At 44.5% G+C, this 288,358-nt stretch overlaps 5 protein-coding genes, 1 long non-coding RNA gene, 1 other non-coding gene and 1 pseudogene across 11 annotated transcripts; 4 read left to right on the top strand and 4 right to left on the bottom strand.

The window, feature by feature from the left end:
• Positions 1-13,431: 13,431 nt before the first annotated feature.
• Positions 13,432-39,005, bottom strand: LOC129014395 (actin, muscle-like; annotated as a pseudogene).
• Positions 39,006-39,015: 10 nt separating this feature from the next.
• Positions 39,016-71,094, top strand: LOC129014394 (uncharacterized). 3 transcript variants are annotated; one of them, XR_008494210.2, is made up of 5 exons: positions 39,096-39,379; positions 43,128-43,283; positions 45,225-45,280; positions 45,398-45,433; positions 70,705-71,094. It is a non-coding gene; the product is annotated as an uncharacterized LOC129014394 (long non-coding RNA). The 3 variants fall into 3 exon arrangements; XR_008494208.2 differs by lacking the exon at positions 70,705-71,094 and having other exon boundaries at positions 39,095-39,379; positions 45,398-45,701; XR_008494209.2 differs by lacking the exons at positions 45,225-45,280; positions 70,705-71,094 and having other exon boundaries at positions 39,016-39,379; positions 45,398-45,701.
• Positions 44,446-44,572, top strand: LOC129014904 (small Cajal body-specific RNA 15). Its single transcript, XR_008494425.1, has one exon. It is a non-coding gene; the product is annotated as a small Cajal body-specific RNA 15 (non-coding RNA).
• FSD2 (fibronectin type III and SPRY domain containing 2) lies at positions 45,682-77,297 on the bottom strand. The gene is made up of 12 exons (XM_054451755.1): positions 76,578-77,297; positions 76,337-76,432; positions 72,617-72,847; positions 70,069-70,091; positions 68,585-68,706; positions 61,888-62,043; positions 59,565-59,699; positions 58,680-58,830; positions 55,723-55,856; positions 54,991-55,123; positions 50,572-50,748; positions 45,682-48,091 (listed from the first exon to the last, which is right to left on the bottom strand). The coding sequence occupies exons 1-12, from the start codon at positions 77,217-77,219 to the stop codon at positions 47,839-47,841; spliced, it is 2,253 nt and encodes a 750-aa protein (XP_054307730.1). The 5' UTR covers positions 77,220-77,297; the 3' UTR covers positions 45,682-47,838.
• Positions 77,298-85,048: 7,751 nt separating this feature from the next.
• Positions 85,049-86,285, bottom strand: LOC129014393 (cyclin-G1-like). The gene is made up of 2 exons (XM_054451758.2): positions 85,320-86,285; positions 85,049-85,270 (listed from the first exon to the last, which is right to left on the bottom strand). Exons 1-2 carry the CDS (start codon positions 86,138-86,140, stop codon positions 85,183-85,185), a joined length of 909 nt encoding a protein of 302 aa, XP_054307733.1. The 5' UTR covers positions 86,141-86,285; the 3' UTR covers positions 85,049-85,182.
• Positions 86,286-103,340: 17,055 nt separating this feature from the next.
• WHAMM (WASP homolog associated with actin, golgi membranes and microtubules) lies at positions 103,341-132,914 on the top strand. Of its 2 annotated transcripts, XM_054451754.2 has the most exons (11): positions 103,341-104,083; positions 106,846-107,019; positions 110,392-110,542; positions 111,620-111,789; positions 113,022-113,187; positions 116,800-116,987; positions 120,123-120,209; positions 120,464-120,559; positions 124,309-124,789; positions 126,937-127,289; positions 128,870-132,914. In XM_054451754.2, exons 1-10 carry the CDS (start codon positions 103,469-103,471, stop codon positions 127,239-127,241), a joined length of 2,433 nt encoding a protein of 810 aa, XP_054307729.1. In that variant the 5' UTR covers positions 103,341-103,468; the 3' UTR covers positions 127,242-127,289; positions 128,870-132,914. The 2 variants fall into 2 exon arrangements, with proteins under 2 accessions (XP_054307729.1, XP_054307728.1); XM_054451753.2 differs by lacking the exon at positions 128,870-132,914 and having other exon boundaries at positions 126,937-128,444.
• A 294-nt stretch (positions 132,915-133,208) lies between these two features.
• HOMER2 (homer scaffold protein 2) lies at positions 133,209-272,300 on the bottom strand. Of its 2 annotated transcripts, XM_054451757.2 has the most exons (10): positions 237,806-237,972; positions 177,965-178,121; positions 166,616-166,747; positions 155,550-155,642; positions 150,488-150,594; positions 146,111-146,267; positions 143,598-143,708; positions 142,607-142,687; positions 141,144-141,358; positions 133,209-136,277 (listed from the first exon to the last, which is right to left on the bottom strand). In XM_054451757.2, exons 1-9 carry the CDS (start codon positions 237,808-237,810, stop codon positions 141,170-141,172), a joined length of 1,032 nt encoding a protein of 343 aa, XP_054307732.1. In that variant the 5' UTR covers positions 237,811-237,972; the 3' UTR covers positions 133,209-136,277; positions 141,144-141,169. The 2 variants fall into 2 exon arrangements, with proteins under 2 accessions (XP_054307732.1, XP_063508905.1); XM_063652835.1 differs by lacking the exons at positions 133,209-136,277; positions 237,806-237,972 and adding an exon at positions 271,993-272,300 and having other exon boundaries at positions 136,293-141,358.
• Positions 272,301-272,411: 111 nt separating this feature from the next.
• On the top strand, positions 272,412-276,834 carry RAMAC (RNA guanine-7 methyltransferase activating subunit). Its single transcript, XM_054451752.2, has 4 exons — positions 272,412-272,575; positions 273,527-273,575; positions 275,178-275,356; positions 276,040-276,834. Exons 3-4 carry the CDS (start codon positions 275,187-275,189, stop codon positions 276,224-276,226), a joined length of 357 nt encoding a protein of 118 aa, XP_054307727.1. The 5' UTR covers positions 272,412-272,575; positions 273,527-273,575; positions 275,178-275,186; the 3' UTR covers positions 276,227-276,834.
• Positions 276,835-288,358: the final 11,524 nt, after the last annotated feature.

The raw sequence follows: 288,358 nt of genomic DNA, 5'->3' as shown, positions 1-288,358 counted from the left end.
AGTTTGGAGAAAACTGGCCTGGGTGGGGAGTCGGGAGAGAAGGGCCTGGATTTTGCAGTTGCGCGTTTGTAAGGCGCTTTGGCTAGTCTGCTCAGGAGGTGGGATGGGTCCTGTGCAGGTAGCTGGGCCACGTTCACCGAGCTGCTGGAGCTCCCATCTGTTTGCCGGGGGTCCAGGCTGGGACCTGGGGCGAGCAGACGCAGTGCAAAGTGCACACAGTTGCTGCGCGTGGAGTGATAGGATGGTGGGTCCGCGTCCATCGCTTCGCTCACTCTGCGCAGCACGCGCCAGCGGGAGCGTAGCAGCGGGCGCTGCCCCTGTTTGGATACGATGCCTTTCCAGGAGCCCAGAAACTTCCCAGGAGCCCACAGCCTCCTGAGTTCTTGCCTGTGGGGATCGCAGAGGGGTGCGGATCACAGCCAGCTTAGGTCCTATGCCCTGTGATCCCGCACCCCCATTTCCCGAGACCTCAGGGACCCTGAGTGCCCAAACCCTATTTTCAGAGACACGTACCCCCAACCTGGGACTTCAGTCTTTATCCCCGAGTAGCCAGCTCACTGGTGGGGCGTGGCTTGGCTGGGCAGCCTCTCTGCAGACTTAGGCCTGTGTTTCTGCTGGAGGCACTCACCCTCAAAGTGGATGATCTCTCCATGGCCACAGTATACGCCCACGTGGGCCCCGCACCAGCGTCAGGTGGGGGACATCAGCCTGAACAGGAAGAGGTCTCCTGGCTCAGGCTCCCTGCCCTCCAACTACACAGCCTCGAAGTGTTGACCCAGGAAAGCCTCAGAGAGGAAGAACTTAATGGTGCTGACTGCCCCAGTCAGGGCCTGCATGGAGAAAGGGACCTGACTTCCTGGCGTTTACAAGGCCCGGGATAGGGAGGAGGTGGGTCCTTCCACTGACCATAGGTCGGATGGTCTGCCCAGGGCTCAGGGAGACCTATCTTGGGCTTGGGCCCAAGGCAGAATGTCTTCACTGCCACACACTTTCCTGCTTGTGCTTAAGGGACTCCTGAGGTCCAGATATCACAGATACATCCTGCCTCGAGCCCCTACTGAGAACCCTTCAGTTCCAGCAAATGGTACCTCCTCCCCATCCGTCTTCTCATCTCAAAATCCAGCCATTCCATTCTCTCCTCCTCCCCCCTGCTCTAGGATCCGCTTCCCCAAGCAGCTCCCATCTTGCCACTGCTCCTGAAGGCAACACCAGGGACTGGGTGGGTGTCAGCTGGTACCTGAGTTGAGCAGACCTGAAAAAATCGGGAAACCTGGATGAGATCTGGACCTAGGACAAGCATCTCCTCCCAAGTCTGTGTGGAGAAGGACCTCTCCAGCAACCTCTGTAGAGCGGCTGCTCATTTGATCCTTAATACAATCACGAGATAGGAACAATGTCCCCATTTTCAGGATAAGGAAACAGGTTTACAGAGGCTATACATCACTGGAGTGCACGCAGCTAATGTATTCCTGCATGACTCTGTGCCCGGTACCCTTTGTACTAAAATCAGTCACCTCTGTTAGCTCTTCTTCCTCCATAAGGAAGTGAGAAAACCTGCTTAGTTCAGGCTTCTCCCATCTCTACTGGAAACAGAAGGCTTTTGGGACTTGGGAGGATGGCCCCATTGCCTGCACTGAGCCTGAGGTTTGATCTCAGAGCCTGGGAAAGTGGGTGAAGGTAAGACCTGTGGGCATGGAGCTCTCCAGGGGTGTTAGAGGAGCTGGGAGCAGGAAGTAACACACTACCACCAGGTGTCTGGGCATCTTTGTTGGAAGGGAGCAGAATTGGCTCCAGCAGATTTGACTGGGGTGGGAAAGACCCATATGCAAATGAAGAGCCAGGCTGCCCAGGCCCACCATGCAGAATGCCAGCTACTGTGTGGCTCACTGTGTCTCTCCCATCCCTGATCCTTCCTTTTTCTCCTGGCCCACTCCATAGTATCTTCTGCATTTTTTTTTAAGATGGAGTCTTGCTCTGTCTTCAGGCTGGAGTGCAGTGGCACGATCTCGGCTCACTGCAACCTCCGCCTCCTGGGTTCAAGTGATTTTCCTGCCTCAGCCTCCCGAGTAGCTGGGACTACAGGCACCCACCACCACTCCCGGCTAATTTTTGTATCTTTAGTAGAGATGGGGTTTCACCATGTTGGCCAGGCTGGTCTCGAACTCCTGACCTTGTGATCTGCCTGCCTCGGCCTCCCAAAGTGCTGGGATTACAGGCATGAGCCACCTCGCCCAGCCAAATCTTCTGCTTATTACTGGGTGAGTCTCATTTTCTCAGGCTGGGAGCTGTGGAAGACTCAGGTGACTAACTCATCCCAGTCTGCCTACAACTTCCCATGTGTTAAAATTGGAAACCTTGCATCTCAGGAACCCAGGAAAACCTGAATATTGGGTTCCCCTAGGATCTGGTCTCCCCCTTTCCATCTCCCACAATCTCAGAAGGCCACAGGGAGAACCCAGTCATGTAAACAGCTCTTTGGCTTTTGGTCATGCTCTCCTACCGTCTACTAGGTAGTGAGGGCACCTTGAGCCCTACTCCCCTCTACCCTCACTCCTGCTGGGCCAAGCAGAGGTTTACAGCTATGGAAGAGGGCAGACTGTTCTGGCCCCTGTTGAGGCAGTGGGCACCCCACCTGTGGAGAGGACAAGACAAGCTGAAGACTTCTCCAGTTACCTGAGATGTGAAGCTCATCTAGGGAGGAAAAAAAAAAAAAAAAAAACCCAGCCATCACCACGTGGCCACTGAGGAGGTGAGGACAGAGGCTGTCTAGCCTCTGTCCTCTCCCCCTCTGGTTGTGCACTCCTCCTGTGGAGCTGTTTGTCTGTCAGTGCATGGTTGTGCATTTGATGTGCATGTGAGTCTGCACTAAAATGCTGGACATGACACGGGACTGGGATACCCAGCCCTGGCTGTGCCACCTCTCTATATGCGACATCAAACCAGCCCCTTCCTCTCTCTGGGCCTCAACTTCCTGTGAACTAGGGACAATAAGCTCGAAGGGCTGGACATCACAGGGCCGTTGTGAGGCAGTAAGAGCTCTCTGTGAGCTGGGTAAGGCTAGCCGGCAAGCTTTGTTTATCTAAAGTCTGCCGCTAAGCATGCAGATGTGGGTGTGGAGAGGAAGGGTGGGGAGAATACATCTTTCCCAGCTCAGAGGAGAAGAACAATGGGCCCTCAGAGGCTGGCGGCCTCCCTGTGACCCCTGCCCCAGAGCTCTCAGGGAATCACCTAGATGGAAAGGCCCTGGGGAGCAGGGCCCCACCCCGACTCTCCCTCTGAAAGTTCCCCAGTGCTGGTGGGGGTGGGGAGGCACCTCAGCCACCATCAGCTGGGCGCTAGACTTTGAGTCAAGGTCTGATGAGGACATGCTCCTTCAGATAGGGGATGTAGGTCCACACATGGTGCTCCATCCATAATGATTTATTGCCAAAAGCTGTGCTAAAGCATCATTTAGCCCTAACAATAATGACTTGAAGTAGATGATGTTATACTTCCCATTTTACAGATGGGGAAACTGAGGCTTGGAGAGGTTACAAGCTGGTAAGTGGCACAACCAGGATTCAGGCCAAGTGGTCTGTCTCCAGTGCCCGTGTCCTTCACCACTGTACAGTATCATCTTTCTCACGCTGCTGGCATGTGAGGTCCCCCTTCCCCAGACTCAACTGCCAGGAAGTGCTGACCCCCGTATCCTTCCTGACCTGGAGAAACAGCTACCCTTCTCCTTAGTTTTCGCTGAGTCAAGCCACCGTGTTCTTTGTAAGAAAGAAAAGGGGGCAAGACCCTGGAGCTCTAAGAGCCCAGGGAACAGAGACTCCCACTCCTGGGGCACCTGGCCTGATCATGCCACCCACCCCATGGGGATTTCTTGCTGGGGGCCTGAGCTCTTCCTCCCCTCACCCTGACTGAGGCTTTCAACAGAGCAAAGTAATGAGGGTGGTCCTGCAGCTGGGCGTGAGGGTGACAGGCAGTCTTTCTGAAGCCCAGGGCTCTGCCTTTCCCCAGAACTGGGCCCCTGCAGGACCCAAACCAGTGGGGTCAACCCAATTTAGTGACAACCCTAAATTGTCAGTTCCTCTCCTCACCTTTCCATTTAACCTTGGACAAAGCGTCCCTCTGTGGAAGGCAGGGCTTTGGGATCACTGCTCCTAGCCGCCCACCTTCAGCGGGAACAAGCATCAGGGAGTAGGCAGTTCCCTAGCACACCTTGCTTCAGCCCTTCTTCCTTCCCATACAGAGCCTTTGGTTATCCCTTCCCTCTTGGCACAGAGCAATCCCACTTGAATCTGAGCCCCCAGCCCAATTAGCTCACCTTGCAGTGGCCACGCTCACACCTTGCTAGATGTTCTTCTTCTGTGGCTAGAGAAGGAAGGACAAGCTGGCCATCCTTCAGGTAGATAAAGGGACCAAGAGGGAAGCCCTGGGGCCCTGTTCGTCATCACTGCCTAGGCCAGTCTGACAGCAGCACTCCTTCCTCCTAGCAGCTCTGAGGCTGGGATCCAGGTGGGTAATTGGTGCCCCCACCACCCCCTCTTCAATCTTCCTGGTGTTTAGTCCTACCCAGACCTGCTTGTGCCTCCTCTCTGACCTGGCTCTTCTCCTTTCACTGACCTCCAGTGTGCTCAGATGCCTGCCACATCCCCAGACTGTGGTCAGAGAACAGTGAATGGTTTAAATCCCTTTAAATTTATTGAGGCTTGCTTTATAGAGTAACATATGGTCTACTCTCGTGAACATACCATATGTAATTGAAAATGTTTATTTTGCAGATTAGGGTATAGTATTCTATAAATATCAATTAGGTCACAGTAGTTGATAATGTTCAGATCATCTATGACTTTACTGATTTTTTGTACAGTTTCTCTGTCAGTTGTTAAGAGAGGGATGTTGGCCGGGTGCCATGGCTCACGCCTGTAATCCCAGCACTTTGGGAGGCCAAGGCGGGTGGATCACGAGGTCAGGAGTTCAAGATCAGCCTGGCCAAGATGGTGAAACCCTATCTCTACTAAAAATACAAAAATTAGCTGGGCATGGTGGCAGGTGCCTGTAATCCCAGCTACTCAGCAAGCTGAGGCAGAGAATTGCTAGAACCCGGGAGGCGGAGGTTGCAGTGAGCTGAGATTGCGCCACTGCACTCCAGCCTGGGCAACAGAGCAAGACTCCTTTGTTGCAGGAAGTCAGGGACCCTGAACTGAGGGACCGGCTGAAGCCATGGCAGAAGAATGTGGATTGTGAAGATTTCATGGACATTTATTAGTTCCCCAAATTAATAATTTTCTAATTTCTTATGCCTGTCTTTACTGCAATCTCTGAACATAAATTGTGAAGATTTCATGGATACTTATCACTTCCCCAATCAATACCCTTGTGATTTCCTATGCCTGTCTTTAATCTCTTAATCCTATCATCTCTTAGCTGAGGAGGATGTATGTCACCTCAGGACCCTGTGATGATTGCGTTAACTGCACAAATTGTTTGTAGAGCATGTGTGTTTGAACAATATGAAATCTGGGCACCTTGAAAAAAGAACAGGATAACAGCAATGTTCAGGGAACAAGAGAGATAACCTTAAACTCTGACCGCCAGTGAGCCAGGCGCAACAGAGCCATATTTCTCTTCTTTCAAAAGCAAATGGGAGAAATATCGCTGAATTCTTTTTCTCAGCAAGGAACATCCCTGAGAAAGAGAATGCATCCCTGAGGGTAGGCCTCTGAAATGGCTGCTTCGGAGGGTGGCCGTCTTTTACGGTCGAAGCTGTAGGGATGAAATAAGCCTCAGTCTCCCATAGCGCTCCCAGGCTTATTAGGACAAGGAAATTCCCGCCTAATAAATTTTGGTCAGACCGGTTGTCTGCTCTCAAACTCTGTCTCCTGATAAGATGTTATCAATGACAATGTGTGCCCGAAACTTCGTTAGCAATTTTAATTTCACCCTGGTCCTGTGGTCCTGTGATCTTGCCCTGCCTCCATGTGCCTTGTGATATTCTATTACCTTGTGAAGCACGTGGTCTCTGTGACCCATACCCTATTCGTACACTCCTCCCCTTTGAAAATCACTAATACAAACTTGCTGGTTTATGGCTCAGGGGGCATCACGGAACCTGCCAACATGTGATGTCTCCCCCAGACATCCAGCTTTAAAATTTCTCTCTTTTGTACTCTGTCCCTTTATTTCTCAGACCGGCTGACACTTAGGGAACATAGAAAAGAACCTACGTGAAATATCAGGGGTGAATTTCACCTGATATCTGGCTGAATTTCCCCAGATACCCCTTCTCAAAAATAAAATAAAATAAAAAATACAAAAATACAAAAATTAGCCGGGTATGGTGGCAGGCAACTGTAATCACAGCTACTCAGGAGGCTGAAGCAGAGAATTGCTTGAACTCGGGAGACGGAGGTTGCAGTGAGCCGAGATCATGCCACTGCACTCCAGCCTAGGCAACAGAGCAAGACTCCATCTTAAAAAAAAAAAAAAGAGAGGGATGTTAAGACTTCCAAATATGATCGTGGCATCGTCTATTTCTCCCATTAATTCTGTCAAATTTTGCTCTGTGGATTTTGAGATTAAATTGTTACATTAATTTTTTTTTTTTTTTTTTTTTTGAGATGGAGTCTCACTCTGTCACCCAGGCTGGAGTGCAGTGGCCCAATCTCGGCTCACTGCAAGCTCCGCCTCCCGGATTCATGCCATTCTCCTGCCTCAGCCTCCTGAGTAGCTGGGACTACAGGAGCATGCCACCACGCCCAGCTAATTTTTCTGTATTTTCAGTAGAGGCGGAGTTTCACCGTGTTAGTCAGGATGGTCTCGATCTCCTGACTTTGTGATCCGCCTGCCTCGGCCTCCCAAAGTGCTAGGATTACAGGCGTGAGCCAACGCGCCCAGCCTTAAATATTTTATGATTGTTGTCTTTTATCATTATGAATGTTCCTCTGTATCTCTGCTAACACTTTTCGCTTTGAAGTCTATTTTGTCTGATATTATGCTCACTATTTGCATCTATATCTTTTACCATCCATTTACTGTCAATCTATTTGTGTCTTTATGTTTAAAATGTATCTCTTGCTTTTTTCATTTTGTTAATCTCTGTTTTTTGTTTGTTTGTTTGTTTTTGTTTTTTTAACAGAGAGTTTTTTGCTCTGTCACCCAGGCTAGTGTGTGCAGTGGCATGATCATAATGCACTGCAGCCTCAAATTCCTGGGCTCAACTGATCCTGCCACCTCAGCCTCCCAAGCAGCTGGGACTACAGGCAAATGCCACCATGCCCAGCTAATTTTTTCATTTTTTTATTTTTAGTAGAGATGGGGTCTTGCTATGCTACCCAGGCTAGACTTGAACTCCTGGGCTAAACCAATCCTCCTGCCTCAGCCTCCCAAAGTGCTGGGATTATATGCATGAGCCACTGCACCCTGCCAATCTCTGCCTTTTAATTGGGCTGTGTAGTCCATAGATATTTAATGTAATAATTGATATGGTTGAATTCAGGTCTATCATTATTTATTTGTTTTCAGCTTTTGCCTTCTGATATTTGTTTCTTGGTTCTTCCTTTCTTGTCTTCTTTTGGCATATTTGAATTTTTTAAAAAAGAATTCTGGCTGGGTATGGTGGTTCATGCTTATACTCCCAGGACTTTGGGAGGTGGAACAGGGAGGATCACTTGAGCTCAGGAGTTGGAGACCAGCCTGGGCAACATGGTGAGACCCCACCTTGACAAAAAATTTCAAAAATTAGCCAAGTGTGGTGGCACACACCTATCATCTCAGCTACTTGGGAGGCTGAGGTGAGAGGATCACTTGAGCCCAGGATGTTGAGGCTGCAGTTAGCCACGTCAGGTTCCTGCCACTACACTCCAGCCTGGGCAACTGACAGAGATCCTGTCTCAAAAAAAAAAAGAAAAAAAGAATTCCATTTTAATTATCTATTGACATTTAGCTCTACCTCTTTGTCTTATATTAGTGGTTTCTCTAGATATTGTGATATAACTACCTAACTTTTCACAGTCTACTTAGAGATATTATTGTATGACTTCACATAAAACATAAAAGCCTTGCAACTGTATAGGTCCACTTACCACCATCTCCTGCCCCATCTTTTATGCTGTATTTGTCATATGTACTATAACTATATACATTATAAACCCCAGAAATGTTAACACTTTTTGCTTTAAGCCGTCCTCTGCATTTTAAAGAGAGTGAGAATAAAAAAGTATTTTGCTTTTCCTCACGTATTTACCATTTCTGATCCTCTTCATTCATTCTCGAATCTAAGATTTCATTCATTCTTGAAGGTCTAAGATTTTCTCTGATAGCATTTCTCCTTAGCCTGAAAAATTTCCTTCAGCAGTTATTGTGGTGTAGATCTGCTGGCAATGAATTTTCTTAGTTTTACCTGAAAACACCTTTATTTTACATTTATCATCCTATTGGACATAGAACTCTGTATTAACTGTCCTTTTTCTTTCAGCACTTTTAAAGATTTTTCTCCAGTATATCTGTACTTCATAGTTTCAGGTGAGAAGTCAATGATCCTTCAAGTTGCTGTTCTCCAGATTGTCATGTGTTATCTTTGGCTGCTTTCAAAATTTTCTCTTTATCTTTGTTTTCAGTAGTTTCATTATGATGTGAATAGGAGTGGTTTCCTTCATATTTATCTGTGGTTCCCTGAGATTTTTGAATCCGTAAATTTATCTCTTACTAAATTTGAGTATTTGGGGCCATTATTTCATTAAAGTTTTTTTCTGCCCCATTTTCTTTCCCATCTCCTTCTAGAACTCCAATAAATATCACTACTTTAGTATTGTTCAATAGGTCAATTTTTTTCAGAGAAAGATGTGTCTCAATATTTCTTTGATTTCACTGACCCATTCTTCCGACACCTCCAATTTGCTTGTTAAGCTCACACATTGAATATATTATTTTATTTATTTTTAGGTCTAGAATTTCTATGTTTTCAAATTTTCTTTTCTCTGCTAAAACTCTCTATCCATGTATTCATTATCACTATCTTCTTTAAAGTCTTTTGTAAATATCCATATCTGCCTCAAAGTTTTTTTCCCCAACTTTGGGTGATCTTGGTATCTATTTCCATTGACATTTTTATTGTTGAATTACATTTTCTTTCTTTTTTCTTTTTCTTTTATTTTGAGACAGAGTCTCCCTCTGTCAACCAGGCTGGAGTGCAATGGCGTGACCTTGGCTCACTGCAACCTTGGCCTCCCGGGCTCAAGTGATTCTCATGCCTCAGCCTCCCAAGTAGCTAGAATTACAGGTATGAGCTATCATGCCCAGCTAATTTTTGTATTTTTAGTAGAGACGGGATTTTGCCATGTTGGCCTGGCTGGTCTCGAACTCATGGCCTCAAGTGATCCACCCACCTTGGCCTCCCAAAATATTGGGATTACAGTTGTGAGCCACTGCACCCAGCCTACATTTTCTTTCTTTCTGTTTTTATCTTTTTTTCCTCTTCCTCTTCCTCTTCCTCTTCTTCTTTCTTCTTGCTAGGATTTAAAAAAAATTGTGGCCAGGTGAGATGGCTCTCACCTGTAATCCCAGCAATTTGGGAGGCCGAGGCAGGTGGATCTCAAGGTCAGCAGTTTAGGACCAGCATGGCCAGCATGGTGAAACCTCATCCATACTAAAAATATAAAAGTTTGCTAGGCATGGTGGCACACGCATGTAATCCTAGCTACTCGGGAGGCAGAGGTAGGAGAATCGTTTGATCCCGGGAGGTGGAGGCTGCAGTGACCCAAGAGCACGCCACTGCACTCCAGCCCCCCATCTCCCACCAAAAAATGGTATAATGAACATTGAGTATGATACAGTGCAGAGATTCTGGATTCTTTTAGCTTCCCCTGAAGAATGTTTATTTTTGTAATAGCAGACCTCAAACTTGTGGAATCCTAATTTAACTCTTTTTTATGATGATTCTATTAAAAGTTTTACCTCCATTATTATGATGAATTCCTTCATCCTGGGATATAGTCTTTTAAGGTGTGACTCCTATGGGATTTCAGTGGACAGTCCAAGGCATTTGCCAAGCCCCTTTAAATTTCTGAAAATTGAACCACAAATTCTGCCTCCCTTGGAGTATGCAGCAACTGAAATATCTGCCCTTTTCCTTCTGCCTTTCAACTACTGCTTTCTACTGAGCTCCTTGAAGTTTCACTTCATGGATGTGTAGTAAGGGGTTATCCAAGAATTTGAAGACATTTCATGCATTGATCTTGGGAATCTTGTCTCTGAAGATTCCTCCTTTCAGGGATATCCTCCATCAATTTGCAGTTGCTCTAGAAACGCTGAACTTTCTCCACCAATATCTTTTTTTTTTTTTTTTTTTTTTTTTTGAGATGGAGTCTCACTCTGTCACCCAGGCTGGAGTGTAGTGGTGCGGTCTCGGTTCACTGCAAGCTCCACCTCCCAGGTTCACGCCATTCTCCTGCCTCAGCCTCCCGAGCAGCTGGGACTACAGAAGCCTGCCTCCACGCCTGGCTAATTTTTTGTATTTTTAGTGGAGACGGGGTTTCACCGTGTTATCCAGGATGGTCTCCATCTCTTGACCTCGTGATCCACCCGCCTGGGACTCCCAAAGTGCTGGGATTACAGGTGTGAGCCACTGCGCCCAGCCATATATATATACATATATATATGTATATATATATATATATACATATATATATGTATATATATATATATATATTTTTTTTTTGACAGAGTCTCGCTCTGTAGCCAGGCTGGAGTGCAGTGGCGTGATCTTGGCTCACTGCAACCTCCGCCTCCCGGGTTCAAGCAATTCCCTTGCCTCAGCCTCCCGTGTAGCTGGGACTACAGGCATGTGCCACCACGCCCAGCTAATTTTTGTATTTTTAGTAGAGACGAGATTTCACCACGTTGGCCAGGATAGTCTCAATCTCTTGACCTCGTGATCCACCCACCTCGGCCTTCCAAAGTGCTGAGATTACAAGCATGAGCCACCGTGCCTGGCCTCTCCACCAATATCTTAAGCTGAGAAGTCTATAGCTTTGTGCATGAGTTCTAGCATCTCACAGTGTGTAAACTGGGGTGTCCCTAAGAAGAAAACTTTGGCCGGGCGTGGTGGCTCATACCTGTAATCCCAGCACTTTGGGAGGCCAAGGTGGGTGGATCATGAGGTCAGGAGATCCAGACCATCCTGGCTAACACGGTGAAACCCCATCTATACTAAAAATACAAAAAATTAGCTGGGCGTGGTGGCACACGCCTATAGTCCCAGCTACTCGGGAGGCTGAGGCAGGAGAATCGCTTGAACCCAGGAGGCAGAGCTTGCAGTGAGCCGAGGTTGGGCCACTGCACTCCAGCCTGGGTGACAGAGCAAGACTCCATCTCAATAAATAAAAAAAAGAAAAAGAAGAAGAAGAAGAAAACTTTGGAAACATGGATCTCATTCAGTGCAATTCTTTTTTCTGGGGTCAAATCTCCAGGTTCTACGGGCTCTTGAATTCTTTCTAGTTCCTCCATGTCGTTTTTTAAATTTTATTTTTTTAATTGACATTCAGTAAATGTCAATTGTACATTTCTATGAATTTTAACATATGTATAGATGCATCACAAGATACAGAATAGTTCTACCATCCCCCAAAACTAACTCTTTTCAACATCTCATGCTAGTATGGTCCACATGTCTCAATTGGTGAACCAATGTTAATACATTATTATTAACTAAGGTCCATACATTATTCAGCTTCCCTTTTTGGCTATAGTCCTTTCCTTGTTCCAGGATTCCATCCCAGCACCATATTACATTTAGTCATCATGTCTCTTTGGGTTCCTCTTGTCACCATGGTTTTAATTTGCATTTCCCTAATTAATGTCAAACATATTTTATGTGCTTATCTGCCATCTATATAATCTCTTTGGTGAAGTATCTGTTCAAATCTTTTGCTATTTGTATTGAAATATAGTTTACATGCCATAAAATTCATCATTTTATTTATATATTTATTTAATTTTTTTTTTTTTTTTTTTTGAGATAGAATCTCTCTCTGTAGCCCAGGCTGGAGTGCAGTGGCGCAATCTTGGCTCACTGCAACATCCGCCTCCCAGATTCAAGTGATTCCCTTGCCTCAGCCTTCCGAGTAGCTGGGACTACAGGCATGCACCACCACCGGCTAATTTTTGTATTTTTAGTAGACAGGGTTTCACCATGTTGGCCAGGCTGGTCTCAAACTCCTGACTTCAAGTGATCTACCCACCTTGGCCTCCCAAAGTGCTGGGATTATAGGTGTCAGCCACCGCGCCTGGCCAAATTCACCATTTAAAAATGTACAATTCATTTGGGGTTTTAAAAAGTATGTTTACAAGGTTGCATAACCATCACTACTATCTTTTTTTTTTTTTTTTGAGACAGAGTCTCACTTTGTTGCCCAGGCTGAAGTGCAGTGGCACAATCTTGGCTCACTTCAACCTCTACCTCTTGGGTTCAAGTGATTCTCTTGCCTCAGTCTCCCAAGTAGCTGGGATTACAGGTGTGCACCACTGCGCCCAGCTAATTTTTGTATTTTTAATAGAGACTGAGTTTCACCATGTTGGCCAGGCTGGTCTTGAACTCCTGACCTCAGGTGGTCCACCTACCTTGGCCTCCTAAAGTGCTGGGATTACAGGCATAAGCCACCTCGCCTGGCCCCATCGCTACTATCTAATTCCAGAACATTTTCATCACCCTCCAAAAATATCTCATATTCATTAGGCAGTCACTCCCCTATTCTCTCCTCCCCTAATAACCACAAATCTGCTTTTTGTCTCTACGAATTTATCTATTATGGACACTTTGTATAAATGGAATTATAGAATGTGTGGCCTTTTGTGACTGGCTTCTTTCATTGAGCACGTTTTCAAGATTCATCCATGTTGTACCATGTACCAGTACTTCATTCCTTTTTTCTCTTTTTTGAGACAGGGTCTTGCTGTTGCCCAGGCTGGAGTGCAGTGGCATGATCACATCTCACTGCAGCCTTGACATCCCAGGCTCACACAATCCTCCCACCTCAGCCTCCCAAGTAGCTAGGATCACAGGCACATGCCACCATACCCAGCTATTTTTTTTTTTTTTTAATAGAGACAGGGTCTCACTGTGTTAGCCAGGCTGGTCTCAAACTCCTGGCTCAAACATTCCTCTCACCTCACCCTCCCAAAATACTGGGATTATAGGCATGAACCACTACGCCTTGCCTTCATTCCTTTTAATGAATATATAATATTCCATTTTATGTATATACATTTTGTTTATCCATTCATCAGTTGATAGGCATTTGGATTGTTTCCACTGTTTGAATATTATAAATAATGGTACTGTGACCATTCATGTACAAGTTTTTGTTTGAACATATGTTTTCACTTCTCTTGAGTATATGCCTAGGAGTGCAGTTGCTGGGTCATATGAAAATTCTGCTTAACTTTTTAAAGAAACACCCAACTGCTTGCCAAAGCAACTGCACCATTTTACATTTCCATGAGCAATGTTTCAGTTTCTCTACATCCTCACCAATTCTTGTTTTTATCTGTATTTTTTATTATGGCCATTCTAGCAACTGTGAAGTAATATTTCATTGTGGTTTGGGTTTGCATTTCCCTGATGAGTAATGATGTTGAGTATCTTTTCATGTGCCTATTGGCCATTTGTAGATCTTTCTTTTTTTTTTTTAGACGAAATCTCACTCTGTCGCCCAAGCTGGAGTGCAGTGGCGCAATCTTGGCTCACTGCAACCTCCACTTCCCGGTTCAAGCGATTCTTGTGCCTCAGCCTCCTGAGTAGCTGAGACTACGGCCACCACGCCCAACTAATTTTTGTATTTTTAATAGAGACAGGGTTTCACCATGTTGGCCAGGTTGGTCTCAAACTCCTGACTTCAAGTGATTCACCTGCTTTGGCCTCCCAAAATGCTGGGATTACAGGGGTGAGCCACCACGCCCCACCAATGCTTTGCTTTTGATGTTATATTTGAGAAACTTGCCTACTTTAAAGTCACAAAGATGTATACCTACGTTTTCTACTAAGAGCTTCTAGTTTTAGTTCTTACTTTTAGGCCTTTGATCTACTTTGAGTTAATTTTTTACGTGGTGTGAGGTAGGCATCCAACTTCATTCTTTTGCATGTAGATATCCAGTTGTCCTAGCATCATTTATAGAAATGGTCTTTTCCCCCACTGAATTATCTTGGGATTGTTGTTAAAAATAGATTAGCCACAGAAAAAAAAAGAAAACCAAAATTTGTTGTCATCTCTTAAAGAATTAAGAATTGTGCATAAAAACCTTACATCAATTAAAACAATGAATACATTTACAGTGTAAATGCAAACTTCTTCCAACTCAAGGCAAGTAACAGCCTACTGGTGTCCTGGCAGGAAAACATCAGGAAAGAAAGGAAACTGGGTCCTAAGGTTTGGACTTCTCCAACCCCGACAGACGGGCAAGACAGAAATGACAACTGGGGCTCCGGCCAGTCTCTAGACGAATTCTGGAACACTGAGCTCTGATACATTAGTACCCTGCACAGATGGAGAGACTGCAGGTCAGGCAGAATCACCAAGCCACGGACTTCTCTTCCACAAGCATGTTCTCACCTCTGCCATGAAGTGACTGAACCACATGTACTAAGGGTTGAAATCAAAGATAAGTACAAGGTATTAAATACCAAGGAAACATTTAACTTCAATACAAGGTCAAAATCAGCAACAAATCCTACAATCCAGTGCTGACATCAGATCCAAGCTTCAAGGACAAATTTCTTTTCTTTTCTTTTTTTTTTTTTTTTTTTTGAGATGGAGTTTCACTCTTGTTGCCCAGGCTGGAGTGCAATGACGCGATCTCAGCTCACCTCCGCCTCCCAGGTTTAAGCGATTCTCCTGCCTCAGCCTCCCGAGTAGCTGGGATCACAGGCATGTGCCACCATGCTCGGCTAATTTTGTATTTTTAGTAGAGACGGGGTTTCTCCATGTTGGTCAGGGTGGTCTCAAACTCCCGACCTCAGGTGATCCGCCCGCCTGGGCCTCCAAAAGTGCTGGGATTACAGGCATGAACCACCGCACCCAGCCTGACAAATTTCTTTTCAAAGGCTTATTCCAGTTTCCTAAGGCTAGCATGAGATGTATACATTTTCCAGGGACAAATTTGTACTTCTGAATTCACTCAGGCAGCACAGGCTACATATCTCATCACAGTCCATTTAGAAGCATTTGCGGTGAACAGTGGAGGGGCCTGACTGGTGGCACCCCCGCTTGCTGATCCACATTGGCTGGAAGGTGGACAGTGAGGCCAGGATGGAGCTGCTGATCCACATGGAATACTTGTGCTCAGAGACAGCCATGATCTTGATCTTCATGGTCCTGGTGCCGGGGCAGTGATCTCCTTCTACATCCTGTGTGTGACGCTTGGGTGCATGGCAATGCTGCCAGACAGCACCACATTGGTGTACAGGTCCTTGCAGATATCCACATCACACTTCATGATGGAGCTCAAGGTGGTCTCCTGGATGCAGCAAGATTCCATGCCCAGGAAGGAGGGCTGAGACAGCGCCTCTGGACACCAGAACCACTCATTGCTGATGGTGACCACCAGGCTGTGGGACAGCTCGTAGCTCTTCTCCAGGAAGGAAGAGGACACGGCAGTGGGATCTCCTGCTGCAAGTCCAAGGCAACACAGCACAGCTTTTCCTGGATGTCACGCACAATCCCCCAGTTCACTATGGTGATTAAGCTGTAGCAGGCCCCACGAGGATCTTCACCACGTAGCCGGCCAGGTCCCGGCCAGCCAGGGCCAAACACAGGATGACTGGGGGAGGGTGGCGGTATCCTTGGAGATGGGCAAGTGTGGGTGACCCCATCACCTGAGTCCCCCATGGTGCCAATGGCACTGACAGAGGCATGCAGGGACAGGGTGACCTGAATGGCCCTGTAGCTGACTGGGGTGTTGAAGGCCCCAAACATGATCTGAATCATCTTCTCTCTGTTGGCCTTGGGGCTCAGGGGCCTCAGTCAGCAGCACCAGTTTCTCCTTAGGGGCCATGTGCAGCCCGTTGCGGAAGGTATGGTGCTAGATCTTCCCCATGTGGTCCCAGTTGGTGACGAGCCCTGCTCCATGGGGTGCTTCAGGGTCAGCATGCTGCTTGCTCTGGGCCTCATCGCCCACATAGGAGTCGTAGCCCCTGCCCACCATCATGCCCTGGTGCCAGGGGTGCCTGACAATGGAGAGGAACATGACTTGAGGGCATTGTCCCCAGCAAAGGCAGACTTGCACATGGCAAAGCTATTGTCAACAATGAGCAAGGTGATTTCTGCTTCCATTGTGATCTGTCGGGGGAATGATGAGACAACGTCGAGTGTGGTCTGGCACCAGCCAGGGAGAAACTTAAATAATTTTTACCTAAAACTGTAATACATTATTCTATTTTGGTATAAATAAAATAGTTAAATAACATTGTGAGTTTTAATACACTTTTCAGTTTTTCTATTTTTTCAACCACTTTAGCATTCTGAAAAAAGCAACCATTTAAGAATATATTACAAAGTGTATGGGGCACACATTTTTTTATTTGCCTCAGGAGCCAATATGTCGAGACATGGCATTGTTGATTCAGCTGTGTGGGGCTTAACTATTGGAAAAGAGATTTTTATTTTTACTCTGTGAGTTTGAGTGTAGTGTGGAAAATCATCTGCTAAAAGTATCCCCATTTTACAGATGAAGACCCTATTAAGAAAGGCTAAGCAACTGCCCAAGGTCCCCAGCTCTGTTAGGTAGTTACCCTAGAGCTTGTGTTATTGGCCTCCATTCATGATATTTATAGACTTGATTAGCTAATAATCAGGTATTGTTTCTTGTATGTGGCTTTGTCTCTATTGATTGCATCCATTATATGTTAATACTTGATCCTTACAGAACATTTAATAAGGTTGAAATCTGAGTGGAAGGGACTTTATATACCACGGAGATAACTTAATCCATCCTGCAGTTCCCTAAGGAGCCAATAAAGGTGTCTAAGCCATAGAAATTGTTTAATTAGATATATATATTTTGTTTGTTTGTTTTGTTTTTGTTTTTGCTTTTGTTTTGAGATGGAGTCTCAACTCTGTCGCCCAGGCTGGAGTGCAATGGCACAATCTCGGCTCACTGCAACCTCCAGCTCCCAGGTTCAAGCGATCCTCCTGCCTCAGCCTCCTGAGTAACTGGGATTACAGGCACCCACCATCATGGCCAGCTAATTTTTTTGTATTTTTGTAGAGACCATGTTGGCCAGGCTGGTCTCAAACTCCTAACCTCAGGTGATCCGCCCACCTCGGCCTCCCAAAGTGCTAAGATTACAGGCATGAGCCACTGCGCCTGGCCTAGATATGTTTGAAAGAATAACGAGGGGCCAGTATAAAAGATAAACTGGAAATAGAGAAAGCAAGTTTTTTTAGGGTTGCTGGATGAGGGCAAATGCATAATTAAATGATGAATGTGTTCATTAAGGCAGTGGTGGGAAGAACAAAAAGAAGAGGACATAAAAGAGTGATTGAGGTGACTGACAAAAGAAGGGACATAAAAGAGTGATTGACCCTTGAGTATCCTTTGAGTTGGGTTGTTCCTAGCCATCTTTTCCGATCTCCCTTCCTAACTTAAGTAGGTTAAGGATTAAGGTTTCTTCCACTCTAGTTCTTGATTCACGTTCACTGGTAAATAACACCATTTTAGACTCTTTCAAAGTGCTATAATATTGATTTATTTGATCCTCTCAAAAGAAGAGCACAGACAACCATTTTAGAATGACTGTTAAGGGTCTTAACTTTAAGGTTCAAAGGGCACACAACTCAGCTGTTCTGCAGTTGAACCCTGTGGGTAACAACACAGAGGAACTTCAGTCTGTTTGGCTGATGGGGCTGTGGAGAGAGCAGGACACACGTCTTCATGAAGTTTCAGTCCTGACAGGTTCTCATAAAGCCTCATTTCTTACCTCTCTTTAGGACCATTCTGAGAGAATACATGTAGAGGTCTTCAAATCAGGAAGGTCATCACCACTATCTTTCTTGCCATTATCATATCAATCTTCCCCAGTAGTAACACAGGACTTCTCTTATAGCATCCAGACAAAACTGTGGTTTTTCACTTACTGATGCTTCCTAGAGCCTAGGAAAAGCATAGAGGACCTACCTGTCTATCCCTCTGTTCTTGACTGTTGATTCCATAGTTGATTCCTGCCTCCAGGGGAATGCTACAGATGACTCCCTTCCCAACCAAGCAACAGGGACTAAGCAATTAAGAACAAATTTTCCTCTAAAGTTGCGTCGTATCACAGATTATTACCATCATCTGGCCTCTTCAAAAGAGAATGCATTTTCCTTTGTATGTAACCATGAATGTATATATGTCCAAATGGATTTGTTCATCTGTGTTGAACTTGGGAGAACCTTTAGTGATCTTCTATGGAATTCCCACGTGTGCTTTTATTTGTGGGTTTGAGGTCCCAACGGGAAAAATAGAGAACTGATCACTATCCTGGATCTTCTCACACAAGTATGGGAACATCTGAACACTCACATTTATAATGTTTGGGGATTTGAGTGGAAAAGGTATTGTTACTGGATAGAGTTGTTGAGGTTCTTGGTGTGTTGAACAAAGAATTGAACAAGGCTGGGCACAGTGACTCACACCTGTAATCCCAGCACTTTGGGAGGCCGAGGTGGGTGGATCATCTGAGGTCAGGAGTTTGAGACCAGCCTGGCCAACATGATGAAACCCCATCTCTACTAAAAATACAAAAATTAGCCAGGCATGGTGGCGTGCGCCTGTAATCCCAGCTACCCAGGAGGCTGAGGCAGAAGAATCGCTGGAACCTTAGGGGGCAGAAGCTGCAGTGAGCCAAGATCGTGCCACTGCACTCCAGCCCAGGTGACAGAGCAAGACTCCGTCTCAAAAAAAAAAAAAAAAAGAATTGAACAAAGTAACAAAAGAACGGAGCAAGGAAAGAGCAAAAGCACAGGTTTATTAAAGACAATTCGCAGAGTGGGAGTGGGCTCCAGCAAGTGGCTCAAGAGCCTCCTCAATTAGGGTTTTTATTAAGCTAAAGGAACCTAGCAACACCCCTTGGTGCCCTGTAGAGGCCTCCAATTGGCTACACCGTGAAGGATTGGCTGGAACCGAGACCCGACCAGCAGTCAATCGGGGGCTGAAGTGACTTGTTATCATGGGAGTGAGGATGTGGCCTATATGCTGCACCTGCTGTTCTCCTGCCAAATGATAACAACCCTATGTTTAAAAACAGCTGGCCGGGTGCGGTGGCTCACACCTGTAATCCCAACACTTTGGGAGGCCAAGGCAGGTGGATCATGAGGTCAGGAGTTCAAGACCAATCTGGCCAACATAGTGAAAGCCTGTCACTACTAAAAATACAAAAATTAGCCGGGTGTGGTGGCGGGCGCCTGTAAAGCTACTAGGGAGGCTGAGGCAGGAGAACTGCTTGAACCGGGGAGGCGTCAGCCACTGTGCCCGGCCAGGAACTTGATAGATTCTAACATGCAAATAAAAGAGCAAAGGGCCAAGAGTGGCCAAGACACTCTTGAAGAGTAAGGTGGGAGGATTTATTCTATCAACTATCCAGTCTTATTGAAACAGCCTTGTTGTCTGGAGTAACACCCAAGGTTCGTTGTCCCACGGCCACAGAGAACAAGAACAAGGACACACAAAGAATGAGGTTAAGAGTGGAAGTTTAATAGGCGAAAGAAAGAGAAGAGCTCTCTGCTGCAGAGAGGGGTCCTGGTAAAATAGGTTCCAGTTCTGCGGTGAAATGCAGGGGGTTTTATAGATGAGCTGGTGAATAGGCGGTGTCTGATTTACATAGGGTGCAAAAAACTGGTTATACCAGGTGTGCCATTTGCATAGGGCACGAATTTCTGGTAGCCCCCACCCTAATCTTCTATTATGCTGGCTGGTTCTCTGCCTAAGCTGTGCCATGTTGCCCATTTATCTATTACTGTACACATGGTAACAAAAAAAGGGAAGATGGAACCTCGATGGTGGACACGCCTGGCCCCCAGGTAGCCCTTTTCTATTGGCACAACTGTCGGCATTCCTCCATGCAAGCCTCTAGCTTCCTTATTTATGTTTGCAGCTTGATTTGTCAGGCTGCTCTTTGTTAGGAAAAAAATGATTCTTGGCTGGGCGCGGTGGCTCACGCCTGTAATCCCAGCACTTTGGGAGGCCAAGGCAGGTGGATCACGAGATCAGGAGATTGAGACCATCCTGACTAACAAGGAGAAACCCCGTCTCTACTAAAAATACAAAAATTAGCCAGGCGTGGTGGTGGGCGCCTGTAGTCCCAGCTACTCCGGAGGCTTAGGCAGGAGAATGGCGTGAACCCAGCAGGTGGAGCTTGCAGTGAGCCAAGATTGCGCCACTGCACTCCAGCCTGGGCGACAGAGCGAGACTCCGTCTCAAAAAAAAAAAAAAAAAAGATTCTTGGGCTTTTTGTTAGACTGGAAGCTCTGCTGAAGACTCTGTTGACCTCACTATCTGCCTAAGTAATTTCTTTCTACCTCCTGTATCATTATGACAAAGCTATAGTAATTATGATACTCTGGTATTGGTTCAAAATTAAACAAAATGATTGATAGAACAAATTAGAGGTCCTAGAAACAGATTCACACATATGCAAGCTTGATATGACAGAGGGGGCACTGGAGATCAGAGGGGAAAGGAATAGTCATTTAATGACTAGATCTGAGACTACTGATTATCAGATCAAAGTGAAAAATAAAACTGGGTCCCTATCTCACACCACATAAAGGTCCCTATCTCACATCACACAAAATTCTACAGATAATTAAAACTAAATTTAAAAAAATAATATCTCCTAGAGAAGTTTTTTTTTTGTTTTTTTGTTTTTTTTTTTGGATTAGAGGTGCCTGCCATCACACCCGGCTAATTTTTGTATTTTAGTAGAGACGGTGTTTCACCATCTTGGCCAGGCTGGTCTCGAACTCCTGACCTTAAGTGATCCACCTACCTTGGCCTCCCAAAGTGCTGGGATTACAGGGGTGAGCCACTGCGCCTGGCCTAATTTTTGTATGTGGACTATCATGTTCTTATAAAACTATGCTTTCCTTGGTGTTTTTATTAACCTCTTTATTTGAGAAAATGAAACATACTCTGTTACCTTTTTTGGTGATGATCATCTAGCTTCTTAATCTTAACTATTTGTTAACTGGAATCTACTTTTTGTTTCAATGCATTTGCTGACCCTCTGGAATCCTGCTCAAATGAGGATCCATTATTTCCTAGGCTTCCTGCAAAGATAACATCCTGGAATTTCTTTTCATTGCATTCCTAGGTTGGGTCGTTTCACATGTTTCATTCTCTCCAATGTATATCCTTAAATTTTTTTTCAGAAAAATGTAGATGTGAAATAAATGTGAGTTCTTGCATCTCTGAAATATCTATTTTACTCTTTCATGTATTTGTCTGGTATAGAATTATAGATTCAAACAACTTTCTGTTCTGACTTTGAAGGTACTGCTTCAATATCTTCTTGTGTACCTTTTTGCTGATGACAAAACAGATGCCAATCCAATTCTCATTCTTGTTTAGGTAACCTCTGTTTTCCTTCTCTGGAAAATTTTAGGCTCTTCCTTTAATCTTTATTATTCCAAAATCTTGAAGGATTTGTCATAGGCATTTGAACCAGAGCAACTCCATCTTGAATAGGTGCTGAGACCTACTGGGCTGCACTTCCAGGAGGTTAGGCATTCTAAGTCACAGGATGAGACAGGAGGTCAGCAAAGATACTGGTCATAAAGACCTTGCTGATAAAACAAGTTGCAGTAAAGAAGCTGACTAAACCCACCAAAACCAAGATGGTGACGAAAGTGACCTCTGGTCGTCCTCACAGTTCATATTAACATGCTTGGAGACACTCCCACCAGCACCATGACAGTTTACAAATATCATGCCAATGTCAGGGAGTTACCCTATATGGTCTAAAAGGGGGAGGAACGCTTACTTCTGGGAAACTAACTTTCTAAAGTTAGTTTTAGTGCTTTCTAAAGTACTGAATTCCTTTCCTGGAAAACTTGTGAATAATCTGCCCCTTGTTTAGCATATAATGAAGACGTAACTGTAAGTATCCTTAGTGGGGCAGCCTAAGCTGCTGCTCTGCCTCTGGAGTAGCCAACTTTTATTCCTTTGCTTCTTAATAAACTCACTTTCACTTTACTCTATGGACTGGTCCTGAATTCTTTCTTGGGCAAGATCCAAGAACCCACTCTTGGGGTCTGGATCGGGACTCCTTTCCGGTAACAGGTTTCTGTGTATGTACGTGTGTGTGTTTAAATTTGCTGTGTGTACAGATATGTGTGTATATATATGTGTTTAAAATTTACTATGCTTGGTACATTTTCAATATAAAGACATGTATCTCTAAGTTACCGGAACTATTTGTTCTCCTAGTATTTCTTTGCTTCCATTTTTTTCCTGATTTTTTTTTCTTAACTTCTATTAGGTAGTTAGCAGATATCCTAGACTAACATAATTTTTTCCAATTATCTTTTGGGGAAGGATATTTTTGTTTCTTATCCCAATACTATTAAATTTTTATTTTGACAATTGTTTTTAATTTCTAAGAGTTCTCTTATTTGCATTGTTCCTTTTCCATAGCAACCTATTCTTGACTTATGATGCAATATCCTCAAATCTCTTCATAGATACTAATTTTTTTAGTATACATAGTTACATAAATTTTTTTCCAAAGTTTTCTCTATTTCTTGTATAAGTTGTAATCCCTGGGAACAGCTCTCTTTGTTCAATAAGGCCCTTTTCTTACTTGCTGTTAGTTTTCTTCAAATGTCTAGTAAATCTGGGTTGAACATTTACGAAGATTTGCATAAAAACAAAGGACTAGGGCCAGGCGCAATGGCTCATGCCTGTAATCTTAACACTTCGACAGGCCCAGTTAGGAGGATTGCTTGAGGCCAAGAGTTTGAGACCAGCCTGGCCAACATAGTGAGACCTCGTCTCAACAAATAAATTAGCTGGGGCCAGGCGCAGTGGCTCATGCCTGTAATCCCAACACTCTGGGAGGCTGAGGTGGGTGGATGACCTGAGGTCAGGAGTTTGAGACCAGCCTGGCCAACATGGTGAAACCTTGCCTCTGCTAAAAATACAAAAATTGGCTGGGTGTGATGGCATGTGCCTGTAATCCCAGCTACTCAGGAGGCTGAGACAGGAGAATCGCCTGAACCTGGGAGGCAGAGGTTGCAGTGAGGCGGGATTGTGCCACTGCACTCCAGCCTGGGTGACAGAGGGAGTCTCTGTCTTTAAAAAAAAAAAAAAAAAAATTAGCTGGGCATGGTGGTACGCACCTATAGTCCCAGCTACTCAGCAGGCTGAGGCAGGAGGATTGCTCGAGCCCAGGAGTTTGAGGCTGCAGTGAGCTATGATCATGCTACTGTGTTCTAGCCTGCATGACAGAACGAAACCCCGTCTCTAAAAATAAATAAATAAATGACTAGGTAGCTGCTGGAGTTTCATCTGCTGCTGTGGGTTCAATTTTCATAGCTGATTTCTCTCTGGAATAGGAGGGATCATGTGAACTTTGTATATATATGGTGGATGTGTCACCTGGGAGGCTTCTTTTTAGGGTACATAGGCAGAAGGCAGAAAGGAGGGCCCTTCTAACTGCCAAAATGAGAAGAGCTTACCTACACTGGAAACTGGATTGTTCCCAAGGCAGATCATTTTCTTTAGGGAAGAGTGACTCCTTCAATTTTGGTTTTTAGTTTAGTTTTCCTTTAATGACTGCTGCAGCTAGCCACTTTATATATAAGATTGGAGTACGGAGAGTCACAGCATCAACTGGCACAAAGTGGTTTGATAGACTATCTTTCAATTACCCCTTTGATATCAGTCCTGTTTCCACTCTGCTTCTGCTCTTAGTCTGGAGCCTCTTAAAGGCATTCTTGGGAAAGAAGATCTCACATTTGCTAAATTCTCATTTGCACACGTTCCAGGTGATAATTTTCTTTAGTCTATCTGCTAATAAGTTCCCACCCCATTGCTACTGTGGGAAAAACAATCAGCCCAGGATCCAGTTAAGAATCCCAGTGCAGGCCAGATGCGGTGGCTTATGCCTGTAATCCCTGCACTTTGGGAGGCCAAGGCGGGCAGATCACTTGAGGCCAGGAGTTCAAGACCAGCCTGGCCAACATGGCGAAACCCTGTCTCTACTAAAAATACAAAAAATTAGCCAGGGATGGTGGTGCATGCCTGTAGTCTCAGACACTCAGGAGGCTGAGGCAGGAGAATCGTTTGAACCCAGGAGGCAGAGGTTGCAGTGAGGTGAGATCGCACCACTGCACTCCAGCCTAGGTGACAAAGAAAGACTCCTGTCTCAAAAAAAAAAAAAAAAAAAAGAATACCAAGGTAGGCCAGATGTGGTGGCTCATGCCTGTAATCCCAGTACTTTGAGAGGCTGAGGTAGGAGGATTGCTTGAGCCCAGGAGTTTGAGACCAGCCTCAACAACATAGTGAGACCCACCCCTCCATCTCCACAAAAAACATAAAAAATAAAATTAGCCTGGTGTGGTGGTACACATCTGTGGTCCTAGCTGCTCAGGAGGCTGAGGTGGGACAGTTACTTGAACCAGAGAGGTTGAGGCTGCAGTGTACTATGATCATGCCACTGCACTCCAGCCTGGGTGACAGAGACCCTGTCTCAGTACAAAAGAATCCCAGGGCACATCTCAGAGAGCAGAGGGATAGGGTACCTCCAGAAATAACTCTGATCAATAGTCTTCATAGCAGGTTAATTTGTATGTTAAAGTTACTGATGGTCTGTGTTAAAAATGATTTAACTCCTTCCCTGTGTTATAAGTGAACGGTCATCTAGTTACCCAAAGTTCCAAGTAGATTTTCTTTGCAGAGGAAAATGAATCCATTAAGATGTTCAAATACTAGGCCAGGCACAGTGGCTCATGCCTGTAATCCTAGCACTTTGGGAGGCTGAGGGGGGCGGATCACAAGGTCAGGAGATTGAGACCATCCTGGCTAACAGGGTTAAACCCCGTCTCTACTAAAAACACACAAAAAATTAGCCGGGCGTGGTGGTGGGCGCCTGTAGTCTCAGCTACTTGGGAGACTGAGGCAGGAGAATGGCATGAACCCGGGAGGCGGAGCTTGCAGTGAGCCGAGATCATGCCACTGCACTCCAGCCCAGGCGAAAGAGCGAGACCCCGTCTCAAAAAGAAAAAAAAGTTCAAATACTAATATTTGTCAACTAAAAATTAAATTTAAAAAAGATGTTCATATATTCCAAATCTCCTCTCCCTTCTAGTTATATTTATTAATAACTTATTTCATTTATATTCTAGAAGTTTCAAGCCTTTCTTGTCAAATTGGTTAATTTAAATCAATGTATCAAAATAAAATATCTAAATACTACAAATCTTGAGCTTCTTAACCTAAAAATGCTGAAGGCTGGACCTCATCTTTTGGTAGATAAACTACCTGCTCTGTTGGGCACTGGTTTGAGAGGTCTGCCTGGCATTCACTAGCCACACAAGTTATGTCAGAGATATGACATGTGCGCTTATTATGTGCCTGTCAGAGACAGTGGGGTTCTATGGAATATTACATGAGTATTACAAGTGAGTAGCAATATTAAAATAAGTTTTAAAAATAATGTTGAATGAATAAACAAGTGAATAAAATTGTTCACGTATAAAATGAACAGATGAACCTTAAAGTAGTTGGTGTTAACTTAATGGTGTTGTGGGTAGAAAATTTTATAATACTTTAATTCTGATTTAGTAACAAAGGAGTATTTTTACACAAAAGGAAAACTCTACAAACCAGCAAGTCTTCTTGGAAAGATAAGAAAAACTTATGCCAGGTGCGGTGGCTCACGCCTGTAATCCCAGCACTTTGGGAGGCTGAGATGGGTGGATCACTCGACATCGGGAGTTTGAGACCAGCCTGACCAACACGGAGAAACCCCATCTCTACTAAAAATACAAAATTAGCCGGGTGTGGTGGCGTGCGCCTGTAATCCCAAGACTCAGGAAGACTGAGGCAGGAGAATCGCTTGAACTCGGGAGGCCGAGGTTGCGGTGAGCTGAGATCGTGCCATGCACTCCAGCCTGGGCAACAAGAGTGAAACTCTGTCTCAAAAAAAAAATAAAAAGAAAAGAAAAACTTACATTATAATGATTATAATGAAGATAAAAAATTTCCTCAGAATTCCAATAGAAAAAATGAATCATTTAGAATTCAACTTTTACGAAATACATACAGATTCCAGCTTTCTCATCCATTAGGTGAATCCCTACACAGTAAATAGCATCTAGAAGGAAAGCCACAGAATACATAGTTCAGGACCGGCCGGAAGCGGTGGCTCACGCCTGTCATCCCAGCACATTGGGAGGCTGAGGTGGGCGGCTCACGTGGTCAGGAGATGGAGGCCATCCTGGCTAACATGGTGAAACCCTGTCTCTACTAAACATACAAAAACAAAATTAGCCGGGTGTGGTGGCGGGTGCCTGTAGTCCCAGCTACTCAGGAGGCTGAGGCGGGAGAATGGTGTGAACCCGGCAGGCGGATCTTGCAGTGATCTGAGATCATGCCACTGCACTCCAGCCTGGGAGACAGAGCAAGACTCTGTCTCAAAAAAAAAAAAAAAAAAAAGAATACATACTCCAGGACCTCCATTTTACAGTCAGGATGACTCAGCCTCATATAGAAACCTCACTCCATAATCTTCTGCAAAATTAGCACCAAATTCAGGCAGACCAGGTTTTTGTTGCTAGGGAGAACAGTTGCCAGAGAAACATGCTAGAGGGCAAACACCGATAGATATATAAAAAGCATCAATGTCAATCACTCTGTATTTATTACTTTCACCTGCGTTTCTAACCCATCTGTCATGGTCTATTATTATTACCCCCTTTTTATTTCTCATAAGACTCTCAGGCCCCATGAAGAATGCTAATAACAAAATTGTACGTCTTAGTTAGCTTAGACTGCTATAACAAAGTACCATGTACTGGGTGTCTTAAACGACAGACATTCATTTCTCACTGTTCTGGAGGCTGAGAAGTTCAAGATCAAGGTGCTGGCAGATGTGGTTCCTGGTGAGGGTCCTCTTCCCAGTTTGCTGATGGACTCCTTCTTGCTGTGTGCTTGCATGGCAGGGAGAGAGAGAGAGAAGCAAGTTTTCTGGTGTCTCTTAAGGGCACTAAAACTATTATGAGACCCCACCTTTATGATCTCATCTAACCATAATGACCTCCCAAAGGTTTCATCTTCATATACCATCATATTGGGGCTTAGGGCTTCGACACATGAATTTGGGGGGTCACAATTCATTGCATAGCATTGTACCTATTCAGCAGTATCCCTTTGAGAGTTATGTCCCAGCACTGTGTCATGTTTTTATATGCAGAGGTTGACTTAGTCCTCATTATATAGCTGAGGGAACTGGGTCTAGTTCATTAACTACACTAAGGTTATAATCAGTAAGTTGTCACAGAGCTAGGATTTGAGCCCAGGCAGTCTGACTGTAAATCCCCAAATCCTAATTCCCTCCCTATATTGTCTCAACCACAGGAAAAATCACTTTGAAACCTGATTAACTGAGTTCAGGAGTTGTCACACTTTTATGGACTGGGTATAGAAGTACTTCAAATATTAATTAAACTGATTCCTTTGATAACTGCTTATAAGAAGATAAACCAGACAGACAATAAATGTTCACAATAGAAAGAGCTAAAAACAAAACTTTGGAGAACATGGACAGCCAGTTTGAAAGGAGTAATTTCTTGAATGCTGATCACATGAGACATGACTCGTCAGAAGCAACCACAGGTGTTAACTGATCAAACTGGCTAAGGATTTAAAAAGTTCCAGTGGGGGCCTAGGGAAGTGGCATTGTCCAACACTGCTGGTAAATACGTATTTGCACTTCTTCTGAAGAGGAAATTTGAAAATAGGTATGTAAAGTTTCAAAAAAATTTATTCTTTTAACTAAATAAACTAAACCTGGGTACTAATTCTAAGGAAGTCAAGATGTATGCAAAATTGTATGTACAAGGCTAGTCATTACATTACTTCAACAATAGATTTATATATATTCTGATTATTAAAAACATGCTACTTATAAAAGAGTCAAGAAGACACAGACATGTCGATAGAAGTAAAAACAAAGAACTTAGGATTTCATCTCTTAGAACTTGCCATTGTTACAACTGGACCCCCCTAACCCTTAGTCATGTATATATATCTAATTTGTATTTTTATAACTCATTGGTTTTAAAAATGCACTTCTCTTACCTAGTTATTGATGCTCAAAATACAAATACATGCTTCCATCTTTTTTATTTTTGAGATGGAGTTTCACTCTTGCTTGTTGCCCAGGCTGGAGTGCAATGGCGTGATCTCAGCTCACCGCAACCTCTGCCTCCTGGGTTCAAGCAATTTTCCTGCCTTGGCCTCCCAAGTAGCTGGGATTACAGGTGTGCGCCACCATGCCTGGCTAATTTTTTGTATTTTTAGTAGGGATGGGGTTTCTCCACGTTGGCCAGGCTGGTCTCAAACTCCTGACCTCAAGTGATCTGCCCACCTCAGCCTCCCAAAGTGCTGGGATTACAGGTGTGAGCCACCGCGCCCGGCCTTTTTTTTTTTTTTTTTTTTGAGAGGGAGTCTTGCTCTGTCACCCAGGCTGGAGTGCAATGGCGTGACCTCGGCTCACTGCAACCTCTGCTTCCCGGGTTCAAGCAAGTCTCCCATCTCAGCCTCCTAAGTAGCTAGGATTACAGATGCACAACGCCACACCCGGCTAATTTTTTGTATTTTTAGTAGATACCGGGTTTCACCATGTTCCCTAGAGTGGTCTCGAACTTCTGAGCTCAGGCAATCCACCTGCCTTGGCCTCCCAAAGTGCTAGGATTACAGGTGTGAGCCACTGTGCCCGGCTGCTCGCATCATTTTATTTTATTTTATTTTTTTGAGACAGAGTTTCACTTTTGTTGCCCAGGCTGGAGTGCAATGGCACAATCTCGGCTCACTGCAACCTCTGCGTCCGGGGTTCAAGCAATTCTCCTGCCTCAGCCTCCCGAGTAGCTGGGATTACAGGCATGCGTCACCACCCCTGGCTAATTTTGTATTTTTAGTAGAGATAGCGTTTCTCCATGTTGGTCAGGCTGGTCTCGAACTCCTGACCTCTGGTGATCCACCTGCCTCAGCCTCCCAAAGTGCTGGGATTACAGGTGTGAGCCTCCGCGCCCGGCCTGCTTGCATCATTTTAAATGAATGCCTAGTATTCTACTGTATGAATAGACCATAATTTAATCAGTGAACTCTTTTTTTTTTTTTTTTTTTTGATAGTCTCACTCTGACACCCAGGCTGGAGTGCAGTGGTGCGATCTAGGCTCACTGCAACCTCCACCTCCTGGGTTCAAGTATTCTCCCTGCCTCAGCCTCCTGAGTAGCTGGGATTACAGGCGCCCAACACCACATGTGGCTAATTTTTGTATTTTTAGTAGAGATGGGGTTTCACCATCTTGGCCAGGCTGGTCTTGAACTCCTGAGCTCAGGCAATCTGCCCTACCTCGGCCTCCCAATGTGCTGGGATTACAGGCATGAGCCACCACGCCTAGCTAATTTTTGTATTTTTAGTAGAGATGGGGTTTCACCATGCGGGCCAGGCTGGTCTCGAACTACTGAGCTCAGGCAATCTGCCCTACCTCGGCCTCCCAAAGTGCTGAGATTACAGGTGTGAGCCACAGCGCCCAACTAGTGAATGCCTAATGAGCTTGCTTTTGCCTTGTTAGAATTGAAAACTTGATTTATCATCTCACCCTCCTACGATTTCATTAAAATCATACTTAAGAAATAAAAAGAGACATAAAGATATAAATAAGAGAATGGGAAAAGAAACATAAAGATCTAAACAAGAGAATCGGGAAAAGATCATTAGTAGATCAGAGATTTCAAAGAAATTTTGGAAGATAGCTGATGAAGGAATGATAACTGATGGAGGGGAAGCAGAAGAAACTGCGGAGGGTGGGAGATAAAGCCCAGGAAAAAACAATTCACACTACGGAATGCTAGGAGGGTCCAGAACCAGGAAATATCAGAGACAACTGAGTACAGGAATGAGATATAAGGCCAAGATTCCACATATGAAACAGTTTTCCTTCCCTTCCACTTCTGCATGCAGAATGCCTTACAGCCAAGAATCTACCCCCAGGGTGACGGTGTGATAGGAGGAACAGAGACCATCCAGAACTTCCCATACATTCACACATCACACTGAAACGTTATTCTGTAAATAAATCTAAGGGCTCCATAGAAAATCTCCTGCATTCTACCCATTACAGTAAAATGTCAGCATTCCTGTCCCATCATCTTGGCCAGCAGACAAGTTCCACACAATCCACTTATTCATAATCCACTTATTACTTCATTAAAAAATATAAACAGTCAAGACCCCCCCCCCACTTCAAACATTTGAGGAATACATCCAATGTGAAATAAAGATGGGTGAGATCACACCACTGCACTCCACCCTGGGCAACAGAGCAAGACTTTGTCTCAAAAAAAAAAAAAAAAGAAAGAAAGAAAGAAAAGCTTAACGAACTGACATAATTTTTCTTAAATCCAAAAGAAAAGTGAGGTCACAGGGCAAACCACTATCCCCAACATTGGAGAGGCAGACAGATATGTACAAAAGTCACAAGCTACCCAGAGCAGAAATCTCCAGAGGAACCAATGCCAGGGCAGAAAAATATGAACTGTAATTGAATTGCCAGAGGCTAGGTGTAGACAAGTCTGAGAGTCAAAAATTTCAGGAGAAACCAGAAACAGGGGAGGGAGAACCCAAGCTTCTGTGAGTTTTACCTCCAAGAGTTTGACCAGGTTCTCACAATAAATATTAGAGAAAAATCTTGTCATACTTCTAGCAGGAGAAGAAGAAAAAGAACTATTTTGAAACATGCCAAAGCATGCTGTTCTTAACAAAGTCTGCCCTCAGGAGAAATATTTAATCAGAGCCTAAATTGCTGGAGTTTTATCAGAGCCTAACTGGCCTGGGAGAAGGGAAAAATGCCCAACTCCAGCCCACTCTGGCCATCTTGTCCCACCTAAGGGGGAAGAAAAAAACTGAGAAGCACTTGTAAAGTTCACATTCCAGAAGCACATGCTCACTAAAAGACTGAGACCTAATCATAGGGTTCATAGAGGAATACTTTCCCTCTCCCCACACCTTACCCCCACATTACTAAAGGCCTATTTGCAGCAGTTCCTTTCACCCGGTACATCCTGTCCAGCTATGAAGAAAAAATTACAAGGCAAACTAAAAGGCAAAACATACATTTTGAAAAGACAGAGCAAGCATCAGAACCAGACATAGCAGGAATGTTGGAATTATTAGACAAGAAATTTTAAACAACTTTGATTAATATACTAACAGCTTTAATGGGTAAAGTAGACAGCATGCAAGAACAGATGGTCAGTGTAAACAGAGAGATGGAAATCCTAAGATAGAACCAAAAAGATGCTGGGAGCAGTGGCTTACACCTATAATCCTAACACTTTGGGAGGCTGAAGTGGGGCAGATTGCCTGAGCTCAGGAGTTCGAGACCAGTCCGGGCAACATGGCAAAACCCTGTCTCTACTAAAAATACAAAAAAATTAGCTGGGGGTAGTGGTGCGTGCCTATAGTCCCAGCTTCTTGTGAGGCTGAGGCATGAGAATCTCTTGAACCCAGACCCAGGAAACAGGTTGCAGTGAGCCAAGATCATGCCACTGCATTCCAGCCTGGGTAACAGAGTGAGGTTCTATCTCCAAAATAAATAAATAAACAAAATAAAATAAAAACAAAAAAATGCAAGAGATAAAAAACACTGTGAATAGAAAATGAAGAATGTCTTCGATGGGCTAATAGACTGGACATGGTGAGGAAAGATATGACATATGATGATATATCAACAGAAACCTTTTTTTTTTTTTTTTTTTTTTTGAGATGGAGTCTCACTTCATTGCCTGGGCTGGAGTGAAGTGGCGTGATCTCAGTTCACTGCAACCTCCACCTCCCAGGTTCAAGCAATTCTCCTGCCTCAGCTTCCCGAGTAGCCGGGACTACAGGCGCATGATGCCACGCCCGGCTAATTTTTTGTATTTTTAGTAGAGATGGGGTTTCACCATGTTGCCCAGGCTGGGACTACAGGCATACACCGCCACTCCCGGTTAATTTTTTGTATTTTAGTAGAGACGGGATTTCACCGTGTTGCCCAGGCTGGTCTTGAACTCCTGAGCTCAGGCAATCCACCTGCCTTGGCCTCTCAAAGTGTTGGGATTACAGGCATAAGCCACCATGTCCAGCCAATAGGAAGCTTTCAAACTGGCAATAAAAGAGAACAAAGACAAAAAAACAAAAAACAAAAAACAAAACAAAACAAAAAAACAGAAGAGACTATCCAAAAACTATGGAACAACTACAGAAGATATAACATATGTATATTATGAATACCAGAAGGAGAAAAAAGAAAGGAATAGATTAAATTATTCATATTGTTTGAAAGAATAATGACTTGAGAGTTTCTCCAAATTAATGTCAGATACCAAACTACAGATCCAGGAAGCTCAGAGAACACTAAGCAGATAAATATAAAAAACAAAAACAGAAAACTGCAACCAGGCATATAATTTTCAAACTACAAGAAATCAAAGATAAAGAAAAAAATCCTGAAAGAAACTAGAGGGGGCCAGGTGCAGTGGCTCACGCCTGTAATCTTAGCACTTTGGGAGGCCGAGGCCGGTGGATCATCTGAGGTCAGGAGTTCAAGACCAGCCTGGCCAACATGCTGAAACCCCGTCTCTATTAAAAATACAAAAAATGAGCCAGGCATGGTGGCAGGCGCCTGTAATCCAAACCACCTAGGAGGCTGAGGCAGGAGAATCGCTTGAACCCAGGAGGTGGAGGTTGCAGTGAGCCAAGACTGCGCCACTGCCCTCTAGACCCTGGGCGACAGAGTGAGACTCCATCTCAAAAAAAAAAAAAAAAAAGGCCGGGCGCGGTGGCTCATGCCTGTAATCCCAGCACTTTGGGAGGCCGAGACAGGCGGATCACGAGGTCAGGAGATCAAGACCATCCTATCCTAGCTAACACGGTGAAACCCCGCCTCTACTGAAAATACAAAAAAAAAGTAGCCAGGCGTGGTGGTGGGCACCTGTAGTCCCAGCTACTCCGGAGGCTGAGGCAGGAGAATAGCGTGAACCCGGGAGGCGGAGCTTGCAGTGAGCTGAGATCGCGCCACTGCACTCCAGCCTGCGCGACAGAGAGAGACTCCGTCTCAAAAAAAAAAAAAAAGAATTCTTTAGAGGTTGGGCATGGTGGCTCACGCCTGTAATCCCAACACTTTGGGAGGCCAACTGGGGCAGATCACCATAGGTCAAGAATTCAAGACCGGCCTGGCCAACATGGTGAAACCCCGTCTCTACTAAAAATACAAAAAAATTAGCCAGGCGTGGTGGCTCATGCCTGTAATCCCAGTTACTCGGCAGGCTGAGGCAGGAGAATTGCTTGAACCTGGGAGGCGGAGGTTCCAGTAAGCTGAAATCATGCCACTGCGCTCCAGCCTGGGTGACAGAGACTCCATCTCAAAAAAAAAAAAAAATTTATTTAGAGAGAAGGAAAATAACACAGGTCAGAAACTCGGATCCACATAAAGAAAGGGCACCAAAGAAGTAGTAAGTGAAAGTAAAATAAAAACTTTTTCTTATTTTTAATTGATCTAACAGATAATAGTTTGTACAAAATAATATTAACAAATATATTTGCTTATGTGTGCTTATATATGTATGGTTATGTATGCTTACATATTGTAAGTGATACAAATGACAGCAATGATACAAGGATGGGAAGAAAGAATTAGGATTATTTCATTATTATAAGGAACACTGTTCAAGAAGTGGTATAGTGTTATTTGAAATTGGGCTTGGATTAGCTATAAATGTACATTGCAAACTCTAGGGCGACTTCTTTAAAAAGTAAAAAAAGTACACATGTAATCCCAGCACTTTGGGAGGCCGAGGCGAGCGGCTCACGAGGTCAGGAGATCGAGACCATCCTGGCTAACACGGTGAAACCCCATCTCTACTAAAAGTACAAAAAATTAGCCAGGCGTGGTGGTGGGTGCCTGTAGTCCCAGCTACTCAGGAGGCTGAGGCAGGAGAATGGCATGAACCCGGTAGATGGAGCTTGCAGTGAGCTGAGATTGCACCACTGCACTCCAGCCTGGGTGACAGAGCAAGACTCCGTCTCAAAAAAAAAAAAAAAAAAAAAAGTAAAAAAAGAAGTATAAGTGATATGGTAACAAGTGAATAAAAATGGGATTCCATACAAGGCTCAGTTAAAGTCACAAAAGGGGCCAGGCATGGTGGTTCACGCCCATAATCCCAGCACTTTGGGAGGCCAAGGCAGGTGGATCATCTGAGGTCAGGAGTTTGAGACTAGTCTGGCCAACATGACGAAACCCTGTCTCCACTAAACATACAAAAATTAGCCGGGTGTCATGGTGTGTGCCTGTAGTCCTAGCTACTTGGGAGGCTGAGGCAGGAGAATCACTTGAACCTGGGAGGTGGAGATTGCGGTGAGCCAAGATTGGGCCACTGCACTCCAGCCTGGGCGACAGAGCAAGACTGTCTCAAAAAAAAAAAAAAAAAAAAAAAGCCACGAAAGGCAGAAAAAAAGTAGAAGACAAAAATAGTTATAAAGAACAAGGGCAGCCAGGCATGGTGGCTCACACCTATAATCCCAGCACTTTGGGAGGCTGAGGCGGGTGGATCACCTGAGGTTAGGAGTTCGAGACCAGCGTGGACAACATGGCGAAACCCCATCTCTACTAAAAATACAAAAATTAGCGAGGCGTGGTGGTGCGTGCCTGTAATCCCAGCTATTCGGGAGGCTGAGACAGGAGAATTGCTTGAACCCAGGAGGTGGAGGTTGCAGTGAGCCAAGATCATGTCACCGCACTGCAGTCTCGGCGACAGAGCTAGACTCCATCTCAAAAAAAAAAAAAAAAGAACAAGGGCAACAAATAGAAAACAGTAACAAATATGACAGATATTAATTCAACTATATCACTGTGAGGCCAGGCATGGTGGCTCATGCCTGTAATCTCAGCACTTTGGGAGGCTAAGGCAAGTGGATCACTTGAGCCCAGGAGTTTGAGACCAGCCTGGACCACATGGCAAAACCCTGTCTCTACTAAATAAATACAAAAAATTAGTGGGACTTAGTGTGCCTGTAGTCCCAGCTATTTGGGAGGCTGAGGTGGCAATCACCTGAGCCCAGGAAGTCAAAGGTACAGGGAGCCAAGATCATATCACTGCACTCCAGCCTGGGCAATGGGAGTGAGACACTGTCTCAAAAAAGAATAATAATAACCACACTGAATATCAGTGGTTTAAATGCACCTAAAAGACAAAGATTGTCAGAGTAAATTAAAAAAAAGAAAAGATCCACCTATACATTGTGTACAAAATAACACACTTTAAAGACAAATATAGATTAAGAGGAAATGTGTAAAAAAGAGAAAGATATACCATGTTAACACTCATCAAAAGAAAGCAGTGGGATGTTCAGGCAGTCCATGTCAAGTAAAAAAAATAAATAAATAAATAAAAAAAAGAGGCCAGGTGCAGTGGCTCACGCCTTGTAATCCCAGCACTTTGGGAGGCCGAGGCGGGCAGATCACGAGGTCAGGAGATCGAGACCATCCTGGCTAACACGGTGAAACCCCGTCTCTATAAAAAATTAGCCGGGCGTGGTGGCGGGTGCCTGTAGTCCCAGCTACTCGGGAGGCTGAGGCAGGAGAATGGCATGAACCTGGGAGGCGGAGCTTGCAGTGAGCCGAGATTGTGCCACTGCACTCCAGCCTGGGTGACAGAGCAAGACTCCGTCTCAAAAAAAAAAAAAAGAAAGAAAGAAAGAAAGAAAGAAAGCAGGAATAGCTATATTAATTTCAGATACAGCAGACAGAATTCAATGAAGGAAAAGTTATCAGGGATAGGTCGGCCACAGTGGGTCAGGCCTGTCATCTCAGCACTTTGGGAAGACAAGGCAGGTGAGTCACTTGAGCTCAGGAGTTCAAGACCAGCCTGGGCAACATGGCAAAACCCTGTCTCTACTAAAAATACAAAAATTAGCCGAGCATGGTGGCGCACGCCTGTGGTGCCAGCTACTTGGGAGGCTGAGGTAGGGGGATCACCAGACCCCAGAAGTCAAGGCTGTAGTGAGCCATGAGCTGTGATTGCACTACTGCATTGCAGCCTGAGCCTGAACAATAGAGTAAGACACTATCAAACAAAAAAAAAAAAAAAAAAGAGGAGTTATCAGGGATAAAGAGAAGCATTATGTAATGATTAATAAGTTATTTCTCCAAGAAGACATAACAGTCCTTAAAGTGTATGTGACTAGCAACATAATATCAAAATATGTGAGGTAAAAACTGATAGAACTGCAAAGAAAAACAGATGAATCCATTGTCATAGTTGGAGATTTCAACATATCGCTATCAGAAATAGATCCAGCCCGAAGAAAATCAGTAAAGACACAGTTGAACTCAACACCATCAATCAACTGAATAATATTGACATCTGTAAACGACTTCACTTAACAACAGCAAAATACACATTTTTCTTAAGCTCATAGGGAACATTCACCAGGAGAGACTACATTTTGGGCCATAAAATACACTTTAACCCACTTAGGAGAATAGAAATTATATAATGCCTGCTCTCAGACAACAATGGAATTTAACTAGAAATCAATAATGGAAAAATAACTTAGAAATCCCAAAATATTTGAAGATTAAACAATATACTTCTAATTTACATATGAGCCAAAGAAGAAATTTCAAGAGAAATTTAAAAATATTTTGAATTAAATGAAAGTGAAAATATAATCAAAATTTGTGGGAAGCAGTTAAAACAGTGATTAGAGGGAAATTAACACCATTGAATGCACATATTAGAAAAAACGAAAGATCTAAAATCAATTTTAGCTTTCACTTTAGGAAAACAGAAAAAGAAGAGTTAATTAAATACAAAGTAAGTAGAAGAAAACAAATAATAAAAATTAGAGCAGAAATCAATGAAATTTAAAACAGCAAATAGAGAAAAATCATTGAAAACAAAAAGCTTGTTCTTGAAAAAGAGCAATAAAAGCAAAACACTTCTAGTAATCTAACTACAAAAAAAATTGAGAAGGCATAAATTACTAATATTAGAAATCAAAGAGGGGAACATCACTACAGATCCCGTGAAGATTAAAAGGGTGATAAAAACTCTATGCCCAAAAACAAAAACAGGAAAAAAACTCTACGCTCATAAATTTGATAGCCTAAATGAAATGGACCAATTTCTTGAAAGACACAATCTGGCAAAACTCACACAAGAAGAAACAATCTGAATAGGCCTATATTTATTTTTAAAATGGAATCAATAATTGATAACTTTCAGAAACACAAAGTACCAGGTCCAGATGGTCTAACTGGTGAATTCTATGAAACATTAAGGAAGAAATTATGCAAAGTATCTATAGTCTCTTTCAAAAGATAGAAGTAGAGAGAATCTTTCGTAACTAATTTTTTTTTTTTTTGAGATGGATTTTCGCTCTTGTCACCCAGGTTGGAGTGCAATGGTGCCATCTCAGCTCACTGCAATCTCCACCTCCTGGGATCAAGCGATTCTCCTGCCTCAGCCTCCCAAGTAGCTGGGACTACAGGCACCTGTCACCACGCCCGGCTAATTTTTGTATTTTTAGTAGAGGCAGGGTCTCGCCATGTTGGCCAGGTTGGGCACAAACTCCTGACCTCAACTGATCCGCCCACCTCGGCCTCCCAAAGTGCTGGGACTACAGGCGTGAGCCACCACGCCCGGCCCCTACCCATCCTTTAAAGGGATACCCCGAATGTCTATGAACACTCAGATAAAACTGAACTAAATTTGAATCCACTTGTACTACATTTATTTGTCAACTCTTCGTTTGTCTACTTCTTGAGAACTTTAACAGCTGTACTGGGTTGGTTAGTGTCGCCCCCAAAATTCATTTCCTGGAACCTCAAAATGTGACCTTATTTGGAAAGAGTGTCATTGCAGATGTGATTAGTCATGATCAGGTCATACTGGAGTAAGGTGAGCCTTTTACCTAACAGGACTGGTGTCCTTATAAAAGACACAGAGACAGAGACACACAGGGAGTATACCATTTGATAACAAAGGAAGAGAATGGAGTAATGCAGCTACAAGCGAAAGAACACCAGTGATTGCTGGCTCCCACTAGAAGCTAGGAAGAGGCAGGAAGAAGGATTCTATCCAGAGTCTCAGAAGAAGCAAGGCCCCACTGACATCTTGATTTCTGACTTCCAGACTCCAGAAAGCGAGAAAATATATCTGTTGTTTTAAGCTATCCAGTGTGAGGTACTTGGTTATGGCAGCTTCAGAAAACTAATATAACGGCAATTTCAATTTCTACTTTATCTTCCTAGCCCCAAGAGTACCATGTGGATATGAGAGTACAGGATTACGTAGGCTCTCAAATCCCTTCCGTGGTAAAAGAATGATTGGGCTTCCAGCAGTGGCCAAGAATTGCCAGACGCTTATGAGCGCCTGCTGCGAGACGCTCAATAAAGTGGTGGCCATTATAACAGCAAGCAATGGGGCTACATAAATAGTAAGAAACCAAATACAACAAGGGGCAGCGGGAGCAAAGACAGAAACAAGGGCAGCTGAGGAAGGAAGCCTCAATTCCCTGGAGGACATCCGCGGGGGGAGGAGATGTGAATCTGCAAGTCGTTCTCCCAGACCCCGCTGAACGATTCCCGGCCCTCTCTCCACTCCCTACCGCCCTCGGACCCAGCAACAACCGGATCCTGTGCAGGCCTTCCCTGAGTCCAATGCGACTCTCTTCGATAACGTCAACCAGCTGAGCTGTTCTGAACCTGCGCGAAGCTCCTCGGCGCATCCAGTAATATCACGCTGGTGCGTGGGGCGGGACTTCCTCTCACGCGCAGGAAACGAGAAGGGCTTTTCCGCCGGAAGGAGAGTGGATTTACTAGGAAGGTGGGACGTTGGAGGGGCGGCCGCATGGAGTAAGTACTGTCTCTGGCCACCCGGCAGAGCCAGTGACAGTAGCGTCCTGGTAGGCAGGCAGGCGTATCAGGTTTCAGAGGATGCGGCTGGGAACGGGAGTAGAGGTGAGGGGACGTTGCATCTGTCGCGGTGTGTATCTTTTGGGGGTTCAGCGCCACCAGCGACCTGGGCCTCATTCATCGCGCTTACATTTCTCCACCTCATTTGAAGAACGAGCTTGGTAGCCCACGGAGCTGAGGTTAGTATAAATGCAGAAGGGAGAAGTATGCACTCACCAGACTAAAGTTTACAGTTTTAACATAGGTTGTGCTGTCCTGTGTCCCACAAGGGCCTGCGAGAACCCAGACATTCTGAATCGGTGACGCCTGCTGGAGGCAGCAGCACCTGTTGCATTAATTTTAGAACACACACACGAAGTTGGTAATTCTTAAGCTTCCTGAATCTGCTGGCAGTCATTTGGTGTCAGAAGCAGAGCAAAGCTTGGTCATCTCCCTCCTTTTAGCTTAAACCGAAGCATGATGAGGGGAGATAGGCCGAAAGTTACACAGCTTGTTAATAACAGAGCCGAGAGTGAAAGCGCGATTTCTTCATTTTCAGCCCGGAATTATTTGTTCTACACCATACTGTTTCTTTGCATTGCTAGACAATTCGTCTTTTTTTACGAGGTTGACGAGGAGTTGCAAGGAGGAGTGAAAAGGGTGGTAATGTACGTCTACATACAGTATAAATCCATGAAAGGCAAAATCCGTGTGTGTTAGGAGTTAGAACTGTGTCAGTCATCTACATCTTCCATAGTTTATAGATGGAGACGAGTCTGTCACGTCGCTTCTGTCATTTCCCTTTTAGGAACAGATGTGTAGTAACAATATGTGAAGAAGGAACTTTCATTGCCTGTTACATAAATTTACACAGAGCGGCCTGGGGTTCACTGAACAAGCTATGTGCTCACCCTAGAAAACTGATTCTGTAGAGTGCACTGCAGTCAAACCTCAGCTGTTTTAAGTAATCTTACATTTGGTGCTTGTGTGGCTTAAATGTCTTGTGCATTATTGCAGTCATCTCTCTCATGTTATGAAATGGAAATGTGTTGTAGGAAAGTGGCAAGCCTGTGAAGAAAGTAAGTGAGCCTGAGGCCCAGAAAACCATACATTAGCAAATATTGAAAAACTGTTCACATCACATAGGGGGTATCTGAAGTACTGAGGAGCTCATTCAACCAGATGTTCATTGTGGGGAAGCCATGAATAGCCTCCCTTTCCTGGGTTCAAGCGATTTTCCTGCCTCAGCCTTCCGAGTAGCTGGGATTACAGGTCCGTGCCACCATGCGCTGCTAAGTTTTGTATTTTTAGTAGAGACAGGGGTCTCACCATGTTGGCCAGGCTGATCTCGAACTCCTGACCTCAGGTGATCCTCCCACCTTGGCCTCCCAAAGTGCTGGTATTACAGGTGTGAGCCACCGTGCCTGGCTCCTATATAAACAATTTTCAAACTTGTTGGTCTCAAGAGCCACTTAACAGTTATTGAGGACTCCAAAGAGCTTTTGTTCATATGAAAATAGTTTTGACTTCACTAACCCCCAGAAGGGCTTTCAGAAGCCCCCACAGAAACCAGCTTTTAAGAACTACTTTATGCAGATGTTTCAAAGAAGTTTTAGATTATGTAGAGGAATGATTGCTGTTGTGATTGTGACATAAGCAGAAGTATCACCTTAAAAATGCAACAAGCACAGTAGCTTTTATTTCCAGTAGCTGTGTAATTCCAGGCACAGAGAACACAAACAGATGTCCATCTTTAATTCTTTTCTTGTTTTTTTGAGACAAGACCTCACTGTCACCCAGGCTGGAGTGCAGTAGTGCAATCACAGCTCACTGGCAGCCTTGACCTCCTGAGCTCAAGAGCTCCTCCACCTCAGCCTCCTGAGTAGCTGGGGCCACAAGTGTGTGCTACCACCCTGGCTAATTAAAAAAAAAAATTGTTTTGTAGAGACGGGGTCTCTCTGTGTTGCTCAGACTGATCTCAAACTCCTGAGCTCAAGCCATCCTCCCACCTTGGCCTCCCGAAGTGTTGGAATTACAGGCGTCAGCCACTGCGCCTGGCCTGTGATATTTTTCTATGCTTGGAAAGTTTATTAATCAGCTAGGATACTTCTCTACAAAAATACACATATATAACTTGAGATTTAAACTTAGCCAGCTGTGGTGGTTCACACCTGTAATCTCAGCACTTTGGGAGGACGAGGTGGGTGGATCGCTTGCGCTTAGGAGTTTGAGACCAGCCTGGGCAACAGGGCAAAACCCCATCTCTACAAAACTGCACCCAGCCATTTTATATTCTTTTTATCTCATTGCTTTTTTTTTTTTTTTTTTTTTTTAGTGGTTTCAGACAGTGGTTCAGACCAGCTGCTAGAGAATCAAGGGCTAAGAAGAGAAGACTACCAATTTAGTAGATTTGGACATGGACAAGCCACAGGCAGTTTCTCTTCTCACTCTCTTGGCCAGTCATCTCTTGCTCACCTTCCCCTGCCAGTAGCCAGTAGCATGTGACAGCCTCTATATTCCATCTCCCTCTTCTCCCTCTTCCAGAACTAAGATGAGTTTTCAATGGATAACTGTTTAGAAACATACCCACTGCTGAGTTTATAATAAATAGGTAAATGGTGTTTAAAATGCCTTATGTAGGAATCCTTGGTAGATAGTTATATGTGGTTATTTTTTGGGAAGTTGGCTTGAGGTTCTTTGAAGGGCTGGGAACATGTGTTTCTTTTGTGTGTTCCTGTGTGTGTCAAAGTTTTATATGTTCATTGGTGCTCTACACGTTCAGAGAAACGTTTCCAATAACGAACCATAGAATGATCCCTGGAGCATAGGATCCCACTGTTTGAAAATTCTAGCCATCGATCACTTTATAAGAAAAGGATGAAATTTCAAACAAGGAGTTTGTTTATCTGATTTCCACCCTACAGATAATATATAAATTTGGCCAAAGTTGTTTGGGGGAGAGGGGCTGTTGTTAGGTACTGAGCTATAATACTTTGTTGCTTTGTATCACTTTTAAAAGTGACTTTTAAAGATACTTGACATTTGAAAAGGAATCACCTTTGATCTTTCTAAGTCCCTAATTTGACATTACCTTTATAGCATATAATTTATTCCGTAAAGTCTTAGATCCTGAAACTAGCAGAAAGCCAAATACTCATGTTGTGCTATAAATATAGGATTGACAGTTAAGCTTACTCAGTAGTCAAGGGGGCAGCTTTCACTCACCAGCCTCCAGGGCATATGAACCAAATTTATGATTCAGAACATTTAAAATATACATTTTGAAGGTCTTTGGGCTCTCTTACGTATAGTCTAACTATAATAAATATTAAATGTGTCAAAAGTCTCTTGCAGTGATGGGAAGAGCATTCTAAACCACATACATCTTTCCCATCCCGATTGTCCTGTGCCCCTCCCACTCTTCCCAGATGAGAAGTCACCATGGAGCACTGTTACTAATGGGACTGTGTATCAGATCTTTAAAGTATATTGGGACAGAAGAAAGGTTGATATTTTGGGGTGGTTTTTTTTTTTTTGAGACGGAGTTTTCACTCTTGTTGCTAAGGCTGGAGTGCTATGGCGCAATCTTGGCTCACTACAATCTCCGCCTCCCTGGTTCAAGTGATTCTCCTGCGTCAGCCTCCTGAGTAGCTGGGATTACACGCGCCCGCCACCATGCCCGGCTAATTTTTGTATTTTTAGTAGAGACGGGGGTTTCATCATGTTGGCTAGGCTGGTCTCGAACTCCTGACCTCAGGTGATCTGCCCGTCTTGGCCTCCCAAAGTGTTGGGATTACAGGCGTGAGCCACCATGCCCGGCAGGTTCATATTTTTAATGTTTCCTTCTAATCCCGAAGCACACACAAATTTGAAAGCTGCTTTGCTTTCTAATAAAGAGGCTTTTCCTTTGATTTGGAAGATAATTTGATGTCTCTTTTCTCTTTGCAGGTATATGAGCTCCCTGAAAGCACAAAGCAGTTATTTCAATCTTCAGATCATTCAGAGATTATGAAGGCACAAACCCTGCCTTCAATTTGCTTATAGTCAAGTGGAGCAGACACAAGTCAATGATTGCAGTATAGCCACTTAAGTAATCTAAAAGAGGTGAGTCTGGCACTTAACCTTTCCTGGGAGGGGGAGGAATAAGGCAGTGTTTCCAAGAGGTGATTTTGGAGCTATACAGGCATTAGGTAGACAAGGAAGGGGAGGTCCATTCTGGGTGCCTAGGACTCTGTGGCTGATTTATAAATTCTAAATGGTACAAAAAACAGTGTTGAGTATCTTTTACCTTTCTCCAGAGTACTGTTCTTACTTTTGGATAGTGCTGCTTGTTTTTTCCTTCCCTCTCCCTGTCCCTGTCACCTTTAAATTAAATGAATGTTTGGAAGGAAGTAGGAGGGTAAGAATCTTTCTGGGTGGCAGAATAATAGATGGGTCTACCAAGAGCAATGTATATACCCAGTAAAGCCATCTCTAAAACTGTGTTTCTGGATTGTTACAGTGCATAGTTGGGAAATCTCAGTTTTGTTGGCTGTGTACTTTCCCAGTGAATGGATTATATTCCTTTCTGTGATCCAGTCTGTTTGAATTTAAGGGCATCTCTTAAATTCCTTTCAAGCAAGAGACCTAACATTTAGACTTAGGAATGAGAGTAGGAGAGACAGCAAGATTAGAATCCAAGTTCATACTACCAAAACATTTTTATTGGCTGTGTTTGAGTGACTACATGTTGTTTGAATCAGCTGCAGGCTAATTTGTAACATTTCAAATAAATGATAGTTTAATTCCTCCAGTATTTGAGTAAGGTGAAAATAGAGCTAAAAACCATGATTCTGTCACAGTCTGGGAAAATGAAAAAGCAATCAATTAGTGAGTTGGGCTTAATTTTTTTTTTTTTTCTGGAACTGGTAATAGCAGCAAACAAGCAGTAAAGTAGTCAGACATGATATACTTGACAAGAACCACCACCTGTTCAGTAGCAACTCTAAAATAAGTACTAACTTAGGGGCAGTTGTTGTGCCCAGGTCATAGTCATACTCCTTCCAGGGGACTTCCTGATGACAGAAAAGATGCTGACCAGCTGGGGTCTTCTTTCCAAATAACAAACTTCTCTCTTGCATTTAGATTAATTAACCATTGGTTACAGTGAAACAAGCATATATGTACAGAGTTAATCTCTTATAGCTTGAAGTTATAAATGATCTTTATTTGAGTATCTTGACATTTTAAAGGACAGTGTTTTAAAGCTGGATTTGGTTATGTTCTTCTGGAGACTAAGAAAATAGAGTCCTTGAAATCAAGCTGACTCTGCTTTTAGCCTCCTAAATGAAAAGGTAGATAGAACAGGTCTTGTTTGCAAAATAAATTCAAGACCTACTTATCTACCAACAGCAATTATACACTTTCCATTGTCTTTCTATAGAAAATAGGAGTAGTACACTTATAGATGAGAAAACTGGAGAAAGACATAATGAACATGTGAGAATCTTGCTCTACTAATTGATAGGAAGGTGACTAGAAATTGGAGAAGTTGTCTTGGTAAGTTGAGGAGAGGACTTTTCTTATAGTGCAGTCTGGTAGCTGAACCTCCTTGCATCAAGACCAATATAGTCTTATTTATAGAATGCCACATCACAGTGAATTGTGCTGTGGACAGCTTCCAGTGTGTGACTTGTGGAAGATGATGATTTTAACAGATTTTGGAGGATGAGAAGTATTAAGAAAAAGGCCCCACTGCCCATGCATTTGCTCTGCTTTTTACTTTTGACCACTTATACACTTCCGAAATATCTTATTGGAGGTATACAAGTGATTGTGTGTCATTTGAACCAGCAGGAAGTAATTTATTAAACACACTTTTCTAAATAAAAGTCATTTAATTTTATCAGAAATCAGTGTCATTTTAGATTGCAAGTCTCAAACCAACTTTCCACTTCTGACTTGTAAGGGTGCCTTAAATTCTGAATACTCTGAATTACTAAACCCATGTTAGTTTACACCAAGATTCTGTGGTGGTTTTACATATTCTTTTTCCCCTTTGTTAAGGTGGGGAGGCCACAGCTCATGTGAATGACTTTCTCAGGAGTTATAAAGTGATACAGGTAAAGCTAAGAAAAGAACAGATTTAGATATCTTTTGTTTTAACTGTCCAATGTTAGGGATTGTGGCTACAGTGGTCTAATTTTTAAAAACTCTTTTTTTGCTTTGTTTTTTAACAGACTTATCAGCAGGTTGCAGGTGAACATGGCCTTGAGGTAAATCTGTCCCTTGCTGAATACAGTTTCAGTAGATTGTTTATAGTAGTTTCAGGAATTGAGATTTTTTACAAAAATACAAAAGTTTTGCTTGGTTCTGTTCTAGATGTTTTTCTTCTAAATAAATGAGAAAGATGTTTCAACAAAGGCTCTTTATGCTGAATAATTGTGATGCTTGAAGTTGCTAATCTGCTTTAAGTGGATTTTAAATGTCAGACAATTCTAGACAGTTTTTTCTTGGTCAAATAAAAATTTAATTAAAACTTTATAGGTGTTGAGTTTTTAATCCATTTATCCGTGTTCATATTAACATGTGTAGTATTCCATAAAACCTATTAGAACCCTGAATTCAAACTTGCCTTCTCTGTGATATCCTGTTTTTTACTTGGTAGTTTCTGTTTCAGTAGCTGAGAACTTTTTTTTTTTTTTTTTTTTTTTGAGATGGAGTCTTGATCTGTGAGGCATCGCGGCTCACTGCAAGCTCCACCTCCCAGGTTCACGCCATTCTCCTGCCTCAGCCTCCCAAGTAGCTGGGACTACAGGCGCCCGCCACCAGGCCCAGCTAATTTTTTGTATTTTTAGTAGAGATGGGGTTTCACCGTATTAGCCAGGATGGTCTCGATCTCCTGACCTTGTGATCCACCCGCCTCGGCCTCCCAAAGTGCTGGGATTACAGGCGTGAGCCACCGCGCCCAGCCGAGAACATTTTTAAATATACATAATATGTATCTTTTAATTGTTTATAACTGAAACTATTTCTGTGGTTACATCTGCTGTCCCTTGCTTCAGAGTAGACAGTCAAGCTTGGCAGGATAGGTGTGTGTGTGTATAACGAGTTATTAAATTGTCAGTGTGAATTGTTAATTCAGGAACCTGAGCTGCCATTTATACCAGTAGGCAGAGTTTAGTAGGAGATGAGAGTCTTTCAGTTTGTCAGACTTTGCATGTGCTGGAAAACATCAGAGGTTTTTTGTTTGTTTGTTTTTGAGACAGAGTTTCGCTCTTGTTGCCAAGGCTGGAGTGCAGTGGCACAATCTCGGCTCACTGCAGCCTCTGCCCCCCGGGTTCAAACAATTCTCCTGCCTCAGCCTCCTGAGTAGCTGGGATTACAGGCGCCCACCACCATGCCCGGCTAATTTTTTGTATTTTTAGTAGAGATGGGGTTTCGCCAGAAAACATAAAAGTGGACTTTTTTTTTTAAACACAAAACCTTAAATGATGAGATTAGGGCATATCTGGGTTTAGAGGCATCTGTGGGACATGATACTGAATTGTAATTGCTTCACAAACGGAATTATTCTGCAGCTTCACTCACAAGCTTTGAAAATGCTATGTGTGCAGAGCTTAAGTGGCAACTGGAAACTTGAACGGGAGAACCAGGAATGTAGCTGGTGGAGTTGGGCATTGAGCCCACAGAATGGCCTGGGGGCAGTGAGGCAGGATGCCTGAAAGCTGCCTAGCTAGAGACCAGTCTTCCTTCCCATGCTCAGCTTTGCCCTTTGGTGGGCTGTTAATTTCTTTAAAAAAAATTGTCGCGCATTTGCTAATATGCCACAGATGCCCGTCTGTTCTTTCACGCTGCCTCCATTCTAGGTTTTTTCCCATTTCTTGGCTGTAGGTCCTTTGCTATAGTTTTGAAAGGGCCCTGCCATCCTTCACATGGAGAGCAGTAAGAGGCCAAAGAGCAGTGGCTGAAGAAGATACTAATTTATTCAACAAATACTTGGTGACAGCTGTTAGGTGTTAGCCCTTGGTGATCTAGCAATGAACAAAACAGGCACTGTCCCTCCGTTCATGGAATTAGGCATTATAGAGGTAATTTCAAAATTAGAGAGTGGTGCATACTGTGTAGGAGTGGAACAGGGTATTATATAGAGTACACAGTGGAAGGGACCTCACCACAGTGCTGCTTACTATTGGGAAAACGAGGGTAGAAGACATTGAGAAGGGCACACAGCTTCCCTGGTTCTCTACAGACAGCCTCTTGCCTTCTCAAGTGTATTCTTGGCTGACTCATGAAATGCATGGGTGTACTGGTGCTGCTGGAGCCATTAAGACTACCCTCCTCCTCTCCCAAGCTCTCTAGGTCTTGGAAACTCAAGATATTTTGCATATACACAAATACAGTTTGACAGCTTTAAAGACTTTTGAGTTCGTTTAGTCTGAGCCTTTATTTTACAGCTGGGCCTGGTAGTGACTATCCTAGCAGCACACAGGTAGCAGCACACAGGACTAGAATCCAGGTTGGGTGAAATGAGCGCCAGCACACCAGTCTGTCAGATAATAGCATGAGCCATAAATCGTGCTGGGCACATGGTGCTTAAATGCCAGGTTCAGCCAGCTAAGGCGTGAGTGGCTGCAAGAGGGGTAGGCATGGAAGACAGGAAACTGGACATCAGAATGTTCTAATAGAAAGTGACATGTTTTGGCATTGAAATGCCATTATGTACCTTTAGACACCCAGGCTTTTCCAAAGAAAAACAGGGATGCACAAATTCGTGAAGCTGACAACTAAATGTATATAGATGCTGAGAAAGGTCCACATTGAAAAATGACAACTTTGAATTTTCATAGTCTAATAGAATGCCAATCTTCTTTGGTGGAACTGTTATTCTTATATCTGGAGTTGTTCTGTTGTGCAGAAATTCATACTTATGCCTGAAAATTAAATTTGACATAATAAAGTTTCAGTAATTCTATAGATTGATTATTTATAGAACATTTCATACTAATTTTATTCGTAGTCCTATGATTTTGCTATTTTCTAGTATTAAATGACTACCAAAGTGACAAGCCATTTCTAAAATTATATTCTCTAAACTATCTCTTTTCTAAAATTTGCCCTAAGATTCTTTTTTTTTTTTTTAGACGGAGTCTCACTCTGTTACCCAAGCTGGTGTGCAGTGGCGCAATCTCGGCTCACTGCAACCTTGGCCTCCTGGGTTCAAGCGATTCTCCTGCCTTAGCCTCCTGAGTAGCTGGGATTACAGGCGTGCACCACCAAGCCTGGCTAATTTTTGTATTTTTAGTAGAGACAGGGTTTCACTGTGTTGCCCAGGCTGGTCTTGAACTCCTGAGCTCAGGCAGTCCGCCCGCCTTGGCCTCCCAAAGTGCTGGGATTACAGGTGTGAGCCACTGCTCCTGGCCAAAACATTTTTCAAACATCATTTTTTCTCTAGCAACCTCTTAACCTAAGAAATTTACCCATAGCATCCTGAACTCTCTTGCATCTAAACTAGCATAGGACTAGAACATGTTTTTAAAATTTGGATTAGACATTTGAAACAGGGAACCTTGTGATTTTCCATGTGATAAAATGGGCCTCTTGGTATAAGCTCTTCTATGCACAGTTACTCCAGTTCTTAAACTTTCAAATTGAGTGGGGAGCCAGTGGGCCTGTTACCAATCAATATTATATCACTATCCATGCTCTGCATCCTGTGTACTTTGAAAAATGGCAGAAATCAAAACCTGTCACAGGAATTTCCTAACCCTGCTACCTACAGATATTTGAAGAGCTCTTCGTGTCAACAGGCTAGTTTAGGCTACTGTGATAAATACTTGGAATATGATCTAAACGTGTCAGAGGAAGCCTGCCTGTCTCTAGCCCATTTCACCTTATTTTAACTAAGCAGCTGCCAGAAGCTATATGAGTCCTTTCCTCTACTTTCTCTGCTACCACCAATAGAGTCTAATACTATGAGCCAAAAGTGCAAGTCTGCTAGGAGACCTTATCCTAGGATACCTTACCTTCATTCTCCACTTGTAATGTGTGTGCACATGTGCATGCACACACACACACACACACACACACCTACATCTGTAAGGAATTGGCTTGGCTCTAGCACTTGGCCTGTAGCTTTTGCCCTTCCTTTGTCATTCTTCAGTTTCCACCTCTCTTCTATTCTGTATTCTTACCCCCCTTATTCCTCCCCCTACACACAGACTTCTAGGCTTTCTTTATGTTCCCTTAGTTTTACTCTGCCCCTTGTTCTTGCCTTTCTAAAGAAGAGACTTTGATCTTTAGTCTTACTTCAGGCAGAATCCCCAAATAAAGTATCTGCCTCAGTGTATAGTAATTCTTGGATTCCCCAAACTGGGTGTGAGGTTTAGTAGATTTCATTAGAGTCTTCATCTGTTATCGGGGGGAAGTTGGTCTTCTCACTTATGCTTGGGCATGACACATAATGTGTAAATAATCATGATAGAGGATCATGGGCAGAGAACATTGGATGAACATTAATAGGATTCATCAAACCAAGGAGGGTCAGAGGCCCCATTTTACAAGGTGTGATAGGAAAGCAGTGTGGGGTCTTGTTTTTCAGTTTTTGAGGTGAAGGAAGGTTGTAACCATGGCCTTCTAAGTCTGAAAGTTTATTCATTGGCCTGGGCTTCATGAGACTTTCTTTCCCACTATGTGGAACTACTCCATGTGTAAAGACAGAGTGCCCAGCAGCAGGAGCAAACCAGAATTAGCCATAAGTACTAAGCCTCTTGCCCGCATTTACTTAAAAAGATGGAACTGGGGCTTCAAAGCGAACTGTATTGGCTTAATACTAAAGGTGAACAGAAATGAAAAATCTATCACTTAAGTGATTAGGAATGAAATCTTTGGAGCCAGACTGCTTGAGTTTGAATCCAAGTTCCAGATCCATGTCGTTTGGATTATCTAATTGCTGTGAGGTGTGGTCTTCTTATTTTTATTCTTTTATTTTTGTTTTTTGTTTTTTTTTTAGAGATGGGGTCTTGCTATGTTGCCCAAGCTGGCCTTGAAGTCCAGGGCTCAAACAACACTCCCACCTCACTCTCCTGAGTAGCTGGGACTACAGGTGCACACCACTGTACCCCGCATTCTGATTTTTAAAATGAGATAACACAATTGTAAGAAGTAAATGAGATAATGCATGTAAGAGTACTTGGCACATAATTCTTCATAAATTTTAGCTATTTTTAGCTCAGAGAAAAGCTGTTCTTTTTCCTCTTGCTTGGACTTTAGGGAAAGTGGCTGGCAGCAACTCCTGAAATATCTTAGAATATTTGTAAAACATAACGTATGTCTTAATTATTGCTAGTGAAAAGATCTTGCTGTAATCTTTCAAAAGCAAATTTTAATTGTCAGTATCCAGATTTTACTTTACCTTGATGATGCAAATGTGTGCCTCATGCACCAGGAGAGGCAATTTGCTCCCAGATCCTCCTGTTTAGGGACATCTTCAAAGGCCACACCAACTGTGTAGTCCAAATGCTCATCCACCTCCACCTCCCAGTAATGGTGCCCTCGGACTGGAATTAGGTTTCCCATGACAGCAACACACCTGGTTTTAGAAAGTGGAAGCATGTGTGATCTGGGGTGCCCCAAGCCTGGCTGTGCAGGTCAGTGACGCCAGCTGCTGGGATCAGTCAGTCAGTGGTCTACGAATGTGGTGGTAGGTGCTTCTGGACACTTAACTTGTAAAGCACCCTTAGCTCTCAAAGCTCTGTGGGCCGATGCTGAAGATTAGAGATTATGATACTGCTTGGTAATGGGAGAGGAGGAGGCACTAAACAACAGAACAAGTTTTGTTTGCTTTTTAAAATGGTTGGGGCTTTTATAGAAAAAGGTTTGGTTCACTTGTTCATAAAAAAAGAAAAGGGTTGAAAATACACAACACAGCATGGTTAAGGGAACCGTAAGCTTGAAGTTCACCATCATTGCTTATGGTACTAAATGAACATGGAAGGCCTTTGAGGTAGCCATCATGTTAGGGATGACTCCTGGTGGAAGACAAGAATTCAGAGGCCAGTCCAAGAAGAACAAGATAGCAGACTCTTCACAGATCATTAAAATCTACCTCCAAGGTTGCACTGGGAACAATTATACTGACAAAGATTAGGGTTATGTTTTGTTCTACATCAGCAAAGTATCAACAGAGGAAGGTTTTCAGTGAAAATCAAATTATATTGGTATCTCCAAAGTGAATGTTCTACCTTCTTCAGAAGACTCCTACATTAACCAATATATATATATAGCCCTCAACATCCCTAGAAAGATTTGTTCAGTTTAAAATTTTCTCTCTACTTTCAAAACCCCAAGTTCTTACTGCTCAAGCAAAGCTTTGGGAAAGAGGTTGCATGTTGGTTAACTTCTACCTCGGTTACCTCACCTATAAAATGAGGCCATCTCTGCTTCAAGCTCCAGACTCACATTTCTACCTGTTGTTTCAAATTCAGAATGTCCCAAATGGAAATAGTCATATTCCCACCCCTCTTATCTACCAAAGTTTGAGGTGTAGTGGGGAGGGGTACATACTTCTCACATCTCCATTTTGGTTAATAGAGTCATTATCTACCTGGTAACCCCTTGGTGGAAAACTAAGATGGGAATAATGTAGTGGCTACAAGCTCACCTTCTAGTTTGATTCCTGCTTCAACCCTTAATAGCATTATACTCTTGGGCAAGTTACTTCTCTGTGTTTTAAGTTTTCTCATCCGTCAACTGGGATTGATAATAGTACAGGGCTGTTAGGATGACTGCATGAGATGAAATACATTTAGCACTTGGTAAGCACTCTATAAATATGGCAATATGATAGTCCCTGACTCATCTCCCTCTCTGTTGCCCTTTAAACAGGTGAGCACCTAGCCTTGTTGGTTTTATGTGCTCAACAGCAGTTGACTCCCCTGGCTCCTCTCACCCACCCTACTGCATAGTCAAGCCCTCCATAGTCTCCTCTCTGGTCTCTTTGTTTCCCATCTGCCTTTGCCTTTCCCTCTCCCTCCCCAGCTCACATTCTCCCATTCACTGGAATCTTTCTGAAATGTAATCTGATCTTGTTCCCCTGCTTTAAATCCTCCAATAATTCTCACCACACAGAGGATAAAATCCAAACTTTCTCCGACTTTCCTGCCTCATCTTCCACCTCTTCCCGTCATGGACCCTATACTGCAGACATACCAAATTCCTTATATTTCTCCAAACATGATCTTTCCGACTTCTTTCATACGTACATGTACAAAGCAATTATCTGCCTTGTTGGCCTAGAGAACTCCTGTTTATCCTTCATGCTTTTGTCCTTCCAAGTCTTTGTCCTTGGGACTCCTACAATGCTTTGTCCATAAATCTACCTTACCTTTAATATGTGTGCCTTTTGCATGCACGTCTCCCCAACTTGAGATCTGAGTCTTAGGTGGGTAGGGACTGTATCTTCATCTCTTTATCCCCCAGGACAGCACAGTATTTCACCGGGCAACAGATATATTGGCAACAGGATATTAAAATGAGACTCTCTGACTCAGCTTGGCTGGATCCCCAAAAGCCAAGAATCAAACGATGGGTGTAAAGAACTCCTGTATCTCATGGTGAGATGTTAGAAATAGACACCCTAGGCAGAGGTTTAGAAAGAGAGAGCCAAAAACTGGGTTCAGAGCTTTTCAGTGTAACAACAAAGGGTTGAAGTTGAAGATGCTTGAGGCTTTGTCTGCCCAGAGAGCTTTCTCATTCACAGAAAGGAAGAATGAAGTAGCAGTGGCCTCATCTAAGGTGTGTGTTTTTCCAGGACCAGGTGTGACTGGAAACCACCACAGGGATGCTGTTTTAGTGCTGTTTTTGAGGGGGTCCTGTCCAAGAGGGCTTCCTGTGAGGGTCAAGGAGACCTCAGCAGAAAGATGCTAGAGTTGTGTGGATGCAAAAGTTGAAGGGTAGCGAGGGGCCTCTGGAGGGAGGCGGACTGCCTGGGCCCACAGCTGCGGTCAGAGGGGCTTATGACAATGCCCATGAGAGTAGCTTTAAATGTTGCTTTGGTGCCAGTCAGGCAATACCTTTATTTCTCCTTACTCCTCTCTACACCTCCCAAACCTGGGTTGAAAGGGCAGAGGAGGAAAGGACAAAATTTTTTCCTCTGCACCTGCTGTTTCACACTGACACTTGCATACAGTAGGTGTTTAACCCATGCGCAGTAAAAAGGCTAGCAGGAAGCCAGGGTCAGAGGCAAAGCCAGGACCCAGCTAAGGAGGCTGGATAGTTTTCCATCAGTGGCCCTTCCAGCCCTAATAGGAGAGCCCCTTTGCTTCCCTAGAAGATCCTCTTGACTCTAAAAATCAACCTACTAAGAACTATTTTTGCCCTGGATATCAGGAAGCTGAGAGGCCATATTTATGTTTAATCTTAGAAACTGAATTAGCCCTTGAAGTTAACCTGTGTCCTTTCTTTTCTCCCATTGCTTTGATTTTTCTATTTCAGTGTTTTTATTTGCCCCTTATTTTCCCTGTTAAGTTTGGGAAGAAGTAAGGAATATGTAAGTAATTTCAACATGTGTTGTGTACCAAGCTCTAGAAATAGCTGGACCAGCCAGCCAGCCTCTTTGGTGGGCCACCCCGCCCACAGGGGTCATGCACCAGTACAATTATGGTTTTCCCCAACTTTGGAACAGACTCACTCCATGGCCAGTTTTCCATCAGGAGTTTTGCTGTAAGGTACCACAGTGCAGGAGAGACAGCACTGGGCTAACCGGTGGGAGACCTGGGTCCTTGTTTCTGTTCTCCCACTAGCCCACAGCATGACCCCTGTGAAGCAGGAGAACAGGGTCTGGGGGCAGGGAACCTAAGGACTTCCTAGAACTAAATTAAACGGAAAAACCCCAACCTTCTAAGTCCAAGTAAATAGCTTTGTATTTCAGCATGGTAGGAAACATCCTCTTCATTTGCATAGGGTGTACGTCCAGTAAATGACTTTGTAACTTCACTTTAGCCTCTTCATATACATAGGGTGTACACCTCTAGAGGATATTTAAACCCCAGAAAATTCTGTAACCCGGCCCTTGAGCCGCTTGCTTGGCCCACTCCCACCCTGTGGAGTGTGCTTTCGTTTTCAACAAATCTCTGCTCTTGTTGCTTCATTCTTTACTTGCTTTTTTTTTTTTTTTTTTGAGAAGGAGTCTCACTCTGTTGCCCAGGCTGGAGTGTAGTGGCGCCATCTCCGCCCTGCAGATTCAAGCAATTCTTCTGCCTCAGCCTCCCGAGTAGCTGGGATTACAGGCACCCGCAACCATGCCCGGCTGATTTTTATATTTTTAGTAGAGATGGGGTTTCGGCATGTTGGCCAAGCTGGTCTCAAACTCCTGACCTCAGGTGATATGCCTGCCTCGGCCTCCCAAAGTGCTGTGATTACAGGCATGAGCCACTCTGCCTGGCCTCTTTCCTTGCTTTGTTTGTGCATTTTGTCCAATTCTTAGTTCAGAATGCCAAGAACTTGGACACCTTCCACTGGTAATTCCTGTCCCACCCTCATGACCTCTGGCTGCTCCAGCTCTGGCAGCCTAGGACCCGGGGACCATGCCCTCCCAGGGGACCGCACCCTCCCCTGACCTCACCGTCCCAGGGGGCTCTTCTGCCCGCACCTGCCCGACCCCTCTTGCCCATACTCCTCTGGGTCCCCTCCCCATTAGGCTCCTCCCTCCTCACTCATTTCCAGGATTGCTTTTCCCTCGAGGCTGCCTCTGTGCCATATTCGGATTTGACCTGAATAACAGTGCACCTTCGGGAGGTTCACAGAACACCCTTGTGAGCGGTTGACAAAGTACCTGGTGAAGCGAGTGTCGCTGGGTGACAGCTCCCTGGCGGGGGTTCTCCTTTCACTTCGTACAACCGTAAGTCCATCTTCAGAAATGGTCAGCCGGGGATGGCAGGTGTCCTTGTTTAGGCGAAAGTAGCTTCCTGTGGGAGGAGGAACACACAGAAGACCCGCAGCCAGTCACTTGCTTTCTCCACGTGGGCGGTGGTCGCTGGCTTAGCTTCGTGTGGGATACACCTAAGCCTGGACCTGGCCTAGTAATAGGCGTCCAGTTAACAAGGATGGCAATTAACACTCATTGGGCAGTGTTGTGTGCCTAGTACCCCCTTCAGTCCTCACGATGACCCTTAGAAACAGGTGTCACTATTTCCATTTTGTAGATGAGGAAACGGAGGCACAAGGTGGTTAAGAAATCAGCTGGCAAATGATAGAACTTAAACTTGAACCCCAAGCCCCTCTGATTCCAGAGGCTGTGCTCTTTACCTCTAGCTGTAATGCCTGTATATGGATAAGAATTTCTAACCTATTTGCCAAGGGAAATAGGAATTGAGGGACTTCTTAATGATCCATTTGACTTGCAATTAGGGCAGTGTGGGACACCCCTGAACTCCTTCTGGCCTGACTTGCCACGTGTCCACATCTGTGCATATTCATCAATTTCCCAGTGAAGTCATAGCAGCACTGGGTCTACCACAGAGTGGCCACTTTGGGTCCCAGAGACTGTGTGGGCTGGGGCACAGACCTATGGTATGGACTGTAGCTGGCTCGCTCCTCACACTGGGGCCCCCCATGTTGAGGGCTCGCACATAGATAATGTAGCTCCGCCCCGGCTGCAGCTGCACCACGGACTCGCAGGTCGGGATGCCCACAACAGACCTGTACAAGGAAGCAGAGCTGCAGTCAGAATGGGGCTAGGACACCCGGGCCCAAGCACCAGGCATCCCTTTCAAAGCTGGAAGGTTTAACTCACTCTTGCACTCCTGTCCTCTGACCCACACTTAACAGCAGCACAGCCAGGAGTGTTGGCTCCCCCTCTGCATTCCCTCCCACAGTCTTTAGTCTGCTTTTCTCACTTCGTTGCTACTTCTTGTGTTTGTGGCTGTCTCCTCTCCAAGTCTCTCATTCTGGTTTCCCAGGCACCCGGCACCGCGCTTGGCATATGGCTAACGCTGCATCATGGAGTGTGCATGCAGTAGAATCCAGTGTGTCTCTGTCCGTCTGTTAGGATCATAATGTCTCTGAGGTCAGGGGCTGAGTACCGCTATTCTTATACAGTACTGGGCCCATAGAAGGCCCTCAATTCAGCCGGGTGCAATGGCTCATGCCTGTAATTCCAGCACTCTGGGAGGCTGAGGCAGGTGGGTCACTTGAGGTCAGGAGTTCGAGATCAGCCTAGCCAACATGGTGAAACCCCGTCTCTACTAAAAATACAAAAATTAGCTGAGTGTGGTGGCAGGTGCCTGTAATTCCAGCTACTCAGGAGGCTGAGGCAGGAGAATCGCTTGAACCTGGGAGTTGGAGGTTGCAGTGAACCGAGATCATCATGCCACTGCACTCCAGCCTGGGCGACAGAGTGAGACTCTGTCTCAAAAAAAAAAAGGTCCTTGATTCATGTTTATGAACAAACAATTCTGACTAGAGCTGAAAGGGTTAACTGCTGTTAACCCCCTGAGAACAGCTGCCTATTGGAAATAATCCAATGTATTTAAATTGTACTATACAGAAATACAAGCTCATAATTGCCACTGTCTATATTGCTGCGGTTGCCAACCCCATGTCAGTCCAGTGGGCAAGAGAAGTCTTTAGGATGATGCCCATTTACCAATACAACACCCTCACCCAGATGAGGCCAGGTTGTCCAGGTTATCTTCAGGCTGCAGCTCTGGGCCAGAGGGGCACTTTTACTTATGCATTCAATAAATATTAACTAAACTCCTTAGGTTCCAGGCACTGTATAGGGAGGCCCTCAGAAAAAACAAATGTAGTTCCTGCCTTCATAGAGCTTACAGTCTAGATGGGAAGAGCAGCATTCTTCAGGCAATCACTGGAAGGAATGTAAGATGGTAACCAAGACAAGTTGACAGTGTGCTATAGTGTATAATGGTGGGGGGAGGATGGCTTTTGAGCAGAGCTCTGAAGAATGCTGAGGAGGTAACTGGATGAAAAAGGGACAGAGGAGTCTCCTACATAGGAGAAGCATGTGCCAAGGCCGTGTGGCAGGAAGTAGCATGAAAAGTAGGAGGAACTGAAGCATGACCAATGTGGTGGGAGCTTGAGAGGGAGGGGAGCTGGTGTGGGAGGAGCTGGAGAGGCAGGAAGGGGCCAGAGCCCGTGAAGGAGTTTTGCCTTTTCTTCAGCAATGGGTCGCCATGATTGGATTTGTACTGGAAGAATACGCACCAGCTCTCAGGTCATCTCTCAGGTTACTGACCAGCCCTCTGATGACCTCATCATTGTGAGTTGGTCCCAGGTGTCAAGTGCTCCTAAAGTATCAGCATAAATTGCAAAGGAAATCTGAACGATTAGGATGGCCAGAACCACTGGACACACTGCCCCACTCCTGAGTATCTCCAGAGTGGATTACCAAAGTCAGCCTCCATGTGGCCATGGACATACAGATTCCACCTGGAACAGATGGATGGGTGGCATATGGCCACGTTTCAAGCCTGGCATTTAGCATAGAAGAATCTGCTTCCCTAACATTTGACACCAACAGCTCTTCATTTCTCCAGCTCCAGGTCAGTGCACCCCTGTGTTCCACAGCAGGGGAGCCCCTGGTCCTGGTGGCTGGTGCTGGCCTGCCTGGGTGGTTCATCCCCTTTCAAAAACTTCTGTAAACCAGAGGTAAACCTATGCTTCCTCCATTGTAGGCTGCTGTGAACTCATAAGTTCTGCAAGCCCTTGTGGTCACTGAGTCCAACCCTTATCAATTTGTGAACCCCTCCAGCTCTCTGAGAATGAGGGGTGAACATGAGCTTCCAGACAGTCTTCTGTGATAGATGAAACATTCTTTGTATATTGAGCTGCAATCTCTTTTGTTTTCGCCTATGGCTTTCACCCTCTCCTCTCTGAATTCTAGCTAGGTGGGTCTTTTAGTTCCTCCAGCAGCTCACTCCTGCCCCAGGGCCTGTGTCCATGCAGCCCCCTCCCCACGAAGCACCCCTGCATTCGCTGTTCTTGGGGCTCAGTCTTTCCCATCTGTTCAGGTCTCAGTTTAAACATCTTCTTTATCCAAAGTGGATCCTCACCTCCACCACCATTCTCTGTTTCATTACATTTCTTTTTCCTTCCTAGCACTGCATATTTTACACATTGGTTTGTTTTCTTGCCTTTTGTCTATTTCCCCACCAGACTGTCAGCCCCATTAGGGCAGGAAATTTGTCCATCTAGTTCCCAGTGCCTTGCACAGGACCCGGGTACTCAATGCTTGTTGAATGAATGAATGAATGGGAAACCTTACTTGAGCTAAAACAACAACAACAACAAAACCTGAGGTTCAACCAACTTATTCATTCACTCATCATTCACCTTCAGTAATAGCATTCCAGCTACTTCTCATGAACACTAAGCAACCAAAAATTGAGATTCCTGTGTATCAAAAATGCCAACCTTCTCTTCAGACTCCATATACTTCCTAAGCCATGTCACTGTATCAGGTGTCAGGGCTTTCATGCCCAGCAAATGCCCCTCATGACTCACTCAGTTACACCCGAGGCTTCTGGACTTTCAGCCTGGGTCAGCTCCACAGTGTACGAGTCCACAGGATTCAGGTTCCCAGACTCCCAGCAAATCAGCACAGCCTCTTCACAGCTCCTTATCTCTTTGGTTTTAATAATGGGGGGAGAAGGTGCTAAATGTGGGAGAAAGGGAGAGATGAACAACTGTTGTGTTCATTTCCAGCCATTTTGTTCAGAGCCATGGACAAACATCACAGCCACCTTCTTCCTCCCACAAAAGAGATTCAGTGCAATAAAAAGCAAACCAGGGAATCCCTTCCACATGTTCCTGGAGTAGAAGATGGATGCAAGGTTTAAATGTCAGTGTGACCGAGAGTAGCAGTTTTTTATATTTTGAGACCAACCATCAGAAAATGTCACTGTCACTGTCGGCCGAGTGCAGTGGCTCATGCCTGTGATCCCAGCACTTTGGGAGGCCGAGGCGGGTGGATCACTTGAGGTCAGGAGTTTGAGACCAACCTGGCCAACATGGCGAAACGCCATCTTCTAAAAATACAAAAAAAAAAAAAAAAAAAAAATCAGACGTGGTGGCAGACACCTGTAATCCCAGCTACATGGGAGGATGAGACAGGAGAATCGCTTGAACCTGGGCGGCAGAGGTTGCAGTGAGCAGAGAGCATGCCACTACACTCTAGCCTGGGTGGGACTCATCTCAAAAAAGAAAAGAAAAGAAAATGTCACTGTCAAACTAGGCATGTAGATTTTGTGTGTTAAATAAAAGAAAAAAATGTACACAGTTCTTCCTACCCTTCTGAATGAAATCAAGAGCGCTGCCATGTCTAGAAACCCATGACTCCTGTGTCGCCTTGAATGAAAGCCCTGCTATAGGAAACGAGCAGCCCATTACCTGTCATGTACACTGCACGCTCGCTAGAGGGGCTGGGGCCAGCCCTGTTGTGAGCTGTGACCCAAAATTCATACTGGGTATTTGGCACAAGGTTTGTCACTGAGCAATATGTTTCTTTGACGGTCACTGTAAACTCTGGGGAAAAAAAAAGATAAGAATTCAACCCTAAAAACTGGCCAAGTGGCTCCAAATTCATTATGCCGAATCCCACAGTAGTAGATTACAAAACTAGCTGTAAATTCCTCCCATCCCTGTATGCACTCCCTCTGCAGCATGACTTTGCTGCTCCTTCAATTCAGAGCTTCCTTCCTTCTCTCTATTCCTTGAAACTGGGCTTAGCTATGTGACTAGCTTTGGTCAATGGGGCAATAGCAAACGATGCAAGCAGAGGCATGGGAAGTGCTGGTGCACAGGGGCTAGCCCTCTTGCTGCTGGGGATGCTTCTACTACCACGTGAGCAAGCCCAAACCAGCCTCCTGGAGGATGTGAGACCGCAGGGAGAGAGACCCCAGCTGCCCAAGTCCTCCCGGCTATCTTATCTGAGACGACAGTAAATGAGGCCATCCTAGACCAACCAGCCCTACCCAAGGTGGTTCAGAATAGAACTATTTGGCCAGCCCACAGAATTACAAGAAATAATAGGGCCGGGCGCAGTAGCTCATGCCTATAGTCCCAGCACTTTGGGAGGCTGAGGCAGGTGGATCACGAGGTCAGGAGATCGAGACCATCCTGGCTAACACAGTGAAACCTCATCTCTACTAAAAATAGAAAAAATTAGCTGGGCGTGGTGGCATTTGCCTGTAGTCCCAGCTACTTGGGAGGCTGAGGCAGGAGAATCACTTGAACCTGGGAAGTGGAGGTTGCAGTGAGCTGAGATTGTGCCACTGCACTCCAGCCTGAGCGACAGAGCAAGACTCCATCTCAAAAAATAATAATAATAAATAAATAATAAATGTTTGTTATTTTAAGCCACTAAGTTGTAGGGGGTGGGGAGGGGGTTTGGTTATGCAGCAAAAACTGACACAACTCCAGACTTCCCCAGAATCTTGAAAGGCAGTGATAACTCCTTCATTTACGTTCGGATATCAGTTCCTTTATAGTAAAATGGTCAGTTTGAAAGATCTTTATAGATTGCCATGACACAGCCCCAATACAATGACTTCTGTGTATCTGCAGGGGGTGCTGACAGGGTTGATTTGTGGCAAAAGCTGGGGTTAATCAAGTCTGACTTCTTAGTCCCCAACCCCCCTTTTCAAAGCTCCTCACCCCTCTCCATGTCCTCTTTAGTCCTTATTCTGACCACTCTCACCCTCCCTCATCATCACTTAAATTTACTCTTACTTTTCTCAAGAATTCCCCTTCTTTCCTGGGCAGAAACACCATCCTCAGCTTCTGGAACTCAGCCCTCCACCTGCATGGTCTGGTACAATGAGCAGAACTTTGGGCAGGACGCCTACACACCTGATTCACATCCTCGTTCTGCCATAACTCACTGTGTCCTCACAGACAGCTTCTTTCTCTCTGAGTCTCAGTTTCCTCATCCATAAAATGGAGATCTCCAAGTCTCTTTCCAGCAATCCCACTCCAACCCCACATGCCCAGGACAGGCGCTGTCAGGCTGGCCCTAATCCCTTGAAATCTTCAGATGTTCAGCTGGGGCTCTTCTGTTGTCTGACCCTCCCTCCTTAAGAAAGAATGGCTTATTGATTATTGTAGTGTGGGGGGCCCTACCCCAGCTGTAACCCCACACCAGCCAGTCCCATTTCTGGGGAAAAGGATGTTGGCCAAGAGCTGCCCAGAGTGGAGGCCGGGAGCCATCTCAGGAGTTGTCTCCTCCTGGGAATGTGGAACTGATCACCAGCAGCCCTTCCAGGCTGCAGAGGCCCCATCACCCCCATGGGGTCTGCAGATGAATCCTCCAGCTTCTCCTGCAGCACAAGGCTGCTGTGAGAGGAGCACCAGCCTGACCCTCAGATGCCAGGACAAGCTAGAACGCAGCCAGCCCAGCAGGGCCTCCTTGACAAGGGGCACCCCTGGCCCCTCCTGCACACAGGGCAGCCAGAGACTGGTCCCAGGGACAACTCTGACCCAATGGCTGTAGATATGCTCCAGACCCCTTTGCCTGGCCTTGCTGTCCTCCCCAGTCAGGCCCCAGCGTGCCTTGCTAGCCCTCTCTGCCCTGTTCACCTGCCTGCATCCAATCCTCTGCATGTGTAGACCCGTCCTGTCTCTACCATCCCAACTGCCAGGAAGACAGGGCCCAGGCCCCTGAGGGGCCTGAACCATTCCCATGAGCACGGGCATGTTCCTGGCAGAGCCTCACCTGCTTGGTCCTTCCCAGGTGAGCTGTCCTGCACTGGCCGGTAGGACAGCTGATAGCTCTCCACAGTGTCGTCGGAGTATAAGCTCCAGCACACTCGGACTGAGGAACCTGTGGCTGAGTTAGGGACCTGTGGATTTATGACTGGAGCAGAAGGAGCTACGAAAAGAAAAGAAAAAAAAGCGGAACCTCTAATAGAGGTGTGGGGTGAGAGTGGCCCCTTTCCCATGACCGTTGATCCCCCCAATGAATCCACAGCCTTTGGGAATGGAAGACAAAGTCCAGAGTAGACAAGGATGGGGACACACAACCTCTCAACCATGAGTCTGCAAAATACAACCAGTATATCTATTCTTGCTTTGACAAGTGCAGATGAGCTCAGGGAGCAGGGGTCAGTGACAGGGACTCAGGCCAAGACATAGATTGTGAGTCCTACTCCACGTTGTGGGTCCTCTGGCCCTTCCGTGGCACCTAAAGAGGCAGGACAACCAGGATCACAGCACTGCTGCCTCAGCAGAGAGAAAGAAGCCTTCAACAAGGAGGCTCTGCTTTCAATGATGGTGTGGGGAAAGGGGGCATCCAGGGAACAGCTCCCACATTAGTGAGAGAAGATTGGGGTGGCCCAATTGTGCTTTTCAGAACCAACTTCTTTAGAGTCCATCTACCAAGTTAATTCTTTTCTTCTCTGTAGGTGAATACTTATATCTCCCCCACCCCTATACCATCTCACACACACAACCAAGAATAAGAACAAGTGGTGTTTTTCCTCCATAATTCTTTTTTTTCTCTCTCTTTGAGACAAAGTCTTGCTCTGTCGCCCAGGCTGGAGTGCAGTGGCGTAATCTCGGCTCACTGCAGCCTCCACATCCCGATTCAAGTGATTCTTGTGCCTCAGCCTCCTGAGTAGCTGGGACTACAGGCGCACACCACCATGCCCAGGTAGTTTTTGTATTTTTAGTAGAGACAGGGTTTCGCCATGTTGGCCACGCTGGTCTCGAACTCCTGACCTCAAGTGATCTGCCTGACTCTGCCTCCCAAAGTGCTGGGATTACAGGTGTGAGCCACTTGTGCCCGGTCCTTTCCTCCATAATCCTTCTCCCATGGCAGCATCCCCATCCCAGACTTTTAATATCCTTAGTTTCAAAGGTTGAAATTGATCAACCCATGTAAGAGCACAGCTGAACTTAAAGGAGTTGACTTAGTTTTGGTTCATCCTTTGCTTTCTGGTCAGGGGCTGAAAGATCATAATGTGACAGAGGTGAGGAGGAAGACAAATAACTTATATCCCCAATGACAGAATCCAGGGTGCACAACAGATGCCCTGCTAGACACTGTCAAATACAGCTTCACCTGGAGATGCAGTGTAAGAAAATGGATGGTTCTGGGAGCTTTAAACCCCTCAGGAAGCACTAGATGCAGGCAGGAAGGTGATGATTTATGTGAGATCTGGACACAGAAAAGTGAAGAAAAATGTCTCTGCTTCTCAAGCCGGATTTGGGCAATAGTGCTTTTCCTTCCCAATGACTAATGATTATTTGGGCAGCACCATTCCTAGATGGGGAAAAGAACCATCCAGTGGACGTCATAGCTCTGTGAAATCTCTCCTTGACCCAGTGAGTCTAAGAATGGTCCCCAAGATCTATGATTAAAGATTTGCATTACAGTATGGTTTACAATGGTAAAAAAAAAATTAGAAACACCCCAGTATCTAACAATTGAGGATTAAATAAACAAATGAAAATATGTAGGCACTAAAGTGATATTGTAAAAGAATTTATCAGGGTGAGAAAATATCTATCAAAATTGTTTTGCTAAAAAAACAGCAGATTTCAAAACAGAATGACTCAATTTTTATAACAAAAATACTGTGCAAGGAAAAAACCTAAAATGCTATACACAACATTGTCCACAATCATGTTGTTCAGTGTTGGTGAGAAAGGGAAAGCAAGCAGTTGAAAAATGAGGAATTACAGAGTATCCTTATGAATAATCACAATAATATTTTATTTCAATTTTTTGAGACAGGTTCTTACTCTTGTCACCCAGGCTGGAGTGCAGTGGGGCAATCATAGCTCACTGCAGCCTCACTCTTGGGCTCAAGCAATCCTCCCACTTCAGTCTCCCAAGTAGCTGGGGCTATAGGTGTACGCTGCCACACCAAGCTAATTTTTAAGATTTTTTTTGTAGAGATAGGGTTTTGCTATTTTGCCTAGTCTGGTCTCAAACTCCTGGGCTCTAGCAATCTGCCCACCTCAGCCTCCCAAAGTGCTGGGATCACAGGCATGAGCCAGCACGCCTGGCCAACAATAATACTTTAAAGAGCTACTTGGCACCATGTAATATGTTGTACATAAGTTATCTCATTTAATTCTCACCATATTCCTATGAGGTATTATGATGTCCATTTTTACAGATGAAGAAACCAAGACTCAGAGAGGTTAGGTGAATTGTCCAGAGTCACACTGCTAGGAAGTGGCAGAGTTGGGATTCTCACGAGCTCCATAGAATTCCAAAGCCCATCTCTTAACCACTATGCTAAAAACAGATACCCAGGAGGAACCTCAGAGATGTCAGCCTCTGTACTCACTTATGAGCTAAAGACAAAAATAGGAAGTTAGAGGGAAAAAATACTTGTTTCTAAATCCTTTTTTTTTTTTTTGAGACGGAGTCTCGCTCTGTCACCAGTTTGGAGTGCAGTGGTGCGATCTCGGCTCACTGCAGTCTCCTCCTCCTGGGTTCAAGCCATTCTCCTGCCTCAGCCTCCCGAGTAGCTGGGATTACAGGCGTCCACCACCACAGCCAGCTAATTTTTGTATTTTTAGTAGAAACGGGGTTTCACCATGTCGGCCAGGATGGTCTCAATCTCCTGACCTCATGATCCACCCGCCTCGGCCATCCAAAGTGCTGGGATTACAGGCGTGAACCACCGCGCCTGGCCTTGTTTCTAAATCTTTATGATTTTTTTCAGACATTGACGTTTCCTACTCAAAGCTCAGGGGGTCTGCAGGGTTTTCTACAATAAAATCATATAATCCAGCTGGCCATGGTGGCTCACGCCTATAATCCCAGCACTTTGGGAGGTCGAGGCAGGTGGGTCACGAGGTCAGGAGTTTGAGACCAGCCTGGCCAACATGGTGAAACCCCGTGTCTACTAAAAATGTAAAAAATTAGCCAGGCATGGTAGCGGGTGCCTGTAATCCCAGCTACTTGGGAGGCTGAGGCAGGAGAATCACTTGAACCCAGGAGGCCGAGGTTTCAGTGAGCTGAAATCACACCATTGCACTCCAACCTGGGTGACAATGTGAGACTGTCTCAAAAAAAAAAAAAACAAACATTCATATAATTCGCAAACAGAGGCAATTTCCCTTTTTCCTTTTCAGTTTGGATGCCTTTCTATCTTTCTCTTGCCTAATTGCTATGGCAAGGTCTTCTAGCACTACATTGAATTGGAGTGTTGAGAGTGGGCATCTTTGTCTTGTTCCTGATCTTAGAGGAAAAGCTTTCAACTTTTCACCACTGAGTATGATGTTAGCTGTGGGATGTCATATATGACATTTCTTATAATGTTTGCTCTAATCTTTATTATTTCCTTTCTTCTGCAAAATTTGGGCTTAGCTTGTTCTTTTTCTAGTTTCTAGAGGTGTAAAGTTAGGTTGTTTATATGAGCTCTTTCTTTTTAATGTAGGTGCTTATTGCTATAAATTTCCCTTGTAGTACTTCTTTTGCTGCATCCCATAAGTTTTGGTATGTTGTTTCATTTTCATTTATCTCAAGGTTTTTAAAATTCCCTTTTGATTTCTTCTTTGGCCCCTTGCTTGCTCAGGAGTGTGCTGTGTAATTTCCACATATCTGTGAATTTTCCAATTTTTTCTTGTTATTGATTTCTAGTTTCATACCACTGTGGTCATAAAAGATACTTGAGGCCAGGCAGAGTGACTCAGGCCTGTAATCTCAGCACCTTGGGAGGCTGAGGTAGGGGGATTACTTGACACCAGAAGTTCAAGAACAGCCTGGGCAACATAGTGAGACCTCATCTCTACAAAAACATTGAACAAATTGGCTGGGTATGGTGGCATGGGCCTGTAGTCCTAGCTACTTGGGAGGCTGAGGTGGGAGGATTTCTTGAGCCCAGGAGTTGGAGTTTGCAGTGAGCCATGATCACACCACTGTACTCCAGGCTGGGCAACAGAGCGAAACCCTATCTCAAAATAATAATGATAGTAACAATAAAAGATACTTGATATGATTTAATTCTTTTTAAATTTGTTAAGGCTTGTTTTGCAGCCTAACATGTGATCTAGCCTGGAGAATGTTACATGTGTGCTTGGGAAGAATGTGTATTCTGCTGTTGTTGGATGGAATGTTCTGTGTATGTCCGTTAGGTCCATTTGATCTATAGTGTTAAAATGGATCAAAAGGAATAAAATACTTAGAAATAAACTTAACTGAGGAGGTGAAAGACTTGTTTACTGAAAACTATAAAACACTGATGAAAGAAATTGAAGCAGACACAAAAAAATGGAAAGGTATCCTGCATTCATAGATTGGAAGAATTAATATTATTAAAATGTCCATATTATGCCACATGATCTACAGATTCAAGGCAATCCCTATCGAAATCCCAACAGCATTTTTTACAGAAATAAAAAAAAAAATCCCCAAATGTATATGGAACCACAAAAGAACGCAAGTAGCTAAAGCCATCTTGGGAAAGACAAAGCTAGAGGCATCACACATTCTGATTTCAAAATATATTACAAAGCTACAGTAATTGAGACAGTATGGTACAGGCATAAGGACAGACACATAGACCAATGAAACAGAATTGAGAGCCCAGTAATAAACCCATCCAAATGATCTTTGCTAAGGGTGACAAGAACACACAATGGGGAAAGGATAGTCTCTTCAACAAATGGCATTCGGAAAACTATATCCACATGCAAAATAATGAAATTTGATCCCTATCTTACACCAGAACAAAAGTAAACTCAAAATAGATTATTAAAGACTTAAATGTAAAACCCTGAAACTGTATAACTTCTTAAAAGAAAACATAGGTGAATAGCTTCTTGACATTGGTCTTGGCAATGATTTCTTAGAGTTGACACCAAAAGCACAAGCAACAAGACAAAAAATAGGCAAATGGCACTACATCATACTAAAATAGCCTTTGCATAGCAAAATAAACCATTAACAGAGTGAAGAAACAACCTACAGAATAGAAGAAAATATTTGCAAACTATCTGATAAGAGACTAGTATACAAAAAAAAAAGAATCTTCTACAACTCAATAGCAAAAATCCAAACCAAATAAAAAATGGGCAAAGGACTTAAATAGATATTTCCCCAAAGAAGACATAGAAATAGCCACCTTGTATATGAAAAGAGTGCTCAATCTCTCTAGTTATCATGAAAATGCACATCAAAACCACAATGAGATATCACTTCATACCTGCTAGGATGATATTGTCAAAAAGCGAAAGGAGGCTGACCGCGGTGGCTCAGGCCTGTAATCCCAGCACTTTGGGAAGCTAAGGCAGTCGGATCACTTGAGGTCAAGAGTTTGAGACCAGCCTGGCCAACATGGTGAAACCCTGTCTCTACTGAAAATACAAAAAATTAGCGGAGCGTGGTGGCGGGTGCCTGTAATCCCAACTACTCAGGAGACTGAGACTGGAGAATCACTTGAACCTGGGAGGTGGAGGTTTCAGTGAGCCAAGATCGTGCCACTGTACTACAGCTTGGGTGACAGAGCAAGACTCTGTCTCAATTAAAAAAAACAAAGTGAAAGGTAACAAACGGTGAGAATGTGGAGAACTGGAACCCTTACATACTGTTGGTGTGAATGTAAAATCATGCAGCCACCATGGAAAACAGTATGGTGGTTCCACAAAAAAATTAAAAATAAGCTGGTTGTGGTGGTGTGTGCCTGTAGTCCTAACTACTCAGGAGGCTGAGGTGGGAAAATCATGTGAGCCCAGGAATTTGAGGCCAGCCTGGGCAACATAGCAATACCCTGTCTCTGAAAAAAAAAAAAAAAAAAAAAAAAAAAATATATATATATATATATATATATATATATATATATCAGAACTATTATATGATCTAGTAATATCACTCTGGGTATGTATTCACCAGAACTGAAATCAAGATCTCAAAGATACCTGTGTTCCATGTTCATTGCAGCATTATTCACAATAACCCAGACATGGAAACAACCTCAATGTCCATCAATAGATGGGTGGATTTTAAAAAGTATGTGTATGTATACATATGGAATATTATTCAGCCTTAACAAAGAATGAAGTTTTACCATTTGTGACAACATGTATGAATCTTGAGGACATTATGCTAAGTGACATTAGCCAGTCACAGAAGGACAGATACTCCATGATTCCACTTACATGCGGTATATAAAACAGTCAAACTCTTAGAAGCAGAGAACGGAATGGTGGTTGCCAGGGGCTTGGGGGAAGGGGAAATGGGGAATTGTTGCTCAGTGGATACAAAGATTAGTTATACAAGATGGGTAAGTTCTAGAGGTATGCTGTACAACACAGTAGCTGTACTTAACAATATTGTATTGTACACTTTAAAATTTGTTAAGAGGATAGATCTCATGTTAAGTGTTCTCATCACAAGAAAGAAAAAAGCTCTGGGTAGTCTGAGCCTGCAGTAAAGTACACACACAGGTGAGCACCTGGAATGGTGTTAATGGAACCCATCAGCTGCTCCACATCAGAGAAGTCCAAGGTCTGGTCTTCAAACTCAGGCTGTGCAGAGATTTCCACGTCTGTTTTTGTTTTCAGGAATTTCCCAAGTCTGTTGGTATAAAAAGACACGCTGACTAGAATGGAGGGGCATTCTCCTTAGAGTATATCTATAGTGCTGAGTCACTGTCATAAATGAAGAAGGGCTCTTTGCTGAACTTTCATTTAGTTACAAACAGCTGCTGGCTGCCATCTTCCATCTTTTTTGGAGATTGACCTAGGGGTCATCAATGGGGATGGGTGGGATTGGTTTGTGCCTTTGAGGGAGAGGAGAAAGGGTAAGGCCATGTCAGAGGGTGGGTAGAGGGCGATCTGCCAACAAGATCCAGAACCACACCCTCTGGAAGATCTCTTAGGTGCTAACCTGGGAGTTCCCACTCTCAAGTCACTCCAGGCCCAAGAGGTACTGAGGGTCCAGACTCCCTGGGCTTCCTCTCCACATGGTCAAGTGCCCTCAAGTTGCTGATCATGGGACTCGGGGTCTCCTTGTATCTGCTTCCTGGCAGTCACAAAGTTTGTAAATGGCAGAGGCAGAATTTGAAACCAGGGCCAGTCATGATGGCTCACACCTGTGATCCCAGCACTTTGGGAGGCCAAGGCAGGCAGAGCACCTGAGGTCAGGAGTTCGAGACCAGCCTGGCCAACATGGTGAAACTCTGTCTCTACTAAAAATACAAAAAAATTAGCCAGGATGGTGGGGGACACCTGTAATCCCAGCTATTTGGGAGGCTGAGGCAGGAGAATCACTTGAACCTGGGAGGCAGAGGTTGCAGTGAGCTGAGACCTCGCCATTGCACTCCAGCCTGGGCAACAAGAACGAAACTCTGTCTCAAAAAAAAAAAAAAGAATTTGAAACCAGTTCCATCTTTGCCAGAATCCCTGCACTTAACCCTTACATTATGAAACTTCTATGTTCATGTTGCTTTATGGACATTTATTTGATTTGATTCTCACAAAGCTATCCTCATTTGTAGATAAGGTGGCTTCTAGACTGATTGGATTTGCCCAAGGTCATGAGGGTAGCAGGATTTGAGCTGCTATCTGTCTGACTCTAAAATGTGAACACTTTCTGCAACCGGACAGTCTGGGTCCAGGCATAGCAGGGGGAAGTTGGGGGTACTCCACAGATCTCAGTTCTTTCTGGTGAAATGAGGGGCTTGTGGAGGAGAGCTGCCCACAGGCTTGCTGACTGAGCCTCGCCATACACGCTCCCTGCTAGCCCTGAGATCCTGAGATTCAATACTAGATGCTCCTAGTGACCGCACACCATCATTCCAAAGCCAGTGCTAATTTAATCAGGCTTGACACAAAGGCTGAAACTGGAACCATATAACCAAATGGAACTGAGTCTATTTGGATAACTAAAGTTGAAAAAAGTAAAAAAGGGAAATACATATTAGAACAAATGTATTACCTGTCAGCCATAGCCACTGCATCCTAAAAAGGAAAAGGAGAAAATATTAAGTTGATTTTGGAAATAAATTTCTTTTTTCTTTTTCTTTCTTTCTTTCTTTTTGTTTTTTAAATGGAGTCTCGCTCTGTCGCCCAGGCTGGAGTGCAATGGCGCAATCTCGGCTCACTGCAACCTCTGCCTCCCAGGTTCAAGGGATTCTCCTGCCTCAGCCTCCCAAGTAGCTGAGATTACAGGCGCACGCCACCACACCCAGCTAATTTTTGTATTTTTAGTAGAGACAGGGTTTTGCCATATTGGCCAGGCTGGTCTCGAACCCCTGACCTTGTGATTTGCCCACCTTAGCCTCCCAAAGTGCTAGGATTACAGGCGTGAGCCACCGTGCCTGGCTGGAAATAAATTTCTTTTACCAACATATTGTTATAAATATATAGATAGATATAACTATGTAATAATACATATTGTTATATCTTATATATATGATAGTTTATATAATAATTGATATAACTATATATAATATATATAATAACATAAACGTAGAAGAAAACTTGGAAATTAGGAAAAAGTTAAAAAGCCCAGCTGTATCCCATACCGTAACAAAACCACCCTTATTTCTGTGCATTTTCTTCCATACCACAGTACTGCTTTTCTCCATCAACTTTGTCACGTGCCTGTGGTCCGAGCTCCTTGGGAGGCTAAGGCAGGAGGATCATCTGAGCCCAGGAGTTCAAGGCTGCATTGAGCTATGATCACACCACTGTCCTCCAGCCCAAGCAACAGAGCAAGACCCTGTCTCAAAAGAAAAACCAACAACAAAAAACCCACACTATGTAAGCACTTTCTATGTTGTAAATGGTCTTTTGGGCCATCAACTTGAACACTTGTATAACAGTTAATTGTGAACAGTTAATGAATGGAAACGCCATCATTTACCTGATGGTTCTTCTATTGTTGGACATTTTGTTGTTTCCAATTTTTCACCATCATACATAACAGTGAGAAGCCCACCTTCATGTTTATCACTTTCTCCATGTTCTGCATATGGTGGGCCCATTAGTGCAAGAGGTATGAGCATTGATGGTTCTTGCAGTGCCTGCCAAATTGCTCTCCAGCTTCATTCACTGGTCCCTCACCCCAGGCACAGCAGAAAGGAGGCATGGTTGGGCTTTGAGGGGCGACTGTATGCTTGGACAATGTGGGGGCCATATTTAGCACCCAGGAAGCTCTGGAGGCTGAAGGCCCCTCCCCCACACCCTGGACACCACATCTTCTCCCTACTCCTGTGGCACCTTGTGAAGAAAGGGAACCCTGGCTCTGACTGAGATTGAAATTCCCACAGCCTAGCCGTGTAGAGGGTTGGGTCAGATTTAATTTGTTTTCAAGAAAATTAGGAAATGGATTTTTTTTGCATGTCTGAGTTCGTGAAGTAAGATTTTTAATTGCTACACTTGTAACTGGGAAATTTAAGGTGCCTTTTCAGCCTTGACAACTTTCTCCCCAGAGCTCCAAGAGGCCATCTGAGGTGGCCGGAAAACTCTAAGCGCACTGTTGGCTGGGCACAGTGGCTCACGCCTGTAATCCCAGCACTTTGGGAGGCCGAGGCGGGTGGATCGTGAGGTCAGGGGTTCGAGACCAGCGTGACCAACATGGTGAAACCCCGTCTCTACTAAGAAAAAATACAAAAATTAGCTGGGCGTGGTGGCGGGCGCCTGTAATCCCAGCTACTCAGGAGGCTGAGGCAGGAGAATTGCTTGAACCCGGGAGGAAGAGGTTGCAGTGAGCCGAGATTGCGCCACTGCACTTCAGCCTGGGCGACAGAGCAAGGCTCCATCTCAAAATAATAATAATAATAATAATAATAATAATAAAACTCTTGGCCGGGCATGGTGGCTCACGCCTGTAATCCCAGCACTTTGGGAGGCCAAGGAGGGCAGATCATGAGGTCAGGAGATCAAGACCATCCTGGCTAACACAGTGAAACCCCGACTCTACTAAAAATACAAAAAAAAATTAGCTGGGCTTGGTGGTGGGCGCCTGTAGTCCCAGCTACTTGGGAGGCTGAGGCAGGAGAATGGCTTGAACCCGGGAGGCGGAGCTGGCGGTGAGCCGAGATTGTGCCACTGCACTCCAGCCTGGGCGACAGAGTGAGACTCGGTCTCAAAAAAAACAAAACAAAACAAAACAACAACAACAACAAAAACTCTTAGAGCACGGTTTTTGCTCAGCTTAGCTCCAGGATGAGGGGACAGGTATCTGGGTGACCAGAACAGAGGAACAAAGACTGGTGCTGCCTCTGTGCTGGGGGAGGGAGAGAGTCTGCGCTGTGAGTCTGCCTGGCCACTCACGTGGAAGTCATGCAGAGAGATTGGGCCACAGCCTCCCCATCATGATCATCCAGTGGAATCAAATGGATACTGGCCATAAAAGTCGACTCCAATGCCTCCAGGAGGAAAGAGGACAACCTAGCTTACCTCAGCCATAACTGTCGTTTCCGTTTATAATTCCGTCTCTTTCCATTATGTTCATAATTTCATTTTGTTTCATTACTGACCTTTATGAAATCCACCTTCTCTTCGTGACACATCTCCTCTATTGTTTCCATCAGTTCTTTGCAAGTATCTAGGTTTTCTCCACAGCTGACCAGTTGTCCATATAAGGCTTCCAGCTTCTCTTTCTTTTTCTTCCCTAGAGCTTGTATTTTTTCCTCATATTTTTGAGCAAGTGTTTCCAAGATCTCATTGTAATGTGACTCAAAGTTTTGTTCTTGTTTTCCAAAATTCTCCTGCAAGACAGTTGATCTCAGTCATCATTTCAGCGCATGTAGTGTGTTGATTAGAGTCTTTTGTTTTTTGTTTTTGTTTTGTTTTTGTTTCTGAGACACAGTCTCGCAGTGTTGCCCAGGCTGGAGTACAGTAGTGTGATCTCAGCTCATTGCAACCTCCGCCCCCAAGGTTAAAGTGATTCTCCTGCTTCAGACTCCTGAGTAGCTGGGATTACAGGTGTGCATCACCATGCCCAGCTAATTTTTGTATTTTTAGTAGAGATGGGGTTTCACCATATTGGCCAGGTTGGTCTTGAACTCCTGACCTCAAGTGATCCGCCTGCCTCAGCCTCCCAAAGTGTTGGGATTATAGGCATGAGCCACCACGCCCAGCCTGATTAGAGTCATTAGAGAAATGAAAATGAGTGCCTATCAGAACTATTTTAGTTCCTCTGCTTTGTCCTCTCATCTCTTGTCGGGAGTTGGAATGGAAGCTGGAGGTGCTGGAACATAGGCGTCTCCAGCCTAGACTCCAGGAATAATCTAAACAAAAGCACTGCTTTCTCTCCTGGCAGCATTTTGCAATCCATTTCCAGTTTCAACTACCTTTTATCACCATGACAAGTGACCAGGGAGATTATCAGTGATGATTCTGCCCGATATTGGACCTTAATGTGGAAATATTTTCCCCGAGAGATTCCCATCTATCATTCCCTCCTGAGCTCTTAACATCTCATGAGGCTCCTCTTCACTCCCTGGTGATTGGATCATACAAATATCAAGATTAAATCAACTAGGATCATATCAACTAGGGGAGAAATGAAGGCAAAGGAGGAACAAGGGTTGTGGTCTGGCGGCACTGCTTACAGATGAGAAGATGCAGGAGGGCAGAGGAAGGGTTCGGACAATATTAATCCAGGAGCACAGTAGATGAGAAATATTAATATTAATAGAGTATATATTGCTTATATTGTCCCCAGAGCTCTGCAAGCTCTGATGGATGTCATCCTCATCAGATGATGGGGACATTTCCAAGGAAGAGGATCTTATCAATCATTCAGGGAGTAATTACTGAACACCTGCTGTGTGCATAGGACTTGCTCAGAATGGTGGAAGAGAGAGAAAGGCAATAGATGAACTTCCCAGTGTTGAGTATGAAAGGATGGCTACTGAGGATGAAGGGACTTTGATCTAGAGTAAGCTGGCAGAGCAGCATGTAAGAAGTTTTTTTCTTTGTTTTTTTTTTTTTTTTGATGGAGCCTCATTTTGTCGCCCAGGTTGGAGTGCAGTAGAGTGATCCCAGCTCACTGCAACCTCTGCCTCCTGGGTTCAAGTGATTCTCCTGTCTCAGCCTCCCAAGTAGCTGGGATTATAGGCACCCACCACCACGCCCAACTAATTTTTTTTGTATTTTTAATAGAGATGGAGTTTCACTATCTTGGCTAGGCTGGTCTCGAACTCCTGACCTCAAGTGATCTGCCACCTTGGCCTCCCAAAGTGCTGAAATTACAGGCGTGAGCCACTGTGTCCGGCCAATGTAAGAAGTTTTGTCTTGGATATTGTACACTTACCCACTTCTACCACTACCCTATGCTTGGCAGTGGAAGGGTTTGCCCCGTCTCTGTATCTTCCATGGGGGATTAGTGCAATAGCTCTCCTCCCTTGTAAGATTGGGGCCGGAAAAGGTCTACCTTCATGGGAAATGGGCCTGGGGCTTCGTTGATTAATATGAGATCCTCCTGTTGGTACCATCTGAGGCTGCATTAATAGAAGTAGAGCATCCGCATGAAGAGAAGAGAGAGGGCAAGTCCTGAGCTCCTCAGTCCTGGTTGACCTCATCTGGAAGGTTGGGTTGAGCTCTGGCATCACAGTGGTTACTATGTATCTACTAGGGCACACACAGGGGACTGTGGTATGTTTGGTGACAGGCATGGAAACTTATTCATCTTATGAGAAATAGATAACAGCTGAGGAAAAGAACACATCAAAAACGGGATGTGTATCCTGCAATGCCTTGTCAAGGCTGAACCATGAAAGAGGAGCTAGTCTTATTCCGTGTAGCTCTAGGGGCCAGTCTGACTAGTGGACAGAAGTTACAGAGCCACACCACACCTTCTATCTCAGTCGTCTTGGCATCTGGATCAAGGCTCACATTCTTACCCATGTCAAGATTGGTAGGGAGAGGGGCTGTCAAAGGATGGAAACTCCTTTCCAATCCTAGAATTCTAAGCTTTTACTGATCTCTCAGAAAAGTCTGGAAATTGCTAACTAGACAAAGGCAATACATAAATTTATTTATTTATTTATTTATTTATTTGAGATGGAGTCTCGCTGTGTTGCCCAGGCTGGAGTGCAGTGGTGTGATCTCGGCTCACTGCAACCTCTGCCTCCCGGGTTCCAGCAATTCTCCTGCCTCAGCCTTCCAAGTAGCTGGGACTACAGGCACATGCCACCACACCCAGCTAATTTTTTATTAGTAGTAGAAATGGGATTTCACCATGTTGGCCAGGCTGGTCTCGAACTCCTAACCTCAGGTGATCCGCCCGCCTCGGCCTCCCACAGTGCTGGGATTACAGGCGTTAGCCACCGTGCCCAGCCATAAATTTATTTTTTAAATGCATGCAGAGCTAAAAATATTCCTTTGTTTGAGTAGCGATCATTGGCAGAAGTGGGTATTTTGCCTCTTAGAACAACAAAAAAGTGTTTGACAGTCTACACCTGACTTTATATAGTCAACATTATAGGTACCCCCAAAAGCCTAAAATTAACAACTCCCAAAACCAACGAAACAACATGGAACTCCACTGTTTCTTGTTTCTCAGCCAGAAACTGAGCTGAGATAGCCAGGTTGCTATCACCAGATAGCAACCCGGGGATTCTCAGTAAGAACTTCTACCCCCAAAAATAGGTCCAAAACAAATAAACAAACCCAAAAAGACAAGGGCAAAAGAAAGGATGTCCCCTCTTCACCACCTGGGCTCAAATGAGGGAATTCACTGGATGATGCCACCGTGAAGTCATCTTTGTTAGAATAAGGGTCTATCAAGCTGAATGATGAAAACAGTACACATTAAAAAAAGAATTCGAATAAGGGTCTAAAGCACATACAATTGGTGATTTGGGTAAAGGGGGATTAGGAGAAAATGAAGCCAGTGAAGGAGAGGGATTGTGATTGGGAAATTTCTATCTTATTTACTCATGCAACAAACATGTATAACATGCCTGCTCTGAAACATACCATGTAGTAGGACTAGGGATATTGAGACAGACGATCCAGCTTTCACACCAAGAGCTTATAGTTCAGCAGGGAATGCTGACAGGTAATCGGTTCCATGACAGCCACGCCCAGGTGCTATGGGAGGTCAGTGAAAGAAGGGAGGGGAGAGGGGGAGTGGTGACCCCTCACATTCTAAGAAAACAGATTCTCTGGCTCATACCAGAAACAGCTGCTTGACATAGCCATTGATGGAAGAAATGTGAGTCTGATGAGGTCTTCAAGTATGCTCTTACCTCCACAGTGATGAAAACCTCCTCCAAGTGATTTGCAAAGTTTTCCATCTCAATTATCTGCTTTTCCAATTTGTACATGTTTTTGTGAATTTCATCCTATCCAACAGAGGATCACAAAGAAGGTATTAATGTTACATCTTCTCTCACTCTTGTAGAAGGCATTTTAGATGTATTCCCTGCATATGTACTTGAGATACCAAAGCAATATCAAGACAGAGAAGAACCAAGGAGACCTATTTACCTTGGCACTTTCCAGTGCTTCATTGAGTGGGATCACTTCATGCTCCTTATGTTCATCAAAAACCTTCTGAAAAGCTCTTATTGGAGTCTTACAAGTGACACAGAAGACATCAGCAGCTTCTTCTTCATCCTCTTCCTCGGGGATGACATAGCATTCATACTCCTCGCTGGCACGGCCGTGTGTGTACCTATAGGCTTCCCGCAAGTCCTGGCATTGGCCTGCCGAGCCCCACCCTCCGAAGCCCAGGTCCTCGGCCTCCGCTGCCTCTCCACTAAGTCTCCAGTCTCTCTGCTCCCTGGCTGGGTCTCTCCTCTTCATCATATAAGGAGGATATTCTGAAACGCCTGTTCTGGGTATGTTTTCATCAACAAACTCATCCCCTAATTCATGATCATCTTCAAGTCCATATAAGTGGACAAGTTCATCCACTTCCTCTTGAAGGTCTCTTTGAGCCTTACCATCCCCTGCTCCTCTTGACTCATTGGCCATTTCAGCTTGGACTACTTCTTTCCTCATCCTAGTGTTCTCTTCTGAAAAGAGCTGCAGTCTGTCTTCAGAGTCATACAGGTCCATGTGGTAAAAGTGGAAATCCTTGGGAGTAGACCTGTCCAGCCCCAGTTCCTTCCCCGATTCCTCCTCCATTGTAACTCTGGAAGTCCTCAGAAGCACCGTTATATAAGAAAGATCCTTCCTGGACACTTAATAGTGAATATCTGGGCCCTGGAACACAAAAGGAGGAGGAAAATCAGTTCTGGAGTAGGGCATTGCAGTAGATGATCATTAGATTGGGCTCTACTCATATACAACTTCAAAAAAATTATCTGTGTAGTTCAGTCGTGGTTTCACTTTGAACCATCTGTAAAAAAAATTTGTTTTCTATGGGAGGATGGGCTTTCTAAGGTTCAAAGAGACAAAAGAAATTACAAAAGAAATGTCTAATAGATATGTCCAACAAAATACTTCCCTTATACATTAAAAAAAACTTAAAAGGCAAAATAATGGGAAGCATCTCAGACAATTATTATTATTATTATTAATTTATTTTTGAGATAGAGTCTCACTCTGTCACCCAGGCTGGAGTGCAGTGGCAAGATCTTGGCTGACTGTAGCCTCTGCCTCCAGGGTGCAAGCAATTTTGTGCCTCAACCTCCCAAGTAGCTGGGATTACAGGTATGTGCCACCATACCCAGCTAATTTTTGTATTTTTGGTAGAGATGGGTTTTCACCATGTTGGAACTCCCGACCTCGGGTGATTCACCCACCTCAGCCTCCCAAAGTGCTGGAATTACAGGCATGAACCACTGCACCCAGTCTATTATTTTTAAATTGTATAAATTAATTGAAAAAGTGGCATCTCAATAGATGAATGTGCACAGACAATTCACAAAACAATTACTTTTGTATATGATAGCACCTGCACAAAAACATTTGAAAAAAAACTGTACTTAAAAGTAACAGAACAGGCTTGGCATGGTGGCTCATGCCTGTAATCCCTGTACTTTGGGAGGCTGAGGCAGATGGATTGCTTGAGCTCAGGAGTTCGAGATCATCCTGGGCAACATGGCAAGACCCTGTCTCTACCAAAAATACAAAAAAAAAAAAAAAAAAAAAAAAGCCAGGCATAGTGGTGTGCACCTGTGGTCCCAGCTACTTGGGAGGCTGAGGTGGGAGGATCGCTTGAGCCTGGGGGGGATGGAGGTTGCAGTGAACCTAAATCACACCACTGCACTCCAGCCTGGGTGACAGAGCAAGACCCTGTCTCAAAAAAAAAAAAAAAAAAAAAAAAGTTACAGAACAAATAATTAGATGCTGTTTTGCCTTTTCAGTTAGAAAATATTTAAAAATATCAAAAGTGATAACCCCAGCTGGATAAGGGGAGAGTGAAGTGAGCACTCTCATCTGCTGCCGGCTGGAATATAAACTGGCCCCATTTTTCTGAAGAGCAAGCTTGGCAACCTGGGTCAGGAACCTTAAAAATGTTTACACTCTCAGTGGGGTGTGGTGACTCATGCCTGTAATCCCAGCACTTTGGGAGGGCAAGGCAGGAGGATTGCTTGAGGCCAGGAGTTTGAGACCAGCCTAGGCAACATAGTGAAACCCCATATCTACAAAACATTTTAAGAATTTGCCAGGTGTGGTGGTGCATGCCTGTAGTCCCAGCTACTTGGGAGGCTGAGGCAGTGAGCCATGATTGCACCAATGTACTCCAGCCTGGGCGACAGAGCAAGACTCTGTCTAAAAAAAAAAAAAAAATGTGTTCATACTCTAGCCTGTCCACACTCTCTCTAACCTAGTAATCCTCTTCTGGAACCTTGAGGAAAAATCCCAAATACAAGGAAAAAAATTATTTTATGTAAAAATACCCACTACAGAACTTTTTTAAGTAGCAAAAACTTTTTTTTTGAAAAGGTTTAATGATTAGGAGAAGGGCTAAGTAAGCTCGGGTACGTACACTACATCGAATACAAAGCAGCCTTCAAAATGTTTATGGAGAGCAAATGATAACTTGGAAAAAGACATGCAATATGATGTTAAGCAAAATAAACAGAATGCCCATTATATGTAGAATATCGTGTCCACTATTTTAATGTACATAAAGTCTAGAAGGATATAATAATAACAATAATAGTAGTAGTAAATACAATATTAATAATAGCTACTACTTCTTGAACACTTATTGTATGCCTTTTCTGTGTTAGGCAGTTTATATATATATTATCCTCACATCGACCCTATGTGGCAGGCACTGCTATCATCCCCATTTTGTAGATGAGTCAACTGTGTCTCAGGGAGGGTATCTTGTGCAAGGCCACACAGTTAGTATATTGTTGAACTGGGATTTGAGCCTTAATCAGTGTGGCAGCTATGAGACTGTGCTTCACAGATATCCAACTACAGGGAGTGTAATTGACTGGAGGTTTCAGTTGCCCTCTGAAGTTCATTGCTGCATAGCACGCTTGCCACAAACATCTGCCATCCAGTGACAAGCACAGCCAGGGATTCTAAGGCAGATCCATTTCTGGTTGATACAGAACTCCTCTGACCCCTCCTCTAGTTCCAGTTACTCAGGAGGCTAAGGTGGGAGGATCACTTGAGCCCAGGAGTTCAAGACCAGCCTGAGCAACATAGCAAGACCCTGTCTCTTAAAATATAAACAGAAGGCTGGGTGCCTGTAATCCCAGCACTTTCGGAGGCCAAGGTGGGTGGATCATGAGGTCAGGAGTTCGAGACCAGCCTGACCAACGTGGTGAAACCCCGTCTCTACTAAATACACAAAAAATTAGCCAGTCGTGGTGGCAGGTGCCTGTAATCCCAGCTAATCAGGAGGCTGAGGCAGGAGAATTGCTTGAACCAGCGAGGCAGAGGTTGCAGTGAGCCGTGACTATGCCACTGCACTCCAGCCTGGACAACAGAGCGAGACTCCATCTCAAACAACAACAACAACAACAACGACAACAACAACAACAAACAAACAAAAAAACAGTTCTCTGATGGCCAGAGGAGTTGGCTGGAGGAAAGCCTCACCAAGGCTTTCTTAGACTGCATGGTAGTCTAGGATACTTGCCTGAATCTTCCCTGAACCTTCCCTCTTGCTCTCCTTCAGCCAGGGTCAGACTTACATCATGGTCTGGCAGCTCTCCCAGCCTTTCCTAGCTGCCTCCCATTTTATCGCTCACACAGGTGTTTCCTCTAATAAAATTCTTTTCCATCTTATGCCTGCTTCTTGGAGAACCAGATTAACACAGTCGGTTGGACTTCAAAGTCCATGCTTTCTTCCTGGCACAGAGCTGCCATTTGTGTGTGTGTGTGCGCGTGTGTGTGTGTGTCTGAGACAGAGTCTCGCTCTGTTGCCCAGGCTGGCGTGCAGTGGCGCGATCTCAGCTCACTGCAACCTCTGCCTCCCGTGTTCACACCATTCTCCTGCCTCAGCCTCCCTAGTAGCTGGGACTATAGGCACCCGCCACCATGCCCAGCTAATTTCTTTTTTTGTATTTTTAGTAGAGACAGGGGTTTCACTGTGTTAGCCAGGATGGTCTCGATCTCCTGACCTCGTGATCCGCCCACCTCGGACTCCCAAAGTGCTGGGATTACAGAGGTGAGCCACCGCACCCTGCCCATTGTGTTTTATTAATTCTTTTTTGTAACAGTTTTATTGAGGTATAATTCATATACCATACCATTCACCTGTTAAAAGTGAATAATTTAGTGGTTTCGTTTTTTGTTTGTTTGTTTCGCTGTTTTTGTTTTTTTTTTTTTGAGACAGAGGCTCGCTTTGTCGCCCAGGCTGGAGTGCAGTGGCGCCATCTCAGCTCACTGCAAGCTCCGCCTCCCGGGTTCACGCCATTCTCCTGCCTCAGCCTCCCGAGTAGCTGGGACTACAGGCACCCGCCACCATGCCCAGCTAATTTTTTGTATTTTTAGTAGAGATGGGGTTTCTCTGTGTTAGCCAGGATGGTCTCGATCTCCTGACCTTGTGATCCGGCCATCTCAGCCTCCCAAAGTGCTGGGATTACAGGCGTGAGCCACCGCGCCCGGCAATTCAGTGGTTTTTAGTATACTCACACATATGTGCAGTGATCACCACAGTCAATTTCACAGCATGTATTTTTAAATTTTTAAAATTTTTTTGAGACATAGTCTCCCTCTGTCACCCAGGCTGGAGTACAGTGGCACCATCTTGGCTCACTGCAACCTCTGCCTCCGGGGCTCAGGTGATCCTCCCACCTCAGCCTCCCAAGTAGCTGGGACTACAGGCACGTGCCGCCATGCCTGGCTAACTTTTGAGGGTTTTTTTAGAGACAGGGTCACGCCATGTTGCCCAGGATGGTCTTGAACTCCTGAGTTCAAGGGATTGCCCACCTCAGCCTCCCAAAGTGCTGGGATTACAGGAGTGAGCCAGTGTGCCCGGCTGTAATTTTAGAGCATTTTTATCACCTCAGAAAGAAGCACTGTACCCTTTAGCTATCACCACCAGCATTCCCCCATCTCCCCTATCCTAAGCAACAACTAATTTACTTTCTGTCTCTATTGATTTTCCTGTTTGGACATTTCCTATAAACGGAATCATATAGTATATGATCTTTTGTAACTGGCTTCTTTCACTGAGCATACTGTTTTCAAGGTTCATCCATGTCGTAGCATGTATCAGTATTTCATTCCCTTTTTAGGACCAGAAAATTATTCCATTGTATGGATATGCCATATTTGGTTTGTCCATGCATCAGTTGATTCGGGTGGTTTCCCATTTCATTTGGGTTGTTTCTACCTTTTGGCTATTTAAAATAAGGCTGCTAAAGATATTTTTGTACAAGTTTTTGTGTGAATATGTTTTCATCTCTTGCAGGTATATACCTAGGAGTAAACACCTAAGAGTGGGATCACTGGGTCAAACGGTAACTTATGTTTAACTTTCTGAAAAACCATCAAACTATTTTCCAAGTTGTCTACACCATTTTACATTTCTGCCAGCAGTGTAGGAAAGCTCTAATTTTTCCACATTCTTGTCAGCACTTGTTATTATCTGACTGTTTGATTACAGTCATCCTAGTGGTTATGAAATGGTATCTCATTGTGGTTTTGATTTGCATGTCCCTGATGAATAATGATTAGTTATCTTTCATGTATTTATTGGCCATTTGTATACCTGCTTTGACGAAATGCCTCTCCAAATCTTTTGCCCATTTTTAAATTGGGTTATTTGCCTTTTTGTTATTGAGCTCTAAGAGTTCTTTGTGTATTCTGGATTCTAGTCCACTGTCAGGTATGTAAATTACAAATATTTTTCTTCTATTCTGTGAGGTGTCCTTTTATTTTCTTGATGATGTCCCCTGAAGCACAAAAGTTTTTAATTTTGATGAAGTCTAGTTTATCTATTTTCTTGTTGTTGTTGCTGCTTGTGCTTTTGATGTCATGTCTAATAATCCATTGCCAAATTTGGGATAAATCCCACTTGGTCATAATGCTTAATATTTTTCTTTTTTGTTGTTGTTTTTTTAAGAGGGATTACAGGCATGAGCCACTGTGTCTGGCATAAGTTTTTGTCATATGTGACTAGATTCAGTTTGCTAGCATTTTGCTGAGGAATTTTGAATTCATATTCCTAACAAATACTGGCCTGTAGTTTTGGGGTTTTTTTCTTGTGATATCTTTCTCTGGTTTTGGTATCAGGGTAATATGTCTCATAGAATGAGTTGGGAAGTGTTCCTATTCTTCTATTTTTTTGGAACAGTATGTGAAGAATTGTTATTAATGCTTCTTTCAACGTTTGGTAGAATTCACCAGTGAAGCCACCTGGTCCTAGACTTTTCTTTGTGGGTGGTGTATTAATATTCTTATTATTATTAATTTTTTTTTGAGACAGGGTCTCACTCTGTCACCCAGGCTGGAGTGCAGTGGCACAATCTCGGCTCACTGCAACCTTCACCTCCCAGGTCCACGTGATTTTCCTGCCTCAGCATCCCAGGTAGCTGAGATTACAGGTACTTGCCACCACACCTGGCTAGTTTTTGTATTTTTAGTAGAGACGGGGTTTCACCACGTTCGCCAGGCTGCTTTTTTTTTTTTTTTTCACATCAAGAAATAACTTTATCCAAAAGGAATTCAAATGGAAGATATATTTAGCATCAATTCATGTATTAGTAACTTATACATGTTTTGTCAAGTATGACATCCATAAAAGCACAAAACAGTTTCTCACACGTTCCACCAAACTTCTGGCTTACTTTATGTGTCACTTCCATGACTACCAACCACACATACAGAAACTAGGAGAGACTTAGTGAAGATGGCTTTCCAGGAAGTTTACAAAATAAGAAAGGAAAGGTATGTCAAAATATAGCATAAGTAGCAATGGGGCCCTGAATTCACTTTGGAAAAAGCTAGTTTTCTAATTATTAATTTAATCTCTTTACTTAGGCCTATTTAGATTGCCTATTTCTTCTTGGGTCTGTTTTGGGACTTTATGTCTTTCTAGGAAATGTATATTTCATTGAAATTATCTAATTTATTCAAATACAGTTGTTCATGGTATTTCTTTTTAATCTTTTTTTATTTCTGTATGCTTGGTAGTAATGCCCCCTTTTTCATTTCTGATTCTAGTAATTTGAGTTTTCTCTCATTTTCTCTTGGTCAAACCTCTGACTAGAGGTTTGTCAATTTTCTGATTACTTCAAATAATCTGCTTTTGGTTTCTTTAATTTTCCCTATTGTTTTTCTATTATCTATTTCATTAATTTCCACTCTAATACTTGTTATTTCCTTCCTCTGCTTGTTTTGTTTAGTTTGCTCTTCTTTTTCCAGTTTTTTAATGTATTGATTTGAGATCTTTCTTCTTGTGTTTTTTTTTTTTTTGAATTTCATTAACTTTATTGAAAGGTATATCCCTTAGTACTAAAACATAATGGTAGTTGGTTAGTTTACCTCTGCCAACTCAAAATTCACAATGATGTATTCAAAATATTGAAATTTATCAGCCTTTTGGGAAAACTAAAAAGTTACCCATAAAACATGGTTTACAAAAGTTAAGAATAAGATATACTGTGGTTCTTTGGTTTTTCATTGTGTATTGATCCGTAACGTGATGTCAAATTGGTTATAGCCATCATGGATAGACTCAGGCTATACATTGCACTGAGTAACTGTTTACAACACTTTAACACTGTACTTCTTACATTCACTAACTGACATGGAGGATCCTAAACACTACCTCAGCAGCTTCATTCAGTTATGAAGGTGTCTACTTGCTTTTCTTAAGATTTTTGTTTTGGCACAGTAAGGGCATCAGTGGAAAATTGCCATCACTTCTAACTTAAAAACAGTCTTTAGTAAAAAAACTTCTGGAGTGTTGAATCTAGCCTGAACTTACCTTAGTGTGGGAAAGCAAGTTTTCGAAGTGATAATTTGAGTTACTAATACAATAGAAACTAGTTTTCTTGATGGGATTCAGTTTGAGGCAGTAGGTTCTGTATAAAAATTTTTATCGTAGATACAAATGTCACCTGTTTTCTAGAAAAAAATATTAAAAGATAACTTAATGAATATGCCAAACTTTATAGGTCTGTATTTTTCTTTATATAAAATGCCCTCAAATTTAAATGTAATTCCCATATAGCAATAAAGTCCACATCTCTAGATTACCTATTACTTGCATTATGGGGTGTGTTTATACTGCCTAGAATGCTAACCCTTATTGTGCCTTAAAAGTACATTTGTGAAATGTTGCTTTTGACATAAACCTCATAACTTAAAATTTAATATTTAAGTAGGAGTAGGATTAGAATAATGAGTGATTGAAGCTGTGGGAAGACTGATAGTTGATAGTATTAGTGTGACTCCTCCAATAGCATTTTTAATACCACCTAAATATATTGATCCAATATCTAAAGTTAGATCAATGAAAGAAATGAAGATTCACAGTTTACCTTCTCAGGCTTGTCATTAGCATTTCACATTTAGGCTTTTAGCTTTGATTTGAATGCTTCACAGATGAATTCAAATCTAAACATAATTCCACTACAGCATAATATTAGGCAGTTTTCCCAAGTCTGAGACCATCATGCTTATCTCATGATGTTTTGAGGCTTCATAGTTTAAATCCATTGTAACATTATGGAATCCGTAGAACAAGGTTGTAGAGAAAGGCTTCAGAGAAGTTTTTTGGTGCTGTAATAATCCAGTTAAGGGACCATTTCAGGAATTGTTGGAAGGTGAGTTATTCTGTAGTAGCTATGCTTCAATTGCCGTGCAGTACGCCCAGAAACAATCCATTTCAACTTCTGAACATTTGGTTTGGAACACTTATTTGATGAATATTCAGTTAAACACTTGGATACAAGCTCTTGCCAGAAGGTCAAATCTCTGCCATTTATCTTGGAAAGTTTCTGAAGACATTCTATTCCTTCTGTTAACTCTACACACTTCTGTGCTTGGATCTCTAATGCAATGATAGACAATGCCAACACAGAAGGCTTTGCTTTAGAAAATATGATCCTGCAATGACATGCCTTAAGTTGAGCTTCTAGTCTTTCAAAATTAATGTTATTTCTCCTTTCAAGCGGCAAGTTCTCTTGAAGGAGTGAATAATACAGCTGCAGAAATTGAAAGGCAGTAGTAGCTTTGACTTTCCAACACACCTTCTCCAATACAATCTTTTCCATTCTCATCAAGTCTGAAACCGTAAACCTATATTGACTTATTCGGATCAAGTCAGTTGCCAATGGGACATTCCTTTCCTCTTCTATTGATTTTACAGCCAAATAGAAGCAGCTCAGTCCAACACACCCAAGGTGCTTGGGCTGTACCTTCATTTTAGACAGGAATCTGTCCAGTAAATTCACAGCTAGAGAAAACGTCTCTGTGTCGAAGCCAAAGAACTGAGTTAGACTAAGAAGATCTTTCACTTCAAAGTCCCTTAGTCTTGCAGTCATTCTGAGGCCATTATCGTGTGCAGACTCAATTAGTCTCAAACCACAGACCTTTGGCTGACATCTAGACTCCTGTTCCAACAGGGCATTCAGCTGGTGTAGCAGTTTCTGGGAGTCAGTTGTTGTCAGTACCTCTATCATCTTGACAGCGACTGCAGCTTCTCAGCGGTAACCACCCTCCCCGGGCCTGCTTACCTCACCCCACGATATCAGATCCGAGAGGCCTATGAGGAGAGGGGACTCGTAGGCAAGAGGAGAGAGGCCCGGGGAGGGGGATTGTCCTGGGTGGAGGTCTCGGCAGCGCCGCCGAGACGACTCGGCCCTGATCAGGGTCAGCTCGGAGCCCTCTTCTTGTTAAATATAGGCATTTATAGCTATAAATTTTCCTCTAATCACTGCTTTTTCTGTACCCAACAAGTTTTCTTGTTATCTTCATGTCTATTCATCTCAAAGTATTTTCTAACTTCCACTTTGATTTCTTCTTTGACCCATTGGTTATTGAGGAGTGTGTTGTTTAATTTCCTTATATTTGTGAGTTTTCCAACTTTCTTTGTGTTATTGATTTCTATTTGCATTCCATTGCGACCAGAAAACATATTTTGTATTATTTCTGTCCTTTTAAATTTATTGAGGTTTGTTTTATGGGCTAGCTTATGGTCTATCTTAGAGAATGTTCCATAGGCATTTGGGAAGAATGTGTATTCTGCTTCTGCTATTGTTGAGTAGAGTGTTAATATAGATGTCTGTTAGGTCCATTTGGTTTATAGTATTATTTAAGTCTTCTGTTTCCTTGTTGATCTTCTGCTTAGTCATTCTATCCATTACTGAAAGCAGAGTATTGAAGTCTTTAACTATTATTGTTAGAGTTTCCATTTCTACCTTCATTTATGTCAGTTTTTGTTTCACATATTTTGGTATTCTGTAGTTAGGTGCATATACATATATAATTGTCATATCTTTCTGATGGATTGGCTCTTTTCTTTTTTTTTTTTGAGAAGGAGTCTCACTCTGTCACCCAGGTTGGAGTGCAGTGGCGCGATCTCAGCTTACTGCAAGCTCCGCCTCCCAGGTTCATGCCATTCTCCTGCCTCAGCCTCCCGAGTAGCTGGGACTACAGGCGCCCACCACCACGCTTGGCTAATTTTTTATATTTTTAGTAAAGACGGGGTTTCACCGTGTTAGCCATGATGGTCTCGAGCTCCTGACCTCGTGATCCGCCCACCTGGGCCCCCAAAGTGCTGGGATTACAGGTGTAAGCCACCGCGCCAGGCAGATTGGCTCTTTTCTAATGATAGCATATCCCTCTTTATCTCTACTAACACTTTTTTGTTTTAAATCCATTTTTTTCTGATGTCAATACAGCCCCTCTAGCTTTCTGGTAGTTGCTGTTTACATGATTTATCTTTTTCTATCCTTTTAGTTTCAATCTATTTGTATTTCTGAATCTAACGTGTGTATCTTGTAGACAACATACAGTTGGCTATATTGTTATTAATTTTTAATTGATTCATTATGACAAGCTTCCTAAGAATTTCTAAATTACAACACTTTGTTGGAGGAGCTCAAGCTATGATGTTTTTTTTCCGTATAACAAAATGGCATTTCCTACGAAATAATATAACACGCCCCCAAAGAAAATCCTCCCCAGAACCTGAGAATGAACATTCCAATTCTCAACTTTCTAGTAGGATAATAAATCAGAGGTTAGAAGAAGATTATCATCTACAAGTCTATCAGAACTAAATATAGGCATTTATGGCTATATCAGAGGAAGACAGTTCACTCTAAAGGAGTATTATTCCAGGTATGGTGGCTCACGCCTGTAATCCCAACGCTTTAGGAGGCTGAGGTGGGCAGATCATTTGAGCTCAGGAGTTTGAGACCAGCCTGGGCAATATGGTGAAGACCCATCTCTACCAAAATACAAAAAAATTAGCCAGGGGTGGTGGCACACGCCTGTAATCCCAGCTACTCAGGAGGCTGAGGCAGGAGGGTCTCTTGAGCCCAGGTTGCAGTGAGCTGAGATTGCCCTCCTTCACCTCAGCCTGGGTGATGGAGTGAGACTCCATCTCAAAAAAAAAAAAAAGAGTATTAGATGATAGGAAAGTTATGATAGGAGAGTAATTATGAAGAGGACACTAAAGGATACTCTAAGACTGAGAGAAAAACTCTAACACAGGATAAACTTCACAGGGAGTTCAAATGTCATAGAAGAAGTTTTGATTTCCTTTTCTTTTTCTCTTTTTTTTTTTTTTTTTGAGACGGAGTTTTGCTCTTGTTGCCCAGGCTGGAGTGTAGTGGCGCGATCTCTGCTCACTGCAATCTCCGCCTTCTGGTTTCAAATGATTCTCCTGACTCAGCCTCCCAAGTAGCTGGGATTACAGACACCCGCAACCACGCCCAGCTAATTTTTGTATTTTTTAGTAGAGACGGGGTTTCACCATGTTGGCCAGGCTGGTCTCAAACTCCTGACTTCGTGATCCACCTGCCTCGGCCTCCCAAAGTGCTGGGATTGGAGGCGTGAGCCACTGCGCCCGGGAGAAGTTGTGATTTCAACCCACATCATGGCAAATGGAATTGTCCTGGCCAGAGCTGGTCCCCAGTGGCTGTAAAAGCAAGAAAAACATATGGAAACACAGGTGAACCAAGGTTGGCTGGCAGGTGAGCCGAAGAAGTTGGCAGCATTGCTGTGGGCATAAGACGTATTAGGAGGACCAACGGAAAGTGGTCACCAGGCCTCATGAGAGACCCTGAGCCACAATCACCCAGACGAACTGTTCTCAGGTTCTTGACCCTCAGAAACCATTCAAGAGAATAAATATTTGTTGTTTTAAGCTGTCAAGTTTTGAAATAATTTGTTATGCCACAATAGATAACTAGTTCATTGTCCCAGACTAAAAATAAACTTTCCACCCAGCTTTCTCTGCTAGCTGCTATTCTCTCTTTCTCCCCTTTCCCTCTCCAGACTCTGTCAAAAGGTGGCATTCCCACCGTCACTCTTCAGGCTATAGAATCTGTATGCGAAGACTTTCCAAGGGGTACATGGGTATAGATAGCTTCAAGGAGGATCAGCTCCCAGATGCTCAACTTCATATTTAATCTTTCCCACAGCTGCTCTGCCTGGGAAGGAACCAGCATTTGAGGCTTCATGTAGATTCTTTTTTCACAATAGTCCTTCTTCTCTTTATTACAAAAGTAAAACTATACCTCTCACTTATCCTGAATATTTCATTGCACTGTAAGATTTCATTGCTTAGGAATTGAAAAAAAAAAAATAACCCTCCAGGGGACTAAATGGAAGGACAGTTTGAAGTATTGCTATCAATGGTGGAGGGTGAATGACATTAATGAATGCATAAGAAAAAATTTGTTTTCAAGCTGAGTGGTTTCCCGTTCTTTGCTTTCAATAAAGTTGAAGGAGGATCTAATCAAATTGTCAGCTAATATATGATTAAAAATAATTTTTCATGATAGATCACTATGTACTTTTTGAAACACATTTCAGAAAGAGTTCAAAAATGTGAGTGACATTGCTATAATAAAACACTTTCATTTCCATCAATGTTTGATTACATAGCTGAACAAGGTTGCTCCGTGCTTACATCAACAAAATGAAAAGTGGAAAGACAATTGACCCTAATTCCTGTTGCAGTCTAAAATATGTAATTTTCATCAATGGATACGCAAATCAACTTTTTTTAAAAAAGCTCCATCTACTTCATTAAGAGATGCATTTCCATTTTATTTTTCATTTAACAATTATTGGCCAGGCACGGTGGCTTATGCCTGTAATCCCAACACTTTGGGAGGCTAAGGCGGGCAGATCACGAGGTCAGGGGATCGAAACCATCCTGGCTAACACAGTGAAACCCCATCTCTACTAAAAATACAACAAATCAGCCGGATGTGGTGGTGGGCACCTGTAGTCCCAGCTACTTGGGAGGCTGAGGCAGGAGAATGGCGTGAACCTGGGAGGCGGAGGTTGCAGTGAGCCAAGATCATGCCACTGCACTCCAGCCTGGGCGACAGAGCAAGACTCTGTCTCAAAAATAATAATAATTATTATTATTATTTACCAAAATTTGTAATATATTTATGTTATTTTGCTTACATGTGACTAAAAGTTGTACTGGTAACTTCATCCAAAAGAAAAAAAGAATTTAATATTCAGAAATGTATGGTCCCAGGAGAATAAGAGAAAATCTTAAATCTCAAGTTATAGATCTGTATTTTTATAGAGAAGTATCGTAGATGACCAACAAAAGACTTTCCAAGCACTGAAAAATATTACAGGTCAGGTACAGTGGCTGACACCTGTTATCCAAGCACTTTGGGAGGCAAAGGTGGGAGGACCACTTGAGCTTAGGAGTTCGCAACCAGCCTGGGCAACAGAAAGAAACCTCACCTCTATTTAAAAAACAAAAAACAAAACTAGCCCAGCGTGGTGGTGTGTGCCTGCAGTCCCAGCTACTCGGGATGCTAAGGTGGGAGGATCACTTTAGCTTGGAAGATTGAGGCTGCAGTGAGCTATTATCTTGCCACTGCACTCCAGCCTGGGTGACAGAGCAAGACCCTGTCGGAAGAAAGAAAGGAAGAAAGAACGAAAGGAAGAAAATTCATGTTTTAAGTGCACAATTCAATGATTTTTAGTAAATTCCCCAAATAGTGCAGCCATCGTCACAATCCAGTTCCTAATGCCTACCCCCATTAAAAAATTGTGGTAAATCTAATGTCTTTTTTAAAAAAAAACTAATATTATTAAACTATTTTAACATGACATATATGTAATGTTTTGAGAAAAATAAGCAAAATATTTTAAGATATGGTTTAGCACTGTTTTTTCCTTATCCATCACTTTTATGGTCCAGTTTTCCTTAACTTCCGTTTACGTGATCAAAGTTAGCAGCCAGCTGTTTGTCTTCCCTATTTGTTCCACCGTTGTACACAGAAAACAGAAGTCAACAAGTTCAGCGGCTTCCCCCATCAGCTCTGTTTAACTTTCTGCAGTGATGGACTGTCACTTCTGCTGATAGACTGTCCTTTTAATAGCCACTTCCCAAAAAGGCATTAAGTTTTCTTTCCACTATCTCCACTGTTTTTTTTTTGTTTTGTTTTTTGTTTTTGAGACAAGGTCTTGCTCCGTTGCCCAGGTTGGAGTGCAGTGGTGAAATCTCAGCTCACTGCAGCCTTGACCTTCTGGGCTCAAGCAATCCTCCCACCTCAGCCTCCCGAGCAGATGGGATCACAGGCACGCACCACCATGCCTGGCTAATTTTTGTAATTTTTGTAGAGACGCGGTCTCACTATGTTGCCCAGGCTGGTCTCAAACTCCTGCTTAAGCAATCCTCCCACCTTGGTCTCCCCAAATGTTGGGATTACAGGTGTGAGCCAATGCGCCTGGCCTATCTCCGCTTTTGATTGCCCTTTTAATATAACATTTTCTCATGGCCTAATTGTGAAATCCATGGACCCTGTCTGGTGCTCTCCTGACTGCTCCGTGCCATTCAATCCTATTGACCCTTCTGTCTGCCCCGGCTCAGCTGGGATTTCCCCTAGGCCACTGACTGCTGAAATCGCTGCCAAGTTCCTCCCCTTGGCTGCTCTTTATATGCAGGCATCCCCTCAACCTCCATTCTAGGCCGTCTTCCCACTCTCCACTTGCTCTAGGTGATCTCGTCCAGTCTCACAGCTTCTACATCCCCGTCTTTTCTGAGGGCTCCAAATCCATGTCTCTGGCCCTAACCTGTGCCCCATGCAGAGGCAGAGGCTCAGAGGCGCAGCTGCTGTCTTGAGCAGCCCTCTCCAGCAGCCCCCTCAAACTCAGCACCGCCAGATGGAGCTCATTGCCTCTCTCTTTCCCCAACTCACCATGTGGTGTGACGTCACCTCCACGGCAGCCCCTGCGTGCTGCCTGTTAGAGGGGTGTCCTCCCACCAGCCCTGCCAGAACTCCTCCTCTCAACAAGGTTTCTCAAACTTTCCTGCACACACGTCACCTTGGGGATCTGGTTAAACGTAGAGTCAGAAAGTCTAGAGTGAGGTCTGGAAAACTGCATTTCTAAGTCTCTAAATGGTGCCTATTCTGCTGGTCTACCTTGTAAGGTAGAAGATGCCTAGATGCCCAGCTGGCCCATGAGAGGTTGGGACAGTCTTCCAGAAAACCCACTTTCTTCAGCCTCTCTACACTCTGGCCATGAATGTCTGTGATGTCCTGAACTGACTGCCTGCCCTTCCCTCTGCCCTCCCTGGACATTCCTGCTGTAAGCCTCCAGTTTCGTCCCTCTTCCTCAGGCTTTATTTGTGGAGGCCAAGTTACCCATGGCCTCAGGAAGAAGAACTCTGCCCTGCATCCTCAGAGAAGAACTCTGCCCTGCATCCTCAGAGAAGAACTCTGCCTCTGGTCAGAGATGACACCTTGCCCTTGTGACCTGGACCTCCCCCTTCCTTCCTGGGGACAACCAGCTAGGCTCTGCTTACTGCCTGCCCCAGTGCCCTCCAAGTTTTGTCCTGCAAGCACAGGAAAAGGCTAGGAGTAGTGATGAGGAGAGAAGAGGTGCCAACACAGTTCTACATCTGGCCCATTTAGGAAGGATTTGAGACAGGCAGGCTAGTTAGGTTCCTATGTTAAGATGGTCTGGAGGAAAATGATAAAAGCCCCCTCAGTCGGCCCTGCACAGTGGCTCACACCTGTAATCTCAGCACTTTAGGAGGCTGAGGTGGGCGGATCACCTGAGGTCAGGAGTTCAAGACCAGCCTGGCCAACGTGGTGAAACCCCGTCTCTACTAAAAATACAAAAATTAGCTGGGCGTGGTGGTGGGTGCCTGTAATCCCAGTTACTCGGGAGGCTGAGGCATGAGAATCGCTTGAACCTGGGAGGCGAAGTTTGCAGTGAGCCAAGATCATGCCACTGCACTCCAGCCTGGGGGATAGAGCAAGACTCTGTCTCAAAAAATAAAATAAAATAAAATAAAATAAAAGCCCCTCAGTCAGTCTCTTGCTTATTTAACTCCCAGCCAATCAATAACAAAAGACCCAAGAAGCTATAACCGCTATAACCATAACCTCCTATTTCGGGGGTCTAGGGACTTCCTTGGAGCCCCAAATGTGCAGTTAGATTTAAACTCCAACCTATAGTTACCCCTTCTTCATTTTAATGCTAAAAATCACACCTGGGGTGGTGATTTAAAATGCTAATGCTACATAGAATGTATGAAGAAGCATGTTGAGCCACTGTGCAAGCACTAGAAAAACTCTCCTACACATGCCCCAATGTAACCCTTCCCCATAGAAAGCCTTTATAAAACTAACCCACACACTACTGCCCTCAAGGGGCAGCCCATTCTTTTCTTCTTCAGTGCCAGCTTCCTTGTGCACAAGCTAAAATAAACTTTCTCTATGCTGCTGTGTCTGGTGATCTCTCTTGATTTCTATCCTGGGAGATTACAAGAACCCAGGATGCTGGAAACATTTTGATCCAAGAATAGGAGGTTCTGGATCACAGTGATGGAACCATGTCCTGCTCTTAACCTGGAGGGGCCCTTAGTCATTTCATCTGGGGCTCCGTACCAACTATCACTCCCCCAGTTAATCGTGGCTACACCCTGCCTTGGAAATCCCTCACATTTCCCTCCATGGGCTCTCTCTGGCTCTTTCTGACAGCAAGACAAAAACACAAGAACCAACCAGGCTTCTCTGATGGTAGATGGGTTGGGGAGGTGGGATGTGGAAGTGTGACTACATGGACTCAGCTCTGGTGAGCCCCTGGGGACCTTCTCTCTTCTCCTCTTCACTCTGAAGTGTCCACGGGATGCTGTTTTTCTAGGTACTCTATCAGCACCACACAGAGAGGTCGACTTCCAGCAGTCATTAGGTGACAAAGATGCTGCTATCCTAACCCAATGCCATGTATGTTATTGGTTTCAGTTATCTAGATCCTCATAAGGAAACCTTACTCCGAGACTCTAAGACTTGGGAACATCACTCTTGGAGTTCTCTCACTCTCCAATGCTCCAAAACTCTTCACATGGAAGATAGTGGTAAATATCACTTCAGTAACACCTGCTGAGGCTGAGATACCATGACCATGCAGGATTAAGGCACACAAGGCACCAGCTCCACCATGTCTTGGTCCATGCCACCTGGGACCACAAACAGGATCAGGTCCACCCCTAGATGGAGAGAAGGATGAGTGGAGGTAGGTTTCCAGAGGCAGCATCGCAAAGCCAGTGGTTTCCAGGCACCAGGACCAGTGTTTTGCCTCCACAGCATCTATGATTTATGAAGACTCCATAATTGAGTTTTCTTTATGGGGAGGTTACTACTAAGAAACCTGTCCACCATTAGGCTCTGGCTGGGGCAGTCCTGGCTCATCCTCACTAATGCAGCCTGTACACAGCGCTGGGGAAGTATGGCTTCAAGTGAACTAGGGCACAACTTCTTCTCACACTGAAGCTGCATCCCAGCAAAACCAGTGCTGAGCTGGACCAGCAAGTCTCCCCCTCCATACATATCAGACCCAACGGATTGCTAGCTACTCCCGGGTATCATGCACATTGCCTGCACTTTAGCCCATGTTTCCCTCTGATGGTTCCCAAGGTCAAATTTCCCTTCCAGCTATGGAAACACCACTTTGCCTCCTCTCTCATCCTGAATCCCTTATTGTAGTGGATGATTCCCAACAAAGTAATCAGAGCCTTCTGTCCTAAGAGGCCCTGAATCCTGCCTTCACACTCCTGTATGTCGGATTGCCCAGCTAATCAGAATTACCCTCATTGCATAGAAATAATGTCTTATCATTAACAGCTGGGTTGAGCTCTTACTTGGCATCGTGGAGGAGGAAGAGGAGGAGAATGAAGCTGAGCACAAGTACCTCTGGAAATAGAACCCGAGAGGATGGGAGGGTCATGCTTCTCCATGGGCCTCTTATCAGCCAGCAACAGCAGCAGCAGGTCTCCCCAGCTTAGAAGCAGTTCCTCATTTCTACTCCACCGGGGCTCCTGGTTGCTGCCTCTGCTCCTGGGGCTTTATAGATTCCACCTGGTCATGGCAGAGTTAGTGTGTTATGGGGCAACATGGAATGACCTGGAAAGTCTGCACCCATGCAGAGGTCATCTGGTGAAGTCCTAGGTCCTTCTGTGACCCTGGCTAACCTTACCACATGCATGGTCTGTGGTGTTGGGCATCATTCATTTCCCCAGCTCTGAATGTTCATGGGGTTGGTGAGGTGTGAATTCAAGAGAATAGGACTGGGCTAGGTGCTGGGGGTACAATGGATGAGACACAGTTGCTGGTGTCAAGGAGGCTCCAGACAAGTGACTAAGGGATTATTACCCCATCTGGGGCTATGCACAACTTCTCAGAGATGCCACTTTCCCTCTTTCCTGGGACCCCAGAGTACTTCTCCTTCCTAAAGCACAGAGTCTGTGCCAAAATCCCACTATTTCCCTCTGTGGCTCGAAATCTTGCTTGAAACCCTCCTGTCTCTACAGTCTGCTGACTGCGCGCACCATGGTTCTTCCTCAGGGGTGTCCCTGCCCAAGATAGCAGCATAGCTTATACAGCATACATTGCTTTGTTCAGGCAGAAGTGGTACGTCTGCATGTCCTGCATTCTGAGGGCTCCATTACTGGCAAATCCCAACTCCCCTGGGCACCAGGGACCCCCCGCCCCATGCCATAGCTCTATGATCCCCAAGCAGCCCCACCTTCCCTAGCGGTCACCCTCTGTTCCTTCTGGCCGCTCTCAGGGTCTTCCATGTGAGACTCACCCTAGGCCCTGGCTCAGACTGTCCTGCCTGCTGAGAGCTCCCACTCTTCCCCATCTCACCACTGCTTCTTAAACCCCTACTCATCCAACATGGCCCTCCATGAAGGCCACTGCATTGCCACTATCCATGAATGAGAGCATGACACCCACCCCCTCCAGCACCAAACCAGAGACCAGAAGCTCAACCCTGACACCCCCAATCTAATTAATAACCAATTCATGCTGATTCTGACTCTACCTCTTGAATCTCTAAGTAATATCCCTTTTCCTGTCCCCCCTCCCTGCTCCCCAAGATCACTGCCCTCTGGATTCAGACAGTCCTGTGTTTGCATTGTTTCTGTCACATCCTGGAAGTATGACTTCAGGAAAATCATCTCTATAGGCCTAACTTTAATGGACTATAAACCAGCTCTATTAACAGTGTCTACCTCATAAGGTTGGCATTTAGACGAAATAACATAATGTACTTTATGCATAGTACATGGCTGAAAGTCCTCAGTAAGTGTTAGCTGCTGTTATTGTTGTTGTTCTTACTATCATTATCATTATTCCTACCTTAGTATCTCCCACCTGGGCTAGAAGCCTTCTACCTGGTCACTCACGGAGAGTGACCACAGCAGTGTGGAATCATCCATGGCTACTGTGGGAATATATGTCCCTTGAAAACAGCCGATGATGAAAGAAGGCACCAAGCAGAACAGCCTCATAACCACGCACAGACATCAGCTATGAGATCATTCCTCTCCCGGGGGGCCCAGGCAGAGATACGGTATTCTAGGGATGGAGGTCCCTTGGAGAGCATCTAATTCAATTTCCTGATTTTATTCAGCAGGTCATGGATGTTTAAAAAAAATTCCTGATTTTCGGATGGCAAAACTGAGTTCTTGTGAGGATAAAGGGCTTGCTTATAGCTAATTTTCTTTTACAAAAATTTATCTGGGCTACTCTGTATTTAGCCCTGTGCTTGAATCCAAGCTTTTCACCTGACACACAACCAGTCAGGTAAAGAGCTTGGATTCAAACCCAGGTTTCCATTAAATCACACCATCTACAGACAGAGGAGCAGTTCACTAAAAATAATGCTTACATTCCCATGTGCTACCCAAAGGGAAATAGCCAGGATTCTGTATGACCAATAAATATCATGAGAAATTATTTCAACCAGAAGCTGGAATGTGAAACACCAAGTTGAACTGTCAGAAAGACACAAGCAAGAAGACTGGAAAACACTTAGTGCAAATACAAATAAGAACACATGCTTTCAAGCTGGCACTAGCCCTTTGAACACACAACACAAAGTGGTCTCAACACAAACTGGCTCGGTGTCAAAGTAGAAATTTTGCAACACACCCTACAGTTAACAGTCACTTTTCCCCTCAACACCTAGACTCTTTCTTAACAGAATCAGGATCTGGGGAGAAAGGAAGGTTGACAATAAACTGTCATTTTATAAATGGTGAAACTAAAGCTTAGAGAAGTAAAGTAATTAGTCATAGTCCATTATGAATGTCTTTGCTGGATACCTTTCCTCTATGCCATAGGGAAGCAGTTAAAAAAATAAAAAAGATGTTTGCCTAAGGCTTATACAGGAGGTGTATCCCTGTGCATTACTTAGAAAAGTCCCCCAGGAATGTTTTTTTCTTTTTTAGAGACAGGGTCTTGCTATGTTGCTCAGACTGGTCTTGAACTCCTGGGCTCATGCAGTCTGCCACCTCACTTGGCTTGTTTATTAACCTTTTATGGGTCATAGGCACATCTACTGAATCTACTGAAACCTGTGAATTCTCTTCCCAGAAGTGATTCCACGAGGGCAGGAACATAACTTTGCATATAATTTGAGCTCATACATGCAGCCCTTGGCAATTCCTGAGCCACAGCAGGGAAAGAAGACTTGCCTTCAAGTGTTACAGTGATACGAAATGATTCAAATCAGCTGTGCAGACACTGCCCAAACCTGAAAACTTTCTAGATGAGGAGGCTGCATAACAAGTGAAAAATAATTACGATGTTGTTTTTTAGTATTTGAATCAATGCATGAAGTTATTATGTCAGCATGTACATGCAGATTAAATAAAATGTATTTACAATGCAATAGTATAGCCAGATGATATTCAACATCTATATTTCCAAACTGTTCTAGTAAGTCGTTCTAGCAAATGGGCCCCAGCACTACAGATATCCTAAAGACACATTACAAGAATCACCAGCCCTGTCTGTCTTCATCGGAGCCTCTCATATCCTGTCCCAACATCATGTTCAGTTAATGTGAATTCTTGCTTTAAGAAGGTACAGAAAACATTTACACTGTCTATTGTAATTTAAACATCTGCAATTTACCATGATATCTCTTCCCACCTACAGGAAAGATACTGCATTAATATTGCAGCATTAAGTTGAGTTTCTAATAATATAATTTGCTTTGGAAGAATATGACTACTCCGAAACTTGCCTGCTAAGCGTCCATAAATGCTTCCTTTAACTCAGAGGACCCGGAGTTCTGCTAGAAAATTGAATCCGTGTTCAGCAGGCTTTCCTTCCTGGTGACCTCTGCATGCCCCACAGGCTACCCCTGCCTATTTTACACTAGAGTTCTGCAAGTGGGGCACCAAAGCTGGATGGTAACACGAGCTGGCTACAGCCGCAAATAGCAACAGGCCTGCCATGAGTGAAGGTCCAAATATAGACCTGCTGTGGCTGAGTTGCCACTTCTTACTACTCAAGTGTCACCAGGAGAGGTCACATGCTGTGCTCTGAGGTACTTTCTGTGCTGTGAGGGGTTTTAGACTTGTGGCTCTACCATGGGTCTCAGATGACTGGTCATGTGGAGATGTGGAGAGGGCTGGGGACTGTCACGGCAAGGCCAGGAAGGAGATTCCTTTTTTTTTTTTTTTTTTTGAGATGGAGTCTCGCTCTGTTGCCCAGGCTGGAGTGCAATGGCATGATCTGGGCTCACTGCAACCTCTGCCTCCCAGGTTCAAGTGATTCTTCTGCCTCAGCCTCCTGAGTATCTGGGATTACAGGCGCCCGCCATGTCTGGCTAATTTTTGTATTTTTAGTAGAGACGGGCTTTCACTATACTGGCCAGGCTGGTCTTGAACTCCTGACCTAATTGTCCACCCGCTTCGGCCTCCAAAAGTGCTGGGATTATAGGGGTGAGCCACCGCGCCCGGCCTGGAAGGAGATTCTTGAGAGCCCTTGGGCTGTGCACCTTCCACCAGGTCTTTCCTGGGGGCTTCTTCCAAAGTGTTCTGGGTAAGCACAGTTCTGGAGGCAATCAAATGCAACTTTATTTTTTTCTCTCAATATTCCTTTAAACTGCACTCCAGGTGGGAATTATTCCCCTCTTTGGATGAAAATCCAGCAGACCCGATGACTTTCTTCTCCCTCTTAGATGACACATAGTCCTAAGGTCACTTGAAGTCAGCATCTCAAATTCAGGAATTGAATGTCCAGTTCAATACATTAATCAAAAAGCCAAACCTGGTTTAGCCAGTGTCAAATCTTCTCCCTTTCCCAGAATGGGCCTGTTTAGCAGGAAGTCTGCCCTGGAAAAGGATGCATGGAGTTGGCCTCTCCTCCCCACATTCCTCCCGGAGATGCTGGTTCAGAAGCCAGGGCAGGAGGGCTGAAGCCATAAGATGGCTCCTATTTGAGTAGACATCACAGTGGGTACTGGCCTCAGGCTCTCTGGGCCCGGAGTATGCGTAGCTCTGACTCTCTCTCATGGGGAATCTCTGGGGATTCCCACTGTGGGGCCAGGATTCCCATCACTTGATTCCCCTTGCTTGATTGAAGCTATTCCCATTGTTGGAGTGCAGGAGTTTGAGACCAGCCTTGGCAACATGGGGAGACCCCCATATCCACAGATAAAAAAAATAGCTGGAAGTGTTGGTGCACATGTATAGTCCCAGCTGCTCGGGAGGCTGAGCAGGGAGGATTGCTTGAGCCTGAGAGGTCAAGGCTGCAGTGAGCCCTGATGACACCACTGGACTTCAGCCTGGTGACAGAGCAAGACCTGTCTCAAAAATTAAAAATAATCATGTGGAGCTAGGTATGGCAGTTCATGCCTATAGTCCCAGCTACTTCAGAGGCTAAGGCAGGAGGATCTCTTGAGGGCCTAGTAGTTTGAGGCTGCAGTGAGCTGTGACTGCATCACTGTACTCCAATCTGGTGACAGAGACCCTGCCTCTTAAAAAACATAATAATACCAATGATAATGTGGATGCCTGTTTTTTAAATGTAGGAAATGCCATAAGATATTTTTAAGTGTGCTGTGCCTGTAAAGCTGACTTGAGCCCTTTCATATCATTGTACAGCTAACACTTTAAAGCAAGTTTTCTTTAGCTATGGCTCAGGAATTGCCAGGGGCTACATGAATGAGTTTCTAAAATTATATGCAAAATTATGTTTGTGTCCTTATGGAATCACTTCCTGGAAGAGAACTTACAGATTTCAATAGATTCTCAGAGGTGCTCATGAACCATAAAAGGTTAAAAAACATTTCGGGGGCACTTTTCTAATTAAAGCACAGGACACACTTCCCATATAAGCCTTAAGCAAACATTTTTTTTTTTTTTTTACTTGCGATGGTATGGCATAGAGATGGGACTATCCAGCCAATACATTCATTATGGACTGTGATTGACTACTTCTCTAAGCTTTAGTTTAATAATTTATAAAATGACAATTTATTGTTAATGTTCTTTTCTTCCAAAATTTTGACTCTATTAAGAAATTGAAAGAGTCTAGGTGTTGAGGAAAAAAGTGAGTGTTAACTGTGGGGTGTGTTGCAAAATTCCTACTTTGATGCTGAGCCCACAGACCAGTATAACAGTATAATCTCTCTCTCTCTCACACACACACACACACACACACAGACACACACACACACACACACATATATACACACAGTGTCAGAGTTGTCCAGAGAAACAGAACCAATAGGATGTACACATATATGGAAACAGATTTATCATAAGGAATTGACTCATGTAATTATGAAGACCAAAAAGTCCCAAGATCTGCAGTTAGCAAGCGGAAGATCCAGGAGAGTCAATGGTGTGGTTCTAGTCCAAAGGCCAGCAGGCTCAAGACCCTGGAGAGCCAATGTTTCCATTTGAGTTGGAAGGCAGGAAAAAAACCCGTATCCCCACTTCAAGGCAGTTAGGCAGGAAGAATTCCCTCTTATTCAAGCTTTTTGTTCTATTCAGACCTTCAATTGATTGGATGAGGCCCACTCACATGAGGGAGGGCAACCAGTTTTACTCAGTCTACTGACTCAAAGGTTAATCTCATCCAGAAACACCATCACACACACACCCAGAATAATGTCTGACTAAACACCTGGTGACCCAATCAAGTTGACACATTAAAATTAACCATCATACATATATATATATATATACATATGCTATAGACAGTTTATATTCCCCTAAAATTCCCATGTTGAAACCAAATCCCCAATGTGATGGTATTTGGAAATGTGGCCTTTGGGAGGTGATTAGGTCATGAAGGCAAGCCTTCATGAATAAAATTAGTGCCATTACACTGGAGGTCCCAGAGAGCTCTGCCATGTGAAGATGCAGTAAGAATACAGGTATCTATGAACCAAGAAGCAGGCCCTTCCTTACCAGACACTGAATCTGCTGGTGCTTTAATCTTGGACTTTCCAGCCTCTGGAACCATGAGAAATAAATGTTTGTTGTTTATAAGCTACCCACTCAATGGTATTCTGTTATAGCAGCCTGAATGGACTAAGACATATATTAATATGTATAGAGAGGATAATTTTATTTTTTCTTTTCTTTTTTTTTTTTTTGAAACAGAGTCTCACTGTTTTGCCCAGGCAGGAATGCTGTGGTGCAATCTCGGCTCACTGTAACCTCTGCCTCCTGGATTCAAGCAATTCTCATGCCTCAGCTTCCTGAGTAGTTGGGATTATAGGGCATGCACCACCACGCCCAGCTAACTTTTCTTTTTCTTTTTTTTTTGTATTTTTAATAGAGATGGGGTTTGGCCATTTTGGCCAGGCTGGTCTCGAACCCCTGACTTCAACTGATCCACCCACCTCGGCCTCTAAAAGTGCTGGGATTACAGGTGTGAGCCACTGCACCCAGCCACCGACGACAATTTTATAATTAGAAAGATTGACAGTTTCCTCTTGAAAAACCAAATAGATAAGAAAACTAATAGACATAACACAGTATAAAGCACATAGTAAAAAGATATAATGTGAGGAATATACAAGAAAGATATTTAAAACAGACTGTTAAAAATCATAAGTAAATCATATTAGTTAAAATAGTATATTAAAAATAGGGGAAAATCAATCACTTCAACTAAAAGGTTATCTCTCCAAGAAGACTGAGTGACTGAGTCCCAGGGCCCAATCCCCAACCCTCACACCGACAGCAGGCATAAAAGGGGAGGGACCTTCAGACAAAGGCACCTTTCCACCTTCAAGTTGCATTCCATAGAGGTTCCTAGATTTCTTGAGGTCATTTTCAAGGCAGAGAGATGCCCTAACTAGAGCTTTAGCTTCGCCCTGATTTTTTCGTTTGTTTATTGTTTACCCTTGGGGATAACAGCAAGTACAAAATCTGATTCCAGCTTTTCCCAGCTCAAAACCTTCACAAACACTTTCACTTGTTCCCGAATCAACACCTCACAGGCCTTGCTTTGGCAAAGGGCTCCTGATCCCAGCTTCCTGGCATCCCCCTCCTTTCCTCCTCCCATTCCCACAACCTGTCTCAGTGCACTCCCAGGATGGGAGCTGACATGGACTGTATTTCTCAGTCTACACTGCACACTTCCTAGGCAGAGACTAGGGCCGTCTTGGTGCTTGTTGCACGAACAGATCTAGCTCCACCCTGACACGTAAACTGGATTTCCTGGTATCTCCTCAAACAGGCCTTCAGTAGCCAGGTGGTCATGTCGAGCCCGAGTGTCGGTGTATCCTAAGTTTGCCTGGGCCTCCGTTTCCTTGACTCTAAAGTGAAGAGTTAGAACACAGATTGTATTTTAACACCCTGGTTGGGAGCTGCAGTGCCCTGAATTCCCCCTCTTACTCCACCCCCTCAATACTGACACACAGCCGACACTCGATAAAAGTTTGTTGAATTGACAGAAATAAATTTGTGGCTTCTTGCCCAGTACTTGGCACTTAGAGGCCCTCAATAAATGACTATCGAGTTTATGTTTCATCTCCCCAGCACATTTGTGACATTCTTGAGGGCGGGAACCATGTACTCAATAGGGCCCTGATGATAGAAAAGAAAATCAGCTTGGTCCCTGTTCTCAAGAAGTTCATAGTTTAGTGTGGGAGACTAATACAATAACTGGCCGATTCAACAAATATTTTTCCAACGTCCGTATGTATTGGGTGCAAAAGGTGAGTCAAGAGTTGTATTTCCCAGACTCCTGAACAAGTTGCGAGATGATTGACTCCTGAGGGAGACCTTCTCACCTTTTCATTGGTTGTCGCTGGCCCTCTCGTCTATCACCCAACCAACCCCGAATGCCTCTTGTAAGCCCCACCTCCGGCAGCCAGCCAATCAGAAGTGCCGGGGGCCAGGGCGCTGCTGGGGCACTGACGCGGTTTCGATTCCAGCGAAAAATGCTTTGGCTCGGACTGTCTCGTGACAGGCCGTGCGAGGAGGCCAGGCCCGCGCTCGCCGAGCCCTAGGGCCGCTGCTGCCGACAGCCATGGAGGACGAGCAGCCTGACAGCCTGGAGGGCTGGGTGCCGGTCCGGGAGGGCCTCTTCGCCGAGCCCGAGAGGCACCGGCTGCGCTTCCTGGTGGCTTGGAACGGCGCGGAGGGCAAGTTCGCTGTGACTTGTCACGACCGCACCGCGCAGCAGCGGCGGCGGCGCGAGGGGGCCAGGTTGGGGCCCGAGCCCGAGCCCGAGCCCGAGCCCGAGGCCGCCGTGTCCCCGCCCAGCTGGGCCGGCCTGCTCTCGGCCGCGGGGCTCCGCGGCGCGCACCGGCAGTTGGCGGCGCTGTGGCCGCCTCTGGAGCGCTGCTTCCCGCGGCTGCCGCCGGAGCTGGACGTGGGCGGCGGCGGGGCCTGGGGTCTGGGGCTCGGGCTGTGGGCGCTGCTGTGGCCGACTCGCGCGGGTCCCGGCGAGGCGGCGTTGCAGGAGCTGTGCAGGCAGCTGGAACGCTATCTGGGCGCGGCGGCGGACGGCTGCGGCGGCGCCACAGTGCGCGACGCACTCTTCCCGGCTGAGGGCGGCGCGGCCGATTGCGAAAGCCCGCGCGAGTTCCGGGAGCGGGCCCTGCGCGCGCGGTGGGTCGAGGCGGACGCGCGGCTGCGCCAGGTAAGCGAGGCCGGGTCGCCGGCGTTCGTCCGCGCTTCCGTGGCCTAGGACCCTCTGGGAGGCTCCCCACGCTCCGAGAGCCCTGGCTGACGGCTGACGGGGAGGAGCCGGCGGGCGGAGAAGGCCGCGGGCTCCCCAGTGCCCTCACCTGCGCGGGACCGCTGCGGGAAACCGGCGGGAGCTGCGGGAGGGTCTGCAGAGAGGATAAGCGAAGTTAGAGCCTAGTGTACTCGGAGCTGGAAGCTGGGCTAGGCCCCCAACCTTTGCCCTGAAGATGCTGGCAGAGCAGGATGTTGTAACAGGAAATGCCAGGAATATTGCAAGCAAAACTGAAAACAACCCATCCATGTAGGAAAGAATAACACGGACTAAATGTAAGCAATTCCTGTGTATGAGGGGACGTCGCAAATGGGATGAAATGGTTTAGAGGAAGAAATGGCTTTTAGGAGATAGAGTGTTTTGTTTTAAGTAATATATACTTGGTCAAATGGAAAGCCGGCAGAAGGTGAATTTTATTAATCAGTTTGGAATAACCGCATTAGTGCCCTTTGAAGCTTGAAAGAGGTAGTTTGAGAGAGAGTAATTATTTGAGTGGTAAACTTACTGAACCTAAGGGGAGGGGGAAGTACAAGTTCACAGAAGGGTTTAGGAGAAAATATGCCTTCTAAATCCACACCCACAGTTTACTAAGGAGAGCCAGGCTGGAGTCTCGGCTCACTGCTGTTATTAACCTGAATTATTTTTTTCTGTGCATTCTTCTGAGGAAGGGGAAGTGAAGAGAAGAATTCAGCCTAAGCTAAATATAGAATAAGCTTTCTAAATTAAAATGGTTTTATAAAAGGAGCTCGTTAGTGGGGTCATTTTTGTACTGTGGGTTTTATGTGTAAATATCTACACACCCACTTCTCGTGTTGATTTCACTTTAGAATATGAGGAAACCACAGGGAAGTTTCAGGCCAGTCAGCGTTTGATCTTCAGCTTTATCATTTTCACCTGGATATGAGGAACCCACAGGGGAGTTTCAAAAATGTTATCATTTTGTATCAGACTTGTTTTTTTACACACTCGGTTTCTCACAGAGATAGGTGGTTTCTCCTTAAAATCGAACATGTGTATGATGTATTTTACTGCAGTAAATACTATCAGAAAAGTTACAGTTTTCCTAAATTTAAGTTCACTCTGGGGTACTATAGCATGAATGTAGTTCATACTGTTGAGCTGGCCGTTCACGTTAGTGTAGTTCACATATTTATCTGGAACTTAAAAATGAGGGGTTGGGAGGGGAAGCTTAAATTCAAAACATGTTCAAATATATAATTTTAATATTTAGAAAAGCAATTGATTCTAGAATTAGACCAATTGCTAGTATTGCTAGGATATATAAAATGAAGCTGAATGTTTTAACTCTGGAATTTTTCTGAATAGTTTAAGAAATAAGGCTGAAATGTATCACTTGCCTTAAGTTTACCTTTGCGTGTGTGTTTTAATTTTGTTCAGTGAGGCTGTCACTTAAAAAAAAAACACCCCATAATATTATTACCTGGATAAAAAACTATAGCTGAAAGTAGATCACTTTATCCTTAAGCAGAAGGATGGAAATAGGAGAATTTAAGAATGTATTGGTTGAAAAAAATCTATATTATTTGATTTTATTTCTCTTCTTATGGGAGTAAAATAATTTCCTACCAAGTGAGTCCACCTAGATTATACACTGTTCAGTCTATTTTCTGCCCTGCATTAGAAGCAGTAACCAGCAGAGACTGGAACCACAGTTGAGGCTCTGTAAATGAGTTGACTGCTAAGGGCTTCATGGGAATATTAACCTGGGGCATTGAGAGAATCAACATGCTGAAGTACTTGGAGACAGCTCTGTAATGTTTTATGAGGTCTTTTTTTTTTTATTTTTTTCGAGATGGAGTCTTGCACTGTCGCCCAGGCTGGAGTGCAGTGGCGCCATCTTGGCTCACTGCAACCTCCGCCTCCCGGGTTCATCCTATTCTCCTGCCTCAGCCTCTGGAGTAGCTGGGACTGCAGGCGCCCGCCACCACGCCCGGCTAATCTTTTGTATTTTTAGTACAGACAGGGTTTCACCGTGTTAGCCAGGATGGTCTCGATATCCTGACCTCGTGATCCACCCGCCTCAGCCTCCCAAAGTGCTGGGATTACAGGCGTGAGCCACCACGCCTGGCCCTTATGAGCTTTTAAAAAGGAATACAGCCTCACAAAACCTTTATAGTCAGACAAGTGAAATGAAAAAATACCCACAACCTCAGACCTTCTTTTGGGTCCCTTTCGCTGCATACTTAGCGCATAGTTGAGATTAAATTTTGCACTCTGCCTCTCCATTTAATATTATAAAAGTCTCCTTTTTTTTTGAAATGGATTTTCGTTCTTATTGCCCAGGCTGGAACCACTGCCTCCCAGGTTCAAGCGATTCTCTGCCTCAGCCTCCCCAGTAGCTGGGATTACAGGTGTGAGCTACCATGCCTGGCCAAAAGTCTCCATATTATTAAACAATCTTCAGAAGCACAGTGCTGAATGACTACAGTAATAATATTCTGCCATGGATATATCATACTTTTCTTAACCATTCTTGTTTTATTGGGCATTTTTGATGGAGGATGATAACATTTTCATATTTAATCAATATTTAAAATTGATGTATTAAAAGTTGAGAACACGAAGGTTTCTTTTGTTTAGTTTGTTGGGTATGTATTAAATATACTGTCCTGACTTGAGCTTTATTCACATTTGCTTTCTAGGTTATTCAAGGACATGGAAAAGCCAACACCATGGTAGCATTAATGAACGTTTACCAAGAGGAAGATGAAGCGTATCAGGAATTGGTTACCGTGGCAACCATGTTCTTCCAGTACTTATTGCAGCCATTTAGGGCTATGCGAGAAGTTGCAACTTTATGTAAGCTTGATATTTTGGTATGTTTTTTTTTAATTTTTACTTTATCAGATTTACTATTTGTCATATATTATTTCTTTATTTACACTTAATGTTCAATCTCTGTTTGTACTTTGTTTGGGTTTACCCTTATGTTTATTTATTTACTTATTTATTGATAGAGATGAGGTTTTGCCATGTTGCTCAGGCTGGTTTCGAACTCCTGAGCTCAAGCAGTCTGCCCACCTTGGCCTCCCAAAGCGCAGCATTACATGTGCGTAGTTCACCCTTATGTGTAAATATTGAGTTTATATTTAAAATTGATAGAAAATGAAGACATTTACGTTGGTCATCTTAATAGCTTAAGATTCCTACAGATTTGAAAGAGTTAAATGTTTTTTCTGGCGATGAATTTTTTTTTTTTTCAAGACAGGGTCTCCCTTTGTCAGCCAGGCTGGAGTGCAGTGGCATGATCTTGGCTCACTGCAACCTCCTCCAGGTTCAAGCGACTCTTCTATCTCAGCATCCTGAGTAGTAGCTAGGATTACAGGTGTGCACCACCACACCCAGCTAACTTTTTTTGTATTTTTAGTAGAGACGGGGTTTCACCATGTTGGCCAGGCTGGTCTTGAACTCCTGACCTCAAGCAAGCCACCCGTCTCAGCCTCCCAAAGTGCTGGGATTACAAGCCTGAGCCACTGTGCCCAGCCTGATGAATTGTTTTTGATGTGATGTTTATTTGCTTCAGCTTGTTTTCCTCTAAGGACTTATGCAGATTTCTTAAAATAAGATGAAAATTTAAATAGCAGGACCCTAGATTGTAATTCAGTAACTTAAATTTTAGTAAATGCTGTTATCGCTCTTGCTTCATTGAGCCATCAGACAACCCTGTGACACCATTCAGAAAAGGCATTCTTATTCCAGTGTTACAAATGAATCTAGAGTCCAGAGGAGTTAAATAGCTTGCTTTGGGTCTCAACAACGGGAATCAGAAGACACCTAAGAGGTTTCTTGGTTTCTGCCCCCTGCACTGGGCCATCTTTCCACATAAAACCTCATGACCCCTGCCAGATGATTGTATTATAAAAATAGTATCACATTTAGATGAGACTCATGCCACTCTAACCTGTGGATAAAGTTGTTCTGTTCATTATTTTGAAAGTCTATTATTTGGAAAGTCTACTTCTTGCATACATTTTTCCTTTCTTCTTTTTTTTTTTTTTTTTTTTTTGAGTTAGAGTTTTGCTCTTGTTACCCAGGCTGGAGTGCAATGGCGCAGTCTCAGCTCATCGCAACCTCCGCCTCCTGGATTCAAGCAATTCTCTTGCCGCAGCCTCCCAAGTAGCTGGGATTACAGGCATGTGCCACCACGCCCAGCTAATTTTGTATTTTTTTAGTAGAGACGGAGTTTCTTCATGTTGGTCAGGCTGGTCTCAAATTCCCGACCTCAGGTGATCTGCCCGCGTTGGGCTCCCAAAGTGCTGGGATTACAGGCATGAGCCACCACACCCGGCCTATATTTTTCCTTTTTTTTGAGACGGAGTCTTGCTCTGTCGCCCAGGCTGGAGTGCAGTGGTGCGATCTCAGCGCACTGCAAGCTCTGCCTCCCAGGTTCATGCCATTCTCCTGCCTAAGCCTCCCAAGTAGCTGGGACTACAGGTGCCCGCCACCATGCCTGGCTAATATTTTTAGTAGAGACAGGGTTTCACCGTGTTAGCCAGGATGGTCTCAATCTCCTGACCTCGTGATCCACCCGTCTCGGCCTCCCAGAGTGCTGGGATTACAGGTGTGAGCCACCGCACCCGGCCTGTTTTTCATAAAAGGTGTTTTAAGATATCATTCACAGATTTTTTATATATATATATATAATGTACAATTCAGTGATTTTTAGTATATTCAAAGTTGTGCAGTGATCATTACTGTGTAATTTCAGGACATTTTCACCCCCAAAAGACACCCTGTACCCATTAGTCACTCCCAACACTGGGCAACCACCAGTCTACTTTCTGTCTCTGTGGATTTCCCTGCTCTGGACATAGCAACAGCATTATTCAATATGTGGTCCTTTCACTCAGCACAATGTTTGCAAGGCTAATCCATGTTGGAGCAAATATCAGGATTTCATTTCTTTTTATTGCTGAGTAATATTCATTGTATGGATATATCACATTTTATTCATCAGTTGTGGACATTTGGATTGTTTCCACTTTTTGGCTATTATCAATACTTCTGCTATGAATGTGGGTTTCTGTGTAGACATATGTTTTCATTGCTCTTGTGTACATACTGAGGAGTAGGATTGCTGGGTCCTATGATTACTCAATGTTTAACCTTTTGAAAGACTGCCAGACGGTTTTCCAAAGTGGGTGCATATTTTATATTCCCAAAAGCAGTAAATGAGGATTCCGGTTTGTCCACATTATCACCAGCACTTGTTACTGTGTGTCTCTTTGGTTACAGCCATCCTAGTGGGTGTGAAGAGGTATCTCGTTATGGTTTTGATTTGTAATTCCTTGTCGGCTAACTTGTACATATTTCTTATGCTTTGTAGAAGAAAAATTGCATATTGGATGACATAGCAGTACATGTCTTAGTTCAGGCTGTTATAACAAAGTACCATAGATTAGTGGCTTATAAACAACAAAACTTTTTTTTTCACAGTTCTGGAGGCTGGGTAGTCTGAGATCAGGGCGCTCACAGATCCAGTGTCTTGTGAGGGCCCATTTCTTAATTTGTAGATGACTGTCTTGCTGTGTCTTCACGTGGTGAGGAGCAGAGAAACAGAGATCCTGTGTCTCCTCTTCTTTTTATAAGGGCATTAATCCCATTCTTGAGGGTTCCACCCTCATGACCTAATTACCTCCCAAAGGCCGCATCTTCAAATACCATCACACTGGGGATTTAGGCTTCAACATATGCATTTTGGGGGGACCCAAACATTCAGTCCAGTACCAGTACATGTTATAAGCATGAGGATACAGATACTATCTTTTAGGTGATTATATTACATATCCCTAAAAGAAACGATAACAACAGCTAACACTTAAGTGCTGTGTTCCAGGCCCTATGCTGAGTGCTTGACAACACAGATCACTCATTTAAACAATTGTGTATTATTATTAATAGAAGCATAAGTTGAAAACATTCCTCTCTAGAAAAAGTTATTCTAGGCATGTGAAATGAAAGTGGGTTTTTTTTTCCCTTTATGCCCCAGAGTGTCCTTTTGTCTTACAGGTGGTGCTCAGCTTAGAGCCTTATTCATATGCAGTAAGGGACTGCTGAATGAATGAAAGTTTAATTGACTGAGTAGTAGTGTAGTTAAATTAATCCACGTGACAAATTTCCTTTCAATTTCCTAATGGCTCTACATAACTATTAGCTCTTACTAAGACAATTTTCCTTTCTGTCTGTAGAAGTCTTTGGAGGAGGATGACCTAGGTCCTCGAAGGGTAGTTGCCCTGGAGAAAGAAGCTGAAGAATGGACCAGACAGGCTGAAGAAGCTGTCGTCTCTATTCAAGATACCACAGTGAATTATTTTAAGGAGACAGTAAAAGCATTAGCAGGTGATAATTTTAAAAATGCTATACGAAGATACATGTAATTGATTGTCATTTTATTCAAATACCATTTGAGTCCCTCTTATGCACTAGGCACTATGTTTTCTAGGTGCTGAGAATTCAGTGTCAAGCGTTAAGAGACATTGTATAGTCTGGTGAAGGGAGAGAAATCTTAATTATCTATTCACTGAAGCACATGAAAATGGCAGTGACAATAAATGGCACAAAGAAGAGAGACATGGGCTCTGAGGGTCTGTGAGAGAGAAATTGGGCTTGATCAGGGTGGTGGTCACTGAAGGCCTCTGAGAAGTGGCGCTTGCCCCAATATCTGAAGGGTAAATGGAAGTTGAGAGAAAAGAAAAAGTGAGGAGTGTTCCGGGCAGAAGGAATAGCACTGCCAAAGGTCCCCTGCCTTGAGGGAAGTTGGCAAATAGGAGCTTAAAGAAAACCTGCAGGGCTGGATCGCAGAGAGTGCAGGACAATGTGGTATGAGGGAAAATGCTGGCCAGACAGGCATGGGTCAGACCATGCAGGGGCTTGTGGGCTGGGTGAAGGACTTTTTTTTAGTCTTAAATAATTGTTGATAAAAACATCAAATAGGAAACAACGCCTGTCAGTTTGTTAAGTTATGGTACATTCATAAAACAGAAAACTGCGTAGCTGTTAAGCATGATTCTTGATTTTTTTTTTTTTATGAGTGGCAAGAGTTTCTGATATATTGTGCAGAATCAACAAGATATAAAGCAGAATGATGATCCTGATTTTTTGGTCAAACTATCCATATAAGCCTGTCTGTCTAGCTAGGCATAGAAACAATATGGAAGCAAGTGTGCCAAAATACAAGAAGCAGTTGCCTCAGTTAGGTGTGAGATCATGACTTATTGTCTTTTTAAAAATGGAATACCTAAAATTTTATATCAAGGAACATGTATTATTTTTATAATAATAAAAAAGTTAATAAAATTTCTTTTAAAAAGGATGTTCTGCAGGTAGTATGGAGGCAGTAAAAAAAGGATTAGCTCATGTTTCCCTTTTTAATGTTTCCCTTTTTAATGAGGTGTAATTATTTTTATAATCCAACAGGAATGCAGAAAGAAATGGAACAGGATGCAAAGAGATTTGGTCAGGCTGCCTGGGCCACAGCAATTCCCAGGTTGGAAAAACTTAAGCTAATGCTAGCTCGAGAGACTCTGCAACTCATGAGAGCAAAAGAGTTGTGTTTAAATCACAAAAGAGCTGAAATTCAGGGAAAGGTAAGACAAAGATAAACGTAACTTTGTTTTAAAAATACACTTTTATTTTTAAAACATTTTGTATAAACAAAGGATACAAGTGCAGTTTTGTTCCATGGATATATTGTGTAGTGGTAAAGTTTGGGCTTTTAGTGTAATCATCACCTGTATAATGTAATTGTACCTATTAAATATTTCTCATCCCCCCTTCCACCCTCTTACTCTTCTGAGTCTCCAGTGTCTATTATTCCACACTGTGTATACACATTACTTAGCTCCCACTTATAAGTGAGACCATGTGGTAAAGCACACTTTTATTTTTAGATAGCACTTTTCTTTCCAGGCATTGTTAAAGAGCTTCTTTTCTTCACTTATTCCAACACCATCTTCTATGGAAGGTTAGACATGAAGTTTTCCTTTGGTTAAGATGTTTCAAAATACCATATTGTAGGATTCACTTTATAGTAACACCAAGCTCAGTATTGAAATGGGTACTGTACTTGAAAATCAATCCAGCAATGTTTTCAGTACAACTTTAAAATAATCAAAGAGATACTTCACTGCATAGTCACTTAAATTTTTTCCTATAATCTTATGACTTTAAAGCAGAAAACACTGTAAACACCTGTTTTAGTTGGCTCAGGCTTCTATAACAAGATTAAATATCACAGATTGGGAGGCTTAAACAACGGACATGTATTTCTCACAGTTCTGGAGGCTGGGAAGTCCATGATCAAGGTGCCTGCAGATTCACTGTCTGGTGAGGATCCTCTTCCTGTCTGGTAGACAGCTGCCTTCTTAACTGAGTGCTCATATAGCCTTCCTTCTGTGTGTATGTTTAGAAAGAAAGTGATCCCTCTCTTTCTCTTCTAATAAAGGCACTAATCCCATGATGGTGGTGCTATCCTTTTGACATAATCTGAACTTAATTACTTCCAAAGGACCCACCTCCAAATAACATCACATTGGGAGTTAGAGTGTCAACATACGAATTTTTGGGGGGACACCAATATGCAATACATAATAATACCTCATTGCCATTTATGTTTCTCAGAACCTAAATGTTTTTCTCTGTTTCAAGGATGAGATAAAGTATTTGCATCACTAGATGAAATTAAAAAGTGTTTCTTTCCTATTTGCTTTGTTATATTTAGTACTGAACAAGGAATAGAAAATAGCTAGAATGCTTCTAAAGTTGGTTTTTAATATACTAATTTATTTTAACTTATTTTTATTTTTTCTATGAAAATAAGATGGAAGATCTTCCAGAACAAGAAAAAAATACAAATGTTGTAGATGAATTAGAAATACAATTTTATGAAATTCAATTAGAACTATATGAAGTTAAATTTGAGATATTAAAAAACGAAGAAATACTGCTTACTACACAGTTGGACTCTCTTAAAAGACTTATAAAAGGTAAAATTTAAGTATATAGATTGCAATGTTTAAATTATAAATTTAAGGAAATACAGACCATATTATCAATTACTTTTTGTAAATTATAACATCTGAAAATTTCCAGAAGTTTTCCTTCAGTGGTTTATTATTCAAATAATATATTCATTGTTAACACATAGAAAAACAAAGAAAGAAAAATGATTATTACCCCAATCCCATCATCTAGAGATGCTTAGTGGTTGGCTGGGCACAGTGGCTCACGCCTATAATCCCAGCACTTTGGGAGGCCGAGGCGGGCAGATCACTTGAGATTAGGAGTTCCAGACCAGTCTGGCCAACATGGTGAAACCCCGTCTCTACTAAAAATACAAAAATACTAAACCCTGTCTATACTAAAAACACAAAGTCTGGTGTGGTGGCACGTGCCTGTAATCCCAGCTGCTTGGGAGGCTGAGGCAGGAGAATGGCTTGAACCTGGGAGGCGGAAGTTTCAGTGAGCCAAGATCGTGCCACTCCACTCTAGCCTGGACGACAGAGCGAGACTCCGTCTCAAAAAGGAAAAAAAAAAAAAAGAGAGAAAAAGAGATACTTAGTGGTAACAATTTGCTGTATAACTTTGTAGATTTTAAAATATGCTGATACATAAAAATATAAATTTTTAACCAAAACTACATAACCAGTTCAGTAACATCTTTTTAAAAAATTTTTAATTTTTATGGGTGCATAGTAGATATATATATTTATGGGTTACATGAGATATTTTGACATAGGCATATAATGCATAATAGTCTCTTTTTCATTTAATACATAATAACCATCTTTCTATTTCAGTGAATAATAAAAGTATCAAAATTTTAATGGCTGCATAGTATTCCATTATATGGATATACCGTGATTTCCAAATTTCAGGTATTTTGAACAGTAGTGTAGTGAACTTTCCTTTACACATGTCTTTGAGTATGGGACAGATTATTTCCTTGGAATAAATTTCTAAGGATGGAATTATTGGGTCAAGGGCAATGTATATTTTACATTTTGATACATAACAATACAATAATCATCTGAGATACATTGTTCCTCACCTCTGTATTATTTTCTGATTTCTAAATTTCATACTACATAATGACCCTCTAGATGGGTTGTACATTTAAAATGACGCTCCCAGGCTGGGAGTGGTGGCTCACACCTGTAATTTCAGCACTTTGGGAGGCTGAGTGTGGCAGATCATTTGAGGTCAGGAGTTCAAGACCAGCTTGGCTGATGTGTTGAAACCCTGTCTCTACTAAAAATACAAAAATTAGCTAGGCGTGGTGGTGGGCGCCTGTAATCCTAGCTACCTGGGAGGCTGAGGCAGGAGAATCGCTTGAACCTGGGAGGTGGAGATTGCAATGAGCCGAGATGGTGCCACTGCACTCCAGCCTGGGTGACAGAGTAAGACTCTGTCTCAAAAAAAAAAGAAAAAAGATGCTCCCATCAGCAGAATATGAGTGTGTATGTTTCCCAGACTCATGCCATTCTTTTGCATTTTTGCTTACTTGACAGAGAAAATGGCAGTCTTCCAATTTTCATTTATTTAATTATGAGTGAATATTGAACAAAATTTTGTATGTTTACGAGCCATTTGTACTTATTTTATGAAATGCCTATTCATAGTCTTTGTCCATTTTTCTTTGGAATATTTCCTTTCCACATTAAGAATAATATCCTCTATTGTCTGTCATATGTTGCAAATAATCTCTCCTTGTTATTTGCGTTTTCTTGCCTTTCAGAAATATTTAATTTTTATGAAGTCGCGTTTATCAATTTTTTTCCCCTATGGCTTCTGCTTTTAGTATTATGTCTGGCAATATTCTCCAGTCCCAAAATTATGTCAATATATGCTTATGTTTCCTTTTCATATGTTTATGATGTTGCTTTTTAAAACATTTAATTCTTTAGTCCAGGTGGAATTTATTTTGATTGTGGTAGGAATTGAACCTTTCCCTCAAATTGTTAAGCAGTCCCAATCACTGATTTTAAAAACATTTTCCCTAAATGTTTAACGTTTCTCAAGTTAAACATTAGATTGACTTTGGTCTGTTTCTGTGTTGTTCTCCTCCATTGGTTTGTGAGTAGCTTCTGCTGCTGGCTCCATACCGTTCCCATGACTGTACCTTGGAAGCACATTTTAGGGTCTGGTAAGGCAAGTACCTCCCCCATTACTTCTCCACAAGTTTTCTGACTATTTTCACTCCTTTATTCTTCCAGATGAAATTTAGAATCAAGTTCAAAACAAAAACTCGTTGGAATTTTGATTGTGATTTTACTTAAAATTAGAGATTACTTTGGGGAGAATAGTGGTCTTTGCAATTTTGAATCTTCCTACCCAAGAACATGGTATGTCTCTCTCCATTTATTTAAATCTTTTTGCCTAAAGTTCCTCCAAGTTTAATAAATTTCTTCACATAGATCCTGAACTTTTAGTTTAATCCTGAGTATTCAGAATTTTTTGCAGTAGTTTCAGGTTATAAGCATTTTACATATTTAGGAAAAAAATTACATTAAAAAAAGAAGTTAATCTGGAAGGATGCATGCCAAATTGTTCATAATGTTTTTCCTCTGAGAATGACTCAGAAGGTTTGGGGAAAGAGCAAGAAAATTTCACTGTTTTATGTACTTCTGGAGGGTTTGAATTTGTTACAGTAAGCATGGCTTTAAAAAAATCAATATGTAATCAAGATAATATATGACTAAGACATCTTAATAATATATTGCTGGTAGAATATAAGTTGCTTTTCTGGAGGGCAGTTTGTCAATGGATATCAAGATCCTTAAATACTTACCTGCTAAGGAAGTGATAAAAAGTGTACACAAAGATTTATACAGGGATGTTCATCACAGTGAAATGAATAATAATGGAACATTGGAACAGCCTAACAACATGGACTGCTTAAATTAGAGAATACTATGCTGCCATTAAAATTTATCTTTTTAAATTTTTTTTTATTTTCGGAGATGGAGTCTTGCTTTGTTGCCCAGGCTGGAGCGCAGTGGCACGATCTCGGCTCACTGCAACCTCTGCCTCCCAGGTTCATGCTGTTCTCCTGCCTCAGCCTGCCAGGTAGCTTGGATTATAGGCACACGCCACTGTGCCTAACTAATTTTTGTATTTTTAGTAGAGACGGGGTTTTGCTGTGTTGGCCAGGCTGGTCTTGAACTCCTGACCTCAGGTGTTCCGCCTGCCTTGGCCTCCCCAAGTGCTGGGATTACAGGCGTGAGCCACCGCGCCTGGCCTAAAAATGTATTTCCATCCCATGGAAAATGTTCTTTTAGAACTCCATTGATATGTGTAGCTATGTAAGTAGTATGTGTATGTGTGTGTGTGTATATATATACATATGTCTGTATATACACGTATATATACATGCATACACTACATGTATATACACACATGCTACTTACATGTATATAGTCATGTATATATACACATGTGTGCATGTATATTACATATACACATATTTTTCATATATGTTAATAGTGCTTCTCAGTGGTGGGATTACAAGTGATCTTTATTTTCCTTACATTAAAAAAGTTCAATGCATTTTTTAAAATAATAAAATACGTTTTAAACAATCATTAATACATTTTTAGAAAAACAGGATGAAGTTGTCTATTACGATCCATGTGAAAATCCAGAGGAACTTAAAGTCATTGACTGTGTTGTGGGGCTGCAGGATGATAAGAATTTGGAAGTGAAAGAACTCAGAAGGCAGTGCCAGCAGCTGGAGTCTAAACGGGGCAGGATCTGTGCCAAAAGAGCCTCTCTCCGGAGTAGAAAGGTAGGTACGCTCAGAGTGGCTTTCTTTTCTTTTCTCTTCCAGAGATTTATTCTTGTATGAAGGATAAAGAGGTATTGAAATAAGGTTTTTACCAACACAGTGATTACTTTTTTGTGTGCTTATGTACTTATCCATGGCTATAGTTAAAATGCTTTTAAATATTTTTCTTAAAAATATTTTTTTTTCTTTTGGGATTTAAGCATTTAGCAAATCTCAAGGTTTTAATTTATTCATTCAACAGCTATTTGTTGAATGCCCGTTGCATACACAGGCACACAGGCACTTTATTTTTATTTTTTTGAGACAGAGTCTTGCTCTGTCACCCAGGCTAGAGTGCAGAGGCATGATGTTGGCTCACTGCAACTTCTGCCTCCTAGGTTCAAGCGATCCTCGTGCCTTAGCCTGCCAAGCAGCTGGGTTTACAGGCATGCGCCAGCACACCCAGCTAATTTTTGTATATTTTGTAGAGATGGGGTTTTGCCATGTTGGCTAGGTTGGTCTTGAGCTCCTGACCTCAAGTGATCCGCCCACCTTGGCCTCCCAAAGTGCTGGGATTACAGGTGTGAGCCACCGCCCCTGGACCACAGATACTTTAAAAACCACAATAGGTAGAAACTCTGTTTCTAATAGCCAACTATAACAATTCTAAATATATTTTACTGTAAATTATTGAGTACACAAAACAATTACAGATAACAATATTCAGCTCACCTCAGACCTTATATTTGGTGATTTTTTTCTTAATTTTTAAAAATCCATGAATACATAAAAAGATAACACTAAGAAATTTCATTTTTTCTGACAGAAAAGGAAGCTCCTGTATATCATTTTTATACAGACTTTTATATGTATTTACTCATATTTACTATACTTTTCTCCTTTTTTTTTTGTTTTTTTTTTGAAACAGAGTCTCGCTCTGTCTCCCAGTCTGGAGTGCAGTGGCGCGATCTCAGCTCACTGCAACCTCCGCCTCCCAGGTTCAAGTGAGTCTCCTGCCTCAGCCTCCCATGTAGCTGGGATTACAGGCGCCTGCCACCACACCCGGCTAATATTTTTTTTTTTTGAGATGGAGTCTCACTCTGTCGCCAGGCTGGAGTGCAGTGGCACGATCTCAGCTCACTGCAACCTCTGTCTCCAGGATTCAAGCCTGCCTCAGCCCCCTGAGTCGCTGGGATTACAGGCATGTGCCACCACCCCTGGCTAATTTTTGTATTTTTAGTAGAGACGGGGTTTCACCATGTTGGCTAGGCTGGTCTTGAACTCCTGACCTCAGGTGATCCACCTGCCTCGGCCTCCCAAAGTGCTGGGATTACAGTCATGAGCCACAGCGCCTGGCCACGCCCGGCTAATTTTTGTATTTTTAGTAGAGACGGAGTTTCACCATGTTGGTCAGACTGGTCTTGAATTCCTGACCTCAAGCAATCCACCTGCCTCAGCCTCCCAAAGTTCTGGGATTATAGGCGTGAGCCACTGTACCCAGCCTACTATACTTTTCTTATTAGAATTAAGAAAACATGAAAACTGTGACTTTTGTAGCTTATAAAAATGTTCATTACTCTTCCATGTAAATACAAATACTTAAGAAAAACTTGGCTAGGTGCCATGGCTTATGCCTGTAATCCCAGCACTTTGGGAGGCTGAGGTGGGAGACTCACTTAAGGCCAGAAGTTCAAGACCAGGGACAACACAGTGAGACCTCATCTCTATGGTGCGCACCTATAGTGCCAGCTACTCAAGAGGCTGAGGCAGGAGGATCGCTTGAAGCCAGGAGGTCGAGGCTTCAGTGAGCTATGATTGTACCACTGCACTTTAGCTGAGGTGCTAGAACAAGACCCTGTCTCTAATAAAAAAATAAAAATAAAAAACTTTGTTAGAAGAGTATATTCTTTGCATGTTTGTGTTTAAGAATTGTACTTCTGGATTTAGGAACTGTTATTCAGAGGATTTGAAGATATACAGTTATTTGCCCTTTGCTCCACATTTCAGAAAACCCATGAGCCCTAGGAGGACTCTCCTTTGGCACTCCCATGGTGCTGTGGATGAACAGATGCCTCCACCTCCTTGGCAGTGTTATATGTATATATATATATATAAAAAATGCTCCTATGCCTTCTCTTATCCAGACTTGGAGCATTAACCTTCACTCTCAAGATATAATCACTCCCCCTACCCCATTTAGAGGAGCTCTTTCCACTGATTCTGGAAATGTTGGAATTTGGAAGGCACTTGGTTAATAGAATGGTAGTTGAGGTGAGCTATCAACTTGGGTTCATATCACAGCTTGGCCACTTAGGTAGCCATGTGACCTTAGGCAAGTTACTTAAATCTCTTTTGAGCTCACAGTTTTCTCATCTGTTAAAAGAGGATGATAGGCCGGTGCAGCACCCGTAATCCCAGCTACTCGGGAGGCTGAGGCAGGGGAATCGCTTGAACCCGGGAAGCGGAGGTTGCAGTGAGCCGAGATCACGCCACTGCACTCCAGCCTGGACAACAAGAGCGAAACTCAGTCTGAAAAAAAAAAAAAAAAGATGATAGTGGTAATAATACAAATTTCATGTGAGGATAAAGTATCATAAGGCATGAAAAGTACTTGGCATTGAGGCTAAAACCTACTCAGTAAATGTTAGTATTATCTGTATTACCGTATTATTTTTTACATAGATGAAGGATTTTATGTGCATATAGCATATTATATATTGGTATAGTGCGTGGTTAAGCACAGGTGAAACAGTTCTAATTTTTCAGGTATTTGTAGGTTGCTCTGCTTTTGTAGGTATGCTTGGAAATGTGATGAGTATTTATAATGTTATGGGGAAATGTGTTTAAAACAATCACATTAAAACATCGTTGGGACACATCCCATTTAAGAATGGGGGCTGCCTATATGTCCTCTCATGGTTGGCGGATTGTTTTTCATCTCTTAAAGCACTCTGCTGGGAACAAATTATTTCCATAAGCAGCCAGGCAACCCTCATCATAGACTGTGGAGGAGACAGTACCATTGGGCCACTCCAGAACTAATATTAATGAATGCCTTACACTACAGCCCAAATGCAGTGCTTTTTTCTTTTAACCTTTTATGCTATACCAGGGTAATATTAAAAACCATGTAGGTGATTTGTGTTATTCCACCAGGATCAGTGCAAAGAAAATCATCGGCTCAGATTGCAACAGGCTGAAGAAAGCATAAGATACTCTCGTCAGCATCACAGTATTCAGATGGTGAGTCTCCTCCGAAGGAAAATGTTCTATGTTTGTGTAGCGTAACATGCAGGCCTAGACTTGTGGAAACTGGAGTTGCGCTGCCCTGGACCTGCAGCTGTCAGCCATTAGCCTCCAGGCCTGCAGCTTGGGCGCAGCCTTGGGGTGGTAATGTTGGGGTACAGCCTCTTTCTTTGCTGAGACATTTTTATTGTATGCCAAGACATTTTTTGTAATGTTGAGCAATTTACAAATATATGTTTGTTTAAATATAGAAAAGAGACAAGATAAAAGAAGAGGAGCAAAAGAGAAAAGAATGGATCAACCAAGAACGTCAAAAAACACTCCAACGATTGAGATCATTTAAAGATGTAAGTTCTATAAACAATCACCTCATCTACACTTCTGGGGAAATAAATGAAGACCACTCTAAAAATGAAAGTATAAAGTATTAAGAACAGGTCATTCAGAACGTGAAACATTTAAAAAATACCATTATTTCTGGTATATCAATAAACAACAAAAAAACAACAACAAAAAATAGAATATCAGTGATTCAAAACCCATGATATAAAATAACTGCTGTTTTTGACATCACAACACGCTTGGGTTCCTGCTTTGCACTCCTCACTGAGTAGTCCTAACTGGCACTGGTGGTTTAGATTGGCAGGGAAAACTGAAAACTGTTCAGCTCCCTTGACTTTAGCTGGCATTTCCCCTCATTTGTAATAAACAGTTCTTTAAAATGTTATCCAGGCAGCATTGTGATATAAGTGTAGTGAAAGTGCCCTGTTAAAAGTAAAATTTAGTGTTGTTTTTTTTTTTTTGATATCTACAACTTTCTTTTTTCTTTTTTTTTTTTTGAAGTATACACTTATGAGGATAATGTTATTTTTTATGCCCTCTGTTCTAGGCCTACATTTGTATTTCCTCCACAAAATGATCCTGAGTCTAATTTTTTTTCTATTTGTTGACTTTATTATTAGAGATAAATTCCTTTAATTAAAAAAAGCTGCTATGAAGATTCAAAAAATAATTTTTTGCTTTTATTTTTAATTGACACATAATCATTGTACATATTTATGAGGTATAGTGTGATATTTTGATACAGGTATATAATGTGTAATGATCAAATCAGGGTAATTAGCATATCCATTACCTCAAACATTTATCTAAAGGTAAATAGGTTTTTTAAAACAATGTAAATAGGGAGTCAGGGACAGTGGCTCACGCCTGTAATCCCAGCACTTTGGGAGGCTGAGGCGGGCAGATTGCTTGAGGTCATGAGTTTGAGACCAGGCTGGGCAACATGATGAAACCCTGTCTCTACTAAAAATACAAAAATTAGCTGGGCATGGTGGTGCATGCCTGTAGTCCCAGCTACTTGGGAGGCTAAGGCACAAGAATCACTTGAGCCTGGGAGGCAGAGGTTGCAGTGAGCTGAACTTGCGCCACTGCACTCCAGCCTGAACAACAGAGTGAGACTCTTCTGTTTCAAAAAAAAAAAAAAAAAAAAAAAAAAAGTAAATAGGGGCTTATTTAAGAATATCATTGAATTTACTGACTGTAAAACATAGACCTGTTTTCATTCCCCAGCCCCTTCACAAAGACCCAAGTTTATTGTAGCCCCCAAAAAGCAAACAACCCACTTTATCCCAGAAAAGATTCTGGAATAGGTATCAGATGCCTTCCGTATACCAGGCACCATGCTAGGCACTTCACATTCGCTTTCACTTAGTTCTTGAAACAGCCTTGTGAGATAGTTTCATCACCACTTTACAAATGAGTAACCAAGGTTCAGAATGGTTGGTTACACAACTTAGTTCAAGGTTAAACAGCAGGAATTGAAGCCAGGTCTTACTCCAGAGCCACACAGGGCTTCTCAGTCTGGGCAACACATCCACATCCCCTGGAGAGCTTCTAAGTATTAAGGCCAGCCCCACCCACAGAAGTTCTGATGTGATTGCCCTGGATCGGGGTCTGGGTGTGAACTGCAGCAGGAAGCATAAATTGAAGGAGCTGCATGAATACCAGATGAACGCAGAGCCAGTGAGGTGGAGAGGAATTGGCTGATCGCCATCACCAAGAGAGTTTCGATGAACAGAATGGAGTCAGTGTGGAGGAAGGGATCCAAGCGCAACCAGCCCATCTCCTCAGCCCTCACTCAGATCAAGGAATTGTTTGGCAATACAGAAAATTACTTTTTCACGTGTGGGTGGTATGAAAATGGGAGGGGTAGGCAGATTTAAAATGACAGAATCAGGCCTCCTAAGCTCCCAACGAAACTGGAACAGTTAAACGCTAACAAGTTCACCCCAAATTGGGATAAATTGCTGGTTTTCTAGTCCAAAAAAGCCCATATGGAGGTATGCACTTGCATGGGGTGATAGGAAAGTCTTTGTGGCTTAAATTTTGGGTAAAATAGTTTAAGAATTCAGTTTCCTTCAGTTTAATGAGCCACCTGTGTGACGAAAGCTCATGGGCTTTTGGGATGTATGGACAGCAGCATCCTGTGTAGAATAAGGGAGTTCTGTGTTTACCAAGAAGTGCTACCCTTGAAGGGGACATAGCCAATTTGAGCACATTTGGAAGGGAGGAAATAGGAGAGGGAGAAAACTAGAAATAAAATCATGTGATACATGGTATCTGTTGCGATCAAGGAAGTTTTTTGAATATCTGAAGGGCTGTACGAGGTAAAGGATTTAATTTATTGTGGGTGGACAGACTGTCTGTGCAATGTAAGGCAGAACTCGGCCAGGCGCCGTGGCTCACGCCTATAATCCCAGCACTTTGGGAAGCTGAGGCCGGTGGATTGCTTGAACCCAGGAGTTTGAGACCAGCCTGGGCAACAAAGCGAGACCCTGTCTCTACAAAAAAACAAAGGCAGAACTTAACAGTCCAGAGTCACAGTGACATGCTGCAGCTGGGATGCCACAGAGGGCATCCTTGGGTGGTTCAGGGAACCCCAGCATGAGGGATGACCTGATCAGTTGGATGGAGATCAGTTGGATGACCACTGGAGTTTAGCTCTCTGGCCCAGTTTCTGGGATTCTAATTCTGCTGGCATGGTCTCTGACAGAAGGCTGCAGGATGGCAGCTGCATGGCTGTGTCTGCATCAGGGAGGTTTGGGGGCTTGTCGCCATGACATTGCTATTTGTCCTGAAAGGAGCAGAAAGTGAGGGAAATGGAAATACTCCTTGAGTTTATCATGGATTGAATGGGTTGTGTGTGTGTGTGTGTGTTTAGGTTTGCATTGATAGGATCATATTGAACGCATCCTTTGCAAGTTTCTTTAACTTAGGTTTTTGAGATATATTCATGTTAATATGTATAGAGCTAGTTCATTTTAATGAGTTCATAGTATTACATTTTATGTTTTATTGGCTAATCAGTGCCTTCTTTAGGGACCTCCTCTCAAGATTAGCTCTTTGTAGGGCTAGGTTTTTCTTTATCAAATGAATACCTGAAAGACCAGAACTTTTTCAGTTTACATTTTTTAAATTATGAAATTAACTCTTAAGCCTAAAAGTAAGAGAAAAGAAATATCCACAGGCTCTGTTATAGCTGCCACTTGGATGTCGACTGTGCTGGCATTTTTCATAGAACTTTTCTCATTTTTAATCATAATACATATTATTTTATATCTCGTTTTCATTGAACACTGTATCTGATTTTTTCAGATGTTTCAGGCATTGTACTATTTATCACTTTTTATGGCTTTTTTTTTTTGGAGACGGAGTCTCGCTCTGTTGCCGGCTAACTTAATATTTTGAATAGATTTGTCATAATTTTTTCAACAAATATCCTATTATTCGTATTTTAGCATTTCTAATTTTCCATACTAAAAATTGATGACTATTTTCCTCTATATGTATGCTTTCATATCTTCATTTTATTACAGAGAAGGTAATACTTGATCAAAGGATACAAGTGCTTATCTTTTTTTTAATCCATGAAAAATGGGTTCGGTAGCAAGGATGGCTGTACAAACAAGAAGTCACTTTGTGAATTAGACCATCCATGCATAGAAATGCATGTGTTTATAGATTTCTAGAAAGTTTCAGCATTTTGATGGTTTGCACTTGTGGCAGATTGCTCACCATGGTTTTTCATTTTCAGAAACACCTAACTCAATCTGTCCGAAACACCTCTGGCTCAGAACCTGTGGCTCCAAACCTGCCAGGTGACCTTTCCCAGCAGACGTGCTTGCCAGCTTCCCATGCGGTGTCAGTAATTCACCCGTCCTCTAGGAAAACTAGAGGTGTTCCCCTATTGGAAGCTGATGACGCGAAAAGCCCCAAGTGTCAAAACTGTCATGGAAATATCCCTGTCCAGGTTTTTGTTCCAGTTGGTGATCAAACACATTCCAAATCCAGTGAGGAACTGTCACTGCCACCACCTCCTCCTCCTCCACCACCACCGCCACTGCCACCGCCGCCCCCACCCCCTCCTCTCCCTGCTCTGTCCTCATCCTCTCAAGATGCAACTCATCAGAACTTAGGCTTCCGGGCTCCAGTGAAAGATGACCAGCCACGTCCTCTAGTGTGCGAATCACCTGCTGAGCGACCACGTGACTCCTTGGAAAGTTTTTCATGTCCAGGTAATCCACTGGAATTCTGTCCCTGCTCCCCATGAGTTGTTAAGCTGTTGAAGCATTCTAGCTTCAGAAGCCGTCATCTTCAAATGGAAATCATTTTTGTAATTCTCTATAGCCTTAAAATATTCCAGTATTTGCTTCCTTGAGTATCATTATTCTTTTATTGGAAAGTTAGTATAGTATAGCCTAAATCTGGTTTCATACATGTTAATTCAGTTTGAAGAAACCATCTCTGTACATTCAATAATCGCATGACTTGGGATTTCTGAGGTCGTTAAAGTATCAACCTATTTGAAGTTTCTTAAGACTTCAGTATGTATTTGATTTCTGCCATTGGAATACTTTTCAATACTGTTTTAAATTATGCTTACTCTTGCATCTCTGAGTCCTTTATAGAATCCAGTTGTTGTATTTTAAGCAGAATACTGGTTGGAAATTACCGTAGAGGCATACTAGCCAGAATGTAGAAGGCTGTTCTTGCAGACTGACTAGCACACTGAGGACCCTTACTATTGGAAATCTTTCTAAAGTGTAATGGGACAGAAAGAAAAAGTTGGCCACTTGTCTTGGCAAGTGCAGTACACTGAATACTCTTGACAGTTTCTTTAATAGGGCTATATAGTTCTCACTCAGAATTCGAATTATGGCTTTAGATATTAAGTGTTGAGGAGAATGGCCTAAATCTGCCTAGACTTGGAGCCTACTGCTTTGGGGGGGTATGTGTGTGCACTTTAGATAAATCCTAGCAAAATTTATGTAAATTTGTTTTTAAAATTATGCTTAAGCACCTCCACCTAAACTGTGCAAGGTTACTGTAATAAGTGTTATGAATGATATAACAGTTCCAAACTGTGATTCTGGTTAATTGAGCAATCTGGCTATTCTGAGTTCAGAGCTTCACTGTACCTAGAACCAGGTACAAATGAAAATATTCAAATATTAGGTGGAGACTCAATGGCCTGTTTCCATGGGGTTTGCAACAACTGCCCTGTGAATGAAAAGTAAAGAGTTCGCATGGCTATGTCTAGATCGGACTTTGGAAGTGGGCAGATCTTTGTGGGGTGCCACATTCCCAGCCCAGATTTAATGCACATGGTTTTGGGAAGTTCTGTTCAACTCACAAATGCTAATTCACAGGAAAGAATAAGAAAGTGTGAATTTGCACCAGAGAATGCCCTTGATTGTGAAACCTGTCTCATTACCCCCAGAAAGAAATTGTAATAAGAAGGTATAGGTTTGAATCTAAAGCAAAATAGCCTTTTGTTAGCCACAGCATGGGCTTTCAGTCCTGAACTAGAATTGATTATTAATCTTGAAGCCTTACCTGGAAGATCTCTAAATTAGTGGCCACAGTCAAGCCTGTCTCCAGCAGGTGATAAAAGATTTTTACCCTCTCAGGGGTCTCCAGGTGCCAGAGTGAAGAATAGCTTCTCCTCACCAATGCCTTGAAGCTCTGATCTAATTGTTTTGACAGCATTTCACATCCTCAAAAATAAAGTATGTAAGCCACCTCAGGGTAATGTAGGTGGAATTAAACACATTATATACAGAAAAATGTGCCAGCGCCACCCCTCCGGTGGCAGTTCATTGAGTTGCCGATTAAAGTTTTATTTTAAGCCTTTTCATGTGTAGAAACCTACTCACTTCATTGTCATAGAATGAGTCATCACTGACTAATATCCAAGACTGAAGTTAAATTGAGCAGGATAAATTTTTTTTTAAAAGATTTCTTTTAGCTGGACAGCGTAATGAAGGAGATACAGCTTCAGAGGTATCCAGGTCACGCACAGTGGGTGAGACTCTTCCACCCCAGGCCTCCATAACACTCTTCAGGATGGGAGGGACAGATCACATTTGTCTTGAAAAACAGTCATTCTAACAAAAGTGAATGCCTGTTTCTGTCAGTTGCTATGGATTTGAAGAAGTTAGCAGAAAGGAAGTGGTTAAGCTAAAACATGAGCTATTCACCTATCCTGGATTCAACCAGGGAGCTTATCGTTAGCAGGTAATCAAGGCATTTGCTTAATGAAGTGATTATTTGTTTAAATCATGGTGTTAACTGATGTGAGATTTTACAATTTCATAGCAATAATGTCCTGGGAAGGGAATGTGTTTTATTGATAGTACTAGCTCTGCTTATTCAATTTCAGGATCTATGGATGAAGTGTTGGCCTCCTTAAGGCATGGCAGAGCTTCTCTCCGGAAGGTAGAAGTGCCGGCGGTGCGCCCTCCCCACGCCTCAATCAATGAGCACATTCTGGCTGCCATAAGGCAAGGGGTCAAACTGAAGAAAGTTCACCCTGATCTTGGCCCAAACCCCAGCAGCAAACCAACCAGCAACAGACGCACCAGTGACCTTGAGAGGAGCATCAAGGCCGCGCTCCAGAGAATCAAGAGGGTGTCTGCTGACTCTGAGGACAGTGACGAGCAGGACCCTGGCCAGTGGGACGGTTAGGCTCAAGTTTGACAAAGGCACCCGCCACAGTAGGCTTGAATAAAGTGGGTGAGTCTAAGACCTATTGAAAAGCACACTAACAGGGTGCTGATGGATGGGCCACATAACACCCCGGAAGATCAGCAGGGCCTTGTGTGGGTTGCTGCAGCATTTTTTTTTTTTCTTTTTTGAGATGGAGTCTCACTCTGTCACCCAGGCTGGGGTGCTGTGGCGCGATTTCGGCTCACCGCAAGCTCCGCTTCCCAGGCTGGGGTGCAGTGTTGCGATCTCGGCTCACTGCAAGCTCCGCCTCCTGCCTCCGCCATTCTCCTGCCTCAGCCTCCCGAGTAGCTGGGACTACAGGCGCCCACCACCATGCCCAGCTAATTTTTTGTATTTTTTAGTAGAGACAAGGTTTCACCGTGTTAGCCAGGATGGTCTCGATCTTCTGACCTCGTGATCCGCCTGCTTCAGACTCCCAAAGTGCTGGGATTACAGGCGTGAGCCACCACGCCCGGCCTTTTTTTTTTTTTTTCTTTTGAGACAGAGTCTCACTCTGTCATCCAGGCTAGAGTGCAGTGGCACGATCTTGGCTTATTGCAACCTCCACCTCCCAGGTTCAAGCAATTCTCTGCCTCTGCCTCCCGAGTAGCTGGGATTACAGGCACACACCACCATGCCCGGCCAATTTTTGTATATGTAGTAGAGACAGGGTTTCACTATGTTGGCCAGGCTGGTCTTGAACTCCTGACCTTGTGATCCACCTGCCTTGGCCACCCAAAGTGTTGGGATTATAGGCCTGAGCCACCATGCCTGGCCGATGCTGGAGCTTTTATGTGACATGGTGACTCTTAAAACTGGGGAGGGAAGTAGAGATGAGAGTTTCATACACCAGCCCATAGGTGGGATGTCAAGACCCATCGGAAGTGTCGCTAGCCTAAGAGAAGAGCACTTATTTCTCACCATGGGTGATCTAGAATTGTTCCCTAATTCTGAAAGAAGTTTACACTACTCTGGTAAGCAGCACTATTAGACTACTGACTGTGGCCTTCTGTGCATATGGAATAATGATTTCTCAGATTTGTAGGTTTGAATGTGAATATTATTTTATCAGTAATCAGAATAAATTGCTTATATTCAGGAGTTATTTAAAATATTTAAATGAAATTTATTTTAGGCACCAAGCACTACATAAACTCATAATAAAGAACTATTTACAATGCATTAGCATCACTCATGGGGTAATGAAAACATACCTTAGCTGCTGTAAAAGCAAAGCCTTCCGTGTCTGGGTGGGCTTAAAGTTTTTAATAAGATTTTAGCTAAACATTTGTTTAAGTGAATACTAAGGATGGAGGAATAGTGTTATTTTCCTCAGGAACTGAAGTCTCATGTTGAAGTATTTTCTTAAAATTAAATTTTTAAAATCAGGAAAGGGGAAGGGACCGATGCAAAGCAGTCCATTCGTTTCTCAGACTGCAAGCATCCCTACTAACCTCATCACCCTCACTCTGGTGATGGTAATCCTGGGTTTCCACAGAACAAAAGGAATCCACCTCGTTTCCAAAGAAAGTCCTGATATAGAACAGAAATCTTCCTACTTCAGTGTCTTTTTTTTTTTTTTAATACTTTTTTTTTTTTTGAGACAGAGTCTTGCTCTGTCACCAGGCTGGACTGCGATGGCATGATCTCGGCTCACTGCAACCTCTGCCTCCTGGGTTCAAGTGATTCTCCTGCCTCAGCCTCTTGACTACTGGGACTACAGGCGTGCGCCACCACACCCAGCTAATTTTTATATTTTTAGTAGAGATGGGGTTTCACCATGTTGGCAGGATGGTCTCGATCTCTTGACCTTGTGATCCGCCCACCTTGGCCTCCCAAATGCTGGGGTTACAGGCGTGAGCCACCACACCCGGCCTTCCAGTGTCGTCTTAACTAACTCTGGCACACAGCAGCCTGAGGGGCCTCAGTTGGCACAGCTCGGAGGGGCATGAGTCCCTTTCAGCAGCTGCAGCCTGGGCCTCCCTCTGTGGCATGGCCACTGGCAGATTTCCCGGCCACTGCCAGGTTGCCCACGGGTCTGTCATGTGTGCTACCTTTTCAGAATGCAAATCCAACTCCTGTGTACGAATGAATGTGCCTCACTGTGCTGGCCTGGGCCTGATGGGCCAAGCCCTGACTCTGCACTGGCCCCTGTACCTGCCGCTCCCACCCAGATTCCCAGGGGTGTTCCAGTGGGGGACGCAACCTGCGGGCTACTCGCTGGGCATCAGGTCCAGATCCCAGAGACAGGTCCAGTGGCTGTGGCCCAGGCCTCCTTCCCCACCACAGACAGGCCAGGCTCAGCATCAAACTTCCTAGGGAAAGAATTTGGAATTGAAAAAGTAGCAAAATCAGAACTTTGTGGGACTTTTCTTATGCATATTTTGCAGTTTGGCATTGTTTGTAATTACGTATTTATAATTTCAGTATTTTGAGATACCAGTGAGCTTAATCAGGCTGAAATAATTCTCAGAATTTGCTTTCTAAGGGCTGCCAAACACAAGAGGCCTTTGAAAAAAGGATCCTTTTCAAAATAATGTTCTCACAATAAAAGTTCCTGGCCCACTTGTGTCTTCTGTGCATCAACACTTCCCTTCCTCCTCTGGAACCTTCTCTCCTTCCTTTCTCCCTTTTCCTGCTTTTTCCAGCCAAGCCTTGAAGTCAATCCAGACTTTGGCTTCAGGGAATTCAGAGCCAAGGAAGTGGGGACAAGTGACTCCTATTGCCCAGCTTCAGAGCTCTCCAATTGGCCTCCAAAGCACTGCCAGTCTTCACCTCTGCCTGACTTTCCAGCCCACACAGTAAGGGCAGCCCCTCAGCCTGGCAGATAAAACCCTCAGAGACTTGGCTGCCTCCCCTGGGCAGCCCCTGCCCCTGCCACAGGTTTTAGTCCAGCAATACCATGCTGCTTCCTGCCTGCCCCCAAAGGGCCTGCTCTCTTAAGCATAAGTGCCTGGAATTCTCCCTGCACCCTTCATGTCCTGGCAAACCCATGCCCATCCTTAGGTCTCAGCCCCACAGCTTTTTCCGCCAGGTCTTCTCTGACCTCTCCTATACAGCCATGTACCTTGTCTTGGGAGTCTGGCCTTCTGGCCAAAGGAGGACTGGCATCTGCTCCTAGCACAGCCAATCCTATGGATTGTCCTGGAGTGAAAAGCAATGAGCTAGGCCAGTCAGACCTGTGTATTCATCTGTTCGTCCATTCTCTCTCTTCAGAATTTGAACTAGGGAATCAAGCAGGTGGTAACAGCAGCCAGAATGAGGAGGTTATTGGTTAAAGGCCACATGGCATGTGAAACCCACATAGTTGAGTGGATTTATGGGGCAGAGGCTCTCAGACCATAGGGTGTGTAAAAGCACATGAGAGTGCATTGGTTTTCTATTGCCATAACAAATCACCACAAAAGTAGCTGCTTAAAAGACAAATTTCTTATCTTACAGTTCTGTAGGTCAGAAGTCCGACATAGGTCTCACTGGGCTAAAATCAAGGTGTTGACAGGGCTGTGTTCTCTTCTAAAGGCTCCGGGGAGAAGCCGTTTCCTTGCCCTTTCTGGTTTCTAGAGGTTGCTCAGGAGTAGCCTGCAAGGACATTAGCCTACGTAGGGAGATCAAGAACTTCCAAAATATCTTGTTAAGATACAAAGGACTTCTGAAAGATTTCTGTTGACTTAAAAACAGACACAAATATTTTACTGAACTATGTATTTCTACAGAAACGATTACAACAAAATCAGGTAAAATTCACAAAGGTATACAAGTCTTTAAAGGAAAATATTTTTTCCCTTAAATATAAAAAGAACATTTGCCAAATAACATCAAAAAGAAACAAAGCAAAAACTGTTAGAAACAAAAGAAACAGACAGAAATACAATAATAGAAGACTAACATATCTTTCTTAGTCTTAATGAATCAAGCAAATTAAAATTAAAGGTCCATAATATTATACTTTATAAGGTCAAATGAATATATCTGATTGAATTTTGTTCCCTTCAGAGAATATACTTTTTTCTTCAGTTTCCTGGGGATATGTATTAAAACTAAAAATGTATTACGTCTCAAGAAAACATCCATGATCTCCAAGATGCACAAATTGTACAGGCCATACTCTCTTTGACAAGGCAATAAAACTAGAAGTTTGTAAGAAATGCTAAAAACAACAACAAAATAAACTACCTGGAAATTTAAAAGTATAACTTCAAAAAACTCCAGTAAAAAAATAAAGTCAAATCTGAAATTATAAATTATTTATAACTTAGAACACTAAATATAAATTTAAGGGATATGGATAAAGATGTATTCAGAGGAAAAGTCGTACCTTACAATGTTAGTAACTGTGTCTTTTATTAAGGAAGAAAAAGTTAACATGGCATGTAACTTAAGAAGGTGGGAAAATAATAAAGGAAAAAAATTAAGAACAAAACCAAAAGAGTCATGAAATAGTCAAACAGTAAATTCAGATATAAATCTCAGAGTTGGTTATTTGAAAAGATCAATGAAACAGACTAATTCTGGAAAAACTAATGAGAACAAAAAGGGAAAGCACACACAACATGGGAATGAGGAAGCAGAATACTACAACTCCAGGCCAACAAATCTGAAAATTGGAACAGAATCACTATTTAGGAAAATTTACTTAATTAAAAAAATTTTTTTTGAGAAAGGGTCTTGCTCTGTGTCCCAGGCATGCTCACGGCTCACTGCAGCTTCGGTCTCCAGGGCTCAAGTGATCCTACTGCTTCAGCCTCCTGAGTAGCTGGGACTACAGGTGCACACCACCATGCCTGGCTAATTTTTAGTAGGGACTATGTTGCCCAGGCTGATTGTGAACTCCTGGGCTCAAGCGATCTTCCTGCCTCGGCCTCCTGAAGTTGCTGGGATTATAGGCATGAGCCACTGTGCTTAGCCGGGAAAATTTAAATTGCCAAAAACTTACAGAATAGAAATAAAGTTTGAAGAAAATAATGAGCGTAAAAAAAAATAGAAAAAAAAACCCATATTTCCTAAAAAGGCACTAGATTTGGACAGTTTCATACATGTTATAAAAACTTCAAAGAGCAAAAAATTCTAAATATTTAAATGTTTCCAGGGCATAGAAAAACAGAGCTTCCCAAGTTCTTTTTAATTTTTTTAAGAAGTTAACAAACACCAATAACTGACAAAGCAGAAAAAAAATTACACAACTATTCATCTTATTTAAGTATGAAAAATTCCATAATAAAATGAGAAAACCAAATCCAGAAGAATTTCACAATTTAAAGCTCTTATTTTTATTATACAAGTAATATACGATCTTTGTAGAAAAATCAGAAAGTACAGATAAGAAACACAAAATAAAAATCTACTATGGACCAACCAATCATAAATAACCACTGTTAACATTGAAAGATGTATATTAAAAGAATAATATACTATGACTATATCAGATTTTTGTAGAAATGCAGATGTCTTAACATTAGCAAATCTATTAAAATGATTCATCTAAAGTCATAATAGAGAAAAGCCAGTTGATCATCTTGACAGATGTGGAAAAAAGCCATTTAATAAAACCCCAACATCCATTACTAATAATATTTTCATCAAACTAGAAATAGAGGGCATAACCTTAATGTATAATTCAAATATTAAGATTATTTTACACTAAGAGTCAAATTTATAGTTTTGGAGAAACACTCTTCTAAGTAAAAAAAAATATATATATATATATAAAATAATGTACAATATCAGCACAATTATGTAAGTGTTTTTTAACATTGTTCTAAAAGTACCGGTCAATGTGATGAGTTGAGAAAGTGAAATAAAATTACAAATATGGGAATAAAATTATCAACCTACCCAGAACTATTACCCAACTGAAAAAGGCAAAAGAAATTAACAACAGCAAAACCTTTAGAATAATTCAGTAACTGGCTAGTTACAAAATAAATAACCAATCGCCAAGTTAAACTATTATACAACCACACACTACTCTCTTATGCAGAGGTAAGAATGAGGTAGATTGATGTGTACTGACATAGGAAGCTCTATTGCAAAGAGAAAAATGCTAACAGCAGAAGGGTTGTCTCACATGGTCAAAGTGCTAAAACATACTTTAGGAAAAAAACTGATGAATATGCATCAACTGTTGACTGTTTTTCTGGGGGAAAGGGATTTTAATTATGGGGGACTTTAATTTTCTACATTATGTTTTTAAATAATGTTTACACTTACATAAGTTTTATTTAATGTTTTAAAGTCATAAAAGCGACAGATTTAATTTTCATTTTTTAAAGTAGTGGGAAAAGATCTCATTTACAATAGTAACCACACTAAAAAAATCACCTATACTAGAAAAGATAGGCTGAGAAACATAAAACATTATAAATTTACTGAAGTGAAAGGTTAAATATTATAAAGATGTTAGTCCTCTTGTGTAAAATATGTAAATTTTACTCAATCCAATTTCTAATTTTTCTAAACATTATAAAATTATCTCAAATTTTATAATGTTGGAAGGTTTTTTTTTTTTTTTTTTTTTTTTTGGAGACAGAGTCTCGCTCAGTCGCCCAGGCTGGTGCTATCTCAGCTCACTGCAACCTCCGCTTCCTGGGTTCACTGCCTCAGCCTCCCAAGTAGCTGAGATTACAGGTTCCCATCACCACAGCCAGCTAATTTTTTTTTTTTTTTTTTTTTTCTATTTTTGGTAGAGACGGGGTTTTGCCATGTTGTCCAGGCTGGTCTCGAACTCCTGACCCTAGGTGATCCATCCACCTTGGCCTCCCAAAGTGCTGAGATTACAGGCGTGAGCCACCGTGCCCAGCATGCACAATATACTAGGCAAGTTTTGAAAAAGTTTAATGAGGATGTTTAGTCCAAAGCTATGGCGATACAAACAATGCGCTACCAGTGCTAGAATGTGCAGGAAGATAACAACCCATAATAAAGAGTTCACAGCACACTCGAGGCCAGGGTGCTTATCCTGGCATCCAACAGAAGGGCTAGGTGTATGGCAAAAATGTGATTTCATATAGAATACAGAAAGGATAGACTTCCCAATAAACAGTGTTGGGGTAATTTAGAAAATACATTCCAGATAGATCAGAGGTTTTTAAAATTTTTTTGAGAGACAGGGTCTTGCTCTGTTCCCCAGGCTGGAGTGCACCGGTGCCATCAAAGCTCACTGTAACCTCAAATGCCTGGACTCAAGTGATCCTCCCCCAACCTTGGCGACCCAAAGTGTTGGGATTACAGGCATGAGCCACCATGCCCAGCCAGATCACAGATTTAACTGTTTAGAAAGAAATGATAAAAGTACAAGAATGAGATAGTGGTGAATATTTATACAACCTTGCCATCAGAATTGGGAAGACCTCGCCGGGCTTGGTGGCTCACACCTGTAATTCCAGCACTTTGGGAGGCCGAGGCGTGTGGATTGCCTGAGGTCAGGAGTTCGAGACCAGCCTAGGCAACATGGCGAAACCCATCTCTACTAAAAATACAAAAAGTTACCTGGGCGTGGTGGCATGCACTTGTAGCACTTGTAGTCCCAGCTACTGGGAGGTTGAGACACGAGAATCGCTTGAACCTGGGAGGCGCAGGTTGCAGTAAGCTGAGATCATGCCACTGCACTCCAGCCTGGGGGCCAGGGTGGACCCCATCTCAAAAAAAAAAAAAAAAAAGACCCGCATAAGCATGACAGCATAGGTAGCAACCATTAAAAAAAAAAAAAAAAAAAACAGATAAACTTGACTAAAACGTGTTTTTTTAATGTCTAAACGTTTTTAAAAAGCCATACATGCAACTTAAAATTTTGTTTTACAATGTTTATGAAATAAACCTCTTAGAAATCAATGATACTGCTGAACACCTTAAAGGGTTACATTTTAACCAAAAAAAAATTTTTTTTTAGCTCTCTGTCCCCAGGGTAACTCCAGTGTTAAAGAGGAAGCAGTACACACTCACACACTGTGGGTGGGAGTATAATTGGGGCTGTCTTTCTGGAAGGCAATTTGAGGCAATACATATTAAAAGTCCTAAAAATGTGCACACTTTTTTATTGTTGCAACAGGATATGTTACGCTGCAGTTAACCAATTAACCCTGAAACCCCAGTGGTTAACACCTAAGGTTTATTTTTTTTATTCATGCTACACGTCCATGCAGGATGGCAGGTGAGGGTAACATGAAAGGAGAAGGGGGCTGCTCCACGTAGTCACTCAGGGATCCAGGCTTGACAGAGGCTCTGTCCCTGGGACATCAGCATTTGCTGAGGGAAGGGAAGACAGACACCGCAGAACTGCTCATGGGCATTTCAGTGTCTGTCTGGAGCTTCATGTGTCACCTCTGCTCACATTTCATTGGCCAGAATTAGTCATAGGACCCTGAATGAGTACAAGGGGAATGGAGGGTGAAGTCCTGTATGCCTCAGAAGGAAAGGAGCCGCAGATAGGGAGGCGCGTACTTTTGAGCCAGTGATAACTTCAGAAAATTACCCTAAGTCAATATTCTGAAAAGTTCGCAAGGATGTTAGAAAAACTTCATTATGTCCTTGACTACAACAGTAAAAAAATTGGAAACAACCTAAGTATCCAAGGTACAACCCACATAGAGGTTAAAAGTAATGTAATTACATATTTACTGATATAGAAATCTATTCACAATATAGCGTTAAAAGGGATAAAAGTTATAAAACAGTATGTATAATATGATTATATTTCATGGAAAAAGTAATAAAACACACAGATGCATAGAAAAAAGTCTGAAAAGATAAAAACTGAAATGTTAACAGTGGTTATAATCAGATAGTGTAATAACAGGTGATTGGTTTTTTCCCCACTCATCTGGAATTTCTTTAAAAAAAGTATATTATTTATGTACCAAGAAAGCATTTAAAAAGGGAAACAAAAAACAGTACTCTCGGGAGAGTTCACTTATCCACTCCACTCTTCTCATTAAACTCTTACGTTTGATGCAAGGAATGTCTTCTTGCCTGTCACATCATAAGACGCTGCTCTCACAACTGACGTAAAGTCGGGACTTCCTATTAAAAGCAGTACAAGAGGGTAAAAACAATAGCACAGCCCCACAGCTGTGAATCATCAGTCCTGCCCATCACTAGCCAAAACATGCACCACTTGGGACTCTGCCGTGGTTTGTGGGCTCCTGCCAGGTGCCCTGGGGGTCTCTGGGGGTCTTTGGGGCCCAGGAGACCACTTTGCCGCAAGGCTGTGCACCGTCAGAGAGAGTAGGGCACTGTACAATTCCACTTCAAACAAAAGATCCACAAACTCTTCTGGTAAATGGATTCCAGAACATAGAACATCACCACCAGAAATAGAAAATAAAGTCTCCTCTTAGGTATACATATTTTTAATTAAAAACTCTTCCTTACTGTTTCTCCCACTTCCCCTTTTGCTGTTTCTTCACAGACACAGACACACACACACACACACACACACACACACCCATGCGTGCGCACACACACAGTCCTAAGTTCACTAGAACATTTCATCCAGCTCAAAATTCTTACCAAAGCCACCTTCCTGCCTGGGTAGTGTTTAAAGCCAAACTAGAAAACCCATATTCTTGAGATCGGTACATGGAAGAGGCATGTAAGTAACACACACTTCTAGACTAGACAGGAGTCCCTCTCCATGCCGAAACCCCCATCATCTCCAGAATATATACTGTTTCTTTGGGGAAGCCATGTACTCAGAAATTAGGGTCCTTTTAAAGCATGCATATCATTTAAAAATATACATGGACATTGATCTTGCAAGCTTCTAGTTTGCAAGTGCTTCAAAATCTAGTGATGTCTCAACGCAATGAAAGAATTTAGCTTCTAGAAGGATGAATGGAACAAACAATCCACTTCTGGATATTAGCAAAGATCAGTGGCTGGCTCCCTCTTTTGAGTGCCTGTGCTAAGTCACATCACGTCTGCCTTCTTCCCAAAGGTGCACCTGGCCACATGTGAGGTCCCACCATTACGTCCCCTGCGCGTCCTGTGGTTGGCTCTCATCCAAAATTGTCCCTAGTTTCTATAGAGAAGGAGACTTTTCTAAAGAAAAAGAGCCCTGTTAAAATAGGCAGAGCATGATGTTTCTGGGAGGCATATTCACTGTATTACGCTCCACCCTTTACTTGATGTTTTGCATCAAATGGAGTCCACAGCAGGCAGGCGCCTGCCCACCACCACGAAGGCTGTGCTCATGGAGCCTGCAGGCTGGAGACCAACTGCCCTCTGTGCACAGTCTTCCTGGGTGTTGATCAGGTCCCGTTCAAGCTACTCCCACCACTGAGCAAGGCTGCTCCCTCCCCAGAGAGCCAGAAAGGAGTGCATCTCCAGGAAGGGGCGGGCAGTGGACAGGCCACCCCCAGCCAGAACTCTGTTTCCATTCCTGCCATCTCAGGGCCTCCCACTTGTTTTGAACATACTGCTCTGCCTCCACTGAAGCCATCAATAAAGAACTCAGGGTGTGTTTGTTTTCCATAGAACTGGCCTCACTGGCAGAGACATCATTTTAACCAACTTTCTTGGAAAGATTCCTGCAAAACCAGAATCATTCCAAAGTGGAACTTATCGTTTATAACGAACATTCCTAAATGTCATTCAGATTCACATCTTTGTAAACTGTCCTTTGCTGTGGACACATATTAAAATAATATAATTGTAATATGCTCTTATCAGGATATAAGAGAATTTTTCTCTCTTGGCACCCACGGGTCACCAAAGGGACTAGAGTGGCATGTCTCAAAAGATACTGCATCAAGGTCCAGGAGACCTGGATGCAGAGTCCACGCTGCTGGTCACTGCTGGGTGACCCTGGGCGTGTCACTTTCTCTGTCTCTACTTCCCATCTGCAAAATGCAGGTGACAGTCTCTGCTCTGTTCTCTCACCCAATTAAAGTCTAATGTGATGGCAGGCAGGAGAGATGAAACTGAGTGGCCACACAAGTTCGAGGTCTTGTGTGGATACTGGTTCTCTTTCCCTCCAAGGCCTGACCACACTGTCCCAACCTGTTGCTCTGGTGGTTTCACATTCCCCGGGCGGCACTAGGAAGGCTTCCTCGCCACTCCCAACTTTAAAATGCATCAAGCTGGGTCTTGACTGGAATGAAAGGTTATTTTTAAAGGTCCTCTTGGTTAAAGGGTTCCAAGTTTTAGTTGATCTTTTTTAGACACCGGGTTTCATGGAGGGAGAAGGAAAGCTTATCAAGGTATAGCAGCCAGTCTTGGAAACACCAAAATCAGGAGACCTCATTTGCAAACTGAAAATGCAGTCCTGGCCCTGCAGCTTCCAGGCAGCACAAGCGGCTGCGATGCTCACGAGTGAATGGCTTACATTCTGCCTGAGTCTGGCGTAAGGTTATGACAACAGTACTGAGACTGGGCTGGATGTCAGAATAAACGAGGGCACGTCACACCAGCTCAAGGGAACACTGTCCAGGTTGCTCCAGGGCCATTATTTTAAAAGAAAGTAAATGAAAAGACACTAAGATCTTTAGAGAAAAGCAGAAGGAATGGAAAGTTCAGTGCTTTTGTAAAAGCTGTTGTGCTTTCACGGCCAAGCCCAACTTACCTTTCCCTTTAAGGGAGTCCTTACTACTCTTAGCTCCAGGGCTGCAACAGCTGTAGAGCTGGACACACAGCAGGAGGAATCCAAGTTCCTCACCTGCTGCCCACAGGATGCTCACCACACTCTTCAGTGGTTGGTGAACTGGGATCATGGGTCTTGACTGCACAGCAGCCCACTGTGGAAATGGCTCTTCCAACATTTTCTACACCTCCACTTCTGGAGTTTTCTGAAGTCACTGCTATCAGAATGCACAAGTGGCTTTAGTAACTATTCTATGCATATGTCACCTGAGCATTCTCTTGTCAGTCAAGAGGGCTCTTTCCAGATTCATAAGTCACCTGATAGAGGCAGAGATCATCTGAAGACCCCAGTGGAAGGTGTTTGGAACCCAATGTCCACTGCTCCCAGGCAGCCACACACCCAGCCTGCTGCTGGGCAGACCAGGCTGGCTTGAGAATCCCCTTATCCCGCTGCTGGGCCACAGGGCTGACTCATAGCCAGCTCTGCTCTCTGGTCTCCTGGTGCAGCCAGTAGGGAGCTGCTACCAACTGTCCTGAGAGCCGTCTGGAGCTCTGGGGAAAGGGCAGGGCCAGCAGCAGACTATCCCGAATCACAAAGATGGCTGGCCACGCTTTCCACTTCCTGTCTGCCAAAAGCCCTGTGTACTCAACCAAAGCCCCCACTCACCCTGCGGGAGCTCCTCTAAAAGTGCCTTGGTGCTCCAGATCCCCAGCCTTCCCTTCTATCCGCATCCCAAACAAGACTCCCCAGCTCAGAGAGGTGTCTCCGTGAGGGGAAGGGAAGGAGAGGAGGAGGACTCATGTGTTCACCTTGGGGCCCAGGGCACATGCGTGCGGACCCCATCTCCCTCCTTCCTCGGGTTGTTTGCTCATTAATCCAAATTCAGCAGGGAGAAAGTCTAACCGTGTCCATGGGAGGAGGTTTCTAGAAGGAGTAGTCCTCTTAGGTGGTTCTCAAAGGGGTAAGGGGGCACCAAAGCCTCCCCCCTGCTCAAGGCATTTAGAGATGCGTGGGGCCAGGGATTCAAGACATATTGCCACACACGGGCAATCTCCCAGGGCAGGATGCCAACAGCACCCACAGGCCCGCTGGCCCCACTGAGCAGCTCAGTGAGAGAGGAGAGGTTTATGGCTGCAGTCCCCTCCCTAGGAGAAACTGAGAAAGGCAGGAGGCAGAGCTGGGTGGAACACCTCTGTCCTGAGGGCCAAGGCTTGTCGGCTGAGCTGCTCTCTCCCCCCGCGAAAGGCCTGCGATTTCTTCCCAGCTGTCCAGACCCATAAGACAATCCTACCCTACCTAGGTCCCAAGCCCTGGGCAGCCCCTATACCTGGAATCCCTGGGTCACCATTCCTAGGGGAGAAGGTGATTCGAGGGTCCGGAGACCCCCAGGGACAGAGCATCACGGATGGGCTCCAGGGGCCTGAGACCAGCTCCTGCTGCTTCCCCTTCTCCCTCCCTGCCCCAGGGCCACCCGAGCCCCAGCTTGGGTTTGACCAGACAGTGGCATTCATGTCTGATAACTACCCAGCACAGCAAAGACGGTGCATCATTAGACAGGGTCCCAGCTCTGCTGTGGGGTTTGATTAAAACACTAAATTCTGTGTACACATTTAATTGAACAAATATTTATTAAGCACCTACTTTGTGCCAGACATTGTGCTAGGCACCCTCACTGTGTGCTGTTCCCACAGCACAATCATCTGCTCAGAAATTAAAACCAAGAAAAGGAACACTGTCGCAACCATACAAACTGGGGGGCAGGGGGGCAGTATCGTGGATGCAGGCAACTCCGGGCCAGAAAATGCACCCACCAGAAGCTTGTTTTCCATCTCTCAGAAAGTTTCCACTAAACAGTTGCTTTAAAGCCTCTCGATGTTGACAGAGAGGAATGTTGTTCTCTCTGTGCCCCCCGGGGCTGGTGACTGGTGGACATTCAAATACTCTGAATGCTATTTGATAAAAGGAGCCTGATGGCTTGGTGTAAAGAATATCAATATTTGGATTAGAAAATGCGTTTTTTCAGTTCATATGGTTGCAACAGCCCTTATGAAAGATATAAACATCCCTGCCCTGACTGCATAAATGTTGAAGGTAGACCTAGTTCTGGATTCCTGAGTCAGAATCTTCCAGTTGTCCACAACCTCACAAGGCTAGAGAAGCGAGAGGAGATTTCTATTCTGGAAAGGAGTGAGTGGACGGCACAACTGGTTTGGAAACATGACAAACTGCGCCTGCATTTACAGAAGCAATGCACACAGAAGAACGTCCTAGAGCTACCTGGTCTCACACACACGCTTGGGACTCACGGGCGGGGCCTGGGCCTCGGCCAGCCCTAGTTATCGGTGCCCAGCTTGGAGAGGCCTCGGCGGAAGTCATGCAGGTCGTCAATCTTCCCGTCCAGCACCTCCAGGAAACTCTTCAACTCCACCTTCAGGTGGCGCTGTCGGTATTTGCTCTCCTCAATGTCTGTCTTTAAGGAACGCACTTTGTCTTCCAGGCTTTGATTGTCTCTCTCTGCCGCCTGGCAAAGCAAAAGGGAGAAGGGTCTGGAAAACTGAGTGACGAGAGTTGTCCTTCAAAACCTGCTACGGCTGAACCAACCATTCTCCATCCAACCTGAGGGCCTGGGCCAGGGCTGAAGCTGCCTGGAGACGTGCTTACCCCAGCACACAAGCCTGTGACCAAGACATCAAAAGGGAAGCAGCAGGCACTTCAGTGACCTCCTCCTTTCCTGCCTGCTCTCCCACAGAGGGACCCACACCCGGCCCGAAAACCCAAGACCCAACAAAGCAGGCAGAACGCAGAGTCCTGCCTGAGGGAGACCTCACACAGGGCCCAGCAGGGAAAGTCTGAAATCCCCGTCTGAGTGGCTAGCAGAGACCACATTTCAGTTCCATCCTGAGACAGAACAGATGGGAGAGTGGCTCGTTCCCCTGGTCCCACAGAGAGGCGTGGCCTCCTCAGCCCCAGGCCAGCCTCTGGCCCTGGGAGAGGAAGGACTGGCCATGCCAATGACTCAGGGACAGCCAGTCTGTGCACCCTCTGATGCTGTTACCATGGAGATGTTCTGTGGCGCTGGGCCCCACAAGCCTACAGAGGCACATCTAGGTAAATCACAAGCAGGTTCCCAAAGACAGGACAGCTGTGAGTCCTTAAATGAGCCATAAGCCTTGAACTCTTTGTATCAAATAAGAGCTTTATGTTGAGGGAATAAACAGAGAGTTTTCTGAACATGTGCACAGGAACTGGTTACCAATTCCAGGGTCATGTAACTACATGAAGCGCCACGTGTGTATCAGAGGACCTGCGGGGAAGAGGCTCTCCGAGGTGGAGGAAACCCTGAAAATCCTCATTTTAGTGATCAGAAATCTGAGGATAGGGAGGAAGGCCTGCCCAGGGTCAGTGCCCAAGGCCACAGGCAAGGGAGTGGCTGAGGTGGCCCCACACCCTGACCCTGGGCTCTCAAGCCACCTCCCCCCGCTCCTCACCCCCACCAAGGTTCTGCAAGGAAACAGTCGTCTACACTGTGGTGATGCACAGGAACCTTCATAGAACTGGAAAAACCAAAAGACAAACGTTGCTGAGTCTGCCCCAAGGGCAGGGGTGGATGCGGTGCCATCTGGCGTGCAGTTACCGCCAGCTTTTTGTGAATAGAGAATCTCTCCTTCAGCATTCTCAGTGTGAAAGTGATAGGAAGCAGGAAAATGAGTACCATGACATTTGTGCCTTCTCGTCTGAGCCAGGATGGCTGTGCCCCCAACCCACGTACCTCTAGCTTCTCAGAGACATATTCGCACTCTGACATGAGCTGAGGTATGATTTCACTTTGTTTTCGGAGATCTTTCAGCTCCTACATGAAAAAAAAATTTGAGATAGAACATGAAAGCAAGTCAGATAAAATATATTCTTGAAAATCACCAATGTGTGCACGCTCGTGGAAGCAGCTTTGGGAACCTGTCCTGTTTGCATAGACAGTGATAGTGACCATGCGAATACTTCATCTCAGAGAATTCCAAGGGCGAAGTGTGTCACACGCCTTGTCACGTGAAGTCTGTACACACCACAACAAGGCAGATGTTTTTCCGATTTGTTTTATAAGTGGAGAAAGTGAGGCCTAGAGAGTTTGGTAACATGCGCACGGCCTCCAACATGTGTGCACCTAACTGTCTGCTCCCTAGAAAATAAATGACTGTAGGCCAGGCATGGTGGCGGCGAGTGCAGGTGGCTGGCGCCGGGAGCTGGGCTGTGGTGTGGTGGGCACGTGTGTGTGGTGCTCTCATGGCGTGTGTCTATAGTCCCAGCTACACAGGAGGCTGAGGGGGGCAGAATGCTTCAGCCCAGTTCAAGACCGGCCTGGGCAACATAATGAGACTCCATCTTAAATAAAATAAATACATTTTAAATTTTTTTAAAAAAGAAAATAAGTGGTTACATCATGGATCTCTAGCGGCATTAATTTGGCAGCAAAACTCAACTTCTGAGGACAGATGACAAACGCATCTGAGTGTCTTGTGAAATGTTCAACTCCCTTGTGGATCTGCACGACCAGCTACAGAACAGGGGTAACGGGGAGGCGGCAGAGGTCATGGGGAGGCCTTTGCTCCAGCCTGTCTGCACCTTGCTGTGGCTCCCAGCTCTCTCTCCATGCTGCTATCCAGGCAGCTGCCAGGACCAGTCATAGGCCCCAAGACACCTGCTGTGTGCCACCCCGCAAGGCCAAGAGGATGCCAAGGGGCCCTGCTCGGAGCACCATTACTCACTGTCTCCTTTTCTCGGAGCTCTGCCTCCAGCTCCTCGATCCTCCTCTTCAGCTGCGTGTTCTTCTCCTTCTCTCTGTTGATCTCACTGCATTGTTCTTCCAGCTCATCAATCTTCAATACACACCACACACACACACACACACACACACACACAGGAAAGCAGGGATGCCAGCTTACGTTAGTCATTAAGCAAGAGATCACCACAGCTACGCTTCTATTTTCTTTTAAAATAAACCCTAAACTAATCCACTTATAAGTTTTTCTTTGTGGCTATGAACAAACCCCATGCAGCTCCATCACAGGGCTGCCTGCGCCGCTTGCATGGGACCTGCTTTGCACATGATGCCTTACAGAGGCATCTTACCAGCAGAGCCAAATAAGTAATAAAGCCTGCCTTCAAGATGCTCTGGGCTTCTGGTTTCCTCTCATGGCCGTGAAGAAGTAGATTCAGATTTGCTTTAAGGATCCATCACAAGCAAGGGCCAAGTGTCCCCTGAATTGATCTGCTTTTCCCCAGAATGACTGTTACACCACTGTAATCATGTCCTGCATTATTCTGTTTCATCTCAAGGGTTTAATCCAGCAGGGTAGAAAATCAAGCAACCTCATGGTACAGTGGCTGCTGAAAAGGGAAGCAATGACATTTCGAACATTATAAATCAAGGTGACCTTCCCCTGGGAATGCACGTGGAAGGGGCCTGGCCTGTGGACCTCTTCCCCAAGGCTGAATGGCAAATCCTTACATCGCATCTTTCCCTATTCCCAAGGCTGACCCGTCAAAACAGTTACCTGTGTGGAACAGGGGTGCAAGGGCCTGGCACTCTCATCACACTGCCATTGAATGCTGGGGGCCAAAATGTGTGTGCAGAGTGGACAGCAGGCGTGGACCCCACATGCAACACAAAAGCACTGTAGTGATGAAGTCCCCCCGAACAGGCAGCAGCAGTCCTTGATATGAAGGGCACCGAGGACACTTCCCAGAGGCAGCCTGCACCAAGCCTTGGGGTCCGAACTCCCAGCCCCTGCTGCTGCTGGAAACCACACCAACTTCCACCTCCAACCCTGGGAGGCAAGCTTGTGACACGTCGACCCAGGGAGGTCGACACGCCTCCAAGGGAGCGAGTTGTGCGTGATGCTCTTCCTCCACTCCCCCCACACTGCTGCTGGCTATCAGACTGAGACCAAAGTGAGAAACTCAGCTCTTTTCTTGAAAGTGCAAGAAAGGGCAATCGATCCCTCTGGCAGGCAGATCTGCCAGGCCTCGGGTGGGAATGTGCAAAGTCAGCAATTGGCCTGGTGCCCAACCGTCAGCAGCAAGATGAAAAAATGACACGAGACACTTTTATGTGACATTAGCATGAAAGTAAGATAGTGTGACAGAGGGCTGGGATGCAGGGACCCTCCAAGTCGGGCAGGGCAGGGCAGAAAAAGGGGTGAAGGGGGAGTGAACACCAATCTAAATGGGACCTGTCCCCCTAAAACCCTGCACTGACGGAGCATACTCCAAAGCCTGTGTGTTTCTAGTGGGGGGATTAACCACCATCAAAACAAGGTTAGCGGAGAAGCCTCAAGACCTCAATGGGGGGTCTCTGGCCACCCCAAAAGCACCTTATGAACTAGGGTGTGACTAACGACAGGGAAGGTTACAGGTGCATTTTCAAACAAATCAAAATGCCAGGATGTCAAGATCGGAGAGTAGAGGGCATACAACAGGTCAGCACCTGTCTACCCTCCTCACGCCTCAAGCACCCCAAATTTACATGTTTAGAAACAATAATGTGAATGGAAGCAGGACTTCCAAGCAGGTGCAACTCACCATCTCCCAAGTCTGTTTCTCACCTACCCTCTGGGTCCCCTTCCTCCACGGAGGGTCATTGAACCACAGAAATGCTGAGGGAGGGCACTCTGAGAGAAACAGGGCTGACACCTCCAGTTTGTCTTCTCCTCAGTAAGAGGAATTATAAAACTTGGTTCAGAAAAGGTAACGAGTCTTGCCAGGCGCAGTGGTTCACGCCTGTAATCCTGGTACTTCAGGAGGCTGAGGCGGGTGGATCATCTGAGGCCAGGAGTTTGAGACCAGCCTGGCCAACATGGTGAAACCCTGTCTGTACTAAAAATACAAAAATTAGCCAGGCATGGTGGCAGTCGCCTCTAATCCCAGCTACTTTGGAGGCTGAGGCAAGAGAATCACTTGAATCTGGGAGACAGGAGGCTGCAGTGCACTGAGATCGCGCCACTGCCCTTCAGCCTGGGTGACAGAGCGAGACTCCATCTCAAAAAAAAAGAAAGAAAATAAAACGAGAAAAGGTAATGAGTCAGTTATGTACATGGTTAAATTCCTACTAAGAAAGGCAGGGAGGGGGAGGGACGATCCCATGGGAGAGGCAGCAAGTCTTCCTCTGGCCATGGGGATAAGGGCAAAGTTGGGGAGGGAGAAAAAGGGTTGTGGGTGCCCCCATCTCCCACTGCCCACACCAGCTGGCCTCGGGGCTCACTGCACCCACCGCACCCACCTTGTTGCGGAGCCGGTCGTTCTCATCCCGGCAGATGGAGAACTGCCTCTTCCACTGCTCCACACTGGCTGCCGACTCCTGCAGTGCTGTGGTGAGCCGGGCATTGCTCTCCCGAAGGGTCTGCAGCTCGATCTCCCACTTCTTCACGTTGGCTGCGCTGCAGGACGGGGACGGGCAGTGACAACAGGGTGGGTGCTGTCTCGTCTGGCTGTGCCTCCGCCCACCTGGGGAAGGGGACTCTGCCACCCCTCAGCACACCCCTGCGGGGCCTACGCCCTCTCCCCACAGTGAGCTGGCAGGTGGGTCTGGCTGCCCTGATCCAGGGCCAGGAGGGACTGGCCCCTCTCTCTGGTGTGAACATGTCATCCTGTGGTCTATTTTCTTAAAGAATCACCTTAGAAGAGAACACAATTCTTGGGCCGGACACGGTGGCTCACGCCTGTAATCCTAACACCTTGGGAGGCCGAGGCAGGTGGATCACTAGGTCAAGAGATAGAGACCATCCTGGCCAACATGGTGAAAACCTGTCTCTACTAAAAATATAAAAAAATTAGCTGGGCATGGTGGCGGGCGCCTGTAGTCCCAGCTATTCAAAAGGCTGAGGCAGGAGAATCGCTTGAATCCGGGAGGTGGAGGTTGCAGTGAGCCGAGATCACGCCACTGCATTCCAGCCCGGTGACAGAGCGAGATGCCATCTCAAAAAAAAAGAAAAGAAAACACAATTCTTCACGAATGAAGAGACAAAGCTAGGCATGAGGGCTGCAGGGCGGGCAAGGCCAACTCCCTCCTCCTTACTGGCCACCCTGCTCCCTCCTGAAAGGGGTTTCATGGGTGGACCAGGTGACCTTCAAGAATCGTATGAAAGCCATAGACACCTCCAGGACGCTGGGTTTAAACAAGCAAGAAGCCAACAGCTTGGCTCAGGGCAATAATGGTCCCACTGTAACCTGTGCCTCCTCAGAGCCTTTGAAGGAATCCAGATCTGAGGGCCTAGGGCTTGCAGACAGGAGACAGTGACTGGGAATCAGTGCCCTGGGGGCACAACAGGGGTTCTGGAGGGAGCCCTGGCTGGCCCATATCCTCCCCCCTGGGGTGTGAGGAGACCAGGTATCTGAGGGACACCTCTGCTGTCACCACAAAGGCCTCATGTTTCATCTGATTCTACGTGCTTGGTGAGGAGGACGTTTAAAACAAAACCAAACTGGAATCAGGTTCCCCTCATTGTTCTCTTCTGACCCTCCTTCAATTTCCTTGCTAGGGAGCCCACACATCTGTGGCACTGAATGTGACTGGAGGTGACAGGGCAGAGCTGCACGTGACAAGCCCATGGGGAGGTTTCCGCCTGGCTGAGAGTCCTCTTTCTAAAGGCTCTTCCTAATTTTTTTAAGTAAATACAATGGTGTGTCTGAATAGATCTGTGTTATCTTTTATCCCACAACCTCAAGGACCTCAAGGACTTGGAAAATATGTACTTTCACTTTCAAACACCACTGACTGAGGAAATAACAAAATGTTATTATCTGGTGAATCCTAGAGTTGATGGCTGAGAATTTAAACTAATTTAGGGAAACAGCTTCCTGCCCATTCTTGTAGTACCTCACTTGCTCATTAAACTCAGATTTGAAAACATTTATTTTTAGGGGCGAAACATTTTCACCCAGGCAGCCCACTGTGACTTAAACAACCAAAAATCGCTCTCAGTTGGGTGTGGTGGCTCACACCTATAATCCCAGCACTTTGGGAGGCCAAGAAGGGAGGATAACTTGATAAGCCCAGGAGTTTGAGACCAGACTGGGCAACATAGCAAGACCTCGTCCCTACAAAAATAAAAATAAAAATCAGCCAGCTGTGGTAGCGTGCACCTGTGGTCCCAGCTACTTGGGAGGCTGAGGCAGGGGGATCACTCGAGCCCAGGAGTTCAAGGCTGTAGTAAGCTATGATCACACCACTGCACCACAGCTGGGTCACAGAGACTCTGCCTCAACAAATAAATAAATAAATAAATAAAGCTCTCACAATTGCCTGATGGGTAAGAAGAGAGACTGGTCACAGTTCTGTCCTTTGAAGTACCTGACAAAGAGTCACAGTCCAAAGGCAGGGGGTTGGATCTAAGGGTCACACGTGCTTTCTGGAATTCCTAAGTCAGATCACAGCCGGGCCAGCTGAGTTGGAGAGGTGGGGGCCAACTCTGTGGCGGCTGTAGCTGTGGAAGGGGACAGGCTGCCTCTGGTAGGCTCCTGAAGAGACTGTGAGTGCAGCCTTGAGTGGAACACGGGCCGAGTGAGGCGATGGAAAGTTTACTAGCCATGTGACCTTGGGCAAGGAGTCACTTTGTCACTTGGAATTCAGCTTCCTCATCTGTAAAATGACAGCTTCTCTTATGAACCGAACGCTTGAGAGCTCCCTCAAGTCATACGTTGAAACCCTACCCCCTAATGTGATGGTCTTAGGAGGCTGGGGGGGGGGCAGCGGGTGTTGAGAGGTAACTAGGATTAGGTGAGGGCGTGAGGATGGAACCCTTATGAATGGGATCCAGGTCTTTACAAGAGTCCTCAGAGAGCTCACCTCCTCTCCCCACCTGTGAAGACACAGGGAGAAGACTGTGGTCTATGAACCAGGAAGCAGGCCCTCACCAGACACCACATCTGCCAGTGCCTTAATCTTGGACTTTCTAGCCTCCAGAACGGTGAGAAATAAAGGTTTGTTGTTTAAGCCACCCGGTTCATGGTATTTTGTTATAGCAGCCTGAGCTAAGACAGCTTCTAAGATGATACAGCTTTTTTTTTTTTTTTTTGAGACTGAGTCTTGCTCTGTTGACCAGGCTGGAGTGCAGTGGTATGATCTTGGCTCACTGCAACCTTCACCTCCCAGGTTCAAGTAATTCTCCTGCCTCAGCCTCCTGAGTAGCTGGGATTACAGGCATGTACCACCATGCCCGGCTAATTTTTGTATTTTTAGTAGAGATGGGGTTTCACCATGTTGCCTAGGCTGGTCTCAAACTCCTGAGCTCAAGTGATCCACCCACCTCGGCCTCCCAAAGCATTGGGATTACAGGCATGTGCCACCACGCCCGGCCAATACAACTCTTAAACGGGCAACTCTGAGGAGGGAGGCTTCTCGGTCTGAGGGAGACTGGGGAAAGCCTGCTGAACCCCTACTCCTGGCCAGCAGAAAGTCCTGGGTGTGCTCATGGCACCGCCCTACACCATGAAGCCCAGCCCAGCCTGTGGGGAATGCTCCACATTCTCAAGATACAAAATCATAAGCACCGCTCATGCAGTAAATTAAAATCTTACTGATATCATTATGGGGACTGTGTTACATTTATAGATCAATTTAGGAGAAACTGATACTTTCAAAATATCGAGGCTTTTTGCCACATCCCAACAGAATGTCTATTTATTAAACAATTATTTTATAAACCTTGAAATCATTTTAAAGTTTGCTTCACATAGATCTTGTATATTTAAGTTTATTTCTATGTAGTTTATGGTTCTAGTTCATATTGTAAAGGATCTCTTCTTCAAATATATATTCCACATGACTTTTTTGTATATGTGACTGAGTTTTGTGTGATTTCATATTTTAATAGTTTATGTTTTCACATGCGTTTCTCAGATGTTCAAAATTCCTTTTTTTTTGAGACAAGAGTCTCACTCTGTCATCCAGGCTGGAGTGTGGTGGTGCAATCTCAGCTCACTGCAGCCTCTGCCACCTCCCAGGCTCAAGCAATCCTCCCAACTGAGCCTCCAGAGTAGCTGGGACTACAGGTAAACACCACCATAGCTGGCTAGTTTTTAAAATATTTTTTCTAGAGACAGGATTTCATCATGTTACCCAGGCTGGTCTCGAACTCCTAGGTTCAGGTGATCCACCTGCCTTGGCCTCCCGAAGTGTTGGGATTACAGGCAGGAGCCACCATGCCTGGCCAAGAGTCAATGTTATAGATAAATAAATGATAAATTTGGCTCTTCAAAAACAAAACAAAGCACAAGCACAAGGGTGCATACAAACACACACACACACACCCTCTGTCCACACATGTACACTCACACAGTCACACACACTCTAACACACACACTCTGACACTACCACACTCAAGTACATTCACCTTCTCTCCACACATTTACATACTCACAATCTCTCACACACACACACTCTCTATTTCCCACACACACACAAATGGATGCTGATGTGGTTGGCCAGAGCAAGGCCATGAAGCCAGCTCGCCTTCCTTTCATCAGGAGACAAGAGTGGATGCTCCAAGCAGGTCCCAGTTTTCTCTCCCAATTTCCTGAGACCCTGTCCAGCAAGAAAGGCTTCTAGGGAAGTGCTGAAGGTGGAGAAAATAGGATCTGGATTTTAAAACAGCCTTACCTCTGTGTCAATGCAATCTTCAGCTTGTCATTCTCAGACTTCAGGTGTGTGTTGGCTGGACCAGCGTGAGAGGCCTTTTCATCGTCCGTCCCATTGACACTGGATGCCTGAGTAGAAGATGGGGTTTTACGCCCAGATTCCCGGCCAAAGTGAATTATCTTCACGCGTTATTGCTTGTCCGCACGTCGGCCGCAAGTTAGGCATAGTAAGAAACTGTTTACGAGTGTGGACGAACCAACTCATCCAACCAGAATGCAGCAAAGATTAACAAGTTTTTGTTTTTGTTTTTTAAAAAACAAGCTAACAAGAAAGAAAACAAAACCTAACAAAGACTATCAAGACCAAAGAAAAAGGCACTGAAGAGACCATGTGGCGTTCATAAAGTCTGTGTGCTTTACTGACAAGGGAACACCCGGGCCAGTGCTCACAGTCTTTTTACTTATGCCTTATGGAGAAACCTACCAACTTGGCAGATCTGGTCTCCTGAAATACCACAGGGCAGAAGCCACAAGGGAGGAGGGACTGTTAGAAACAAGGAATGAAAAAGCACATATTAGAAAAGGAGACAACTTAAATATCTTGGGGCTATGGAGAGTTAGATCAACACATTCATTAAAGAAACAAGAACCAGGTCCTGATGTTTCCCGGCTCCCTTACTACTTAGTGTTGTTATGAATATATTCAAGTATTTTCCGTAAGTCATACCACATAGAGGAGAAATCTCATCTGGTGCTAGATAAGACCTTAGAAAGATCTTATTTAGCCTCAAATAAGTACATGGGCAAAGGAAGAAACTAGAAGAGAATGGTGCATAAATCCAAGTTTCAATTTCTGAATTTCAAAAAAAATGCCATAAACAAAATTAAAATGAGACAAAAATCCAGGGGGTGGGGGCGGGGTGGGAATATATGCAGCAGTACATATGAAAAACAAAATGTTGGCTGGGTGCGGTGGCTCACACCTGTAATTGCAGCACTTTGGGAAGCTGAGGCGGGCAGATCACCTGAGGCCAGGAGTTTGACACCAGCCTGGCCAACATAGTGAAACCCTGTCTCTACTAAAAATACAAAAGTTAGCCAGGCATGGTGGCATGCACCTGTAATCACAGCTACTCGGGAGGCTGAGGCAGGACCCAGGAGGTGGAGGTTGCAGTGAGCTGAGATTGTGCCACTGCACTCCAGCCTGGGCAAAAAGATGGAAACTCCATCTCAAAATAAAAAAAAGAAAAAAAAATGTTAATATCTTTCCTATATTGACAAGCTCTTAGAGTCCTCATCTTTTAGAGCTACGTGCTGAAATATTTATGGATGAAATTAAACATCTGGGATTTGCTTTAAAATATGGGGGGGGGGGAATGAGTAGGTGCATAGATTAAACAATTGGTCATAATTTCCTAATTGTTAAAGCTGACCTATGGGTACAGTAAGGTCCATTATACAATTATGCCTAGATTTGCATATGTTCAAATTTTTTTGTGTTTAAAAATAAAGCTCTTGAAAATCAATAACACAAAAGATGAACACCTTAACTTAAAAAGGGGGTAGGTAATTGATATTCACAAAAGAAGAAAAGCATACAATCGATAAACATAAAAATATTTAATCTCACTAGTAAAGAAATACAAAATGAAGGCCAGGTGTGGAGGCTCACACCTGTAATCCCAGCACTTTGGGAGGCCAAGGTAGGCAGATCTCTTGAGGTCAAGAGTTCAAGACCAGCCTGGCCAATATGGTGAAACCCTGTCTCTATTAAAATTACAAAAATTAGCCAGGCGTGGTGGCGGGTGCCTGTAATCCCAGCTAATGGGGAAGCTGAGGCAGGAGGATCCCTTGAACCTGGGTGGCAGAGGTTGCAGTGAGCCGAGATCATGCCACTGCACTCCAGCCTAGGTGACACAGCGAGACTCTGTCTCAAAGATAGAAGATGAGAGAGAGAGAGACAAAGAAAGAGAAAGGAAAGAAAGAAAATTAAAAAAAAGAAAAGAAAAGAAAGACTTTTCATCTGTCAAATTAACAAAGCTTTGCTGAGGGTGTGGGAAGAAAAAGCCTTATTCGCTGCAGGTGGGAGTCAGAATGGTATATTTCTGCAGGCTAAGTTTGTGGTGTGCATTAAAAGCTTTAAGAACGTCCATACCTTTAACCCAATATCTCCATTTCAAGAAGTTATGCAGAAACCACCAAATGCACGAAGATATGCAAGAACATTCATCACAGCGTTATTTATATTAGTGAAAAATTAGAAATGCAGATGTCCCAAATTATAGGTTAACTGAATAACCTGTGATACCGACACTAGAATGCTGTCCAGTCATTAAAACACTTTTGAAAAGGAATAATCATGACATAAAGTTAAAAGGTATAATATAAAATATATACTGGAAAACTATGTTAGAAAGATACACACCAAAACACTAACAAAATATCTTCAAGTGATAAGAAGGTAGATGATTTCTATTTCCTTCTTTACAGTATGGTATATTTTTCCTATATACAATAAACGTGTATTGCATTTACAGTCACAAAACAGCCCCACATTAAGTGTTTTTGTAATTAGGCTGCTTAAATAACTAACTATTTTGAAAACTTAATCGAAGTGTTCATACTCTAACAGATTCAGGAAACCAAGTAATTTTGTGATTACTAATTTTAAAAAACATACAAGGGCCGGGTGCAGTGGCTCACACCTGTAATCCCAGCACTATGGGAGGCCAAGGCAGGCAGATCACCCTGAGCCAACATGGTGAAACCCCATCTCTACTAAAAATACAAAAAAATTAGCCAGGTGTGGTGGCGCATGCTTGTAATCCCAGCTAGAGAGGCTGAGGCAGGAGAATCCTTTGAACTTGGGAGGCAGAGGTTGCAGTAAGCAGAGGTTGCAGCAAGCTGAGATCGCATCACTGCACTCCAGCCTGGGCAACAGATTGAATCTCTGTCTTAAAAACAAACACACAAAAAAATAGTCTTTCTTTTTTTTTTAATAGAGATGGGGTTTCGCCATATTCCCAGGCTGGTCTCGAACTCATGAGCTCAGGTGATCCACCGGCCTTGGCTTCCCAAAGTGCTGAGATTACAGGTGTGAGCCACTGTACCCAGCCTTAAAAAAATACATACAATAACCTCTATACCTGGGGAAATATCAGGAAGGATAAATACCACTAAAGATTAGAAAAAAAAAGTCATTCCTAAATAATACATATACATTAAATAACATCTTATTAGGTATACATGTATTTTTAAGGTTTAAAATATTTAGCTTATGCCTGTAGTCCCAGCTACCTGGGAGGCCAAGGCAGGAGGACTACTCAAGCCCAGGGGCAGCACAGCAAGACCCCATCTCAAATAAATAAAACATTTGAGAGGGAGTAAATATTAAAACAAAATCTTATCTAGAGAAGTTCAGATATTAAACTCAAATATATCACTGTACTATGCGGTATTCTGAAAAAGACAGTATATTAGAAACTTTCTAGACTGTGGACAATTTCAGATGTTAAATTTCACAGATCCTCAAAGATTAATCAAGTAATTAGCACACAAAATTAATGGTATCACTTAGATCATATTAAAGATTATTTAGAAAGATTCAGAAAAGTTCCTGTCTACTTGAAATCGAATTCACGTGCATTTCCATAGGTCCATGTGGGCATATTTTATATGATGAGGCCAGAACAAGGTACTGGGAACATAACTCAAGGCAGACATAGGTTCTGCCTTTGTGAAACATCCTGAGCCACACCAAATCTTCTGTCCCAAGGGTCAGCCACAGCGCTGACAAACCCAGGGTCCCTCTCGGCATTCTCTCCCCTCCTCTCTGAGCACCGACATATTGGGCATACTCCCTCCTGGGGTTCAGCGATGCTGGAATTTCTCCTTCCCTGTCTTCTTTGCTGGCTCCCATTTCATAACTGGGCCTATTTCCTAGGGCTCCAGCATCTGCCCTCCTCTCTCCACTGCTTCTTTGTGCACCCGAGGCTGCAGCTACTGCCCCTGTGAGGCTGATGGTCAAGTCTAGAGCATCGATCTTGACTGCTCAAGATGCCCAGGCCTCCTGGTTCTCTTCCTGCACCCTGTCCTCATTTGCAAACCCCTCCCCGGGCTTCCCTGGCCCAGCTATTCTCTCCTTCACAGCCCCTTCGACAATCTTTCTGCCCTCAGTCCCTCCCTGCCTGCCTTACCATCTGCAAGCAAGCCGACCCTCTCAGGTGAAATAGAAATCAACAGTCACAACACACTTCCAACGTCCACCAACTACTCAAGAATAATTAAACAAATAGCTAATAAATAATAAATTACCCAGTAATGAAGAATTCTAGGTCTTCACAGTATCTCCAAGCACATCCCCACGCCTCCCACAGCACGCCTCAGCCGCCACCATGCAGACTCCCGGCTATCTTGCTAGTACATCACACTTACTCCTGCCCCTAAATCTTCTCTCTTGAAGTCTCTCTTTCCCTGGCTTTCTACATTTAACCCTGTCACTAGGTCAAGACTTCCCCCACCACCACATATACTAATCTAGACATCAGGAAACTGGGTGTGTTGATTTCAGGTTAAAACAGGTCCTTTTCAGTCAATCATCACACTTTAGACAGACTATTCAATTCCTGGTCAAGCCAGATCTCCTCTGTTAAGACACAGCTGTTGGAATAACATCTTCCACCTGACCTCTGTTAAAACCGGAGATGAACACAAGGGCTGTCTGACATCAAGTCTCTCTCTTATGGGCACAAGGTACCCTATATAGAAACTCACCTCCCAGCACAGCCAGGAGACATGCTGCCTCGTCACTGGCATTTAAACACAGTGACCGCAGAATGTCTCTCCGGGGCCAGGATGTGCATTAACTCCAATCTCATCAACCATTTTCTGTCAGAAATACAGTACCACATCCTAAAAAATTCAAGAGTCTCACAAAAACATGTCACTGTGATCAGGCTAATAGTTGAAAAAGCCTTCAAAATGACCTACTGTCAAAATTCCCTATTTCTGGCCAGAAGTGACATGGAACAAAGAGTCCCTATCACCAACCCCACTGGGATTTACTTCATAGACAAATATCTTACTTGGGAATGATTACTTGAGGTCTCGATTTTCTCCTGCATCTTGTCTTTGGCTATCTTGGCAGCTTCTTTCACCTCCTGGAATTTCTCTGCAAACTGAACATCAAGAATAGTTATTAAGGCTTTTATTAACCTCACTCATGGCTGGTATTCAGAACCCACTTTTATTTATTTTGCATCTATTTTAGGTCCATACATTCTGTATAAATCCAGAAGAATTTTATTTGCTATTAAATGAATACAAGGATGTATATTCCAGTAAACAGCACTGGGCAAGGGCAGTTCTGAACCTATATCTAAGCTACCGAAGCTAGTCTGATGATGATGTACTAAAAACAAATACAAAAATGGCAAATGAAATTTGGCTATACCACAAAAGCAATCCATGGAAAACTTCATAATCCATACTGAAAAGATCCAAAACCTCTTAGTGTCATTTTTTTCTAGATGAATACTAAGTATTTAGGAGTGAAATGTCTTGATGCTTACAGTTTAAAGTACTTCAAAAACAAAAGAGATGAAGAAATGTGGGAAAATGTTAACAACTGTTAAATCTAGGTGATGTGTATATGGGTGTTCGTTATACTATGCCCTCCACTTTTTATTAATATCTTAATAGTTCCATAATAAAACAATTCTTCAAGTCCTGGGACAATCATATCACTCACTAGCTTATTGTCACTGACAAAGTGGCCAATTTTAATTAGCAAATTCCTTGTTTGAACAGAGAATAGCCTGTGATAATGCTGGTATGTATTACAAAGTAAGAGCTAAATATGGTTGCAGACAAAACAAACAAACAAAAACTAGCAAGCTGCAAGGCTACCAACAATTCTGCAGGTTTTACTGAGAACTCATTTATTTCTGAGCACAGGCTATCCTCTGAGTATCTTCACAATGCCGACAACAGTGGTCTCCTTTAGGAAACCTTGCCAGATAACAGATGTAGGCGAACCTAGCACACTAGGGTAAGCAGTAAAGGTCAGTCTTTCTGTTCTGGCCTGTGTTGCAGGCCCTGTCAATAAAGCCACAGCTGGGGAGGCTTCATATTTAACTATTGCAATGCTGGCAGAGGAAAATCACATTACCTGTTGCTTAAAACACGAGATCCAGCAGGGATGAACAAAGCCTCCCTCACCTTTTCTTTTTGGGGACCTCTTAAGGAAAAACATCATTATCATGAATTCCTTTGTGGCAGGGTCCACACCTTTCCTCTTTGCACCCTCCTCCCACACCTGGCAGAAAGCAGGGACAGTACAAATAAGTTTGTTCAGTGAATGAACGAGTTCTAGGCTTGCACAGCCCTGTCCACTTTAGGAAAAAAAATCATGTAAAAGACTTGGTTCCTGTCTTCAAAGGAGCTCCAAGTCTATCTAACAAAAAGATTTTGTTTACATTCAAACACATGAGAATCAAAAAGAAAATCTCAGACAGAAAGCTTAAAATATAATGAGATAGGATAAGCCCTATGATATGGTTTGGCTGTGTCCCTGAGCTTTGGCAGGATCCCCATGCTGTGTGCAGTCTACAGACTTGGTGACCTGCATCCCAGCTACTCCAGCTGTGACTAGGAGGGACCAAGGGACAGCTCGGGCCATGGCTTCAAAGGGTGCAAGCCAAAAGCCTTGGCAGCTTCCACATGGTGTTGGGCCTGCAGGTACACAGAAGTCAAGAATTGAGGTTTGGGAACCTCTGCCTAGATTTCAGAGGATGCATGGAAACGTCTGGATGTCCAGGCAGAAGTTTGCTGCAGGGGTGGGGCTCTCATGGAGAACTCTGCTAGGGCAGTGCAGAAGGGAAATGTGGGGTCGAAGACCCCCACAGAGTCCCCACTGGGGCACTGTCTAGTGGAGCTATGAGAAGAGAGCCACCGTCCTCCAGACCCCAGAATGGTAGATCAACCGACAGTTTGCACTGTGTGCCTGGATAAAGCCACAGACATTCAATGCCAGCCCGTGAAAGCAGCTGGGAGGGAGCCTGTACCCTGCAAAGCCACAGGGGCAGAGCTGCCCAAGACCATGGGAGCCCACCTCTTGCATCAGTGTGACCTGGATGTGAGACATGGATTAAAAGGAGATCATTTTGGAACTTTAAGATTTGACTGCCCTGCTGGATTTTGGACTTGCATGGGGCCTGTAGCCCCTTTGTTTTGGTCAATTTCTCCCATTTGGAATAGGTGTATTTACCCAATGCCTCTACCCCCATTGTACCTAGGAAGTAACTTGTTTTTTATTTTACTGGCTCATAGGCAGAAGGGACTTGCCTTGTCTCAGATGAGACCAGACTGTGGACTTTTGAGTTAATGCTGAAATGAGTTAAGACCTTGGGAGACTGTTGGGAAGGCATGACTGGTTTTGAAATGTGATGACATGAGATTTGGGAGGGGATGGAAAAATATGGTTTGGCTCTGTGTCCCCGACCAAATCTCATCTTGAATTGTAACTCCCACAATTCCCACATGTCATGGGAAGAACCTGGTGGGAGGTAACTGAATCATCGGGGTGGGTCTCTCCCGTGCTGTTCTTACGACAGTGAATAAGTCTCAGGCGATCTGATGGTTTTAAAAACGAGAGTTTCCCCACATAAGCTCTCTTCTCTCATCTCCTGCCATGTGAGACGTGCTTTTCACCTTCTGCTATGATTGTGAGGCCTTCCCAGCCACGTGGAACTGTAAGTCCAATAAGCCTGTTTCTTTTGTAAATTGCCCAGTCTTGAGTATATCTTCATCAGCAGTGTGAAAATGTACTAATATACCCTATCAGATACATTTTAAATAAATAATCATTTTTAAAGGTGTGGTATTAGTAGATGCATGATGGAACAGAACAAACAGGTGAGAAATGGGCCTCACCTTTTATATAAAAAATTAGCTTATGACTAAGCGGGAAACAGAAATTAATGAGGAAGATTATTCAACATATAATTGAGATAACTTTAGTAAATTGAGGGAAATGAATTTAAATCCCACAAACCTGTAGCATGATAAATTACTGATGAGTTAAAGGGGCAAGAAAAAGAAAATCAAACTTTAAAAAATCAGGATGCTTCTGAAGAAAAAAAAAAATCTGGATGCAAACAGAACTGAGCATGTATCAAGCTTCTGCTTGAGAGGTGGGTGGATAATTTTCTAAACTTGGAAGAAATTTCTTAAAACCCACAAAAGTGACAGACTTCACTACATAATAATTTAAAGCTTTTGAATATAAAAGGAAAAAAAACACTAAACCAGAAGAGAAACAACAGCCTTGGGAAAATATCTATAGCTAAGCTAGTACAACAGAAAAAGGGCTATTTTCTTTAGTATGGCAAGAGTTTGTACAAACTGAAAAGTATGAAAAGCCCAGTAGATAAATGGCAAAATTCAGGAAGAAAAAATGCAATAACAACTTACAGAAAACATCATTCAGCCTTGTTGGAAATGTAAATCAAAATGATGAGGTACCATTGTTTGCCTGTGAAATGAGCAAACCCTAAAGACAATTAGATTCCCTGTGCTGGCAAGATATTTCTGGTAGTGTTGTGTATTGGTGCAGCCTCACTGAGAAACTATTTGGAAATATGTCTTGTTAGTGAAAAAAACATTCATACCTACTGACCTAGTGATACTGCTTCTGGGAAACTATTCTGCAAAAATAATTGAGAATATGGGGGGAAAAGGCCCTCAATACGAAGATGTTAATTCCAGCACTGTCTACAAATATGGAACACTGGAAACAACCCAGTGGGCCCTAGAAGAATGACAGAGAGAAACTTCCTCTCAAAGCCTCCAACTAGCAGAAGAAAAGTGCCAGTCATGACAGCCGCCTAGTAATTGTCCTTTGGTGAAAAACTGCCTCCCTCCAAGTCTTGCATTTTCTAATATTTCCCCCTTATTCTTAAAAAATATATATATATATGCTTGTAAATTTGGAAAATACAATTTAGAAAAAAATATTTTTTATATGATTGTTGGCTGCATGTATGTCTTCTTTTGAAAAGTGTCTGTTCATGTCCTTTGCCCACTTTTTAATGGTTTTTTATTGTTGTTGTTGTAAATTTAAGTTCCTTATAGATGCTGGATATTAGACCTTTGCCAGATGCAGTTTGCAAAAATGTTCTCCCATTCTGTAGGTTGTCTGTTTATTCTTTTGATAGTCTCTTTTGCTGTACAGAAGCTCTTTAGGTTAATTAGATCCCATTTGTCACTTATAAGTAGGAGCTAAATGATGAGAACACATGGACATACAGAGAGGAACAAACACACACAGAGGCCTATTGGAGGGTGGAGGGTGGGAGGAGGGAGATGATCTGGAAAAATATATACTTTTTAACTTTTAATTTACATAAGTTATATATATATAACATTTATTTTATATATATATATATATATATATATATATATATATTTTTTTTTTTTTTTTCCTTTTGAGACTGAATCTTGCTCTATCGCCAGGCTGGAGTGCAGTGGTACAATCTCGGCTCACTGCAACGTCCACCTCCTAGGCTCAGGTGATTCTCCTGCCTCAGCCTCCTACTGAGTAGCTAGGATTACAGGCATGTGTCACCACGCCCAGCTAATTTTGTATTTTTAGTAGAGACGGAGCTTCACCATGTTGGCCAGGCTAGTCTCAAACTCCTGACCTTAGGTGATTCGCCTGTCTCAGCCTCCCAAAGTGCTAGGATTACAGGCATAAGCCACTGTGCCCAGCTATATATATAAATTTAGACCTACGGTCCCATTGAGGTAGGAGGCAGGACTCAACTCTGGACCAGACGGAAGACTGGTTAATGGGCTCACCAGAGCCATGACAGTTTACTCATTCCCTGGCAATGACCTAGAAGTTACCACACATTTTCTGGAAATGTTTGAATAACCTGCCCCTTAATTTGCACGTAATTAAAAGTAGGTATAAATGCGACCACAGAACTGCCCCATAGCTGCTCCTCTCCACACACTGCCTACACGGTAGCCCTCCTCTGCAGAAGCAGCCACAGAGCTGTAACACTGCCATCTCAATAAAGCTGTTTTCTTCTACCACCAACTTACCCCACAATTCCCTCCTGGGCAAAGCCAAGAACCCTCCCAGGTGGAGCCCCAATTTATGAGCTTCCCTGCCCTGCAACACCATCATCCAAGATAAGAACAAACCACATAATCTTCTGATATTTTTCTGTCTGTATATATGCATTCATTACCTACGTTTCTTTTAAAATAGATTATATATCTCATTTTATGGCCTCTTTTGAAATAAATGATATTAATACTTCCATGCCATTATATGATCTTCTACTAAACACCATTTTTTTTTTGAGACAGAGTCTCTGTCACCCAGGCTGGAGTGCAGTGGCGTGATCTTGCTCACTGCAACCTCTGCCTCCCAGGTTCAAGTGATTATCCTGTTGCAGCCTCCTGAGTAGCTGGGATTACAGGCGCCTGCCACCACACCTGGCTAATTTTTGTATTTTTAGTGGAGACAGGGTTTCACAATGTTGGCCAGGCTGGTCTCGAATTCTTGACCTCAGGTGATCCACCTGCCTGGGCCTCCCAAAATGCTCGGATTACAGGCGTGAGCCATCACGCCCAGCCTCTATTACACATCTTGATCGCTACATATTACCCTGAGGGATACACTGCAGTTTAACCAATTTCCTATTACTGGATGTTAGGGCTTTTAAATTTTTTTTGTGTTATAAATGACACTGCAATCTTTGTACTGATATCCTTATACTCAGTTACAATTGTTTCCTTAGAATAGATTCTTGTCAATGAAACCCATGGATCAAAGGATATTCAAATTGCAAAGGTTTCCGAAATGTATTGCAAAATTCTCACATCTTCATTAAGGTCATTTTTTGGTACTTATTAAAACTGTGGTAATAATTTTAAACAAAATCATTGTCATGATAGAAAATGAAACCATTATTGTTTGATTTCATTTGTGGCTTCTTTTGGCCTTAGCCATTGAAGACCTGAGGCAAACACTACTGTTTATTCAAAATCTGTTTCTTTTCCCGTAGCTTAACAGAATCTCAAGTTTTTCTGGAGCAGGAAATTTCCTAGGTGCTAGAGAATGAAAGCTTAGTCTAAGCCAATCATGGAAATCCGTTTCCCTGGTTTTTGGTGGGGTAGGGGAATGGGCTAGGGACCCGGCATTGATAATGGGGCCCAAGAAGTCTGCCGGCGGGTTGCTGTGGTACCAGCCTCTTCCTCCTCCCTCTCACCAAGAATGCAGGTGTGATGGGTAGAGCTTTAGAAGCCATCTTATCACCACAAAGGAAAGGCCAATAAGAGAAAAAAGAAACAAATGAAATCCATGCAGATCGTCAGACCCAACATCATGGAGCCACTGTACTAGCAACCACCTGCCTCAGGACTTCTCCTTCACATGAGAAGAAATTATCCCATGTATTTAAGCACTGTGATTAGGTTACCTGTTACTTGCAGGAAAAGCATTCTACCTAAAACATGTTAAAATAATTATTAATATCCTCCATTTTAAAAATTAGCTGTTAAATCAGGACCCAGAAAGGGAGGAGATAAAACAATGTTCTTAACAACGATACTGAGTGAATAAAGTGACTATATGGGGACAAATGTGAATTACAGATGAAATCATTGAAATGGGTCAAAAGCAAATGCCATGCATGTATCGGGGTTTGGCCAGATCAACCACGGTGCACTGGCAATGCCATCCTGGGTCGCTCCCTCTTAAGGGCAGAATGTGTTTCCTTCTGCCTGTAATGAATAAGATGGAACCAAACTTAAAACAGTGACAACTCGAGGTCAAATGCCAGAAAGAAACTAAACTTTAACCACTGGCTCATTCTTGTATTTGTTCCTCCTTCTGTCTCCTTTCATAAGCTCTTCCTTTTATCAGCACATGCAAGTCCCTTTTCAATTTCCTTCAGTAGGCTGGGGTTTTATGTCCTCTCCAGTGGGTGGACAGACGAGTCCCAGTTTACTTCTGAGAAAACACAGCTTCTACTATTTTTGGACAGCCTATCTAAAGAGCAGGAAATTGCCCTGTAATAATACTTTTTGGACTGTGGTTGGGAAATAGTCCTTATAATGGAGCAGTTAAGACCAAGGCATCTATTTTCTTGCTGGGGGGTAGAGAGGGAAGTATGCATAAAGTGTTCTTAGATGAAAATGTCCACACTGGTGTTCCTTTCTCTAGCCTAGTTATAGTGCTTGATTACCATTCCCCTACAGGGCTGTGGGTGGTTGCTCTGGGAAGTCAGGAATACTCAGCCTGGCTGTCCCCTCAGCACACACCTTGGGAGCCCTTGAGGTCAAGTTCCTCTGTGCTAGCTGTCACTTGCTGAGACGGCCAGACTCACTCCATGATAATTTATCAGTATGTGGTTAATCATTTCCTTCAGAGAGCAGGGGAAGAAGTTGATTTGAAACATTTGGACAAAGGGATTATCTGAGGGCTTCTCTGACAAGTCTTTGTGACGATGGAGGTTGTGGACACAGAGCAGAACTCCAGCACTGCACCAGAGGCTGAGTGGCTTGGGAGGATAGTGCACTCCTCCTTAATGATAGGACATTTTCTTCTGTCTGGGAAAAATTAGAGGTGGCCATCCCTGGAAGCCGGCACAGCTAAAGGTCTCTTCAGTTCTCAGAGAGGCACAGAGCATTTAACTTGGACAATGTGTTTTGGTTTTCGTGGGGAGTTCTCCCTGCTGTCGATTCTTTTCATAGAAACCTTCCCTCTTTCTACCTAGCTGCTTGGGTTCCTTTAAAGATTGAAGAAATTGTTCCAGGCAGCTGTGAGTGATTCTCTCAAACCATCCTTGGCTTCAGGGAAGAACTTCCAGCCCTGGGAGGGAACAGGAGCACATGACCAGGACAGGCCTGCCAGGGATCACGTCTTGGACAGAAGCTCCCAAGCCTATTTGCCTGGATATGAGGCAGGTGTGGGAAGGGGCCACTCGGCTGAGGGGAAGGGAGTTCCCAACACACCTGTCCTCATCAAGCACCACTTCAGGAGGGAAAGACATACACCCCCATTACCCCCTCAGACAGAGGTTCCAGCTAATTATTCTTTCAACAAGTCACCATCTCATTTGCTTCTGCTTTAAACAAATTCTCTCTGCTCCTCACAGCACCTGTTCCTGTTCCTCTTCCCCGTTTCAGAAAACGGCCTCACCACCCTCCATCCCTCATCACCCCAGAATCTCTTCTTCCTCTTCTATTCACCCCAGTTTTGCCAATATTTGCGCCTCAGTATTTTTTAAATTTCTCCAACTCTTAACCCTTTATCAGTTCTACCCTGGACTAAAACAATCTAATCTGACTTGCTGCCAGAAAAAATTCTACCTAAAATGCAAATCTGAGCATTTTCCTTCTGGTCTTAAAATCCTTCTCAGGCCATAGGACAAAGTCCAGAAGCTCTGGCATGACCAATAAAGCCTTCCAAGACTGGACCTTAGCAGCCTTACCCACCCCAAAAATCCTGGACACTCCATCAACAGTGAACTCTCCACAGCTTCCCTCACACACCTCACAGTGCCACGACTTCCCTCCAGCTATCCTGTTGTCGGGCAGACGATGGAAAAGGGAAATCCTCCCTGTGGACAAATCCTGAACATCTCATGGTGCCACATGCACAGCAGAGGTGGCCTGGATTTGACATCTCAGCGGGAATGGTTAAGGGCCTAGCTGCATGAGGAGGAACCGGGAAGAAACAAGGTGACAAAGAGGTTTGAGAAACAGCAACGTCAATGGGTCCAAATGGAACCAGAGCCTGAAAATACTCATGTTCCATATGCATGCTCTTCAGAGGCCTTTAGAGAATATTTCAAACTAGGTGGCAGGAAGGGCTGTTCTATGGATACCCAGTCATTCGCTTTCTCCAGGCAGCTTGGTACTTGCTCAAAAGACTTCAGGACACACTGGCCATGATGCCAGGGGAAAAGGCACCAAATGGCCTTGAAAACACATACTCCTGCTCTCCACGGCCACCCTGACTCCTGGCCCTGCTGAGCATCCTACTGCCAACACAGTGACCCACGCCAAGCATCACACCTCTAGGCACCAGCCAGCTCCCTGGTGAAGGCTGATTCCACTGGGCCCCTTCTTCCAGGGGAAGAGTGATTTATCACCACCAGAATAGACACTGTGGACTGCCATGCCTCTGCCAGCCCAGTCAGCCAAAGATTTACCCAGCACTTTCTATCCCACTTGACACTGCTTCAAACCAAGTGAGGCTGCAGAGAACTCACTTCTCTGCATATGAAGTGAAGCAAGAGTCTGATTGCCATAGGATTCTCAGCTCCTCCCAGGTACCATATCAGCCAGAAGTGGCAGGCCTTACAGAAATGTGCTGCACTTGTGCCTGCTGAACATCCAGGATCACAGCACACAAGCCCAGGAACTGAGGGATTGTGGACGGAGAGGACTTCTCCCATAACTATCTCCAATGACCTGCCTTCGAGATTTTTGCTTTTTGTCCATGTTTCCAGGCCCTGGTGATCTGGAGGTTTCAGCACCCAGGAAAGAATGCTTCTGTAAGAGGGCGGCATGAGGGTGGATGCTCAGAGTGCCATCAGGCCATTTTGGGCTTCTAAGGAAACAGAGTCCTCGTGGAAGTACCTTGGGATGCAGAGGAGGACAGTCTGTGGGGTATCCCCACTGGGGCGCTCATTTGTGACTAGGTATGGGATGGCCGGATCTGTGCACTGGGGACCTCCTTAGAAGTGTGTGTGTGCACACACATATGTGAGTATACACTCACATGCACACACACTGGACAAAGGAAGGGGACAAGTTAGCAGGCCTCTGCTGTGGGAGGCTTCCTGACTCACCCTAATTTCCCCCTCTTTAAATATTGTCTTCAATACACACAAGTAACCCAAGCAGTCAAGTCTGTTCTAGGCAACTCCATCAATTCCCCAAGAATCTGGAAATTTGTGAAGCCCTGGAACAAGGGCCACATCTCTGCATCCTCAGTGCTGAGGATGGTGTCAGCAGAGCAGAGGCTGGGTCAGCACTTGTCCAGCCAGTCAGTCAGATGTTCACAGCAAGGGTCTAGAGAAAAACAATTCTTAGAGCCAAGCTGCCGGAAGCAAGTCTGGCTCTGGCCCTTCCCTGGATTTGCAACTCTCCCCTGCACTGCTTGAGAGACTCCAACATTCTTCCAATAAATTTCTTTGACTTGTAAACTAGTCAGTCTTACCTTAAACCAAAATATTCCCAATACTTACAAAGGGCTCTTCTACCACCCTAAAGGGAAATGTAGTCTCTAAAACAGGCTCTCAGCCCCTTTAAACTGCTGAGTAAGGCCTCTCAGAGGCAATCAGTTTATTCCCTCAGTTCTTGAGGTTCTCCAAGTCTGTGGTCAGCCAAGATTTGCTCCTCAACACCTTTCTAACCATCCAAGGAGTTTGTCCCAGGCCCCTTGGAGAAGTGACTTGGAGCTATGAATCCTCTCCCTAGAAAAAAAGTAACATACACACACCACTGTGTGGCATTTTAAGGCACGTGGGGAGTCCGAGCTAAGAGCTTCCATTATGCATCACCTTACTCCCCAAGAGCTCCAAAAACAGAGTCACTGACGTTGACGGCTGTCAGAGACAAAGTGTGCCTTACTTCAAAAGGGGTAACATGCTTATTTCATCAAGATGCATTCTTGGCAGCAGGAACACAGTCTCTTCCTTGGAAGTCCTATAGTAACAACCCTCCAATAACTGCCTCACACAGGAAGGTCACCTAATCCTCAGAGTCCTGAAAACCCAGTGGATCTGGTTTTGGCACACAAGCCAGTGTTCAGTCTGTGTGCTGATACCGCTGGGGCACACGGAGCACTGGCTGACACCTGGAGGGGAGGATGGACTGGCCACACAGCAACTTCAGGCCCCAAAGCAGCATTTGTTAGATATGAATTTCCCTTCCCCAGATGACTTCAGTGAACCTGGTATTTTAAAAGGGCCTCTGCTTTGGCAGCCCCATGATGCCAGGAGGAGTGAAACCAAAGACCAGAAAGGAATCCTGCTCACCAAGAGCACATCCCTCGGTGGGCAATCACTGAATGAGGATGGCATCTGATGCGGGACTTACTGCACTGTGCATAGGACCACGTTACCTTTGTCAGCTGCTGCTCAGAGGAAAACCCCAAACCAAACACCGTGTTGGCTCTGCTGTCGGCCCACTGCCCAAACTTCTGTGACGTTTTGGTGAAGGTCATATTCGGTGTGATTGTGCTGTTTATGATCACCTGCAGAAAAACAGCCCAAAGAGTGAAAATTTAAACGTTGAATGAGACAAAGTCATTCCTTAGAAAGTCTTCTGTTGGCAAAGCCAGTGCTTCAAGCCTGCATCCCCTGCCCTGTTAAATTTGGTCCTGCGTTCTCCTGGAACAACCCATGCTGAGTCAGATACACAACCATGAAAAGGGGCAACTTCAGAGACTTAACAGTCGGTCTAAAATAAGATCCTACATGTTATCCGTGGGAGAAAGTCTCTCCTAAACAAAGAATAGTTTCCCAAACTGCTATTTATTTCCCCAAAGCTGCCACGCATCAGAGTGCCCTTAATGGCTAGCCATGTCCCACATTCTCGGAAGAACTGCACTATGTCGCTTTATGAGTCACCTGGAGCCCCAGTGTCCAACTCACACAATTGAAAATCTCTATAAGCAGTTGAGGCCTGCTGCTTCCCAACAGGAAAGAGCAGGTACAGTCCAGTTAGGATAATTTGTGGAGGGTTAATTGACAAAGAAACTAATTATACAGGTGTGAGTGGGGTACAGGGAATCTGTAAGGATGGTGCAGCAGCCTGGTGCTAGCTGTCACCACTCCTTGGCCTAAAAGAATGAGGGGATGGAGAGGCTACAGACCCTGGGAGGGGGAGGGGTCACGTAGAGCAAGCTACCTTGAAAAGAGAGGTTACTTTCTGTTGGGGGACACAGTCAGCACATGGTGACCTCACAGGAGTGGGGAACTGGGGGAGCAAACACCCTCGCCTCTCTCCCTTTGATCTCCACTTGCCATTGGATAAACCCAGCTAGAAACCAGAGGGCTTGGGAGCCCACTGATGTCTGCAAGTTAGCCCCTAGGGACCAGAGCAGTGTCAAGAAGGGTAGAGGATGAATCTGAGGTGGAAGAGTAAGAAGATAATATCTAGCACATGGTACATTTATTCATTCAAACATTTATTGAACATTTACTATACACCAGACATTCTGCTAATCAAAGATACAAAGATGAATGAGTCAAGGTTCCTGGTCTTTCAATGGCAAGTAGTCAGGAAGAGGGCAGAGACATCAAACAGTTGATAAGGGTTATAAAATATCAACAACGGCTTTTACTCAGTAGAAATCATTGGAAACCCTAAGACTCTAAGAAACACTCAGGAAAAATACTCTTGGACATAAAGGATTACTGGGCGTCTATGTAAGGGCAGGGTAGCAATAACCACTGGCTGCTTCCCCATCAGATGATCTGAACAGGGAATAAGAGCAATCTAAGTAAATATTCTAAAGAGTGAACCTACCAGCACTTTTACTTACTAAGGTTGTTTATTCTCAATGGTCAACTCAGAACACTTTCCTTGTAACTGATAAAACAGAGAAGAGAAAAAAGTTTGAATGGCATAGGGCTTGCTTTCCGTGGTAGGAACCTGAGTCTACTATTTTGCTAAAGGACAGACCTTCCAGATACAAACCCTTGCCTTAACTAAAGGGATCTAGACAGTAAGTGACAGCTGTCAGTAGTAACAGAAGTATCATTGCTATTGCTAGATCTACATTTATCTATCTATCAGACTATTGAGTTTGCTGATAAGCCACTGGCTCAAGAGAAAACCTTAGCTTAGCTGGTAAAATAATTTTTAGAATACTAACAACAGCAATTACTATTTGTTGAACACTTATTGAGTGCCTCATTTATATTAGTTCACTTAAACCTTACAACGAGCCTATGCATATGACTATTCCTTCATCTCACAGAAGTAACTGAGATTTGGGAACGTTTTTTTGTTTGTTTGATTTTTTTGAGACGGAGTCTTGCTCTGTCACCCAGGCTGGAGTGCAATGGCATGATCAAGGCTCACTGCAACCTCCGCCTCCTAGGTTCAAGAGATTCTCCTGCCTCAGTCTCCTGAGTAGCTGGGATTACAGGCGCCCGCCACCACACCCGACTAATTTTTGTATTTTTAGTAGAGAAGGGGCTTCATCATGTTGGCCAGGCTGGTCTCAAACTCCTGACCTCAGGTGATCCACCCACCTTGGCCTCCCAAAGTGCTGGGATTACAGGCGTGAGCCACCACACCTGGCCGAGATTTGGGAAAGGTTAAACTAACTTGCTTAAGGTAACACATTAAAGCTGGCCAGTAGGAGACTCTAGAGATAAAAACCCAGTTGTCTGACTCCAAGACTTGTCCTATAAACTTCTATATCATTTTGCTTCTCATTTTATACATGATGAAGGAAACAAACATTACTGCCCCTCTTCTTTTCCCCATCTATGAAGTACTGATGTTCATGTGCTACAGTCCAGCTGACTTTTCCTTTCTTTATAATAACCCTTCCATAATGCCAATGTCCATGTGAGTTAGGACATTTTACCAAATGTTTTCCATCTGGAAAACTGAATGCAGCATGAGAAGTCAAGACATCTGCCTACTGTCACTGGACACTATCAAGAGATGGGGGCAGGGAAGCAGGGCGTGGAAAATGCAGATCTAAACTACTGGCAAGTGTAGGGGAAAGCTATGGGACCTTAGAGGGTGGGGGGATTCTGGCTCAGCCCCAAGCAGGGCGGATATGGTGGAACTAAGGCAGACCTAAGGAAGGTGTGTGGCTGGGAGGTGGATCAGGATGGATCACGTGACCCCAGAAAGCCAACCCTGGTCATCTCTCAATTACCAGAATCCTGGGAGGACAAAGCAATGACTACATCCATTCAGAAACTGGATTCATTTTAAATCTTGCTGCTACCTCACTGCAGGCCTACGCCCCTAGGTCAGTCACCACACCCCAAGTCCCCTTGAAAGGCAGTGGAAAGAGGCTGGCCAGAGTATAGGACATGGCTCTTAAGCTCACCCCAAACAGGCTGTCCCAGAGGCAGTCAAGCTGGAATAACAATGGTGATACCCCCTGCTATTTCCTTAAAACTTAGTTTCTAGGGCACTTTTTCACAGTCTTTAATCCCCATTTTTTTCAGATGGCGAAACCGAGGCTTAAAGTCAAGGGACCTGTTCAAGGTCATAAAACTAATAAGTGGCTAAAAAGAATATAATGTATGTCTTACTTACAAAGCAACAACGAACTGATTTCAAGAGCTAAGTCTATTTACGATGGCTGGAGGTTCATTCAGCTTCTTAAATCTGTAGACTCATCAGTTTTTAGAAAATTCTCATTCTTTCCATGAATATTGCTTCTGCTGTATTCTCTCTCCTTGCTTCTACTTCTGGGACTCCAATTACAGACATGCTAGGCCTTTCATTTTTCTTTGAGATAGGGTCTTGCTCTGTTGCTCAGGCTAGAGTGAAGTGGCACAAACATGGCTGACTGCAGCCTCAACCTCCTGGGCTACAGTGATCCTCCCGTCTCAGCCTCCCAAGTAGCTGGGATTACAGGTGTGCACCACCATGCCCAGCTAATTTTCGTATTTTTTGTACAGATGGGTTTTCGCCATGTTGCCCTAGCTGCTGGTCTCAAACTCCTGGGCTCAACCAATCCATCTGCCTCAGCCTTCCGAAATGCTGGGATTATAGACAGGAGCCACCATGCTGGCCATGTCCGATATTTTTTACACTCATCAATTATTTTTCCCTGATTCTTGGTACTGTCTGATTCTATTTGGGTATATTCTATTAATCTGCTTTCCAGGTCACTAATCCTGGCCACTGATGTCTCCAATCTGCTGTTAAATCTATCCACTGTTATCTTAATTTCAGACACTGCTATTTTTTAGTTCTAGAACGTCCATTTGGCTCTTTCAAAAAAAAATTCTAAGACTCTGGGAGTATTCTCCTTCCTTTCATCTATTTTGTCCATTTTCCCTCTGTTTCCTTGAATATATTAATCATAGTTTGCAGGCTCATGCCTGTAATCCCAGCACTTTGGGAGGCAAAGGCAGATGGATTGCTCAAGCCCAGGAGTTCGAGACCCGCCTGGACAACATGGCAAAACCCCATCTCAACTAAAAATACAAAAGTTAGCTGGGCATGGTGGTGTGCACCTATAGACCCAGCTACTCAGGGGGCTGAGGCAGGAGGATCACCTGGGGGCTTGGGAGGTCAAGGCTGCAGTGAGCCATGATCGCGCCACTGTACTCCAGCCTGGGTGACACAAGTGAGACTCTACCTCTAAGAAGAAAGGAAAGAAAAAAAAGAAAAGAAAAGAAAGAAAGAAAGAAAGAAAATAAAGAAATCATAGTTTGCAATAGCATTGTCTTAAAAAAAAAAACCATGTGTATACCTTAATTTTAAAATATTTTATTGCTAAAAAATGCTAAGGACCATCTGAATCTTCAGCAAATCATAATCTTTTTGCTGATGGAGGGACTTGTGTCGATCCTGATGGTTGCTGACTGATCAGGGTGGTGGTTGCTGAAGGGTTGAGTGATTGTGTCAATTTCTTAAAATAAGACAACAATATTTGCTGCATTGGTTGATTTTTCCTTTCACAAAAGATTTCTCTGTAGCATGCAATGCTGCTTGACAGCATTTTACGCTACAGTAGAACTTGCAAAAACAATGTCCACTACCAACAGAATGGATAAACACACTGTAGTATTTCCATACAATGAAATACTAATCCAGCAGGAAAATTAACCAAGGCTAACCAAATTGATCAGCATGGATGAATCACAAAAATTTAACATTAAAAAAAAGGAAGTTATAAAAGAACACATACATTATGAGTCTCTAGTATGATTTTATTCATATAAAGGTCAAAAACAGGTAAAACTGAATAACAGATTATTTAGGGCAGGGGTCAGCAAACTATAACCCTCAGGCCAAATCTAGCCTATGGCCTATTTTTGTAATTAAAGTTTTATTGGAAGACAGCCATGCCCATTCATTTACATATTGGTCTACGGCTGTTTTCTGGCTACAAAAGAGTCAAATATCTGCAGCAGAGACTGTACAACCTGAATAAAAAACTTTTAAAAAAATTACTCTCTGACCCTTAGAGAAAAAGTTTGCCAACTTCTGGTTTAGTGATGTACACACGTGGCAAAACTATGCAGAAAAGCAAGGGAATGCTTACTACACTCTTAATAGAGAGTGGTGACCTCTTGAGGAGTGGATGGGAGAGCATCTAATTAGGGAAAGGCCCATTGAAGGACTTCTGAAGTATTAATGAAAGATGTACTTCCACTGGGTGGTGGGTACATATGGGTTTGCTTTATTATTAGACATTGAATGGTATCTATTAATACAAATGGTTAAAAATAAAGTCTACAAACCCATAACAAAGTTGTTAGGGAGGCTAATCTTCAGAGTGGGCAGAGGCTTATGAAAACAGCAGGTAGTACCCTTCCCGCCCATGGAGACACTGGAAGATTGTGTTAGGGACCGAGGAGGTGGCTGGACCTGTGGGTTCTGGCGTCAGAGGAGATGCGAGACTTGAGTAAACTGAGGGATGAGAAGTAAAGGGGTCACCGGGTAGAGAGTGTCATCTGGTGGAAGAAAAGAAGAGGCCCAGGGCAGAAGGCTGACTTAAGGAAGCAACCAAGGAAGAGCAGGTGAAGGAGTTGGCAGTACACCTGCCACAGGTGGCCGGGAACCAAGGAAGAATTCAGCCCTGGGAGCCAAGGGTGAGCGTGTGAAGGATGAGGGCACAGCTGAGTGCCCTCAATGCGGCAGAATGACTTAGCAGAATGAGAACTGTTTCCCCCTGGAGAGAGGGGAGAACAGATCTGGGGGAAGGAACCAAAGCCCAGAAGGGAGAGGGGCTGTGCTAAAGCACCCCAGGCATAAGCTTCATACGGGCTCCTATCTCTGTGTACACCTTCTTCTTGCATGAATCATCTCTAAAACTTTCACAGAGAAAGAAGCCACCCTAGTAAAAGACCCAGTCCTGCAGATCAGTGGGACTAAGTTGTCACAAAATGCACAAAACACACGTAATCAAGAGCTGCTTGGAAGCAGCAAAATGCTAAGCTCCTCCTGTCTCTAGCCTCACCTGCTCTGGATTTCAGAGGAAGCTTCTCATGAAACAGGCAGGGGGAGACAGGCCCATCGGATTCCCTTCATGAAAAGTCTTTCCCAAATCCAGGCAGATGAAGTTGGATGAACCTGGGAGTTTTCCACAAGAGGCTGGGACTGAGTTACAGCAATAAAAAGACATGTTGCCTGCTCCAAGAGTAGTTATTAACAGGTGCTTTTTAAAAATTTAAAACAACAACAAATCACAGACAGCGAAGAAAAGAAACATTCACTGAAAACCTACTGTGTGCTCAGAACCTTCCTTATGCTTGCTCCCTTAACTGAAGGTGCTCTATATTTATTCAAAGGAGTGAATTCTAATGATGAGTGGACGAGCAGAGCCTGAATGTGTTCCTGAAAGTAATTTTACATTCCCAAAAGAAAATACCAAATAAGTCAGAGTTTTGGATGCTGACATCCTCCGAACCATCACGATCAGGCAGCACTCGCAACACAACAGGTGTGGCTAAATATTTGTAGAATGGATGACCTCTAAGGTCTCTTCCAATACAGGTTTCTGTGATCCTATAAATAACTGAGAACCAAGGGCAGCAGAGTCATCCAGAGCTCCCAGGAGAGGCACCTGCTTCAGGCAAGTCTTGTTTCTCATAAGGATGGCAGTGATTGACTCTGGAAAGAGTGCCAACAGCACAATGAAATCAAGTGCTGTGACGGCTCAATTAACCAATGCTCTGAAAATGGAGTTTCTTTATCATGGAGTTGGCCGTTCTGCCTAAAAACTCACCATAAATCACATGCCCATTGGCATGTGCCACATGGTTTATAGCAGTGCTCTGAGAAGCTGGGAGTGGGGAGATGCCCTCATGTGGCTCCCATCTGTCCAGTGTCTATAAACAGGGACAACCCAAGGTTTGGGTCCTTGGGTCCCCCTTTGGCAGTGACCCTGCCCCTGCCTGCTGTCCTTCTGTGGACACAGTATACCTGCCACAGGCCTGGAGAGAAGGTGGCCAGGCCTGACCTCATCATCCACTCATTCCCCCACCCCCTTCTATGGCGTTGCCCATCCTGGCTTGGTGCTGGGACTCCAATGATGAGCCATGCATGGCTGCCATCCTCAAAGAGCTCACAGTCTCCTGGCAGCCCCAACACTGACATGGATCCACATAATCCCCTAGAGCTTGGGCAATGCTGAGGCAACACATTGAAGTTTTCCCACCCACTCATGTCTTTAGACAACAGCTGGAACTGACACATGAAATATTGTCCCAGGGAAGAAGGAAACGTCTTCATGTTTTAAGAATAAAGAACAGGTCTGAGTATGGATCTTCCTGCGATGAGTAGCACCAACTGCTTCCAGAGGGAGGAGAGGCTGTCCATGCATCCCTCCCCAGGTAGAGCATGACACATGCTTGGACAGTGCAGAGGAGCTGGCTGTGCCTGGCATGGAATGACAGCTGCTAAAGCTGCTGGCCACAGCTTTCCTTCTCAAGGAGCCTGTGCTCTTTGGCTGCCCACAGTTTACACAGAAGCTGAATCAGATGTGGCCTTTGCTCAAAATGACCTCTGAGTCCATTCTACAGCAGCCACTTCTTACTGAAACACATCCACTCCTTCCCTGGGGAGGAGTGGAGGCAGCTTCCCCTTCCAGCCCACAACAGCCTCCTGCTTTGAGAGGAATGGATGGCCTAGAAGTACCACTCAGAAGCTCAAAGTAATAAACTTGATGTGGCCCAGCCAACAGAGAGAGACAGGACTCAGGAACTAGACCTGCCCAAAGTCACAGAGGTGCAGCCCATGAGCTAAGACACAGCCCCAAAAGCTAAACGCATCTGACCACCTGTCATCATGGTTCAGATCAACAGTTGGGATCAAAGGCCTAAAACAAAGTGGGGCTGACCCAGTGTGGTAGAACACAATGAGGACATCAGGAAGTGTTCATACTCCCCCAGCCCAGGTGCATCCATGCCTAAGTGGTCTGCCTGAGGCTCCACGGCATGCATGAGGCCTGGGACGTGTGGCTGGGCAGGGAGCCGGGCTCCAGGCTTGGGTAGCCAGTGAACATGGAACCAGAATAGATGCTCAGGAATAACAGAAGTGGAACCAAGCCGACTGAACAGAGATGGGGGTGAGGGTGGGCAAGGGCAACAGACAAGAGCCCATAAGAAGGCGGCACTGGCATCAGCACAGATGTCCAGCAGTCAGCTCGACACACTGCACCTGATTCCAGTCTGCAGACAGCAGGCGATCCATCTGGAGTATTCAGGCAGGATCAAGACTGGGCTCAGGGAGATGAGGACCTTAGTAATGGGTGGGGAAGGGGCAAGCCGCGGGGGACCAGGCAGCAGCAACAGTTGCTATCACTCTAGGGTTCTCTCTCCATGCCCACCCGACTTGTGGAGCAGCTGAAGGCACAGGGTCTGATCTAGACCTGGGCTGCTGGGTTTACAGGTTGCTGCCTGCCAGGTTGAGAGGGCCCAGCAGGGCTGAGTTTGCATTGGGACCACTTTCCAGTGCAGTGTGGTCAGGTTCTCCAGACAGGATACATGCTCCCATCCCCAAGCCCTGAATGCCAACTATAGTAATTAAACAACTGAGGTCCATCCCTACTCCCCACTTCCTGGGGCCTGCTGTTCCCTCATGGGATGCTTCCTTTTGCAGAACGAGGCTCTGTCATGGATCTCTGGTGCCACAGCACTAAGGCAGGAACACGAGGTGGCGGCAGGGCATGGTAGCTCACCTGTAATCCCAGCATTCTGGGAGGCCAAGGGGCAGATCACTTCAGGCCAGGAGTTTGAGACCAGCCTGCTCAACATGGCAAAACCTGCCTCTATTAAAAATATATCAATTATCTAGGCATAGTGGTGGGTACCTGTAATCCCACCTACTTGGGTGGCTGAGGTGGGAGAATCGCTTGATCCTGGGAGGTGGGGGCTGCAGTGAGCTGAGACCGTGCCACTGCACTCCAGTCTAGGTGACAAAGTAAGACCCTGTCTCAAAACAAAAAACAAAAAACAAAAAAACCAGGTGGCTGGGCACCATAGAAAGGGTAGTCCAAGATCCTCGGGCTGGCTTTGAGTTCCAGCAGCACCCCAGGGCCTAGGTTTTGGATTCCCAGCCTGTAAGCGAGTCTATAGCTTGATGACTCTCCCACACTGAGCCTGGACTAGCGCCGGGCCACAGCCAGGGGCTTAGCCCACCCTCCCACACCCATCTGATTTCTCATAACTGTCATATTTGGCTCCAACCCCACCACATTGTCACAGCCTTCAGGAACTGCAGAGCCATACTGACACAGTGGCTGACACTTTGACAAATTACTAAAAGCTCAGCTAATAGGACTAAAGCACTTGCTCTAAGAAAGTCGTTTTATCTGTATTTAAGCCCAATATATCCTTGGATAACTCAACTGACAAAAGTACAAACCCATCGAAGGATGGCAGATGAACTGACAGAATCTATAGATAAAAGAAAGCAGGTCAGCTTGATTCACCACTGCTGTCAGAACATCCTGGAAAGAGTCCAGGCGATTCCAGCACAGAAGCACAGAGGAGAGAAGCGGTAATTACAACTGTGGCATCACTATGTCTCTCGGAAGGAAAAAAATAAAGGCACCTTTCAGATGTTCCCCCATCAAACACGAGGTGCCTACCTACTACCTGCCAGGCACTAGCACACTTCCTTACTGCTCACCAGATCCTGGGATGCGCTATCATCCTACTATCATCCTGCTTGCTTAGGCAGAAAGACCAGTTCCTTCATCTCTGAAGTGGAGGGAGATAACCCACTACCTGCCTGATATGTGTCAGGAAACTCTCCTCTACCAACCAGGAGAAGCCTGCTCCAACCCAACAAACCAGGAACTGGTGTGCAAATAACTGGGCACCGGCCCCAGCCTACAAAGCCTCCCCAGAGGCGTGAACCTGGGCCAGGTCATTGCCTCTCCTTAGACCTCAGCTGTAAAATGAGGACTTCTGGGATCCCTTCCTGAGGAAGAAGGGCTGTGGCAACTGGAAGGGAGAGCAAGAGGATCCCAGGGTCAAGCCACCTTTATCTGCAGTTGCCAAAGTGCAGAGAAAGGGCACAAAGCAGTCACTTAGAGAACATGGGCTGAAGTGCCCTCATCTCCTGAAGAGATCGGGAGGCACCAGCAGGCTCTCGTGGGAGAGCTTCCCTGGAGGCTTCCCCACACCTTCTGTTTGTGGAGTGTGGGGAGAAGCCTTTACCCAGGGCCCATTCTATTGCCCAACCCCCAACTCCCCTGCTTCCTGTTGCATAGGAAGGCTGATCTAGAGGTAGAAGTCAGACTAGACTGCAGGTGGGAGATGAGGCAGCTACTGCGGGAGTCCAGGCAAGACTGTGATAGGACAAGTTATGGTCTTAAAACAGCAGGCACGAGTGGATGACACTTCAAAGGCAGATTCACTTGACAAACTTGAAGAAGGACTCTGTTTCGCTTTATTAGCCCGAACGATTGGGGAATAAAAATGGAGAGGTGGTTTAGAGGACAAAAAGGGGAATTCAGCTTTAGATACACTGAATTCCAGGTGGCAGTAGATAATCCATGTAAAAAATGTACAGCAGGATGAAGACACAAAGACCATAAACCAGCAGGTCTATTTTTTTTTTTTTTTTCTAAAAAAGACTTGGTGATACCTCTGCTGGTATCCCTTCTTAATTCTGTTCCCATGATAATGTGGCAAAAATATCGTGGGAGACAGAATAACAAAAATATATATGTATTTCAAGAAACACTTCAAAACCACTCAATAAAATTCAACTCCTATGCCTAATAACACCAAAACCCGACTAGATAGAATACACAATGCTGGCAAGGGTGCAATAACAGACACTCTCATACAGGCTGGAAGAACGAACCCTTCTGGAAAACAACCTGGCAATATGCATCAAGAGCCATAAAGTGTTAATATCTTGCCCTATAATAGGAATCTATCCTAAGGACTATTCAAAAGAAAGCAATGGTATGTGAACAATTGAGGATATTTGGTACATGAAGATGCTCATTATCTATAATAGCAAAACATTGGAAGCCACTTAAATATCCAACCACGGGGGGAAATTAAGAGCATTATAGGTCGTCGGTAGAATACAGGCATTAAAATGTTAGTTATGAAGACAGTGGTAACAGAGAAATCTTTTTCTTCCCCATCTACCATAAGTTTAAATGAAAAAAAGAACAGAATATGTTATACAGATATTATAACAATAACTTATGTGTTAAGATGGCAGGATTTTGGGTGCATCTTGGATGAAAGATAAGCAACTGAGAGTATTAAAATCAGCTGGGGGGTGGTACCTTGGCTCCGTCCACACTGATGATCCGATAGCTGTTCCTTGTGACATCATAGAAGTAGGAAACGGTGACCGCCTGCTTGCTCGCAGGCATCCAGTTCTTCTTGGTGTTGGGGTCAATCTGGAACACATGCGCTCGGGTGGTGAAGATGGGCTGTTCTCTGCAATAAGAGAGTGGGCGTGTGAGTTGAGAGAACATGACTTAATGTATAATTTATGATTTCTAGGCCACCTACTGCCCCAAAAGATTTTAAATAGCTTATAGGGAAACATACATATGCATGAAGACAATTAAAATAAAAGCAAAGAGAGAAGAAAAAAAGAGACACCAGTGAGTAGTTTTTGTAAACCACATTCCACTTAGCTGTTATCCCCCGAGACTGCAGGGCAATTGGTGTAATGAACAATTTGCTTAAAAGGCAACTCCTTGTTCAGTGTTTTTGAATCCCTGTCAAGTGTCCTATACTTCTTCTGACATCCTGTTGTCATTTTTAGGATTTTGGAACCAATTCACTTTTTAGAATTTTGTAATAAATTTTGGGGGATTCTGCAACAATTTTAGGATTTTCCAATCCATTTGCAGCTTAATGTTATATTTCTATTAAGTACTTCTCAAATTTGCAGTAATTTATGAATGACATAATTTTATTTTATTTTTTCTTTGGATATGGAGTCTCGCTCTATTGCCCAGGCTGGAGTACAGTGGCATGATCTCGGCTCACTGCAATCTCCGCCTCCTGAGTTCAAGCGATTCTCCTGCCTCAGCCTCCTGAGTAGCTGGGATTACAGGCGTGCGCCACTGCGCTCAGCTAATTTTTGTATTTATAGTAGAGACAGGGTTTCACTATGTTGGCCAGGCTGGTCTCGAACTCCTGACCTCATGATCCACCTGCCTTGGCCTCCCAAAATGCTAGGATTATAGGCGTAAGCCACCGCGCCTTTTTTTTTTTTTTTTTTTTTTAGGAGACAGTGTCTTACTGCTGCCCAGGCTGGAGCGTAGTGATGCAATCATAGCTCACTGCAGCCTGGATCTCCGAGGCTCAAGCAATTCTCCTGCCTCAGCCTCCCAAGTAGCTAGGACTACAGGCATGTGACACCAACCACACTTGGCTAATTTTGCGGGGAGGTGGTGGGTAGAGACAGGGTCTCTCTGTGCCCAGGCTAGTCTTAAACTCCTGATCTCAAGTGATCCTCCCACATTAGCCTCTCAAAGTGCTGGGATATAATCCCAGCATGAGCCATTATAGGGCATGAACCACTGCACCTGGTAATATGATAGAATTATTTTTTATCTCTGTATCTCTTCAGTCTACTTCTGGGACCATTCAACAACCTGACCAAACCTTCAAATTTGATGTTTCCAACTCACAAACCTTTTGAGTTTTATGTAGAATTCATCAAATCCATCCCTTCTGCTATTCTTGCCTCTATATTGTTGCTTTTTCACTCTACATGCCTAAAGCACTTTATGCGATTCACCAAATTTGCATATTACCTATGTTTCTTTCTGTTGAGTGGGGAATTAGATTCTGACAATACGCATTTAGAAATAAGGCAGATGAATAAAAATTGTAATGGATTTCACTGCATTTTGTATTTTAAGCTATCTACTTCCCAAAGTAATGCAAAATGGCACAGTCTTATCACAAAATACATTTCTTTTTGAAGAAAGTATCTTTACACAGACTGGCTCAAAAATCCTTTAAGTGTTCAAAATAAGATACAAATAGAAAAAAAAGCCATCAACATGTAAAAATAGTCCCACTGTTGCGGATCACGAGGTCAGAAGATCAAGACCATCCTGGCTAACACGGTGAAGCCCCATCTCTACTAAAAATACAAAAAATTAGCTAGGCGTGGTGGCGGGCGCCTGTAGTCCCAGCTACTCAGGAGGCTGAGGCAGGAGAATGACGTGAACCCGGGAGGCAGAGCTTGCAGTGAGCTGAGATTGCACCACTGCACTCCAGCCTGGGCGACAGAGCAAGACTCCATCTCAAAAAAAAAAAGGTCCCATTGTTTATAAAATGCTACAGATTTAATAAGTACTTATTAGAGACACAAAATTAAATCAAAAGGTAACAGACAATTTTTTAAATCTTTACAATGTCAAAAGAGATAAAATAAAAGAGACATAGAAAAGATACACACACACACAAAAAAAAAAATCAAAGGGAAAAGAATTTGAAGTCTTCCAGTCTCTAGATGGAATGATTTTAGGCGAAGCAGTCTTTGAATCCATCCTGACTGTAGAATACTCATTATTAAAATTTTAAGAATGCTCTTGAGAAACTTTTCCTAGAAAACCAATTTGCCATTTGAGCCTCATATAAGGGCTATTGAGTAACACCAGCAGCATCAACCATCAACTGTGGTTTTGAAGAAATGCAGCAATCTTCTTTATGCCTGTTTCTCCATGGGCATGCTATTAATGCTGCTTCAATGCAGCTGTTTACAGAGGCCAGCATTCCAGAACAGAGGCTAGCAGCATTCCTTGCTCCCTGAAACTTCCCTTCTAGGTCCCCTGGAGCAGGACAAGTGCCTCTGGGGCTGTGGATTACTAGGGCATTTTTATTCCCTCAACAGAGACCAAGTTCACCCACACACTCGATGCTAAACCAACACCCTTCCAGCAGCTGGGTGACAGCTGTTAGAAACAAAAGGAAGATTCTCACTGTAATTTCCCGCATCTGCTGTCAAGAGAGGCCAGCCGACAGGGAGCGTGTGCATATCAATGCAAGCCCTCATACCCTGTCCACGTGATATAATCCAGTCTGCCGTCTGGATCACCCAGCTGTGCCACTCTCAGCCCAGCACCATATTTTGCTAATCATCTAAGTACAACACCATAAAGGAAAACACTTCCACACACAGTATTCTCCTACACATGTGAAAGGAAAGAGCAATTTAAAGGGCAGTAACTACAGAACATTTTTTGAAGAATCAAATTATGCTACAATCTCTGCCTCATTGTCAGAGCACTAAATGGGCTCGGCTGGGGGCCCAAGGGTTAGAGAAGGCCTTCCTGGGAAGGGACCCAGACTTTCAGATCTTCCCTCCTATTCTCTACATCAGAAAAGAGGGATTGGGTCTGGGTTTGGGCATGCTTAGACGGGTGTTCCCTAAATCTCCATGACAGGAATTAGCTGGTACACTTACTAAAAATACATGTTCCCAGGCCCCATCCTAGCCCCCCTTGAACCTGGCTCTCCAAGGAAGGGCCCAAGGGGCTCCGTTTTTAAGAACTCCGGGTGATTTTTACTTTCAAGGAAGCTGGGGAGACATTCACATTAGATATAATCAGATGATCTAAAAGAGAAAAAAAGAAGTGGCCCCTAGAGCCAGCATCTCTACTCCAGAACAACACTGGTGACTGAATGACACAGGAAGACTCCAGAAAGTTCTCCCACAGCTGTAGAGGGGGCTGGAGGTGGGGCAACAGGGGGACCCAGAACAGGGTCTCTGGATGCAAAGGATGGGGGCAAGGGGAGGCAGAGCTGTTCTGGTCAGGAAGGAGGGTGGAGATGAGTGCGGCCTGTGGTGGCCCAGCAGTAGCCTTCCGCAAGCACTCTCCTGTCCCTGAGGCCTATAGGAGGGAGGAAGTGAGGAAAGCAAAGTGGAGAGATGGAGGGGAAGGCACAGGGAGCCGAGAAGATGGCAGAGCTTCCTGACCAGGCACAGGCAAAGCAGCCGGCTGTCTGCTCGGCATGATCCGGGTGTCAAAGTGAGCAGACAAGAAGGGCTCCATCTCCAAATCTGCCTGCTCAGCTCTGTGGATGGACTGCAGTCATGGTGGGCTGCCCTCGGGACCCCCAAGTAGAAATGCAAGGATGTTGGGAGAACACAATGGCTCACCTGGCCACACTCTTGGTCACCACGGTCAGGCCCTCTGCAGGGCAAGTGGCTGCTCCAGTGTCGGGGGAGGCACAGAGACCTGGGAGGGGTACTGCAGGGCATCCTGGCAGCTCCATTCTGAGGCAGTCACCATGGCTGGAAGCTATGGCCCTCCAGAGGCCAAAGACCTGCATTCCTCATTCTTGAGCCCCTGGGCAAACAGGGGAGGATTGCACGGCCAGTCTGGCAGGAAACTACCCGCCGCTCTGGGATTTCACATGAATAACCAAGTCTGGGGGCACTGGGGAGTTCCATGCTATTCTTCTACAATCCAAAAAGTCTAATGATATTTCAAAAAAAGGCAAAAAAGAAAGGCAAGGAGAAGAAAATCTCGTAGCTGACCTTTACTGAGTGCTTACCATTCTGCTAGGCTCGCTCTCCACTTTGAAATTGCAACAATCCTACAGGGAAGGGGCTGAACAGGTGGGGAAACAGGAACTCAGAGAGGCCAGGTAACCTGACTTGGGTCATGTAGTACATAACAGGTCTGAGATTTGATGTCATTTTTTTTTTTTTTTTTTAAGATGAAGTCTCGCTCTATCCCCCAGGCTGGAGTGCAGTGGCATGATCTTGGCTCACTGCAACCTCCACCTCCTGGGTTTAAGCAATTCTCTGCCTCAGCCTCCCAAGTAGCTGGGATTACAGGCGCCTGCCACCACGCCTGGCTAATTTTTGTATTTTTAGTAGAGACGGGGTTTCACCATCTTGGCCAGGCTGGTCTTGAACTCCTGACCTCATGATCCACCCACCTCGGCCTCCCAAAGTGTTGGGATTACAGGCATGAGCCACCGCACCCAGCGATTTGACGTTATTTCTAAGTGACATGGAAACCCTCCCTCTTAGCCATTATGTTATTCTCTCTTCCTATAACTATAGCTGTCTGTAGTAGGCAGCTTTGGATGTGGCTCCCGGTGACCCCCACCTCCTAGTGTTCATGCCCTTATGGAATCCCTTCCTCTTGAGTGTGGGTGAGACCTGTGACTTGCTTTTAACCAATAGAATATGGCAAAGGTGATGGGATGTCATTTGTGTAATTAAGTCACATAGGATTATGACGTCTGTCTCCTACCAGACTCTCTCAATAAATTACCTTATTGGTTTTGATGAAGCAAGCTGCCATATTAGGGAGATCCACCTTACAAGGAACTGAGGAAAGACTCCAGCCAACTGCCAGACAGGAACTGAGGCCCTTAGTCCAACTCCCTGGGAGGAATGGAAATTCAGCCAATAACCACATGAGCTTGGAAGCAGATCTTTCCATATGTGAGCCTTCAGATGAGACTCCAACCCTGGTCAACACCTTGATTACAGCCTTGCAAGAGACCCTGAAGCAAAGGGCCCAACTAAGCTATACCAGACTCCAGACACACAGAAATGTGGTTTAAGATGCTATGTATGTGACAGTTTATTACGTAGCAATAGAACAGATACTGTCCTTCACAGAAAGCTTACTACACACCAAGCAAACCGTACATATTCTCATTTAATCCTCCCAACAGGGCTGTGAGTGGGCAGGGCTATCCACACAGAAAATCAAGGGTCACAGGATCACTTCAGGCAAACTAAACAACAAATCTTAACACCTTTATGGGCAAAATCCAAATACAGACCTCACCACAAAATTCAGAAAAGCAGACCCTGACTTTGAAACACTATTCTGCTTCACTTGAGAAAGCAAAAGAGCTAGAAGTAGGACATAGAAGTCATTTCCTCCAGTGTGCAAATCAATATAAATAGAAAGATTTAAGAGAATCAGAACTTTCCAACCTGCGTTTCCTTCCCAGCAGGGAAAAGCTGAAGAGAGTGTATCAGAAGACAGAAATTACCTTCATATCCAAATTTATTCTCCTTCCTTTGATGTTCAATGTTCAGAGAGTAAATTTCAAATATATTCCCATTCCTTCTTCAGTGCTTTAAATAGAAAGCAGATGTTTCCGGATGGCAAAACGCTTCTTTAGACAGACAATATAACCTACTGTTCCTTGCATAGTCTCTTTAGAGCTGAATAAACACCAATTGCTGTTCATTGAACACATTCTGGAACCTGACAGTAATTGTTCCCAAGAATAATTAGATACTCTGTGCAACATATGTATGTTTGGAATATGAAAACCACTCGGCAAAGAGACCACTCCTGCTTTGAACAATTTCTGGCTCCATGTGAAATAATTCTGCAAAGAATTAGCATGACTACTTTTTGCAAAGAAACAAGAGAGAGAGAAATGATGTTTTAACTTATAATTCTTCACTTGCAATGCTTAGCTCCACACTTTTTCTGACATAAACCTACAAAATATCAAAATTCTTATTTTTCCTACTTCTATTTGATTTGAATTAAAACAACCCCTTCAGACATTAATTTACAGTATTACAAAGTCTCATAGGGTACCCTAATTAGTTTATATCTGTCTTGAGTCTTAAACCCCTCCAAACACCATCTACTACACCAACCGACAGATCTTCCTCTAGTCCAGATGGGTCACGCTCTGCCTGCCCAGCTGCAACGGCTTCCCTGGCTCTGTTCCCAACAGGACCAGCTCCCAGTGCTTTGCATGAATTACAGGCTGGCCCCTGACCACCTGGCCCTGCCCTCTCACCAGAAGGGCTTCTGCTGCTTTCCTTCTAGAACTTCTGAATCATCTGTATTTTCACACATCCCAGCCAATGCATGTGCCCATCACTGGACCCAACACATCCTCGCTTGATTGTCCCTTCATGTACCGTCATAGCATCTTGTGAAGTCTGATTTGTACTTTGAAGACACAGACCCTTGACTGGTCACCCATCACAAGAGACTGGAAGCATGGGCTCATCTGGCCCCTGACCCACACTCTAGGTGGTCAACAGGCTACGCCAGCCAGCAGGGCCAAATCCTCAGAACCCAGGACAGAGAACTGAAGGAAAAAGGAGATGTGGACAGAAATTTTTTCTTGTACATCCTCCCATGCAAAGAATCTAACTTATAAGCATATTGGAGTTCTACTTTTATACAAAATCCACACAGTAACGTTATTCTTATTTGCAGATAATAGAATTGCACATAGAGAACACCCAAAAAAAATCAACTGAAAAAGTGAGTAATTAAAATTCAGTAAGGTGGCTAGGTATAAAATCACTAATAAATAAAATCAGTAGCCTTCCTAAATACACAAACAACCAGATAGAAAATATAACAGATTGTCTGGCCAGGAAAGGTGGTTCATGCCTGTAATCCCAGCACTTTAAGAGGCCAAGGTGGGCGGATCACTTGAGGTCAGGAGTTCGAGACCAGCCTGGCCAACATGGCAAAACACATCTCTACTAAAAATGTAAAAATTAGCTGGGTGTGGTGGTGGGCACCTGTAATCCCAGCTACTTGGGAGGCTGAGGCAGGAGAATCGCTTGAACCAGGGAGGCGGCGGTCGCAGGGAGCCGAGATTATGCAACTGCACTTCAGCCTGGGTGACACAGTAGGTGAGACTCTGTCTCAAAATAAAATATATATAATAATAGATTGCCAAAAATCCCATTTACAGTAGCAACCAAAAGGATACAATTTCTTGGAATCTATTTAGGAAGCATGCAAGATCTATGTTTAGAAAATAAAAGTAAGCCAGGTACCATTGTGTGCCCCTATAGTCCCAGCCACTCAGGAGGCTGAGGCAGGAGTATGGCTTGAGACCAGGCTCTAGTACATGTTAGAATTGGGCCTATGAATTTCTAATGCATTCCAGCCTGGGCAACATAGCAAGACCCATTTTTTTAAAAAACCCAAATAAATAAATACAATAAGAACAAAAACTTCTGAGGCACACAGAAGAAAACTTTAATAAGATATATTCTTAAATGGGAAAGCCATCACAAAGCTGTCAATTATCCCTAAATTAATATATAAATCTAACATAATAAAAATAGTATTATTTTTAGAACTAGACAGGGTTATTCATATGGAAAACTCTATGTGAGGACAGCCAAAATATTCTGAAAATGAAAAGCAATGAAGACTTTTAGCCATCTCAGATATTGAAATATATTATTATAAAGTTATAGCAAACAAGGCAGAAGGTCTTAGCAAATAAGTAGATAAATAATGGAAGAGCATCGAGTCCAGAAATAGAAGCCCAAAGAAGTGAGTGCATGACACAGGCAGTATTGCTCATCAGTGGAGACACAGAAATCCTGTTACAACAATGCACAACTGCCTAGGAAGAGTCTGCATCTGCCGGACCTTAGCCAGATGTCTGTCTCCTTGCCTGGTCTGAGCCCCTTCAAGGAGGTCACAGCTGCCCCATTCTATTAAAGTTACTTTCTTCTTGCCCCCAAACTACCCAATTAACAAACCTGATAAATTAGTGATCTGATAGAAGAAATACTTGTCACAAATCCTCCTAGTCCTCTGACTAGGAATTCCCTTTTTGGGTCACAGTTACACCAGGGAATCGATGAGGCAAGTGCCCCTGATGAATGCTGACAGGCTTTATTAATGACACTACCTTATTTCCTAGAGTGTCTGACAGTTTTTAAGGAGCTTTGAACATACATTCTCCTATTGGTCCTCCTGAGATGTGAGTTTGACTAAGTTCTGGGGCTGGTTCACAGGCTGAGGGCTACCCTAGAGGAGCCATCAGATCCATTCCCATGTGCTTTGGAAAAGGGTCCCAATTCTCCAAAAGGGCTGGATGGGCCCAGGGCAGTGGGTGAGGACCTGGACAGCCAGGAGGGAGACAGGCAGAGTTGTGGAGAAGCAAAGCTGAGATGGAAAACAAATACCGGCATAGGGGTGCAGAGTGGGAGGTAAGGCTTCTCTGAAGATGCAGGATAGGTAAACATTATGGTGGTGGGGATGAGTGAAGTGAAGGAGAAGTCTAGGACAGGGACAGAAGAGAAAATAAAACTCACTAGCAACATAGCAATGCCATTCTATGTTCAAACAGCACCCCTGAACCCCTGCACAGAAACCCCTCTCCCACCTCCACACATGTATCTCCTTCCACCTCAGTCCAGAGCCCAGCAAATCTGCTAGGTTTAGCAGATAAGGGAGGAAACAGCTATTCAGGCACCAGAGGTGCACTCAGAGATCAGCAAGGGCCACTGTGTGGCACAGGAAGCAGGTGGCAGGAGATGAGGTCTCAGGGAGGGTCAAAGCCAGATAGCCATGGAGCCTGAGCACCAGGCTAAGGAAATCAGTCTTTATCTCGGGGCCAGCATCTCCCTAATGTGCTCTGTGGAGCTATTTTCTCTTCCAAATACATTCCAAAAAAACATACATGTAGGAAAAACATTAAAAGCATTTGGATAGTCATTCTCATAATTACCTGCTATCACCTTCAAGAAGTGTTCTCAAGCCAAGACTGCCAGGAAATAGCTTGGGGGCTGCATAATACACAAGTATCTGTCATGTGAGCCACAACACAGGTGTATTCTTGCACTGACAAACCAGCCACTGCATGGATGGTTACTTTCTATCCACAGTATGTTATCTACAGAAGGAATCTTGTCTCAGGATTTCAACATATATTTGTGATTTTATTCTGTAGATGGTATGGTTAACATTTGTACTATAAAAATTCATCCCACCTGAATCTATCATGAACAAAGAAGTTTTAAACAAAAAGCAGAGTTTATGATTCACATATGAACTCCACAAGCCAAGAACTGGAAAACATCCAAGTGATTTTTTTTTTTTTTTGAGACTGAGTCTCTGTCACCCAGGCTGGAGTGCAGTGGTGCAATCTCGGCTCACTGCAACCTCTGCCTCCCAGGTTCAAGTGATTCTCCTGCCTCAGCTTCCTGAGTAGCTGTGACTACATGCACCTGCCACCACGCCTGGCTAATTTTTGTATTTTTAGTAGAGACAGGGTTTCACCATGTTGGCCAGGCTGGTTTCAAACTCCTGACCTTGTGATCCGCCCGCCTCGGCCTCCCAAAGTGCTAGGATTACAGGCATGAGCCACTGTGCCCAGCCAACATCCAAGTGATTTCTAAAAAACCAGGTGGTATGCTGCCCAAGTCACAAGGATTAATGATTTCTGAGACAGTTGAATTCAAGAGAGCACAAAATCTTCCTGAAGGAACAGTGTGTGTTCTTCCTTTTGCTATAACACATCTGTGTGCAAAGATTTTCATATTACACTGTAATGAAACAAATTATGGAAGACGTCATGCCATACCTGATATGAGGGTATGACTTGGAAACATTATTCTTAATATTGACTAGATATGGTTTTTTTTTTAAAGGACTGGAAAAATAATGTTCTCAATTTTAAATACCGAGGGCTTTTATATTCATCTACAATAAAAATGAAATTAGATGTCTACTTATATACTTTGTTCTTAAGCTGAAAATAATTTTGTTTTATTCTGTTACAAAGCATTCACATACAAATGTGAATAATCTCCCAGCAATTAATTCATCTGTGAGACTATCTTGCTGTCCACCTAAGAGTCTGTTGTATTTTATGATCGGCTGATCTTCCACTAGTGTTTCAAAATGTAAATTGTTCCATAGTAAAATAAATTTAGAAAATGCTGAGCAAAGGAGTGGCACAATCAGAACTACAATTTAGAGGGATCACTGTGGCACTTCTATTGAAGATGGGCTGAAGGGGGAAGAGACCGGAAGCTATTACTGAGGCACTTCGCAATCATCCAGGCACCTGGAGATGAGGGCCTGGCCTAGAGCGGTAGGGACCGAAGGAAGGGAGTGGGTTCCTGAGATTTCAAAATGGCGTCGGGACAATTTCCAATTTCCGGTCCAGCACGTGAAGAGCTTGGAAGTCGCCACTCCACTTTAACAAGTAAAAGGCTGGGTGCGGTGGTTCTCGCCTGTAATCTCAACACTTTGGGAGGCCAAGGCGGGCGATCACCTGAGGTCGGGAGTTTGAGACCAGTCTGACAAACATGGAGAAACACTGTCTCTACTAAAAATACAAAAAAATTAGCCAGGCGTGGTGGCACATGCTTGTAATCCCAGCTACTCGGGAGGCTGAGGCAGGAGAATCGCTTGAACTCGGGAGACAGAGAGGTTGCCGTGGGCCGAGATTGCACCATTGCACTCCAGCCTGGGCAGCAAGAGCGAAACTCCATCTAAACACACACACACCCCCACCCCACACCAAGTAAAAAGCTGAACAAGACTGGGCGCAGTGGCTCACGCCTGGTAATCCCAGCACTTTGCGAGGCCAGGAATTCCAGACCAGCCCGCACAACATGGTGAAACTCCATCTCTACTAGAAATAGAAAAATTAGCTGGGGGCTGGGCGTGGTGGCTCATGCCTGTAATCCCAACACTTTGGGAGGCCAAGGCGGGCAGATCAGTTGACGCCAGTTCGAGACCAGGCTGGCCAACACAGCAAAACCCCGTTTCTACTAAAAATACAAAAATTAGCCTGGCATGGTGGCCCACACCTGTAATCTCAGCTACTCGGGAGGCTGAGGTGGGAGGATTGCTTGGGCCCGGGAGGTGGAGGCTGCAGTGAGCCAAGATCACACCACTGCACTCCAGCCTGGGTGACAGAGTGAGACTGGCTCAAAACAAAAAAACAAAAAACACGGAAAAATCAACACCTCTTCTCCGCTCTGTCACAGAAGTGAGGTCACAGGGCAAACCACTGCCCCCAAAATTGGAGAGACAAGCAGGTACTGAGAATCACAACTTACCAGAGCAGAAAGCCATAAGTAGAGACCTCTGTGGAAATGAGTGCCAGGGCAGGAAAACCTGAACTACAATTGGGGAATTGCTGAAGACTCAGTGTGGGGTAGGTCTCAAGAGTTAAAAACTCCAGAGGGACCCAATCATAGGGGGGGCCTGCCCACTGTCTTGAGTTTTACTTACAGGAGTTTTCCAGGTTTTCACGGTGAACATCAGAGAAAAATCCCCTCGTGCTTGAGGCAGGGGGAGGGGAATGCTGCCATTTTAAAATACACCAGAGCACCTGTTCTTCCTAACAAGGCCTGCCCTCAGGAGAAACTAATTTACCAGGGCCCAATCAGCTGGGGTACTATCAGCGCCCAACTAAGCTAGAGGAAGAGAAATACCCAACTCCAGCCCCCTTCAACCATCCTGTCCTACCTAAGCGGAGAGAAAATAATTGAGAAGCACTGGTAAAGTTCACAGTCCAGGTGCACAAACTCACCTAGAGACTGAGACATAGTCATAGGGCTATGGAATGCTTCCCCTCCCCCAGACCTTACCAACACATTACTAAAGGCCTATTTATGCAGTTCCCTTCACCCAGGACAGCATGTCTACCTTTCACCAAAAAATTACAAAGCACACCAAAAGTAAAAAAATAAAATAAAAAATAGTTTGAAGAAACTGAACAAGTATGAGAACTGGAGTCGTAATATGGCAGGCATGTTGGAATTATCAGACCAGGAATTTTTTTAAATGATGATTAATATGCTAAGGGCTTTCATGGAAAAAGTAGACAGCATGCAAGAACAGATGGATAATGTAAGGAGATGGAAATTCTAAGAAAGAATCAAACAGAAATGCTACAGATTAAGAACACTAACAGAACGAAGAGTGCCTTTGATGCGTTCATTAGTAGACAGGACAGGGCTGAGGAAAGAATCTCTCTCAGTCTTCAAGGCAGCCTTAAAGTGCTTTTGGAAGGCTCAGGGACTGGAAGTTCTGAAACTTTCAAAACTAAAAAGCAAAGAGAAAAGACTGAAAAAAAAAAAACCCACCAAAAAACAGAATAGCCAAGAACTGTGGGAAAACTGGAAAAGGTATAAGATAGGCATAATAAAAATACTAGAAGGAGAAGAGGGAAAGAAAAATCAGAAGCAACATTTGAAGCAATGACTAAGAATTTCCCCCAAATAAATGTCAGACACCAAACCACAGATCCAGGAAGCTCAGAGAACACCCTGCAGGATAAATGCCAAGAAAAACTATACCCTAGGCATATCACATTCAAACTTCAGAAAATCAAAAATAAATTTAAAATCTTGAAAAAAGCCAGAGGAAAGAAACACCTTACCTACAAAGGAACAAATATAAGAATGACATCTAACTTCTCAGAAGCCCTGCAAGTGAGAAGAATGGAGTAAAATATATAGTGTTAAGAGAAAAAGGCATGCACCAACCTATAACATTGTACTCTGAGAAATTATTGTTTAAAAGTGAAGGAGAAATAAGGACTCTGAGATACACAAAAATGGATGCAGTTTGTTGCCAATAGACCTGCCTTATAGGAAATGTTAAGTGTTTCAGAAAGAAGGAAAATGAGATAGGACAGAAACTTGAATCTACATAAAGAAAGAGCATCAGAGAATGAATAAGTGAAGGTAGCATAAAACTTTTTTGTTATTCTTAATTGATCTAACAGATAACAGTATGATCAAAATAATAATATATTTGAATATGTATGTATATATATGCTTATATGTAAATGAAATGAATGACAGGATGATATAAGCGATGGGATGGAGGAGTTAGGATTATTTTGTTATTATAAATTACTTGTACTACCCATGAAGCAATATAGTGTTATCTGAAAGTGAGCTTGGATTCATTGTAAATGTATACTGCAAACTCTATGGCAGCCAATAAAAAAGCGTAAAAAAAGAAGTATAATTGATATGCTAAGAAAGGAGAAAAAATAGAACCATATGAAATGCTCAATTACAACTACAAAAGGCAGAAAAAGTGTAGAAGAAAAAATTGGAACAAAGAACATGGGCAACAAATAGAAAACAGTAACAAATATGACAGATATTAATCCAATGATATCAAATCACCCTAAATGTCAATGTTCTAAACACACAAAAGACAGAGATTGTTAGAGTGGGTTAAAAAATAAGGTCTGACTACAAGAAACCCACTTTTTTTTTTTTTTTTTTGAGACGGAGTTTTGCTCTTGTTGCCCAGGCTGGAGTGCAATGGCTCAATCTCGGCTCACCGCAACCTCTGCCTCCCGGGTTCAAGTGATTCTCCTGCCTCAGCCTCCCGAGTAGCTGGGATTACAGGCATGGGCCACCATGCCCAGCTAATTTTTTATATTTTTAGTAGAAACGGAGTTTCTCCATGTTGGTCAGCCTGGTCTTGAACTCCTGACCTCAAATGATCTGCCCACCTTGGCCTCCCAAAGTGCTAGGATTACAGGCGTGAGCCACCGTGCCCAGCTACAAGAAACCCACTTTAAATATACAGACACATATAGATTAAAAGTAAAGGGATGGAAAAACATACACCATATAACACTAGTCAAAAGACAGCAGGAGTAGCTCTATCACTTTCAGGCAGAGCAGACTTAAGAGCAAAGAAAGTTATAAGAGAGAAAGAGTCATTACCTAATAATAAAGGGGCCTATACTAAAGGAAGACATAACCTTAATGTGTATATGCCTAACAGCAAAGTGTCAAAATACATGCCAAAACTGACAGAACTACAAGAAAAAAATTAATGAATCCACTATTATAGTTGGAAATACCAACAGCCTTCAGTTAGAGATGGACAGATCCGAGGCTGGATGCGGTGGCTCACGCCTATAATCCCAGCACTTTGGGAGGCCAAGGCAGGTGGATAACTGGAGAGTCGGGAGTTTGAGACTAGGCTGGCCAACATCGTGAAAGTCTGTCTCTACTAAAAATACAAAAAACTAGCTGGGCATGGTGGTGGGTGTGTGCAGTCCCAACTAATCAGGAGGCTGAGGCATGAGAATCGCTTGAACCCAGGAGGCAGAGGTTGTAGCGAGCCAAGACTGTGCCAGTGCACTCCAGCCTGGGCGACAGAGCCAGACCCTATCAGAAAGAAAAGAAAAGAAAAGAAAGAAAAGAAAAGGAAAGAGAAAGAGAAAGAAAGAAAGAGAAAGAAAGGAGGAAGGAGAAAGAAGGAAAGAAAGGAAAGAAAGAGAAGGAAGTAAGGAAGGAAAAGAGAGAGAAAAAGGGAGAGAAAGGGAGAAAGAGAGAAAGGGACAGATTCAAAGAAGCAGAAAATCAGTACATAGTTGAACTCAACATCACGACATCAACCAACGGGGTATAATTGGCACCTACAGACTATTCATCCAAGAAAAGTAGATTGCATGTTCTTTTTCAAAGTGACATGGAACATTCAAGACAGACCATATTCTGGGCCATAAAACACACCTCAACAAATTTAGAAGAATAGAAATTATATAATGTCTGTTTTCATACCACAGTGGAATTAAACTAGAAATCAACAACAGGAGTGGCCAAAAAGTAGAAACAACTCAAATGTTCATCAACAGATGAATGGATAACAAAATGTGGTGTATCCATATAATAGAGTATTATTTGGCAATAAAAAAGAAATAAAATACTGATACAGGCTGTAACAGGGATGAACCTTGAAAACATTGTGCTCCGTGAAAGAAGGCAGTCACAAAAGGCCAGACATTCTATGATTCCATTTATATGAAATGTCCAGAATAGGCAAAAAACCTATGGAGACAAAGTAGATGAGTGGCTGTCCAAGGATAGGAAGCCAGGGTAGAGGAAACTGGGAGTGACTGCTAATGGATTCTGACTTTCTTTCAGCGGGAATGAAAATGTTCTATAAAATTAGATTGTGGTGGTGGTTCCAAAGTCTCTGATTACAGTAGAAAAAAAATCAATGAATGTATACTTTATACAAGTGAATTGTATATTATGTGAATTACATCTCAATAAAGCTGTATTAAACTTATAGGAGGCCATTGATTCAGACTGAGCTTCTGCACTCAGTCCCAACAGACCAAACCAAAATGGAGTCACTTATACTAAAGTTCCAGGTGACCATGTCAAAACTAAGTGGTTTATCTGGTCTTTCAAAAAATCAGGACAGAGAACAGCCAAATCCACTCACAGGCCAGTTTTATCTGACATGATAAGGAAGCTCCCTCCGCTTTAACCTTTACAGGGACAGTAACTTTGAAACAACCATCTGCTTTTTGTTCTTTCTTATTTCTGCTTTCTTCAGCCCTTTTCTGTCCATACATACTCAATGTCCACATTGTAGGGTAGAATTCTCTGAATCTCTTCTGATTCTGAGGGCTGCCCAATTCAGTAATTGTTCTGTTAAATTTATTTTGTCTTAGGTTTTTCTTTTAGTCAGCTGTTTTGCTTTTTTTTTTTTTTTTAAAAAAAAGATCAAACATGGAAGATGAAGGAGAAAAAAGACTCAGTGACTAAATTGTCTGGCTTGGGCAACTGAGAGGAGATTTTAGTCATGCTGGGTGTGCCTTGCCTGTGAACCAACTGGAAGAGATGTTGGGAAGTGAGTGGAATTTCTTTTTGGGGCGACTGCAGTGTTAGAAGACTACACTGGGGAGCCCACAGCAGCAGCTGAGAAGAAATCACAGTGGATGAAACCACTCAGGGAGGGTCTGCAGAGAGAAAAGAGGAGAGGAACAACCAAACCAGGGAGGCACCCAGGTCAGGGGCAAGAAAAGGAACTATCTTTGGATGAACACAGGGCCAGGAACACAGTGGGAAAGCCAGGAAAGAGTACTGGAACTCAAAGAAGTTCAGGATCATTCAGGTTGATTGATCGTTCCAAAAAACCATTTGGCTATGTTGGAAGTAAATGCTTGGTGCTGCAAAGTGAAAACAGCACTCAGGCAAAAGTTTTCTCAGCAAGGCAATTTACTTCTATAGAAGGGTGCATCTCACAGATGGAGCAATGGTGAGAGCACACCCGACAAGGGAGAGCACACCCGAAAGGGGTCTTCTTCCTAACACAGTTAGTCCCTACTGCTGTGTCTTTCCCCTGTTGGCTAGGGTTGGACTGCACAGTCTAAGCTAATTCCGATTGGCTATTTTAAAGAGGACAGGGGTACAAATTGGAGTGGCAGGGTGAGTAGTTTTGGTGGGAGGGATGGTTACAGAACAGGTGACTAAGGATGACTAAGGACAGAGCAGGTGACCAAGGATGACTAAGGTCAGAGCAGGTAATAGAGGCTAGGAGGGGGTCGTTTACTGAAGCTAGGGGCAAGGAGGTATAAAGAACAAGGAAGTCAAACTTTAAAATGGAGAACAAAGAACCGGGGAGCTGAACATACTGACATATTGGTTCTTTGAAGAGGAACTCAGAACTCATTGTACTTAACAACTTTTCCACTCTTGGATTTTAAAGGAAGTTAACAGGCTAAAACCTTTGAAGAGGAATTTTACTGTATCCTACAGCTACATATCATATTAAAAGCTAACTTGTTTCAGCTGGGTGCAGTGGCTCATGCCTATAATCCCAACACTTTGGGAGGCTGGGACAGACAGATCACCTGAGGTTAGGAGTTTGAGACCAGCCTGGCCAACATGGTGAAACCCCATCTCTACTAAAAATACAAATTAGCCAGGCGTGGTGGTGTGTGCCTGTAATCTCAGCTACTCGGGAGGCTGAGGCAGGAGAATCGCTTGAACCCGGGAGGTGGAGGTTGCAGTGAGCTGAGATCATGCTACTGCACTCCAGCCTGGGCAACAGAGTGAGACTCTGTCTCAAAAAAAAAAAAAAAAAAAAAAAAAAAAGCTAACTTGTTTCCCTTCCTTTACTGAGAAAGGTAAAGAAAGTGATGGGACATCTCAAATACACATTAAAAAGATGATACTGCCAGGTGAGGTGTCAGAGCCCCCACATTGTAAAGTGGTTGACTCGTGGGTTGGTAAGAATTTACTGACAACCATATAGGCTTGAAGAAGTTTTATTAGAAAGAAGGAACGCTGCAGAGGAGTCCAGTGGGGTGACTCGGTGAGAGGACTGAGCGCCTCATGGTGGATTTTTCCTTAGGGGTATTTATGGACCTTGAGGCAGGAGCTTGAGGGTCATTTGGACCATACTAGCCACGCAGGTCATGATAAATGATTACATCTGTAGTAATTCTGGTGCCTTAATGTCAGTACGTTTTGGCATGGCATCTGGAGATGCATAGAAATCCTAGTGACTTATAAATTTTGGGGGAAAGAAATCTGGAACCAGATGCCTGCTTTAGATAATAGGGAAGCGCAATTACTTCTAATTTCCCAGATAAGGAGTTTGCCTCGGAAGGCGTGTTTGATGGTCACCAGGTGGTCTTTGCTCCCTTCTAAATTCCTCAGATGGGATTTTTTGTCTCCGGGGCCTGGTCAATGGTCACCAGGTGATTTTCGTTCTCCTCAGAAACATTCTTGATTTTGTCTGAGCCACGTAACAGTGCCTAGTTTCAAGTCTGGTTTCTGTCAGGACTCTTTCTGTCAGGGTCAAAGTTAAACAAGAGGAAGGCTGCTCCACAAAACTTTTCCGTTTCTCTTCTTAAGGAGTAAGGCAGGAAGTGGTTCAGGGCTAAGTCCCTTCACTCTGTGTGAGGTAGGGACATTAATATAACCACCTCAAGGGTTTGTTAAGATTAAATGTGATAACGTGTGCAAAGTGCCTTTTGGCTATTAATAGCAGCCTGTTAAAGGAATGTTATGTTGATTATAGGTGTAAGATGCCACTGCAGGGAAGAGAATCCCTTTGCCACCTTAGACAGCTCAACCCGCCCAAAGAGAATCTAGTTCTCTCTCCCTATTACCATCAGCAAATTAAACAAAGAAATCTTCAAAAAGAATAACTGTGCTTTTATAACTTAAGAAAACTGTTCAAAGTTTAAAAACTTAGAAGTCTAGGACTTGTTTTTTTCCTTTACTTGCAAATTAGTTCTAGTTTTGGCAAACTGGTTTTATGGTTCCCAGGTACCTACCCTTTCAGGTTTCCAGGTAGCAGGAAGAAGTACCCTAGTACCACTTCTAGAAGCCAGTCGTTGTAAATGTACAGCTACCACTCTGAATTTAGGTTTAGGAAAAAAAAAAAGCTGTTTTTATTTTCCTAGGAATCACTTTACTTTAAAATTAGAATTGCATGGTGTAAAGAACTGGTAACTTGCCAAGTCAATTACAGAAAGTGTAAAACATAAAACCAAAGGTGCGGACATACCTCAAAAGAGTGTTTATGTTTTCATTTACACTATCAGTTGGTCTCTCAGGCTAATGGCTATATGTGTGTGTTCCAATAAAACTTTATTTACAAAAACAGTTGGCAAGTACAGAGTTGCCAGATTTGGCAGATAAAAAGACAGGACTTTCAGCTAAATTTAAATTTCACGGCCGGGTGCGGTGGTTCACGCCTGTAATTCCAGCACTTTGGGAGGCTGAGACAGGACCTCACCTGAGGTCAGGAGTTCGAGACCAGACTGGCCAACATGGTAAAACCCCATCTCTACAAAGCACAAAAATTAGCCAGGTGTGGTGGCAAGTGCCTGTAATCCCAGCCACTTGGGAGGCTGAGGCAGGAGAATCGCTTGAACCCAGGAGGCGGAGGTTGCAGTGAGCCAAGATCGCACCACTGCACTCCAGCCTGGGCAACAGAGTGAGACTCTGTCCCAAAAAATAAATAAATAAATTTAAATTTCACATAAACAATGAATAATTTTTAAAGTTATTTGTATTGAGATATAATTTGGACACCATAAAATCTACCTTTTTAAAGTCCCCAATTCAGTGGCTTTTTATTCACAGAATTGTGTAACCATCACCACTACTTAATTTCAGGGCATTTTCAGAGCACCCCTCAAACCCCGTACTCATTAGCAATCATTCTCCTCTTCCCCCAGCCCCTAGCAACCACTAATTTACTTTCTGTCTCTACGAATTTGCCTGTTTCAGGCATTTCATATAAATTGAATCACACAATATGTGGCTTTTTTTATCTAGCTTTTCTTCTCAGTGAGCGTATTTCTGAGGTTGATCCATGTCAACATATATCAGTGTTTCATTCTTTTTATGGCTGTATTATAGCCCATTGTATGGATATATCACTTTTTTTAATCCATTCTTCAGTTGATGGACATTAGGGTTGTTTCCATCTTTTGGCTATTACAAATAATGCTGCTATGAATATCCATATACTATAATATGTGGACATATGTTTTCTTGGCTCTTGGGTATATATACCTAGGAGTGGCATTGTTAGGTCATAGGATAACTCTACGTTTAGCTTTTGAGGAACCGTCAGGCTGGCTTCCAAAGCAGCTGCTCCATTTATGTTCCCACCAGCAAGGTATAAGGGTTCCAATTTGTGCACATTCTCACCAACACTTGTTATTGTCTGTCTTTTTGATATAGCCATCCTACTGGGTGTAAAGTGAAGGATGACGGATACTGGGCACATCTCTAAAGGAACAACCGTGTACCTATCTGAAGGCAGCCTATACCCTAAGTAGGCAGACTGTATGTGTGACTGTTCTGGGTCCCGAATGACATTCTTGGGTTGCAGCTGCCCAAGGAGGGAACTTCACACACTAGGTTACCTATTTCAGGCTCTCTTATTAACAGGAAAATTTTAAATAATGCTCTTAGAAATACTGAAAACACAGAAAACTGGGGTGTGGAGAGACAAGAGGGAGTCAGGTAACAGCGAAGCAAATGGTTTTTATGCGGTGCAGCCTTGGAAGTTGCAAGCAAACCTGCAGATAGTGGGCAGGCCATATTTCAAAGACGACGAAGATGTCATACTGGACTCTGCCATTCGCTCCTTGTATGAAGTGCCACGATGGAGTTAAAGCTTAGCATCCTTGTGCCCTGGAGAGGGTGGTTATAGCAGCCACCAGTGCCCAAGGAGAACATCCACTTTTCTTACTTTGCCTCCAAGTTAGTCTGATTTTTTTTTTTTAACAGCAAACATTGCCTGATATAGTCTGATCATGTTGAAGAAGCCTGCGCTACACAGAGAGGGGAGCTCCAGATCCTTCTAGAACTTCTCTTCTGCATCTGGAAACCCCACGCAGTTCCTAACCAATGGTGCCTGCCAGCAGGGCCTGAGACTCTGACCTACTGCCTACAGCCCAGGGCACACAGCCTGCCTCCCCCTATTTCTGCCATTATTCTTGCTTCTGTAATTTCATCCCAACAGCAGCACTCTATCAGGCCATCTTCCTGAAAGCAACACAAACCCCTGCTTAGAAGAGTAAACTACTGACAGTAGACAGCAGATCACACAATCAAGCTTTGCATGCCTTACGAAATGTTCTTGCTGCAGTCCCTCCATCCTGGACCCTTCCTCCAGAATCCCCCACTGCCAGTCCCTCATCCTGGCTGCCTGGGAATTCTCAGGTGCCATCTCTTTTCTGGTCATTTATTCAAAACATGTACAGGGCTGTGGAAAACTGGTGCTTCCTCAAAAAGTTAAATACAGCATTTCCATGTGGCCCTGCAATTCTTCTAGGTATATACCCAAAAGCATTGAAAGCAAAGACCCAAACAGCTACTTGTATGCTCAGGTTCAAAGCAGCATTATTCACAACAGCCACAAAGTAGTAACGACCCAAAGTCTATCAACAGATAAACGGATAAACAAAATGTGGCATACACATAGAATCGAATAGCCTTAAAAAGGAATGAAAGTCGGCCGGGCGCGGTGGCTTACGCCTGTAATCCCAGCACTTTGGGAGGCTGAGGCGGGCAGATCACAAGGTCAGGAGATCGAGACCATCCTGGCTAACACAGTGAAACCCCGTCTCTACTAAAAATACACACACACAAAAAAAATTAGCCAGGCATGGTGGTGGGCACCTGTAGTCCCAGCTACTTGGGAGGCTGAGGCAGGAGAACAGCGTGAACCCGGAAGGCAGAGCTTGCAGTGAGCCAAGATCACGCCACTGCACTCCAGCCTGGGTGGCAGAGTGAGACTGCATCTTAAAAAAAAAAAAAAATATGAAAAAAGAAAGTCCGCTATATGCTACAACACGGATGAACTTTGGAAATATGCTAAGTGAAATAAACCAGTCACAAAATAAATATTCTATGAATCCACTTATATGAATCAAATTGTCAAATTCATAGAGACAGAAAGTAGAACAGTGATTACCAGTGGCTGGGGGAGGAGGGAATGGGGAGTTATTGCTTAATGGGTTCAGAGTTTCTGTTTGGGATGATGAAAAGTCCTGGAAATGGAGAGTAGTGATGGCTACACGACATTGTGAATATGCTTAATGACACTGAACTGTACACTTACAAATGATTTAAGTGGTACATTTTATGTGTGTTTTACTAAACAACAACAAAGTGTGCTGGGAGCAACTCCTGGTGAGGTCGGGGATGGCTTCACAGAGATAATGACGGCGCTGAGTCCTTAGGAGGACAAGGGAAGGAAGAGCAACTGTGAAGAATAGCTCAATGGCACCAAAGAGAAAACTGCAAAGGGTGTGCATTTAAAGGACAGATGGAGGTGGGCACAGTGGCTCACACCTGTAATCTTAGCACCTTGGGAAGCCGAAGTGGGAGGAATGCTTGAGGCCAAGAGTTTGAGATCAGCCTGGGCAACATAATGTGACAAAAAATACAAAAACTAGCTGGGTGTGATGGTGTGTGCCTGTAGTCCCAGCTACTGGGGAGGCTGAGGCAGGAGGATCGCTTGAGCCCAGGAATTCAAGGCTAGACTGAAAATTTTTTCAATTTTTTTTTAATTGAAAAAAAAATCAACTGCTGAAAGAATTCTGGAGATAGTGATGATGGTTGTAGAACAATGTGAATGCACTTAATCCCCTGAACTCTATACATGTAACATGGCTAAAATGGTAATGTTTATGTTATCATAATATTATGTTATATAAATTTTACCATAATTTTTTTAAAAAGATTGGGAAAAAACCCCACTGTCTGTCTCTTCTACACCATTGTTGGAGTACTATACCTTGATAGAATTCGCTGGGAGGCAATTTATCATCACACATCAAAAGCCTCAGAACTGCCAGGTGCAGTGGCTCATGCCTGTAATCCAGGCACTTTGGGAGGCTGAGACGAGTGGATCACTGGAGCCTAGGAGTTGAAGACCAGCCTGGGCAACACAGGGAGACCCCTTTGCTACAAAAAACAAACAAACAAAAAAACAAAATTTGCCAGGCATGGTGGCACGTGCCTGTAGTCCCAGCTGCTAGGAGGCTAACATGGGAGGATTGCCTGGGCCTGAGAGTTCAAGGCTGCAGTGAGCTGCCCTGTCTCAAACAAATAAATAAATAAAACCTTAGAACTGCATACTCCTCAACCCAACAACTCCACTTCTTGGAATCTATTCAAAAGTGACAAATAAGGATATACAAAGATACTTATGCCAAAGGATAGTCACTGAAGAGCTGCTTATTAAAAACAAAAACAAATAAACAAACAAAAATAAACCTGTAAATAAACTAAATGCCCCAAAGTTGAGGATTGGTTAAATTAAGTATGATATATCCGTGCGAAAAGTACCACTTGGCCTTTCAAAATTATAAGTAAATATTTGCTCACATGGAAAGATGGTCTTCTTTTCTTTATGTATTCTGATTTATTCTATACTTCACTGTTACAAAATAAAGAGACCACCCAGTGTTGCTGAGTCCCAGCCTAGCTACAACTTTCTGTCCCCTTCCCTACCAAATAGAATTAGCCAGACCTTGAAGGACTTGAGTGTCACTTGAAACTTCTTGCCTCAGAGGAAACAAAATAATGGGGGGAAACAAAGAATTCATAGGTTCCAGAATTCCAAAAATATTCAGCCAACACTAGGAGTGTGGAGTGAAAAGAGCGAGTTGCAAAATAGCATCATCCTCTGCTCCCATTCTTATAAATATGTGTACAAATATATATTAACAAATATTTAACCCACAACTATAAAGGAGAGCTGTGCTGAGTGCCAAGAATATCCCAGGAAACAAGACAGCCATGGCCTCAGAATCCAGGGAGGTTGGTACCTGTTTGAGCACCTGTGTGTGCATGGGATGGGGTACAAAACGGTGACCCTAAAGCGAGGGTCTTCTGGCAGGATTGAGAATAGGTCTATTGCATGCATGTGACGTGCAGACAGCCTTGCTGCAATGAGAAGTCATATCCAGGCAAGAGAGAGGCCAGTATCTCTTGCTTCCCAATCTAAAGGTCAAGTGCAGACCCAGCTGAACCAAACAGAACAGGTGTGAGGGAGCTCCAAACACCAGGGTCGGCAGAGGGGGAGAGGTTAAGTACTCTCAAGAGCTTTAGATGGCAAAGGGACAAAGATGACACAAGCTGGATGGGGACTTGGCACTAACAGAGCTGAGCCCTGACTTGTCAGCTGCTTGGCCCAAAGTATGGGCTGCTCTGGAAAGAGCCAGAGCCCTCATTTGTCTTTTTTTTTTTTTTTTTTTTTTTTTGAGACAGAGTCTCATTCTGTTGCCAGACTGGGAGTGCAATGGCGCGATCTCGGGTTACTGCAACCTCCACCTCCTGGGTTCAAGTGATTCTCCTGCCTCAGCCTCCCGAGTAGCTGGGATTACAGGCGCACGCCACCACATCCAGCTAATTTTTGTATTTTTAGTAGAGACGAGGTTTCACCATGTTGGCCAGGATGGCCTCGATCTCTTGACCACGTGATTCGCCCGCCTCGGTCTCCCAAAGTGCTGGGATTACAGGTGTGAGCCACCACGCCCGGCCCAGAGCCCTCATTTTAAAATTTGTTTGTTTTTTTCTAACTCACAGTTAACCCATTGAACAAGAAGTACCCATTTCTGATTTGTATTTTCCCTATAAATCTCATTATTGAAAGAGTTTGCCCTTCTAGGCAGAATTTATGAAAGAGTAATTTATTTCCTCATTTCTTCATTGCTCTAAGTCACATATAACCGCCAAATGGCTTTCTAATCTGCAGGATATCACCAAGGTGGCCTCAACAATTGATAGGATTCCAGCCACAAGTGAAGGTATGTTACCAGCTCGAGCAGGCTGAGAGCAGAACAGCTGCCCTTTATCTTGGGGAAATAGCACGGGCACCTGTCCCTCCTCTCCCAGGGCCCCAGGGGAATTGCTGGAACAACCCTTTCCTTCGCACCCAAGGACATGGCACATGATACCAAACACACATGCAGGAAGGTGCAGGCGGGGAAGATCTGCCCCCGTGGGGACAGCAGCAAACCCCAGTGTATGTGAGAGGGAGAAGTTACATGTTTAGAATATTATGAGATTGAGGCATTTAAGGAAAGTCTTCAAGGAAGGAAAACTAGTTAAGAAGAATAAACCCATTGTTCTAGAGCCATGGCGAGCTTGCTGTAAACACTTGGAAACAGTGTGCCTCCCACCAGCCCTTCATATGTTGCAGCCCTGTGCACACAGTAGGCCCAAAATACTTGCTAAACTAGATTATTTGGCTTTAAAATTATATCACATGTGCCCAGCAAGGCAAAACTCATCTCTATTATTTCCCACAATGTCAAGGGCAAAAGTGAAATCAACCTCATCTGGTGTAAGACAGGTGTGGGGGCCCCAAATCCTTATAGTTCCTAGGAACGAGACTGCTGCTGAGATCAGAGCCCTGCAGGACTGGGCCAAGCCTGCTCCTCAGCTGGACCATCTACTCCAAGGAGCAGCTCGGAGCAGGATCATGGAGAACACCTGGGCAGCAAATGGTCCAGAGGTAACTAGGGTCTAAGAGCAGGCAGCATTGCCCAAGCTGCGTTACACACTCATCAAAGTCCCGGTGTCTTCTCTCATAAGAACCCTTCAAAAATCTAACACTTGACCCTAGGGACACAGAGATACATAGACGCCATCCCTCCCGGATGGCACTCACTGGCAGTGACTCAGGATGAGTACTGGATGCAGAAACTCCAGCACCTGAGGGTACAGATACTCAGGCCACAGTGCTCTGGGGTTCAAGTATCACAGCCAGAGGTCTTTGCCAGGGATCCTCTAGAGCAGGCAGATGCTATTCTCAGGACAGTGTGATCATGTTGGGACAGTGCCCACGGGACAGGACACCACAGTGCTCAGATTTCTCTCCTACCAGGGCCTCATTTGCATGTCCTACTTGAGTACCAGGCCCCACCTCAGCAGGTGAGGCTGGGTGGTCTGGTGGGGGCTCATTCCCTTAGTTTTCTCCATGGGGTTTCCCCTCCACACTCACCTCCACAGCTTTGAGGACATGTCTATGTGATGACACCTGAATGTGTACCTCCAGCCCAGGTGTCTCCCCTGAACCCCATGCTTGCACCTTACCTCCCTGCTGCTGTTCTCCCTGCACCCCTATTTCAGTGACTCACACCACTGGATCTGTCGCTATGGCAGAAACCTGGGAATCTCACACCCAGCACACAGCAGGAACATCTCCCTCGCTGTCCTCTCCTCAGCAGCCCAGGCTGTCAGCCTCCTACCTAGCAGTGTCCTCCAATGGGCCACAGTTGTGTTGAGCTTGGCCCCGCAAATGGCTGTGCAGTGCACAACTCCGAGTGTCAATCATGAAAGACGTGCAGACTCATTACATCAATTGCCTGGCAGATCACAGATTTCCAGAAGGTGTCTTAAAGAAGCGTTTTTTCTAATTTGTACAAAGATGTCACTTGGGCTGGGAAGAAGTAGCCTGCTGAGAAGGGGATCTCAACCCTCAGGGTGCAGAGCAGGGCCTGGGCCACAGGAGTCCCAGGGCTGGGCACTGTCTTGTCCATTTGCCTAGGTGCTGTAAACATATTTTCCATGTGTCCAGGACACTAAAAAGATTGGGAAACACTGACCTAGATTACACCAAGAGCCCCTCTGTGCTTCTGGATCTCTTCTGTTGGCAAAAACAAGCTCAGGTCTCTCCCATTTATACCAGACATGTAAGTTAGCATGCCTGCTCCACCCAACACCACTCTCTGCCTTCAGGCCTTACTCAGGGAAGTCACAACGGGTTGCTCGTCCATACAGGATCAAGGACAGGTTGGCCTGTTGGCCAGATGCCCAGCACAAACAGCTCAGCCCAGTGAGGGAGAGTCATTAGGTAAGCCAATCAACCACCTCCCTGCAGAATTCAGTCATCATTCTTGCACGTGGAGCCCCTTCTCATACATAATCATGCATTACTAGTATAATAATTCAATTATCCAACTCTCCCAACAAAGAGGCTTCAGGGATCAAACTGACCTCAGGTTCGAGCATTATTTACAAAAAGGTCAATCAGAAATTAATTGGAACGTCCAGTACCAGGAAGAATCAAGTCAATAAATTAACACAATAGAGTACTATGTAAACCTTTAAAAAAGAACATTCTTATGACTATATAAATATTGTTCCCTGCAGAGGCAAAAAATGTGCCAGGATTATAGTTCTTTCTGTACACTTCCAATGTCAACAGCAGAGTGCTACTCACAGGAAAACATTCCTAGTATCAAGGTCAGAGAGAAGCTTCTCCTTTCTAGCACTCTCCCAGTTGTTCAAAAGCAGGCGGTATCTTTCGTGCGCTTCATATTTGAAACATGACATGCTTGTGATAATTTTTAATTTTTGTGATGTTTTCCTATTGCCTTCTCTATCGAGGAAAGAAACACAGCCCATCTTCCCATAACTCTAGTATCTTCCAGCTTGTTCACTCTGTCCATTGTCTGGAATCTGCTCCAGTCTCTGTCCTCAAGATATTATTCTTGGAGCCAGTAAGTTCCAGGTGTAATTTGGAGTGAATGCTTCTGAGGCCCATTCATAGCCATCTGTCCAGAAGTTCTTTTCACTGGACTCCCAGAAGCCATCAATTCTTTTTGCCCACTTCCCCTCCATGACCTCCTTCATAGTCTTTGCCATTGTTTTGCTGTTGTAGATCCTCAAGATGAGCAGGAGGTCAACTTTAAGTCCTTGCACATCAGGAATGGCCTTTACTTTCCCCCTTATACTTCATTGGTTTTGACTGGATGTATCCTAGGGCTGTTGTACCAAATTCCCACAAACTTGGGGGCTTACATGACAGGAATTTATTCTCTCACAGCTCTGGAGAGCAGAAATCTGCAGTCAGTTGACTGGGCTGAAACCAAGGTGCCGCCAGGGCCATGCTCCCTCCAGAGGCTCTGGGGTTGGAAGCTCTAAGGAAGCATCCATTGCCCCACCTTTCCCAGCTTCTAGAGCTGCGTTCCTTGGCTCATGGCCTCCTCCTCCATCTTCAAAGCCTGCAGCAAAGCATCTTCAAAGCTCTCTGCAGAGATCCTCACATCCTCTTCTCTCTTCTGTGTGTAGTAAAATCTCCCTCTGCTACTCTCTTCAGAACACTTGTGATTACACTGGGCCCTGGATAATGCAGGATAACCTCCCCATCTCAAAGTCCTTAACTTATCATATCTGCAAAGACCCTTTAACATATACGGTAACATAGGTTCAGAAATTAGCATCTGATATATCTATGGGAGACATTTTTTAGCCTACCACACTGGGCGTAAAACAATCTTTTTTTTTTTTTAAGACACAAAGTCTTACTGTGTTGCCCAGGCTAGATTCAAACTCTTGGGCTCAAGCAATCGTCTTACTTCAGCCTCCCTAGGAGCTGCAATTACCACAGTACTCAGCTTAAAACAATTGTTTTAAATGGATTTAAAAAAAATGATTTTCAGACGGGCATGGTGGCTCACACCTGGAATCCCAGCACTTTGGGAGGCTGAGGTGGGCAGATCACCTGAGGTCAGGAGTTCAAGACCAGGCTGGCCAACATGGGGAAACCCCATCTCTACAAAAAATACAAAAAATTACCCAGGCGTGGTGGCGCACACCTGTAATCCCAGCTAGCTGAGGCACGAAAATCACTTGAACCTGGGAGGCGGAGGTTGCAGTGAGCCAAGATCGCACCACTGCACTCCAGCCTGGAGGACAGAGTGAGACTCCATCTCAAAAAAAAAAAAAAAAAAAAGGTTTTCCCTCATGTGCCACTGTGCAGGCCTTGCTCCACTCTTCTCCTGTCATCTTATATGATGAGAAGCTGCTTCTGCCGGCTACTCCTCCTCTTCCGGACTCCTTGGTGCTAGAGCACGCCACACTTTCCCCCTTTCCCCACACTGATATGAGCTGATACCATGCTTCCAAATACCATCCATCTACCCTGGATGCACGCCAGACCAAGGAAGACCTTATTCTAGAATGCCAACATCCACATTACCAGTCTTGGCTCTCCCAGTGGAGTCCACTCGTCCCCCATCCCGCCGATATGCATAGTGTCCCTGTGGCAGGAGTATCACCTGAGACCTCCAATTAAAGCCCCAGCTTCAGCACCACTTCTCATTCCTGCCCTTGCTGGACCTGCAGACTCGGTTCAGAGGGTCTCTGGGGTTGTGCAGGGCAGACTGGTCAGCTACCCTGACTCCCTGTGGCCCCTCCACTCAGACTCTGGGCTCTGGTCTCCTCTGTGCTATATTTCTGACATTGCCTTTCCTCCACTAGCTTTCTATGGTCCAGAAATTTATTGTAATCTCTCAACTACTGATAATTCCCTCCCATTCATTTTGCTGTCCTGGGATTATACTTTTCATAATCTCCTTATTATCATTTTAAGGGGTTCTGGGGAGAGAAGGTATAAATAAGCACAAGTGCTGAATCCTCCATCTTGAACATTAGTTAATCACATTCATTTTTCAGTTATAACTTGCATATGCTTAAAAGATAACAGATATTCTATTCTAAGCTCCTTGTCCAAGGGCTCCTATTGGTGGGAGGTTGGAGGTGGGCTTGGCACATTCAGATTTACATCCCAGTTTGTCACACCCACCCCACCTCCAACAATGAAAGACCTTCCTTGTATGAGCACCACTGCCCGACACAGATCTGCCAGGACACTTTAAGGAACTGGCAAACATATGTGGGGTTTCCTCTTTCCAGGATTTGTTTTAAAGCAAATGAGCTCCACGGCCTTCCCTATAATGCCAGACTACAGGCATTGAGGCATTAAGAGAATGCACAACTCTAAATCAAGAACACTTTTTGCAGGTTCTATCAGCCCAAGAGAACCTTTTTACTCAAAAGTAAAGCCTGCATGATACCTCCCTGCTTTACAAAGGCTCAAGTTTAAAAATAAACGTGGGCATTTGAAGGAGCACAAAAATAGTTTGTGTCCGCAGCTTTACAGAGCCCAGCGGCACTAGGTATATGCTGGCTCGGAAGAAGCCGAGAGAGGCCACATTCAATAGAAAGTTAGCCCTTGTGAACCTCAAACGAGTGAGACACAAGTGAAGGGAGCCTTTTTTTATGCTTGATTCCCTTGTACTACACAGGGCCAACTGCACTCCATTCAAACCAACCACAGGTGTCCACCTGTCCAGCTATTCATAAACAGGTTGTGAAGGCAGCCTTCTGATCCAAAATCCAAGTCCTCACTCAGCCTTTGTCTCCACCTAACTTTGTCATCTCCTCCCTATCAATCCCTGCACCCAACCTACGGGCTTAACAGACGTCCCTGCTCACCCCATACCTGTGATTTCCGAGGAGCCGTGCCTTCCTCCAGAATGCCCCCTGCTCACGTCACCCCTACACTGAGCCCACCACCTCCAGGTCAGAATCCCACCACCCTTCAGGGCAAAGTGCAAATTGGTCACCTCTTCCATCAGAGGCACCTTGCTCCAAAACCAGACTGGGTTCTCTCCCTGGATACCAGCTCTCTCTATACCTCACTCGTGGCCCTCATATGTTATTCAGCCTCATCTTTGGGTAGCTAGAGATGTGCTCCCCCCAAATTGGGCTGCAAGTCCCCTTGGGTAGGGATCAGGTTTTCATTTCTGGGGCCCCTGTAGTGCCTTGATAAAAGAGGTGCTTGGGCCAGGCGCGGTGGCTCACGCCTGTAGTCCCAACACTTTGGGAGGCTGAGGCAGGGGCATCACCTGAGGTCAGGAGTTCCAGACCAGCCTGGCCAACATGGTGAAACCCCATCTCTACTAAAAATACAAAAAATTAGAGGGGCCTGGTGGCATGTGCCTACAGTCCCAGCTACTCAGGAGGCTGAGGCATGAGAATTGCTTGAACCTGGGAGCTGGAGGTTGCAGTGAGCTGAAATCACGCCATTGCACTCCAGCTTGAGTGACAGAGCGAGAGTCCGTCTCAAAAAAAAAAAAAAAAAAAAAGGGGTGGGGGGCTTGATGTTGTGGCCAGAGGCTTTGAGTGAAACCCAGTCTCAGAGGGCTCAGAGTGACCAGCTCCTGCCTAGTGGGACCCTGTGTAATTCCAAAAAGCAAACAGCAGCTCTTTGTTGGACAGTACTGGGAGCTGAGAACATGCTCTACAGCAGAACCGCTAGATGATGTTTTCCTCCCATGCGTGCATGCAAGTGTGCACATACCCACCCACGCTCACGCAGGGCATGCTGAGGTACACTGACAGTCTCGGCTCCTGGCAGGGCCTGACAGCTGGAACCCTGGCTTATGGTTGATCCTACCATCAACCTCCTTCATTTTCCCCAGTCGGCTGTACAAGTGACCCTTCCCAATGTGCCCTGCCTGGTCTGAAAGAGGCTGTAAAGCACCGCTCTACCAGGGTAAATTTAAGGGTCATGACTACATCTTATGTGCCATGTCTCAGCCAGAACTGAGGCAGAGCTCGGCACCCAGGAAATGTGTCAACAAAGAGGTGAGAGAGAGGGGTGCAGACATAGAGAGATAGAGAAAGAGAGAACAAGAGGTGATGGGAGCAAGCCCCCAGTAAAGTTCCTTGTATACTTCTTTGGGTTTGGAAAGAAAAGGTACGGAGTATTGGTAGGTCTTCAGCACACAGAAGTAAGCAGCTAACAGAAGACCGGCACATTCTCCTGTCACTCTGGAGCGCTTTGGCTGCTGTGTGGGTAACGGGTTAAGATCAATCAGATGTGGGGCTATGGTACTGGATCTTGTAGAGTTTATTCTCCCTTTGGAAAAGGTTCAATGCTTGACTTTTAGTAAAATGAGGCTGCCAGCAGGTGTCTAGACAGCTAGGGCCCATGTGTGCCGGCCCTTTTATTTTATTTTATTTTATTTTTGAGTCTGGCCCCAGAACAGCCCCTGCTTGTTCCCATGTACCAGGGACATGTCACTTGTCTTCTCCAAAGGGCCAGATGGCTTGTGTGTGTAGACTTCTCCCAACTTCACTTTTATCTTCTTCAAGCTTCCATCCTCAGATTGACATGTTTCTATGCACATTTACATCTTAGGGCTTCAGGGCAATTCACAGTCTGCTCCTAAGAGATCTGTTTTCTAAACAGAAAATGCCTTTCCATGGTCATACAGCAATGCTTGCTAAGATCCACTCCCCGCAATCTCAGCAGAACCTTGGAAAAGGTACTTCCTGGAGGTTCTAGTGCTTATTGATCACCTGTTGTGTGCTGGGCATCATGCTGGGCACTGACATACATCTCACCCAATTTTCCCAACAACCTTGAGAAATCGGCATCTATACTTTGTTTCACAGAGGAAAACAGAAAGGAGAAAAAGATTAAGTAACTTGTCCAAAGCCACACATAGCTACTCAGTGATAGTCACCTAAGCCCAACGTGATGCTCCAGGGTCCCCTTACTTTGTTCCATTGTGCATATCATCAGTTATTTCCCACACCTTTGTTCTACCCACTCTTCTCCAAGACCACCTCAGCCCTTTTCCTCTCCCCCTACCACTATGTTTAGGCTGAAGCCCTTGAGGTGCTCAGCTGATCTTGGGGTAAACAGGTTCATCCTTATCCATCTCTTACCAAAGCTGTCATCTCAGGCCTTAAGGAATGATTCAGAAATCCCAATCCTCTCATCAATAGGATCTCCACAGCCTTTCCCAAAGTCCCATTCAGCAGAAAGCCCAAAAACACTCCTTAAGTTCCCAAAACCTTCAGGTTCCAGCCCAAGGTTTCACAGCCCCTGAAGGTGCCTCTCACACCTGTTTAGACCATGCTCATCAACCAGCCATGGGGTCAGTAAGATGGGGCAGTAGGCAGGACCTGGTGCCTCAACAGCCAGCCCCCTGGGTGGCCACACAGAACCTCCATGTGGTCCCCTGGGTCTCTCTGTAGCCACCAGCTACCACAGCAGGTCTCTTCCTCCCATGATAGCAGCCTGAACTGCCTAGGACTATGTGTGTCAGTTTCAGAGGGTGGCATGCATGAAATGAAGATTATAGATGGGCTGGAGTTAGTTCGCACTACCTTGGGAAATCCTCTTTCTCTCAAGCTCCTTGTCCACATTCAGCCCCCAGAACTGTTCAGACAAACTTCCCTTTGGCTGTGTAACCCTTAAGAGTTCCTTCTTCCCTTTGACCTCCTCTAGCCCGACCCACCACCCTCTCAAATGTCACTTCCTCAGGGAAGCCTTTCCAGCCCCTCCATACCAGGTTAGATACCTATTATTTGCTTTCATGGCACCCCATAATTCTCCTTCAGAACATTTTCACAGCTGGACCACTAGGCTCCTCATTGCCCCTTCCAGATAATTCTCTTCCCCCGCCCTAAAATTCCCCAGCCCTGAATCTCCTGTCATCAGACTCTGTCAGCAACCAACCCCCATGATACTCCCCCTCATTTCTCAATGATTTTAGCTCTAGATCACAGTCCCTCTCTCCTACACTAATCTTGTCTTGATTCTTTGTGATTTCGATACACACATAGATGGTTCTTCCAGCTGGGCTCAGTTCTTGACCTTCACTTCTCTTGCCTCTCCAACTTCCTGTCATAACCTTTCATTACCAGTAAGTCCAACCCATCTATAATCTTCATGTCATATATCCCACTCCCTGACACTGACACACAGTGTCCTAGTCCACGTGGGCTGCTATCACAAAATACAAGAGGCTGGGTATAGCTTATAAACAACAGAAATTTATTTCTCACAGTTCTGATGGCTCAGAGGTCCAAAGTCAAGGTACCAGTAGATTTGGTGTCTGGTGAGGGGACACTTTCTGACTCACAGATGGCATACTCTCACTGTATCCTCATGTGATGAAAGCAGCAAGGCAGCTCTCTCAGGCCTCTTTTATAAGGACCCTGCTTTAGTTTGTCTGTCCCCTCCAAAACTCATGTTGAAATTTAATTTCGACCAGGTGGGGTGGCTTACACTTGTAATCCCAGCACTTTCGGAGGCAGGCAGATCACCTGAGCTTAGGAGTTTGAGACCAGCCTGGCCAACATGGTGAAACCTCGTCTCTACTAAAAATACAAAAATTAGCTGGGCGTGTTGGCACACGCCTGTAATCCCAGCTACTCGGGAGGCTGAGACAGGAGAATCACTTGAGCCCAGAAGGTGGAGGTTGCAGTGAGCTGAGATTGTGCCACTGCACTCCAGCCTGGGCAACAGAGCAAGACTCTGTCTTCCAAAAAAAAAAAAAGAAAGAAAGAAAGAAATGTAATTGCCATTGTAACAGTATTAAGAGGTGGGGCCTTGAAGAGGTGATCAGACCATGAGAGCTTCACCCTCATGGGGAGGACTGATGCCATTATACAAGGGTGAGTTCCACTCCTTTTTCTCTCTTTTTGCCCTTTCATTATGTGATGACAAGCAAGACCCTCCCCAAATGCCTGCACCTTGATACTAAACTACCCAGCCTCCAGAATGGTAAGCCAGTAAATTTCTGTTCATTACAAATTACTCAGACTGTAGTATTCTGTTACAGCAGCAGAAAATGGACTAAAACAGGAACTAATTCCATTAATGAGGGCTCTACTCCTATGACCTAATCACCCCAACAAAGGCCCCGCCTCCTAATACCATCACATTTATGATTTGATTTCAACATATGAATCCGTGGGGGACACAAACATTCAGGCTGTAGCACATATGATGCCACACCCAGCCCAGCCCAGCCCATACTCCCAGTCATCGACACCTCCCTCTGTTGTTTCCCAAAACACTTACCACCTTCTAACATGCCATGAAATTTACTTATTTGTTCTTTTCATTTATTGCATGTCTCATTAAAATGTTAGCTTCAAAAAGCAAGAATTCTTGTCTGTCTGGTTCATGGATATCATCACTCCCATGAACAGTGCCTAGCCTACACTAGATACTTAACAAATACTCACTGAATGAGTGAATTATAATTGAGGAATTACTTTTGTAATAATTACTCACCTCTTACCTAGGACAGAGGAGCTTGAAACTCCCAACTTCTATAGCGATAAAGTGTTGCTTGATTGGGAAACTAGTCCTGGAAACCACACTGCAATTTATATATTTTATATTCAATAATTGAGTAATTATTTTTATAATATTCAATTCCCATGTTCCTTGCTATACTGTAAGCTCTACAAGGACAGGGGCAAGTACTCAGTAAATATTAGTTAACTGCGTGAATGGAGGAGCAAAGTTAGGATGTAAGAAGTGCACTGCTGGCTGGGCGCAGTGGCTCACGCCTGTAATCCCAGCACTTTGGGAGGCCAAGGTGGGTGGATCACGTGAAGTCAGGAGTTCAAGATCAGCCTAACCAACATGGTGAAACCCCGTCTCTACTAAATACAAAAAAATTAGCTGGGCATGATAGTGCATGCCTGTAATCCCAGCTGCTTCGGAGGCTGAGGAAGGAGAATTGATTGAACCCGGGAGGCAGAGATTGCAGTGAGCTGAGACTGTGCCATTGTGCATTCCAGCCTGGACAACAAGAGCGAAAACTCCGTCTCAAAAAAAAAAAGCAGTGCACCGCTAGGCTACTTCTGCCCCTCCACAGCAGCATGATTGCCCATGTGGGACGACTGCGGGCCTGGCCCAACTCTGTATCCTCTCAACCACTATAGTATTGGCAGTGGTTTCTCTGCTAGAAATGCACTGCTGGCCTAAAGACCAGCCAGGAGTGCACTACTGGGCTAAATCTATTGTGTGCAAGGGTAACCTCCACCTGGACTGCTTGGATGCAGCTCTCTTCCCACTGGCGGCCACCGCAACACAGGTAACCTAAATAAAGCTGTTGATTCTGATAACCCCAAGCACAAAACATTGGAAGCCTTTAGAACATGAGAGGTCTGAGCACATAGACTGGTTTCTGTTTCTGCCATGCAAATATTTAATTGCATGGATGTAGGGGGAAATGGATTTTACCTGTTACCAAGAACAGTTCCAAAGACTTCCTAAAAATTTTCATCCTAAAAACAGATTACCTACTCCAGCTCCCTTTTGGTTAGAAAACAAAAGCAAATAAAAAATAAAAACAGATTACCTAGAAGACCACGACCATGAATAACCAGCAATAAATACTTAACAAGATCCTATCTAGGTTCAGATCATAATTTTAGACTGTAACTTCCTCATCAAGCTGCATTCGTTATTCACTAGGTTAGTTTAGCCTTTAGTGGGTAGACTTGCTCCAAGAAAAAGGGCATATAAATAAATCAAACAACTGATTTTTGTAAGATGCATAAAGAACCAAATTTCACTTCTCAAAGTCAGTCTCACCTCTCACCTAGGATAGAGAAGCTTGAAACTCCCAACTTCTATGGAGATAAAGTGCTGTTTGATTTGAGAAACCAGTCCTGAAAACCACATCACAAAAGCACCTTGCCTCTCACATTTCCAACAAATGAATCCTATTACAGCCAGGAGAGCCCCAGCTACAACAAAACAGCTGCAACAACTGGCAACAAAATAAAAACTTAAAAAAAAAAAAAGCTGTCATGCATCTTTGAGACAATCAACAATGCAGATGACCATCTAAAGTGTGAATCATTGCTGGGTATGGAAAAGATTCTGATTCAAGGCCAAAAAGAGGGTGAGCAATGTGGGCTTTGGAGAGCTTACAACCCTGCTGTGTGTCAAGATTAGTATCAATACAGCCGATCACAGACCCAGCCTAACAGGCTTAACTTATTTGAGATTTAGATTCGTACCATGTAATCTGAATAATGCCTTCATAGAAGTGATCGTAACATACAATCCAACAGGATCAAAGAACTAAATCATTCTGAGAACCTCTGCTGAAACCTGAGAAAAAGGACGAGGGAGAAGCTGGGAGATAGTTGGATGAGAAAGGGAAGACAAGGAAAACAGCTTAGCAGATTCCGAGCAAAAGACATCCGTAGGAGGCCAGGCACGGTGGCTCATGCCCATAATCCCAGCACTTTGGGAGGTCAAGGCGGGTGGATCACCTGAGGTCAGGAGTTCAAGACCAGCCTGGGCAACATGGAGAAACCCCGTCTCTACTAAAAATACAAAAATTAGCCAGGTATAGTGGTACACACCTGTAATCCCAGCTACTTGGGAGGCTGAGGCAAGAGAATCACTTGAACCCGGGAGGCGGAGATTGCAGTGAGCCAAGATTGCGTCACTGCACACTCCAGCCTGGGTGACAGAGTGAGACTATCAAAAAAAAAAAAAAAAAAAAAAAAATCAAAGGAAGACTCGGCTACTAGCCTCCACCCTGTTACAGGTATGCTAACACAGTTTTTGTTTTTGTTTTTTTGAGATGGAGTTTCGCTCTTGTTGCCCAGGCTGAAGTGTAGGGGCAGGATCTTGGCTCACCTCAACCACCGCCTGCTGGGCTCAAGCGATTCTCCTACCTCAGCCTCCTGAGTAGCTGGGATTACAGGCATGTGCCACCACGCCTGGCTAATTTTTTATTTTTAGTAGAGATGGGGTTTCTCCATGTTGGTCAGGCTGGTCTTGAACTCCCAACCTCAGGTGATCCGCCCGCCTCGGCCTCCCAAAGTGCTGGGATTACAGGCGTGAGCCACCACGCCCGGCCTAACACAGCTTTTCTGAGGCACATCTCTGCTTTTGGTTTTAGACTTCAAGTTGTACTCTTGAAATAAAGGCTGTTTTTCTCATGGAACTATAAAAGTCTCACAAAATGTGACCCTCTGGGTGACTTGCCTCAGGGTCGGACCACACACATAACCACCAACTTCACTGTGTGTGCTGGCTGTGTGATCTTAAACAAGTCACTCCACCTCTCTCAACTCTAGTTTATCCATAAAATGTGAAGCTTAAATGAAATACTGTATAAAGGGAGTCAATAAGTATTAGTTACCCCGGCAGAACTCACTCTTCCACAGAAACCATGTACGATACCACAAGGACCGCCTGACATGACTTGACGTCTGTATAGCATGCCACCCTGCAGCCTCAGAGGTAAGCATCCTGTGCAATCACAGAATGCACAGACAGCCAGGAAGCAGCTCTGAGATGCCATCACTGCCCCTGAAGGGAGGGTCTTCTGCCTGAAGATAAAGTAGCCTTTTCCCTGCACAGATTCTCCAGAAGTTTCCACCAAGTGTACAGAGAAACCACTGCCAATACTATAGTTGTTGGGAGGATACAGACTTGGGCCTGGCCCACAGTCATCCCACATGGACAGTCATGTGGCAGTGGAGGGGCAAATTAAGGCCAGCTAAGAATTCACTGTTTGTCCAATACAAACAGCTGATGGATGCAGCCTCTCAGCAGAAAACTTGCATTCTGGCTGGGTGTGGTGGCTCATGCCTGTAATCCAAGAACTTTGGGAGGCAGAGGCGGGTAGATCACTTGAGGTCGGGAGTTTGAGACCAGCCTGGCCAACATAGTGAAACCCCGTCTCTACTAAAAATACCAAAGTTAGCTGGGTGTGGTGGTGGGCACCTGTAATCCCAGCTACTTGGGAGGCTGAGGCAGGAGAATCACTTGAACCCAGGAGGCAGAGGTTGCAGTGTGCCCTGTGTACCTCCTGCCCTGTGCACCTCCTGCCCTGTGCACACCCCGCCTATGAGAGGTGCTCTTGGGCTCCCTCAGTTGCCCACACAGAGCCGAGACCTAGCCACTGCACTCTAGCCTGGAAGACAGAACAAGACTCTATATCAAAAAAAAAAAAAAAAAAGCTTGCATTCTACCACATGCTACCTTCATCCTCTTTTATGACATTTCCAGGGTTATGCCAATTTCACCAAATGCCTAAAAGGCAGTATTTGAAGCTGTACCAATTTTTGCTATGAGGACAACCTCGTCCAGCACCCACAGAGTTCTGCCCTTGAGAGACAGGCCCCCTGGGGCCACAGTGTGACCAGCCTGGGCTGACACTGCCATGCTTAGTGTACTCCACTTAATTATTTAAGGCATGAGGCATTGTTTCCTTCTCAAGGCAAAGCTTTCAGAACATTTAAAATTCATGGGAGAAGCCAAGGAGTAGCTTTTTTTAGCTCCCTCCCTTGAAGCCAGTGATATGGCTTTCAATCAGGCTGTGGGATTCCAATTCCAGTTTTTCAGAATATTTCATCCTTGGTGAAGCATGCCTGCTTTAAAAAAAAAAAAAAAGACCAGGCGCGGTGGCTCATGCCTATAATCCCAGCACTTTGGGAGGCCGAGGCGGGCAGATCACGAGGTCAGGAGATCAAGACCATCCTGGCCAACACTGTGAAACTCTGTCTCTACTAAAAATACAAAAAATTAGTTGGGTGTGGTGGCATGTACCTGTAGTCCCAGCTATTCAGAAGACTGATGCAGGAGAATCACTTGAACCCGAAAGGCACAGGTGGCCATGAGCCGAGATCGCGCCACTGCACTCCAGCATGGGTGACAGAGCAAGACTCCGTCTCAAAAAACAAAACAAAACTGACAGAAGAAAAAGAGAGGACACTCTCACAAAGTCAAACTCAATTAACCAGAAGTTCTGTCTCACAGGAGTCACTTTAAATTTACTGAATCTGATTCTGTTGGTGCCAAATAAAGATAGGAGCCCTAACCATCACTAGGAACACACTGGGTGAGGGGAAGACAGGACTCATTCTACTACGAGATAAAGCTGTGCTCAAACCCAGGCCTGGGGAGTCTAATTCAGCACTCTTCTCACCCAACTCCAACCATATTATGAAAGACAGCCCAATGCTAGAGACCATCTAGGTGGACAAGCGAGGGCCTATGCAGGAGAGCTTATCCTCCTGAGTAAGATGTAGGGAAGAGGGCTGGGCGTGGTGGCTCACGCCTGTAATCCCAGCACTTTGGGAGGCCAAGGAAGGTGGACCACTTGAGGTCAGGAGTTTTGAGACTAGCCTGGCCAACATGGCAAAACCCTGTCTCTACTAAAAATACAAAAATCAGCCAGGCGTGGTGGTGCACACCTGTAGTCCCAGCTACTTGGGAGGCTCAGGCAGGAGAATCGCTTGAACCTGGGAGCTGGAGGTTGCAGTGAGCCAAGATCACACCACTGCACTCCAGCCTGAGCCTGGGCAACACAGCAAGACTCTGTCTCAAAAAAAAAAAAAAAGAAAAAAGAAAAAAAAAGATGTGGGGAAGAGCTACCCACCACACCCCAAGGCAATGCCATACGAACAGTGTTCTCACCCTACAGAGGAGTAACTGAGGCCCCAAGACAAGCTGAGGGTGCACTCCCTAAGATGAGAATGGATGTGCTGCCTCCGGAGCCACACCCCTGAGCCTCCACAAGGGCTTCATCACTCCCGCAAAGCTCGGCCCTCAAGACAGTCTCCTTGAGGATGAGGAAAACCCAGCAACGCTCAAAGCTGTTTACTCCTCAGAACAAGATTTGAACAAAGCTTTTGGCAGCATCACAGGCCCTCTCCTCCTGCCTCCTGCCCTGTGCACACCCCAACTGTGAGAGGTGCTCTTAGTCTCCCTCAGATGCCCACACAGAGCCAAAGCTGGGCTCCCTCCCACTGATCTGAGCCCCACCGGGTGGGTCCACACAGAGCAAGCTCCCCACCACAAATGGCAGTTGGTAATCTACAGGGGGGCGGCTCTCTCCTCCCCATGCCCTCACTGTCAGCTCAAGTTGTCCCTTCTCTAGGCTAAGTATGCCGAAGTCCTTTAAACAGGTGGTGCTAATCTCCTTTGGATCAAGGACCCTTTGAAAATCTGATTTCAAAAAAAAAAAAAACTATGGACACCCTCCCCAGAAAAGCACACATTTATCTACAACTCTCCATAGGACGGGCAGGGGTGTTCAGAGACCCCACATCCCACATTAAGAACACTTCCTTGAGATAAGGTCTTGCTCTGTCATCCAGGATGGAGTGCAGTGGTGCAATCATGGCTCACCGCAGCCTTGACCTCCCGGGCTCAAGGAGTTCTCCTGTCTCAGCCTCCTGAGTAGCTGGGACTACAGGTGCATGCCACCACGCCCAGCTAATAAAAAAAAAAAAAAGACTGGTAGGGAGGAGGTCTCACTATGTCACCCCAGGCTGATCTCGAACTTGCGGCTTCAAGCAATCCTCCCACCTCAGCCTCCCAAAGTGCTAGGTTTACAGGTGTGAGCCACTGCACCCAGCCAAGAACCTCGCCTTCTCATCATTCTCACAGAAACATGCCCAGACCCCTCCTGCTCTGCATTCTTTCCTCCAAATGTCCTTCCACACATCTATACTTAGGGGACCTCTGGTGCCCAGAACCAAACGCAGGGTTCTAGATGGGAGTGGGGCAGGCCCACTGCCTCCTTTCCTACAGGGCCTTCACACTTCACTAAGGTCTTCAGAGTTTTAGGCAGCATCCCGGCAACCACATCACCAGGGCTGACTCACAGGGAGCTCACCTTCCACTCGAAATCCCCAAGTCTCTCTCACACTCACAAAAGACCCGCCCCACTCCCCATGCCCAAGACATGAATAGGTGCCATCACTCTACCTTGGGAAGGGGTGGACACCACACTTCCCTGCCACCCAGCAACACGCAGGGTCCTCCCTGCCCTGGATGTTCCCAAATCTGAGCCGGTCCTTCCCGCTCCCTATCCTCCCACACTCACGGGAAAGCCTTCTGGAAATCAGCAGGCCTCAGCATCCCTGGCCAGAACACTCCCTTCACTTTCATGCCTTACTGGAAACCAGTGAGTCCCTGAGAGCAACACTCCCCACCGTCCCCCACATATGCAGAATAGAAAGGGAGGGGGGAGGGTATCCTGGTGGCCCCCATCACGCGGTCCCTCTGTGCCCTGGAGGCGAGGTCATTCAGCCACCTGCTCCCACCCACCTTCGCCTGCCTCCACGTTACTTTCTGCCACCCACCAAGGGCTTCAGCTCCTCTTCTGGCCCAGCCTCCTCTTCTGCCCACCACCTGTCACCATACACAGGGATAACCCTCAACACCCTGGACTCATTTCCTCAGCCTCTTCCACTCCAGTGCCTCCTTCCCCATGCTCCTTTAGTGACCCTCACCCACAGCCATACCCTGGAATCCTCCATCACCTTAAAACATGAGCTGCAGATCCCTTGCTTCCTGCCCACACCGCCCATCCTCCCAGCTCCCCACACATGCATTTCCCATCTTGCAGAGACCTCCAGGCCACTGATTTACTTCCCCTCTCCACCAGCCACCTCCTGGCCTCCCTTTCTTCCTGGGAGGGCCCATATCCATCCCATGGTCTCTCACGGTTACCAATCCCCAGTGGATCCTGCCCCCTGCCTGGCCGAACCCCAGCCTGATGCCTTCTGCCATCTGCTTCCTCCACACCCACACCCACGCCACTGGGCAAGGTCAAAACAGGGTGGACAAGTTTCACTTTAAATTCATGTTCTCTGACCTCAAACTGTCACTCTGCAGTGGCCGACAGGCCTGTGTTTCTCTGGTAGGCTTGCCGCCCACTCCCGGAAAACAATTTCACATCACCTTCTCCTCCAGCTTCCCAAACTCTGTCCCCCACTCCCGCTGTCTGCTGACGACCCTGCCTCATACTTCAGATGGAAAAGAGGAGCCACAGATGGGAACTCTGTCTTCCCACCACACCAATCCCGCCTGCATCTCCGTCACGGTGGCCTCCTTCCCTGGGGCTCTGAACTGCAGCCTCTCATCTTCTCAAGGCCTGGGCTCCTCTGCCCTCCGCCTTCAACTGGGCAGCACTCCCCTCACACCTCACCCGCTGCATCTCCTGCCTTCAATGCTTCTCTCCGCACCTGCGCCCTCTCATGCTATGGTCCTATTTCTCTGCTCCCTTAACAGTGAACTTCTTCAAAACGTGGTCCACACAACCCTGCTCCCCAGCCTCGCACTCACCTTCCAACCCACCTGGCTCCGGGACCCATCTCAGCAGTGCTCAAACCAATGCCCAAACTCTCCTGCTTAGGACACTTCTCCACTGGCCACCCTGAGGCCACCACACCTCACTGGCCACTCCTCCTCTATCTTCTCTGCTGGCTCTTCCTCCTCGATGGCCACCTAAAGGATGGCTGTTACACGCTCAATCCTGAGCCCTCTCCTTCTCCACCTGCCCTCCCTCCCTGGGTGACCTCACTAGCCTTCTCCCAGCTGACCTCTCAGCTGAGCCCCAGATTCATACAATTACCTGCCTCCTCCCCAGCTCCACCTCCACTCACCCACTCAACCTGAACCTGGTGATACTGAATTTGACTCCCACACCCCCATCCTAACTTGCTCCTCTTCCAGACTTCCCCACATCTCCTAGTGGCATAACCTAAAAACCAAAGGGGTCTTCTTTATTCCCTCCCTCTCCCTCACCCCTTATGCCATATCTCATCCATCTGAAGGTTCTTACAAATCCATCTGCAAGTCTTCTGTAGAACCCACCCACTTTTGTGTCCTCTGAGACCTTCTCAGCCTCAGCCAGCAACCGCTTTGACCTGGAGACCTTCGATGGGTCTCCTTGCTTCCTTCGACTGTTGTCCCCTTCCACTGCATCCCCCACAGAGCAGAAGTGTGCTCTTCTTAAATCTGAAGAAGGATCATGCTGCAGCCCTACTAAAACCTTTCACTCTTATTGAATCATACTGCCCATCAAATAAAACCGCCAGTCCATGCCTCAGCTCAATTTCGTCCTCACGTACATCTTTCTCCAATCTGAGACAGGGTGCCCTCCCCTCACTTGCTGCAATCCTGCCCTGCTGGTCTGACTTCAGTCTCTCAAACATTCCAGACATCCCCCTCCTACTTGCAGTCTTTGCACCTGTTCTTTCCTCCACCTAGAACGCTCTGCTCCGTTTCTGCACATGCGGTAGCAGCCTAAATGTCACCACCTCTTCAGAGGGGCATCTCACAACCACACATTCTAAAGTCAGTCTCAGCCCTTGCTTCTTTCCCTCTGTCACTAAGCACAACCTGCAGTTATTTTATTTGTGGATCCATTTACAGGTTGTGTTTTCAGGGGAGGGGCCAGGGACAGGTGGAGCTGTCTCCCTCACTAGAATGTAAATTCCACACAGAGAGGGATGGTGTCTGTTTTGCTCACCATTGATTACATGTTGAAATGATACTATTTTTGGTATATTGGATTAAAATTTTAATTTCACTTGTTTCTTGTCACTCTTTTAATGTGGATACTAGAAAACTTAAAATTACATACATGGTTCTCCTATTTCTTTTTTTTGTTTGTTTTTGAGACAGAGTCTTGCTCTGTAGCCCAGACTGGACTGCAATGGTGCGATCTCAGCTCGCTGCAACCTCCGTCTCCCAGGTTCAAGCGATCCTCCCACCTCAACCTCACAAGTAGCTGGGACTGTAGGTGCACGCCACTGTGCCTAGCTAATTTTTGTATTATTATTATTTTTTTTTTGGAGATGGGGTTTCTCCATGAACTCCTGAGCTCAAGTGATCTGCCTGCCTTGGCCTCCCAAAGTGTGTGAGGTGTGAGCCACCATGCCCGACCAGCTCTCCTATTTCTATTAGACAGAGCTGGTCTGGAAGGCAAGGGTGGGGCAGTCACAGATTATAACAGATTATGACTTCATGTTATAATTAAATGTTTTATGTGCTAAACAATATAGAGGGGCCTGGACCAAACATATTCAGGGTACACACAAGACTGTTAGGTTGGGTTAGGTTATAGCAGGCTTGAAATATCCAACTAATGAGGATGAAGTCATGAATCATCACTACTTAGCTCATGTCAAATATCCATGACATGTGCACATTTGAAGGCCAACATTGGGATGACAGAGGATGTGTTTCAACATAGGCATACAGCAAATATCCTGCTGCCCCTCCCAACTCCAATGGGTTCCCAGGCCACTGTGAATGACATACAGTGTAGACATTCTTCTCTGCATAAGACTTCATGCTCTCACCTTCAGCTTTCCCCTTCTCAAACTTAGTGAATGAGACTCAGTGACAGAAACTTGGATTTTGTTATGGTTTGGTTTCTCTGACTCTGGGCTGCTGCTGGACTGAGTGGGCTGAGGGACAGTGATGTGCAGAAGCAATCAGCCCATATTCCCTGAGTTCCATGAGACACATGTTAAGTCAGAGAGTTGGGAGGGACACAGATAAGCCGCCCCCACACTGCCTCTGCCCTCCAGGTCAGCACATTAATGTTCGTTCCCTCCAAGAGATTATTCGCTCCCATGGAGCAAGAAAATCCACTTCTCACAGAGGTTAATAAACTTACAGATCTCATTACTCAACGAGGTCATGCTGGTGAGAATTTTAATGCATTTTTCAGAAAGGGTCTGGAAGAATTATTAACAACAGAACAATGACTGGCAACTCAGAGAAGTGAGGGCAAAGAGGTGACCGATGGAGACAGAGCAGGCTCCCCCTCCTCCCACATGGGGTGCCCAGGGCTGTGGATGGCAAAGCACTCCGAGTCCGATCAGGGTGGCTGTCCCTGTGCACCCACCTTCTGGGTCTGGGACTGCTTGCATCTGTTCTTACTCTCTGGTTGCTTGGCTTGGCACACCATCTACCAGTGGCCACTGGCAGCTTTACAAAGTCACAGTCTTCAATCTTCAACCGGTCCCTGAAGGCTGTTCCCTAGTCAGTATTTGCCTCAGCTCACTCCTCGCCCCAACCCTACAACCAGCTTTATCAACCCATTTTCCTTCTTGGTCTGCCCTCCGGTTCTCAGACCAATCCCTTATCTCACACAGAGAAGAAAATGCCAGCTCAGCTGGGCATGGTGGCTCATGCCTGTAATCCCAACACTCGGCCCAGAGGCCGAGGTGGGTGGATCACCTGAGGTCAGGAGTTTGAGACCAGCATGGCTAACATGGCGAAACCCCGTCTCTACTAAAAAAATACAAAAATTAACCGGGTGTGGTGGTACACACCTGTAATCCCAGCTACTCAGGAGGCTGAGACAGAATTGCCTGAACCCAGGAGGCGGAGGTTGCAGTAAGTTGAGATCGCGCCACTGCACTCCAGCCTGGGCGACAGAGCAAGACACCGTCCCCCCGAAAAAAAGAAAATGCCAGCTGATCAAGCTCCTATGTCCCTCTTCTGGCCACAGCCTCAAAATGCCTCTTGCCTGGTCTCCAAGGACGATGCACTTCTCTTCAGGTCTTCCTCTAGTTGCCTCCTGCCTCCAACATCACTGCCTCTCATCCTTCTCTAAGATATTCAATCTCCCCTTTTCTTTCCTCTATACCTGCATCTTGCCTGGTCTCCGAGGACGATGCACTTCTCTTCAGGTCTTCCTCTAGTTGCCTCCTGCCTCCAACATCACTGCCTCTCATCCTTCTCTAAGATATTCAATCTCCCCTTTTCTTTACCCTCAGACTCCCAACATCCTCAACTTATGAAACAAACATCAGTGGTCATTCTACCCTGACTCAGTTTGAAGCTCCCTTCATCATCAGCTAGACTTCTCCGCCCGCCCTCACATACCCACTTATTAAATGCATTTTGCCTGCAAATGGATTTGTGTTTTCACATTTGGCTGAGGCTGCTCTCAAACTCCCTCAGTGCCCTAACACTCCCGCTCCCACAGGGGTACTTAACAGTCTCAGTCCCCCGCCTCCTCTAAGCTTTCTGAGGCCTCTGACCCTGTTGAGGATGCTCCCCTTTTCAGCCTCCTCTCCCCTGGCTTCTGCAATCCCTCTCTCCTCCAGCCTTCCTCTGAGTCTCATCACCTCTCGGGCTCATTCACCGGTTTCTTTTCCTTCCCTCCAATTGCAGGTCCTGGCCAGAGTTCCATCTTTATCCTTCTTGACTTTCCTTCTCCTTAGGAGGTCAAATCCATCTTAGAGGTGATGGCTCCCAAATCTGTATCTCTGACTCTATCTGAACTGTTGAGTGTTAGAGCTGAATTCATACTTGCTATGGATAGCCCGGACAAGTGGAAAGTCACCATATCTGCCCAAAATGAAACTCTCATTTTCCCCAAAAGAACTGCATCTCCTCCTACGTTCCCAATCTCAGTCAACATCACCACTATCAGCCGCACAGCCTAGAAACATACACGTCAATGGTAATTCAGCCTCTCACATTCTCTCATCCTAACAACCAAGAGTGGAGTCCATTCACCACATGACTCTCATGGGAGCTTTGGTCTCCAGAAAGTGCATCTTAAGAACAGGAATTTTGGCCAGGCACAGTGGCTCACGCCTGTAATCCCAGCACTTTGGGAGGGCAAGGTGGGCAGATCACTTGCGGCTAGAAGTTTGAGACCAGCCTGGCCAACATAGCAAAACCCCGTCTCTACTAAAAATACAAAAAAAATTAGCCAGGTGTGGTGGTGCAAACCTGTAGTCCCAGCTACTTGGGGGGCTGAGGCAGGAGGATTGCTTGAACCTAGGAGGCAGAGGTTGCAGTGAGCTGAGACTGCACCACTGCACTGCGGCCTGGGCGAAAGAGCAAGACTCTGTCTCAACAACAACAAAAAAAAGAACATGAATTTTGCTCTCAGATATGCTCAAGCTTGGTTTCCAACTCTGCCACGTCCTGACTGACAGCTTTCGTAGGCTACTGGATATCTTAAGCCCAGTTTCTTCAACTGTGAAAATGGGGAGGTTGTCCAAATGTCCATCAACGATAGACTGGATTAAGAAAATGTGGCACATATACACCACAGAATACTATGCAACAATAAACAAGGATGAGTTCGTGTCCTTTGTAGGGACATGAATGAAGCTAAAAACCATCATTCTGAGCAAACTATTGCAAGGACAGAAAACCAAACACCGCATGTTCTCACTCGTAAGTGGGAATTGAACAATGAGAACACTTGGACACAGGGTGGGGAACATCACACACTGAGGCCTGTCGTGGGGTAGGGGGAGCGGGGAGGGATAGCATTAGGAGATATACCTAATGTAAATGACGAGTTAATGGGTGCAGCACACCAACATGGCACATGTATACATATGTAACAAAGCTGCACACTGTGCACATGTACCCTAGAACTTAAAGTACAATTTAAAAAAGAAAAAGAAAACGGGGAGGTTGTTGTGAGAGTTAAATGAGATATTGCATAGACAGCACTCTGCATAGTGACTCCAACCTACCAAGTTCTCATTAAATGATAGCTTAATTGTGTCCTCATTTAGTAACTATATATGAAAGAACTGCAAGGCGGGAGGATTGCTCAGGAGATCAAGACCAGCCTGGGCAACATAGTGCAACCCTATCTCTACAAAACATAAAAAATTAGCTGTGCATGGGCTGGGCATGGTGGGTCACGCCTGTAATCCCAGCACTTTGGGAGGCCAAGGCAGGCGGATCACGAGGTCAGGAGATCGAGACCATCCTGGCTAACACAGTGAAACCCCGTCTCTACTAAAAACACAAAAAATTAGCCAGGTGCCTGGCTGGTGCCTGTAGTCCTAGCTACTCAGGAGGCTGCGGCAGGAGAATGGCGTGAACCCAAGAGGTGGAGCTTGCAGTAAGCTGAGATGCACTCTAGCCTGGGTGACAGAGGGAGACTCCGTCTAAAAAAAAAAAAAAAAAATTAGCTGTGCATGGTGGCATGTGCCTGTGGCCCCAGCTACTCAGGAGGTTGAGGTGGGAGGACCGCTTGTGCCCAGAGGTCAAGGCTGCAGTGAGCTATGATTGCACTGCACTGGAGTGTACTCCCTGAGTGACAGAGCAAGACCCTGTTCCAAAAAAAAAAAAACTAACTCTCACCCCCAGGGAGGAGTCTGGAATCTTCCATATGTTTTTCTCTTTTACAGTATTACATACAATCCTAGAAGCTGCCTCAGATCCATTACAGAGCAAGGCAAGGTTTACATTATATAAATCTGCTGTATCAGCTTTCTCTCTCTATCCCTTCAGTTCTTGCCTGGAGTGTGACCAGTTCCTATGAGGTCTCTTTCCTTCCAATCTCCATACTACCCTTTATTACTATCTCTAAAATAATTTTCCTGGCTGGGTACAGTGGCTCACACCTGTAATCCCAGCACTTTGGGAGGCCGAAGCAGGCAGATCACTTCAGATCAGGCGTTCAAGACCAGCCTGGCCAACATGGTGAAACCCCTCTCTACTAAAAATACAAAAATTAGCTGGGTGTGGTGGTGCACACCTGTAATCCCAGCTACTCAGGAGGCTGAGGTGCAAGAATCGCTTGAACCGGGAGGCAGAGGCTGCAGTGAGCCAAGTTCACACCACTGCACTCTAGACTGGGCGACAGAGTGAGAGTCTGTCTCAAAAAAAAAAAGTCCTAAAACAAGCATTATTCTTCTCTTCAAAACTGAAAATGTTCCCTTACTGCCTACAGACTGAAGTCCATACAGTATAGTGCACTCCTGCCTCCCACCCCAAGTCACCTCTTCCTCTCCAAGCCCACTGCTTGATGCCCAGGTCAGGCCTCATTCTTCAACACCAGGACAAGCTGCTCCCCTGACCTCCAGCCTCACCTATGGCTGGCTCCCTGCCACTCACAGGATTAACTCCCAACACCTTAGCCCAAAGGTCTCTCCTTCATGCCTATACCTTCCCAAGCCTTTCTCCACATTCACCTTCTACTCCACATTCTTTTCCATCTCCATGCCTATTATTAATAGCTACTGTAAATCAACATGTGTGTTTCATTCAATCCTTACAACAACCCTACAACATTGGTATAATACTATTATTATTCTCATTTCACAGATGAAGAAATGGAAGCTCAAAGAAGGTCAGTACATTGCTCCAGTCACACAGGCAGTGAATGGCCAGGCAAAGACTGGGTCCAAGGTCCCTGTTCTTGACCCGCATACTTCACTACTTCCCTTGGGCAACACTCTCTGCCTAAATGCCCTGTTCCTCATTTTGTCTGCCTGAGAAACTCTTCTTCATCCTTCAAGATTTAGCTTGGATGTCACCTCCTTCAGGAAGTCTTCTCTAACTTCGTACAGAGTTAAGCATCTATCTACGTTCATATTTCAATAACAGGCTTATTTCATTGCCCTAATTACCTGCTCACCAGCCATCTCCCTCAGGAAGGCAGGGACTCTGTCTTATGACCTGTCTTCCTGAGTCTAGCCCAGAGAAGGTTCTCAACATTCAGGTGATGGTCATTGGCCAAAGGATCAAGAAAGGTAAAAGAGCTGACGAACCGATGAAAGGTGATCAGAAAGGAATTCAGATCCATACGAGTAAGGATGGGAGTCCAGAGACGTACAGGGACCCTGAAACTACTGACTAGTCCACATGGCCCCTGGTACAACATCCTCCAATGCCCATCCATTGGGCAGTGTTTACTTGATGTCCAACTTCTCCACTACCCTGTAAGCATCCTAGAGCCACCGATGTCCATCACTGTGTTCCGAGCACCCACGACAATACCTGACACAGGTAGGTCACTGTTGAATGAATGAGCGAATGCATATACAAATAAGCAATGAAGGGCTCCCTGACCAGCAACACAAATCCCTAGTCTGATGCCACAATGGGGAGAAACCACTTAACTTTGTCCACACTTCCACCTCCCTGTAAAAGCAACTGGTTGGCAGACTGGTTTTCCTGTTGATATACATGGGTCAGCTCACTCTCCTGGCCTTCCCGATCCTCTGGCTGGCGACATTCCTCCACCCACACCACCTGAGAGGCTTAGCAATATGAGGCGACATTTCACAGGGCAAGCCTCAGATTACCTGAGTCACCTGATGACTGGAAGCCAACTCTGGCACTGCTCAGGACTGGGAGCAGAGTGACTGGGTCGTCTGGAAGGCAGCCACACAGTGGCTGAAGACTCAGAGAGTGTCCAAGGGGATTAAGGATGAGGGAATGGAAGCACATGTCATCCCCAACCACCTAACTCCAGACGGTGCCCAAAGGGCCAACTTCCCACCCAAAGAAGAAATGATGGCTGTGGTAATGATAATGATGATAAACTTGGCCATCATTTATTATTTATGTGTCCGGCATTGTGCTAAATGCTTTGTACACATTTTCTACTTAATCACCTCAATCATTTAATAGATGAGGACAGTGAAGCTTAGAAAGAGAAAATATGTCATCTAAGCTCACACAGCCAGTGAGGATGAGGAGGGCTGGGGCTTGAGCTGTATGTGTTTAACCATCCTTCGCAGCCCCCACAACCAACGGTGCTCCATGACAATGCAGCTAAGACAGCTGAGTCTACGCTAAGTCCACTTGGAGGAGTTAGAGAGCTCTTCCTCATACCAAGTGAGCTGAAATATGCCTTGATGCCACCTCCACTGGGAGCTCCTTTTCCTTGTCTTTGGAGCATCCTGGAAGAGGCTCCATTCCTTTTCCCCATGAGGACCCTCTCTGTCACCAGCTCCCACAGGACATAAGCCAAAACAACTCTCCTTTTTTTCCATTTATCTAAAAACTCCAATTAAAAGCTTTCCCAATTAGAGATCCCAAAAGGGATCCATTGCCCAGGCAGTGGGGTCTGCAATATTCCTCACTCATCAGGTCCCTATGGATACTGTCCACCCCATAACCCACAGAGAAGATTACCCCCAGAACAAAAGGAGGACTAAAGGCAGGCTGGACTTGGCCTGCCCCTCACTGGTGATCTGGACAGAGATTTCCCAAGGCAGGGCAAAGAAAGGGGCCTCCTAGAGCCCCTGCATAGCTGGGACCCACCCTCACTTCGGCCCTCCTTTGACTGGGAGCCACTTGTGTACTCAAGAGCTTCTTTTTAATACACAACTCTCACCCTGACTCCTCTGGCTGGTGGCAAAGCCTCATCCTAAGCTTGTCTGCACAGGGATGGGGACTCTACCATCTCCAGTTCCTCAGAGGAATAATAATAAGACTATCAACCAGGCTTATGAATAAAAATGTTTTTTTTTAAATCTCTCTAGTCTTTGACAAATGTCTAAATGTGTTCCCCACAAGCATATTTTTATTCTAACAAGCTAATTTGAAATATAATTTAAATAAATTCTACCAGAATGATACCATATGACTAACAGCACCCCGGTGGTAGAACTACTGGAGTCTTCATCATGCATTCAGAGGCTCCCATCCTGCCGTTCTTCCCACACAAAACGCACCCCGCTAGGAAACTGGATCATGATGCCAGCTCTCACCTCCAAACCTATAAATACGACTTGGGGGCAGCCTGTGTGCGCAATACCTAGAAAATGCAGACACATAACAAGCAGTGCTTAAAAGACCAGTGGATCAAAACCAATGCAAATTAGAAGCTTTTTGCCCCAATTCCTCACAATGCTTCTTTTTGCTCAATTTATTTTCACCCTGGGGGGAAAAAACAAAGTCTAACTCTCAAGATCTATGAAGTCAGGACTTGACACACCACAGATTTCTAACATTCAGAAAAATGCCTTTTCTCTATTGTAAATATGCTATTTGACTGCTGTTCACGTTTGACAAAGGTGAAGAAAGTTTTTCTTGTCAAACGGAAAAGGGGTCCCTGCCCTCAGCCCCACCTCGTGCATCAAAGGGAAGTTCTTTATCCAAAGGTTTTAGATGTTTGTGCAGGCTGTGGTGACATTTCAGTGGATTTGCCCAGGGTTTTTTTTTTTTTAATTTTTAATTTCCCTTCATACTAAAGCAGGAAATATAATGTCCTTCCTTTTGTATACATCCCTGCCAACCGGCTCACTGGGGGAATTCTCTTTGAAGGAGGGGTGTGATATACACCAAAGAACCTTCAAAGCAGAAGGGGGCCTTCGAGGTATGGGCATGGGTGCTTCCTGCTTGCAAAGAGCCTTCTCATCCAAGTCTTAAAGCAGAATTACTCGGCCCTGATATTTCCAAACAAGGAGAAACAATTTGAGCAGCTGGGTCTCGGTCCACCAACCACCCTTAGCAACAACGATGAATCCTTGATGTTCTTACCAAGATTCACTAAGGAGCCGTGACTCACCCAAATGACACAGGCACTGCAAATTACCCAGTGTTAATGGTGATCTTGGTCTCCTCTACCATTTCTTTCCTTCAGTAATTCATTTAAAGCAAACAACTGCTTTAAGAAATTGCTAAAACGTCTTTAAAAAAAAAAAAAAAAGAGCCTGTCTTGTTCCAGAAAGGATTTAAATAGGTTTACAAAGATGTATAAGATTTAGCAAAATGACAAATTAGAAGTAGGTGTGGATTTAAATGATGAGGTATTTTTATAGTTATTGGCATGTAAAGATGTCCACTCAAGATATTTTAAGTTGGAAAAATTATGTTACAAGACAGATGTATAAAATGATTGCATTTTGTTAAAAATAGACTTGCTCTATGTAGACATACATCTAGACACACACAGACATATATACGTGGAAAAAAGTACAAAGGCAGACATTGAAATGTTGATGGAGGTTATCCCTAAGTCGTGGGATGACAAGTAATTTTCACTTCCTTCTTTATGCTGTTATTTTTCAGTATAAACATGTAGTTTTTTTATAATTAGAAAAAAGCAAAGCTATTTTCCTTTTGTTAAAAAAAAAAAGAAAAAGAAAAAGAAAAAAAGTCGTAGATGGCCAGGCGCAGTGGCTGACGCCTGTAATCCCAGCACTTTGGGAGGCCAAGGCAGGCAAATCATGAGGTCAGGAGATCAAGACCATCCTGGCTAACAGGGTGAAATCTCATCTCGACTAAAAATACAAAAAATTAGCTGGGCGTGGTGGCAGGCGCCTGTAGTCCCAGCTACTCGGGAGGCTAAGGTAGGAGAATCGCTTGAACCCAAGAGGCGGAGGTTGCAGCGAGCCGAAATCGCACCATTGCACTCCAGCATGGGCAACAGAGCGAGACTCTGTCTCAAAAAAATTAAAAAAAAAAAAAAAGTGGTAGATGATAAAGGGTAAAGACAAAACAGGGTAGGGCCATCACACTGAGCTAGAAATAAAGGTAATGGATGAGGTCTGATAAATCTGCTAAGAGTCAACACACATTTAACTCTAAGTTCCTCAGGAGCCATTCCAGAAAAGAAACCTAATAATTTACACAAATCGCTGAGTCTATTTGACAAAAATAAACCATGTGCTCTGCTCAGCATCCCGCTTCAGCAGAATTACTCGGCCCTGATATTTCCAGGGAACTGTGCGAGCAGCAAACATGCTTTTATTCTTTCCTAACAACTCTTGGACCAGAAACTTCAGGGCAGTTTCCAACAAGAATGATGGCATCTTCCCAAAGTAAAAGTCAACCCAAAGACTGGTCTGGCCATTGCTACCTCCCTGACCTCGTCACCTTCGTGCTCTCTCTGGCTCACTCTGCTCCAGCCATACTAGCTTCCTTAGTATTTCTTGAACAAGCTAGGCATGCCCCTGCCTCAGGGCCTTTACACCTGCTGTTCACACTATTCACACTGCCAGGAACACTTCCCTCAGACACCTCTATGGCTCACTCTCCTCCTTCTTTCAGCTCTTTAATGCTTCCTTCTCAGTGAAGTCTTCTCACTGGATCCCCATCTAAAATCTCTATCCTACTGCAACATCCTCTAGTCCCCTTCCTTATCCTATTGCTATCTAATAAGCTGTGTAACTTTATTAAAAAAAAACAACAAAGTCAACCGAAAGAGAATATTCATTCACACCTATTTACACACTCATTCAATATCTACTTACTTAGTGCCTACTCCATTCCAAATTCTGTGTATTCTTCCAGTTCAGACACTAAGGGGGATGGCTCTGTAACCATCAGTGTACCACAGCATCTGTCCTCCCCACAATGTACCACAGCATCTTTCCTCAATTCCCCAAATAGATGGGCACCCCTCCACCACCACCTGTGACACCCAATGGACTATAACATTGTGTTTACTGTCACAGCATTTCACATATAAAGCTGGTACTTGTGTATGTAGTTTATCTCCCTTTTTAAAATATAAGCTCCCCAAGGGCAGGAACTAACTAGTGGGTCTGCTCATCTCTGGATCCCTACAGCACTTGCCAACTGCCTTACCAATGTACAGACTGAAGGAACATTAGAAAGTGAAGTTTAACAAACCCACAGGACCAAGAGAAGACAAACTCACCTCAACATATCTGAGGGACTGTATCTATTGTAGTCAACTCAAACCCCAAAGAACAGCCCTATAATTTGTTGGAACTACAGAGTCTGGCGTGATTCAGGGGGAATGGAAAATTAAAGAAGGAATGAATGAACATCAAAGGAAAGTAAATCGGTATAGAGTACCAAAAGGCAGCCCGAGGTATTAGATAACCAAGATTGTGGCACCCGTACATGGCAAGGTAATCTTGGCTGAACAAAATAAGTTAGTGTAAAATGAAGCCAAACAGTAATACAGTAGATCTTAGATCTTATTTGTAAACACTGACAAAATCAGCTAAAAGTCACAACAGCAGACAAGCTGGCTTTTCTGTTAGTCTTTTGAAGGAGAGTAAAAAGGTAATTTACAACTCCAGTACTCAAATGACAGCAGACAGCCCGAAAATTAACCCACGTCACAATAAAAGCTAAATGGCTTGCTTTAATGTTAAAGCTGCATCCAAATGTGATCTCTTTCTCTCTTGGCCCTTGCAACTCCCAATTAAGCAAGATATATAAAAGTTAATCCAAAAATTATCACAACTTCCAGGCCAGCATCCAAGCAAGGCTGCCCACAACATTCAAGCATTAACTCAATCAAAAATTATTTACTGGACGCCAGGCACTGTGCTAGGTGTTGGAATACACTGGTGAAAAAGATAAGGCCCTATCCTTTTGGGACGCTACTGGGGGAAGACAGATTATAAATAAGTAAATAACACCTGCATGCTTACTGGCATGCTGTGGTGAGCAATTATAGGAAACAAAGGTAGGGCTGGGGCCCGGCACTTTGGGAGGCTCAGGTGGGCAGATCATTTGAGGCCAAGAGTTCAAGACCAGCCAGGCCAACATGGTAAAACCCTGCCTCTACTAAAAATACAAAAGAATTAGCTGGGTGTGGCCAGGCGTGGTGGCTGATGCCTGTAATCCCAGCACTTTGGGAGCCCGAGGCGGGCGAATCATGAGGTCAGGAGATTGAGACCATCCTGGCTAACACGGTGAAACCCCGTCTCTACTAAAAATACAAAAAATTAGCTGGGTGTGGTGGTGGGTGCCTGTAGTCCCAGCTACTTGGGAGGCTGAGGCAGGAGAATGGCGCGAACCCGGGAGACGGAGCTTGCAGTGAGCCAAGATCGCGCCACTGCACTCCAGCCTGGGCGACAGAGCGAGACTCCGTCTCAAAAAAAAAAAGAATTAGCTGGGTGTGATGGCTCATGCCTATAATCCCAGCTACTCAGGAAGCTGAGGTATGAGAATCGCTTAAACCCGGGAGGCAGCGGTTGCAGTGAGCAGAGACCATGCCACTGCACTCCAGCCTGGGTGACAGAGCAAGACTCTGTCTCAAAAAAAAAAAAAAAAAAGAAAAAGAAAAAAGAAAAGGGGCTGGGTTAGAGAGTTCTGGAGGTGGGTGCTCTAAACAGGATGGCAGGAAAGACCTTGAACGGGTGACCCTGAGGCCAAAGTCTGAAAGGAAAGAGGAAGGTAAGAGAATTCCAGGCAGAGGAAACAGCAAGTGCAAGGATCTCAGGTAAGGCAAGAAAAGGAAAGGAGATCTATGTTAGCAGAACACAGTGAGGGGCACAGCAGCACGGCAGGGGGAGCTGCACCAGCGCCTGGTCAGCGGGAGGTATTTAAAAAGGGGAATGACATGATCTGATTTATGATTTTAAAAGCTGGTCACTTAGGCTCCTGTGTGAAAAATGGACTGCAGACAACCCAGAGTGGATACTGGGGGGCCTGTTACGAAGGAGGTGATGGTGGCTAGAGTGGGAACTATGGCTATGGGGTGAGGTGAATGCACTCCAGATATATCCCGGAAGTAGAACGCACAGGACAAACTGATAGCCTGCATGTGAGAGGTGGGGAAGAGGACTCAAGGATGACTCTTGGCAAATGAGTGCATGGTAGGGCCACTGACTGGGATGGGGAAGACGGAAGGAAGGTGAGAACTGGAAGGCATATCAAGAGCTCCATGTATTGACGAGAGTCAGAAGCTCTGAGAAAGATCTGAGCTAGAAATTCAAGTGTGGGCATCACGGGCATATCGATGGCATTTGAAGCCATGGGAAGGTGAGGAGGAGTTGCGGGTGGGACGGTATTACCTAGGAAGACAGTGTGGACAGAGAAAAGGAACCAGGACCAGTCCCTGGGCAACCCCATGATTAGGAGTAAGAAGAAAAGCAGGGAAACAGTGGGGCCAGAGGAGCTGAGAGGGGTGTTGTTTTGAGGAGAGGGAGTGGTCATTTGTGAGGAATGCTGCTGAGAGAGAGGTGAAGTGAGGTGAGGCAGAGATCTGGCAACCCCCTGGCCACCCAAGACCCTGGCAGTTTTGGTGCAGAGGTGAGGCAGAAGCAAGACTGTAGAGTATGGAGAGTGAACAAATGGCAGGAGAAAGTGAATGGAGCCAGTGGGTTTGGATGTATCTTCTGAGGTGTTTTCAGGCGAAGAAGAGCAAAGAAGTGAAACAGGAGAGGGATGTAGGAGGGAGGGAGAGCTCCTTTTTAAGATGAGAGAAACTAAAGCTATGCTATCCAATATGGTGGCCACTAGCTACATGTGGCTATTTAAATTCAGATTAAGTTAAAAATTCAGGTCCTCAGTCTCAACAACCACATTTCAAGTGTCCAATAACCACATGTGCTGGTGGCTGCCACGCAGATACAGAACATTTCCAGCAGTGCAGAAAGTTCTGTTGGACAGATGTATGCTCCTATAGTGATGGAGAAGACCCCGGAGAGAAAGGTGGTTAGGAAGGAGAGACAATCTCTGAAAAGATTGGAAGAGGAAGGGATGGAATGGAGGCTACCCCAGAAGAAGGGGCCCCTAGTAGGAAGAGACGAGGGACGGGTCATCCAGCACAGCAGGCAGGTAGGAGAAGGTAGCAGCAGCTGCATACTAGACTAGATGGTGGCAAAATGAAGACATTCCCTTGGTCAAAGGTGCCTATCTTGTCAACTGAAAGGGAAGCCACGGGTGTGCATAGGAAGGGGAGAGGTCTGGAAAGGGGAATAGGTATGAAATAGTTGCCTTAGGGAGTAAGAACACTAACTCACTGGAGAGACCACACTTAACACAGAACACTTTGCAGAAGAGAAGTGGGAAATGGTAGTGAACATTTGAGGGAGGAGAAGCATCTCAAGTAGGGGGGAGGTAAACTCAAATAGTTTGGTTTTTCTTCCCCTTAAATCCTAGTCCTGTCTACACAGCAGAGCCATGACGAAGCTGTAGGATCGCAGCAAGGTTTTCTACTAGCTGCCCTTTCAAAAAGTTCTTCCCCCTCCATCCTACACAACTCTCAGAAAGGATGACATTGGTTCTATTTTCAGTTAAAACGGCTCCCTCCACCCTCCTGTCTGAACTGCTTCCCCAGCCCTTAGCTGCATCTCAATTTACGACCGTGGCTTGTATTTTCACATAAATAATAGAAGACATGGATCTATTAAAAATGGCAGAGGTAGGTAGGAGTTACAAACCAGCCTTTACCTACGAGAAGTGAGTAATATATACATTTATTGAATGATGTTAAAATTACATGAAAGACATATTCTGTGTTTAAACAAAATCCCCAAGCGTCTCCTCCCTGCTTCTCCACAAACAAAAATTATTTTTTGACATTTTCTTTAAGGTTTTATAAGTAAACATTTTCATTTCCACAGAACTATTTGATCTCAACCACAGAGTTTCAGTACTTGTTTTTGATCACACAAGTATGGTGGATTGGTTTTGTGTTGGCCAGGGGGAGGGAGGGCCAGAAAGAGAGTTAAAATTACCAGATCCCTTTTATCTTCCATCCTGAGACCTTACATTTGCCAACTCCTTTTTCCCTGTACATTTTTTTAAAGTATGAAATCTGAGAACCTCAAAGACTCCCACTGCTCAAAGATCAGCCTTTTCACAGTCCACTGAGGACTCACTGGAAATGTTACAGAAATACGGCCTGCTAACTTGGGTGCCTCTGGGTAAAATCACCGACAGTTGCTGTTCATGTGAAATCTCCTAAATGTAAGCAAACTTCTTCAGCCCTCGCTGCTCATCGCGCCTCCTCCTCTCTGTCACTCACCTCTGTCATGTCCAGTTCATGTTGGCCCACAGCCCTCACACTTCCGTTCCTCAAAATTCCTCTTGGCCTGCCTCTGATCCCCTCACACACTCTGCAGCTCCCATGGCTAAGACTCACCAGGCAAAATGACTCCAGAAACTTAACCTGGAGTACGGTGCAAGAAAGCCACTGACCCAGGGGGGCTGAGCCAGGGCACCAGGACAATCTTGCTCCTTCCACTGCACTCTTGCCTTCCCAGGCCCCACCCATCCCAAACAGGAAAGCAAGATCTCTAGACCCTCGGAGCAGAAGCATTTGAGTCCTGCGAAGGGCTGTTGGAAGAATGCTGGGTTCAGCAGCAGGGAACAGAGAGATTTAGGAACTCTGGTTCACTTACCCACCTCCATGCCCACATGTCAGGCAGTGGCAAGGCCACCCCTGCTACACAAATGTTCATCAGCTACACAACCTGGGGGAAGTCACCGAACCACTTTGGGCCTCAGTTTCCTCATCTGTAAAGTGGACACAAGTGTCCCCTGAATACGTATGGCAAACCATCAACGTGTGCCCAAATAGGGTGAGCAGATGTAAGGAGTTATTGTGCTATTAGCACAGTGGCTCCCAGACTCGCAGAGCCTACTGCTCAGAGAGACGCCGAGGGGAAAGCTTAAATTACTTTATATACTCAGAAGCATTAGTCACTTCGACAGAGTATTTCAACTTCCCTCCTGAGCATCTACTCAGTTGTTTCAAAGACTGAAGCCTCATCTAGGTTCCTTATAGACTTCCATCATCTTCAGCATCTCAAAGCAGATCCAAAGTCCACTATTCCTACGCTGGAGGTTTATTATTATTTGATTATTTCCAGGAAAACTTCGATTTCCATTTTGCTTGTAATAAATCCAAACGTGGAGAACGACAAACTGCTTAGACTCACACAGGCCCTGGAGTTGACTGCGCCCAGGGGCGAAGAGACCGCGGAATGGCCGAGGCAGGAGGCCGGCCATGGTACCGGTCCCCGTCAGGTGCCCCCGTGCCCGGGATGTATGGGAGGGGAAGGGCCACGGGCTCCGCGCCCAGGCCAGGGTGCCCCTGCTGGGTGTCCGCGCGCCCCGGCGGAGGGCGCGGGTCAGGTGGCCCCAGGCTCCCGGGCGCCGAGTGTGCGCTCGCTCCGGCTTGGGGAGGCGGGGGCCGGCCCGCCCGGAGGCTCCGAGCCCGGGGACGCCAGCCGTGGCCCCGCAGTCCCTCCGGAGGGGCGCGCGGAGAGCGCGCGGCGCGGGCTCACTCACCCCATCTCCGGCGCTGCTCTGGCGGCCGCTCCGACGGGGCCTCTCGCACTCGCTCTCCGCCCGCTCGGCAGCCGCTCCCCGCGCGGCACATGCGGCGGCCCGTGCGCGCCCGGCTCAGCCCCGGCGCCGCTCCATTCCGCGGGGCTGCGCGGCTGCCACTGCCGCCGCTGCCGCCACCGCCGCCAGGCGCGGGCGGGCGGGGGCTGGGCCTCCGCGGGCTGGGCGGCCGCGCTGGGGCGGTGCCCGCCCCGCCCTCCCCACCCGCTACCCCCGCCCGGCTCCTTACGTAACCTCGTGGCCCCCGGGCCGCGGCAGTGAGCCAAGAGGCGGGGGGCGCAGCAGTGTGTGCGCCGTCCCCCGCGCCGCCGCGCAGTCGCCGCTTTTCTCCCGAGTCACCCAGTACTCGGTGCCGACCCCGCGTTGGCGCGCCCCCGCCTCACGCCGACCCGGGGGCCTGGCGCAGTGCCACCAACATCCTGCCTGATGGACTTAAAGTCCCATTCACACCTGGTGGGGACTTTAGGGCTACCTTTACTTTGCAGATAAGGGAACCGAGGCCTGGGGAGGGTAAGTGATTTGCCCAAGGTCACACATTCAGATTAGAGTTCGTTCGGGTCTTCAGAGTCTGAGATGGGCATAGCTGTGCTCCTCCTTAAAGCCCACCTTCATCTTCCTGCCAGTTGCCCGGCCTAGTGGCCTTAAGGTACCCGCCACCGTGAAATTCCGGAAGCCAGCGTGGCAGGGAAGAGCCTACAGGCCGCGGCAGATGCTCTGGGCTCTTTTCTGGATAAAAATGAGATGAGGGCTCCCACCTGAAGGGACAGTTTTAAGGCGGCTTCATCAAGCTTGGTTTTATCCTTAGAGCGAGGGGAATTAGGATGGCAAAAGTAGAACTTGAAGAAGAGCAGGCTCTCTTTGTCGCCTTTCTACCTATCAGGTCCTGAGTTTCTACCAAAGGCTGGCACTGGGACTAACCTAACCTTCATCCCCCGGGCCTTCCACGGGATCATCTTCTGCTGAGAACACAATGCCCACATAAGCCTGGCATCTCAGGACAGTAAAAAAAGTCAAGGGACAGGTCGGGCGCGATGGCTCACGCCTGTAACCCCGGCACTTTGGAAGACCGAGGTGGGTGGATCATTTGAGGTCAGGAGTTCGAGACCAGCCTGGTCAACATGGTGAAACCCCGCCTCTATTAAAAATACAAAAATTGGCCGGGCGCGGTGGCTCACGCCTGTAATCCTAGCACTTTGGGAGGCCGAGGAGGGTGAATCACGAGGTCTGGAGATAGAGGCCATCCTGGCTAACACGGTGAAACCCTGTCTCTACTAAAAATACACACACAAAAAAAAATTAGCCGGGCGTGGTGACAGGCGCCTGTAGTCCCAGCTACTCCGGAGGCTGACGCACAAGAATCACGTGAACCTGGAAGGCGGAGCTTGCAGTGAGCCGAGATCGCACAACTGCACTCCAGCCTGGGCAACAGAGCGAGACTCCGTCTCAAAAAATAAATAAATTAATTAATTAAGTAAGTAAGTAAATAGCCGGGTGTGGTGGCGTGCGCCTGTAGTCCCAGCTACTCCCAGCTACTCGGGAGGCTTGATGCAGGAGAATCGCTTGAACCCAGGAGGCAGAGGTTGCAGCGAGCCGAGATCATGCCACTGCACTCCAGCCTGGTGAAAAGAGCCAGACTGTCTCAAAAAAAAAAAAAAAAAAAAAGTTTGTAAAAAATAAAATAATCTTGGGAGTTTCCAAATCCTCCATGCATAGTAATCAGCAATATCAGAAAAGTGAGCTTGTAGAACACTGAACAAGTCATTTATCAGGTAATACCTGAGGATTTTGAAGTGTTCGAATAAATTCAAAGGCAAGCCACTGAAATCAGAGTTTTTCATTTTTACTTTATTTTTATTATTATTATTTTTTGAGACGTAGTCTCACTCTGCTCACCCAGGCTAGAGTGCAGTGGCAGTGGCGCGATCTCGGCTCACTGCAACCCCCACCTTCCAGATTCAAGCGATTCTCCTGCCTCAGCCTCCCCAGTAGCTGCCACTGCAGGCGCATGCCACCATGCCCAGCTTTTTTTTTTTTTTTTTGTATTTTTAGTAGAGACAGGGTTTCACCATGTTTCGATCTCCTGACCTCGTGATCCACCCGCCTCGGCCTCCCAAAGTGCTGGGATTACAGGCATGAGCCACCGCGCCTGGCTTTTTCATTTTTTTTAAACTACAATCCACAGTAAGAAATATATTTTACACTACAACCTGCAACCTGGTACATACTTCAGCACATACATACTATGTCTATAGGTATATCAATATAAAATAGAAACAAAAAGTTATATAAAACAATCTTTATCCTCTCACCTGCCAGGCAGGCATTCAGACATCATTCTGTTTTGTTGTTGTTGTTGTTGTTGAGACAGAGTCTTGCTCTGTCACCAGGCTGGAGTGCCGTGGCATGATCTCAGGGCACCGCAACCTCCGCCTCCCAGGTTCAAGCGATTCTCCTGCCTCAGCCTCCCAAGTAGCTGGGACTACAGGCACGCACCACCACCCCAGCTAATTTTTGTATTTTTAGTAGAGACAGGGTTTCACCATGTTGGCCAGGATGGTCTCCATCTCTTGACCTCGTGATCGGCCCACCTCAGCCTCCCAAAGTGCTGGGATTACAGGCGTGCGCCACTGTGCCCAGCCCATTCTGTTCTATTTTTAAAAGCAGTACTGCTCATAACCTACTAAATTGATTTCAAAACCTATAATCTACGTATTTTTACTTTCTTTTTCTTTTTTTTTTTTTTTTGAGACGGAGTCTCACTCTGTTGCCCAGGCTGGAGTGCAGTGGCGCGATCTGGGCTCACTGCAACTTCTGCCTCCTGGGTTCATGCAATTCTTCTGCCTCAGCCTCCTGAGTAGCTGGGGCTACAAGTGCATGCCACCATACCTGGCTACTTTTTTGTAGTTTTAGTAGAGATGGGGTTTCACCATGTTAGCTAGGATGGTCTCGATCTCCAGACCTCGTGATCCGCCTGCCTCGGCCTCCCAAAGTGCTGGGATTATAGGCATGAGCCACCGAGCCTGGCTGAGTTTTTCATTTTTTTTAAACTACAATCCACAGTAAGAAATATATTTTACACTACAACCTGCAACCTGGTACATACTTCAGCACATACATACTATGTCTATAGGTATATCAATATAAAATAGAAACAAAAAGTTATATAAAACAATCTTTATCCTCTCACCTGCCAGGCAGGCATTCAGACATCATTCTGTTTTGTTGTTGTTGTTGTTGTTGTTGAGACAGAGTCTTGCTCTGTCACCAGGCTAGAGTGCCGTGGCATGATCTCAGGGCACCGCAACCTCTGCCTCCCAGGTTCAAGCGATTCTCCTGCTTCAGCCTCCCAAGTAGCTGGGACTACAGGCACGCACCACCACCCCAGCTAATTTTTGTATTTTTAGTAGAGACAGGGTTTCACCATGTTGGCCAGGATGGTCTCCATCTCTTGACCTCGTGATCGGCCCACCTCAGCCTCCCAAAGTGCTGGGATTACAAGCGTGCGCCACTGTGCCCAGCCCATTCTGTTCTATTTTTAAAAGCAGTACTGCTCATAACCTACTAAATTGATTTCAAAACCTATAATCTACGTATTTTTACGTTCTTTTTCTTCAAACATTTTTTTTTCTTGTAACCATAAAAGGTCAGTTCTTTCAACTGCATATGAAACAAATGTCTTATTAAAGCCATTAATTAAAGGGATAACTGTCAGGTATTATGCAGCTATTAGATTACATTTGTGAAGCCTGTATAGTAACATATAAACATATTTATTCTTTCAATAAATGTAGATCACCTGCTGTGTATCTGGCACTGTGTTGGGCATAAAGTGCTCAGCAAAACAGACGTCCTTCTGTCATAGGACTATAAGATTGTGTGAATGGTATTAATCAAATAATCACACAAATATATAAACTACGATCTGTGTGAATAGGAGACCTAATTTAGGTTGAGGAGGGTGGTCAGGAATGGCCTGTTGAAGAGACATTTAAAAAGAGGCCTGATGGCTGGGTGTGGTGGCTCATGCCTGTAGTCCTAGCACTTTGGGAGGCCAAGGCAGGCAGATCACTTGAGGCCAGGAGTTCAAGACCAGCCTGGCCAACATGGCAAAACCCCATCTTTGCTAAAAATACAAAACCTAGCCAGGCATGGTGGTACATGCCTGTAATCCCAGCTACTTAGGAGGCTGAGGCAGGAGAATCACTTGAACCCAGGAGGCAGAGGCTGCAGTGAGCTGAGATTGTACCACCGCACTCCAGCCTGGGCGGCAGAGTGAGACTCCATCTCAAAAAAAAAAAAGAAGAGGCTTGAAGACAAAGAAGCATCAGTCATGGGGAGCATGAGGGGAGGGTTCCAAGCAGAGGAAACTGCAAAGGCCCTGAGGTGGTAGAAAATCAGGCTGTTTTGAAAAGCTGGGAGAAGGCCAGTGTGGTTAGAGTGCAGTGAGCTTAGCAAAGCATGGGTGAAGTATGCAGGGGCCTTTGGCTGGATTAAGGATTTGCGATTTATTCAAATGCAGTGGGAACCCACTGATGGGTTGGGGAATGCCGTGATCTGGTTTATATTGTTAAAATATCACTCACTCCTGGGAGAAGAGGGGATAAGAAGGGGACAAGAGTAAAACGTGGAGACTGGTTAAGAGGCTCTAGACAAAAGATAAGGGTGGAGATGAAGGGAAGTGGATTACAGATTATAGATATTTTAGAGGTAGACTCAATAGGACTTGGTGGATGGGATGTGTATTAGGATATAAAGTTAAGTTTGTAAAATAATCCAAATTACAGCTGTGCTATGAGTATAATTATGTAAAATTAGAAAATATGGACAAGACCTGGAATATAGAAAATGAAAAAGTTTATTAGGATGGCAGAAGGAATATAGGGTAAAGGCATCAGTATTAGACTCAGACCTGCATTTAAGTCCTGGCGCTACCATTGACAATCTGTGACCATGGGCAAGTTTTTAACTTCTCTGAGCCTCAGTGCTCTCATCTATGAAGTGGGGATATCTCTTTGGACTATTAAGAAGAGTGAATGAGGCCAGGTGTGGTGGCACACACCTGTAATCCTAGCACTTTGGGAGGCTGAGCCGGGTAGATCACCTGAGGTCAGGAGTTCAAGACCAGCCTGACCAATATGGTGAAACCCTGTCTCTACTGAAAATATAAACATTAGCTGGGCCTGGTGGCACATGCCTGTAATCCCAGCTACTCGGGAGGCTGAGGCAGGAGAATCACTTGAACCCAGGAGGCAGAGGTTGCAGTGAGCCAAGATACTGCGTCACTGTGCTCTAGCATGGGCAACAGAAGTGAGACTCCGTCTCAAAAAAAAAAAAAAAAAAACCAGAGTGAATGAGATCGTATCTGTAAAGTGCTTAGCTCAGTCCCTAGTATAGTACATCTTCAATACATTACAGGTATTATTATTATTATTACTGGCTATAATGGTGGAACTAGGGTGAAATTTTCATTTATTGTGACTGAATTAATATTGTCAAAATGGTTCTTATATAATCAACATTTTAAAATTTAGTACAGTTTGAGGATTCTCAATCTGCCCCCACCATGGAAACAGCTTGTGTACTTCCTGCCAGATAACACTTTGCCAATCTGTATCCAGAGCCCTCCTTAGATGCAGGACCCCTCTACAGGGCACCTAAGGATCAGAGAAGGCTATGGGCTGTCTCTTTAAGATGACACCAGATCAGTATGGGACCACCAGTCCCAGCTCCTGCTGTTTCCAATCAGGCCAAGGGCCTACCCTTAGGAAGGTGAGCTATAAACGATTTCCAGCAGTCCTATCTGTCCTCTGCCTCTCCCATCCAGGGCTCTCCTAAGTCTGTGTGTCCTGGATGCCTCCAGAGATTTTGATAGCATCTATCCATTTTTATTTATTTATTTATATATTTATATATTTATTTATTTATTTAAGACGGAGTCTCACATTGTCGCCCAGGCTGGAGTGCAGTGGTGCGACCTCCACTCACTGCAACCTCTGCCTCCCGGGTTCAAGCGATTCTTCTGCCTCAGCCTCCCAAGTAGCTGGGATTAGAGGCATGCGCCACCATGCCCGGCTAATTTTTTGTATTTTTAGTAGAGACAGGGTTTCACCATGTTGGCCAGGCTGGTCTCGAACTCCTTACCTCGTGATCCACCTGCCTCGGCCTCCCAAAGTGCTGGAATTATAGGCGTGAGCCACCGAGCCCGGCCTACCCATTTATTTAATCTTAACTGAGCACCTATTTTGAGCCAGTCTGTGTCCTTAAACAATAAGCTAAATATAATGTAACCGAGGTATGAATAAGGTACTTCCTGCAGAAGGCTTCAAAGAGGGGATGTGTGAGTTGGGTCCTCAAGGATGTACAGGAGGGAAGATCATTTCTATGTCCAGCAACGAGACCAGCACATGCTGAGGCACGGGGGAATTAAAGGCCATGACTTATACAGGAAATGACAAGAATGGCCATGTGCTTGGCTCAACAGTGTGGTGGGAAGTGGCCAGGAACAAGAGGTAAGTTGGGACCACTCTGTGAAAGACCTCCGGGTCATGTTAGGAGTTTGGACTTGATTCTGAGGCCTCAGGGAGTTAGTGGAGGTTTTGAAGTAGGAGGGTGGCATGATCAGACTTGTGTCTTAGCTTCTCTGGCAGCAGATGGGAGAAGGTTGTGGAAAGGCAGGCTGGAGGCAGGAGAAGCTTGTCAGGAGGATCTTAGCAAGACTCCAAGATTGGGGAAGGACAGGAAATGTCTTAATCAGCCCCCAGTGAGGCTGGGAGCCTGATTAGAGAGAAGAGCCAGGGAGCTCTGGCAATGCAAGGGCCTGGGAAGCTGCAGCTGCTGGGAACAGGGGTGGGGAGTCAATCATCAAACAATCCAACAACCTTGAGGAGGACTTTGGACCTCACTGGCTGCCTCCCAGCAGAATTCAATTCCAAGAGGCAAAAATAGAAACGACCACATGAATAGCCCAGCCAGCTGCAAGTGCCCCCAGGGGCATCCTGATTATGCTGCCCCATGCTCTGAGCTGTCACACTCACTGTCACCTTTACCCCTATTAACAGGTGTCTCCTCCACTAGACTAAGGTCTTCAAGGGCAGGATCCCTCCCTGGGGTTTTCTTGTTCTGTTTGGCTCCATCCTCAGGTAAGCTCTCTTCTGGACTCTCATCTCACATTCAAGTCTAGCAAATTCCCAAACAGGTCAAGTCAAAGTCTCCGAACGAAGCCTCGCCGTGTCTGACTGCCCTGCCTTGGGGCACAGGCCGATTCCTGAGCCCATCACTGTGGCCAGGGGAATGGAATGTCCTGATTGGCTCAGTCTGGGCTGAGGTGTGGAGGCAGCTTCTCACAGAAGGCATGAAGTGGGTGTAGGACTGGGGCGGACACCTAGAGGAAAATCAAGGTAAATAGATTCAGGGTGGTGGCCAAAACATAACACTGCCCACTGTCAGCATATAGTTATACTTGTTTCCCATTGGCACGCACAGAGTGGCTGTTGGATAATAGGTAGGTGAAGGCAGAGCACAGTCATTGCAGGTTAAGCAATTCCTGGAGAAGAACTTGAAAGGGCCGGTCTGGAGAGTGGGCACAGTTCTGAGGATCCAAGGCACAGATGGTGGAAGTATACACATTAAACCAGTCATTCTCAACCTTGGCCGAACATTAAAATCACCTCTGGAGACTTGACAAAATACCAGCACCAGGGCCCCACCTCCAGAAAGAATGATTTAATTGGTTTGGGTGGTGCCCAGGCATCGGCAATCCTTTAAACTGATTATGATTCCGATGCGCAGCCCGGGTTGAGAACCACTGCCCAAGTCTTAGTGTTCAAAGAGAAGTAGGTGTGATACCCAGAGCCCCGAGAGTTTAGGAACTGGTGGAACAAAAAGGAGGACACCCAGCTCACTTGCTGGGCTTGTATGAGATTTAGCGTTCTGGAGAAGAACTAAGAAATTCAAAGAATTTGTAAGTCCAGGGAGGTGCAGTACCTCCTGTAAACACATAGCAGAAGGAATTAATTCTGAAGTCGCCTAACTTTCTCTGAGACAGCCTAGAGTTCTAAGGATTATTTGCCTCCGACTGGCACCGGCAAAACGAGAAGGTGCCTGTGTGTATATCTGGAAAGCTGGCATGGGTCAGGTTCAGATGGGTGAGGCTGGAATTGAGAGCCATGCCTGAGGGAGACTCAGCAACACTAGGGATGAGTGAAGAAAATGGTGGAGTCATACACAGCTGAGGCTTCCAACCGGAGACATTGGGTAGAGGGTGATACTTCTCAAGAGGGGGAGAAGCAGCAGCAGCAAGTCAGAGAAGTGAGATAATGAGTGCAATTTTGGACATGCTGAGATGCAGGAATCTGAGGAACAAATAAGAGGAGATGTCCAGTGGGCAGTTAGATATTATAGGTACACAGCTTGGAAGGGAGACTTGGGAGCCATCAGCAAGTCAGTATCTGAACCTGGGAAGTGTATGTTGAACCGAGGTGGGGCTGAGGGAGACACTGAGGGAATCACCGGGGAGGAAAGTGAGCCTGTGAGGATGACAAAGTGGCCGTTAGTATCCAAGGGGCCATTCTGTTCTAATGTGGATCAATCCCCCTTCAGCATGATTTCACTGAATTAAATATCAACTTTTTAAAAAGCGAGATAACTCCTTGCCAGTATACTAAGAGCAAACAAAAACAAACAAAAAGCAATTAATACAAAATAGAAACAAGTGGGTTTTTAATTCAAATGTAGCAAATATTTACTGAACACCTACTATGCACCAGCCTAGCTGCAGATGGTGTGGCTGGCATGGTTAGCTTATCAGGCACCCGGCCCCACTCCTACTCTCTTCTCCAGCCCCATCTGGGAGGCCTCGGTAGTTCTGGTTCCTAGAATCTTTGCTTCAGCTGATCCACCAGTTGCTCTGTGTGAGGTCTTCTGCAAATCTGGGGTCCTCATAGTGAGGAACACCTTTGCGGGAAGCTACCTTCACCTCAGCTGCCCAGCAGGCTTTAGACTTTGTCTGTTCCACAAAGCCCTGGCCTGTGCTGGGCTCCCTGTAAGACCTAGCTTCTGCTCCAAGGTCCACCTCCAGCTCTTTCCCAGCTCCTATGTAGGGCAGAGATGCCTTATCTGGCTGTTGGCCGCAAATGAGCAGACCAGTGAGGTGGCATTTCCACCATCTCTCCAACTGCTTGCCCCGCAGGGTCTCCAGGAGTTTCCTTTCTGTTACTTCCGAGCTACGATACCACAACAGTTTCCAGAAAGTCACTTGGAATCAAGACAATACGCTTCTACTCACAAAAAGCGAGAGGCTGGTTAATCTCTCACAGTCCCCACTTACTCATACAGATTTCCTCTTTCACCATTTTCTTTGGGTTCCTCATCCCCTCATCTACCCAGCAAACACTTCTCGTGTGCAGGTTGGGTGGTACTATGAGGGTTGCCTCTGTAACAGACCCCTCCTTTTAGAAATTTGCTTTCAATTACATACGACTTATTGTTCTCTTGGCACATGCCATCTCTCCATTTGCATAATTCTCCAATCTACTGATTCTTTACCTTCTTCAAAACCATCACAAAAGCTGAGTGTTCAATCTACTTTACTCAAGTATCCCTTTAAATTCCTGTGCTTCACTGGTTTATCACTTTGTAAAAATGTCTTCCTCAGTTGGTTCTTGGATATACTGTCCCCTAAACAAGTTTTTTTTTTTTCAATTGTGGTAAAATATACATAACAACAAAACTTACTATTGTAATCCTTTTTAAGTGTAGATTTAAGTGGCACTAAGTATATTCACATTATTGTGCAATCCTCACCACTACCCATCTCCAGAACTTTTCCATTATCCCATACCAACACAAGTTTTTGTTTTGGGTTTTTTCTTCGTTTTTTTTTTTTTTTTTTTTGAAATAGAGTCGCCCAGCCTGGAGTACAGAGATGTGATCTTGGCTCACGGCAACCTCTGCCTCCCTGGCTCAAGCGATTCTCCTGCCTCAGCCTCCCAAGTAGCTGGGATTACAGGTGCCCGCCACCAAGCCTGGCTAATTTTTGTATTTTTAGTAGAGATGGGGTTTTACCATGTTGGCCAGGCTGGTCTCAAACCCCTGACCTCAGGTGATCCACCCACCTCGGCCTCCCAAAGTGCTGGGATTACAGATGTGAACCACTGCACCCGGCCCACACAAACTTTTAAAAAATGTCCAGGCCGGGTGTGGTGGCTCACGCCTGTAATCCCAGCACTTTGGGAGGCCGAGGCTGGCGGATCAAGAGGTCAGGAGATCGAGACCATCCTGGCTAACACGGTGAAACCCCATCTCTACTAAAAATACAAAAAATTAGCCAGGCGCAGTGGTGGGCGCCTGTAGTCCCAGCTACTCGGGCGGGAGGCTAAGGCAGGAGAATGGCGCGAACCCGGGAGATGGAGCTTGCAGTGAGCCGAGATCGTGCCACTGCACTCCAGCCTGGGTGACAGAGCAAGACTCTGTCTCAAAAAAAAAAATATGTCCAGAGGGCAGGCATGGTGGCTCATGCCTGTAATTGCAGCACCGTGGGAGGCTGAGGCAGGCAGATCACCTGAAGTCAGGAGTTTGAGACCAGCCTGACCAACACGGCGAAACGCTGTCTCTACTAAAAATATAAAAATTAGCCGGGTTTGGTGGCGTGTGCCTATAATCCCAGCTACTCAGGAGGCTGAGGTAGGAGAATTGCTTGAACCCGGGAGGCTGAGGTTGCAGCAAGCCGATATTGTGCTATTGCACTCCAGCCTGGGCAACAGAGTGAGACTCTGTCTCAGAAAAAAAAAAAGTCCATGAAGTGGGGACATGCTTAGTTCACTTTTTGTTCCTAATTCTGAACATAGTATATGCCTCATACTCTTGGCTAATTAAGGCAGATAAGAGGTTTAATATAAAAGGTAACACAGTGACACCAATATCGGTCCATCAAACCACTTCTAAACTACTTTTTATTAAAACAAGAGGGGTAAAGCTAACCAAGAGAAAAGGGAGAAAACATAAACTTAGTCCAGCTGGGACCCAACATCAGGCTAGACTTGACCTTGGCCAGAGGGGGCTAAAAGCCCAAAGCCCCTAAAGAAAATAAGAATGAGGCCTTGCCGGCTGGGCACGGTAGCTCACACCTATAATCCCAGCACTTTGGGAGGCTGAGGCAGGCAGATCACGAGGTCAAGAGATTGAGACCATCCTGGCCAACATGGTGAAACCTTGCCTTCTTGTTGTTGTTGCCCAGGCTAGCGTATAGTGGTGCAATCATAGCCCACTGCAACCTTGAACCCCTGGGCTCAGGCAATCCTCCTGCCTCAGCCTCCCGAATAGCTGGGATTACCGGTGCATGCCACCAAACCTAGCTAATTTTTTTTTTTAAAGTTTTTGTAGATATGGGATCTCCTATGTTGCCCACGATGGTCTCAAACACCTAGGCTCAAGTGATCCTCCTGCCTCAGCCCCTCGAAATGCTGGGATTACAGGCATGAGCCACCGCACTGGGCCTGCCATCTCTTCTGAAATGACACGGACCCTTGTGGAGTCCCCAGTCAGGCTAAAAAATTAGCTGATAGGAAACAAAAGCACTAGGAGGAATAGACTGAGCCCATTACTACTGAGTAAGAGCCTTTGAGCAACTAGAAAGAACAGTGTTTCCCCAAACTTGCCTCATCGTATGAATCACACAGGAATCCATTAAACATTCCGATTCAATACTTCTGGGATGGGGTGTGGGAATATGCATGTTTAATAAGCACCTGTAGTGATTCTTACAAAAGGCAAATTTGGGAAAGAATGAACTGGAGTGTTCCATTAGCAAAGAGGGGCTGACCTAGCTGCCTGGAGCTGTGAAGGTAAAGGCTCCCAGGCACTCTTACCATGGGATCCTGGGAGCTCCTCAGACCACTGGCTGCTTTTACCAACCCTCAAAACTCCTATGGGCCTGCTGCTTCTGCAAATTTGGCCTTTCCTCCTCCAACATCCTCCATGCAGGGCCTCTTACTTCCACCTCTGCTGCCAAAAGCCTTGGATGATCCCAAGTTCTGGCAACCCCATGCCCTGGCTGCTTCCCTACAAATGAGCATTGACAATGAGATGTAGTCCTAATTTAGAACTAAAGAACCAGGTAGTCTTTGGCCAGATATTAATTAGGAAATGACTACAGATAGCTGGTGACATTAGAGTCTACCTTTAGATCCAGCTGGGTCATTTTATGGAAATAACTTGGGCAGTTTATATCTACCAAATCTGAGGTCAGTGTTTACAGAGGAAGACACTGGACACCAACTATAATTGTCAGAGCTGAAATTTCACCTTGGGGCCCTCCTGATACAAGCTTGCCGAATGGAGCCTGGGAGGTTCATTCACGTTCAGGCTGCTCCAGCACGTCCCGCTGCCTACATATGGCACAATTGTATCATCACCACTCCCTTCCTAAAACTCCTCCAGGTCAGAAAGGGTTACAATAAAACAGGCTGGTGAATGCCATTTGGCTAGAGATTCAGATGTTTTAATTAAGCAACTGCTTATTTCTTATAGGTCAAGCTGGACCTATGATTAATTTAGCCAGTTAGGCTTTGTTTTAATTAAAACACAATTTCTGCCAGGCATGGTGGCTCACGCCTGTAATCCCAACATTTTGGGAGGCCAAGGTGGGCGGATGACTTGAGGTCAGGAGTTCGAGACCAGCCTGGACAACATGGTAAAACCCTGTGTCTACTAAAAATATGAAAATTAACTGGGCACAGTGGTTTGCACCTGTAATCCCAGCTACTCAGGAGGCTAAGGCAGGAGAATCGCTTGAACCGGGGAGGCAGAGGTTGCAGTGAGCCGAGATCACACCACTGCACTCTGGCCTGGGTGACAAAGTGAGACTCCATCTCAAAAAAACAAAACAAAACAAAACACAATTTCTGAAATAATCTCTGTTTATCTTCACTTCAGAAAGTTTACAGAAAGCAGTGTTTCCATGGGAAGTCAACAAGTGTTATGCAGCAGGAAAAGGTTCCGTGCTCCATAGGTTTGGGAAATACTATGCTAAACAAAGTGAAATAAATTTCTTTATTCTTTGTTTTTAGGACCTTTAATATGTCAATGTAGACTTAGGAAATTCCAATAAATGAACACAATGTACTATATTTTCTTTTTTTTGAGACAGGGTCTCACTGCGTTGTCCAGGCTGGAGTGCAGTGGTGCCATCCTAGCTCACCGCAGTCCTGAACTCCTGGGCTCAAGGGATCCTCCTGCCTCAGCTTCTCTATTAGCTGGGACTACAGGCACACACCACTACACCCACTAACTTTTGTATTTTTTGTAGAAACGAGGTCTCACTATGTTGCCCAGGCTTGTCTCTAACTGCTAGCCTCAAGTGATCCTCCCGTCTCAGCCTCCCAAAGTGCTGATATTACAGGCATGAGCCACTTTGCCCAGCCTATATTTTCTAAATTAGATGAATTTATTTGCAATTAAACCTTAGGTAGTTTTCCAGAGAACATTTTAGGAAATGCTGAAATAAAAGATACTGTTACCCAGAGCCAATCTGACCTAATAGAAATAAGCAGTTGCTGCTTTGCTTGATCTCAGGTGAATATCTCCTACCTCTGAGGTATTATTCTCTATAACCATAAAAATCACTTCTTGGGGTTATGAGGTAGAGCATAGTGGTTAAGTGAGAAGGTTGTCTGGATTTGTATTTGGCCTCCCATCCTTATTAACTTCAGATGTGTTACCTAACTTCCCTGTACCTCAAGTTCCCTAGCTGTAAAATGGGCAATATTGGTACCTCCTCTCAAAGGCTGTGGTGAGAATTAAAGGCACACATTGGGCTATTATCAAGCAGCAGAGTGCATTGGCTCCTGAAGAGAAGTGGGTCCTCAAAGCCCATTTTTTTTTATTTTCCAGTAGATAAAAGAGGGGTCATGGGGCCAGTCGTGGTAGCTCAGGCCTGTAATCCCAGCACTTTGGGAGGCTGAGATGGGAGGATCACTTGAGACCAGGAGTTCAAGGCCAACCTGGGCAATATGGCAAAACCCATCATTACAAAAAATATAAAAATTAGCCAGGCATGGTGGTGTGCACCTGTAGTCCCTGCTACTGGGGGATGAGGAGGTTAAGGCAGGACTACGGCTTCAGCCCAGCAGGTCGAGGCTGTGGTGAGCCAAGATTGCGCCATTGCACTCCAGCCTGGGTGACAGAGTAAGACTCTGTCCCCTAAAAAAGAGGGGCCACTTTAGAGGGTATAACAAAGGTGGCATTGGGAGTATGGTAGAATTGAGGGGTGAATGCAAGGAGTAAGCATAAGCTGAAGGGAGCCATTGTGCTGGAGCTCAAAGTACGTGGGAGGAAAAGTGGAGGTACAGGTGAGAGTAACAGGCCCAAGGTGAAGGGGAAAGTTCACTAAAACACGGAGAAAGAGGAAAATAAAAGAATCAAGTCAACCTTGTAACAGATTATATAGAAATACATGCCTATGTGGGTCAGTAAGTATATTATAAAAACAATAAAAGGAGGGGGAAAAGAAAACAGTCAAACTTCACGATTTCTTTAAGACAGCCTTAGCTGTAGCCGACGACTCCAGTGCATACCCTGTTGCTCCCTGACTCTTAGGGAGGTTGACAACCTAGGATACTAGTTTGGACAGTGTGCAAAAGTGAATTTTACTAGGAGCCTCCAGCAGAAAAGGAGTCACCCAGAATTGCATAAAACAAAGGCGGGAAAATGTTAAGATACTAATAGCCAAGAGGTAGAATAGAGAGGTTCCTCCTGGTGACTTGCAGGGTTAACCTGGGACCTCTCGGATTAGGATTTCAGTGGTCTCACTGGCATTTCATGACTGACATCTACTGCCACACAGCATTGTAGGCAAAGTTGTTTCTCAGAAACTTTAGAAAACGTGAGTGTGAATGAAACCAATAGCATCTTGTCCAACTTCAGTCATCTTCAGATAAGAAACTTTGGAAGGGGAACATCACACCTCGGGGACTGTTGTGGGGTGGGCGGAGGGGGGAGGGATAGCATTGGGAGATATACCTAATGCTAGATGACGAGTTGGTGGGTGCAGCGCACCAGCATGGCACATGTATACATATGTAACTTACCTGCACATTGCGCACATGTACCATAAAACCTAAAGTATAATAATAATAATAATAAAAAAAAAAAAGGAAACTTTAACTTCCTCAAGATTTCATGATGGCTGAGAATGAACTTACCAGGTCAGTTCTGAGAAAAGTAGTTTGGTCTCTTTAAAACCACAAAGCAACAAGTCAACTCTAAAAAGGATGTTTGTGGCTGGATACGGTGGCTCACACCTGTAATCCCAGTACTTTAGGAGGCCAAGGCGGGAGGATTGCTCAAGTTCAACAACAGCCTGAGCAACATAGTGAGACCCTGTCTCTACAAAAATAAAAATTAGCTGGGTATGATGGCACACATCTGTGGTCCCAGCTACTTGGGAGGCTGAGGCGGGAGGATCAATTGAGCCCAGGAGTTAGTTCAAGGCTGTAGTGAGCTATGACTGCCCCACTGCACTCCAGCCTGGGTGACAGAGGAAGACCCTGTCTCAATAAATAACTAAATAATAAAAATGAAAAGGGATGTTTGTGAGATGTTCAAATCTGTGAAAATTGAACACCATTCTTTGCTTATATTAAGGAATAATTTTTTAGGTATGATAACGTAAGTTTAAAAAAAAAAAGAGCTCAGCGTTGAGAGATACATGCTAAAATACCTACAGTTTCCTACAAAACAATCCAGTGGGTGTGGGGAAGTGGGTCAGGGTATAAATGGAGTTAGTTTGGCCATGAGTTGCTAATTGTTGAAGGTAGGTGGTAGGTATGTGATGGTTTATTATGCTGTTCTACTTCTGCATATGTTTGGAATTTTCCATTAAAAACTCCACAAAGCAGGCCAGGCACGGGGGCTCACGCCTGTAATCCCAGCACTTTCGGAGGCCGAGGTGGGTGGATCACGAGGTCAGGAGTTCGAGACCAGCCTGGCCAACATGGTGAAACCCCACCTCTACTACTAAAAATACAAAAATTAGCTGGGCGTTGTGGCGGGCATCTGTAGTCTCAGTTACTCGGGAGGCTGAGGCAGGAGAATCACTTGCACCCGGAAAGCGGAGGTTGCAGTGAGCCGAGATCGCACCACTGCACTCCAGCCTGGGTGACAGAGCAAGACTCTGTCTCAGGAAAAAAAAAAAAAAAAAAATCACTCCACAAAGCAGAGATCTCTCACTGCACAGGCAGGCCATTTAATGTATATGTGTAAATATAATAGGTATTTTATTCATGTATTCACTCATTCAAAAATATATATAACATATTGTGACAAAATTCACGACATAAAATTTACCATTTTAATCATTTTTTAATTTTTTATTTCTTTTTTGTAGAGATAGAGTCTCACTGTGTTGCCCAGTCTGGTCTCAAATTCCTGGGCTCAAGTGATCCACCCGCCTCAGCTTCCCAAAGTGCTGGGATTACAGGCATGAGCCACCATGGCCGGCCATTTTAACCAAAGCGGAATTTAGTACTTTCACAATGTTGTGCAACTATCACCACTACACAGTTCCAGAATATTTTATCACCCCACAAGGAAACCTCAAACCCAGTTAGTCAGTCAGTCCTCATTCCTCCCCTAGCCCTTGGCTACCACTAATTTGCTTTCTGTCTGTATGGATTTGCCTATTCTGGATATTTCAAATAAATTCAACACATTTGTTTAGATTTAAATTTTATTTATTTTTATCACTAAAACATTCACAGGTTTAAGGTTTAAAAGGGTCTGCAGTGAAAAGTCTCCCTCTTACCCCTCTTCCCCAGCAACACAGTTCCCTATCCAGAGGCATCTTTCCAGAAATTAAAAATTCCTCTTTACCCAGATGGTAGTATTCTATACACACTGTTCTGCAGTTGGCCTTACTTCACTTATCTCAGAGATCACCCTACAACAGAACAAAAAGAGCTTTCCTTTTACAGGTGCATAGTATTCCATCATTTCAGACTGTGTTTCACACACTGTTAAGTGCTTTGGGGCTATAGAAATTAACAAAATATGGTCCTTTTCCTAGGCAGCTCAAAGTCTAAAAATTACTTTATTTTGAGAGGGAGTGTGGAGACAAACTATAGGTTTCAGCTTCAAGGCTGATCATAATCTCAGCTGCCTTCACAGCCAGACTATCTGGAAGGAAAAAAAGAGATCTAAAGTAAAGTGGTCTGAGAAATATTGGGGGATTGACTAGCAGATGTTGGCAAAGGTGACAGCAAACTGCTGTCTCTCTTCTGCCTTATTCTCTAAGACATAATTGATCACATCACTTATGTCCTCTCATGTTTTTTCTGATTAGAAAAGGGATTCTCATTGAGGAAATTTAGAAAGTGGATAGAGAAGCAGAAGAATTATCCATAGTTGTTTGTAAGCATGTTAAATAGCTGCTTAAAACTGCACTGCATTGATACACCATAACTTAATAGCTCCCTGTAGGAAAAGAGCCTACTGCATGGCAAGAGTCACACCATCTTGGGGCGAAACTGCCATGATGTTTGATCTCCACACACAAAGGTATTCTGCAGTAAGGTCTTGAAGCAACGCTGTACATAGATAAACCCTCATAAAGATGCTTACCTAACCTCCCCAGTGGTCGTGAATCTTGGAAGAAAGTCTGAAGACATGACCAGCTGCACATCTTTACCCTAAAAGCTTGCTATTTATAAAGGGTGGATGCGGGGATCTACGATTCTTATGGCTGCCTAGACATTACTTCTGTTCATAAGTCCCTATGAAATGTTTCCCTCTGCGAAGCTGTGTTTGTCAGCCTCTTTCTTCAGCCTCTAAGCTCCCTCAGCCTTTGTGGGTAGGTTCGCATACACCTACTGACCGAGGAACACTCCTCATTCACTTCTGCATTTTAGAGATCCAGGAACTAAAGCTACAATAAATGTTTATTTAAAGAGACGAAGAGACATCTAAGTGCATACAGTAAATGAGACAGGTAAGACATGGAGCCAGACATTTTATTTGAAAATTATCTTTATGAAATTGAAACCATAGTAATAAATAAACTTAGGGAAGATGCAGGGATAGAAAGAGAACAGTAACTGAAAGTTAACACTTTAGAAATTCCAACAATTACTGGATAGTAAAAATAAAAATAAAAAACTCTATAAATGAAATAGAGGAAAATTCACTTAAATAGAACCTTTGTATCCTCAACAACTACAGAAGATGCCTGCCACACACATGCAATAAATGTTTGTTTAACTGAAACGAACACAACAGCTGGATGAAAAGAGACCTAGGATATCTGATGGGGGTGAGAGAGGATTATCATGTGAAAAATAACTCATGCCTAAACACTGTGAGGATCATACATGATAAGTGAGAGGCAAAGGCTCCATCCAGCTTATAGGTGGTAGCTGAAGCCATAGGAATAGATACAATTGCACATGCAGAGTATGCAGAATGAGAAGAGGTCAAGGGGAGGGTCCTGGGCACACTGACCTCAGAGAGAGCAGGGTCACGACTGCTAAGAATTTTGAGCAAGACCTCCTCAACCTGACCAGAAACTCTTCTTGCCTGAGGCAGGGGGAGGACAGAGCTGTCAGCAGGGCTTGGGGACTATTAGGAGTATCTAGATCAGCAGATGATTTGAGAGGGCCCAAGAGAAGGAGAGGGCTATGTTTTGGGGCCTGAGAGAGGTTTCTTATCACCAGTGATTTTATCACCAGAGTTCTGAAAAATGGACAGGACACTTCCTTCCAAACAATGTAATTTTCCCTGAAAATGGACCTAATAACGTGCCTCACATTACCATCAAGGCTAAATTGGACTCCACTGATTCATAATTCTTTTTTTATCTTTGGTTTTGATCCTTACTTCCCATACAACTCAGTAAATAACAGCACTGCTCTTCTTCTACTGAATAATCTATTTCAAGGATGGGCAGTGGAGACTCTATAGTTGTGTTTGCTATTATCACCTGTGCCATAGTAGAATCCTTTATAGCATTCATGTCGAATGTGAAGGAAAAGAGAACATACAAAATGAACTAGATTGATATCTTGCTATCAATCAGAGGATTGAAATCCTCTGAGATAAAATTTCTTTAAAATGGAGTCAGCTGTGTAAGAAAAAAATGGCCTTTTCTTGCCATGCTGTGTTTCACATGGATGTTGTGGCTAAGAAACAGCCTTTGACTACAATAATATGTGGGTAAAAATATCTCCAGCTCCTGTTTGACTAAAACTGGCCCAAGATAAATAAGCCGTATCCCTGGCAAAATTCAATTACCTTTGGCAGATATTTGTTAATCACCAGCTGTGTTCCAGAGCCTGTGCTGAGGACACAGAGGTGAAAAGCCATAGTACATGGCCCCCGGTAACTCCCGGATACCCAGACATGAGGAAGGGACTCCCTGAATTATTGATGAGAAGAAAATAGTCCATTCAAAGGGAAGATGTATTCCTCATTGTAAATTAATACACGGGCACCTGTTTACTGAGAACATCATGAGCTTGGTTAACGTAAGCCAATTCTTGATAATGAGCAGCTCTGGATTTCTGGATGTTTTCAGCCAAAGATTGGGCTCTGGATCGTGCCATAGGTGCAGGTAAGTAAAATTATGGGGGGTAGGGAAGAGGAAGCTCATATGCTCCTTCCTGCAGTCCTAACTTCCACAGGGCACTGGGGCATGGCTCTTGTTTCTAACATTGGTGATTCCTATCCTTTCTCAAGAATTCTGAATCAGGTGAGAGAGAGAGAGATAGCGAGAGAGAGAGCAAGAGAGACAGACACATACATACATACATACACACACACACACACACACACATACATAGACACAGAGAAAGATAAACAGAAGCTGTTGAGGAGGCAGAGCTGCTAAGGGTATCATTTTTTTTCTACTTTGACACCATTTTCAAATAAATTTTAGTAATTGTGTCACTATCCAGCCTGGATGGATAGCCAGCTTCACTTTGACATTTCTCTTTAGATGCAACAACCTTACGGTGGAGAATTTATTTAAAATTTTAAATAGATTTTAGAGGATTCTTGGAAGCAAGAAACTATGGCTCTTGCCATTAATCTCTGACTGTGCTAAAATCAGTCCAGTTCTGGGCCAGTGCTTCAAAACCCTTCCTCTACTGTGCAAGGACAGAACAGAACTGATATGGGGGTGGGAGAGGGAACTAGCTATTTCTGCCACAGCCAATAGTAATATTATGACTGTCATCTTTCCAAGAGGTACATCAGGACACAGACTACTCAAAGGTAGATGTCTGGACACTAAGATTTTAATCATTAACTCCTGCCCTTAAGGTTTTCCAGGCCTAAATCTCCTCTTCTATCCTCTGTGCCATATTATCCTGGGGTTTCAACCAAGTGCTTCAAGGTTGTATATTCGAGCTAGCTTGCTAGTGTCCTCCCTTCCTTCTTTTGCTCTTAGGTTTAATTTACCTACCATAAAATTCACCCATTGTAAGTGTACAATTCATGATTTGTAGCACATTTATGGAGTGTGCAGCCATCACCCCATGTAGTTTCAGAACGTTTCCATCAGCCCAAAAAGATCCTTAATGCTCATTTGTAGTCAATCCCTATCCTACCCTAACTCAGGCAATCACAAATCTGCTTTATGTCTCTATCGGAGCTTCTTTTTTGAAGAAAATTTTGGCCTTAACCATCCAAGAACTCCTGCACCTCTACCTGAAGGTGGGGTGCCCTTCTGGCTAAGAATACAAATTATAGTCTTAAAGTTTTACAATAGAATGCAACTTTATGCTGGTGTGTCTGTTGCAGGCCATGGCCAGGTCAGCCATGGAAAGCACCTGAGTGGAAATAAATAGAAAATTCTTCTCCTGCCTCAGCCTCCTGAGTAGCTGGGATTACAGTCATGTGCCACACGCCCGGCTAATATTTTGTATTTTTAGTAGAGATGTGGTTTGTCCATGTTGGTCAGGCTGGTCTCGAACTCCTGACCTCAGGTGATCCGCCCACCTCGGCCTCCCAGGCGGAAATTGCGGTGAGCTGAGATGGCGCCACTGCACTCTAGCCTAGGCAACGAGAGCAAAACTCTGCCTTAAAAAAAAAAGAAAGAAAATTCTTAGGCGCTGCAGTAGAGGTACAAGAAAATGGAGATTGCCTCAAGTGCTGGCACAACAGGAATTTCAAAGCCTCAGATATGGATAATAACTGCAAGTGATGTGGCCTTCTGAGTAACAAAATGCTTTATATGGAGGTAAAAGTTGTATCTGGGCGCTAAGCAGTGAGCCCACAGTTCTACATGCTTTGGACCTGGTGGACATCTTACTCTCTGTGAGTTCTCAAGAACCATTAAATTTGGAGTATACCTCCATGAGGTACAAAAGAGGCAGGCAACAGGGAGCCTCCCTGCCTCTTTGTCTCATTTATATCTTGCACTGCTCTTCTCCAGCTTCAGGAATAAGTCAAAGTAAAAGGAACTATAAACTGTGTCCAGGTTGTCTCTTGAACCCTGACAGGCTCCAACTTCTGACTAGAGCAGTTGTCTAATATAAAAGCAAACAGACCTTGCTTCAATCAAAACCACAAAACATCTGCATTCTAGTCTCTCACCACAGAGCAATCTTGACCAGCCTGCCATCCAGCTCCTATGTCTCAGAAATATGGCTCAAATATGTTTTTCTGTAGGTTCCTGAGTATCCCTTCCATGGGCAGGGCACAGGCTTTAGAAGAAGAACTGGCTTTAAATTTCATTTCTCCTGCTTGCTTATCATAACTGCCAATCATCTGTAAGCCTGTATTGTAAGACAGGGATAATATGTAGCCAGGTAGGTTGTTGTGAAAATGAGTAAATATAAATATAAAGCTTTGCCCAGTGCCTGGTATGTAGTAAATGCTCAGTATTTACTACACAATGGTAGCACTAGTAGTCTTCACATTTTAACATGGTTGTTTTCATAGGACAATGACAAAATGTTTGTATTAGAACCTCTCCCTTGTCAAGCCAAGTTAGAGTGTTTTATTTTGGTTTGGAAAACAGTGCAACTGTTTGTTAATGCTTATCATCTAGGCTATAGAAAACACATCATAGTTCATAAAATCATTATAATCTCATTTTGGAATCAGGAAACTGAGGCTCAGAGAAGTATCTCGGCAAAGTCACTCAGGTCATCTGTATCCATCTAAAGCCAATGTCTGGCCGGGCATGGTGGCTCACACCTGTAATTCCAGCACTTTGGGAGGCTGAGGTGGGCGGATCACATGAGGCCAGAAGTTCAAGACCAGCATGGTCAACATGCTAAAACACTGTCTCTACTAAAAATACAAAAATTAGCCAGGCATGGTGGTGCACACCTGTAATCCCAGCTACTCGGGAGGCTGAGGCAGGAGAATCACTTGAGCCCAGGAGTCTGAGGCACGAGAGTCACTTGAACTCAGGATGTGGAGGTTGCAGTGCGTAGAGATTGTGCCACTGCACTCCAGCCTGGGTGAAAAAATTAAGCCAATGTCCTTCCCACTTAAAAATACTAAAGATCAGCCAGCCGTGGTAGCTCACACCTGTAATCCCAGCACTTTGGGAGGCAGAGGCGGGTGGATCACCTGAGGTCAGGAGTTCGAGACCAGCATGACCAACATGGAGAAAACCCATCTCTACTAAAAATACAGAATTAGCCAGGAGTGGTGGCGCATGTCTGTAGTCCCAGCCACTCGGGAGGCTGAGGCAGGAGCATCACTCTAACCTGGGAGGTGGAGGTTGCAGTGAGCCAAGATCGCGCCATTGCACTCCCGCCTGGGCAACAAGAGCGAAACTCCATCTCAAAAAAAAAAAAAATACTAAAGGTCTCCATAGAGCAAAGGTTCTCCACTCACCTATGGGAGGGGCAGACTTCTACCTACCATGGTGAAAACAGAGTCAATACACGACAATGTCTAATTAGAATGAATATGCTCTAATCTGAGGAGAGAAACATATTTCCCCAGGTGAGTAAAGGTCATGGTTCATATTCCAAATATGACTGGGATGATATTGCACAGGGGCTCCCTGGGGGCACTTGGGAGAGAAGACTAATAAAGAGCTCTGTGAGTCAGCCCACAGGGAAATGTAGCAGTCTTGGAGTCTGTCTCTGAAGAGTATTCTACAAAAGAATTAGGACCCACTGTGAGCCACTGTGCCCAGCTGACATTTCTTAAAAGAAGACATACAAGCCAGGCGTGGTGGCTCATACCTGTAATCCCAGCACTTTGGGAGGCCGAGGCAGGTGGATCGCCTGAGGTCAGGAGTTCGACACCAGCCTGGCCAACATGGTAAAACCCCGTCTCTACTAAACATACAAAAATTAGCTGGGCGTGGTAGTGGGCGCCTGTAATCCCAGCTACGCGGGAGGCTGAGGCAGGAGAATCACGTGAACCCAGGTGGCGGAGATTGCAGTGAGCCAAGATCGCACCACTGCACTCCAGCCCGGGCAACAGAGAGACTCTGTCTCAAAAAGAAAAAAAAGACACACAAATGGCAAACAGGCATATGAAAAGGTGCTCAACATCACTGATCACCAGAGAAATGCAGATCAGAACTACAATGAGGTATCATCTCACCCCAGTTAAAATGGTTTATATCCAAAAGACAGGCAATAAATGCTGGTGAGGATGTGGAAAAAAGGGAAGCCTCATACATTGTTGGTGGGAAGGTAAATTAGTACAACCACTATAGAGAACATTTTGAAGGTTCCTCAAAAAACTAAAAACAGAGCTACCATATGATCCAGCAATCCCACTGCTAGGTATATACCCAAAAGAAAGGAAATCAGCATATCAGAGATATCTGCACTCTCATGTTTGCTGCAGCATGGTTCACAATAGCTAAAATTTGGAAGCAATCTAAGTGTCTATCAACAGACAATTGGACAAAGTGTGGCACATATACACAATGGAGTACTATTCAGCCGTAAAAAAGAATGAGGTCCTGTCATTTGCAACACCATAGATGGAACAGGAGGTCATTATGTTAAGTGAAATAAGCCAGGCACAGAAAGACAAACATTGCATGTTCTCACTTACTTGTAGGATCTAAAAATCACAACAATTGAACTCATGGAGATAAAGAGTAGAAGGATGGTTACCAGAGGCTAAGAAGGGTAGTGGCATGGTAGGAAGGTGGGGATAGTTAAATAGTACAACAAAAATAGAATGAGTAAGACCTACTATTTGATAGCACAACAGAGTGACTACAGTAAATAATAACTTACTCATACATTTTAAAATAACTAAAAGAGTGTAATTGGATTGTTTGTAACACAAAGAATAAATGCTTGAGGGGATACCCCATTCTCCATGATGTTCTTATTTCACATTGTGTGCCGGTATCAAAGCATCTCCTGTGTCCCATAAATATATACACCGTGTACCCACATAAATTAAAAATTAAAAAAAATTTAAATAAAATAAATTTAAAAAGAATGGTCAGTCTGTATCCTCTGCACCCAAGCATCCATATTCCTCACAGGAGCTCACTTCTGGCAATCCATATAGTGTGTGTGCATGCACTCTGTGTATATGCTTGTTGCAGAATCACCTTCTTCAGTAAATTTCTCAGGGTTAATTTCACTTTCCTCTTATTCTTCCTTTACCCTGAAGTACCTCTATACTTATATATCTAGTTGCAATTATCTCTCCCTGCATCCCATTAGATGATCATGCACTATTTATTTATTTATTTATTTTTGAGACAGAGTCTGCTCTGTCGCCCAGGCTGGAGTGCAGTGGTGCAATCTCAGCTCATTGCAACCTCCACCCCCGGGGTTCAAGCGATGCTCCTGCCTCAGCCTCCCAAGTAGCTGGGATTACAGTCACCCACCACCACACCCAGCTAATTTTTGTATTTTTGGTAGACACGGGGTTTTGCCATGTTGGCCAGGCTGGTCTCGAACTCCTGACCTCAGGTGATCCACCCGCCTCGGCTTCCCAAAGTGCTAGGATTACAGGCATGAGGCTGCACTATTTTATGTACTGCATTTATTACCATCATAACTATCTTCTGGTTGACTCTACAATTAGATCTTAAGATTTGTGTGTTTTCTTTTTGAGACAGAGTTTCGCTCTTGTTGCTCAGGCTGGAGTACAATGGCGTGATCTTGGCTTACTGCAACCTCTGCCTCCAGGGTTCAAGCAATTCCCCTGCCTCAGCCTCCCAAGTAGCTGGGATTACAGGCATGCGCCACCACGCCTGGCTGATTTTGTACTTTTAGTAGAGACGGGGTTTCACCATGTTGCCCAGGCTGGTCTCAAGCTCCTGACCTCAGGTGATCTGCCCCCCTCGGCCTCCCAAAGTGCTGGGATTACAGGCGTGAGCTACCGCGCCCAGCTGTGTTCCACATTTTTTTTTAACTGTCCTCACTCCTCCAACACTAAGCCCAGAAATATATTGTATAGCAATGTTTGTGGGGAGAAAAAAAATCCTAAGAATCTTTAGATTAGGATTATACCTGAACACAAATATTAAATAAATGATCTTACTTTGTGTTAACAAAAATCAAGCAAATTATAGCAAAATGCTGAAAAAAAACGTAATTTTTGCTGCAGAGAAATAAGTGCTTGCAGCTCATTTCTAGCCAATGGTGGTTTAGTCATAGGGAGGTTGTTAAACACCTTTCTGAGAAGCTCCCAAGGCACATGTGTTATCAGAGGGAACATATGGAACCCACCATGGGTGCAAACAGGGTGCCTGGGACTACTTGGATATACAGTTTTGTTAATTTTCCAGTCTTGTTGAAGGATTCACCTTCATTCTGATTAACTTTCTTAAATGTTTACCTTCATATTTGCCAGCTGCTTAAATTGGTGCTTCAACTGTTGTGACCATCTGCTCAGAGAAAACTTTTAGATTATGTCACAATTTTCAGAGCCTCAATCAGTTTTAGAGCTGGAGGAGACCTTAGAAATTGGAAAGTCTAAGTCAGTCCTTCACTCTTACGTTAATAAACATCTCTTCACTGCCTGATGTGTGTCAGCCTCAGTACTAGGTGCTGGAGATGAAGAGATATCACACATGGCCCCTGGACTCTTAGCACTTACACTCTAGCAGGAAAGAGGAACATCAAAACAGATTCAATAAGGTAATATGAATGGTTATCTGATAAAAGGGAGTCCAGGGAACAAATGTGTTATGTACAAGAGGTGGGCTGAGTCTTTATATATGGTTGAAGGTTGACTGAGGGGAGAGGAAGTGGGAACAAATTAGTCAAAAATAAAACTGGAAGGCTGCGCACGGTGGATCACGCCTATAATCCCAGCACTTTGGGAGGCTGAAGCAGGTGGATCACTTGAGGTCAGGATTTCAAGACCAGCCTGGCAAACATGGTGAAACCCCGTCTCTACTAAAAATACAAAAATTAGGTGGGCGTGGAAGCAGGTACCTGTAGTCTCAGCTACTCCGGAAGCTGAGGCAGGAAAATCACTTGAACCCGGGAAGCAGAGGTTGCGGCGAGTCGAGATCGTGCCTCTGCACTCCAGCCTGGGCAACAGAGGGAGACCCCATCTTGAAATAAACAAATAAACCAACCAACCTGGAGAGGACGGCAGGGGCAAGATCAATAAATATTAACTGAGCACCAACTATGTATCAGATTGCCAGACTCTATGCTCATTGCTAAAGATGTGAAAGACACGGCCTTATCCTCAAGGAGTTTATAATTTAGGTGGATGTAAACAAATTACAATTCCTCACAGGAATTCACTTCCTGTGATAAATGCATGACTAGGTATATGAAAGATATAAATGAAAGAATAATCAGTTCTACTTGGAGGTGGGGACAATAGTGGGATGATTATGGAAGATCACCTGAAAAGGCTGTTTACCAGGTAGACCAGAGTGGGGAGGGCACTGCAAACAGAAGGGACAGCATGTGTACAACATAGTACGAAGTCTTCCAATAATTTTAAACAGTTTGATATGGGTATGCATTTAGTTCATTTAGGCAGTGATATGGTTTGGCTGTGCCCCCACCCAAATCTCATTTTGTAGTTCCAACAATCCCCATGTGTTGTGGGAGGGAGGTAATTGAATCATGGGGGTAGTTTCCCCCATGCTATTCTTGTGATAGTGGGTAAGTTCTCATGAGATGACAGTTTTTTATTTTTTTGAGAGGAAGTCTCTGTCCCCAGGCTGAAGTTCAGTGGCGCGATCTCAGCTCACTGCAACCTCTGCCTCCCGGGTTCAAGCGATTCTCCTGCCTCAGCCTCTTGAGTAGCTGGGACTACAGGCGTGTGCCACCACACCCAGCTAATTTTTGTATTTTTAGTAGAGACTGGGTTTCACCATGTTGGCCAGGATGGTCTCGATCTCTTGACCTCGTGATCCACCCGCCTTGGCCTCCCAACGTGCTGGGATTACAGGCGTAAGCCACTGCACCTGGCCATGATCTGACAGTTTTATAAAGGGCTTCCCCCTTTACTTGGTCCTCACTTTTCTCTCTCCTGCCGCCATGTAAAGAAGGACATGTTTGCTTCCCTTTCTGCCATAATTGTAAGTTTCCTGAGGCCTCCCCAGCCATGCTGCACTGTGAGTCAATTAAACCTCTTCCCTTTATAAATTACCTAGTCTTGGGTATATCTTTATCAATAAAGCAGCATAAAAACAGACTAATACAGGGAGAGTGGCAAGAGATGAGACTGGACCAACAAGACAGAGTTGAATCTTGATCGGCTGCACATTCCAAACTAAGGAGCTTGGATTGTATCCTAGAAGAAATTAGGAATCACTGAAAGGTGAATAGATCCAGGCCTAGATATAATCAAGCTACTCTGAGCTAGCCGATAGATATACAATTAATTATATTATCATCAATTATTTTCTGTAAGTTTCACAATGATAAAGGATGCTCTACTAGCAGAGTGGAGAAGGGTCTGGAGGAGAGCAAGGCTAGATACAGGGACTGACCAGTTAGAGACTGTCACCTTGGTTTGTGTGAAAAATGATGAGGGCTGTAACTAAGAGGGTGACATGAAGGAATGAAGAGGAGTGAACAAACAGAAGAGAAAGTTCAGTCAGAAGCTGAAGTTCACAGGACTTAGGGAGACACTGAGTATCTGGCGTAAGAGAGATGGAAGAGTCCAGGATGGCTGCTAGGTTTCTGGCAAGGGAAACTGGAGGAAGCATTCTCTGAAAATGGAAAGAGAGGTAGATAAACAGGTTCAGGAAGAAAGATGAACTCCCATTTAGACACATGCTGCAGATGCCTGTTGGACATCCAGATAGAAATTTCTAGCAAGCAGGAGTATTTATGAGTCTAGAGCTCATATGTGATGGATGGCTGGAGATATCCATTGAGTCATCAGAACAGAAATGGAAGCTGAAGCCACAAAAGTGATAGTCTGCATAGGCAACACAAGGAGAGTACAGGCAAGGTTATGGGGATACCAACATTTAAGTGGCAGGCAGAGGAAGAGGGAATCAGCCAAAGAGACAGAGATAGAGAAGTGTATTATATATACGTATGTATGTTTATATATATACACATATATATGTAAATTTCTGTAAATCATGTTTGTTATATACCACTAAGAGTTATATATTATGATGTTTTGATGTCTCAAAAAAGGGCCCAGCCAAGAGCATGCCTGTGATACACAAATCAACCAATCAAGAGCCATACCCCCTCTACATGGCCCATACACCCCACAAGACAATATTCCTGTCTCAATCACCCCAGGGCCAGGTACCAGGCAACTAGGGACCATCCCTATAGTTTAGAGCCTTCTGAAATTATTCAAACTAGCCAATCCTAAAATGTTTATTTACCCTGATCTGCCTTTCCTTTCCTAACAAAATTCCAATAAAGGCTCCCACCTAACGCTTTGCCCTTGCTCCTGTGTTCTGCCTCTGACCACCCTGGTGTCTTTCCCATGTGGCTCTGCATGGTGTGTTGTGCTTCCTATCTCCAGGACCTGTGAGTATAATGAACTTTGTTTTTCGGAGCCTCTCCTCTATCTCCTTTTGTGGCCACCCCGACTGACTATCACATAAAATAATACAGAACAATAAGAAAACAGTGACCCAGGGAAGCGGAGAATCATGAGAAACTTGGAAACAAAGTGAGAAGGTTTAAAGGAGGAAGGAGATAAAAGCAACAAATACTGCACAGATATGAAATATGCCGACAATTTTAGAGTCTTGAATTTGGCCCTGGGACAACTTTTCCCTAGTGAACTTTGCCAGGGTGGTTTTAGTAGAGTGGTTTCAGTGGAGTATTCAAGGGCAGAAACTTGACTGAATTGAATAGAAAAGGTAGAGAAATATAAACTGCAGATGTGGAGTATTCTTTGTAAAATACCCACCTCAGGGGGGAAAGGAGATCCGAGATAGTCTGAGGAGGATACAGGATTGAGGGCAGGGTATCGGTTTTGTTTTGAGACTGAAGAAATTTGAGCGAGTGTGGGGGTGGAAGCAGCCAGTAAAGATGGAGAGTTGAAAACAGAGAAGAGAGAAGGAATGATTGCAGGCACAACTTGCAAGAGCAGAGGATGCACTGGCCAAAGACACAGGCAACTGCAAGCTGCCCAATATCTCCCTCTTCCTATCCCATTTGACAGGCTCATTTACCAGCTGTGCCCCTGGATAAACTGCATAACCTCTTGACCCTCAGCTTTAGTCTTTAAAGTGGTTATTGTCCAAGATCACAAATGGCCTCTGAAGGTAGAGTTCTTTTGATCCCAGGATTCCCCAGGACTTTCTGCTGGTGTGTTTTGCCTGCAAATCATTGGGTCAAACTAAGGTTTCAAGTTATGAGTAATTGTGCACTGCGACTGGGAATGTAAAATGGCACAGCCATTATGGAAAACACTACAGTGGTTCCTCAGAAAATTAATAATAAAATTATCATATGATCCAGCAATTCCACTTCTGGGTATATACCCAAAAGAATAGAAAGCAGGGACTTGAATAGATATTTGTGTATCTACAATCACAGACGCATTATTCATAATAGCCAAAACGAGGAAGAAACTCAAGTGTCCATTAATAGATGAATGGATAACAAAATATGGTATAAACATACAATGCAACATTATTCATTAAAAGGGAAGGAAATTCTGACACATGCTACAATGTGGATGAACCTTGAAGACCTTATGCTAAGTGAAGCCAGTCACAAAATGGCATATAATGTATTTCACTTGCATGAGGTACCTAGAGTAATCAAATTCATAAAGACAAAGTAGAATAGTGGTTGCTAGGGGCAGAGGGGAGAGGAAAATGCAGTTATGGCTTAATGGGCACAGAATTTCAGTGTGAGAAGACGAAAAAAATTCTGGAGATGGATGGTGGTGATGGTTGCATTGCACAACAATGTGAATAGTAGTACTTACTGTCAATGACCTGTGCACTTAAAAATGGTTAAAATGGTAATTTTTATGTTACATATATTTTATCACAATTTAAAAAATACATCTGCTTAAGTAAAACAAAATGTCTACAATTAGTAGAAAAAAACACTATAAATTTCATGATGTAAACTTTCTCATGCACATCAAGAGGCCCAAGGATATTACTATCCAGAAGAATATAACTGATGCTTTAACAGTGACTTTTAGTTGCCAAGCAAATATTAAATTATGGCCCATATATTCTGGTTATACCAGATAGGTAAGAGCCACATTTTGCAAACATTTCCATCAAAAATGGTTTTTATAAAAAATTTCTGATGCTTAAAGTCTGAGTGTCAGTTATCTAGAAAATTCCCCTTCATGGAACAGATTTCCTGTTGTCAGAAAATGAGACACAATAATCAATAAGATATCAGAGTATGAAAAGACATTGGTAGGCAGAAAAAAATTTCATTTGAAAATTTGAAAATCTGCTGGAATACCTAGAGTTCTTCATAGAAACTCTCAGAGGCCTAGAGGCCCCTAAGTGTCACACACAAATTTACAGGAAAGAAATACCAGTTGAGTATCCCTACTATGAAAATCTGAAATCCAAAACGCTCCAATGAACATTTCCTTTGAGTGTCATGTTGTCACTCAAAAAGTTTTGGATTTGGGGACATTTTGTATTTTGTATTTGGGGATTAGGGAGCCCAGCCTGTATGTTAGTTTCTGGGTAAGTCCTCATTACTTACAAATAATGTCAATAATAGTCACGAGGAAACAAGCAAATGAGCCTACAAGAAGCACCTTTCCAAATATCCTCCTTGACTCCTGATACTAGGTAGGGAAGCATTTTTTTTAGTTTTTCAATTGTCACACTGCCCCTCTTCAAGTTTTCTATTTCCTGTTCTTGTCTCCTAAATATGGGTATTTCCTAGGGATAGGCCTTGGTCGTCTTCTCTTCTCTATGAATACTTTCCCTGTTGAAAAGATCATATACAGCTGCTCCTTGATTTTTGACGGGGTTATGTCCAGATGAACCCATCATAAGTTGAAAATATCATTAAGTCAAAAATGCAGTTAGTACACCTAATCTACCAAACATCATAGCTTAGGGTAGCCTACCTTAAACATGCTCAGAACACTTACATTAGCCTATAGTTGGGCAAGCTCATTTAACACAAAGCTTATTTTATAATAAAGTGTTGAATATCTCATATAATTTATTGACTACCGTACTGAAAGTGAAAAACAGAATGTTTGTATAGGTATTCAAAGTACCCTGCTACTGAATGCACATGGTAGGTACCATTGTAAAGTACAACAATCGTTAAGTCAAACCGTCCTGTCGGGGAGCATCTGTACACCAGTGATTTCAACTATTGTTTCTTCATGAATTACTCACACATTTACATACCTGGGCAGAGCCTCTCTTTCCTGAGATTTAGTCTTGTATTTCTAACAACTCCCTGGAAATTTTCTCTTGAATATTTCACCAGTGTTTCAAATTTTACAAATGTATTTGGGCTCTGAGTTCATTTTTGCCTTAAAGCCACTTTATCTTATGGATATTCCTTTTCAGCCCCAATTTCCCAGGTTCAAAGAATTGGAGCCTTTCCTGATTTCTTTTTTTTTTTTTTTGATTGAGTCGCATTCTGTCACCCAGGCTGGAGTGCAGTGGTGCAATCACGGCTCACTGCAACCTCTGACTCCCAGGTTCAAGCAATTCTCCCTGCCTCAGCTTCCCGAGTAGCTGGGATTACAGGCGCCTGCGACCACACCCGGCTAATTTTTTTGAATTTTTAGTAGAGACAGGATTTCACCATGTTGGTCAGGCTGGTCTTGAACTCCTGACCTCAAGTGATCCGCCTGCCTCGGCCTCTCAAAGTGCAAGGATTACAGGAATGAGCCACTGCACCCAGCTTCTTCCCTGATTTCTACCAATCTTTTTCTCTCATCATCCACTCAGTAACTAAGGATAGTACTATTTATATAAGTACTGTGTGCTAACCAATTGCACTACTGGAGCTCCAGGATAGTACTATTCAATAATTATTATTATTATTTTTTTTTTTTTTTGAGACAGAGTCTTGCTCTGTCACCCAGGCTGGAGTGCAGTGGCGCAATCTCTGCTCACTACAAGTTCCACCTCCTGGGTTCACGCCATTCTCCTGCCTCAGCCTCCCGAGTTGCTAGGACTACAGGTGCCGGCCACCACGCCCAGCTAATTTTTTGTATACTTAGTAGACACAGGGTTTCACCATGTTAGCCAGGATGGTCTCGATCTCCTGACCTCGTGATCCACCCGCCTTGGCCTCCCAAAGTGCTGGGATTACATGCGTGAGCCACCGCACCCAGCCTTTTATTCAATTATTGTAACCTTGGTTGTTACACCTCTTACCTTTACTACCCAACACCAAGACTATCCTATTCCCTCATCCATACTATCCTATACACTTTTGCTAGGTAAATGTTTCTAAAACATTACTTGGAATATTCATAGTTCTATCATTAATTCCACAAACATTTATTCAGTGCTAATGTCATTGAAAAAGTACAATGTGGGGCTGGGCTCGGCAGCTCAGGCCTGTAATCCCAGCCCTTTGGGAGGCTGAGGTGGGTGGACTGCTTGAGCCCAGAGTTCGAGACCAGACTGGGCAATACTGCGAAATTCTATCTCTACAAAAAATACAAAAAATTAGCAGGGTGGTGGTGTGCACCTGTAGTCCCAGCTCTCCAGAAGCTGAGCTGAGAGGATCACCTGAGCCCAGAAAGTCGAGGCTGCAGTATGCCATGACCACGTCACTGTACTCCAGCCTGGGCAACAGAATGAGACCCTGTCAAAGAAACAAACAAACAAAAAAAGCACAATGTTATACACTCCAGAATGTAGAAATGCATTAGATAAAGGCCTGTTTACAGTTTAATAGGGGGAAAGACTTGCAAGTAAATAATTTTAGTTCGAAGTCAGAAAGTGGTAATAACTAAATACATGAAGTTCCAAAAATATGATGGACTCTCAATAGAAAGAAAAATTATTTCTAGGTGTAGATGTCACTTTCTAAAGCTTTAAATATTGGAAAGAATTTCAACATTTGGAGATGAGGGGGAGGGACAGGTATTTCATGCAAGGGACATGAGCAATCTATAAAAATGCAATAATTTATGCATGAAGTACTTCACAGGGTCTGGTTTACCACTGACTGAGGGAGAATGGAAAGGGAACAGCAGAAAATAAAACAAGTTTTGAATCCAAGTTAATAAACTTGACCTTTAATTTACAGGCAGCAGAGAGCCACTGGATCAGCTATTTTGGATCACGGTGGTGCTTGAAGATGGCTACACCTATAGCAGGTATGTAAGATAGGCTAGTAGCAGAGTGATGCTAGAGGAAGGACATCAATGAGAAAGGTACTGCACTGACACCGTGCAGGAGATGGTAATGAGAACGTTGATTAGGTGGGGGCAGTGGGTAAGAAGATGCCAGAATTACTGTAGGGGTACAATCGACAGGACTTGACAAGTGATTGGATCATGGAAAGGAAAGAAAGGGCATCAAATCTGACCTCAAAGTTTCCAAGTTGGTTGCATTAACAAAAACGGGTGCATAGCCTGGGAAGTAATTTGGGAAGGAAGAGGCCAAGCTTTGTCGGGATATTAAGTGTTTATACATTTGCTGAACATCCCAGAAGGCATGGGCAAGGCTCTTGGAAGTAGCTGGATACTGACGACTGAACCTGGGGCAGAGAGGGGGTATGTTTCTGCAAAACCACATACAAAACGGACTATGGAAATCTTACTACCGAGGCTTGCCCAGGCAGGAGAGAAAGTCGTAGCATCCCTGAAGTCATCAGTCGTGTCTACTCTTCACGGCCTGCTCTCACCTCACGTTCCCCACGAAGACTCCGGGAGCAGGCGGCCGGAAGGAGCCCTTCCCTCCCTTCTCCGGTGATTCCCAGAACTTCCGTCTCTACCCGTCACCTGCTCCCAGTCAAAGGAGCTTAATAGATGGCGACGTTTTCGACTGCCCAGCCACCAGGCAGGCTGAAAGCGCATGGAGGGCATCATCCACCTTTAGACAGCTACTTGCCCACACCTCACCGAGCTCTGGGCGTTGTGCCAGCATTTGAAGAAACGATCTGCTGCAAAGCGATCCACACGGAGAGCCTTAGTTATCGCGAGACTTGACAGGCACCCTCAACTTTAGCCCGCCGGAAGCGGAAGTCAGGTGGGTGTCGGATTTTAGAGGAAGGCGCTCCGTTACATTGGAGAACTGGAGTGGTCCGGCTTTCCACGGTGTGGTGGGCCAGAGGCCACCTCTCCTGGGCTTCTCAGTGTCTCGCCGGCGGGGTTCGGCCCGAGCTGGATAGACATAGCCTTTGGCGGGTGAGTCGCCCCGGACGCCCGGGAGGAGGGAGCGGGGCGGCCGAGCTGGGTGGCCAGCGAGGTGTCCTCCCCCTGTGCGGTGATCTGTACTCTTTGCTAGACCGAAACCGATTTACTTCTCACGGCCCGTAATTTCCCTCACTTCTGGAGGTATAAGGTGCTTCGGAAGGGAGCAAATCTGCCAGAACCTTGGTAAGCAAGCTGTGATGGGCCTTAAGGACGGACTGGAAAACGCAGTTGTTTTCATTCTGCATCTTCGTCTGTTCCCCGGGCTCACCTCCTAAGGCAGCGAAACCCCATTCTGGTTGGTTATTTCTGGGGTTAGTCGCTCGCAGCCAATGTTCTTTGTGGTTTTATTTGTGGTGAATAAATTAGCAGTGTTCTAGTACAAATCTGAAAGGCTTACCCTAAAAGAACATACATACTTTATGAAGTTTTTATTCATACTTGGAACTATTTTGGTTTTGAAGGCCCAGAGGACAAATTTTGTAGCTTCTTGCTCTTGAGAACCAGTTCCCTCTTTGGAATATTAGCTTTGGAAGTCTTTAGAGCACTTTTTTTTTTTTTTTGAGACGGAGTCTCGCTCTGTCGCCCAGGCTGGAGTGCAGTGGCGGATCTCGGCTTACGGCAACCTCCGCCTCCCAGGTTCAAGCGATTCTACTGCCTCAGCGTCCCGAGTAGCTGGGACTACAGGCACTTGCCACCACGCCCGGCTAATTTTTTCTATTTTTAGGAGAGACGGGGTTTCACCGTGTTAGCCAGGCTGGTCTCGATTTCCTGACCTCGTGATCCGCCCGCCTCGGCCTCCCGAAGTGTTGGGAGTGGCGTGAGCCACCGCGCCTGGCCTTAGAGCACTTTTACTCCAATTCTTTCCTTGACTCTTATGCGCCACCCTCCCCCTCAAACACCTTTTGAGAGTTAATAAAGTCGTTTGTTTTTTTCCTCCCACAGATTTAAACAACCTAAACATTAAGCAATACAGCTGCTTCAAATCTTTGGGGTAAGTAAAGCTTGGGTCGATTAACATTCTATTTAAATTTCGTTCTCAGTAATACAGTTGATACTTGTTTACATGAGTGTGGGTGGGGAGTCGTGGGAGAACATATGAGAACATAAAAATGGAGTAGCACCTTTTCCTTGCCTTATGATTTTTACTGCCCATCTGGATTAGGTATGGGTCATCTTTTTAGTGATTTCTGTGATCCCAATAGAATTCTAGGCATGATTTTAATTAGCTGAATTTATTTAAAACTCATTCCTTGGATTTGAGAATTTGACATAGTTTGCCAATGCCAGACACATTGAAAGTCTTTGATATTTGGTATTTGATAAAGCATACTAAGAGCAATAGCCTGAAAGGTAAGAGTGTCAGGCTGGGCACGGTGGCTCATGCCTGTTATCCCAGCACTTTGGGAGGCAGAGGCAGGTGGATCACCTGAGGTCAGGAGTTCAAGATCAGCCTGGCCAACATGATGAAACCCCGTCTCTACTAAAAATACAAAAATTAGCGGGCGGGCGTGCACCTGTAATCCCAGCTACTCGGGAGGCTGAGACAGGAGAATCACTTGAATTCGGGAGGCGGAGATTGCAGTGAGCTGAGATCGTGCCATTGCACTCCAGCCTGGGCAACAAGAGTGAAACTCCGTCTCAAAAAAAAAAAAAAAAGAGGCTGGGCGCAGTGACTCACACTTGTAATCACTTTGGCAGGCAGATCATGAGGTCAGGAGTTCAAGACCAGCCTGGCCAACAAAACCCCATCTCTACTAAAAATGCAAAGATTAGCTGGGTGTGGTGGCGCATACCTGTAATCCCAGCTACTTGGGAGGCTGAGGCAGGAGAATTGCTTGAACCTGGGAGGCAGAGGTTGCAGTGTACTGAGATCACGCCATTGCACTCCAGCTCTGGGTGACAGAGCAAGACTCCGTCTTGGGGGGAAAAAATAAATCTACATATTGTTTCTTGCAATTCAACAATAATTTTGGTTTAATTTTGTTGGGGTGAAAGTATGTAGTATACATGTTACAAATATTTGCATATGTTTGGAGCAAAGGCGGACTAATGAAGAAGTTATCACAGTAGCTTCCATTGTCACATCTCTTTGTCCAAAACCTTTTACTGGAAATTAATAAAGTAAGAAAAATAATTTGGGCCAGGCACAGTGGCTCATGCTTATAATCCCAGCACTTTGGGAGGCCAAGGCAGGAGGATCACTGAAGCCCAAGACTTCCAGCCTAGGCAACATGTCGAGACCCTGTCTCTTCAAAAAAATACAAAAATTAGCCGGGTGTGGGTGGCATGCACCTGTAGTCCCAGCAACTTGGGAGGCTGAGGTGGTAGGATTGTTTGAGCCAGGGAAGTCAAGGCTGCAGTGACCCGAGGTTGTGCCACTGTGCTCCAGCCTGGGTGACAGAGTCAGAGACCCTGTCTCAAAAAAAAAAAAAAAATGTTGAATTCAGTATCTAAAATATGACAAGTCTGAAAGCACACAAAGACTTCCATGAATACCCTGCCTAAAAATTGCTTACTTCTTGGTTTTTCATTATCTGGAGAGAATGTTAATGTTTAAATTTTTTTTAATGGAAATGTCTTTAAAATTGTACAGATTTTCAGAATGACTGACACTGCTGAAGCTGTTCCAAATTTTGAAGAGATGTTTGCTAGTAGATTCACAGAAAATGACAAGGAGTATCAGGAATACCTGAAACGCCCTCCTGAGTCTCCTCCAATTGTTGAGGAATGGAATAGCAGAGCTGGTGGGAACCAAAGAAACAGAGGCAATCGGTGTGTATTCAAAAGAATAAATGCAGATGGTTGATCTGGCAGAGGATAGCTTTAATCTGCTAGACTGGAAGGCCAGTGAGGGCAGGGACCAGTGTTTTTGGTATGGCATACCTAGTACCTTTAAACCTGGTACATCGTTTCTGATAAATATTTGCTTTAATATTTTTTCAGCACCTTATATTTTTTCCTTGCTGTTCAAGTGTGTGTGTTTTTTTGTTTTCAAATGTTTTTTCTGTAGACTAATATTTTCAATGCAAATCTACTTTAAAAACCTAGAGTTTTCTACAACTTGTTCAATTCCATAAAGAAAATATTGTTTCGATTTTACTTTAGGAAGAAGTTTACAAATGGAAGTTACTTTTACTTAATAATTCAAAATAGTCAAAGGAATAAATTACCATACCGTTTTTGTACAATTGAATAGATTTCACTTTTATTTGGAACTATTCTATTGGTTATATAGTCTGCCTATGTCTCTGTAAAGTGTACCTAGTATACTGGAAGAATGATTTCAATCTTAGGAAAGTTTTGAATAACTGGCGCTATAACATTCTATTGTGAAAAATGTTTTTTAGTCTTATTTATTGTGTATTAGAATGAGAAACCAGAAGCACTGCTATGGGTTTGTCATATGTTTTTTTAACAAGGAAAGTTTAAAGACCTTTTTTGTTTTATTGTTGTAGGTTGCAAGACAACAGACAGTTCAGAGGCAGGGACAACAGATGGGGGTGGCCAAGTGACAATCGATCCAATCAGTGGCACGGACGATCCTGGGGTAACAATTACCCGCAACACAGACAAGAACCTTACTATCCCCAGCAATATGGACATTATGGTTACAACCAGCGGCCTCCTTACGGTTACTACTGATAGAAATGTTGGCAGATTTAGTAAAAGCATTTACTCTGTTACCATGACAAAAGTCTGGGTGTCTTCTGTTGGTCATAGTTTTACATCTGATTTTACAGAATGGATTATTGATTTTTTGGAAGTTGAGACTTTAAAAAAAAAAATAGATCTTACTTGCGAGATGCGCTGGTTGCTGGGAATACCTGAAATTGTGGATTATATTGCTTGACTTCTACCTCAGAATCTTCTTTGTTTCATGACTTAATAGTGCTTTGAGTTTGGTATATTATTTGACCTCTAGGAATTCTTTGTTTTACACAGAAATAAAAATTTTAAAATAGAAAATGCTTTTACTTTGTAAGGTAAGAGAGTATCCATATGCTTAGGTGTTCTTGTTTCTAAAATTCTAGAGGTTGATATAATCAGCTCATGAATGCACAGCTATGCTTTTTGTGATAGATTGTACATAATATCAGCAGTTGAAACATAAAACAATTGCTTTTTTTTTTTTTGCTTTTGTTATGTGACTATGGTACTTTGTGATTTCTTAATCTATAGATGAGTTAGCTCCACATTTGAGTCTCTTTTTAGAGGGAAATCAGTAATAAAGCTGTAAAATAAGGAAGGAATCATTGTCGGTTTGTGTCTTGATCTGGTGGTGATTGGGATAAGGATACACATCATTTTATACAAACACTAAGGCTTTTTGCTAACAACATAGGTCAAAATTCACACATACGAAAGTTTAACTCTGTACTGTTCACACTTTCCTTTTTAGTCTAAATAATGCTGCATTTTGATTGTTCTTACTTTTTTGGTATTTAATGTGGGCTGATTTTACAATGTTATATTCACTTCCAGATGCATACCTCTGCTTTCTCTTCTATAAATAGTGATGCTATAAACTTCCTTTCACAGAGATCATTGTATTACAAATCATTTTAATGATTATTACAATGATTTCATTCAAATAAAAATTTTAAAATATTTAAGCATCTTCACTCCCAAGTTCTGGCTGTTAGCCCATTTATTAATATGGTGAAATGAGATTTTTGGTTTTTTTAATACTGTCCTTCATATCTGTTGAAAAGGGCTTATTTGGTTTAAGAGTAACATTAAGAGTGCAAATTTCAACATAGGTCAAAGGAATTAACAGGCACCTTCTTGACTTTATTGGAGTGACAAAAAAAAAAAAAAAAAATTTAAAAAGGCATCTTCCAGCTGGGCGTGGTGGCTCACGCCTGTAATCCCAGCACTTTGGGAGGCTGAGGTGGGCAGATCACTTGGGGTCAGGAGTTTGAGACCAGCCTGACCAACATGATGAGACCTCCATCTCTACTAAAAATACAAAAATTAGCCGGGCATGGTGACACATGCCTGTAATCCCAGCTACTCGGGAGGCTGAGGCAGGACAGTCGCTTGAAGCCCAGAGGTGGAAGTTGCAGTGAGCCAAGATCGTGCCACTGCACTCCAGCCTGGGCAACAGAGCGAGACTTCATCTCAAAAAAAAAAAGGGCATCTTCGTAAACCTGTTTTTTTACTGCCTTCTCTCTTAGCACCCCACTCTAGGCCCTTGAGGTTGACTTTTCCAGGTACTTCATGCTCTGCATCTACCTCTCCCTTTTATTCTCCCTGAAGAGCCATCCTCTCAGGTAACTATTTTATTGGAAATGACCTAATAAGTCGGGCATTCACACTAAGATGCGAATACAATTTTAACAGTAAGGGTTTTCCCTGTACCTCCCTAATTACATCAGTAGGCAAGAAGCCAATGCTGTTATACAAAGATAGGATTTGATACTACAGGTATTTAGCCAAGATAGTAATGTCCTGACTATACCCCAGGATCTTCTCTGAAAGCAGAAGTGTTATCAAAAATATCACCTGGTTGGGTATGGTGGCTCACACCTGTTATCCCAGCACTCTGGGAGGCCGAGGCGGGAAGATCACTTGAAGCCAGGAGTTGGAGGCCAGCCTGGGCAATGTAGCAAGATCCTGTCTCTACAGAAAATTTAAAAATTAGCTGGGTGTGGTGGTGCACGCCTGTAGTCCTAGCTACTCAGGAGGCTGAGGCAGGAGGATCCCTTGAGTCCAGGAGGAGTTCAAGACTACAGTGAGCTAGGATCATGCCACTGTACTCCAGTTTGGGCTAGATAGACGCTGTCTCTTAAAAGTAATGATTTATAGGCTGGGCACAGTGGCTCACACTTGTAATCCTGCACTTTGGGAGGCTGAAATGGGCAGATCACCCTAGGTCAGGAGTTCAAGACCAGCCTGGCCAATATGGTGAAATCCTGTCTCTACTAAAAATACAAAAATTAGCCAGGCATGGTGGCGGACGCCTGTAATCCCAGTTACTTGGGAGGCTGAGTTCAGAGAATCACTTGAACCTGGGAGGTGGAGGTTGCAGTGACCTGAGACCATGCCATTGCACTCCAGCCCAGGCAACAAGAGCAAAACTCTGTCTCAAAGAAATTATAAAAAAAAACAAGATTTATAAAATCATCACCTGACTCAAGCACAGGCACTGACCAGTAGTTGGGACAGTATAGCTGACTGTAGCTGTAGGTCAGGATTCTGTGCTGTGCCAGCTGTTGACACAAAGGGAGACGTATGAGTCCAAGGCCAGCACTGGAGGAGGAATTCTCAGGAAGCTCAGAAGAGAGGTGGTTTTCCAACAGTATTTAAATATGTTAACACCAACACAGCTGCATGTGTCCTGAGTATCAGCCCTGCTTGAAAAAATGGGAAGAAACCTCCTTTCAACATGAGTTAATCCTGCATGCTGCATGAATAATCTATGTTGTTATGGTTTTTGTTTTTTAATGGCAGTTACTATCAGACTACCCCTGCCCCCGATCTGCTTAAAACCAGGAAGAAATAAAAGGCACAGTTTCTGCTTCATAAGACAGAAGATAACATAAAAAAACTTAAAGATAATTTAAGAGTGAGAACAAATAACTAAAATAGTGTCAGATAGAATTAATTTCAAGTAGTCTGTTATAATAACATACGGCATTAGGTATAAGGAGTCCTAGCTTCCAGTTCTGTGCTTAAAACATATGTGACCTTGGCTGGGCGCGGTGGCTCACGCCTGTAATCCCAGCACTTTGGGAGGCCAAGGCGGGTGGATCACGAGGTCAGGAGATCGAGACCATCCTGGCTAACACGGTGAAACCCCGTCTCTACTAAAAAACACAAAAAATTAGCCGGGCGTGGTGGCGGGCACCTGTAGTCCCAGCTACTCAGGAGGCTGAGGCAGGAGAATGGCATGAACCCGGGAGGCAGAGCTTGCAGTGAGCCAAGATTGCACCACTGCATTCCAGCCTGGGCGACAGAGCGAGGCTCCGTCTCAAAAAAAAAAAAAAAAAAAAAAAAAAAATGTGACCTTGAGAAAATAATGTAAACGCTGAGTTTATTGGCTCAGCTGTAAAAATGGGGACAATATCCACCCTGCCACCCTCACAGAATTATGAAAATAAATAATCAAAGGAAGAACTTGAGAATATAGAGTTGTGACCATTAAACCCCTAGTGGGACATAATAGGTGCTGCATAAACATTTGTTGAATCAACGGGAGGGAAGTATTTGGTAAATTTTAAAGTGAAATGTTGACATAAAGGATGTAGAGTAACGGGCAGAAGATGAGTTAGGGCAGGAGACCTTGAGAATTAAGGATTTGTGATTGTTTCCTTATGTTAATTCATACGTGAATTAGCAAAGGAAAGCAAGTTATCTCATTCAGAAAATAAACACTTCAAATGTAGAAGACGGTTTGTATAAAAGTTGAGCTAAAATTAGTAGCATTTGGCCAGGCTCAGTGGCTCACGCCAGTAATCTCAGCACTTTGGGTGGCCAAGGTGGTGGACCACCTGAGGTCAGGAGTTCGAGACCAGCCTAGCCAACATGGCAAAACTCCATCTCTATGAAAAATACAAAAATTAGCCATGCATGGTGGTGCAGTCCCAGCTACTAGGGAGGCTGAGGCTGGAGAGTCGCTTGAACCTGGGAGATGGAGGTTGCAGTGAGCTGAGATTGTGCCACTGCACTCCAGCCTGAGTGACAGGGCAAGACTCCATCTCAAAAATAAATAAATACATAAATTAAAATAAAATTAGTTAACATTTGCCATTTGGCAATTGATAGTGAATTTAGAATGTCAAATGTTAATTACTGAACACATCAGATTAATGTCCTTTTGAGAACAGGATGCTGGGGAGTTTTAGAGTTTTTTGTTTGTGTTTTGTTTTTGAGTGCTAGGTGGACCTGGGGTTATACAGAATATAATAAACTTGAGTCATTGCTCTGATAATAGTTTTGGGGTTCTTGAAACCACATAGGAAAAAGACATCTGGGGAGATTTCTAGCATGGTTTTTGTTTCCAAAGCCACTTTCCTTATAAAGCTCAACAGACAAATATGTAATTATCCCTTGTATTTTATTCACCTAAAGAAAAATATAGGACTTTATGATAGAATTAAGGGTAATAAAATGTCAGCTTTAAGTTTAGAATGTTAAAATTGAAGGAAATGATCATTTGCCCTGAATCAGGTTATTGACAGCACTAATTTTTAACTCTCATAAAAGAACTATACTTGTTTCCTAAATATAATGTTTTTTAAAAATTTATTTATTTTAAACAAGTTCAAGCCAAACCTAAATACAATTTTTTATACCTTAAAAATTTTCCTAGACTTCCTATTTCATTTCATTCATTCAATCCAAACACACATCTGGCTGTGTATGGAAATCTATGCTGTAGACTGTTGACTTCTAATTAGCAAAATTATCTACAGTGAAAAGGGTTTTTTTTTTAATTAGGCAATATAGGAAATAAATACTCCCGGTTTAAGGTGGCCTCTATTATTATTGGACTTTAGTTACCTGGAAATGTTAGTTGTGAAAGTGCTTACTTTGTAATGTCAGACAAATGAGATATTATATGTAAACTATTCACTGAAATGCCTATTTGAATTTTTCTTTCAGTATCTTGCATTTTAACCAAAGACACATATTTCATATATATAGATGAGGATTTTGAAATATTAAATAAAGCTTTGGTTAATTCTGTGTGAAAAATTATATAAGGTACTCAAAGAATCTTTGTTCTGTTTATTTATGAACACAGAAAGATATGCTTTTAAAACTCTCAAATTATAAAATTGATTTAAGCTCAATAGCAGAAAATACTCTTGACATTGGCAGAATATTGCTAATGTGAATATTGTTAATATTTAGATTAATCATTTAGGATTCAGATATATCCAGATATGACATAATATGTAAACAAAGATTTCTCCTGACATCTGCTATATTAAATTATTATATTAAATTATTATAGAATGAAATAAACAACTAGATTCAAGTAGTAGATTACAACACTGGAGCCCACAGCAGCCTTGAGAGCAGATATCTCCTCTTTTCTAGAAGTCTGGTCGATTACTGCTGGGACCAGCTTTTGAGGAAAATAAGGATGGAAGTAGAGATCCCTTGACCTGTGGACATTCTGGGAGAGAGAGTGGCCCGGGGCCAGGTTGGCTGTACGGGTCCCAATCAGCGGGGCTGCACTACATCATGGTGTGCCCAGGATGAGGAAGAAGTGACACTTAAGCTGTTGTGACGCTGCTGAGGCCTCTAGGTGCCAGAGAAACATCTTGCTTCTGAGGAATTCAATTATCAGTGCTGTCAGATTAGAAAAGTGGAGACGAGCTGTGGATAATATCCCTCAGATTTAAAGATTTACAGGATGAAATAGGAGGAGCAGGTTAACAAAGAAGACAAGTCTTCAGTCAGAACAGCTGGCCGGGCACGGTGGCTCACGCCCGTAATCCCATCACTTTGGGAGGCCGAGGTGGAAGGATCACCTGAAGTCAGGAGTTCCAGACCAGCCTGGCCAACATGGCAAAACCCCATCTCTACTAAAAGTACAAAAATTAGCTGGGTGTGGTGGTACATGACTAATCCCAGCTACTCGGGAGGCTGAGGCAGGAGAATCACTTGAACCCAGGAGGCGGAGGTTGCAGTGAGCCGAGATTGCACCACTGCACTCCAGCCTGGGTGACAGAGTGAGACTCCGTCTCAAAAACAAACAAACAACAACAACAAAAAAAAACCCAGCTAATATGTGATTCAACTGCCCCATTGCAGGATTAAGAGACAGCATAAAGTATGCAGCACTGAGCTAGGCACATAATGGGTACCCAGTCAGTCAGGTTCGTACATAAGAGTGAGTTACCTGTGGGCTGCTTAGGTGCAAGAAGGACAACTCGCATATCTTTCACCAGTGTCTTCATGGGCTCATGGGCTCATTTCAGTTGTTTTCATTCCTCTCCCTAAGGGGCACAGACAGCCCCATGTATGGGCTAATTCAGTTGGTATTTTCACTCCTTTCCCTCAGGGACACGAGAGCCCTATGTATTAATTACCAGTTAGATTTTCTCTGGGTTTCAGTGACTCCTCCTGAGACAGCTTCAGGGGATGATGTGATGATGATCTCATGGTTTTTTTCCACTGCTAGTGCCTTTAACTCCCTAAAGAATCTCCAGCCTCTGTCTGAATTAGGTAAATAAAGCTGTTCTACTTGCTAATGGCTAGAGGTTGTTGTTTGTGTGTGTATTTTTCCCATTTTAAAATTTCCTCAACTTGTGTGTTTACAAAATAATAAAGCTGGCACGGTGGCTCACGCCTGTAATCCCAGCACTTTGGGAGGCCGAGGCAGGTGGATCACGAGGTCAGGAGATCGAGGCCATACTGGCTAACACGGTGAAACCCCGTCTCTACTAAAAATACAAAAAGAAATTAGCTGGACGTGGTGGCAGATACCTGTAGTCCCAGCTACTCAGGAGGCTGAGGCAGGAGAATGGCGTGAACCCGGGAGGCGGAGCTTGCAGTGAGCCAAGATCGCTCCACTGCACTCCAGCCTGGGTGACAGAGCGAGACTCCATCTCAAAATAAAATTAAAATAAAATAAAATAAAATAAAAAATATAAAAAGTGAAACAATACAAAAATGAATAATTTTGGCCGGATGCAGTGGTTCACGCCTGTAATCGCAGCAGTTTGGGAGGCCGAGGCGGATGGATCTCCTGAGGTCAGGAGTTTGAGACCAGCCTGGCCAACATGGTGAAACCCCGTCTCTACTAAAAATACAAAAAAAAAAAAAAAAAAAAATTAGCCAGGCGTGGTGGCTCAGGCCAGTAATCCCAGCTACTCAGGAGGCTGAGGCAGGAGATCGCTTGAACCTGGGAGGCGGAGGTTGCAGTGAGCCAAGATTGCACAACCGCACTCCAGCCTGGGCAACAAGAGCGAAACTTCGTCTCAAATAATAATAATAATAATAATTATTTTTTTTTTTAACTGACTTGATGCTGTTATTTTCCTGTCTTTATTCACTGTTCTCTATCTTGCCTTCTAAATTTCATACCGTTTTCAGCCTCTTCTCTGTTGCACCGTTTCCAACATGGTCTTTATTTCTATTATGCTTTTGTTTTTCATTTTTATTTATTTGAGACAGGGTCTTGCCCTGTCACCCAAGCTGGAGTGCAGTGGCGCAATCATGGCTCACTTACACTGTCGAACTCCTGAGCTCAAGTGATCCTCCTGCCTCAGCCTCACAAGTAGCTGAGACTACAGGCACACACCACCATGCCTGGTTAATTTTTTTGTTTTTTTTGTAGAAATGGGGTCTTACTACGTCGCCCAGGCTGGTCTCAAACTCCTGGCCGCAACCCATCCTCCTACCTGAGCTTCCCAAAGTGCTGGGATTACAAGCGTGAGCCAACATGGCCAGCCTTACCTTTTACTTTTAAATTATGTTAGCCATATTTCAAGTGTTCAATAGCCACATGTGGTATGAGCAGCTATCACGTGTACATGCCACCCAGTACGGCTGTAGAAGAGAACTAAAGGCTAGCATTTCTGTTGACTTGACTCACTCCCTTATTGTCCACAGTGCCCCAATCCCCCTAGGCATCTCTGGGGAAACCCAAGGCTTTGAAACAGTTTGAATGTCACTGTGATAGTAAAAACACATCACAGATTAGTTTTCTGTAGAAATGACCAGGGAGTACATAACTTGCGGCTGCGAAGTTTGGGGATTCTTCCCTCCCCAAATTCTATCTAGGGGACTGATGGACCCTGAGGCAGACAGGATTATAAAATGCAAAAACCCTTAATAACTAAATTATAAGGATTGTCTGAGGAATGCCTATGTGGGTAGAAATAGGTGGTCTTCCTGCAACCTGGAAAAAGGGAGTTCCTGTACTATGAATGATCATTATCTCCAGTGTTGTCCCAAAAGACCTTCTGTGGCTTGCTGATACCATAGGTCCATCCCTGCAGCAGAAATGGGAGCTATAGATGGTCATAGCTCCCTTACCCTGGCCCATAATTTCCCTGGCTCTGATTCTAGGCTCTCCAAGCAGCCTTCAAATGATGATTCGCTCTTGAGATTTCCCAAAGGGACAGAATGTTCTCACTAGCAGATCCCACTATACAGTCTATTTGGCAGTTGTGTTATTCACTCAAGTTAATAAGCCGGCATCTTGATTAGAAATTAGCTCCTTGCCAATTGCCCAGCCCAGATCCATTTTCAGAAACACTGGCTACGTGGATTTCTGAAACCTGCAGAGTTAAGGAAGGAACTCAAGACCATGCTGACTCCACCATGGCAATGAGCTGAGACTCTCACGTACCCAGCTGGCCCCAGGTTAACAACACTCCGGCCTGAGCTAAATTTAAGATACAAGGGGACTAAGCTTAAGGAATGGCTCTGAGAAAACGAGAAGGATCACAGCATGTGAGCAGGTAGTCAGTCACTGCAGACTACCTAATAGTGCTGTTCACTACAAAAGGAATGTTGTGTTATGGTGTTGTGTTATGGTGCCACCTCTCGGATGTAAATTGAAATTCTAAGTTTTTAGTCACTAGTTACATGCATTAAAACAATTTGAATTTGGGGCCACGTGGGTTCTAAAATTTATACTCTGCATTACAGCTAAGGAACTATGTAACCAAATCCCTGGAATCTAGGAGGGGGATGCTGACAGCCCACAGCCCAGAGAGCTGCCTCCTAAAGTTTGAGCATTTAGGTGTTTGGAACTTTATTTTTCAAGAAGGAATCTCTGTCGCCCAGGCTGGAATGCAGTGGCATGATCTTGGCTCACTGCAACCTCTACTTCCTGGGTTCAAGCAATTCTCAGGCCTCAGCCTCCCGAGTAGCTGAGACTACAGGCATGCATTACCATGCCCAGCTAATATTTGTATTTTTAGTAGAAACGGGGTTTTGCCATATTGGTCAGGCTGGTCACAAACTCCTGACTTCAAGTGATCCACCCGCCTCAGCCTCCCAAAGTGCTCGGATTACAGGCGTAAGCCACTGCACCTGGCCTAGGTGTTTGGAACTTTAAACACTGCAAAGGTGCCACCTCCATCCTCTGGTTATTGCTGTCCCTCCCCTAACCCAGAGGAAAGTGTGGAATGGCTCACAGAAATCAGGAGTCTGAAATCTCTGCCCCTGCCTCCAGGGCATAATGAGCCAGGCTGTTCTTTCCCAGGATCTGTCGAAGTACAGCATAGGCAAAGCACCTAGCAGTGTCTGTCAAGTAAGCACCCAAGTTAATAAATGATTAATACATCATGTTTGCACACGTAATTATCATTTATTAAGGTGGGGGGTGATAGATGACAGATGCAGTGCTAGAACATCATACGACGGCATAGTAGGATAAATATTTTTCAAACCTTATTCATAGGCTGCTTCAAATCCAGGATTCTCAGGACAGCACAGGACAAGAAAGGCAGCATAATCAAGTCACTATAGACTGCCTAGCCAGTACTCACTTGAAATTAATGGGAGTGAGCAAAGCTAGAATCATGTCGTTAGACAAATGTTATGGAGGCTGAATATTTTGTGTCTTGGGCACTAGGTCACTGGGTCTACTTCAGTATTTACAGGGGAAGACCAGGGCCCAGATGATGAAAAGTACATTAACTGAGCTTCTACAGCAGGTCAAGGTGCCCAAGCCTTAGCTGTGATCTCTTAACAGTAGGAACAGTCCTGTGTGAGACAATTAAGTTGTGAGACTGCTGTAAACTATCTTGTTTGCAGTAGGGAAAAGGGAATCGTGTTCTGGGAATACAGCCCTTGGGCCAGTTCCTACCTCCAACAGTAGTTTGTTTTGTTTTGTTTTGTTTTGTTTCTGTTTTTTGTTGTTGTTGTTGAGACAGAGCCTCGCTCTGTCACCCAGGCTGGAGTGCAGTGGCACGATCCCGGCTCACTGCAGCTTCTGCCTCCCGGGTTCACGCGATTCTCCTACTTCAGCCTCCCAAGTAGTTGAGATTACAGTCATGTACCACCACGCCCAGCTAATTTTTGTATTTTTAGTAGAGGCAGGGTTTCACCATGTTGGCCAGGCTGGTCTTGAACTCCTGACCTCAGGTGATCCACCCGCCTTGGCCTCCCAAAGTGCTGGGATTACAGGTGTGAGCCACCATGCCCAGCCCCAAAGTAGTTTTTGATGACAAAGTGTCACCATATCTTCTTTGTTACAAGATACTGCTATGTTTCTCAAAGAAAAAAACTCACAAGGCAAAATGTTCCCACGTTTAAAATATCACCGTTTAAAATGAAGTAAGTAGGTTATCGTAGTAGAAACTGGTGGCTCCTATCCAGCATCCATTCCTCTCTTTCTAACTTTTCCCAATTTTATTCAGGTATCCAACTCTCTCTACTTCTTTGCTTCTGAGTATGCTGACCCCATTTCCACTTCTAGGATGGGCCTTAATTGGCCCGAAACAATTAGGGTAATTCTTTCTTCTATAGTTACTGCTTTAGGGAACTTGTGTTATAGAATGGCATTCCCTGATCACAGGGGCTGGCTTAGAAACTTCCTGTGACTTGATTTGGGCTGATATAAGGGAAGGCTGACTGAAAGCTTTTGGAAAATACCAGAGCTCCTAGGAGTGGCCTTTTCTCCTACTACAGGGGTTGATACATGAATATGAAACCTGGTTGGCCTTTTGTCTACATGAGGCAAGTGGGCCTGAGGATGAAACTGGCACTGCAGAAGATTCAGGGGAAGGAAAGAAAGCTGATTTTTTTTTTTTTTCTTGAGACGGACTCTCCCTCTGCAGCCCACGCTGGAGCGCAGTTCGTAGTTGTGTGATCTTGGCTCACTGCAACCTCTGCCTCCCGGGTCCCGGTTCACAAGCAATTCTCCTGCCTCAGCCTCCCGAGTAGCTGGGATTACAAGCATGTGCCACCATGCCCAGGTAATTTTTGTATTTTTAGTAGAGACGAGGTTTCACCATGTTGGCCAGGGTAGTCTTGAACTCCTGACCTCGTGATCTGCCTGCCTCGGCCTCCCAAAGTGCTGGAATTACAGGCGTGAGCCAACACGCCCGACTGAAAGTTGATCTCTTTTTTTTTTTTTTTTTTTTTTTTGAGATGGAGTTTCGCTCCTGTTGCCCAGGCTGGAGTGCAATGGCACAATCTCGGCTCACCGCAACCTCCAACTCCCGGGTTCAAGCTATTCTCCTACCTCAGCCTCCCGAGTAGCTGCATTTACAGGCATGCGCCACCACACCCAGCTAATTTTTTGTATTTTTAGTAGAGACGGGGTTTCTCCATGTTGGTCAGGCTGATCTCGAATTCCCGACCTCAGGTGGTCCACCTGCCTTGGCCTCCCAAAGTGCTGGGATTACAGGTGTGGGCTACCATGCCCAGCCAGGAAAGTCAATCTTTTATGGTATAATTTTATGACATTCTAACAGTGGTCCATGTAAAATCCACAAGTAAAACGGCTTTACAGCACACACTGAAATGGTGTTGAAAAAGAGTGGGAAAAGCTCTTAAGACCATGTAAAACAGAAGCACATTTGCAGGCAGTATATGGCATAGTTTAGAAGACAAAGCAGCTGGACTTAAACCAAGTTCTGCTATTAATGTGCACTGTGATCTCACATAAGCCACCTTTTTCTTGCCCTTGACACCTATTTGGTACAAGTTAAGAGTTGTACTAGACGAGTGGCTTCTCTTTGTCTGGGATTTTTTCTTTCTTTTTGAGACGGAGTCTCACTCTGTCGCCAAGGCTGGAGTGCAGTGGTACCGTGTGGGCTCACTGCAACTTCCATCTCCTGGGTTCAAGCAATTCTC

The sequence above is a fragment of the Pongo pygmaeus genome, chromosome 16 (genome assembly GCF_028885625.2).
Source record: "Pongo pygmaeus isolate AG05252 chromosome 16, NHGRI_mPonPyg2-v2.0_pri, whole genome shotgun sequence".
NCBI lineage: Eukaryota > Metazoa > Chordata > Mammalia > Primates > Hominidae > Pongo > Pongo pygmaeus.
This window is presented reverse-complemented; position numbering and strand designations above follow the sequence as displayed.

Bases quoted from the DNA above. Each gene is read 5' to 3' on its own strand.
- FSD2 (XM_054451755.1), bottom strand. From the start codon at position 77,219: ATGGAGGAGGAATCGGGGAAGGAACTGGGGCTGGACAGGTCTACTCCC. The intron at 70,092-72,616 runs GTCAGTAATGAA...TTTCCTTTTTAG, and splicing joins AGAAGGTGGATTTCATAAAG to GATGCAGTGGCTATGGCTGA. The intron at 59,700-61,887 runs GTGAGGCTCTGC...TTTTTTCCCCAG, and splicing joins ACCTGGGAAGGACCAAGCAG to AGTTTACAGTGACCGTCAAA.
- LOC129014393 (XM_054451758.2), bottom strand. From the start codon at position 86,140: ATGATAGAGGTACTGACAACAACTGACTCCCAGAAACTGCTACACCAG. The intron at 85,271-85,319 runs ACGGCAATTGAA...CTTCCAACAATT, and splicing joins ATTGTTTCTGGGCGTACTGC to CCTGAAATGGTCCCTTAACT.
- WHAMM (XM_054451754.2), top strand. From the start codon at position 103,469: ATGGAGGACGAGCAGCCTGACAGCCTGGAGGGCTGGGTGCCGGTCCGG. The intron at 104,084-106,845 runs GTAAGCGAGGCC...TTTGCTTTCTAG, and splicing joins CGGACGCGCGGCTGCGCCAG to GTTATTCAAGGACATGGAAA. The intron at 116,988-120,122 runs GTAGGTACGCTC...TTATTCCACCAG, and splicing joins CCTCTCTCCGGAGTAGAAAG to GATCAGTGCAAAGAAAATCA.
- HOMER2 (XM_054451757.2), bottom strand. The intron at 166,748-177,964 runs GTACCACCCCCC...GTTTTTCTGCAG, and splicing joins TCAGTGTGGACGGAGCCAAG to GTGATCATAAACAGCACAAT. The intron at 150,595-155,549 runs GTAAGATATTTG...TCTTCTACTCAG, and splicing joins CCTCAAGTAATCATTCCCAA to GCATCCAGTGTCAATGGGAC.
- RAMAC (XM_054451752.2), top strand. From the start codon at position 275,187: ATGACTGACACTGCTGAAGCTGTTCCAAATTTTGAAGAGATGTTTGCT. The intron at 275,357-276,039 runs GTGTGTATTCAA...TTATTGTTGTAG, and splicing joins CAAAGAAACAGAGGCAATCG to GTTGCAAGACAACAGACAGT.